Raw genomic sequence first — 264,070 nt, 5'->3', positions numbered from 1 at the left:
TGGGGCGGGTAGCCTGGGAGCAGCAGGACATTTGGGGTGCTGTGCTGCGGGCCAAGGCCACTAGTGCTGGAGGCGTTGGGGGATTGTTGGGAGTCTGAGGAGGGCTCAGACCAAAGCAGGTGGCTATTGGGTGAGTGTAGAGGCCAGAACTGATCCAACCCACCCCTCCCCTTCCAGGGTCTAACTCAGGAGCCCACAGCACGACTCCCCAGGGTGGTTTGTCCCTAGGCACCTCCCCAGGGCTTTTGAAAGGAAAAGCTACTTTAGTGCTTTGAAAACCTATTGACAGAACGGCTCAGTGTGTAGCCACTGTACAAACCACGGCCCCCGTGTGCTATAGAAAGCCAGTTCCATAACAGGCGTGGTCAGCATGCAAACCGGCGTGCTCTGCCGCTGAGCTGCCATTTGTTACTGTCACGCCTAGGAGACCTGCTCCTGGGTGGGATCCCCCGTGGTAGGTGAACAAAAAGACTGTCCCTGCCCTAAGGCACTGATGATCCTGTACTGTGTGCACTAGATACCTACGGGCTCTTTTAGAACCTGTTTGTATTGTGGTAGCTGCCTGGGATATGTCTACACTGTGGCTGGGCACAAGCTTCCCAGCCTGGGTTGGCAGACTAGTGCTAGCAGGCAGTGGCGGAGGCCAGCTCCCTGGATCTGAGCTCCGGGAGAGATGGAGCAGGACCCCATGGTGCTAGGTGCTGTACAAATGTTACCAATCTGGTTCTTGTTTTCTCAGCATTCATTGAGCTACTCTGGCACCCAGTGAGGCTGGGGATGTGGGCTCCCAGCACGTGCTTTAGGAAGAACAGCCTTGCAAGGCTTGGGAGTTCAGTGACTCTTCTGGCCAGTGCTACCTAGGGAAACGATCCCTGTAATTCAGGGTCTCTAACTGAGCACCCCAGAGCCTAGCAGGATCGAGGGGTTCCCAGCTGAAGTTAACATCAAATGGGAAAGAAGACGTAACTTCTTGAGGGTGATTAACTGCAGGAGCAGCATAGGCAGGGATGGGGTCACTGGGAGCATTGCTGGAGTCTGTAAATGGGGGTGGGGGGGGACACTAGTTCAACAAGTCACTAGGCTGCTCAAGGATCTCGTCTGTAGGGAAGAACAATTCCTCCAGTGCAGGAGCGGCTGGGTGACTGGCTCTGCAGGAGGTCAGACCGGCCCATCAGCATAGTCCCTGCTGGCCTTAATTCAGTGAGAATTAGGCCTTGCATTGGACAGAGAGACTTCAAAGCCAGGTGCTTAGCTCCTGCTGATGTAACCACAGCGCTTGCTTATCAGACCTTGCCATCTGCATTACTTTGACACAGACTTCACACTGGCAGTGGAATCAAGCGTGTTCTGCTCTGTGCCTCCCCATCCCAGCCAGTCTCTCTGCTGTCTCGTGCCCTGTTGGGCGGTACCATGATTGGGAACAGCCGAGGCAGCACTCTAGGCTGGTGTTTGTTCCATTCTCTGCTCCAAGTTGTGCCGTCCCACTGGCAATTGGCGTGGGGTGGGCAGCAAGATCCTTGCAATCAATTCCCCTCCCTCCTCACAGCTGCTCCCGGGCTCTGCACACCCAGAAATCAATCTGAGCAGCCTGGACTTGTGAAAACGCTTCCCCTGAGCCAGGCAGTAGAGTAACACCTTTCCCAACATGAGGCTGCTCGCCTTTCCCTGGCTGTGGAGGTGAGAGCTTTTAATAAGCACTGTGGGGCCTCTTGCCGATCTGTGCTAACGATGGACGGTGTTTGGAGGCTTTAATGATGTCTTTAGGGCCTTGGTGAATGCAAACACCAGCTTAATGAACCAGACGGTCTGCCAGTAAATCTTTCTGGCTGGAATTAGCAGATTGAACCAGTGACACCTGCTCTCAGGAGGGAAGGGGGAGGAGTGTGGGGTGGAAAGCAGCCCGGAAGAAAGATGGTGTTTGAGGATTCAGGGATGTGATTGTTTGGTGGTGGGGGACCCTGCCAAGTTTCTGAGTGTCTTTCTCCGCCACACGCCGTTTGAACCAACAGAGCCTCAGACTGGGGCTTTGGCAGGTAAAGGCAAAAATTAGCTCCTGCGGGCAAAACCTATGTGCACTTCCAGCCCTGCTGTTGGTGCAGTTCAATGAGCAAGTACCAGGAGCTCTGTTACTGGAACAGAGACGTGACCACACGCCCTGGTCCGCAGGAGCCTGCGCTGCGTGGCTGCTCTTTGTGATGGAGGGAGGCAGCCTCCAAGCTCTCCCTGGTCAGGCTGTGGTTGTTTTAAACTTAGAAATATCAAATCTTGTCCCTGCTCCTGCGGGAGATCTGCTTGGAGGAGCAGAAAACGAGCTCAGCATCTTCAGATCTCTACTGAAGGGGGATGCTGAATACTTTATAAAGCGCTTTCTTCCCAGGTGGCCAGATTTTGGATTGAACACTGTTAATACTGGAGTGTTAAACAGCCTGATTAAAAATCCCGTCTCTCCACTGCTCTGGCTCTAGCCCCGTGCAATGTCCTAATCTTGCTAGTTCTCCCATTCTCTGAGGGGTCCTCCAGCAAAACAATAGGGGAGAAAGTGATCAGATTGATTGATTTGTTCTGGTTTTTAATATGTTAAAAAAGCAGGAATAACCTTTCCTGTCACGTAATAAAGTTGCTCTTTATACATAAGAAAGAAGTGCAAAAAAAAAAATAATGCTGCCATTTAACACAAAAGTCCTTCTCACCGTTGTGGTAGCAGCAGGGATGAATCCAGAGTCAGTAGTCCTGGCTCCCATTCCTGGCACTGGGAGAGGAGTATGGTCTAGTGGTTGGATCAGGGAAAATGGGAGTTTAGACTGCTGGGTTCTGCCCTGACTCATTGTGTGAACTTGGGGAAATTAACTTCCCCTTTGTCTCCATTTCCCCATCTTTAAGAGGGGCAGAATATCTCCCATCTGGGGATGCTGAGGTGGTTTGTATTTATAAAATGCTTTGAGAGTGAGACCTGCAGCTGGAGAGCTCTAGAGAAGGGCAAAGTATGTGAAACAACTTCCAAAAGTACACATAATGGACCTGTAAAAGCCAGTGTTGTGACGACAGGACAAACACCCACCAGCCATGGACTTACCAGGACTCCGGTATGCCAACATGAACCATTATTCGTTAGTCACCTGACTGAGCCCAGTTCCTGCATCAGATTTTTTAGTTGCACGTCCCTGCGTGAAAGCGAAGCCATTAGAAATCCCTGCTCTTCCTTTAAATAGGCTAAGCTCTGTCCCGATCCCGCATGGAAATAGTTGGGCCTAGTTCCCATCTGGGCCAAGCAGGTGGAGCTGGTGTGAAGTCAATGGAGTTGTAGCTGCTTAGGCCAGGTCTCTCTCAAATTCCCTTGTGTTAGAGTTTGGATTCAGCGCCTGCTGGGTCCCGTTGAAGGGCAGTGATCTGCTAGAGCAAATGTTTATAAATCTGCACCTGCAGTAAAGGCTCTGGTTTTTTTGGCTCCCGGCACATTATAGCTTCACATTTGGAAAGGAGCGGGTCTGTTCAGTCTGAACGAGCTTCCTTCTACAGCAGGGAAAATAACAGAGCAAGAAAGAACCAATGGAAAGTCACAGAATATCAGGGTTGGATGGGATTTCAGGAGGTCATCTAGTCCAACCCCCTGCTCAAAGCAGGACCAAGCCCCAGAGAGATTTTTGCCCCAGATTCCTAAATGGCCCTCTTAAGGATTGAGCTCATAACCCTGGCTTTAGCAGTCCAATGCTCAAACCACTGAGCTATCCCTCCCCCTGTAAGTCTTTAGGGCGAGCGCAGTGTGTGAGACTCATTCTGTAAGACAGCTGCCTCACAGCTCTGCTCCAGGCAAGCTCACTGTATCAAAGCTCAGGATGCAGACCACAGTTGTGGTAGTCAGAGCACTGAGTAAATAACTGACTTTTTGGTTCAGTGGCCAAAATAATAATAATAATAATTAATAAATAAATTGGGGGGGCGGGTGAAACTATTCCCCAGATTTGCCCTGGATTTATGAAAAATACATTTTTAGCAATATTTCTGTTCACTGAAAATTTGATACCCAGCTTCACTGTGTACCTCATGTAGTTCCTTCCCCGTCAGCCCCCATGGTGCCCCTGTGTCCTCTGGAACAGCGAGTGCTGTGAGTCGGGCTGGACTAGGGGTTCCAATCTCGATCCAAAGTCCCCAGAAGCTCAGCGGTGGTTGGATCCAGGGGGTCGATTTCAGCTGCTTCTTGGTTATTTGGAACAAGTGGCAGAAGTAGGCAGAGTCCCCTTGCTCACCCCAGTTCGCAGGTGGTTTCTCCGCCAGGCTGACTGACGGCCATCTGTGCCTTGTGGCTGATCTCTGCACTGGAGCAGGTTGACTGTTTGTTCAGCCAGAGGGACTGTGATGGGCAGCCCTGGGCAGAGCAGGGGTGTTGCTGCCTCCTGAGGTTTTTCTGGCTGGAGTTTATAAATTGTCTCTCATTAGTCAGCAGGGGTTTGCTTGGGAAAGTGACAAGGCCAAGACAAGAGTAGCTGCCTGGGACTGCAGCTTCATCCAGCTGTTCCCTGCAAGGGGCACCCACACCCACTGGAGAGGTGAGTCCTTTTGGCTTGGACATGCCACGGGCTCCCAGCTTGCAGGCCAGGGAGCCGGGAACCTCTCTGCACTGCAGAAGGAGACGCACCCAGAGGAGCGGGTTCGTAGAGCTGCGTTTTGAATACAGGAAGGACGGGGTGTGTTGGGAACTCAGACATCGGGCCTGCTCCTGTGCTCCGGAAGTTCAGTTCCTGACTTCGGTGGGAGCAGGATCGGGCCCATCGGGCGAGTCCAATGTGTAGTGGAGGAGAATGGGTGTCCGGATTCGTGTAAAGCGTGATTCCAGTGAAACTTGGGGGAATTTTCCCGGTGACCAAACGAGAAGCTACCATCTAACTAGAGCATTTCCTGTGCTGCAGCGTCTGTTCCTAGCTCACTGGCCGAACCAACCCCCCGTCCTGAGGGAAGTTTCCTGCTCCCCCCTCTGTCGCTCTCTCTGGGTGAGCAAACAGCCTGCCCGTGAGAGGGTGCTGGAGTTCGGGGAGCCTGTCTGCCCTTCAGAAACAGCCATGCCCAAGGCAGTCACACGTGGAGGTTAGCTGGGAGAAATAACCATGTCATAGAAATTTCTGTCCGTTCCAGCTGAGGAATAAGGAGAGACGGACACAGCTAGCCAAGCAAGGAGCCCCGGGAGGGGCGATCCGTTTATTTCAATTGCAATTGGGTTCGAGCTCATAAGTCAGCAAGAACAAAGAAAACACTTACACCAAAGCATTATATGCAGTTGCTTATGATAATCTATCACTCTATGATTGGCCAAAATTTGCTATCATTACCATACATAATTAGCAAGTTACATGTATCTGCCCCTCTTATGACCCCTTATTGTTCATCTACTTGCCCCCTCCTCCTTGCTTATTTTTCAAACTAAGCGGTTAGCTATCTACAGGACGCAGGCACAGAAAGGTCCATTGTCTCCAGGTTTGGAGTTTGGCAACATTTCCTCTTGAAGGAACTTCCTGACTACCTATAGCTGACCCTGCATTTTGTCCTTCTTCTTTCTCCCATGTGTACGTGATAAATTTGCCCCCTGGCACTTAAGTAGAATAATTTTATATCAACCACTAACCCCAACAACAGGGTTGGTGTTGGACAAGGCCCCAGGCAAACCGGCCCTGCTCCAAATTCCTTGCTAGGTGCTTTACCGAGCGCAGCAGAACCTGAGGAGCTCTGGCCTCCTGGACACCCAGCTAGAGCCTGTGTCCCTCAGCCGTGGACACTGGGCTCCTGCACATTCTCCCACCTTCCTGCCATGCTTTGAGTATTTTATTCTCCAGCAGTGCCTGGCTCTCCTGAGGCCACTCCCCGACCCCCCAGTACGTTTCTCTAGTGGTGTGGTCAGACTCACTCTAATTAAATCTGCCTCTTTGAAATGATCCAGCTGCTCCTGCCTTTACTGGGCTCTTAGTGCTACGAATCCACCACTGGCCTTGAACTACAGTTCCCGGCGTGTCAGCTGAGGCTGTCTTGCTCACTAGCTAAGCAGGAGGCTGGGATGCCTGGGTTCTGTTCCCTGAGCAGTCACAGATCCCTGCTAGAGAAACATCTGGGGGGTTAGTATTTGCTCTGGCATCCTATAGGGCTTTCCCGTCAGGGAGCTCTGTGCCTGGATTTCTAGTGGTTTTCTTTCTGGGGGTCAGAATTTCTCAGGCTGCCTCGTGAATTTGTTACTCATCCCGCTTCCGCGCACCAAACCTCCGTATTTTCCTCTTGGGAAGCTGTGCTTCTGACCGTTCTCTGAGGGCTGTACCCTTAGCACTGCTGCTTTCTTTGAGGCCTGGTCTACACTACAGACGTATAGCGGTATAACCGTATCACTCAGGAGTGTGAACCCCCACCCCCACCCCGAGCGATAGTTATACTGACCTCACCCCGGTGTAGACAGCTCCCTGTCAACGGGAGAGTAACAGCATCTTCACGAACGTGCTACAGCAGCGCAGCTGCACCAGTGTCGCCGCTGCGCTATCCGTGAAGACAAGCCCGTAGGTGCTGAATGCCAAGCTAACTTTGCCCTTTGATTTCCAGAACAGAGCGACAGGGCCAGCTGCAGCCGAGCTCCGCTTGACAAGGCACGTCAGCATTGCTATGACCTCCAACTCCAGTGCAGGGAACAGCTCCAGCTCTGTGCTGAGTGACCTCTTCCTCCTCCAATCCAGGAGGCTCTTTGCTTCCATCTACTTTCTCATTTTCCTGCTGGGTGTGCCTGGGAATGTCCTGCTGCTCCTGGTCCTGATCCCAGACCTCATGAGGACTGGTGGCAGCCATGTCTCCCGCCTGACCGGGCCCCTGCTGGTCAATATTGCTCTCCTGGACCTCCTCTTCTTCCTCTACGTCGTCCCGGTGATGTTCGGCAATGTGCTCTTCAAGGGCTGGCCCTTGGGCTACGTGGTGTGCGTCACCTACAACAGCCTGTCCCTCTCCATCATCTTTGCCAATTTCTACAGCCTGCTGGCAGTCTCCCTGCTGCGCTACGTGGCGGTGACCCACCCCACGCGCACCATGGCTGTGTCCCAGAGGCTCATCGCCTGGGCCTGCGTGTTTATATGGGTGCTTGGCTTCCTCTTCTCCATCCCCTTGTGGATTCACTACACAACGGTGGAGGTAGAGGGGGAGACGTACTGTGTGAACCAAATGCCCAAGCAGCAGTTGGCTCTTTACTTCAGGCTCCTGGGGGGCTTGGCGTTCCTTCCCCCCATGCTACTGATGATCCTCTGCTACTCCAGTATCATCTTCACCCTGTGGGTTAGGAGGGGGCTGGCCGTCCACACGGCCTCCAGTCTCCAGGTTAACAGGCGTGCAACGGTCATGGCTCTGGTCACTGTGGTGACCTTTGTGGTTATGTGGGTCCCCTACTGGCTGGTGGTTTTCCTCACGAAGGATGATGAGTTGCTCACCACAGGCCCCATGTACTTGGTGTCCAACCTGACCACCTTGCTGGCCTACGCCAACCGCTGCGTCAATCCCATCATCTGCTTCAGCGTCTCCAGCCAGTATCAGGCCGGGCTGAGGAAGCTCGTGAGGCGGACAGGGTGCTGCCTTGAGCCAAGGTGCTCCACGGACACGGTCAGGATGGAAGTTGCGGCTGGTGAGGGAGGAGCGCTGTAGGGGCTGATGGGGCTGGGCGGAGCTGAGATGAGGAAGGCATGGAGCAGGTCTGATGCTCTCCGTCCTAGCTACATGTGACTATGCCCATTCCAGGCTGCTCCTGGTACCTTTCCCGTGTGCCTGGTCCACATGTAGAGGGACTTAGCTGGGCCTCATCACTCAAGCATGAGCCTTTATTGCCTGTAGAGCAAGAGGCCCCAAGTTCAGTCCCCATGGCTGGTGGGTGTGTAATATTGCATACGCCAGATTAGCTCTTCAGTCCCTGTCCTGGGCCCAGGGCACCCCAGACTGGGCCATTCCCAAATGGTGCCGTAGACACCCAGCCTCCCAGACGTGGTGAAGAAGTCAGCAGGGCGGGCAGCCTGACTGGCTGAGAACCAAGCGCATCCTATTGCATGGGGTAAGCTGCTGCCTCAACCTTGCTTGGCTGTCTTGGTTCTAGACAGGAAGCTCCATGGGGCCGCAGCTGTGATATTGTCACAGGTTTGTACATCCCCACGCATGCTGGGCCCAGCCCGGATCGACCAGAGGAGAGGGGCTGTATGCAGCAATAGGCAATGGGCTCTCTGGGCTGCGCCCTGCATAGGGTGACCACACAACAAGTGTGAAAAATTGGGACCGTAGTGGGGGGTAATAGCTTATATAGGAAAAAAACCCCAAAATCGGGACTGTCTCTATAAAATCGGGACATCTGGTCACCCTAGCTCTGCAGGAGCTCAGCCGCTGATTGTCACAGTCCCGTCAGGCCTTAAAATCTGATTCTTCAGGTGTTGTTTCAACATGACGTTAGCAATAAATCAGGGGCCTGGCCCTCACAGGGAGGGGCTGTATCATCTGGTCCTTATCACGTGTTACGATACCGCCTAGAGTCCCGTGTTCCAGGCACGGTACAAGTGCAGAGCACACCGTCGGCTCTTTGGGGCAGGCGCTAGCGAGGTAAACTAGGAGCTCCCCCAGCCTGCCCCTCCCCTCACCCACTTTGCTCTGCCTTGACTAGAATTTTGGTCTCTAATACTCTAGCAGCTTCATTACAAAATGTGAATAAAAACGAGTGCATGACAAGAACGTTCCCTTGTCCAGTTCGTTGGGCAGGTGGGGTGACGCTGGGTTGCTGGAGGCCAACAGGCAGAGCTCTGCGAGAAGTATCAGCCAAAGGGGACCTGGCCTCTGTCTGTTTGATAGCTCTTGGGTAGCGTCGGTGGATTGCTTTCAATATCAGTTACTGGGGTAGATTAGTGTTAATTTATTATAGTCGCACCCACCAGCCCCACTTGAGATCAAGACCCCAGTGTGCAAGGTGCTGTACATATGTGCATACATAGCTTTGTCTACTCCAATGTTTGTGATTTAGCTCTACCAGTGTAGTTAGATCTACACCCCCAGTCGTGGATATAGTCAGAGCAAGAGAAAGGTGGCTATGCCAGTAGAACTATTCCTCTAAGGCAGTGGTTCTCAAATGGTGGGTTGGGACCCGGTTTTAATGGGGTCACCAGGGCTGGTTTAGATTTTCTGGGGCCCAGAGCCAAAGCTGAAGCTCAAGCCCCTTTGCCCAAGGGCTTCAGGCCTGGGCGGTGGGACCATAGGCGCCGAGTCCTTGGGTGCTCCAGGGCTGGTGAGAAAAATTAGCGGGTGCTTAGCACCCACCGGCAGCCAAGCTCCCCCCTCCTCTGCCCCCCAGCACCTCTCACCTGTCAGGTTTCAGAGTAGCAGCCGTGTTAGTCTGTATCCACAAAAAGAACAGGAGTACTTGTGGCACCTTAGAGACTAACAAATTTATTAGAGCATAAGCTTTCGTGGACTACAGCCCACTTCTTCGGATGCATATATGCTTATGCTCTAATAAATTTGTTAGTCTCTAAGGTGCCACACGTACTCCTGTTCTTTCTTCTCACCTGTCAGTGGCCCTGCTGACCAACTCCTCCCCCTCCCTCCCAGTGCCTCCCGCCCACCACGAACAGCTGTTTGGCACATGTACAACACTCCGGGAGGGAGGGGAAGGAGCGGGGATGGGGTGTGCTCGGGGGAGTAGGTGAGTAAGGGGTGGGGGCAGGGGTGTGGGGTGTGAGTGGGGCAGGTGCAGGGGTGGGAAGAGGCAGGGTGAGGGTTGGGGTTTGAGGCAGGGGTGGAGTGCGGGCGGTGTCTGGGAGTTGAGCACCCCCCAGCTAGAGGGAAAGTCGGCACCTATGGGTGGGGCTCAGGTTACAGGTCCCCTGCCTGGGGCTGAAGCCTTTGGGCTTTGGCGCTCTCCCCCGCCCCGGGGTGGGCTGAAGCTTCAGACTCTCCTCCTGGGGCGATGTAGTAATTTTGGTTGTCAGAAGGGGGTTGGGGTGCACTGACGTTTGGGAATAAGCTGTATCAGCTCTCTCCTCTCGGCTGGGGTACAGCAACCCGCCACACCTGGGCAGGAAGCCTTTAGCGCTGATGAAACTCCAGCTAGTCCAGAACAGTGCAGCACGGTCTCCTCAGCACCACGGGCTCCCGTGAGCACATCTCACCCATCCTACATTCTCTACCCCGGCATCCCAGAGAACAGGCCTCTGCACGGGGCTCCATGGTCTGGTAAGAACCTGAACTCTGTCGATTAGAGGATTACAATACTCCTGTCTGACTTCGGAACCTCTGGGCTCTGCTGCTCCGGCCCAGTGCAATGCTCCACAGTCTGGCAAAGGGGTTTGTGGGGCTGGTGCCCTGTGATATGTGGGACAGAATGGACCATCTGGTGGTTCTCTCTGGCCTTAAACTTGAATCTGTCTCTCTGCAAGAGACACGATTTCCTCGGAGGCCGGTCCCAGGCCGTGGAATGAACCCCCAGGGGGGAAAGGCCATCCCAAACCTCCCCACCTTCTGATCCAAGTGTAAGGCACAGTTCTCTGACCTGCCACCTCTGCTCTAGTTTTATGTTAATGTGGCTATTTAAAAACAGAATACCCCCCTCCTAAAATCCCCCCAAAACATGACCCCACAGCACGTGCTGCCCCAGGGGGCGGATCAGAGAGCGAACTGTGTGACAGATGTTGGCCACATTGCTTAGTGCACAGCTGGAAGATGCTCAGAAACTCCGGCTCTGTGCCATTGAACTGTATATAGCCGCCAGCCAAACTGATGCTCTTGGTACAAAGTCTGCAGGTGGGGCAGGCCCTGGTATGAGAGACAGGCCCTGCTCCAAAGCGTGTATGGCATAAATCAGTGAGATAGGTCAGTTCTACATGGCAGCGTTTTGTCAGCGTAGCTGTGGGTCAGGACTGTGAAAACATCATGTCCCGTAAGTGACATACCTGCACTGGCAAAATCCCCATGTAGACACCGCGTAGACCAGCTTATACCTTTGGACAGGCTAGCTTATGTCATTTGGAGAGGTAGTGTAATTATACTGGCAGAAGAACTCCTGTGCTAGCATACACTGCATCTTTGTTAGGGTGTCATTATGTACCAGCAAAGTCTTTGTAGGCTAGTTCAGAGCATGAGAGGGGAAACTGAGGTACAGGTGGGGGTGTGACTTGCCCAAAGTCATCCGCAGGCCCACGACAGATCCAGGAAGAGACCCCAGGTTTCTTGACCTAGGTGCCATGCCCCAGCCACTGAGCCATGCTGCCTGTCTGGGGAGTTCTTGAAATGCTATAATGTACGCTAATATTGCTACGTTTTATGCCATGTAGGTGGAGCTGGCTATTAGTTTGTTTCTATATGCATCTGATTTTACCCTGAGATTCTCCTGTGGCGCTCAGGTGGTGTCCCAGAGAGTGTATTGCTTCACCTCCATGGCGAATCAGCTGTTTGGTCCCTGGGAGGGAATTCAGCAGCACTGGCCTCCGGAGGGAACATTAATGGTGCTACTGTTTCCAGGTGGGGTGGAAGGCAGGAGACATTGGCTCCTGGAACACTAGGTGTGAATGAGCTCAGTGTTAATGAGGTCCCATGGGGAGCAAAGGGGGGTTGCTGGGCTGGAAGATGCGTCTGGCTTCTCCAAAGAACTCACCCAGTAAGATTCCATTTCTATCGGCTGCAGCAGCATGCTGGGCTGAGCACACTTGCCTTGAGGTCAACGGTAACATGGTTCCCCAGGCCTGTGATGTGACTAAACCTGCTCTGCAGGTAGGTCCTGTTCCTGCCAGGCGCTGAGCACACCCACACCACTCGCGCTGACCTGCAGGACGGCGCCCAGGCTGTAGGTAGAGAGCCAAGCATGTCATTGGTCTCTGGCACTGATCAGTGTAACTTGTGGCCGCAGCCGTGCTCCCCTCGGCTTTGTTTGATGACAAGTCCCAGAGCAAGAGAACTTTAAGCTGCTGCAGCCGGCTTTTGTCATTCTTGGTCCTCTTGGGTGCTTGTTCCAGATTGTCCCTCGCCCTGCAATACTTGAGGCGTGTGTTACAGCAGTGCCCCCAGCTGAAATCAGGGCCTTGGTGCTAGGTGCTGTTCATGCACATAGTGAGAGATGGACTCTTGGCTCCTTTATTTTTAAAACACTCATGCACATGCACACTTGCTTTTTAACATGACGCTGCCCCACCAGCCCTGGTGCTGCGTTCAGCTCTGTGCAAGCCGTTCCCGGCCCGCTCTGCACAAGGCTCACTTCTGAAGGACTGATGGTGTTCTCCATGTGTGGCAGATCGGGAGTGTCCTGGCTCAAGCCTGGCTTTAGGTGTCGTGTGGGGTGCACAGATGTGGCTCTGCCCAGTCACAGGTGTTCGCCCTGGACGTTTGTCTGGTGGCCTGGGAGAGTAGGACTGATAGTGCTGAATCCCCCGAAACTCACTGCTTTAACCCCAACTCTTCTGTAGTACAGGAACGCAGAGCAACTGAGTGCAGAGCGCTGCTGTAGCTGCCCATCCTGCTGATGCTGCCTCATGGAAACCATCCTCCAGCACCCAGGTCCCTTCTCTTCTGGTTGGGCCCCAGCACAGTCATGGCAAAACTCCTGCTGACTTGACTAGGAGCAGGCCTGGGCCCTTGGTTTCTGATCTAATGTCTAGGAATGTATGAAAATAGGAGCAGTGGGCATCCTGAGTTCCAGCTGCTTGTGCTGGTGATGGCATGGTCCCAATCTTCCAAGGAAAGTCAAAGGAACAGTCCCAAGAGTGAAATGCCTGCAAGCTGCATGGAAATTAAAAAAAAAATCATAATAGAGGCTCAAATTAAATGTATATCCCCAATTAAAAAGAATAGTAAGAGGACCAAAAAACTGCCACCTTGACTAAAACACAGAATAAAAGAAGCGGTGCAAGGCAAAAAGGCATCCTTTAAAATTGGAAGTGAGGAATGTAGAAAGGAGCATAAGCTCTGGCCAGTCAAGTGTAGAATGATAATTAGGCAGACCAAAAAAGAATCCACAGAGCAACTAATAAAAGACTCAAAATCTAACAGCAATTTTGTTTTAAGTACATCAGAAGCAGGAAGCCTGCCACTCAGTGGGGCCACTGGATGATCAAGATGCTAAAGGAGCACTCAAGGAAGACAAGGCCATTGCAGAAAAACTATATTAATTCTTTGTATCAGTCTTCACGGCTGAGGATGGGAGGGAGATTCCACACCTGAGCCATTCTTTTTAGGTGACAAATCTCAGGAACTGTCCCAGATTGAGGTGTCATTAAAGGAGGTTTTAGAACAAATTGATAAATTAAACAGTAATATGTCACCAGGCCCAGATGATATTCACCCAAGAGTTCTGAAGGAACTTAAATATGAAATTGCAGAAGTACTAGTTGTAGTACGCTTAAATAAAGCTCTGTATCAGCTGACTAGAGGATAGTTAAAGTAATGCCAATTTTAAAAAAAAGGCTCCAGAGGTGATTCTGGCAATTATAGGGTAATAAGCCTAACCTCAGTACCAGGCAAATTGGTTGAAACTACAGGAAAGAACAAAACTATCAGACATATAGATGAACATAATTTGTTGGGGAAGAGTCAGCATGGTTTTTGTAAAGGGAAATCATACCTCACCAATCCACTAGAATTCTTTGAGGGGGTCAACAAGCATGTGAACAAGGGGGATCCAGTGGATATAGTGTACCTGAATTTTCAGAAAGTCTTTGACATGGTCCCTCACCAAAGGCTTTTAAGCAAAGTAAGATGCTATGAGATAAGAAGGAAGGTGCTCTCATGGATGGGTAACTGGTTAAAAGATAGGAAACAAAGGGTAGGAATAAATGGTCAGTTATCAGACTGGAGAGAGGTAAATAGTAGTGTCCCCCAGGGGTCTGTACTGGGCCCAGTCCTATTCACCATATTCATAAATGTTCTGGAAAAAGGAGTAAACCGTGAGGTGGCAAAATTTGCAGATGATACAAAACTACTCAAGATAGCTAAGTCCCAAGCATACTGCAAAGAGCTACAAAGGGATCTCACAAAACTGGGTGACCGGGTAACAAAATGGCAGAGGAAATTCAATGTTGATAAATGCAGAGTAATGCACATTGGAAAACATAATTCCAACTATCCATATAAAATGATGGGGTCTAAATTAGCTGTTACCACTCAAGAGAGAGATCTTGGAGTCATTGTGGATAGTTCTCTGAAAACATCCACTCGATGTGCAGCGGCAGCCAAAAAAGGGAACAGAATGTTAGGAACCATTAGGAAAGGGATAGACAATAAGACAGTGAATATCATAATGCCACTATGGAAATCCATGGTACGCCTTGACTAGTGTATGCAGTTCTGGTCGCCCCACCTCAAAAAAGCTATATTAGAATGGGAAAAGGGCAACAAAAATGATTAAGGGTATAGAACAGCTTCCATATGAGGCAAGATTAAAAAGACTGGGACTTTTCAGCTTGGAAAAGAGACAGCTAAGGGGGGCTCTGACAGAGGTTTTAAAATCATAACTGGTGTGAAGAAAGTGAATAAAGAAGTGTTATTTACTTCTTCATATAACGCACAAATCAGGGGTCTCTCAATGAAATTAACAGCAGCAGGTTTAAAACAAACAAAAGGAAGCATTCACACAACAGTCAACCTGTGGAACTCTTTGCCAGGGGATGTTGTGAAGACCAAAACTATAACTCAGTTCAAAAAAGAGTTAGATCAGTTCCTGGAAGATAAGTCCAGCAATGGCTATTAGCCAAGGTCAGGGATGCAACCCTAGGCTCTGGGTGTCCCTAAACCTTTGACTGCCAGAAGGAGAGCTGGCTGTATTTTAAAGAATCCTTATTGCGGGTGCAGGAACAAACCATCCCAATGTGTAGAAAGAATAGTAAATATGGCAGGCGACCAGCTTGGCTAAACAGTGAAATCCTTGCTGATCTTAAACGCAAAAAAGAAGCTTACAAGAAGTGGAAGATTGGACAAATGACCAGGGAGGAGTATAAAAATATTGCTCAGGCATGCAGGCAGGAGTGAAATCAGGAAGGCCAAATCACACTTGGAGTTGCAGTTAGCAAGAGATGTTAAGAGTAACAAGAAGGGTTTCTTCAGGTATGTTAGCAACAAGAAGAAAATCAAGGAAAGTGTGGGCCCCTTACTGAATGAGGGAGGCAACCTAGTGACCGAGGATGTGGAAAAAGCTAATGTACTCAATGATTTTTTTGCCTCTGTCTTCACGAACAAGGTCAGCGCCCAGATTGCTGCACTGGGCAGTACAGTATGGGGAGAAGGTGACCAGCCCTCTGTGGAGAAAGAAGTGGTTCGGGACTATTTAGAAAAAATGGACGTGCACAAGTCCATGGGGCCGGATGCGCTGCATCCGAGGGTGCTGAAGGAGTTGGCAGGTGAGATTGCAGAGCCATTAGCCATTATTTTTGAAAACTCATGGCGATCGGGTAGTGATCAATGGCTCCATGTCTAGTTGGCAGCCGGTTTCAAGCGGAGTGCCCCAAGGGTCGGTCCTGGGGCCGGTTTTGTTTAATATCTTTATTAATGATCTGGAGGATGGTGTGGACTACACTCTCAGCAAGTTTGCAGATGACACTAAACTAGGAGGCGTGGTAGATACACTAGAGGGTAGGGATCGGATACAGAGGGACCTAGACAAATTAGAGGATTGGGCCAAAAAAAACCTGATGAGGTTCAACAAGGACAAGTGCAGAGTCCTGCACTTAGGACGGAAGAATCCCATGCACTGCTACAGACCAGGGACCGAATGGCTAGGTAGCAGTTCTGCAGAAAAGGACCTAGGGGTCACAGTGGACGAGAAGCTGGATATGAGTCAACAGTGTGCTCTTGTTGCCAAGAAGGCTAACGGCATTTTGGGCTGTATAAGTAGGGGCATTGCCAGCAGATCGAGGAACGTGATCGTTCCCCTTTATTCGACATTGGTGAGGTCTCATCTGGAATACTGTGTCCAGTTTTGGGCCCCACACTACAAGAAGGATGTGGAAAAATTGGAAAGAGTCCAACGGAGGGCAACAAAAATGATTAGGGGTCTGGAGCACATGACTTATGAGGAGAGGCTGAGGGAACTGGGATTGTTTAGTCTCCAGAAGAGAAGAATGAGGGGGGATTTGATAGCAGCCTTCAACTACCTGAAGGGGGGTTGCAAAGAGGATGGAGCTCGGTTGTTCTCAGTGGTGGCAGATGACAGAACAAGGAGCAATGGTCTCAAGTTGCAGTGGGGGAGGTCCAGGTTGGATATTAGGAAAAACTATTTCACTAGGAGGGTGGTGAAACACTGGAATGCGTTACCTAGGGAGGTGGTGGAGTTTCCTTCCTTTGAGGTTTTTAAGGCCCGGCTTGACAAAGCCCTGGCTGGGATGATTTAGTTGGGAATTGGTCCTGCTTTGAGCAGGGGGTTGGACTAGATGACCTCTTGAGGTCCCTTCCAACCCTGATATTTTAAGTTGGGACTGGACAACAGGGGATGAATCATTCTATTCTGTTCATTCCTCTGAAGCACCTGGCATTGGCCACTGTCACAAGACAGGATACTGGGCTAGAAGGTCTGACCCCGTCTAGCTGCTCTGGTGTTCCTGCTGCCAGTGCTGGAGCAAGGAGCAGCACAACAGTCTATTGGCTTTTGTTGAGTTTCTTTATTGTGCATTTCATAGTGACTCAGGAGCTGTCACTTCAGTCTCTGTCTCTGCTCCAGATTTCCTGTGACCTCGGGTAGGTCACTTCATCTCTCTGTGCCTCCGTTCCCCAACTATAAAACAGAGCTAACAGCCCTCCTGTTCGCCCCGTGTTTGTCTGCCGTGGCTAGTTAGCTTGCGAGGTTTTCAGGGCAGGGACTTCTGTGTATGTACAGCACCTAGCATAATGGGGTCTGCATCTGGGCTGAGGCCTCTTAGTGCTCCATACAATAACGATTACTAATAACCAAATACCTGTGGGGTAAGTCCTGCTTTCCCGCTACATTTTAAAGGCTGGTTTCCTGTTTGTCTGAAATATCAGCTGAGCAATTTGTTAACATGCTACCCCTCTTTTTCTCTGTCATGGTGCCTATTGGAACCTCCGGGTGCTCGGCTTGGCTGGGAAGTCTGTTATTTTCCTTGGCAGGGCTGATTTGAAAAGAAAGTGATTTTTCCTGCAGGGACTTGTTGATGGTGAACACCCTGCATTGACTAAGCTCCTGGCCAGTAATGAAAAGTCCCACGAGACGGGAAAAGCAAGCCCCTTCCCTTTCCCTTCTCTTCTTTTGTGTCCCTTTCTGCTGGTCCACACGGGAAGAATAAAGTAGGTTACTTCAAAATGCCCCATCCCAGAGATGCCTTGTCACTGCTCTTTTGAGCAGCACTAGCTAGAATACAGCTCCCACAGGCCTGGCTACCGCGCATTGCAATTGGAGGTGTGATTGCAGCTAGACATACTGGTGCCTGATCTATTGGTTGTGTGTTAATCATATTGATTACTTAAAAATTCCCAATTAACCCTCTGAAGTTTGATAGGTTCTCATCCCAAGATCAGGCCCAGCATTATTTGAATTCCTATTTCACTGAGAACCCCAACGTGCATAGTTGCAACACTCATACGTAGGAAAAACCTTCTGTAATAGTAATAGTTTTATTAACAGTTAGCAAAGTTATAGCCCCTCCAGCCCAGCAAGGTAGAGCGAGATAATACAGAGTGAGCTGAGAATCCACATCCTCCCACCCTCCCCTGCAGAACAACCGGAAGTATTAATCATTGTCTTTAGCATCATCTTCTCATCACCATCAACCGTGGTCGTCATTCTGGCACCTCCCAAGAGCTGCACGTAGGCCAGGCTACAACTTTTATACTGTGTTATACTGATGCCATTCTGCCTAAGGCATGGTCACTAGGGGTTTCTCCCCTTTTCCTAATCTGTAGCTCCTAACCCTACTAATATTGGGGTGCCCTTCTCCCACGGTTATTAATCCTTTTGCCGCTAGTTCATTAGCACATAGGTCACTTAGTTACCATGGCATTCTTGGGGTGGACATCTGCTGATGTCCCTAAGGCCTTTTTTACACTGCAGAGTTTTATCGACAAAAGTTATACTGCTTTAATTAAACCTCTGTTGTATGTCCACACTATTCGCCTTGTGTCGGCAGAGTGCATCCACATTAGCAGCTCCTGCATTGACACAGAGAGCAGTGCATTGTGAGGTAGCTATCCCACTGTGCAACTGGCTGCAGGTGCTTTGGGAAGGGTATGCAATGCCTCATGGGGCAGGGACATTGTCACATGATGCAGGTTTCTCAATCCCTTCATCCCATGGGCATCCTACTAGATTGCCAGCCGCTTTTCAACTGAAGTGACAGGGGTGGGGGAAGAGTGTGTGACAGGGAGAGCGTGTGTGTGTGTGGCAGGGAGAAAGACAGAAACAGTGCGTTTGTTACGGAGAGTGTCGGCATGCAGTCTTTAAGTTCAGACAGCAGCCTGAACAACCAATTCTGGGGGAGGGGGACACCCCCCATCAGTCCCCAGGGGAGGGGGACATCCCCCCGATCAGCCCCCAGCTCTGCACAGCACAGCAGTCTCTCCCCCTCCCCCAGCAGCAGCAGCCCACTCTGCCTGCCTGCCTATGGTTCTGTGATTCCCTCCGAGTTCTCCCACAGCCTCCTCAGCTACCAGGAGGAGCATCCTCAGCAGCTCCGGCACTGGAGCACCCACAGGAAAAAAATAGCAGGTGCTCAGCACCCACTGGTGGGCCCCGCCAATCAGCTCCTTCCCCTCCCCCCTAGCACCTCCCGCCCACCATGATCAGCTGTTCAGCAGCATGCAGGAGGCTCTGGGGGGAGGAGCAGGGGCAGGAAGAGGCAGAGCAAGGGCGGGATGCTCTCAGGGGTGGGGTGGGGCGAGAAGAGGTGGGGCAGGGGTGGGACCTTGGGGGAAGGGGTCAGGGATGAAAGTAACTGAGGACGCTTACCGGAGCTCCCGGGCTAATTTAAAGGGCCTGGAGCTTCGGACGCCTTTTTAAATCGCCGGCCCCAGGGCAGCTGCTCCCTTTGCCCCCCCAGCCTGTCAGCGGCCGGGGGTGGGAGGGCAAAATGGGCAGGGACGTTAAAGCGCTGCAGGGTCCTTTGCTGCAGCAGCGCTTTAACGTTGCTGCGCCCCCCACCCCGTCGGTGGCCCCGCTGGTATGGACCCTACTGGCAGGGTCCCCGCCAGGGGAGGCAAAAGGGGCAGGGACATTAAAGCGCTGCCGTGGCAGCGCTTTAATGTGGGCTGGGTATGGGCTGGTGCGGGTTCTTACCGGTACGGAGTACCGTCCCGTACCGGCTCACTTTCACCCAGGAAGGGTGGAGTGGGGGCAGGGCCTGGGGCACAGCGGGGCTCGAGCAGCCCCTGGGAACTCAGAAAGTTGGCGCCTCTGGCTCTGTGAGCTCTCCAGGCTGAGGAATGTCAAAGCTTCCTGGAGCATTGAAGGTGTTGCCTGCCCTAAAGGGCTCGAGGGGACAACAATGGTCCGTCGCCCGGTGTGCTTGGCACCAATAAAGACACCGAGGGGAGAAAGCAAGCCAAGTTTATTTCAGAGCTCTGAAATGGCACTAGGAGACCAGCATGTCTCAAATCCAGTGCAACAAATACAAACAACTTTTACCTTTTATACTTCAAACTGTTTGCATACATCTCTTTGTCTGGCTGTTCCCCCTTACCCCTCCCTTCCAGACAACTGTTACAATAAGCTCTACAGAAGCTTGTGAGAAAACTTTCTCAGTCTTTGCGACCTTGAGTTAGACGCCTGCAAACTAACTACCCCGCTTCTTATCTCTATTATTTCTGCTAGTGTGAGTGAAACTGCAGCCATCTGCTAAAAAGCTGACATTACATTTCTGCTTCAGCCTACTTCAGAGCATGTAAGCAGTTAGTATAGAAGTAGGTGAGAGTTCCCAAGATGGAGTCACTGTGGTTCACAGACCCAGAGCAAAAGAGCTTCATCGGCACTTGTGGCCTTCCACTCTCCCGAGTTACCTGGTAGCTATGCCTAGTGGACCCCAACAATCCCTCCTTTGAGAACACTCAACAAACCTTTGTCAGAGTTTTCTCATACTCTAAAGACAAAATGCGATTAAGCTCCATGCAATCAGGATTATCAATGAGAGGGTATAAGGGAACTTCTGGGGTATGGGAGGTACAAATCTTACGTATGAGCACTTTACAGCAAATGAGCAAAAGAACAAGAACAAAACATATCACCACACCTGTGAGCAAGATGCGAACAATGCTTCCCCCTATATCCCTAGTTCCCCTAAACCAGGTATCCAACCCCAAAGGGAATCCAAAATAGTGGGTTCTCCTTCCTGTGCCTTCCACTGGTTAAAGGCCCGTTCAGCTGACAAGATGTGCTTGTTAATGTCCTGTGAAAACTCTGGGACATAGGTACAACACTCTTCTCCAATAAGGGCACATACAATTACAACAACCCAAATGCCCAGAAGATAAGAAGAATTGTTGACACTAAACAAGTCAAAAAATAACAAGACCAAATACATAGGCCAGGTCGGCCTTCTGTGAGAAAATAAAACCAATGCTCAGGGTTCTCGCGGGGAGTATGCTGTGACTGTTCAGAAAGATCACAACGCATTCCCAGTGACCCTTACTGTCTTTTGAATAACAGCTTAAGTCCCAAATCGTCGTTAGCAGTCTTCTCTGCAGGCTGGACAGTCCACTGTTTAGGAGCGGGCATTGCTTTCAGTCGAGAGTGATGAATCCAGTTCTTGTGTCCTTTGACCTTTGCCGCTGTATGGGTGACAAGCAGGACGGTGTGGGGTCCCTTCCACTTCTCTTGGAGAGGCTCGTCCTTCCAGGTTCGCACGAGAACGGAGTCACCAGGCTGCAGGGAGTGGACCGGAGTATCCAGCAGAAGAGGCTGTGAATCTTTGGTATACCTGTGAAGAGAAGAAAGAACAGCAGACAGAGAGCACATGTACTGAGACAAGAAACCACACCCCATCTCCCACTCCCCTGCCAGAACTGGGGTACCATTCATAGGCCATGCTCTTCCAAACATAATCTCGAAGGGACTAAGCCCTATCCTACCCTTAGGGAGAGCACGAATACGAAGTAACACAAGGGGCAAGGCATCAGGCCACTTAAGAGAGGCCTCCTGACAGACCTTTGAGAGGTGTCGCTTGAGTGTCTGATTTGTGCGTTCCACTACTCCACTGGCTTGTGGTCGCCAGGGTGTGTGGAGCTTCCAGGGGATTTGCAGAGCACTTGATATATTTTGAACAATTTGAGATGTGAAGTGTGTTCCATTATCAGATTCCATCCACTGAGGAAGGCCGAAGCGAGGAATGATTTCCTTGACAAACTTAAGAGCCACTGTCTTGGCAGTGTTGTTGCGACATGGGAAGGCCTCAGGCCGTCCGCTGAATCGATCCACTAAGACGAGAAGGCACCTGTACCCTTGGGTCCTGGGAAACTCAGTAAAGTCTATTTGCCACACCAATCCTGGGCCTGGGGTAGGTTCCAGGGTGGCTGGTGGCACTGCTACTCCTGGTCGAGGGTTATTCTTTTGGCAGATTAAACATTCAGCCTGTACCTGTGATGCTAGGGGTTTAAGTCCAGAGGTTAGAAAATATTTATTCATGAGCTGGGTAAGAGCCTCTCTGCCTGCATGTGTGGTCTGATGCAGTTTCTGCAACACTGGTCGAATCAAGCCCTTGGGCAGGAGGATTTTTCCCTCTATGGAACAAAGCCATCCCTCTTTTTCCTGGAGACCAAGACTGTCAGCCAGGTTTCTATCCTCTTGGGAGTACTGAGGGGCTGCAAGCTCACCCACTGATGGGATGAGGGCATGCATTTGGGCATTCTCCTCAGTTGGTGATTTCAGGGTAGCAGCTCGCTTGGCTTCCCTGTCTGCTCTGGCATTACCCTTGGATACATCTTGATCTTCCCTTTGATGGGCTTTGCAATGCACCACTGCTACTGCTGAGGGGAGTTGTACCGCTTCTAAAAGCCGGAGAATTTGAGCCCCATGCTTGACCGGGGAGCCTTGGGCTGTTAGCATTCCCCTTTGCTTCCACAAACCAGCATGAGCATGCAATACCCCAAAAGCATACTTTGAGTCAGTAAAGATATTAACCCGTTTGTCTTTTGCCAGCTCGAGTGCACGAGTCAGGGCCACTAGTTCAGCAAGCTGGGCAGATGTTCCTGTCGATAAACTCTCAGCTTCCACGGTATCATGAAGAGACACAATAGCATAACCAGCCCTCCTTTGCCCATCCACAACAGTACTACTTCCATCCGTATACCATTCCAAGTCAGCATTTGGGAGTGGCTGATCTTTTAGATCTGGGCGGCTAGAATACTGAACATCTATGATTTCTAGACAGTCATGTTCCTGCTTTTCTGTCTCTGGTAGCAGTGTAGCTGGATTAAGGGAGGGACAGATCTGCAGGGTGACTTCAGGATTCTCTAACAGCTTCGCCTGGTACCGAGCAACCCGAGCCTGTGTGAGCCAAAGACCACCCTTAGTGTCCAGCAAGGCTCAGACCATATGGGGAACATACACTTGCACAGTTCCTCCCAGTGTCAGCTTCTCAGCTTCCCCAAGCACTAGAGCAGTAGCTGCGACCGCCTTCAAACAGGCTGGCCATCCCTTTGAAACTTGATCCAGTTGTTTAGAAAAGTATGCCACAGGACGTTTCCAGGCACCTAATAGCTGGGTAAGCATTCCCAAAGCTACCCCTTTTCGTTCATGCACATACAGTTGGAACGGCTTAGATATATCGGGCAAACCCAGGGCTGGAGCTTCCATAAGCTTCCTTTTCAAGATTTTAAATGCCCTGTCCGCTTCTGGGGACCAGTGAAAGGGGTCATGTTCCGCTCCCTTAACACATTCATACAGAGGTTTAGCCCACAGTCCAAACTCTGGAATCCATATTCTGCAAAAACCTGCCATGCCCAGGAATGCCCTAAGCCGTTTACGGTTGCTGGGGATGGGAACTTGGCAGATAGCTCTCAAACGAAAGGAAGGAGGCTGTCTCTCTCCCTGCCTGATGTGAAATCCCAGATATTGAACCTCTAAAAGAGCAATTTGGGCTTTGCTTTGAGATACCCTGTATCCTCGCAGTCCAATAAAATTTAGGAGACTCACAGTAGCTCTAAGACAAGGGATTAGACCCACAGCAGCAATCAACAAGTCATCTACATATTGCAGCAGGAGGGCTCTGTCTGAATTATCCCACTCCTCCAAGTCTTTGGCCAAAGCCTGTCCAAACAGAGTGGGGGAATTTTTAAATCCTTGAGCCAATACTGTCCAACAAAGCTGCTTTTTAACCCTTCGTTTGTCCTCATTATACCTTGCAGTATTTTGCAGATCTCACAGTTGCTTGGGCACATTCAGGCCCCCCTTTCTCTTGGTTGTCAGCCAAGTCTTGGCTGTGAACAATGTCCTTGGATGAGCCAGCATGACTGAGCTGCTAGCTATATTTTCCTCTCAGTTAACTCATTCTGTTCTCTTTCCTTCTCCCTTTCTCGGCTTCTTCTAACTTCCAAAGGAACCTTCCACTCTTCACTCATACACCTCTTCTCCAACCATTAACACATACTCATTGCCATCATACACCTTTCCAGTAACATAACTTCTGTACAGAGCTTTGAAGCAACAAACCAGGACGAGCACACTCACTTCTGAGGATTCCACTCTGTACAACTTCTGGTGTCCAATAGCTTTCCCTTTAAACCTTAAATGCCTTCTGTCTTCATCCTTAGCCTTGGCTATAACCTGATTCCGCTCCACTTCAGACAACAGGGTTCTCATAAGTATATTACAATCATCCCAGTCAGGCTTATGGCTAGCTAGACACCCTTCAAAGATAGAAATGAACTTGCTTGGATTCGTTGAAAATTCTCCTGCCTCTGCCTTAAAAGCAGCCGGATGTACAGGGTTAAAAGGTACATGCGAGTAGACAGATACTATCTGTGCTGGCCGTTCCTGAGTTCCCGGACGAGCTACCACACTCTCCGTAATCAACGGATACAATCCCACGGGGGGTGGGGGGGTACTCTCTGAAGCCTGTGGGGGTGGAGGAGCCGAAGGGGACACCGATTCTGGCATTACAACAGTGGGAGGGTTCTGGGGTTTAGCAGCCGTTACTATCGAGCCTGTCGGAGTCAAATGGCACTTGAGCAAAATATCAGTCCTATTTCTTAACACCATGAACGTATACGCATAGAGATGTTCATTCCATTTACCTGTTCTCTGACAGAACAAAAGCAATTGAAGGATCGTGTTGTAATTAAGTGATCCTTCCGGTGGCCACCTTTCTTGGCACTCTAGCTGGTACTGAGGCCAATCAACTGTACAGAACCTTTTCAATTTACTTTTAATCAACTGATCAGATCCAAACACCTTCCAGTTCACCAGAATGCATTCTAAAGGTGTACACTGTCCCCTGCCGGCTGTACTCTGTCCCTGCCCCATACCAAGGGAGACTCTGGGCGTCCCCAGGTCACAACAGATAAGTCCCCACTGGACTGTTCCTACCTTATCCAAGGGTCCGGTTCTGCACCGTCACCGTTGCCCTATCAACGGGACCGGTTCCTCACCGTCGCCCGCAGCTGCTTCTCCACTGTCTGTGTGCGTTGCACCGTTGTGCCCTCCGGGGTCGAGCAAACCACGTCTCCACCGAGGCCCCCGATGAAGTCACCGGTGCGCGCTGGGCGTCGGTCGTCGTAATCCGTCGGCCACCAGGAGGGATCCGGGCAAGGCTAAATTTCAGCCTCGAGCCCACCCAGGGACGCCAAAACTGTTGCCTGCCCTAAAGGGCTCGAGGGGACAACAATGGTCCGTCGCCCGGTGTGCTTGGCACCAATAAAGACACCGAGGGGAGAAAGCAAGCCAAGTTTATTTCAGAGCTCTGAAATGGCACTAGGAGACCAGCATGTCTCAAATCCAGTGCAACAAATACAAACAACGTTTACCTTTTATACTCTAAACTGTTTGCATACATCTCTTTGTCTGGCTGTTCCCCCTTACCCCTCCCTTCCAGACAACTGTTACAATAAGCTCTACAGAAGCTTGTGAGAAAACTTTCTCAGTCTTTGCGACCTTGAGTTAGACGCCTGCAAACTAACTACCCCGCTTCTTATCTCTATTATTTCTGCTAGTGTGAGTGAAACTGCAGCCATCTGCTAGAAAGCTGACATTACATTTCTGCTTCAACCTACTTCAGAGCATGTAAGCAGTTAGCATAGAAGTAGGTGAGAGTTCCCAAGATGGAGTCACTGTGGTTCACAGACCCAGAGCAAAAGAGCTTCATTGGCACTTGTGGCCTTCCACTCTCCCGAGTTACCTGGTAGCTATGCCTAGTGGACCCCAACAAAGGGGTGGGGGGGTGCACAAGCCTGCTGGGCAGCCTTCAAAACCGTGAGCAGAGAGGTCATGGTAGGCATTGTGGATACTGGGGGAGGCCAGTTGTGTCGACATAACGAGCGGCAGCGTCTACACTGGCACTTTGTCTACAAAACTTTTGCGCAAAAAGCCCTATGTCTCTCATCAAGATAGGGTTGCCAGGTGTCCATTTTTCAACTGGAACGTCCAGTTGAAAAGGGAACCTGGCAGGATCCAGTCGGCACAGCTGACTGGACGCTAAAAGTCCGGTTGGCCGCAGTAAGTGCCTGTGCCACTGGGGGTGGGAGGAACGGCAGCGGCGGCTGGAGCCCCATGGAGGAGTTGCTCTGTGCTCAGCTGCTGATGCCTGACAGAGCAGTGGCTGGCTTCCGGACAGGCTCCAAGAGTTCCATGTCGCCACCTGGGGGGGGGGGGGGAATCCTGTCCCCGATTGCCCCAACCCTGCCCCCTCGCTACAGGGACCGACCCCTCCCTGCCCCTTGCTCCGGGGGCGACCCTCCCCTCCACCCTGCTGTGCCCTGATTGGGCAGGCTCCACGTCGGCTCCGCCCAGCCTGGCTCTGCAGGCAGAGGTGAGTCCTGGGAGAGGGGAGTGAGCAGGGAAGCGGAGGGAGGTATGGAGAGTGAGCTGGGGGGAGAGGAGTGAGCGGGGGGGGGCGCCTCGTGGGAAGAGGTGGGGTAGGGGCAGGACCTCAGGGGAAGAGGCAGGACAGGGAAGGGTGTTTGTTTTTCAGCAATTAGAAAGTTGGCAACCCTAGCATGGTGGCCACCTCAGTCTTGCGTTACCTGGCCATGGTCCATCTCCTCCACTCGCCGCCAAAGGCTTCCACTGCCCAGTTTCATGTGCCTCATGGGCTTTGCACTCTCCATTCCCAGCTCGATGCACCAGCAGGTCATGAGCACCGAGAGCCAGCGCTGCCACCACGTGTCCTGCACAATGGAGCTGCAGAGTGCTCTCCTCTCTCTTGCCTGGCATGGCTTTCCTCCCCGCTGCGCTCCTGACGGCAGCGTGATACTGGGAGATCAGCCAGCTCCGCTGGTGCCTCAGGGGAGGGCTCATCCGCACCGAGAGCTGGTGCCACAACTGTAGGCAGGTCACCACCACGGTCTTCAACACAGTGATGAGCCTCATGATTGTGTGGATGCCACATTGGGTGGTGACCTTCCTGCTGGTGAACCACAGTTTGCCACAGCACCCTCCGGTCTTCATGGTCCATTCTGCTTGGCTGGTCCAACTGCTGTGTCAGCCCTGCCGGCTTCTTCGGTTTCTCAGATCAACCTTGGCTCCAGCTGAAAAAAACTGGTCAGGGGGCACTACAAGTGGAGAGTGGAGTGGAGTGGAGGAGGCAGGTGTGCAGAGTGGAGATCGCTCTCTGGGCTACAGCTCCCAGCTGCCACTGACCCTCCTTGGAGACAAAGACCTGGCAACGGGCTCCCTCATGACAGTCAGTTCAGCCTGGAAATGCCAGGAGAGCTAGAGCGAGACGGAATTTTTGATCCGAAAATTTTTTTGGCCAAAAAATGCAGGTATGGGGCAACGGAAACATTTTGTGATGTCATGTCGATTAGGCTGGATTGTTTCAATTAAAACCAAACCTAAAAAATATTCTAAAAAAAAATCAAAATGTTTCCTTTTTAACATTTTCAAAACTATTTTCAACTTTTTGCCGATCTGCAACTGCTAATAGCAAATATCTCCAGTGGCCCGTGATGGGATTGGGACACTAGATGGGGAGGGCTCTGAGTTACTACAGAGAATTCTTTCCTGGGTGTCTGGCTGCTGGGTCTTGCCCACATGCTCAGGGTCTAGCTAATCACCATATCTGGGGTCAGGAAGCAATTTTCCCCAGCTCAGATTGGCAGAGACCCTGGGGTTTTTTCACCTTCCTCTGCAGCACGGGGCATGGGTCACTTGCAGGTTTAAACTAGTGTCAGTGGTGGATTCTCTGTAACTTGACGGCTTTAAGCCATGATTTGAGCACGTCAGTAACTCAGCCAGAGGTTAGGGGTCTGTTACAGGAGCGGGTGGGTGAGGTTCTGAGGCCTGTGATGTGCGGGGGTCAGACTAGTTGATCATGATGGGCCCCTCTGACCTTAAAGTCGACGAGTCTGTGACTTCAATAGGCCACAGGGTGAGATTTTTCAGAAGTGCTCAGTTCTGCCCTAACTCTGTTCTGGTTGAACTCGATGGGTGTTTTACCATTAACTCCGATGGGAGCAAAGAGGGGCCAACACTGAGTCTTTGTAACCCCCGTTCTTGAGCGGACAATACAATGGTTAGTGCAAGAATGGTTTTAACACTGCCATGGCTAGGTCAGCCATTACTGTGCAAGAAAATTGGATCCTATTTATACCCTGTTAACATATATAATTGAAATGAGACATTAATTGCTTAAAATCAGAGTGTACTTGTTAGAGATAATTATGACTGAGTCAAATTAAGTGCTGACAATGATTATAGGTAGTGGTGACCCAGTTTCAGTGTGTATGTTGCATTGTTTTCTACTATATATTGGAATATTTGCTGTTACTTGGTTCTCTGCCCTAAACTCTAATTTGGGGGAGCTACAGGCCATGTGAAGGGCACTGCACACAGGCAAGTCATTCTGTGATGAATGTAGATGCTGTCGCTCATCCGACATCAAGCCAACGGGGTGACGAGTGGGACATTTCACCACAGAGACCCATCTGGACATGGGGAAAGTAGTAAGGAGAAAGCAGAACAGAAGGCCATGCTGTGCATGGGGTGGTTCTTTGCTATGCACCAATGGAACTCCAGCGAGCTGCTGCCCAAACCTCTTGTCACTTGAAATTCTAGCCGGCTTCCAGCTAAGGTTTCCAGGGTGGAGAAGTGGCACTGGGTTAACCCACTGCACCTCTCACTGCCCCATGCTGCTACAAGGCCAGGCATATGCAGGAACAGGTCCAGCATTGCTTTATTGGCACAGCTAGCATAGAGCAATACTTGGGCATCACATGGCAGCAGCCACTGTGCTATTGACCGCCATTACAGCTGGTCACCTTAAGGGGACTCTTTAAACCAGCCAGATCCTTCTCCTGTGTGCCGCTGCGTCTCATCTCCATCTGCCAGAGCGAGGATAAATGCTGCAGGCAGGAAGAGCTGGCATCTATTCCGGGCCCTGGCTCAGATTCACTGTGTGATCTTGGACAGGTCACTTCAATGTTTGAGGCCTCAGTTTTCAGGTCTGGTAAGTGCAGGTGGTCCTGCTTTGAGCAGGGAGTGGGACTAGATGACCTCCTGAGGTCCCTTCCAACCTGATATTCTATGTTTCTATGATTCTATGATTATCCTTCTCACTGGGACGTCTAGTCCATTGGCACTTATAAAACACTTGGAGATCCTCCAGTGGGAAGGGGCTAAATTAGAGATGCCGCGTGGTACAGACAGAGAAAACGTGGCCTGGAGCCGTGAGGGGACATGCCCAAGGTACCATACAAAGCCGGTGGCCTTGACTGCCTCTTGGGGCTGTGGAATGAGGCCATGCTTCCATTCACCGCTGGCTGTTGCTGGCCCTTCCAGAATGTGGAACTCCTCCCATGCCCTCCTATGCTAGTGAATCCCAAGGCTGATGGTGCTCTGTAATGGAGGGAGTGTGGCCCAGCAGGTAGCACTTAGCACCAGGCTCCTGGCAGCTGTTCCCAGCTCTGACGGACTGTCCTTTGCCACTGTGGCCAAGTCACAACTTCTCTGTGCCTCGGTTTCCCCATTTGGAAGCTAGGGAAATGACACTTGCGGGCCTGCTGGCAGAGGGGAGCTGTGAGGCTCTAACGCAGTGGTTCCCAACGCGGTGCCCACGGGTGCCATGGCGTTGCCAAGGGAGCGCTTCCGCCAGCCAACCTGCTGCCGAGGAGCCCGGCCGCCAGACAACCAGCTGCCGAAATGCAGCCGAGAAGCGGCAACGCCAAGAAGCGTCGCCGCTGAAATGCCACTGCTTCTCGGCGGCATTTTGGCGGTGACACTTCTCGATGCTGCTGCTTCTTGGCAGCATTTCGGTGGCTGGTTGTCCGGTGCCCACCACACTCTTCTGGGAACATGAATATGCTATTGCAACAGAAAGGTTGGGGACCACTGCTCTAATGGCTGGATTGCCAAAGGGATTTAAGCACCTCAAGATGTACAGAGGTGCTTATTGGCATTTTCAAAAGCACCTACCCTCCCTGATTCCAGTAGGAGTTAGGCACTTCGGTGGGGCTGTGTGAAAAATCTCACTCAGCACCTCTGTGCATCGTTCAGTGCCTAAATAGCTTTGGAAATCTGGCTCTAAGGCACTAGTGTTCACAAAGCATTTAGGGACCGTTGGATGGAGGGCTCTGGAAAAAGGCCAAGTGCTCTGGGACAGGGTGTAGAGGGGCGACTGGTTGCTATTACGGCAGCTGAGAGCCCTTCCCAGGCCATATGGGTCCCAGCCTTTGTATGGAAGCTTCGATCCAGCCCAGCACTGCTCACGGGCTGGATCCCACCCGACCCTGCCGATGCTGCAGCAGCAGAAGTGGAGAATGCAGTACACCCACTGGGAACTGCTGGGGAGCGTTACGGAGGCATAAATTAACAACCCCCCTGGCTTGCAAAATCCTGCCAGCGGCTCGTTAGTGACCACGAGTGGTCGCAGGGGACTTGGTTCTACGCATCTTTGGAAAGCTGAGGATTAAAATAGCTTCCCCTTTCCACACCCCCCTTTACAGGCGGCTTTGGGACAAGTCTGCACAGAGAACTGAGTCTTTCTAGCCTGATTTGCCCAGCCCCAGGGAGCCTGGGGGAAACTGCTCTCTTCCCTCCCCATTTCCCATGTGGCCAGGGAGCATAATATGCCCTGCAGCTGCTGACACAGCCTAGAAGGATGCAAGCGCTGCCCTCGGCCAGCCGGCCGGCCTGCGTCTAGACTCCTGAGCCAGGTGAGTTTCCTTCGTCCAGCAGCAGGTGGTACAAATGGCTCAGTCCCTGGGATGAGAGAGAAGGTGTTTCATTGGCTTCAGAAGAGCCATTTCCCTGCAGCAGTTGCTGGGTTTGGCACAGGGATTGCAGCAAGTGTCCATTAGCCTGGGCGTTCAAGCTGCTGCAGTTGAAAGATTGAGTCGAGTGTAGACTGATGCCATGTCTGGATGCCCTGTCTTCTTAGTGCCATGAATAGGAAGTCTCTGGACCCGCTGCTCTGCCTCTCTGCTGTCATTCTCCAGTGCCTGCTGCTGCTGGCCACCGCGATAGACTCTAGGGGTGGGAGCCATGAAGGGACTCAGGCATTTGCAACACTGAGTGTCATGGTGCCGAATGTTTAGGTGCCTACAAAATCACAGAACAACACTGCGATCCGCAAAGCCGGGTCAGGTGCCCAGGCTCCTGTTTGGTGACTGGGTAGAGCCAGGCACCTTAGAATGGGACCCACCGAGCCAGACGCTGGGTGCGGAGCTGCCTGAGCTAGCAGAGGGGAGATGCTGAGCGGTGGGCTGTGCTAAGCCTCTGTTTTCTCAGAGAGAGGCGCCTAGCTCTGCTAGTGATCCAGGAAGGGGAACCTGGAGGCAGGGAGCTCCAGGCACTTAAGGCATTTCTTCCGGGAATGAGTTAGGCACCTGCCTTGCTCCACACAGAATGGCCAGAGGAGGTGCCCACCTGATAACCCTTAGCCCAGTGGTTAGCGCTCTCCCCTGCGAGGTGGGAGAGCCCTGTTCAAATCCTTCCTCCCCCTGTAGCAGAGGGGGGAACGGACCCTGGGTCTCCCACATCCCAGGTGCGTGCTCAAACCGCTGGGCAGTGACACCAGCGCCGCTTTCTCCTTCTCTGGCCAGATTGCGAATGGGACCTGATCTGGTGAGTGGCCTCTAAGAGCACCTACCACATAGGACCCCGCCCACGTCTTAGGGGGCCGAATGCCTCTTTCCCTGGTCCCTGAATCGCTCTGGGGTAAGTCAGGAGAGAGGTCCAGAACAAGGCAGAAACACAGAGGTCGAGGGACTTTTACTCTGGAAAACGTAGCCACTGAGGGAGTTTAGGTGCCTGCAGGGGCAGGGGAATTTTGCGGCTTGCAGTGGAGCCAAAACTGGGCCTCAGGTGGCTATGGATCTTTGAGCTCCTTGGCCAGATCCACAATCTGTTCAGCTTAACCGAGAAGCTTGAGGGGTGACTTGATCACTGAGAGCCTACACGGGGAACGAATACTGAACAGGGCTCTTCAGTCTCACACTGAAAGATCTGCCATGGTGCAATGGCTGGAAGCTGAAGCTAGACCAGATCAGACTGGAAACACAGCATCTGCTTTTACCAATGAGAGAAATTAACCAATTTACTGAGAGTTGTGGAGGATTCTCCATTGCTGACGATTTAAAAATCAAGATGGGATTTTTTTTTTAGCAAAGATCTGCTCTCGTTCACACCGGAATGAATCCAGGCAGGTCCTGTGGCCGGTGCTGTGCAGGAGGTCAGACTAGATAATCACAATGGTCCTTTCTGGCGAGAGCTGAGCTGTGTTCCTGTTTAACAATGAGAATGACCAAAGTGGCAGAGGGAATGAAGCTGTGAGCTAAATGCCAAGCCAATGGGGCAGGCATCCTAGTTGCTAGTCACGCAATAACACCAGAATTCATTGAGCGGATGCAGAGGATTCATCTCTAACTGGCCTAGGTGATTGAGAACCTGACATGGAGCCTTGCACATCCAGGTGACCAGCTGCTCTCTGGGCCAGGCTGGCAGAAACTAATCCTCATTAGGTGGCTCATGTGCAACGCGCTTGGAGGGTCACGGTCCCTCTCCCAGTGCCCCTTTGTTACTCAGCAGTGTCAGGTTGGCAGCCAGCAGGGAAGCCAGTTAAAGGGTGTGGGTGAGGGTGGTTGGGGCATGGGAGGTGGTGTGAGTATAGGGTGAGGTAGGGGCAGAGACCAGAACAAGGACCAGCCCTAGACTAGGAGAAATCTAGGAGGCTAAGAACATGGGAGTTTCTGAGGTGGGGCAAATGTGGAGACCATGTGGGTCTGAAGGCTGAGAGGTGGCTCTAGGTCCTGTATACCAGCGTCCTCCCTGCTTTATCTCCACTGACTCAGTTATTGGTCCTCGTCACGCTGGGGTCTGAGCGCTCCATAAGCGTTAAGTCACTTAGCCTTGCTCCTGGCCCCCGGGAGGGAGGTGGGTGTCATGATTTGCCCTTCGCAAAGGAGGAACCAAGGCACAGTGAAGGGAACTAACTTTCCCACGGTCACACAGTGAACCCATGACAGAACTAGGAAGAGAATCCAGGAGTCCTGATGCCCAGAACCTGAATGCAAGGCCGGCCCTTCCTCCCAGTGAGCTGACAGGACACATACTCTGCTTCTGCAATGCAGATGTTGTAGAAAAGAAAGAGAGATGATGGAATCTTCATCTGTTCAGTCGACTCCCCCGGGCAGGGCACTAGAGAATAAATGGCTTGGCTAGAGAGATGGGGGGAGAGTGGGAGGGCAGGGGCGGGAGCAGAAATGGATGAGTTTATTTCCAAAGGTTATTTTCTCAAAGCATTTTTCTGCCTAAGCAGAAGGAGGCTCAAAGAGCTAGTGGGGGCGGGGGGGAGGCAGGAGGCGCAGGGCGGGAGGTCTGGGGGTTACCTAGCTACATGCTAGATTTTGTTTTCTGGCAACTGTACCTTTACATTTCCACTGTCCGCAGACAGACGATTTCTGGTGGGTTCGGATGGCTGCGTAGTGGGGTGTTGTACTCACTCTCATGGGGATCTTACTCATGTTCCTTCCTGCTTTGTTCTTTTCCCATAAGTTAAAGTCAAGGGTCACTTGGCCTCACAGTACCTGGCTGATGTTGCTGCATGTGAAACAGCATCTGCTTGTTCAGGGCTCAGGATTCCCCCTCCTCCCCCCAAGGTGGCTGATTGCAGGTTCAAAGAACAAGGCTTTTTGTTTAACTAAGGAGGGATATGATAGAGGTCTATAAAATCATGACTGCTGTGGAGAAAGTAAATAAGGAAGTGTTATTTACCCCTTCGCATAACACAAGAACCAGGGGTCACCAAATGACATTAATAGGCAGAAGGTTTAAAACAAACAAAAGGAAGTATTTCTTCACACAACGCACAGTCAACCTGTGGAACTCCTTGACAGAGGATGTTGTGAAGGCCAAGACTATAACAGGGTTCAAAAAAGAACTAGATAAATTCATGGAGGATAGGTCCATCGATGGCCATTAGCCAGGATGGGCAGGGATGGTGTCCGTAGCTTCTGTTTGCTAGAAGCTGGGAATGGGCAACAGGGGATGGATCAATTGATGATTACCTGTTCTGTTCATTCCCTCTGAGGCACTTGGCATTGGCCACTGTCAGAAGACAGGATACCGGGCTAGATGGACCTTTGGTCTGACCCAGTGCGGCCGTTCTTATGTTCTAACCACGTTCTCCAGCCCATGGCAGCTTGACCAGCAGCAAATCGGCTCTTTCTAGTGGAGCAGCTGGCTAAGCAGGCAGGAACACTACAGCAGCAGGGACCAAATCCGGCCCCTCTGGATTCAACAACACAAGTCTCTGTCCCTTGAGCTTACTGACCCAGCTCTGTGAGCCAAGGCTGTGGTGGCTCATGAGCCCACTAGAGGGGGTTGGTTACACTGGGAGTCCTGAAGCAGCTACACTGCAGTGTGCGCTCTCAAAGAATCAGAAGGGAAATAGGAATAACCCATCCCCTAGACAAGATGCTCCACGCAGCAGGCAAAGGTGCTGAGCACTTGCTGGCACCCAAAGGTGCCCAATACGCAGAACTGAGCAAGACCCAGGAGCTGCTGTTTTGCACAAAGAGGGCGGGGGGATGGGCAGGAACTGAGCGGCCGGAGAAGAGCCATTCGGGAGTAGCCTCATGGTGAACGATGATGGCAGACTGAGCATCGTTCTGGCGTCGCACCTGGCTAGTGGATATGCACAGGGCGATCCCTGCCCACATCGGGCTAAGCACAGGGCAAGGAGTCAGGACTAGGGTGACCAGATGTCCCGATATTCAGGGCTTTTTCTTATATAGGCACCTATTACCCCCCCTCCACACACACATACACACAACCCGTCCCAATTTTCACACTTGCTGTCTGGTAACGCTAGTGGGACTCCTGGAGTCTGTGCCCTGCCCTTACTGACTCCTTGCATGACTTTGGGTAAATTAGTGTCCCTGCGTGCCTCAGTTTCCACATTTGTAAAGTTAGGCTAATCCCCTTCCTGCCAGGGCTACTGCTATGTTTGTAAAGTGCATGGGCTGGCCAGACAGCAGGTACAACAGCAGGACCCAGTGGGTATTATTGGTTATTATTATTCTAGACTCTGTTGTTCTGCTTTCATTCAAGCTGGAACGATGGATTTCCCAGCCACCACAGCCGTTGTCTTCCTTGCCCCCGACAGCACCCTGAACGACACCGCCGCACGCGGCACGGAACACAGCTTCCTTGGCTTGACCGTGAGGCAACTCAGATACGTCTTTGCCGCTTTCTGCAGCCTGATCTTGTTAGTCGGTCTTGTAGGAAACCTGTTGATGCTGCTGGTCCTGATCGAGGGTCTCCAGAGCAGCAGCAGCAGCAGCCACATCTCCACCCTGACCAGCACTCTCATGGTCAACATCACTGTCTCTGACCTGCTCTTCCTCCTCTACAACGTCACGGTGTTGCTGCTGACTTTTCTCCAGGAGGACTGGCAGATGGGGGTGACCATCTGTGTCAGCAGCCAGAGCCTCTCCATGTGGACTATGTGCTGCAGCTTTTACAGCATGGTGGCCACAGCCATCCTGCGCTACATGGCTGTGGTCCATCCCACCTGCTCCTTCTCCACCAGTAAGGTCCAGAGGCTCCTGCTGTGTATGAGCATGTGGCTTTTGGGCTTCTTCATCTCCATCCCCAACTGGCTGCACCAAAGGGTCATGGCGGTTGGAGACACCCATTACTGCGTGCTCCTCCTGACCCCGGAGCAAACCTTCCTGTACTTCCTCCTCTTCGGGGGCATTGCCTTTCTTCCCTTTGTGCTGCTGATGCTCCTGTGCTACTCCAGGATTGTCCAGTCCCTCTGGTGCCGGAGCACCCATGTGGTCCATTCGTCAGGGAGCACCCAACTCAACCAGAAGGCCACTGTCATGATACTGACTGTGGTGACGGTCTTTGTGCTGATGTGGATACCTTGTTCTGTGGTGATCTACCTCTCTGCCACTCACCGCCTCTCTCAGACGCCTGCGGCTTTCGTGGCCTCTAGTTTGGCCATGGTGCTAGCCTACTCCAACTGCTCCGTAAGCCCCCTCATCTGCTTCTCCCTTTCGGACCAGTTTCGGGGCAGCCTGAAAAAGCTGCTCTTTCGGAGAGGCCCCAGGTGAGCCGGAACGTGGAGCAGGTGGTTCATATGGGGAGGAGTGGTATGTAGTTAAGAGAGGAGGCGGTTAAGAGGGGACGTGGTAGAAAGATACAAAGTAATGAAGAGGAAGGAGAAGATAGACTGGGTGCTCCTCTGTACTCTTTCTGGTAAAACAGGAACTAGGGGGCAGCCAATGGAACTGAAAGGCAGCAAATCTAAAACTGATGAAAAGGAAATTCTTTCTTTCTTTCTTTCTTTTTGTCCACAAAGCATAATTAACCTGTGGAACTCATTGCTACAAGATATGACTGAGGGCAAAAGCTTAGCAGGATTGAAAAAGGATTGGACAGGTCTATGGATAATAAGAATCACTGTTGTGTTAGAGAAAAATAGAAGGGATTAAACGTTCAGGGCACGATTCAACATCTTAACTGACATTGACTCCCTGGAGTTAGGGAGAAACTTCCTCCATGAAAAAAACAACAAGGAGTCTGGTGGCACCTTAAAGACTAACAGATTTATTTGGGCATAAGCTTTCGTGAGTAAAAACCTCACTTCTTCGGATGCATAGCTTATGCCCAAATAAATCTGTTAGTCTTTAAGGTGCCAACAGACTCCTTGTTGTTTTTGTAGATACAGACTAACACGGCTACCCCCTGATACTTGACTTCCTCCATGGACAGTTATTCCATAATTGCCCACCAGGAGGTTTCCTCTGAAGCAACTGGGGCAGGGCACTCTCCCAGTGATGAGTCTGGACTGGATAATTCAGTTTGGCTGTTCCTAGTGCTGCAGGCCTGTCTAAACAGCAGTGAGCGCTCGCTCGGGGCGTTGTGCATTTTGGGGCCCCTGCACAGACTTGGTAAGTCCCTGTTATTGCTCTGACACGTGCTCGAGCGTATTTACTAGATACCGGAGCTGTCACTGATACCATGTGATCCTCAGTGCCTCCATCTAGCATGACAGAACTCCGGGAGACGCTATAGAAAAGAAAAGCAGTTTTGGTTATGGTTCAGTCCATCATGAAAATAGGAGCCACTATCAAAATCTGGACCTGGGATAGTGGGTTGGGCTTGTCTCAGTGGTAACTCTGACCCATGGAGGGTGTGATCATACCCATGCAGCATTTTCTAGTGTAGACAAGGCCTAAGTCTGGCCTGTGTCTAGAGGCCAGGGAGTGGGGTGGGGTGTCCCCATGGAGGAGGGATTCCAGCAAAGAGTGGCTACTGCTGGAAGTTGGTTTGAGCAACGGAAGCAGGATCTTCCACCATCTCAGCCTTGGCCTGATTCTGCTGTCGACTTTGATGGGAGCAGAGGTAGGACAGAGCTGAGTGCTACTGAAATTCCCACTCGAGAGCTCGTAGAGTTTTGTGCTTTATTGATTAAAAGTTAGTCACATATGTTAGGGCTGGGCTGTGATTTTCAACACACACGCACACACACAGCCTTCACACACATACCCCCAAAGCCCAGTCCCCCATTTTCTTTTTTCTCTGTGTGGGTTATTACAGCATCACTGCACCTGCCTCACTGTTCCTCAGGGCCTGGCGAATCTCATGAAACGCAAACCAATTTCTGCAGCAAGACAAATGATCCCCAGTGTTCAGCATCAATCATAAATATGAATGCCACTGAGTGTATGCAGGCCCCTAACATGGCCATTTTTAAAAATTCAGACACCGGCTTGACATAATGGCATGGCAGCATGAGTGATTGGCCCTCTGTCTCTCTCGCTCTTGCTCAGTGCAGGAGACAGACAGAGAGAGACGGGAGCAAAAGGCTTTTATAACAGACAGATTATTTTTGCTGACAGACTCTAAAAGAAAGAATGGCCACAGAGCCTGGATTTCTGCATTCAGATGAGAGACGTGACAATCAAGACAACTCCCACATGCCCAGGCTCCCGCTGTCTCGGCTCTTCCCAGCTCCCGGCACAGACACAGGCTGGCTCCCACGTGTAGCCTACAATCCACCTGCCAGCACTCTAGTGTCAGGACTTGTGCCACCCCAACAAACGAGGATTCTGTCTTGGGTTCCTAATAATAAAACACCAGTACTTGGTACCTTCCATCCGTGGGCTCTCAAAGTGCTCTGCAGAGAAGCCTCACAACCTGGTTTTTCTCCATTGCAGATGAGGAACATGAGGTAAAGCGAATTGCTCAAGGTCACAGTGAAAGGCCCAAGTAGAACCCAAGAGTCCTGTCTGCTGAGCATTGGAGCACACTCTTAAGCCACTAGCAATCTCCCAGTGAAGTTAATAAGCCAGGCGTGGCCAAACTTACTGACCATCTGAGCCACATACGACAATCTTCAGAAGTTCGAGAGCTGGGGCGCGCCTGCCGGGCTTCAGCCCCACTCCTGAAGCTGAAGCTCTGAGCCCCAAAAATCCCTCCCTGCTGGGCAGAAGCCAGAGGCGATGTGTGACCCCCACACCCCGATTTTTGCCAGGGTTTGCTGGCCCCACTCTGTCACCGGTGTTGCTGGGCCTAGGGTGACCAGACAGCAAGTGTGAAAAATCGGGATAGGAGGTGGGGGGTAATAGGAGAAAGACCCAGATAAAATTGGGACATCTGGTCACCCTAGCTGGGCCCTTCCCTGCAAGGCAGCTGCTGGAGCCAGCAAGCTGGGAGCTACGGCCATGGGGAGAGCAGCTGGGAGCTGCTGCTTTTGCTGCTGCCTGTCCTTGCAGAGCTAAAGCAGAGGCCCCTCCCTGCAGCTCCACTGCCTCTCCATGTGCAGCTGACACCTGGGAGCTGCAGGGAGGGGCACTGAGGGCGGGGTGGGGGGGCATGCCTGGGCATGTGACTCAAGCTGTTGAGGGGAGCAAACTTTTTAATTGTGCCCCCCCCACTCTCAGCAGGGACCAATTGTCTCTGGCAGAGGCCCCTCGCCCCACCCCTGCACCCCGAGCTCTCCCCACCTCAGTCTGGTAGGTGGAGAATGGGGGACGGGGGAGGGAGGGACTGCATGCGGCTCAAGGGCCACAGTTTGGTCACCCCTGTAATAAACTGTAAAGTGCTTTTTGTTTCTTTAAAGGAGGAAATAAATGTTCACCCTCCCTCAGCGATCCAGTAGGGTTACCATTCGTCCGGATTTACCCGGACATGTCCTCCTTTTCGCGCTAAAAATAGCGTCCGGGGGGAATTTGTAAAGCACTCACAATGTCCGGGATTTCCCCCTCCCCCGGCAGAGCGAGCGGCTGGGAGGGCTGCAGAAAAATCCCGGGCTGGACTACTGAGCAGCTGTAGAGGAGCCGGAGCCGCCCTGCATTCTGAGTTGGCCTCTCCTGCAACCCGGTCCGGCAGCACTGTGCAGGGCCAGGGACCAGGTTTTGTTGTGCAGGGCCAGGGACCGGGTTTTGTTGTGCTGGGGAGCGCAGCCACGTGTCCGGCTCGGCTCGCACAGAGCCCAACAACTAGGGTTACCATACGTCCGGATTTTCCCGGACATGTCCGGCTTTTGGGGGCTCAAATCCCCGTCCGGGGGGAAATCCCCCAAAAGCCGGGCATGTCCGGGAAAATCGGGAGGGAGGGCTGGGCCGGGGTCGCGGTGCCGGGCGCGCGGTGCCGGGCCGGGAGCCGGGCCGGGAGCCGGGCCGGGAGCCGGGCCGGGGCCGCGGGGTCGGGCCGCCGAGGGGGTGCGCTGGGCCGCGGGGCTGGGAGCCGGGGGGTCGGGCCAGGAGCCGGGCCGCCGGGGGGGTGCGCGGGGCCGGGCCGGGAGCCGGGCCGCCGGGGGGGTTCGCGGGGCCGGGCCGGGAGCCGGGCCGCCGGGGGGGTGCGCGGGGCCGGGCCGGGAGCCGGGCCGCCGGGGGGGTTCGCGGGGCCGGGCCGGGAGCCGGGCCGGGGCCGCGGGGCCGGGCCGCCGGGGGGGGTGCGCGGGGCCGGGGGGGTGCGCGGGGCCGGGAGCCGGGGGGTCGGGCCGGGAGCCGGGCCGCTGGGGGGTGCGCTGGGGGGGGGTGCGCTGGGCAGCGGGGTCGGGCCGCCGGGGGGGGTGCGCTGGGCAGTGGGGTCGGGCCGCCGGGGGGGTGCGCGGGGCCGGGAGGTCGGGCCGGGAGCCGGGCCGCCGGGGGGGTGCGTTGGGCCGCGGGGCCGGGAGCCGGGGGGTCGGGCCGGGAGCCGGGCCGCCAAGGTGGTGCGCTGGGCCGCGGGGTCGGGCCGCCGGGGGGGTGCGCTGGGCCGCCGGGAGCCGGGGGGTGCGCTGGGCCGCCGGGGGCCGGCAGTGCTGGGCGGGCCGGGGGTGGTCGGCCGGGGGCCAGGGCTGGCACCCGAGGGCCCGAGCCGACCCAGGCTGGAGCCGCCGGGGGGGCCAGCCTGGGCCGCACCTCCTCCCCCCACACCCCCCCTTACCTGCCCAGGCTTCCCGCGAATTAAATGTTCGCGGGAAGCAGGGGAGGGGGCGGAGACTTTGGGGAGGGGGTGGAGTTGGGGCGGGGCTGGGGGCGGGGCCAGGGCCCCGTGGAGTGTCCTCCTTTTGGAGGCACAAAATATGGTAACCCTACCCAACACCCTGTTCTGAGCAGCAGGGTAAGGGGGACCGGGGGCAGGAAGGTTCTGGAGGGGGCAGTCAAGAAACGGGGGGGGGCTTTTGGGGGGGGGTGGAGAAAGTTTTGGGCAGTCAGGGTACAGGTAGGGGGTAGGGTCCTGGGGGCCAGTTAGGTCTTAAGGAGGGGGCAGTTAGGGGACAAGGAACAGGGAGGCTTAGGGGTGGGGTTCTGGAGGGCAGTTAGGAGCAGGGGTCCCAGGAAGGGGCAGTCAGGGGACAAGGAGCAGGGGGGTGGGGAGCTGGGAGTTCTGGGGGGGGGGCTGTCAGGGGGCAGGAGTGGGGAGAGGGATCGGAGCAGTCAGGGGACAGGGAGCAGAGAGGTTTAGATGGGTTGCGAGTTCTGGGGGGGGCTGTCAGGGGGCAGGAGTGGGGAGAGGGATCGGAGCAGTCAGGGGACAGGGAGCAGAGAGGTTTAGATGGGTTGCGAGTTCTGGGGGGGGCTGTCAGGGGGCAGGAGTGGGGAGAGGGATCGGAGCAGTCAGGGGACAGGGAGCAGAGAGGTTTAGATGGGTTGGGAGTTCTGGGGGGGGGCTGTCAGGGGGCAGGAGTGGGGAGAGGGATCGGAGCAGTCAGGGGACAGGGAGCAGAGAGGTTTAGATGGGTTGGGAGTTCTGGGGGGGGGCTGTCAGGGGGCAGGAGTGGGGAGAGGGATCGGAGCAGTCAGGGGACAGGGAGCAGAGAGGTTTAGATGGGTTGGGAGTTCTGGGGGGGGCTGTCAAGGGGGCAGGAGTGGGGAGAGGGATCGGAGCAGTCAGGGGACAGGGAGCAGAGAGGTTTAGATGGGTTGGGAGTTCTGGGGGGGGCTGTCAGGGGGTGGGGAGTGGTTGGATGGGGCGTGGGAGTCCCAGGGGTCTGTCTGGGGGTGGGGGTGTGGATAAGGGTTGGGGCAGTCAGGGGACAAGAGGCAGGGAGGCTTAGATAGGGAGTGGAGTCCTGGGGGGCAGTTAGGGGCAGGGGTCCCAGGAGGGGGCAGTCAGGGGACAAGGAACGGGGGGAGGGTTGGGGGTTCTGGGGGGGCGGGAAGTGGGAGGGGCAGGGGCGGGGCTAGGGCGGGGCTCCTCCCGTCCTCTTTTTTGCTTGCTGAAATATGGTAACCCTAGATCCAGGAGAGGGGCTGGCCATTGCAAAGCACACGGGGTGGGGGCGCTAGAGTCTCTTTGCCAGGCGTAACCAGCAGGGCCGGCTCTAGGATTTTTGCCGCCCAAAGCAAAAACAATTTTGGCCGCCCCCCCCTTATTTAATTACCCCACCCCCGGCCCCGCCTCAGCTCCGCCCCTTCCCCAAATCCCCAGCCCTGCCTCCTCCCCCCAGGCTCTCAAGCCTAGGAAGGAGGGAGGGAGGGAGGGGGAGAAGCGGCACCGCGCCGCGGCCACTCGGAGTCTCCCCCTCCCTCCCAGGTTTGAGAGCCTGGGAGGGAGGGGGAGACTCCAAGTGGCCGCGGCGCGGGCGCCGCTTCTCCCCCTCCCTCCCTGGCTCCCAAGCCTGGGAGGGAGGGGGAGCAGCGGCACGCGAAACGGCCGCTCGGGATCTCTCCCTCCCAGGTTTGAGAGCCTGGGAGGGAGGGGGAGACCCCGAGCCGCCACGGCGTGCGAAACAGCTGATTCGCGCGCCACTGCTCCCCTCCCTCCCAGACTTGAGAGCCTGGGAGGGAGGGTGAGTAGCGGCGCGCGAATCAGCTGTTTTGTGCGCCGTGGCAGCAGCAGCGGAGGTGAGCTAGGGTGGCCGGGGCACATTTTTAGGGGCGGCATTCTGGCGCCGGCCATGCCGCCCCTAAAAATGTGCCGCCCCAAGCACCAGCTTGTTTTGCTGGTGCCTAGAGCCGGCCCTGGTAACCAGAGTGGGGCTGCTGTGTTGTTGGCAGGCTGCAGGATCAGAGCGCCGAAGCAGGGCTTAATGCACAGACTCTCAGTGCATGTTTATGTGATGGCTGGATGCGTCCAGACAGGAGATGCACAGCAGCAGAGCCTTTTGAGGCACTAGGGGTCACAGGACGGGTGTGACACAGACCCTCGCTGGGCTGGATTACGCCCCAGGACGTGAAACCTTGGCTCCCTGGTTTTTAAAGACACACTAATACATATTCCTGCTCTTGGGGCCTGACACTTTGCCCCTGGTGTCTGACTTTGTTCTTTTTCCTGCCCTTCCCTAGTGACCCCCCCTCTCCAAAGCCCAACAACCCAGAAACCCCCTGCAGCAGAATTCACACCCATGTTAAGTCCCTGAACAGCAAGGGCACAGTGCACTGCTGAACTGCTACACAAGGCTTTAACAGCCATCATTCCCTGATTGTCAGTGTGTCAGTGCGTCACCCTCGGCCAGCGGGGCCCTGATCCTCGCTAGGAACCCTTGGGTGCCATTGCATGCACGTACATAACCATCATCAGCCAGCCTCCTAACCCAGCTTCTTCACACCCAGCGTAACTGACTGAAATCGTCTTCTCTGCCAAGCCGGCTAACCCTAAGCTACTGCCAGTCTTTGATTCTCCTTTCTGGCCTTGCTGCCCAGCGCCGCTCTGCACTGAATCCCCTGGCCAGACCCTGCACCTGGGGAGCAAGCCCGGGAAGGTGAGTCTGACACACACATTTGCCTTCCCGTCCTGTGCTGCTGCCCCACAGCTGGTCAGCTTGGCAGGCAGCCTGGAGTTCTTAGCCAACTAGTCAGACCAATTCTCCCACATCCAACCTTCCCTTAGGCCTCTCAGCCCCAAGCACAGCCCTGTCACAATGGGTCTGAGCCGGTTGTCTGGCAGCTGCCCCCTCCCAAGAACACCCCAAAGGGGCATCCTGCTGTAGAGGGGTGCTGGGTTTGGGGGAATGTGGAGCCGGGCAGCCAGGTCTGTCAGATGAGAGAGGGTCTGGGGAGATCACGGTGGATGCAGGGTGAAGGATGGGAGGCTGTACTCACGCTCCCCAGGATGCTTTGGGGAGGTTGTGGGAGGCGGCTGGCCCCACCTGATCAGGGGCTGGGGCTGAGGAAGCAGTGCTGGGCGCGGGGGGGCAGGGGGCGCCACGGGACAATTTGCAGGACTAAGGGCTCAGGTACTTGACAACTCCGGTAGCCTGGCCAGGAGAAATCCTGGGTCCTTGTTGAGAAGCACTTGCCATGGAGCATGTGGGGCCACCTAAGAGCAGATGCTGCGAGCCGATGGGGGGAAAGGAGAGAGGACTGGGCCTGTTAAGGCAGAGGAGCTCTGGGACATGTGCTCCCTGACGGGAGGTGGGGCTCCAGATGGAAGTCATGACCATGCTGCGACCCTGGCTAAGTGGGCTGGCTGGCGGCTTGGTCCAGGAGAAGTTGGGGGAGGCCCGGCCTGGGTGTGGCTCTCTGTGGGGCGGGGAGGGGCAGATGTAGAAATGGCCTGGAGTAGCTAGTGCGGAATAAGTACCAGCTAAGTACGAGCACTAGCTATTCCGGAGTAGTTCATGTGGCCCCATTCTGGAATAAAATTCTTCCCATTCGGGAAGAATTGCTCCCTTTGGAAGCACACTAATTCTGGAATTAAGTGACTTTAATGACAGAGGAGCAGGGGTGGCTCCAGGCACCAGCGCAGCAAGCGCGTGCCTGGGGCGGCAAGCCACGGGGGGTGGCCTGCTGGTCGCTGTGAGGGCGGCAGTCAGGCAGCTTTCGGTGGTGCACCTGCGGGAGGTCTGCCGGTCCCACAGCTTTGGTGGCAATTCGGCGGCGGGCACATCAAAGGCACAGGACCGGCGGCAGCAGATCACCCACAGACATGCCGCTGAATCCGCGTGACCAGCGGACCGCCTGCAGGCGTGCCGCCGAAGGCCGCCTGACTGCTATACTTGGGGCGGCAAAAAACATAGAGCCGCCCCTGCAGAGGAGAGTGTCCACATGAGCCACTCCAGAATAGCTAGTGCTCTCGTTTAGCTGGTACTTATTCCACACCAGCTACTCCAATCCATTTCCCCATGTAGACGAGCCCTAGAGTTCGCTTTTCCCTCCAGCATCAACTATCCCTCTAGCTATTCCAGACTATTTTGCTCTGCAATCATGATTCTGATCAATTTCCCCATGTTGACTGCCCTTAGAGTTGCCCCATTTTCATTCGGAATAGCTGAGGAAGCTTAACATGGCATCTCCTTGTTGTAAAGCAGTGGGTGTGTCAGTTAGCAGCAATCTTGCCTATACCGCTACATAGTGGTTTGTAACGGTACTAGAGGTGTCGAGGGATGTCTGGAAGTAGTTGGAAGGCCAGGCTGCAATACTGCCAACCCCAAGCAGTCTAAGATAATGTCAGGCCTAAAAAAAAGAAAGTTTGGTCTAAAATCATGCACTTTTGATACAATGATGAATTTTGGGTTCCTTTTTCTTTGTCTTCTCCTTTCTGAGCCTTCAGGGAGCTGCTCAGGACAGAGTTTCTCCACAAGCGTGAGCATTAGAAAGTTACTCAACAATGCAGGCAATGGGCATCAAGTCCCTTAGCCACAGTCGGGCAATGGGCCTTTTAGGGGGCCCGATTATTTTAGGTAAGGGAAATGCAGTAGATCTAATGGACTTCAGAGCACCATTTGAGATGATACCACATGGGAAATTATTAGTTAAATTAGAGAAGGTGAGTATCAGTACAAGCAGTGGAAGATGGGAAAAGAACTGGCTAAAGTGGAGAAAGCAACAGGTTGTGCTGACGGGTGAACATCCGACTGGAAGGAGGTTAGTAGCGGATTTCCTCAGGATCAGTCTTGGACCAGTCTTATGTAGTGTCTTTATTAGTGGCCCTGGCACAAGAAGTAGGAGTGTGCTACTGAAATCAGGGGTGATACAAAGCCGGGAGTCATCAGCAATACAGAGAAGGATCAGACACTCTACAGGAAACTCTGGATGACCTTGAAGACTGGCCTAATAGAAATGGGATGAAATTCAGTAGAACAAAGAGCAAGGTCATGCACCTAGAGCCTGATAATAATCGTGTCTGCTGTAAGCCAACAACATGAGGCACCTGCAAAAAAAAGCCAGTGTGACTCTAGGCTGTATCAGGCGAGGCCTTTCCAGTAGAGAGAGAGAGAGAGACGTGTTAACATGATAGCACAAGGCACTGGTGAGACCTCATCTGAAATACTGGGTACAGCTCTGATCACCCATGATGAATCAGACTGGAACAGGTGCAGAGAAGAGCTACTGGGATGATCAGGGGAATGGCGGGCCGGTCTTGTGTGTGGAGACTAAAAGGGTTTGGCTTGTTTGGTCCAGCAAACAGAGGGCTGCGCGGGGATCTGACTGCGCTCTACATATACATCAGGGTTAAACAGCAGGGAGGGAGAAACTCAAGGACAAAGTTGGCACAAGAATAAATGGGGATGAACTGGCCATGAACAAATTCAATCTGGAGATGAGAAGAAAGGTTCTAACCATCAGAGGGGGAGGCTCTGGTGCAGCCTCCCCTGAGGCATTGTGGGGCAAACAACTTAATTCGTTTTAATTGAGAGCTGGACAAATTAGGACTGTGGGGTTGCTTGTGATGGTGGTGGCCAATGCTCAGCAGCCCTAAGGTCCTTTCCAGTTATTGTCTTATATTCCTAAAATCTCATGCTTCAGCGTACTGGGGTAAGGAGGGATATTTTTAACTTCCTGATGTATTCGTAATTGTTTGGGGGATTTTTTTTGTTTTGTTTCTTTTTAGTCTCTCTGAAGCATCAGAGATGCCGATGGCTAGAGATGGGGTGGGATGGTGCTCTTCTCCACGTGGGCACCAATGATACTGCCAAGAATGACCTTGAGCGGATCACTGCAGACTATGTGGCTCTGGGAAGAAGGATAAAGGAGTTTGAGGCGCAAGTGGTGTTCTCGTCCATCCTCCCTGTGCAAGGAAAAGGCCGGGGTAGAGACCGTCGAATCGTGGAAGTCAACGAATGGCTACGCAGGTGGTGTCGGAGAGAAGGCTTTGGATTCTTCAACCATGGGATGGTGTTCCAAGAAGGAGGAGTGCTAGGCAGAGACGGGCTCCACCTAACGAAGAGAGGGAAGAGCATCTTTACCAGCAGGCTGGCTAACCTAGTGAGGAGGGCTTTAAACTAGGTTCACCGGGGGGAAGGAGACCAAAGCCCTGAGGTAAGTGGGGAAATGGGATCCTGGGAGGAAGCACAAGCAGGAGAGCGCAAGCGGGGAGGACTCCTGTCTCATGCTGAGAAAGAGGGACGATCGATGAGTTATCTTAAGTGCCTATACACAAATGCAAGAAGCCTGGGAAACAAGCAGGGAGAACTGGAAGTCCTGGCACAGTCAGGGAACTATGATGTGATTGGAATAACAGAGACTTGGTGGGATAACTCACATGACTGGAGTACTGTCATGGATGGATATAAACTGTTCAGGAAGGACAGGCAGGGCAGAAAAGGTGGGGGAGTTGCGTTGTATGTAAGAGAGGAGTACGACTGCTCAGAGCTCCGGTATGAAACTGCAGAAAAACCTGAGAGTCTCTGGATAAAGTTGAGAAGTGTGAGCAACAAGGGTGATGTCGTGGTTGGAGTCTGCTATAGACCACCAGACCAGGGGGATGAGGTGGACGAGGCTTTCTTCTGGCAACTAGCAGAAGTTGCTAGATCGCAGGCCCTGGTTCTCATGGGAGACTTTAATCATCCTGATATCTGCTGGGAGAGCAATACAGCGGTGCACAGACAATCCAGGAAATTTTTGGAAAGTGTAGGGGACAATTTCCTGGTGCAAGTGCTGGAGGAACCAACTAGGGGCAGAGCTTTTCTTGACCTGCTACTCACAAACAGGGAAGAATTAGTAGGGGAAGCAAAAGTGGATGGGAACCTGGGAGGCAGTGACCATGAGATGGTCGAGTTCAGGATCCTGACACAAGGAAGAAAGGAGAGCAGCAGAATACGGACCCTGGACTTCAGAAAAGCAGACTTTGACTCCCTCAGGGAACAGATGGGCAGGATCCCCTGGGAGAATAACATGAAGGGCAAAGGGGTCCAGGAGAGCTGGCTGTATTTTAAAGAATCCTTATTGAGGTTGCAGGAACAAACCATCCCGATGTGTAGAAAGAATAGTAAATATGGCAGGCAACCAGCTTGGCTAAACAGTGAAATCCTTGCTGATCTTAAATGCAAAAAAGAAGCTTACAAGAAGTGGAAGATTGGACAAATGACCAGGGAGGAGTATAAAAATATTGCTCAGGCATGCAGGAGTGAAATCAGGAAGGCCAAATCACACTTGGAGTTGCAGTTAGCAAGAGATGTTAAGAGTAACAAGAAGGGTTTCTTCAGGTATGTTAGCAACAAGAAGAAAATCAAGGAAAGTGTGGGCCCCTTACTGAATGAGGGAGGCAACCTAGTGACCGAGGATGTGGAAAAAGCTAATGTACTCAATGATTTTTTTGCCTCTGTCTTCACGCACAAGGTCAGCTCCCAGATTGCTGCACTGGGCAGTACAGCATGGGGAGAAGGTGACCAGCCCTCTGTGGAAAAAGAAGTGGTTCGGGACTATTTAGAAAAACTGGACGTGCACAAGTCCATGGGGCCGGATGCGCTGCATCCGAGGGTGCTAAAGGAGTTGGCGGGTGAGATTGCAGAGCCATTAGCCATTATTTTTGAAAATTCATGGCAATCGGGGGAGGTCCCAGATGACTGGAAAAAAGCTAATGTAGTGCCCATCTTTAAAAAAGGGAAGAAGGAGGATCCGGGGAACTCCAGGCCAGTCAGCCTCACCTCAGTCCCTGGAAAAATCATGGAGCAGGTCCTCAAGGAATCAATTATGAAACATTTAGAGGAGAGGAAAGTGATCAGGAACAGTCAGCATGGATTCACGAAGGGGAAGTCGTGCCTGACTAACCTAATTGCCTTCTATGATGAGATAACTGGCTCTGTGGATGAGGGGAAAGCAGTGGATGTGTTATTCCTTGACTTAAGCAAAGCTTTTGATACGGTCTCCCACAGTATTCTTGCCGCCAAGTTAAAGAAGTATGGGCTGGATGAATGGACTGTAAGGTGGATAGAAAGCTGGCTAGATCGTTGGGCTCAACGGGTAGTGATCAATGGCTCCATGTCTAGTTGGCAGCCGGTTTCAAGCGGAGTGCCCCAAGGGTCAGTCCTGGGGCCAGTTTTGTTTAATACCTTTATTAATGATCTGGAGGATGGTGTGGACTGCACTCTCAGCAAGTTTGCAGATGACACTAAACTAGGAGGCGTGGTAGATACACTAGAGGGTAGGGATTGGATACAGAGGGACCTAGACAAATTAGAGGATTGGGCAGAAAAAAACCTGATGAGGTTCAACAAGGACAAGTGCAGAGTCCTGCACTTAGGACGGAAGAATCCCATGCACTGCTACAGACTAGGGACCAAATGGCTAGGTAGCAGTTCTGCAGAAAAGGACCTAGGGGTCACAGTGGACAAGAAGCTGGATATGAGTCAACAGTGTGCTCTTGTTGCCAAGAAGGTTAACGGCATTTTGGGCTGTATAAGTAGGGGCATTGCCAGCAGATCGAGGAACGTGATCGTTCCCCTTTATTTGACATTGGTGAGGCCTCATCTGGAATACTGTGTCCAGTTTTGGTCCCCACACTACAAGAAGGATGTGGAAATATTGGAAAGAGTCCAGCGGAGGGCAACAAAAATGATTATGGGTCTGGAGCACATGACTTATGAGGAGAGGCTGAGGGAACTGGGATTGTTTAGTCTCCAGAAGAGAAGAATGAGGGGGGATTTGATAGCAGCCTTCAACTACCTGAAGGGGGGTTCCAAAGAGGATGGAGTTCGGCTGTTCTCAGTGGTGGCAGATGACAGAACAAGGAGCAATGGTCTCAAGTTGCAGTGGGGGAGGTCCAGGTTGGATATCAGGAAAAACTATTTCACTAGGAGGGTGGTGAAACACTGGAATGGGTTACCTAGGGAGGTGGTGGAGTCTCCTTTCTTGGAGGTTTTTAAGGCCCGGCTTGACAAAGCCCTGGCTGGGATGATTTAGCTGGGAATTGGTCCTGCTTTGAGCAGGGGGTTGGACTAGATGACCTCTTGAGGTCCCTTCCAACTCTGATATTCTATGATTCTATGATTCTCAGGTGGTAAAGAGAATCCACTGTTTTACATGCTTGGCTGGTGTGACTTGTTCTGATGGCCAGATCTGGGGTTGGAAATGATATTTCCCCACGTCAGATTAGCAGGGACCTTGGGACCATCCCCTGCAGCATGGAGTGTGGATCGCCTGCTGGGAGCATCTGGATCTATCACACTCAATCAGTTCCTGGCCATCACAGGGGCCTCTGGCACCAGGTGCAGCTCAGTCCCTCCTCTTCTCTGCCTGTGGCACACGATCGTCTAGTCTCCTGTGGGCTGTAAGACTTCGGTCTCATTTCAGTTGTTGGGTTTAGGGTGCGGGTGCTGGGTGGGTTGGTGGCCTGTGATCTGAAGGAGGTTCTGTCTGGATGAGCTGGTCCCTTCTGGCCCTAAGCTCCATGATGCTGTGAGTCATTGCTGAGCTTTGAGCAGCATCTCTCTGGTGTGGCGCTCATGGGTTGGAACTCGAAATCGCAGGATGGAGCCGGATTAGAGGGTATCAGGCTAAGGAAAGGGCTGGAGAGTTACATGGCTAATCAGAATATCCAGAACGACAATTGTATAAACCTAGAAACTGAACAGGAGTTTGGGAGGGAGATAAACCCCCGCCCCTTCTAACTAATGGAGCTGAGGAATCTGCGTTCCTTGGGGCAGTTACCTACTGCCAAGTTTCTTGTACCTGCCTCTGAAGTGACTGGTCCGGTTCAGTGGGAGGCAAGATGCTGCTGGACACCATGGGCCTTGGGGTGATCCAGCTGCTGTTTCTCTAGTTCAGGATGGCTCCACATTCTGCTAGCTCCTGACCGAGAGCTCAGCACCGTGATGTCACATCAGTGCCTCACAGCACAATAATGGGGCTGCAGTAGGACAGCGTGAGCTAGCCCCTCCCCAGGCAGGATTGGCTCATAAAAGCCGCAAAGGTGGGCGTGGAAGAGCACTGTTGTGGGGAGAGGGAGGACTGTTTTCAGTGAGTGCATGGGGCGCAGGCACACCAGACGTGGAATACTTACCTGCTACACATCGCGACGAACGCCCGGTATGTACTGGTACGAATCTGCCCTTTCCCATGTGCAGCCGCCCCCCCCCCCCCACACACACACACACACCACCTAACCACCACAGGGGCTACTGAAATAATCTGGACAGGCATCTTCTAGGGGAGCAGTAGAGGACAGAGGGTATGGACAGAGAGAGGCACCTGGGACAAGGTATAGAGTGTTCCAACAAAGAGCTGTGAGGCAGAAGGCCAAACCAAGGTGGTTACAGAGCCTGGGCTGGGAGGGTCTCTCTGCTGAACCTGTTACAGGCAGACAGTGCTGGGCATGGAGCCGTTAGCTGCCATGGTTTCTGAGTGTTCGCCATAGGGTGTGCAGACAGAAACCGTGCTTAGAATCCGCTTGGCTGTGAACTGGTTACACAAACTTGATCCTTGCTGGGCAGCCCCAGCTCTCCCTTCGATAGGTCCAGAGCTCTGGAACACTTACCGTGATTCTGTCTACATCCTGCTGGGGTCTTGGGGCCCCAGTGAGAACGTGGTAGCTCCCTGCCGGGGTTAAGCCTTTTCTATGTAGATGGGACGGAGCCATAACCATGCTCTGGAACTAGAGAGAGACAGGGTGGGGGAGGGGATATCGTTTATTGGACCAACTTCTGGTGGTGAGAGAGACAAAAGCTTCCGAGCCACACAGGGAAAGGTCCTCCAAGCAGCACAGCTAAATGCAGGGTGGAACAGATTGTTTAGCATAAGGAGTTAACGTGTATTGTAAGGCAGTGACTCTCCACCACTCCAGACTGTCCCCCTTCCAGGAGTCTGATCTGTCTTGCGTACCCCCACGTTTCACCTCACTTCAAAACAACCTGCTTACACAAGGAGATGTAAAAATATAAAAGGGTCACAGCCACTAGTACTGAAAAACTGACTTTCTCATTTTTACCATCTAATTATCAAATAAATCAACTGGAATATAAATCTTGTAATTACATGTCAGTGTGTAGTTTATAGAGCAGTACAAACAAGTCATTGTCTATGAAATTTTAGTTTGTACTGACTTCGCTAGTGCTTTTTAATGCAGCCTGTTGTAAAACTTGGCAAATATCTAGATGAGTTGGATGTGCCCCTGGAAGACCTCTGCGTACCCCTAGGGGTACATGCACCTCTGGTTGAGAACCAATGTTGTAAGGGGCCATTCAAGGCAGAGTGGCCTATTAACACCTCTGAAGTCATAGGTTAGTGAGGGGGTTAGTGGGTTACAGATTGTTGTAACAAGCCCTACATCCAGTGACGGTGCTGTGAGGTTTCCGAGAGGTCAGATACAGAGTTGTTGGGGTTACTAGGCCTGCCTGAGCCAAAGTTCTTCCATGTTTAAACTCTGTCCTTCCATGTTTAACTCTAATCGACCTCAACAACCAAGGACAGGAATTGGAATGTGTAAACAGCTAATTAGCAATTACGACCTTGCTCATGCCAGGTACCAAACAATAATGATGAGGTTTGCATGTTTCTAGCTGGGGAAGGGGTAATAAACTAAGGGTAAACAGGACCAAATAACTGTTTAGGGAGAAGTTACTAACAAGCTAGATTTATAGCCCTAGAATGATTTAATTGCTTAAATGTATAAACATGCCTTCGGTAGAGAGGGGAGGGGGAGTAGAGGGGGGGTGGTAGAGAGGGGGAGAGAGGGGGGGCTTAGTTGTAAAATGTATAAAGAAGAGAGAAACTGTTTTTGCTGGTGTGCTTGATTTGAGACTTGCCTGTCTCCTTGCACCACTTTGAGATCTCAAATAAACTTTGATTGTTTCTCCACCCCGGTATGTTTATTGGCGTGAAGCACTCTGGGCAACGAACCCCACTGTTGCTGTCCTCGGGCCCCTGTGCCGGCAACAGTCTTGGCGTCCCTGGGTGGGCACGAGGCTGAAATTGAGCCTTGCCCGGATCCCTCAAGGTGGCTGACGGATTACGACGACGATCGACGCCCAGAGCTCACCGGTGACTTCATCGGGGGCCTCGGCGGAGACGTGATTTGGTCGACCCCGGAGGGCACAACGGTGCAACGCACTTGATTTGTGGAGAAACAGCTGCGGGTGACGGTGCAGAACCGGACCCTTGGATAAGGTAGGAACAGTCCAGTGGGGACTTTACCTGTTTTGACCTGGGGACGCCCAGTGTCTCCCTAGAGTTTGGGGCAGGGACAGAGTACTGCAGGCAGGGCAAGGTGTATGCCCTTAGAATGCATTCTGGTGAACTGGAAAGTGTTTGGATCGGATCCGTTGATTAAAAGTAAATTAAAAAGATTCTGTACAGTAGACTGGCCTCAATATCAGCTAGAGAACCAGGAAAGGTGGCCACCGGAGGGATCACTTACTTATAATATGATCCTTCAATTGCTTTTGTTTTGTCAGCGTACGGGTAAATGGAATGAACATATGTATGTACAGTTGTTTATGTTGTTAAGAGATAGATCAGATCTTTTGCAAAAGTGTAATTTGACTCCGACAGGTTCTGTGGTAACTATTGTTAGTCCTCAGAACCCTCCCCCGGTTGTAATGGCAGAGTCGGTGTCCCCTTCGGCTCCAACACCCCCACCGTATAAAGATAGGGTGCCTCAGGTCCCAGAGATTGCCCCCTCGGTGGGATTCTATCCATTGATTACTGAGACTCGGATAGCCCGTCCTGGAGCAGACAATCGCCCAGCCACTACAATGCAGGTTTATACCCAGGTGCCTTTTAACCCAGTGGACCTAGCAGCTTTTAAGGCACAGGCAGGGGAATTCTCTACGAATCCAAGCAAGTTTATCTCGGTCTTTGAAAGGTGTCTGGCTAGCCATAAGCCTGACTGGGATGACTGTAATGTCCTTATGCGGACCCTGCTGTCTGAGGTGGAGCGTAATCAGGTTGTGTCTAAGGCACGAGAGGAGGCACAGCTTAGACATGAGGCAGACGCAGCAAACGTTCCTGTTGCTGCAGTTCAGGTCCCTACAGCAGATCCCCGGTGGAATCCCAACGTGCCGGCAGATCTCACCTGTCTCACTGTATACAAGGAGCTCCTATTACATGGTCTCTGACACTCAGCTGTCCGACATAACAATTGGGCTAAGCCGTATGAGCTAGTACAGGAGCCAAAAGAGAGTCCGGTTGCTTTTCTGCAGCGTATTCGGGATACCATCAGGCAAACTACTAATGCAAACCCCGATGATCAGGCTACTGAGGCAATTATGAAGGGTATCTTTACCAGCCGTGCCGCCCCTGATATTAAAAGGAAACTGCAGAAAAAGGAGGATTTGATGGGCATGACAATGGCACAGATTTTGGAAACTGCAAACAGGGCTTATAGCCTTAGGGAAGGAGAAAAGGAAAAGAGGCAAGTGAAAATGATGGTTGCAGCAGTACAGGCTGGTGGCAGGGGAAGATTTCAGGAAGGTGGAAGGGGCCGGGGAATGAGAGGACGTGGGCGTGGGCGCCCTGGCTCACAGGAAAGGTGTCTGGGTCGCAACCAGTGTGCCATATGCCGAAAGGAGGGACATTGGAAAAATGAATGCCCCGAAAGGGAAGGTACCCCTATGATGGCAGCGGAGGATCAAGAATAGGGGTGTCAGGGGAGACGGACTATCCTGCCCCCGGAACCCCGAGTAAAAATGCGGGTGGGAGATTCAGACATAGACTTTTTAATAGACTCTGGAGCTGCACGAACTGCTGTAAACCAACCCCTTCAGCTGCCTGTGGCAGATTCCCTCACTGTGGTGGGAGCCACAGGGAAAGGAACTAAGTGCCCAGTATATGCCCCAGCGGAATGTGCTTTGGGAAACAGAACTCTATTTCACAAACTGGTTTACCTCCCTGATTGTCCAACGCCACTTTTAGGACGGGATCTGCTTTGTCGCTTAGGTGCCACCCTGCATTTCACTCAAGATGAAATAAGCCTCACCTTACCTCCAGAGAATGCCTGGATAATGACTCTTGCAATTGAGCCCTCAGCCATGCAAGCCCCAGAGTGGAGTCAGTGGGAGAAGCGGGTCTTTCCTCTGGTATGGGCATCAGGGATCCCAGGAAAGGCAGCCCATCATACTCCTATTACTGTTCAGCTCTTGCCAGGAAAAGGTCCAGTGCGAATTAAGCAGTATCCGATCAAAAGGGAAGCCAGAGAGGGATTGCAGGAAACTATAGACCAGTTCCTAAAGTGCGGGGTACTTCGAGAATGCCAGTCAGCTTGGAACACTCCTATCTTGCCTGTACAAAAGTCCAATGGCACACACTGGCTGGTCCAAGACCTAAGGGCGGTTAATGAGCGGGTTAAGACTCTACACCCCCTTGTTCCAAATCCGTATACACTGTTGGCCTCTATAGGGGGGCAGTACACCCATTTTTCAGTCCTGGATTTAAAGTATGCTTTCTTCATGATTCCGGTTGACCCCCAGTCTCAGGAGATTTTCTCCTTCGAGTGGGAGGACAAAAGGAGGGTTAGAAAGCAGCTTTGCTGGACAGTGCTGGCTCAGGGATTTAAAAATTCCCTCACCCTTTTCAGCCAGGCCCTGGCTAGAGACTTGGAGGAGTGGGACAACGAGGACAAAGTCCTCCTCTTGCAATATGTGGATGACTTGTTAATTGCTGCGGTGGGTCTAACCTCTTGCCTTAAAGCCACTGTGAGCCTCCTGAACTTTGTTGGACTTCAAGGATATCGAGTAGCACAGAGTAAGGCTCAAATTGCTCCCCCAGTGGATGGAATCGGACAATGGAACACACTTCACATCCCAAGTCATTCAAAAGATATCGGATGCCCTACAGATCCTCTGGAAGCTTCACACGCCATGGCGACCACAGGCCAGTAGGGTAGTGGAGCGTACAAATCGGACACTTAAGTGGCACCTCTCAAAGGTTTGCCAAGAGGCTTCCCTTAAGTGGCCTGATGCTTTGCCCCTTGTTCTGCTCCACATTCGCGCTCTCCCTAAGGGCAGGTTAGGGCTCAGTCCCTTCGAGATTGTTTGGAAGGGCATGGCCTATGAATGGTACACTGGTTCTGGCAGGGGAGTGGGAAATGGGGTGTGGCTTCTTATCTCAGTACATGTGCTCTCTGTCTGCTGTTCTCTGTTCTCTCCACAGGTATACCAAAGATTTGCAACCTCTCCCGCTGGATGCCCCGATCCACTCCTTGTAGACAGGCGATTCCGTACTCGTCTGGACCTGGAAGGACGAGCTTCTCCAAGAGAAGTGGAAGGGACCCCACACCGTCCTGCTGGTCTCCCATACAGCAGCAAAGGTTGAGGGACACAAAAACTGGATTCATCACTCTCGTCTGAAAGCAGTGCCTGCTCCTGAACGGTGGACCGTCCAGCCTGCAGAGAAGACTGCCAGCGACGATTTGGGACTTAAGCTGTTATTCAGACGACAATAGTGTCTGCTGGGAATGCCCTGTGATCTCTTTGGACAGTCACAGCGCACTCCCCGCGAGACCTCTCAGCGTTGGTTGTGTTTGTTTTCACAGGACTGGCCTAACCTGGTGGCCTGGTCCCTTTTGTTTTTAATCTGCTTACTTTTGATAATTTTTTGTGGGTATTTGGGGAATTGTGATTGTTAGGCCCTAGGGTCACCTGCCCAATATGAGTTCAGATCCAGGGTCTGCCACAGTGGTGCTCTTTGCCATAGGGACACTCCTCTTGTTAACTCCCGTTTCCCCCCAGGCACATGCGGGATGGAAAGGGATCCCTACTAACTTAGAGACAAACACATATGAGTCCCTGAAGGTTTGCTTTGCCCAAGAGTTTAACCTCTCCAACTGCTGGGTATGCTCCCAAATCCCACACCATGCTGCAGGGTTACCCTGGAGGGTGGTTCCCCAGAAATCCCAGCATACTCTCTCATTGAGAACCCCAGCTCCATGGCACTCAATCGTATCTTGTCTACAGAATATGAGAAAACTCCCAAAAGCTTGTTGAGTATTCTCAAAGGAGGGAACTGTTGGGGTTACTAGGACTGCCTGAGCCAAAGTTCTTCCATGTTTAAACTCTGTCCTTCCATGTTTAACTCTAATCAACCTCAACAACCAAGGACGGGAATTGGAATGTGTAAACAGCTAGTTAGCAATTATGACCTTGCTCATGCCAGGTACCAAACAATAATGATGAGGTTTGCATGTTTCTAGCTGGGGAAGGGGTAATAAACTAAGGGTAAACAGGACCAAATAACTGTTTAGGGAGACGTTACTAACAAGCTAGATTTATAGCCCTAGAATGATTTAATTGCTTAAACGTATAAACATGCCTTCGGTAGAGAGGGGACGGGGAGTAGAGAGGGGGTGGAAGAGAGGGGGAGAGAGGGGGGGCTTAGTTGTAAAATGTATAAAGAAGAGAGAAACTGTTTTTGCTGGTGTGCTTGATTTGAGACTTGCCTGTCTCCTTGCACCACTTTGAGATCTCAAATAAACTTTGTTTCTCCACCCCGGTATGTTTATTGGCGTGAAGCACTCCGGGCAACGAACCCCACTGTTGCTGTCCTCGGGCCCCTGTGCCGGCAACAGAGTGATTGCTTTGTGAAAAGTGTTTGCCCCCAGGTGATAGGGTGTTTTTGTCTTTTATCATTTTCCTGTGCGCGTTCATCCAAGAGTGGAGTGATTGTCTGGTTTCACCCGCACAGTTGTTGTTGAGGCATTTCGTGCACTGGACGAGGTACACCACATAGAATCATAGGGCTGGAAGGGACCTCGTGCGGTTATCTCGTCCAGTCCCCTGCACTCATGGCAGGATTGGACTCATGAGTTGGTGGGCGCTCGTCTGTGGGGAACCTGCTTCTGGTGAAGAGTTTGGAGAGGTTGGGGGTTGTTTGAAGGCCAGAAGTGGGGGTTCAGGAAAGATTTCTTGCCGGATGGGGTCCCCATCGAGTATGGGTTGTAACTGTTTTATGGTGCTCCGTGTAGGGTACACTATAGCGCTGTGAGAAGGGCCCTCCGCTGTAATCACTCCCGGGCTGACTGAATCCAGCCCAATCAGCAAGAGAAGGCTGCCACCTCTGATACCCTGAGCCTGCCAGTCCCACCCCAGCAGGAGACAGAGAATGGTGGGGGTTAGCAGCAGATTTGTTCAGGGACAGCTGCTGAAGCCAAAGGGCTCCTGCCTCAAGCCAGTTTCCCATCTGGTGCTGGGGTTTCCAGCTGGGTGCAAACAGCAGCACCAGGGGAGAGTCCAGGGGTTCTAGACTTTCGGCCCAAAGGGCAGGAGTAGGTGGGAGAGGAAAGGACCCAGGGGAACATCATGTTGTCATGGTCCTGGCACCTTGGAGACAATGCGGCTCTAGCCAAAGGCTGCTGAAGGGGCAAAGGGGAACCTGAGAGCAGTTGCCAAACTGGAGCTGGGGAGGCAATGTCTCCCATCTCTTCACAGTGCTGAAACGATAACCAGAATGGAGACAAGGGAGTCAGCCTAAAAGAGTGAGCGAGCAGGAGCCAGAGCAAAAGCAAATGGTCCTTCAAACCCACCCCTGCAGGTAACTCCCCAAGTGAATCATTTTCTGTAAGGTCCAGCTCCGTACCACCAGCGTGCAGAGGTGACCTGAGTTCTGTCTTTTTGCTCGTCAGATCTCCTGTGATGGAGACACCATTTTATGGTGCTGTGACCTTTCTGGGGCCCTCGGAGGGCAGGAAATCAGAGCAAGCTCATCGCTGTAGTAAAAAGCATAGTTTATTTTAGTTTAAGGCAATCCAATACAAATCAGCTCACGTCAGACATTCGACACAAAATACAATAGTGTACAGTCTAGAAAGATCACCACCCATGCAAATAAAAAATCAAGTGAGTGGGAGGGAGGAGAAAGAGAAAGAAGGAAAGGAGCCAACTTCCCCAGTAACATGCTGGGCAGTTGCGAATTCTCAGACCTTGGAGACACCTCCTGTAGCTTGTAAAGAAGAGTTGGATTGGAGGACAGACTGTACAGTGGCCCCCTTCCCGTGAAAACGTACACACCCCATCTTGGAAGACTCATGTTCCTTCAGCAGCACGGGCTAGCTGCCCTCATGGGCATAGGGCTTGTGCCTGATCTGACAGGTGTGTTTTCACAGCCCCATGTCCACGCCTCCTGTGCACCATCTGCTATCCACACCGACACAGAGCAGGAGGACAGCTCGGCCATGCAGCACATTACAGAACTGGGCACAGGACTGCACTGGCATGCATCACCCAATAGCTACACTTGTACAGAACGGGGCATGGCATTGCAGGGTCTATGGCACCTGCTAGCAACACATGGACAGAAACGAGTACAGAGCTGCCGGCCAAGCACTGCCTGCTCGCCCCGCTCATGCAGTGCTGGGCAGCAGTGGCACACTCGCCCCCTCTGACTGCTCTTTGGGGCTTCTTCATTTGAGTGGCACTTGCACAAAGGAGCATTGCATGCTGCCGATGCAAAGGGAGTTGTGGGTAGGTCACATGGTCATGACCCCCCCACACTCCCGGTTTGGGACAACGGAGCTCAGTAAGTTCATGGTCAAAGATCCCCGCCATCAGGCAAGCAACTCCGAGGAGGCCTGGCACTCCCAAAGCAACAGAGCCACTCACTGGCCTCAGCCTTTTCCCATTCACCCCAAAACCCCACACTGAATTCTGGAGGTGACTGAGCAATGCCAGGGCATCACCCTTCTCCTCATCAGGCTGAGGGGGAGGAACATGAACCAGTGGGGCTCTCCCATCCTGGGTCAGAACCCCGCCCAATAGGCTGAAGGTTCTGAGAGTCTCCCCTTCTTTCCCCTCCCAGGTCTTGTGTGCAGTTAGACAGCTGCTGAGCTCCCCTAGCAGATCAACCCCGCACGTGACTTAGGCAGCTGAACATCTGCCTTGCCCTGGTTGGTGACTCACAAGCAGAGACAGGCGGCTCCCTGCAGCCCGGACTTAGACGCCAAACTCCAGGGGCTTAGCACCTCCCCCCGCCTCCTCAGCTTCTCCTGCCGGCTAGCTCAAGCGGCTTCCTGCCCAGAGTGCTGGCTTTGTGGGTCCCAGTCTAAGGCCCAGATCTCTCCCCATTCATTGTATAGGAGCCAGGGCACCTGAGTCAGGCATTGCAGATGGCAGGGGGTTCCTGTGACTGTCTAGGGTCTGTGACACTCGGCTCCCTTTGGGGAGCTGGGCCTAACTGCTCCTGGTGACATGTTCCCGCTGGGATAGGTGACTGGCTCCTCATGTCTCCTCCCACTCCAGTGCTATGCAGCTATAAGCCTGGATTGGATCCCGTCCTTGTTCTACCTCTCATGCAGAGGAGAGCAGTGTGATGGGGCTGCTGGACCCTGAGTGCTAACACTAAGTTGCTGGGTTGCATCTACCTTTAATTAGGGCTCCATTTCCCCCTTAGTCCTCTTGGGAGTTTGTATTGTGGAATCTGTGTCTCACGGCAGGAATCTCCTAAAATACACAAAGCACTTAGGGCTCCATTCTGTTAATCAACCACTGGGCCATTGCTAATCCTGGGGAAGGAGGAGAATCCACAGGGCAGTCACACATGGTAATTACCTAGCCAGTTACCTGGCTACTGTTACACAAGGAATGTAGCTGGAGAATGAGGATATCCTTGGAGTTTGATTATATAGAGGTCTCCTAGCCACCCCATTTCCATTAGACACGGGGTGTGTGTGTCAGCCCTGGTCTCACCAGGGAGCCAGAAACATGGAACCAAACTTGTTTTTTAAAAAGGCAGCCCCACTGAGGGGCACCAAGGGCAGCAGAATGTCTAGGGACCGGCTGAGACGAGCTCGCTGATGTTTTAGAGCTACATTCACCTGCTTTGTTCCCTAGCCTTTTTAGAGCTTTTCGTAGCGGCCAACAGTCCTGCAGCCCTCATTATAAAAAGTAGCAAAAGAAGGAGGGACGTTCAAACCCTACCAAAGTGTCACCCTGTCACCCTGGGAGTTACAGCAAAGGGACATGCTTTCACTTAGCCCCAGGAGCAGAATTCTCCAGGCGTTAATGCACGTATAGCTTGTGAGTCGACCATGGGTGATGAGGTTCAGCTTTAATTTTGGTGCCGGGAGCAGCCACAAAATGCATATGTACTAAAGGTCAAACTAATGTGTCCTCCCCTCGTAGTCAGAGCAGCTCCATGACACACGACAATGTGCCTTCAATGTTAAAAGGTCCAGAATGGTATGGGAAGGGCTCTCTGCATAGATCAAACACAGGGCTTAAAAAGCATGATGCGGTTATAGGCAAAAGCCAAAAAAAAGCCGTGTGGATCTTTGCCAAATCGGATTGATAGGAGATGGAGCATTAGTAACTCAGAACAATGGTGCAGCCAGAACAACAGCAGAGAAAACAACGCAGATACCTGATGTTTGAAGCCAACCAAAAATCTGCCAAGCTGATATATAAGCCAAGCCAGCGAACAGCAAGGAGATGAGGAGAAATTTCAGCAGACTGGAGACAGCAGGTGGACTGTACATGGGCTATAAAATACTCAGACTCGTTTGGAAAGGGGAGTAGAAAGAGGCTGGGGGACTTGGTGGAACAGCGGATCTGCCGAGAACCCAAAGAAAAACAGGTGACGTGGGACTCCACTCCACTGTCTGGTGGGAGTGACAACTCACATCCCCCTCCTTTCCCCTCCATCCCCCTCCCAGAGAAGAGGCTTGTCAGTTGCTGGGCTTGTCCTTTTAAAAACTCCCCCCACCCCACCCCACACGTCCTCTGTGTCTGAGTCCCACAAATCCTTCCACTGACACATGAGGATGAGCAGTGTCGGAACTCAACAGCTTCACCGGCCTACAGCCAAGTGTGGAGAAACAGTCCATGGAGGAATCTCACTGGAAGCTCTGACTGCCTTGGTATCCAGCTAGAGAGAGAGTAAAAAATGGACACAAGAGGCCTTGGGTTTTTACCTCGCTCCTCTTCCCTCCTGCTCATCAGATCTGCGTCTGAAGGGTGGGGCTGGTCGGGGTGTACGCAGGGGGCGCTGGGTTTGGCTTGATGCCACGTCCCTTCATGTAAGAAATGAACTGGTCTGGGATCTCAGCCAGGACATCTTTGGCCAAGCGGGCCATGCTCAGGACGTGGTTCCCGGTGCGGTCGATGTAATCCCGGAATGGAACAAACTGGGAGAGAAGGAAAGCGTGTCAGACATACGAAGAGCGGAGAGATTTTCAAATGGAGATGGGGGACACTGCTCCTATGCAGACCGTCAGCAACACATCGGATGTGGGGGGCCAGATGTCCTACCTGGCCTTCTTAGGGCTGTCCTATGTTTCCACTAGCCAGCCTGCTTTGCATCTGTCCTATGGAACTGTAGTGGGTTGATGGCTACAGTGTGGTGTGAAGTTAGAGCCACACTGGATGAGTGGATTTGATGGTTTTGGAAAGAAAAGATTCTGAGAAGGGGGAGCCAGGAAGCGTTAGTTCTAGCATGTACAGATTAGAGAAGCACACTGAGACCTAGTATGGAAATGAGGGTCTAGGGGTTTTTCCCTATCCAAGCCGATAGGTAGCTGAAACATGGTGTTTTTTTGGTGCTTGATAATTGTTCTACCCTTCTCCAGAGTCTCCACTGAAATCCTTCCCCATTCAGCTCATATTATTGAAGGCCAAGGCAGGCTGTGTTAAGTGTGCCAGATCCTCAGATGTGCTGCGGCCACTTCTCTGATCTCAAACACTGTCATGGTTCAGCAAACTCCCGCTGCCCTAGGACAGGCCTGCTCTTGGAGTGGAAAACCTGAGCCTGCCTGAACCCTGGGCATGCTGGGGAGGCATGGAAGGCTCTGGGGTGGTTTCTGACATGAACTAAATGAAATGAAGGGGAAGGAAAGTGCTGAGCTAGGAACATGTTGCTTTTACCTGGACAATGTCTCGCTCAGCGATCTTCCCTCGGGACGAGATTCTGATGTCATCGCCATCCAGCTCCACCATGGCTGCGATGGGGAAGGGGAGAGCACAGAGGGTTATTTGTTCAGTCAGTGACATGCTGGGAAGGGATCCCCCGGATATTTCAGTACAGAAGAGGCCTAGACTGGGGCTATGATGAACAGTGCTGACTGCGCGAGGGGAACGGGCAGCACAGTGGCAGAGGAAATTTTAAAAAAAGTTAGGATGTTTAAAGAATGAGAGAAAATAATATTATAATGCCCTTAAACAAACCAATGGGACACATGCATCGGGAATATTATATTCAGTTCTGGTCACCCCATCTCAAACAATGATCCAACAGAAATAGAAGGGGTTCTGAAATGGATGGTGAAACTGGTTAGAGGCTGGGAAAGGCTATTGTATGAGGAGAGACTGAAAAGGTGTGGACTGTGTCCTTTAAAGAGGAGATGTATAAAAAGGACATGATTAGAAAAGAAATAATAAATAATAATGCTACCAAATAATAAATCACACAAAGAAGGTAAATCAGGAGCTCCTGTTTACCCTATCTCAAAATACAGAGCAAGGAGCTATTCAAATAACTTGACACGCAGCATATTTAAAACTGATAAACAGAAATGCTTTTCCAACACAACATTCAATCAACCTATGGAACTCACTGCCACAAGATATCTTTGTGGCCATGAGTTTAGAACTCTTCAAAAAAGGATCATTGCTTCTGGGAATAATTAGGACATCAACAGTTACATTAAATAAGATTGAACAAGACTCTGCTGTACCCTGCAGGGAGCTGGACCTAAATTCTGTGGCAAGCCCCCTGGATTCTAGCGTAGAAATTTTATATATTCTGCAGCAGCTTCAGCTAAATTTTTAAAAAGTTATTTAATAGAAGTTTTTATTAAATGAAATATTACAATGAACAATGCAACCAGCATAGCAGCCTCTGTGTTATTTATTGTGGGGTTGTGGGATAAGGAAATTAGGTGTCTGTTTCTGCTAAAATGGTCAACAAAGAAACAGATAATGATGACACTGTCATTGTCATCTTTAAGTTTCAGAGTTAACATGCAACTGAGCTGAAAAGTGGGCAGTTCACACCTCTCAGAGATATTTTTTCAAAAGTGAAAGAGGAGCGAAGCTACTAAATTTCTGCTTAACCAACAACCTGCTATAACGAAGATGCCATTTAAAAAAAGAAAGCCTTCGAGGAATTGGACATAGATATCAGCTGATGGGCAAACGGAGAACATGACAGACTTTGTACTTGGGAGTCACAGATGGAAATCAAGTGTGCTGTTGTGCAGGTTGTTTGCAGCTGATATCAGATCAGATCAGAAGTTAGTGCCGCCATCAATGAGATTGAGGCTGAAAGCAAAAGTGCCAAGAGCTGAGCTCTATGACATGGACAAATTGAAAGAACCAGATATCAGGAAAGAATACAACGAAGCTTGGCATAAAAATACCACATCTCTGGTGAAAGAAGAAATGGACATGGAAGAGACGTGGAACAGTGTAAAAAAAATGGGGTTATGAGAATGGCTGAACAAGTGTTGGGTACAAGGCCAAACCAAAGCAAGCGAGGTGGATAACAGATGAAGTGTTGCAGCCAAGTGACAAGCACAGGAAACTGAAATAAAAAGGAGGACAAAAGTCTAAGAGCCGAGTACAATAGAGTGGCAGAGAGTGAAAACAAAAAGCAAAGAGAGACAGGAATGACTGGATAAGCACACACTGTAAAGGTGTAGAAGAATATGTCAAAAGAAATGTGACATGGGTTGTAGCATAAGATAAAAGAACTGAGTGGGACCTAGGAGTTGAAGATGTCAGCGGTGAAAGACAAAACAAACAACTGAGGATGAACAAGCAATGAATGGGCGAGGGACAGAATATTTTGCAGAGTTCTACTATGCAATGCTGGAGAAGCTTTCCAGCATGAATGAGGGAGAGCAGATGTCAGAATTCTTAGAAGAAGTAGTAAAGATCTCAGGAGAAAGTTTGAATAAGAAAAAGGCACTGGGAAGTGACAGTGTAACCCCAGAGCTGCTGCAAGCAGGAATACAAGGTCAAGGCAATGCACAAGCTGTTCAACAGGATTTACAGAGAAGAGCAAGTGCCGTGTGAATGGGGAAAAGTAATAATAGTACCAACCTATAAACAAGGATACACGAGTAAGTGCAAGAACTACTGAGGAATCGGCTTATTGAGTGTGCCAGAAAAGCATTCACCAAGCTGTTGTAGAGGAGAAGGAAAAAGTACATGGAAGCAGCACTGGCAGAGGTATTAGACTAGAACGAAGTACCATAGATCAGCTATTTGTGATATGACAGATCCTGGAGAAGTCCATAGAACACAAATGCACCTGTTACTTTATAGACTTCAAACAGGCTTTTGGTAGCATTTGGCAGAAAGGTTTCTGGCAAGTTATGAGAATGTATGGCATCTCCGAAAAACTGATCAAGCTGATAGAAAACATCTACAGCAAGTTGATGAGTGCAGTGAAAGTAGACAAGAAGTTGATGGAATGGTTCAGGATGACCATCGGAGAGAGACAAGGATGCGCGCTATCATCCGATTTTTTCAACTTGGTACTGGAAGCAGTAATGACTGTAGCACAAAGAGATGAAATGGGAGGAGTCATATTATGTGGTAGGACAGTGTGTAGCCTTAGATTCACAGATAATATTGATCCCACAGCATTGACCAAGGCAGATGTACAGAGAATAACTCACCAGGTACCCTGGAAAAGCATTCAGATTGAATACCTGCATGGGAAGACAAAAATGGAAGCAACTGGGAGACAAGAGGAAAAGGTAAAGATCAAACTCGGAGACAAAGAACTAGAATAGGTGGGAAAATGTGCATACCTTGGAGGACTAGTATTGTGAAGAGGACATCAAAAGAAGAATGCGACTAGCCACTACTGTCTTCAGAAACCTCTGCCAGATCTGGAGGGCTAAAGCTATTTAGATAAAACTGAAAATCAATCTATATGATACAGCTGTCATGCCAACACGGCTGCACAAGTCACAATGTTGGAGTATGAGGAAAGCTGATGAACGAAAGACTTTGACTGCAGAGATGAAGTAGCTGAGGGGAATACTGTGAATTCAAGACTGAAGAAAATAAAAATGAAGAGGTAAGAAAAGGGCAAGAAATACTGCTGTTTCCGAAGCTTCAAGAAGACTGTGATGGTTTGTACACGTGTCAAGAATGGACCTGGAAGGATACGATACATGGTGATCATATCAGAGTGCAAGGAACTAGAAATAGAGGAAAGCCAAGGATGCATAGGATAGACATGGTGAAGAATGACATAGAGCGAAAAGGTTTAATGAAGAATGAAGCCATGAAACTGGTACAAGACAGAAAGTGGGGGAGTCTTTGTTCAGCCAGCCCCATCATCACTGTTGAGCTAACAGCTGGGAATCAAACCAGAAGAGCTATTGTTTCAGGCTGCAGACTCAGAAGCACAGCACTGCACTGGTTTGCACTCGCGGTTTTTCTTTTGTTAAAAAATTCCTTATTCATTTTTCAAAATAATGCAGCAACAAATAAAAATACAAGGAACACAACTTTTAAATGAATACAGAAATCGATAGTACTGTCAGTAGAACAGAGGAATGCAAACATACTAGCGTACTGCTTTATGCATTTAGCTACTGCTTTCTTTTCAAATTTCAACACAGGGAAGGGTCAGTGCATGATCACCAGATCAGTGGATAGTAGTTACAAATGTGACTGCAAATATAATGACAGCACGTATAATACATGTTATAGCACAGCTGCATTACTGCCACTATGTGACACCAAATCTGGGTGCATTTGTTTTCATTTTGTTGCTGATATAAAGATGTTTGTTCCTCATGGCTGTGCTGTCTATCTTTCGGAGTAAACTGGAGGTTTGGTGGAATTCTTTTTCTGAGTATGTTTCCCCGCGAATTAGACATGTCCGTACGCTTTTTATTGTTCACTGAATGACTGAGTTCACCTGTTAATTTCAGTATATGAACTTTTGGAGAGGGGAAGATTTCTGTATTTAAAGACCTTGGCATATATTACTCCTGCATTTCTGTGATTTGGGGTTGTTTAGCTGATGGTTGGTAGCATTTCCTGTGTTATGGCTAGCTCAGCTGGTTGTATATAAAGGCTGTGCTTTCCAGGCAAATCCGTTTAACAGATTGTTCGGGAACAATCATAGAGATAATTACCTGAATATCAGTTTGATGTTCTGCCATATTTCCTACCAATCCCGTTAGCTACCTACATAGCTCTTTCCTCTCCTATCAGTCAGCATGGCATACAGTGAAGCCACTGGTATATATTGTTCGCTAGGCATTCTTTATTACTGACCTTCTTAACAAAATCTTCTAATGGCAACATTAGCTTATTAGTTTATTATTTCTAATGGCCACATTAGTTTATTTTTCCATGTATTGCCTAATTGTTGTATAACTGATGGCAGGAATCTATAGAAAGTGACATGTGATATATTTTGCATAAGAAATTGAAGGAATCCAATTTGTTAGTTGAAATTAAATTTCAAACTTTATTTGATTTTCTAGACACACATTTTTACTGTGAAGTTAAACTTCGAACCCCCCTAGGGTTTAATATTGAATATAACTCTGAATTGATGAGCATCTTAATTTGTTGGAATATATCTCAGGCTGTAAACACATCACTCCAAGATTGAAATGATATCTTTCTGTGAATTAAAATAGAAGTACCCCAGCGTTTGGAGCTCAGTCGACTTAGCCTGGTTTATACGGTAGTTATACAAAGTATATATTGCAAATGTTCTTAATATTGACCCATTAAATACTAGATTTATGAAAGTTCTGTGTAGCTGGGAAACCATTCTAACCATGATTCTGGGATAGCTCTCTGAGACCACCGACTCTAGATGGTCCTGATATAAATCCTCACATGTCACAGCATAAGTCAACCTCAAACCGAGAAGGGCTAGGAAGTAACCTCCCCTAAAGACAGGTTATTCCATTCCTCTAATGCAGTTGGTGCTGGCCACTGTCAGAGACAGGACCCTGGACTAGACAGACTCTGTTCTGATCCATTATGGAGGTGCTACGGTCCTACGTCGGGTGATGTGCCCTGACATGAGACTACTCAACATTTTGGGGTATCCTCACTGACGGGAGCAGGTGATGGCTCCTGGCACTGTTCCTATGCAGAGCTGTTCCTGTGCAGAGCCTGACAGCTGGGAGGGAAGGGGAGCAACAGACCAGTTGCAGCCTGAGCCCAGATGAGGACCATGCACACTAACAGGCAAGCTGGGTGGAGATGTCTCCCCTCCCCTACCCGCTGCCATCTGCTGAGCATGCAGTCACCAGGCCCAGTACAACCTCACAATTGCTGCCACTGTCCTTTTTGCCTCTCCCCAGGCAACTGCAACGATCAGTGCAGACAGCACCGCTCCCAGTATCAGTGCTGTAGCTTTATCTTAGTGTTAAGCTGTTGTCTAGTCCGTCATGATGTTGTTGAGCTGAGCTGGGGTGGGGAGGCGTTAGCAGGAAGTTCAGCCCTGCCTGTGTGTTGGTACTTGCGGTGACCCAATAAATCACTGTGATTTGACAAGCAAGTGCTACAATAGGTGGCAGGGGCAGCAAGATAGCAAAAGCACTTTTGCCTGAGAAGAAATTTCCTGGTCGTGCAGACGAGGCCGGGATCTGCGAGCACGTGACAGACTGAGCGGCTGCTCTCTGTGGGCTGAGTGGACTGATGAGAAAGCAGCACAATGCCTAGCAGTGTTTGTGGATGGGGATGGCAAAGTATTTTACCAGCTGCTTCCCCGTGCTGAGCGTGGGTCTTATACCCAGTTACACAAGCAGTTATACAGCCGCCATGAGCGGGGCTGGCCCTTCTGAAATACCAGAAGGGATGGCAAGCCGGGAGGTGGCCAGGAAGGGAACCCTGGCATAGACTTTCAATGGGTTTTCCCTGGCCAGGAGACGGCTCGAGGGAATCACAACCTGCAGCGCTGAACTGGAATGGGCACGGCAGAGAGGGGCCTGTGGGAAGCAATGAGAGAACCCTGCCTGAAAAGTCCATTTAGAAATGGTTTAACGGGGGAACTTCCTAACTTGCTGGTACCAGACCAGATACCAGACTGGATTGTGGACCAGATTACACCCAGAGCTACAAACTTAGAAGCAGATATTGGGGTTTTCTTGAAGTTAGCAGCTGTTAATTCCCACCCCGAAGGTGACTCCTTTGCAGCTCTTCAAGGACAGGTTGCTAGGGAAGTGGCAAAAAAATCGGAGGAAACCCAGGTGCAAGCTATTTACAGGCGTCCCATGGGTGTGATGAGAGAGACAGTTTCCTGAGTGGGCCCCTGGCCAGATGACATTTGCAGGTGATGTAGTGGCAAATGCAGGTGATGTAGTGGCAAAGGCCATTGGAATTGCCCAAGCAGAGGGAAGCCACACCCAGGAAAACTAGTAGCTGGTGTAAAGAGTCACCTGTTACTAAGTGTCTGGAGGCATTAATGGCTGGAAAATCACACTGCTGCTGGACCCAGGATCTGAAATAAGTCTGATCCATGGTGAACCCCCAGTGCTGAAGGGGAAGAAGATTTGTACTGCGGGAGTTAAACTGGGAACTATTAATCATTAGCCACTGCAGACAACAGGAGAAATCCAACGCCCTCTGAACCAGGGTCTCTGTATACAACATGGACTTTTCTTGTGGAGACCAGTATTTCTAGTGCTGTGGGGTTGGGAGTGGATTCTTTCAAGGGCAGCACAAGAACTCCTGGCGTGTTAACAGCGCACACTTGGCCCTGGACATTATTCAGATCACCCTCCTGGATGTGGGCAGGAGGAAGTGTGGAAATCCGGAGAGCAACTTCTGATGCCTTTGAGGTTCCTCTACCATGGCTACAGGGGGAGGGAGAGGAACTGCTCCTGGGTGGCTCAGAATAAAGTGGTGGTGAAGCCAGGTCATCCTACAGGAAGGCCCCTAAGGATAAAGGACAGTTGCAGTGACCCTGTGGGAGTGTTTGAAGCTACCGAGATCCAATCAGGATGGCTGTGCAGCAGAACTCTGGTTTGAGCTGGAACGAAGGGGACTTTGGGTAAGAGCAATTCATGTGACTGACGTGGAAATGCAGCTGTGAATAATCAAAGGCTGGGGTCAGTGTCCAGTGTAACTGATGTCTCAAAGCCTCTCACAGGGGCAGAGTTCAAGAGCTGGGAAGCAGCCTGGTTAGTAAAAGAGCTCGGGGTTGACTTTACAGACAGCCGTAGAAGGTGATGGATGGAAGTGCTAGTGTGTTCTCCAGGAATAAAGGAGCGCTTGGGAGATATGATCAGGTACAACAGCCGATTGTGCATAAGCCAGGGAGTGTTCCCACGAGCCAGCCCCCACCTCGGAGTCCCTGGAGCGTCAGGTCGCAGTGAAAGAGAAGTGAAATCGCATGCTGGAGGATGGCCTGGCAGCAATCTTCATCATCTGGGCACCCCCAATTGTCTGTGGTAAAGACTGTGATAAAGCCCAATGGAAACTTGAGGCTCTGCATTCACTACAAGGAGACTTAATTCACAGACAGTGCAAGACAGCAACCCCTTCCCACACAGCAGACACACTGGACAACTGTGCCAGGAATAAAATATGTTAGTCGTTTGGACTTGGTATCTGGATGCCATCGGATGAAAGGGGCACCTAAGAATCAAGAAAAAGCTGCCTGGTGACACCCGATGGACTGGCTCTGTTCTGCAGACAGCCTTTCGGACTCACGCATGCCCCAGGGACATTGCACGGGGTAGTCAGGGATCTGAAAACATCCTCATGTAGTTAGATGATTTCACTTGCTCTCACACGACACAGGAGGAATACCTGATAGGACTCTAGAGCTTGTTATGGAGTCAGGGTTTAAATGTGCAGGAAATGAAGGTCAGTTTTGAGGGGTGGCATCACCTTCCTAGGACGTATAGTCAGTGAGGCCGGGCTGGGACCCCACCCCCAGAAACAGAATGTGATAAAGGTCTAGAAGGTTCCCACAGACCTGGAGGAGACCCAGCGGTGTGTAGGCCTCTGCGGTTCTAAAGGAGCTTTGTAAGGAATGTAACAGAGCACGTGGCACCCCACTGCCAGGTAACCAAAAGTGACTTTGTCCGGACAGAGAGACACCCAAAAGCGCTTGAGTCTCCGAAGGAAGGACTCCGAACTCTGCTGGGCTTTAATTCCTGGGTCCATCCCGTCTGGTTGCAATACCCCGAGATACCTCAAAGGCTGCTACTGGGTTTGCACTTGAACAAATTGATGAGCTCGGTAGGCGCACTTCCAGTGGCTTTTTGAGGTCATAAGTTAAATGAGAGAGAAACCAAGTGTTCAGCTGCCCAACAAGAGCGTCTGGCTATTGTCGCGGCCCCCAAGGCTCATCGTCCCTGTCTGCTAGGTCCAGGATTTACAGTGTACACACACCCCGGTGCCCTGCAGTGGCTCCTTATGAAGCCCTGCTCAGGGGGATGCCCGTGGAGATGGATTTACAAACTGTCCAGAAATATGTTCACCATTGATATAAAATTATTCTACTTAACTGCCAGGGGGCAACTTTGTCACGTACACATGGGAGAAAGAAGAAGGACAAAATGCAGGGTCAGCTATAGGTAGTCAGGAAGTTCCTTCAAGAGAAAATGTAGCCAAACTCCAAACCTGGAGACAATGGACTTTTCTGTGCCTGCGTCCTGTACATAAACTGCTTGGTTTGCAAAATAAGCAAGGAGGAGGGGGCAAGTAGATGAACAATAAGGGGTCATAAGAGGGGCAGATACATGTAGCTTGCTAATTATGTATGGTAATGATAGCAAATTTTGGCCAATCATAGAGTGATAGATTATCATAAGCAACTGCATATAATGCTTTGGTGTAAGTGTTTTCTTTGTTCTTGCTGACTTATGAGCTCGAACCCAATTGCAATTGAAATAAACGGATCGCCCCTCCCGGGGCTCCTTGCTTGATTAGCTGTGTCTGTCTCTCCTTATTCCTCAGCTGGAACGGACAGAAATTTCTATGACACCATGAACCTGGAAAACAAAATGTGACTGCAGATACCTCCGGCCAGGTGAGGGCAGTGAAAACAGGCTCAGCCTGGCCTTGCGAGGACATCTGGTAAGAGCAGCCTAAAGACCCTTAGGTACATTTGCTGCGCCAACAGACCCACCGCAGGAGACCCAGACTGGGAAGAGGCAATGCAGCTCAGGAGTGACTGGCTGGCGAATGAAGGCAACAGGACCGTCTTGCCAGCAAGCTGACAGAGAACAGTACTGAAGTGTCTTCATGCTAAGGAAGCAGCAGGCCACCTGGGGTATGGAAAGACACTGAGCCAGGGATCTGATAGATTTTGTTGGCTGAGTATGGCTGCCAATGTTAAGGACCCGATACTTTCCTGTCTTACCTGTCAAGCAAGAAGAGGCAGAACTCCCTTACGGGAAATGTTCCAAGCTAGTATGCCCTTAGGAGCGCAGACAAATTGACTTGAAAGGCCTTCTGCGAGAAACCCCAGCTGGAAATCAGGATTTGCTGGAAGCGTATGACACTTTTCACAGTATGGGGTGGCGCAATCAGTGGAGGATGAAAGGACTCTGACAGTTATGAAAGGACTCTGCATTGATGACACACCTAATGTTGCATTTCAGCCCACCAAGCTGCGTCTGCAGTGAGCAAGGGAAGGACTCTGAATCACGGGGTTTGCTGACAACTCCAGCTAACCAAGGTGAGGCCCAGTGCCACGCACCCAGCGAGTAATGGGGGAGTGGAGAAAGTGAACTGCACCATTGACTGTATGCTTAGAGTCTTAGCCAGTGGAGACCTGCGAGAATAGGATACAAAGTCACCGTTTGTCATCTTTGCATAGAACAGCAGCCAGCACAAACTACCCATGGCTCTCCTTATGAGATTATTGCTGGAATCCTCAAAACCCAGGCTTCCCTGTGATGTGATGTTCAGGCAGCAAGAACCAGCAAGACCCCACCTGCACAGGTGGGAGACAAGGCAGGTTCTTATATCAGTGGCCTGAGGACAGCAACCCAAAAGGTGGAGGAACAGATGAGCCAGAAGGGAGCATGCCAGGCAGAAGATGCCAGGGAAAAGGAGCATTACGAGTCATCCAGGCAGGAGAGAAAGTGTGACTGCGCAGCTGGAAAAAGCAGCCTGGAAAAAATCCCCAACTTACTCCTTTTTGGAGGGGACCTTTCATGGTAGGTAAAAACTAAACAGTTTATCCTTGCTGATACGAAAAGCAAGAGCTCACCCCTTTTAGTGCATGGAGAACCGGTGCATGGATTCACTGAAAGAAAGGGGAAAGCAAACACTGAGGATGTTTCACCATCATCTCAGATTTGGAGGTACCCCAGCAGGTACCTGTGGCTTGTAACGGGAGACCAGGTGTGGAGGAGGAATTGCCAAGTGCCCTTGGGACCTCAAGACACCACAGTCTCCAACAGACAGTCTGTTCACAATGGATAGGCCTGACCTACAGGACATGAACCCTGCACTTGCTGATATTCTAGATCCAGCTGTGGGTGACGTCTCCATGACTGAATATAAGACTGGAGCAGGCAGATCAATGCAGAAACCTGTGTGGACGGCAGACTACCTGCATTCCTAGGAGATACTGTTTTAAGTTCTTTAACTAGAGGGAAACGTTGGAATGATCACTGCAGACAGCACCTCCATCAAGAGATGTTGTTGTATCTTTATCTTTGTGTTAAGTTGTTGTTATGTGTATTATTGTTTTGATCTGAGCTGGGGGTTTAGCAGGAAGTTCAGACCTGCCTGCATGTGCTGGAGTTGATACTTGCAGTGTCCCAATAAATCCCCATGATTCTAGAAGCGAGTGTTATATAATCCTGCTAGCAGCTGGTGACCCAGCAGAGGAGGAAAAGTAACTGCTGCCACCATCCCCAACCACTTCTGACCTGGAGGAGGATCAGCTGGGAGACTCCATCCTGCCCACCCCTTTCAGCTACTTAAGGTGAGCCAACCCCCACATGCTACCAGTTGTGTAAGCATGCAAGTGAGCAATTGGGAATGTGTGTGTTTAAGGGACAAGCAGGCAGGCTATTTGGTTTCTTGGGTAGGCAAAGGGCGGGGGGAGAACTGAAGGGAAATAATTTAACATTTTTAAATGAACAAATGCTGAATACTAACTGCCTACGTGAATTGTTCCCTGACCACATGCTGGGCTTTCAGCTCCTGTGGGTAAACATTCCAGCTAATGTGTTTTGGGGAAAACAACGTCACTGCACGGTGTGATCGCTGCCCACTGGTTGGGTCCCTGCTGTGCACTGAGATTAGCCTTGGTCTTAAAACTCTCCCTGGTAGCACGCCAGGGGCACCACAATGCAAACCAGTGCTATAGGCACTAAGGTTCTATGGGCCCTAGCACAGGGTGGGTCCAGTGTGCTCCCTGCCATCTGCCTTCACTGCTGAACTTCTCCCAGAGCCCCAGACACCCTGCCCTTGCCCCCCAGCCCTTCCCAGCTGCCTCCCAGCCTCCAGGGAATCAGCCCCTCCTGTCCCCCCACCACTCCTAGTCTGGGAAACAGACCAGCCCCAGCATCACCACACTGCCCCCTACTGGCCTAGCCCTCCTCAGCCGATCCCTCACAATTGCCCCTGTATTACATGCAGAGAGGAGAGGGCCAATGGCTGCAAGGCCCCTACCCGCTGCCTCCTCGTTCCCTCTCCTCACCATAAACATGCCTGAGCCTCCCAGAACTCCTCCAGCACAACCAGGGCCAACAAGAATTATTATTAACTAGGGTTACCATATTTCAACAATCAAAAAAGAGGACACGGGGTGCTGCCCTAGCCCCGCCCCCTCCCACTTCCCGCCCCCCTCAGAATCCTCCTACCCCCTACCTGTCCCTTGACTGCCCTCTCCTGAGACCCCCCCCACCCTAACTGCCCCCAGGACCCCACCCCCTAAGTCTCCCTGCTCCCTGTCCCCTGACTGCCCCAACCGCTCTCTACACCCCCTTCTCCTGACAGCCGCCCCCAGAACCCCCGACTAATCTAACCCCCTGTTCCCTGTCCCTTGCCTGCCCCAACCGCTCTCTACACCCCCTTCTCCTGACAGCCCCCCCCAGAACGCCCGACCAATCTAACCCCCTGTTCCCTGTCCCTTGCCTGCCCCCCCACCAGGCCGAGGGAGAGCTGCGAGCTCCACGTGCAGCCAAACACTGTGGCGCTGCTCTGCGGGGGAGAAGGGAGTGGGGGAGGGGGAGGGACTCTGGCTGCTAGAGGCCCCAGTGGGTGCGAGCGGCTTTCAATCAGGCCTGGCCATCCAATCAGCCGCGCCGCACTCTGTATGAGGGGAAGGGGGAAATCCCGGACATTTCTACTTTATTAGAAATCCCCCCCGGACAGCCATTTAAAGCTGAAAAAGCTGGAATTGATATGCAAACTAGATACAATCAATTTAGGATTGAATAAGGACTGGGAATGGCTGAGCCATTACAAACATTGAATCTGTCTCCCCTTGTAAGTATTCTCACACTTCTTATCAAACTGTCTGTACTGGGCTATCTTGATTATCACTTCAAAAGTTTTTTTTCTCTTACTTAATTGGCCTCTCAGAGTTGATAAGACAACTCCCACCTGTTTATGCTCTCTGTATGTGTGTATATATATCTCCTCAATATATGTTCCATTCTATGCATCCGAAGAAGTGGGCTGTAGTCCACAAAAGCTTATGCTCTAATAAATTTGTTAGTCTCTAAGGTGCCACAAGTACTCCTGTTCTTTTTCCGGACGGATGGTAACCCTATATTAACCCCACCTAGGAATCCTGGTGTTTGAATGGTAAAGAAACAATCTGTAACAAAATCCACAACTTGGTTATTAAGCCTAAAGGAGCAAAGGGAGATGCAAGCCCAATGTCAATAAACCCCCCTCTGCAGGTCACTTTTCAGTGTGCTGAGCAAGGGGCAGACTGCTCCCCAGCCAGCCAGCTCGCACTGTGGGGAGCTTTTCCTGACATCTCACCTTAGCAGACCTTTGCTCAGTCCTTTCACACCCCCTGCACATGCAGCTGCAATGGTGCCAGGACCGGGGAGGCACGTAGTCATGGCCCCCCACCTTTCTAACATGGGCCCAGTTTGGGGAGGGCAGGGGACAGGGTTGGCAGGCAGGGGCGGCGCTTCGCAGTGAGGAAGCTGATCGTTATCACGTCTGTGAAGGGTTCAGCACCCTCGTGCAGCCCCACAGGCCAGCCTGGCATGACCTAGCACTGGGGCACCCCACGCTCAGCTCCTGGCTGAAGGAGGGGGGACTCCCTGAGGGCATGCGAGGGAACGTTGTCAAGTGCAGAACTTGTCCAGCCAGAGCTGCCAATTCCCTACAGCATTCCCAACCCGGTGATGCAGCTGAGCCTAGGCAGTCGGTTTGGGTCACCCAATTCCTGGGCTAGGCCAGGCTTGGCTTTACTTTGCTTTTCACCCTCCTCCTGCTCTACTCCCCTGGGCAGCCAGTGCACACAGACAGATGTTGCTCTCTAGACCTAGCAACTCCCTCTACTGAGACTCATTTAGCTCTTATCTAATTGTTGCAAGGGGTTGCTGTGTCAACACAGAGCACCTGAGCTCCAGCTGCAGGCTGGTGGGGGACTCCCTGCAGGGTTAGCCTCTGGCCATCTGTTCACTTCTCCAGTTCATTGCTAGCCCCTTTGCAAGGCCCTGGTGCATCTGCTCCAAAATAGGGAATTCTTCCTTCACCCCAGGAGGGGTGGGGGGCCTGCAGGCTGCGCACACAGAGCGGAGGGAGAGATCGCTAAAAGAGGATTTTGTATCAAGAAAGACCGAGAGAGGGAGGAGGCTCCTGGCCTGACAAACTCTCAGATATTTTATACTGGGAACCTTTAAGCTACAAACCGATGGGTTTGAAAGAAAACGCCTCTGACAAATGGGGGCAGGGCACCTGGAGTCAGCCCAGCGACCCTGCAATCGACAAGCTGCACCAAACCACACCAGCCGAGGCACTGGCCTAGATTATCCTCAGGTTGTGAGGTTGATCTGCTTGCATGCCCGGCATTACCATGGCATCACAGTCAGTCACTAATGAGTTCAGCATCATCACACCTTTGTGAGGTAGGAAAGCTCTGTCCTCGGGGACTGAGGCACCAGCAGAGGAGGGGCTAGGCCTGCAAAGGGACTTTGGTGCCTAACTACCCCTTTAGGTACTTTCCAACATGTAGATGTCAAGGCCCTGCCCCTGCTCCACCTCTTTCCCTTGAGGTCCCACCCCTTTTCTGTCTCTTTCCCCCCAGGCCCTGCCCCTGCTCTGCCTCTTTCCCTGGAGGCCCTGCCCCTGCTCCACCTCTCCCCCCAGATACAAAAAACAATGGATGTCCAGGCTTGTCAAATGGCACCCGGTCACACAAGCTGAACTCCAGCCTGTCTGGGTGAACACCGGCTGGGTGGCAACCCAAGACGTCACTGAGCTCCTCAAACCCCGGCTCCCCTGGCCAAACCTCCATTTCTGCCAGTACATCCCGTAGGTGCCTATGTTCCCGCCAGGCAGCAGGCACAAAGTCCTGACCCCACTGAGCTGCTCGGAGCCCTCGTTCACACCTAAGCCCCAGCAGGATCCTCAAACTAGGTGTCATCCCGCCCATCTTGCCCGCGGGCCCTGTCCAATAGGTGCGCTCAGAGCACGCCTACTGGATTGATTCCCCTCCCCCAAAAGACAACGGGGAGCAGGCAGGTTTGGAAGAGAGAAAAAGTGTGTCTGTCCCACAGGCCATGGTTAGAGCGCTGTCCTGGAGCGTGGGAGACCTGCTTTCACACACCCCTGGTGAGCCCAGGTCTGCCAGGGGAGTGCCCTACCCACTGGGCTATACAGTCCATCTCTTGCTCCATGAATATTGCATTACTGACCCAGTGGAAAGGCTCCAGCAGGAGAGATGGAGCGAGACTTGCCCAGCATACCCCCTAATCGGGTGTCAGGGCTCTTCCCTGGGAGGGGGAGAGCTGAGATCAAGGCTGTGCTGCACATCAGGGCTTTGAAGGCAGGTCTCCCATGTGACAGGTGAGCGCCCCGGGCTTTTGGCAGGAGAAGAAGCTGACCTGGCCTCTAACTCCAGGAGTGGATTCCAGGCTGGGAATCCTAAGCAGAGATGGCCCTCACTACCTAAGAGGGGTGGGGCTCGGGCTGCACCTCTCTCCTAAGCATTTCCTACTGGCTGGCGTAGGTGGCTCCTTGCTAAGTGTCTGTCCTCTGTGAATGCCCTTCTGAGCCCCATAAAATGCACGGGGAGCCTGGTGGCCGGCTCGGGGCTGGGGGTGCTGCGGGGTAGCTGGGTGCCTAGGAGCTAGGCTCTCCTTTGTGGATCTGGCTGGAAGTGACTTGCCCCCAGGTGTCTGTGGCCAGGCTGAGACCCGATGCACACAGCCATCTTGCCACACCTAGATGAGCGCCTGCTGGTTTAAACAAAGGAAGAGAGAGGAGGGTGGAGGCCTTACCGTCAAATTCGGCCTGCCCAACTCCCACGATGATGATGGACATTGGCAGCTTGGCGGCCTGTGGCAGAGGAATAAAAGTGGGGGAGGGGGAGAGGGAAGTTGCGGGACAAGGGAATCGGAAGGGGGGAGAAGGAAAGAAAGAACAAGAGTTTATGGCACAAAGCGAAAACCACTGTCACCCCCAATGGCCTGGGCGACTCTGAGCTCTGAGCCCTTCTGGAGCTGTGTCCCGTCACAGCCCAAACGGCACTCCAGCCCGCCCCCACAGAAGCCTGGGGATACCCCAATCTGTGTTCCTTTCCATGAATACATGAGCTTCCTCGAGGTCTATTCACATCTCCACATACGCAGCCCCAGCATGTTAGGGAGGCCTCTGGACATCACAGCCATAGCAAGAGCCAGCAGTGCTAATGCTAATTGAGTCAGCCAGGGGAAACCAGGCTGCCGGGGCGCTGGGATGCTGTGTGCATCACTGGATAGCGCAGGGCCTTGAAGGGGCTTTTCAGATTAAAAAGTAACCACCCCCCAGCTGTCACGGTCCCGCGTGCTTGTGTTTGCCCTAGGAAATGAATAGCCATGGACTGTTGGCTGAAGTGTAACACATCTGCTCCAACGAAGGCTGGAGGCAGGGTGACTAATTCCAGACAGTTTTATGGCTAGAGGCCGGATGCTGAGCTGTGAAGAGGCAAAACTCCACTGGAGTTAACAGTGATGCTGATTTACCCTGCGTGAATGAGAAGGGAATTGGGATCAGTGGGGTTACTCCTGATTTACACCTGCATGAATGAGGGGAAATCATGATCAATGGGGTTACTCCTGATTTATGCCGGTGCTCCTGATTTAAATAGAAATAAATGGAGATATCCCATCCCCTAGAACTGGAAGGGACTTTGAAAGGTCATCAAATCCAGCCCCCTGACTTCACTAGCAGGACTAAGTACTGATTTTGCCCCAGATCCCCAAGTGGCCCCCTCAAGGATTGAACTCACAACCCTGGGTTTAGCAGGCCAATGCTCAAACCACTGAGCCATCCCTCCCCCCGTGTGAATGAGAGGGGAGTCAGGAACAATGGGGTAACTCCTGATTTGCAATGATGTGACTGAGGAGACTCAGAGCCAGTGGAGTTGCTGCTCCTGATTTACATTGGTTTGAAGGAAAGCAGACCAGGCGCGCTCTCCCTCTCCTTTTCATCCTTGCTCAACAGTCTCACTAGGTGTCACTGTGGCTCCATTAGCTCCACTCCTTGCTTCTGGGCCAGGAATGCACCGATTCCATTCGCACATCAGGACTGGACGCTGAGCCCTGGTCTACACAACACAGGTCACATTGACCTAACCCTGTCAGCGTCTACACTAAAGTATCGCTCGCCCGCTATGCCAACTGACGAACTCCAGCTCCGCGAGAGCGCGTGTAGACACTGCATTGCTCACATTGCCTGCTGCTGGCTGACAGGTCAACCGGTGTGAGCGCTCCTGGTGAGGACACGCACCGCCGACACAAGGAGCGAGCATAGGGCAGACATGCAAAAGCGATTTAATGACTGCAGTGGCTGTACCTCGACGTAACGTAGGGTGACTGTAGTGTAGACTTGCCCTGAGGTGCTCATGAGCTGGGACTAGGCTCAAGTGGTGCTGTGCTGATACAGTGCTCTAATTTGGTTTGCCTCTGGTTGAGATTTGCACTGTCCTGGCCATTATCTTTTTTAACTCGAGGCCAGTTGCCATGAAAAGCAATTTCTTAACACTTCTATCTTGCAGGGCAGTTAAAGAGCCTTGAATTTATTTCAGGCAACCTCAATGCAGCATCGTAACAAAACTGTCTCATCCCACCAGGTCCTGTCCTGGCTGCATGACACAGTCCTTGTCCTTGGCCAAAATTTCCCTTCCTCCCTACTGTGGTGCAGCGTGTCAGTTGGTGCTCATCCTCCACCCCAAAGAAAGCTGCATTTCAGGGGTGCTGCATGTATATAGCTTGTTAGGTGCTCTGATATCATGTTGGATGAAAGATGTTACATGCATGTAACATTCAAGGCTAAATCCACATGCATTTACCAAGAGCGGAACTGAATTTGGTCACATTGTTGTTATACAGGGCTTCTAAGTTCAGAACTGGGAAATCGAGGCCCAGATTCTGAGCTCCAGTGGAGCTATGCTGATTTACACCCACTGAGGATCTAGTCCTCCCCCTCTCTCCATGCTGGGCCCGGTTAACTCATTTCCTTCCACAATAATGAGCAAGGTTAGTAACAGGCAATTCATTTTACTTACAAGAATTTGCCCATCACGATTAGCTCCCAAAGTGACTGCAGCTACCACAGGACAGGGCAACACAGATAGCTTCTCCTCTTCTGTTTTCCCTTTATTAGGTCAAGCTCCTCTCATTTGCATATTAACAAGCTTTCTCCTGCTCACTCCCTGAATCCAGGAGAGCTGCGCTGTCTCCTTGCTAATGAGTTGGCTGTCATGTAATTGGTTATGACAGCAGAAAATCGTATTGACACCATGTGATTTCCATGCTGTCTCTCCAATTCCTTCAGGACCCCCATTTTTTACCTACCTCACTCGCTGCTTTATCATCCAATTATCCCCTCCTTTTTCTTCCCTTCCAGCAATCACAGATTGTGTTTGCTATTAAACACAGGAGCTTTAACAATCAGAGCTCTTTGTCTGAGCTGATTTCTGGTCACACACTGGGACGTGAGATTTTATAAGAGCTAACAGCAATTTGCAACATTGAGCACCTCCGAGGATCTCAAAGTGCATTACAAAGCTGGGTCAACGAGACCGTGGGTAAGGGAGAACTGGTTGACACAATTTATTCAGACTTTCTAAAAGCCTTTGACAGGGCATCAAGAGGCTGGTCAGGAAGTGAAGCTGGCATGGGGTGAGAGGCAAAGTACTGTCACAGATCAGAATCTGGCTAAGAGATAGAAAACTGATCTTCTTCCCAGGATTAAGAACAGAACCCCGGAGTCCTAGCTCCCCAGCTTCTGGTCTAAACATTGGTCCATACTCCCCTCTGAATCAGGGAACAGACATGAATAGCCCTGACCCTCATTCCCTCTAGACCAGCCATTAGCACACGGGCCCAGAGACCCCTTGATTTCAGTGGGAACTAGGAACCTAAATTCCTTTGAGGAGCTGGGCCTCCATCCCTTCCAGAGCTGGGCCTAGACCCCAGGAACCCAGATCTGAGCTCTAAATACAAGCCACTCAGGCTGACTACAGCAGCTTCACAAATCTGGAAACTTCCCCACTAGCCAATCAGCATGGCGGATTGCCTTGCATTCTGCTAGCTCACGCTGCCATTCCAAGCATGTGTAAGAATGCTGGAGATGAAGATGTGGGAGATGGGAGGTCAAATGCTAACCCTCATTTGTGCACGGCACATAATCACCAGGCAGCTAGGCATTTAACCTGAGTGACGGGCTCTCCCCAGTAACGGGCCTAGTGCTGGGAAAGGGGTGTTAATATTGGCAGAGCGGGGTGGGGCTCAGGGCTGGAATAGCAGAGGGGGCTGCATGGCAGGATTGAGGTCCACTTGCAGCGCTGCAGACCGGGAACCCAGGATATGATAGCAAGGGTGGGGGCTGTGCATGGGCAGAGCTCATTGTGGCAGCATCTGCCTGCAATACCCATGTCTCTGGGACTCTCCGGTTCTCCTTTTCACAAACACTCAAATGCCAATCAACGGCAGACAGAAATGTAGCTCAGCTGCCTGGCTTCTAGTGAATCTAATACTAATGGAGCGTGGCCGGCCTGACATTGGCTTTGACTCTGACAGCTCAACTAGAGGCTCAAAGAGGCATTCTAAAATGATCCATTAGCCAGCGGTGAGGTGGGATCACATTAGTGGGTATGGGAGATCCACTGACTGCTAACCCAGAGTTAATCAAATGATCATTACATATTGTAGTGATCTGTGCATGGGCAAAAGCCTCTCAGATAGAATTATTTTAGGCAAAGGTATTGTGAGGCCAGATCTTATCTTCTTCCTATTATCTGGCTCCAATAATTCTGATGAATTCTAGATATGAAAAAACATTTGTTCAATGTCATCATCAAACTCCACCCAGAAAAGTCTGGCCCAGAACAGCTACTTTACTTCATGGTCAACTAATCCTGATCTGTATGGGAGTTTTGAATCTACTGCTACTTATCCCTAGCACTTTTTATCAGTGGATCTCAAAGCATTTGACACAGGAGAGCAATATCATTATCCCCATTGTACAGCTGGGGCAACTGAGACCCAGGGCGGCGATGTGATTTACCAGCAAGCCAGAGGCAGAGCTGAGAATGGAACCAGGTCGCCTGAGTCCCAGTCCAGCTCTAGCCACTCAACACTGTCTTCCTTTCCTGACAGTGGGGCCCTTCCCAAAGCTCTGGTGCGCTGCTTTAAGCTGCTTGTCCGAAATGCAGTCAGGCCAGGAGATGATAAGACTTTGGAGAAAGGAACACCTCTGAATCGTAATACGAACAGGAGTCTGACACTTGGCTCACTTACCCCAGTTTCATGCCACGGTAACTCTACCAGAGCCACTCCAGATTTACCCGTATGTGAGGGAGAACATTCGACCTGCGATGGCACATCAGCCCACTGGCCCAAGCAGACCAGAACTGTCCTGTCTTCGACAGGGCCAACACAAGCTGCTTCAGGGGAAGGTGCAAGGAACCCCCTACTGGACACTTGTGGAATAACCTTCCCATGGGGGAAATTACTGCCTCACCCCCAGGAGCTAATGCCTAGAAGCACAAGCATTTATATCCCTTAATTTTGTGCCCCGGGTACTGTGACTGTGGCTGTTCCCATTCTCCATGTAAATGTCCAACCACTTGCTGAATCCTGCTAAGCTCACATCCTGCAAGCCCAGGCCCCAGGATCAGAAGCATGCAGTAATAATTGTGAATTCACATCAGTCCCGCCACGCAGCCAAGGCCTCTCAGCTTCGTGTTCTGTGTCACGTGCTCTCGGGCCGTCAGATGGGACAGGCCAAAGACAGTGGGAGAGCCTTGGAGATGGTGTGTACCAGAAGGTGGTGGGGTGCTGTACATGGGAATGGGCCAAAGGGGTTCACTGCCCACTGGGAGTGGATCATATTTCTCAAGCCAGCCTCTTAAGACCTGTCCCCGTTACTGGCAGTGAGGCACCAGGCCAGCAAATGTGAGCTGAAAGTTTGCTGGAGCTGGGAGGAGTGGGGGAGGTAGAGAGAGAACCCAAACTGGTGTCAAATTTCAACAGCCAGGGACTCTGCTAGCAAACAAAGCCCTGAGGCTCTGTTTTCCCCTTCCCATCATAGGAATAACCTGAGCCCTGGGGGCTGAACTGACCCCCGCCAGCCCCAGGTCAGAAGGCACTAAGATGGCATACAGCCCTTCCACTGAGCGTTCTGTGCAGCCTGCAGCTCCGTCAGACCCAAGGCCTGGGCCCAGCATCTGCAGGTAGCGCAGGACCGGCTCATCCTTCGCTCAGTGGAGTGTGCAGAGGTGAACACGCAATCCTGGGGTCCCCTATTCTGCACTGCCTCCAAATCCATGTGCCCATGTAACTCAAGCTGCCAGCCATTGGCACCTCCCTGGCCCCAAGGGACTGGGCTGTGGCGGTCTTCACAGCTGCCCCCTCACTTTGCTGGGGCAGTTCTGTTCTGCTGAGAAGCTCTGGGACTGGATTCCGGGCCAAGACATTGGCAGAGTGGGGCCCATCAGTTCTGGAATTCGTTGCCTGGCATGGCCTGCCAGGACCCGAAACTGGCAATTACTAAAACACAGACCAAGCTGCATTGTTCACTCCGGCTCCTTCTGAAATAGGGATTAGAGCCTGCAGCAGGGAAACCAACTTAGTTTTGTCAATGAGAAAGGGGGTGGAAGAAGGAGTGGGTTTGATTCATGCCAGTTGTTGGCAGCGATTGGCTTAAAAGTTATTGGAGACAATCTAAGTAGCCCCGTGGCTGCGTCTGAGCAGGGTTCATTAATGGCTGAGCCTGCTAAGACATTAGCAGAGCGTTTCTGTAATAAGAGAGCCGGGATGGGAGCCGTAGCTCATTGTCAGAGCTGCGATCTAGGTTACGGCTGTGCGACAGCTTGTTTCATGTTTAATTATTTGCCTTGCCAGCTTGCCCAGTGCAGTAATATCCCTGCTGGAGTGAGTGAACTGGCTACTGTAACTGCATTAAGGCATGAGGGATCGCTTCCCAACGGGCTCCAACTCTGCTGCTAGCTTGATATATACCATCCCAGACCAAACTCAGTAACGGGGGCATCCATCTACACCCGCTGCTCCTTGCCTATACATTGCCCTGGCTTTTATTATTAGTCTTGTAGACGTTGTTTTGTTGTCCAAAAGGCCGCATTTGAATTTCGACTGCCCGTGTCATTCCTCTTGGTCTCATGGGAACTCATGAGAACACGTCTCCATTGGACCCAGCCCAAGGACTTGACCTTTTGGCCACATGGAATGAGTCTGGAGTTCCCCCTGATTTGATGCTGTGTAAGTCCCCAATTTTGCACCATCAAAGTCAACAGGAGCTTTGCCAATGACCTCAGTGACCATAGGATCAGGCCCTAAAGATCTTAGCCCCTTCCCTGGCATTAAAGGACCTTCTGAGGCACCTCACTCATCTCTTGACTCGGCTTTTGGGCCGAGAGATTTCGAATAGAGAAACACCCAATGGCCAGATCCTGGAAATACTCCCCTGGCAATGAATATGCGGGGTGAGCTGAAATAGAAAAGCTACAAGAACGGATAAGCACAGGTTTAGCTGCAGCTAGCACTTTTTAAATCCGTTTTTTATAATAGCCTCCTTCCTCACCTCTCTCTCCCCACCTCTCTTCCCTCTCCACCCTTCCATCTTACCTCTAGCGCCTCCTCTCCTGTCCCAGCCATTGCCCTCATCCGGGGAGTGTATGTCAGCTAGGAGCAGGTGTACAATGGTAACCCCACCAGTAGTTCCCTTGTGCAGAGATTCAGAATCTCCAGGCTGGTACAAGCATGGACAACAGCTCTGCTCACCTCTAGCCATTGGTCAGGTCAAGGTTTGTGTTTCTGTCCCTCCCTTTCATTCTCTAAGCTGTACGCACTAGGCTGGCTTACTCTGTCCATCCATATCTGTCCATCTCTGCAGCTGTATGTCTAGCGAAGCATGGCCCAGATCCTGGACTGTTTTAGATCTGCCCCTGGAGTGAGGAAGGTGCCTTCAGGTCTCTGCGAACTTGGGGCATGTTGGGGACCAGGCCAGTTCCCAGTATAAATTAGATCAGCTTCAGAGCTGCTCTAATCCACCTCAGCTGCTAATGGCCCCGTAGAAGCTGTTCAGTCAGCTGGGCATCTCTGAGTATGGGAATCCTTTTCCCTAGCTGTGCTGTCCATGGCAGAGCTGGGAAGGGGTGGCAGAGCAGCCAGGAGGGTGGTTTTGTGTCACTTAAAGACCCCCCAGAGACGTGCTCAGGTGGCAGGAGCTGGCTGTGTGAACATAAGAAATATAAGAACATAAGAATGGCCATATTGGGTCAGACCAAAGGTCCATCTAGCCCAGTATCCTGTCTTCCGACAGTGGCCAGTGCCAGGTGCTCCAGAGGGAATGAACAGAACAGGTAATCACCAAGTGATCCATCCCCTGTTGCTCATTCCCAGCTTCTGGCAAACAGAGGCTAGGGATGCCATTGATGGACCTAACCTCCATGAACTTATCTAACTCTTTTTTGAAACCTGTTATAGTCTTGGCCTTCACAACATCCATCAAAGAGTTTCTTTGAGGCCTGGCAGCCCCCCTGCAACAAATCTAAAAAAGGTCACGTCACCAGCACCTGCCCGAAAGCGAAGGGAAATGGGGCAGTGTCTCCAAGCCATCCTCTCCCGTTACTGAGCTCCCAGCCGGTGCTTTATTCAACTGTGCTCAATCCCTCTCCCAGCCCATGTCCAGAGCAATCGTGCCGTTTTCGTTTTCCTTTCAGCCAGGTTTTCATCACAAGCGGATGTCTGGACATACCCATTACATGAAGGGTGCAGTGCAAGGACAGGGGTTAGTGAGTTCCATACGAGATGCCTATGAAGGATGTCAGCTGGAGAAGGCTGCCACAAAATGAGCAATGAGGCTCTCTCCCCATCTGCTAACGAAATGCATTGGCTCAATCTAGTACAGGCTAATGGGATTCTGTGCTGAGCATTGGATGAGGTGCTGCCATCAACCATACCACATAATCAATGGCTCGTAATAGCAGAGGAGTAGTTCATGCAACAGCAGCCACTCTGGTATTCATGCAGGAAACAGTTTAATTGGGAGCAGGAATTAGACTGACGACGGTTGAGCTTACAAGCAGTCACTGTGTGGAGTTCATGGCTACAGCAGAGAGCGGAGTCACAGCAGGGCTGGATTTTAAAAAGCAGTGAAATAATTTTGACCATTAATCATAAGAATGGGGTAATTGAATTTCATACTTCAGGGCTCACCTGAAGTTCTGTAAGGGTCAGGAAGGAACTTCACCCCTACGTGTACAAGCATTGCACAATAGGCAGGTGACTAACAGCAGGAGAGTTTGCCTTTCTCAGTACTGGAAGCAGGATACTAGGCTTAAGAGTTCAGTGGTCTAATCTGATCTGGCAATTTCCATGGTCCTCTGATGGAGGCAAGCCTCCCTGAGCCAATCCTGTCTGGCAAGTCCTAGGAGTCTGTGACAGCTAGTTACCTTCTCTGCCTTGAGCCTTGCTGGCCTGCTGAAGTGCAAAATGACTAGCATCCGTCAGCTGCAGGCTTGCTAAGAGGCTGCCCTCAAGTTCCCCGAGAACCCACAGGGCTCAGCAGAGCAAATCACTCGCTGCTCTGTGTGCTCACTTTGGCTTCTTCCTCCTGTGGAATTCTCACCACGGTTAGTTCTCCTCTGTTTCCCAGCCAGGGCCAGCCCCAGAGCTTGGCCACCATGAGGGCAGAAGGCCCCTAGTTCTTGCTCCCCTCCCAGGTCACTATCCTGACCCACACCACACCAACGTGAGGGGTCAGAGAAAAGAAAGGGTGTCTGCCCGGCCCTGAGCCTGCTGGGCAGCTGGCACTTACCCTATGCTGCCTTACTTTGCTTTCTTGTTGTTAAGTGAATTTCCTGCTGGGGATGGTGCTGGACTGACAACAGCTCCTGGCACAGATGGTAGCTCGGGGATGAAGGATGCTCATGGGGTTAAGACCCAGTGAGTCAGGAGATTTGGGGCTCTATTCCTGATGCTCTGTGAGATTTTGGGTGAGCCACTTCCTCTATGCCTCAGTTTCCCCAGCTGCATAATGAGGGCTGGTAATAATGACCTCCCACAGGGGAGCAGCAAGAGGAGTAAGGCCCTGATCCTCATTGACACTAAGCCCCAGGAAGCAGTGTCCTTTAAAAAGTGTTTTGGATAGAGGGAACATGGGAAGGGCAAACGATTATTATACAAATAACCCTTGAATCTCTTCATTCTCTTCTCACCTCCAAGGGATGCTTAGCCATCCTACACACATTTCCCCCCACTCTCTAGTGGGAAGAGAGGGAAACTAAAGCAAACAAACAACACAAACTACTAGCTGTTTTCAGATCCCTAATTCTAGACTGCAGCAGGACCCGCCCCCATCATCCATGGGGGCAGGAGAGACCCGCTCTGGCCAGAGGCCTGCGTGAACAGGACAAGGACAAGCATTTTGGAAAAGGTCTTTGGGTGGAATAAGCTTTCCTGTCTTCATGGGCGGAGGCCACCTGTAAGTAACATGAACGCCTTTAATCGGGAATTGCTGATTCCCCTCTGGCTCACACTGGTGTAAATCAGGCGTAACTGCCCTGGGCCTGATTCTCTCCTCATTCACCTGTTCCAGAGGAGTCAGTGAGCTCAGATGCTGATTTCAGTGACAGAGCTCGGTGCTGGGCCAGCCTCTCTGCTGAGCATCAGCTGGTGAGATGGGCACAAGAGCTGGCGTCTGCCTGAGTGCTGCTCAGCTCGGACTTGGGCTCATTTTCATTTCTGAATTCCTGCTCCCTTCCCTTCCCATCCCTGGAGTAACTGCACTTCTTGGTGCCTCTCACCCTCCCCTACCTTGCAGCACTAACTTCATTATTTTGCAGGTTTCTGTCCTGTGTTAGTGGCCTTGGGTGCCTCTGGCTCTCTCTGCACCCTGCTTGTCATTTGTTTTCCATTTTGTCTTTCCCTCTCTTTGTCCTGTCCCTTTACCGTCCCACTACAATGGGCCAAAACCTATCCCAGCACCAAGCCCAAGTGGAATTGGAAAAGGTTCAGAAAAGGACAACAAAAATGATTAGGGGTATGGAACACCTTCCGTATGAGGAGAGACTAATAAGACTGGGACTTTTCATCTTGGGAAAGAGATGACTAAGGGGGGATATGATTGAGGTCTATAAAATCATGACTGGTGTGGAGAAAGTAAATAAGGAAGTGTTATTTACCTCTTCGCATAACACAAGAGCTAGGAGGTCAACAAATGAAATTAATAGGCAACAGGTTTAAAACAAACAAAAGGAAGTATTTCTTCACACAACGCACAGTCAACCTGTGGAACTCCTTGCCAGAGGGTGTTGTGAAGGCCAAGACTATAACAGGGTTAAAAAAAGTAACTAGGTAAGTTCACGGAGGATAGGTCCATCAATGGGGCACCTGCCACTGGCCACTGTCAGAAGACAGGATACTGGGGTAGATGGACCCTTGGTCGGATCCAGTATGGCCGTTCTTATGTTCTTAAGTGGGGGGCCATGTAGACTAAAAGAAGGTTCCATGGGGGCTGAGGATCTTGCCCATAATTGCTTTGTTAAACATAAGAGACCCCATTCCCCATATGACTCACCCCAGTGTAAATCAAGAGTCACTCCGCCAGTCCTGATTCCCCTCTCTTTCACCCCGGTGCAAATCAGGAGTATCTGTATTGGGCCTGATACCCCTTTCATTGACCTGAGTATACATCAGGAATCACTCCAGTGGCCCTGATTCCTCTTTCACTCAACTGTGTGTAAATCAGGAGTAACTCCACTGGGCCTGATTCTCTTCTCATTCACACCGGTGTAAATGAGTGGAAGCTCCACTGGGCCCAATTCCCCTCTCACTCACCTTGGTGTAATCAAGGAGTAACTCCACGAGGCCTGATTCCCCTCTCTCTCACACCAGGGTAAATCAGGAGTCACTCAATTGGGCCTGATTCTCCTCTCACTCCACTGTCAATCCAGGGTAACTCCACTGAAGTCTGTGGAGATACAGTGGTGATACCAGTGTATGTGAGAGGGGAACCAGGTGGCAGGGCAGCAAGTGGATTCTAAGCAGTGACTGCTGGATCAGAGCGTGCTCACTGAGCCAGAGATCAATGGATGCCCAGGACTCGGTGGGGTGAACTTATCACCTGGTGGGGTAGCGAAGAGGAAAAGGAAAAGGAAACAAAAAGGTTCTGCACATTGAAACCTGCACTCTGCAAATCTTGCAGCCAGTGAAATAATATCTCAATAGTGAAGACACTTGCAGGGCTGAGCAAATGTTGGAAGACAGAAAAGCCGCCCACGCAGAAGGAGAGGGAGGTTTTTATTTTCCCTTTGCAATTCAAATAGTGAAATGAGCAACGTAATCAAGATGAACTATCTCCTGGCTGGACTGAGTTCGCTACGCCTCAGCCGCATCCTCGGGGACTTTAACAGATAGATTAAAAAATGAGCAAACAAATCAAAAGTCCTATTGTTCCAGACAGAAGCCGAATTACTTGAGCAAGTACCTGAAAAATGTGTCCATCCACCTACCATCCTAGCTACCTATCTGTCCATCTATACCTAGCAATCATCCTATCATTTTATCTTTCCATTCTAGCTACCTTTCTATCTATTGATCAGCTTTCTGATCTAGCTAGCAATCTGCCCAGGCATTTGTACCACACTTGTTACCACAGTAACTGCAAAACAAACTCAGGGTCCCTAGTTATTAGAAGCAATAAGGCAATTCGTTATGTTTCCACATAAACAGAGTTTACTGTCAGCACTGGGCGTAACTTCTGAGTTAATAGGAAACTGTCACGTTCCCACTTGTTAGTTGCTCCTGAAAGGGCCATGAGATCATACGTCGCCGTGAAGGGGCCATACCCTTGCACAGCGCGCACACGCTGTGGGTTAATGCCTAATCACACCCCTCTTCCTGGCGTGCTGCTTTTCTTGGCAGCTAAAATAACACCACCACCACATAACTCACAGACTCAGAGCCTTTAAGGTCAGAAGGAACCATTGTGATCATCTAGTCTGACCTCCTGCACGTCACAGGCCACAGAACCTCACCCAGCCACTCCTGTAATAGACCCAAAACCTCTGGCTTAGTTACTCACATCCTCAAATTAGGGTTTAAAGACTTCAAGTTACAGAGAATCCACCACAGACACTAGTTTAAACCTGCAAGTGACCTGTGCTCCATGCTGCACAGGAAGGCGAAACCCCCCCAGAGTCTCTGCCAATCTGAGCTGGGAGGAAATTCCTTTCTGACCCCAAATATGGCGACAAGTTAAATCCTAAGCACATGGACAAGAGCCACCAGCCATACACCTGGAAAAGAATTCCCTGTATTAATCTTAGAGCCCTCCCCATCTAGTGTCCCATCACTGGCCTTTGGAGATATTTGCTGCTAGCAGTCACAGATCGGCTCCATGCCATTGTAGGCAGTCTCATCACACCATCCCATTCAGCCTAGGCTTCCTCCTCCAAGCTAAGCTATTTGTAGGATTTCCCCTGAGGACCTTTGTCCCAAGTTCCCTCTTTCCAGAGTGCCAGTCCTGCCTCCCTTATGCCCAAGGTGGGGGAGCACCCCATACCTGCCACAATGAATACACAGGACTCAGCTGTCATTGCCAGACCAGGTTCCAACATCTGCTGAAAGGATGGACCAACAGCTGAGCCCTGACAACCTGCCCACATCATATGGGATTGCACCCCATTAGGTCCCTTCTGTTTATTGCCACAGCACATCTGAGCCAAACCCTGCAGTCCTTAATCACCCATTACGCCGAGTAATGTTCTTGAAGACACAGTAAAAATGGAGTGAAGACTTCATCACAGGGGCAAAACAACAAGCAGTGTCTGATGACAGCTCACCAGGAGACACAAACAGAACATATGCTCCGTGTCAAGAAGAATTCACAGCGTGCTTTGCACCAAAATGTATCAGTCTCATCAACGCAGCCCAGGAGTGCCAGTTCCCATCACAGTCACAAAGGGAGGGGTGTCTTTGGATCTGCAAAGCCTCACAGTGGGCTTGATCAGCAGACGAAAGACTCAGCTGTCCGGGATCCAAGCAGTACACAGTTCTGTGATCTAGCTGGTGAGCTGAAGTGCAAAATAACAGTCTTCTGCCATGTTCACCAAATTACCAAAGACAAACTGAAGGGACCCCAAGGAACGCTTGCAACATGACAGAGGACACATGACCAAAAAAGAGGCAATGGCCATCCAAGCTGGTCATGTGACACATGTCAAAGTTATTCACAATGGAACAAGCGGCTGTGCTCCACTGCTGGAGGTGACCTAAGAATAAATGAATACGTGCACATGCGCACACAAGTATGCACACGCGTGCCTGCACACACACACACTGCCTATCTCATGCACTCTTTTGTGTAAAGTGAGTCAGTTACATTTAAGATGCGCTACAAAAAAGCATCTCGCTTTCCAACCCCCTGAGGCCAGCCTGCGCGTAGTGATGTGATCACAGCGCACTGCAGTCAGCTGCAGGGGGTAGGCGGGAAAACTGTTTGACAAAGATTTATGGAAAGGTCACTTTGCATCTCGGCATTGAAGCAAGAAGCCAAGCGACGCCTGGTGCAATAACAGAGAGTTGCAAATGTATTGAACTTAAACATTCCAAACCTAGTAAGAAGGAACAACACAGGAAGTAGGTGCAAATGTTTACAGCTCCACACAAAAAGCCAACCCCTGAGGAGATCTGCTTTTGACATCCCTGGGCTTCAGCTTCCAACATCTCCAGCACACAATGTCATTCTATCTGAGCCAGGGAGGTCTGAGTTTGGATGGGTCGTAAAGCAGAGACAAAGCCCCGCATGGCTCTGTTGCTCGTCAAGACTGGAGATGATAGATTCAAATTTTTCAAAATGTGCTTCTACCCACCTTGCCTGCCCAGATCTCTAAGTGCCGTCGTTAGTGCCAAAAAGCACAGGCTGGAGTGAGAGCAGTAACTAGCCACAGCTATAAAAAGAGGTCATAATTGCAGAATCCCGGAGCTGAGCCGTCTTGCTGATTGCTTTGCCCTCTGAGGGATCAAGCTGAGCTCTTTGACTGAACGGGTATATAACTGAAGAACCGCCCTTTGCTATCGAAAAGCCAGACTATTTTCAACATGATTCAGTTCTGGTTCTTACACCACCCCATCGGCATACAGGGCCAGAACCTCAGATGGTGTACATAAGCATAGCTTCATTGAAATCAATGGAGATATGCTGATTTACACCAGCTGAGGATCCATCTCATCTTTTGGATACGGTATACAGAGCTGGAAACATCAGCCTTGCTGATCTGCATGATTTCCACCCATCCCATAACAAACACTAAAACAACAACAACTCGCTGCTGAGTACGTACATCAATCATACGTCATCACTGCAATCCATGCCTGTACAGCACATTGTAGGCATGTCATTAACAGCTGATTGCAGTGAGACAATGCCTGACAGAAAGCCAGTAGTGACCTGTAGAATGTCCTGAGATAACTCCTGAGAGAAGAAATCTGATTCCTACAAATCAGCCAACCCGTGAACAATCTCATCAAAACAGGCAGAGCATGTCCACTTGTAATACAAACAAACAAACCTGAATCAGCTATATGTGGCCAAACTACCTAGGAGCTCCATGAAAACTTAGCTGTAGATTTTTATAGGGCATTGTCCAATGGCCAATACGCACTAGTCATTACTGACGAACAATCAACCCTCTATTGGTAAATGTAACAACAGCCAACGTTGGACTGCCTGGACTAAACAAAATATCAGTAGATATTGGTGTTCCCAACGAAGTCAAATACACAGCTGTGTCCCCCCAACAAGGCCAGGACTGGAAAGCTGTGGTGTTTAATGCCAACACATAGCTCCATTGTGGTCTGTGGTTGATGCTGTGAGGGACCAGGGGCAGTCAGGTCCAGTGGTTACAGTCATAGACGGTCAGACTGGAGGAGCTCGAGCCAGAGTTGATAGCTGGGGTCTGGAGCCGAGGGTGAAGCCAGAGTCAATAGCCAGGAACTGGAGCCGAGGATCAAGCCAGAGTCAATAGCCAGGAACTGGGGGCAGGTCAAGGAAGCAGGAACCAGGAGTGAAGCAGGGTCGGTCTCAGCAGCAGGTCAGGGATGAGGCTTCCTGCTTCTCCCTGCAGGCTTACATAATGGGTTTGGGCCAATCAGAAGTGATGGAAGGTGCTGCCAGTCATTTCTACCATGGGTGGTACTTTCTACAGTGACTGGCCTCTCAGGATGTTTGGTGTGTTGACCGTCACTCTGCCAAGGCTGCCTGGAAGTGGGGGTGTGTAAGCGCCACCTATTCACAGACCTGGGTTCAAGACTTATGAATCCTCACATCATCCCTGGGGCACATAGGGCCAGGCTTGTTTGGGTGGCATTTGTGAATGTCTTTTACTATTTCAGGAGTGTGAACGTTACTGGTAGGCTCCCAGACTGTTCTTGGGGGCCACAGCATTCCCAGGGTATGAGCTACCACAACTGACCCCAATTTAATCTGGAGTCCAGCATGGCACAGACCTCATACTCCATATGGCCCTGACCTGGAACCAGGGGGGCAGGCTTGCTCGTGTTGAGGTGCTTAGCAGATAACCAGACCTGGAGGCCTACCGAAAAGACCAGCCCTCCTGTCTCCGACCATCTGCATACCGTTTGTAGTCCTTCTTCGCATCCCTGAGGGGCCCTCTCAGCTGTTCTTGAATGTGTTGGATTTGTTAAACCAAGTCAGCAGACTCTGGGTTCAGAGAGGCTGAAGGAATCAGGGGTGAAATCCATAGTTAGCAAAAAAGGGCTTTGTCCTATGAGAGCCATGGTCAGCGTTGTTGTATGCAAATATGGCGTCAGGTAGGAGGGTGGACCAGTTGTCTTGGTGGTAATTAAGAAGGCACCATAGATATTGTTCCAGTACTTGCTTCACCCTCTCGGTCAGGCCATCTGTCTGGGGGTGGTATGCTGAGGAGGCACAGGAGTGGATGTTAGTAGCTGGAGGGTTTCGGGCCAGACATGCAAGATGAACTGGGTCTCTTGATTGAGGTGATGAGGTGGAGCAGCCAACGGAGGTGGACAACTGTGTTATTAGGAGCTGAGCTATCACCTCAGCTGACAGTACGTGGGCACAGAGGATGAAGTGTGACATCTTGGTCAGTTGATCTATGACACTAGATGGGGAGGGCTCTGAGTTACTACAGAGAACTGTTTCCCAGGCATCTGGCTGCTGGGTCTTGTCCACATGATCAGGGTCTAACTAATCGCCATATTTGGGGTCAGGAAGGAATTTCCCCCAAGGTCAGATTGGCAGAGATAATGGGGGGTTTTCACCTTCTTCTGCAGCATGGGGTCACTTGCAGGTTTAAACTAGTATCAATGGTGGATTCTCTGTAGCTTGACGTCTTTAAACCATGATTTGAGGACTTCAATAACTCAGCCAGAGGTTAGGAGTTTATTACTGGAGTGAGGTTCTGTGGCCCGCGATGTGCAGGTGGTCAGACTAGATGTTCATGATGGTCCCCTCTGACCTTAAAGTCTCAGAGTCTATGAGACAGTACTAGCATGTGGCTATTTGATTTGGTGAGTTCTACAATGAAATCCATGGCAATGGCTGTCCATGGCTGGGGCAGGTTCTCCATACTCATCACGGTGCCGAGAGGTTTGGTGCACAGCACCTTGGTGCAAGCGCATAAATCACATGAATCAACATAAGCCTGAATTTCAGCCTGCATGCAGGTATCCAGAAGAAGCAGGAGGCTGGGGTAGGTCTTGAGGCCACTGTAGTGCCCTGCTAGGGGATTAGCATGGCTCGTAGTACCTCCAACCAGGAGGTCCTGGTGGAACATATACATGGCCATTAATATACATTATTCCGCCCTGCATGGAATGTTGTTTCTTATTCTGAGCTCGTGATTGCACTGGGAGTTCACCACCCTCTGGGTCAGCAGGTCCCCCACGAGAGGCTGATCGGAGCAGTGTGATTAGATCTTGGGATAGGGTGGCATTAAGGAAGTTGTGGGTCTTGAGGAAGTAGGGTTGTTCCTGGCTAGCTTTCTCTCCTTCCTCCTTCACAGACCAGGGCATTGGCTATGCCGTGCCTGCTCCCTGGTGGGTAGGTAATCTTGAAGTTGAAGCAGGAGAAGAATAAGACCCCCCTCAGCTGTCTCTGGTTTAGTGAATTGGCCCTGCACAGACACTCAAGATTTCTGTGATCAGTAACACTTGTTCAGGGCATTGAGCCCCTCCAGTAGTGAAGCCACTCCGCAAATGCAGATTTAATCTCAAGCAATTCTTTATCAAGGAGCTCATAGTTTCGTTCTGCTGGAGAGAGCTTCTGCGAGTGGTGTGCGCAGGGTGCAGCAGGTGCCAGGGTCTGTGCCTCAGAGACAGCATGGCCACAGTGCCCACATTTGATGCATTCGTGTCCTTGACAAATGTTTGTTTTGGATTGGGGTGTGCCAGAGTAGGAGCGGTACTGAAGGCAACTTGAGCTGTTCTAAGGCTTGCTGATCCTCGGGCAACCTAACAGATTTAGAGGTGTCCAGAGGACTATTCACTCCAAAAACCCCAGGATGAAGCAGCGATAGAAATTGGCAAAGCCTAGGAGGTGCTGCACTTCCCGAATACTCCAAGGTGCCTCACAGCTGTGAATGGCTTCCATCTCCTTTGGGTCCTTCTTAATGCCCTCTGTGGAGAGGGCGTTCCCCACGAACTCCATGGAGGGTTGGTCAAAGCTTTGTGTATAGACCATGCTGCCATAACCTCTCCAGGATGGTCCTGATGTGGAGTTGGTGCTGCTCCGGGTTCTTCAAAAAGACAAGTATGTCATCTTGTGACAGGGTCGGTAGCTCACCGCTGTGGCGCCTCCTCCTGGCCGCTTCGGGGAATTAGTTTTGTGCCAGTAGAGCGCCCTCCCTGGGTGGCGTTCCGCCTGTCGTCGCGCCTCTGTGGGGGGCACGGACTTGCGTTGCTCCCGACGTCGGCGTCCTCTTCCGGAGCACTGCCCTCCGACAGTGTCCCTCTGTCCAATCACACCCCCTTCCAAAGGGGGGGGGGTGTTAAACAACAGTGCCACACCCTCAAGTCCGATCCTCGCAGTCCAGGACCTGGTGTGGTTCTGACCGGCCGCTCCCTGCGGCCTGTGGCTGTGCGCGGGGTAGCACAGCAAACAAAGGGGGAAAAAGGGGGGGGGGACTCAGGCCCGCCCACTACTCTGAGTCCCGGTCCAGAGGCCCTCGTGTGACAGTCTCACTGTCCTCCTACTCCTTACTCCTCTAACTACCCCTCTGGACCGCTTCCCCAACAGCCCTTCACTACGCTAGGCCTCCTCCTCCCAGGCCTGCCGCCTAGCAGGCTATGGAGTAGGGCCTTCTCCCACTCTCTCAGGCAGGCCTGCACTGCGCTGTCCGTGGTGCTGGCCTCCCAGCTCCGGAGACAGACCTTCCCCTCTGAAGGCCTGGGACAGACCGACTGCTCCTGCTCTGGGCAGCCTTTTATATGGCTAAGCCGGGCTCTGATTGGCTGGCTCCAATCTGTCTTCCTATTGGCTCCCAGTAAGCCCTCTCCTGATTGGCCGCGCGTCTACGCAGGCGCCTAGGCCTGCCGCAGCCCAGTCTCTCTAGGTGTGGGGTAATCGCCCCACCACACACCCTCCCCCTTAAGAACCCTCCGGGGGGGGGGGGGGTTATCCTAACCGGCCTAATGGCCTAGAGCACGGAAAGCAATCTTTGTCCCGCAGCGGCTCAGCTTACCGGCTCAAAGTCTAGAAAGTTAGCCCTTGTCACTGGGCCTTATGGCCTACTGGCCCCAAAGTTCCGGAAATTAGTCTTTGCCTATGGGCAACCCGGCTTATCCACCGTCTCAGCGGGGGGGTCCCACCGAAACACGCTGAGGCTTACCGGGTCCGACGTACCAGTCCGTCTCGTCCCTTAAGCTGCCTCCTATCTGCTCCACTGCTGGAGTGTCCCACGGGTCTCCTGATTCTCCACAGGTCTCGTGGTCCACCGCCTCGGCTGGTCCCCCCCAGAGTGAGGCTCCCTCTTGACCTGGAGAAGTCGCAGTCCTCGGCGGTTCCAGGAGTGTGGGCTGGTCCTCCACCAGGGCTTCCCGCAAGGGTTCTCCTCCCACGGCCGTCTGCCTAGGCTGGGGTATGTTCCCTCCTCTCGCACTCTCTGTGCATTTGAGACACACCCCGTACAAGCGTGACGGATCCTCTGCCGTCAGGGCTAACTGTTTAGGGCCTCGGCAGTTGGGGGGGAGCCTGACAGCCCCCTCACGGACCACCCCCTGCGCTAAGGATCCCCCTCCTTGATCCGATTCTTCGCCCTCCTCCCCTAGCCTGGAGAAGAAATCGGCGTTAGTATGGGCCTTACCCGGTCGGTGGAGCACCTGGAAGTCGTAAGGCTGGAGGGCGAGGTACCACCGCATAATTCTAGCATTCGTGTCTTTCATGCTGTGGATCCATCGCAAAGGGGCGTGATCCGTGATTAATTTAAAACTATTCCCTAACAGATAGTAGCGGAGGGCGTCGATAGCCCACCGTACCGCCAAGGCCTCTTTCTCTATTGTTGAGAAGTGTCTTTCTCGGGGGAACAGCTTCCGACTTAAATACAGTACAGGATGTTCCTCCCCGTCTACTTCCTGGGAGAGTACTGCGCCCAGGCCGACTTCCGAAGCGTCTGTTTGGAGTATAAACTCTTTCGTGAAGTCGGGGTGCCGTAGTACTGGTTCTTGAGTGAGCCGTTCCTTGAGTGTGTTAAAGGCTCGCTCGCATTGTGTAGTCCACTGTACCTGTCGAGGCTGGGAGTTCTTCGTTAGATCTGACAGGGGGGCGGCTATGGATGCGAAGTCTGGTACAAAATGACGATAGTACCCAGCTAATCCCAAGAACTGACGCACTTGTTTCTTCGTTGTGGGAGTGGGTACATCTCTGAGGGCTTGTACCTTGCTAATCAGGGGTGTTAGTTTCCCCCCTCCTACCGTGTATCCCAGGTAGGTCACCTCTTCTTGGCCTAAGTGACATTTCGCCGGGTTAGCTGTTAGGCCGGCCGCCCTGAGGGCTTGTAGCACTGCTGCCAGGTGGTGTAAATGGCTCTCCCAGTCAAGGCTATAAACCACGATATCGTCGATGTACGCCGCCGCGTATTGGTCGTGGGGCTGGAGGACCTTGTTCATCAGGCGTTGGAACGTGGCTGCGGCTCCGTGCAAGCCGAATGGCATGGTTACGAACTGGAAGAGGCCGAAAGGCGTAGGGAAGGCCGTCTTTGCTCGGGAGTTTGGCGTCAGTGGGATCTGCCAATATCCTTTAGTTAAATCTAAAGTTGACAGGTACTTGGCTCCTCCGAGGCGCTCTAACAGTTCATCCACTCTCGGCATTGGATAGGCATCAAAACGAGAGATAGCGTTGACCTTTCTGAAGTCGATACAAAACCGGGTCGCCCCATCTGGCTTCGGTACTAAGACGATAGGGCTTCGCCACTCGCTCGTCGATTCTTCTACCACTCCCATCTCCAACATCGTCTCCACCTCCCCCGGACGGTGTCCCACATTTTCTTGGGTAACGGTCGATGGTTGTCCGTCACTCTCTTCCCGGGGTCTGTGGCAATATGATGACTCATTAGGGTCGTCCGGCCTGGGCGGGCCGATAATACATCTGAGAACTTCTCCACCATCTGTTGCAGTTGTCCTCTCTGTCTGGGGTCGAGGCCTGACCCCACCACAGCCGGTCCGGGGTCGGGAAGATCTCCTGCTAGGGGTCCAAGTTCCGCCTCTGGGGTGGACGGGCCGATGAACATGGCTTCCCGGGTCTTCCAGGCCTTTAGGAGATTAATATGGTAAATACGGGTCTCTTTGCGTCGACCAGGTAGTCTGACCTCGTAATCAACTGGTTCCACTCGTCGGATCACTTCGTAGGGACCCTGCCATTTGGCCAGGAGCTTCGACTCGGAAGAGGGCAGCAACAGCAACACCCTATCGCCTGGGGAGAACTTCCTCCCTCTTGCCCTTCGATTATAGAGGCGCTCCTGACCTGCCTGGGCCCGTTCCAGGTTTTCACGGGCGAAGGCCCCTAACGTTTGGAGTCGCTCCCGGAGCTGTAGCACGTATTGTGTGGTCCCAAGGACCCGTGTCTCCTGTGCTTCCCACTCCTCTTTCAGGAGGTCCAGTATTCCTCTGGGCTGCCTGCCGTATAGGAGCTCGAAGGGCGAGAACCCCGTCGAGGCCTGTGGTACCTCTCTTATCGCAAACAAGAGGGCCGGCAACAAGGTGTCCCAATGTGAGGGGTCCTCCTCCACAAACTTCCGCAACATGGCTTTTAGTGTACCGTTGAACCGCTCTACCAAGCCATCGGTCTGCGGGTGGTACACCGATGTCCGGAGGGTCCGGATATGGAGGAGGCGACATAGCTCAGCTATTAACTTGGAGGACACATTGGTGCCCTGGTCCGTCAATATTTCACCGGGTATCCCCACCCAGGCAAAAATCTTTACTAGTTCACCCGCAATGGTCGGTGCCGTCGCTGTCTTTAGGGGCACGGCTTCGGGATAGCGTGTGGCGTAGTCCACGACTACTAGTATAAAGCGGTTCCCTGTCTTGCTTCGCTCAAGGGGGCCGACGAGGTCCATCCCGATCCGTTCAAAGGGTACCCCCACGACTGGCATGGGTACCAGGGGTACAGGAGCTACCCCTTTCGGTCCGGCTCGCTGGCATTCTGGGCACGAGGCGCAAAAGTCTGCCACTTCCCGGTGGATGCCTGGCCAGAAAAACCGGCGGGCCACCCTCTGTAGGGTCTTCTCGCGTCCCAGGTGTCCAGCCCAAGGGTTCGCGTGGGCTAAGTGGAGGAGGCCGGCTCGCAGTCTCCGGGGGACCAACAGCTGGCGGAACGTCTCACGGGTCTGGGGTTCCTGCGCTATTCGGTACAGGCGGTCCTGCCATACGTCAAAGCGGGGGCCCTGCGGAGTCCGTACCGTCCCGTCCCCCTCAACAGCAGGGTTGGTGGCTTGTTCCCAGGCTCGGCTTAGGGTTGGGTCTTCCCGTTGCTCACATAAGAAGTCCCCGTCGCGCTCTAACTCTACCCGGGCGTCCTCCACCGAACGGGGTCTGTCTCCTGGACAACTCGCAGGGGTCTCCGCCGTCGAGGAGGTCCCCTCGCCGGGGTCATCCCTTAGCCTGCTCCCAAGCAGCCCCATTCCCGGTACTATAGTCCTGTCTGGTCGGGGCTTGGGTGGCTGATATCTTAGGAGGACCTCTCCGAAGCCGGGCCAATCTCGTCCCAACACCACCGGGTAAGCCAGCCTAGGGGCCACTCCTACTCGGAGACCCTCCTCTCGGCCGCCTACTCGCATCTTGACCCAGGCTGTGGGATACTGGCGGATGTCTCCATGCACACACTGCAGGTAGATCGGGGGCCCCGAAAGATTGAGGTTTGGGACCAGCCCCTCTCGTATGAGGGTCTGACTACACCCCGAATCTACAAGGGCATTGGTGTGGTTCCCTTCAACCTGGACCGGGACTATCAATTTTCTTACCCCTTTCTGCCGTGCCCGTTGTCCGGCCATCCAGGCCTGCCCGTAGCTGCAGTACAAAAAAGGGCAATCTCACCGGAAATGTCCCTCTTGACCACAGCCCCAGCACCTCTCTCGGGTTTCGGCCGGGCTTGGGCGTCCTCCGGGGGGGCCTGTTCGCTCCGGGGGCTGTTGCTCCTTTCGAGTCGCCACCGGCAATAACTTGGGTCGGGGTTCAGGGTTGGAAGGTCTCGGGTGGCGATGGCTGTTGCCTGTCAGTGGTCCAGAGGCTCCCGCCCCACGAGGATTCCCCTTCTCTGCGCCGCCCTTGCGACCAAGGCTCTTGGCTGCTCGGGGTGGTGCCTCTGCCCCCTCGGCGGATAAGTAGTCCTCCATTAAGGCCACTGCTGCGGAGAGGGTGGCCGGTCGATGCCGTCGCACCCAGGCCCTCCCTCCCGGGGGTAGGATCTGGGTGAACTGCTCTAAGGCTACCAGCTCCGCCACCTGGGGTCCCGTCAGGCCCTCTGGGTCCATGTGGGTCTCATGCAATCCAACAATGCTGGGATTAAGAGCCAGGGGTGCCAGTTCTGAATTGTCACTTGGTTCAGTGCCCAATAGTCTACAAAGAGGTGCAAAGTCCCGTATTTCTTCTTTGCGAAGCAGAACGTAGCCCCTGTGGAAGACACTGAGCAGTGAATAAACCCTTTGGACAGGTTTTCTTGAATACACACATGGAGAACCACCAGTTCTGGTTTGGGCATGGCATAATTATGGCCACAGGGAACTTTCACCCTGACTGTAGGTAAATAGTGACATCACAGCGTCGGTGTGGAGGCAATGTGTCCACATTTCTTTTTTCGAAGACGTCCGCATAATCCTGGTATTTATCAGGAATGTGGGGCCAGGAAGGGGGTGTCAGATCCAGGAGTGTCTCATTGCAGCCAGTCGCTGTGAGCCCCCAGCACACATGGGGGTAGACTCACTGCTGCCTGGGTCCAGGGTCTTGCTGCTGTTGCTACGGAGGCAGGCCTGCTGGCAGGGCTCAGACGGGGAGCTGATCCTCTGTGTTCACCAGAGAATATGGGGGTCACACCGTGCCACCTACGTGATGCCGAGCATCAGGGGAAATGTGGGGAGGAGACCACCCTGAACTGCAGCGATTCTCGGCGCTCCTGAATTACTGCTTCCAGGGGCACTGTCTCCTGGGTTACCAGTCCGAGGACAGGAGGGTCCCATCTACAGTTTCCACAACATCTAGTGTGGACTTCTGCCAGATGGGGATTTGCAGAGCTCGGGCAGTCTATGAATTTATTAAATTGTCAATGGCTCTGGAGTGTCTATGAGTGCCCACTGCAAGGGCAGTCGTTGAGTTTTGCCAGGGAGGCACAGCTGAATTAGAACCCAGTGGACCCTGACGGGTCCCCAGCAAAACTTGGGGGGTCAGCCCTGGGTGTAGCTGTGTGGTTGTGCCTGACCAGGTCCTCCTATGAGGTCTGAGCATGATTGTTTCCTGATCCCTTCCTGGCCAGGATCAGTGATGGGCATGAAGCAAACATGTCCTGGCTCAGTGCAGCAGAAGTGCAGGCTATTGCACCAATGTCACTCCTTCTCCTTAGTGGACAACTGTCAGTGGGCCAAGTCATCTGCATGGGTTTGGGGGTCGACCTCAAGGGGGCTAGTACAGAGCATGGGTGCAGTGTTATACCCCTCTTTTCCTCCCTCATCTCACGTATCTGGTTGTCAATGCGGATGGCCAGATCGATGGAGGCGTCCAGGTCCGCAGAGCTTCCGCCCATGCTAACTCACTCTTAGCTTAATCCCCACTGGAACTGGTACAGAATACCTTGTGCCACTTGCTGTTGGCCACAAGCTACCGGAAGTGCACCATGGATGAGGCGGCTGGCCCGTCGTTGCCGCAGCTTCCTTGGGGGCTTTGGCCGATCACATGCCATGAGGGTCATCAACAATCACGGAAAAGGCTCAGAGGAGGGTGCTCCAGTCCATCAGTGCCCAACTAGTCCGCTTGAGCAGGGGAGAGGCCCAATCCAGTGCCTCATGAGTCAGTAAACTAGTTACCAGGCCCACCTTGGCCTGCTTGGTGAAGTCAGTCCGGGGGCAGAGCAGAAACAATAGACAGCACCGATTAAGCAAACCCCTGAATTTTTGGCAGTGTCCATCGATCGCTGTAGTAGAGACACTACAGGGCCTGGCTCAAGTGGTGGGGCCATCACCTGTGCCTGGTGTGATGCGTCTCCACTTGCCTGTGGAGGGCCTGCTTTTCTGCACAACGTTGTGCTGTCTGGGGCCATGGAGCTGAAACTTAAGCTTATATGTGGACTGCCCACTCCCTCCATGTCCCCACTGGGGCACAGGTTGTGCAGGGTCAGAGTCATCTGTGCAAACTGCCAGGGGCCAGGGTGTGCATGGTCAGATCCAGAGGTTAGAGTTGGCAGAGGCTGAGGTTGAGTTGATATCTCGGGTCCAGAGCCAGGGGTCAAGAGTCAGGAACTGGAGGCAGGGTGAGGAAGTAGGAATGAGGCAAGGGGACAGGAACCTAGAGTGAGGCAGGATCTATCTCAGCAGCAGGTCAGGATCTGCCTTGATGCACAGTCACTTCCTGGTACTTCCTCCAGGCTTACCGGGTGGGTCTGGGCCAATCAGCAGTCATGGGAGGAGCTGACAGTCATTTACCATGGGCGGCACTTCTCATAGTGACTGGTCTCCCAAGATGTCTGGTGCATTGTCGGTGGCTATGCCAAGGCTGCTTGGTCGTGGGGTAGAGTCCCTGCCCACCTGAAGTACTGCAGACGTGTGTTCAAATCCTGTGAAACCTTACAGGTACACAAATTATCAAGTATTTCAAAATTCCCATCAGTAATAGTGTTCTCCTGTTGTCCTATCGTTAGCAGATCTTTGAACCCCAGTGCAAATTAATATCTGATGATTCCCTGGGGCTGGAATGGTTCTTTATACTCCACCCGGAATATAAGAGAGATGGTAACAGCACTCTGGCACTGGGAGCTCAGGTCTGGGGCAAACAGCCATTGAAAGAAGTGGGACAGAATGTACTCCTGTGTTCACACACTATTGTAATAATCTTTGTACAAAGTACGCCTTGCAAGGCATCCTTTGGAAACTCCTAATTTGCAGATCAGTATCGTCCTGATAAAATACGTGTGGCAACATTGTATGGGAAGTTATAAGATTCCCCTGTATGGTGTTATTAACACATGTTCCAAACTGAGGTTGGCAAACAGGTCTGTCCTAAACAAAGGAGTATTTGCTCTGCTTCAGTTACACATAAGCAGTATACAGAGCTGTCAAGCAGGAATGGAAACAAAGAAAGCTCAAACAGGTGAGAAAAAAGCAGCAGGGAACATCCTTCCATACAGACTCTTTGTCTCCTAGTTCCCAGCTGGAAGTGTTTTTCAAGAGAGGGACTGAAACTATAAAATGGAGGGACAAACACCTCAAGGCACCCCTCTCTCTTCCCCTGCCTATCACATTCACTGCACCTGAAGTGACAAAGGAAGCAGTCATTGGACTCTGGGGGTGGGATCCTGACCTAAGAAGTTTGGCCAGTCAGACAGCTGAAACATGGGGTGAGAAAACTTTGCTTTTGAATTGTAGTTTGTTGTTAGGCACCAGTAGCTTTTATCTTTATTTTTCTTGTAACCATTTCTGACTTTTATGCCTCATTACCTGTACTCACTTAGAATCTCTCTCTTTGTGGTTAATAAACTTGTTTTATTGTTTTATCTAATCCAGTGTGTTTAAATTGGAGTATCTGGGAAACTCCATCTGGGGTGGCAAGTTGTGTGCATATTATTCCTTTAGGAGAAATGACAGCCCTAATATAACTTGTACTGTCCAGGAGACAGCTGGGCAGGACAGGACATACCTTTCTGGGGGGAAATTTAAGACTGGGCATGTGTTGGGGTCACCCTGCAGTGTAACCAAGGCTGGTAAGGGCCAGAGTGTAACCCAAGTGTGGCTGACAGGCTGCAGTTACACACACATACTCAGATGCTGGCAGGCCGTTTGTGAGCAGAGGGGAGCCACTTCAGCAAAGCATTGTAAGGCGCTGCAGGGCAGGGGTGACACAGCTCCTCACTGATCTGGATTGTGCCCTGGTATGTCACAGGAAGGGGCAGTAGGATTTACAAGCCTGGGGAGGAGTTAGTGTGACCCTGTAGGGGTTACTTTCTGACTGCACTGAGTGTGTAGCATTTGTTCCAAAGGTGTGGGCTTGGCTGGCTTACCCCGTGGAGCTAGCACTAACCACTTTCTATGACAATGACAAATATCACAGCCGGGTCTCTGCATTCACAGAGGATTGTTGTGCAGTCACTGCTGCCCTAAGTCTATGCCAGCGCAGGACAGAGACATGCAGACGTGAGACAAACAGAAGGAAGATCCAGGCAAAAATCCAGAAAGTGCTCATGAAGCAGCCAGGGGCCTATCCATGATCTGCTGAGGTTTTTCCAAGAGCATTTATCATCTTCCAGAAGAAGAAAGGAGGCCTTCTGGCTGCTGGAGATGACGACTACCCAGTCCCCAGAAAGGCATCGTTCTTCAAAAAACCAAGCAATGGTCCCAAGGTGATCATGCTTGTACTTGCAAGTGAAATGACACCTGATTCACCCACGGCCACAGACACTGTGTATCTGCTGATACTGTTTGGAGAAATGCCAGACTCACCAGCGACAACATGAATAAAGGTGTTTTCCATACTCCCCAATATTTTCTTTGTAATGTATCTTTGGGTACTGGTAGATCAATGCATTCTTGACTAGCTGATAATGCAGCATAACCGGTTCAGTAGGCACTTTCTTAATGTACTAAAATGGATTACAAGTTCATTGTTTTAAAGGAGTTATGAAAGGGCTAACAGTTTCCTTTGGGCCTGATTCAGATCACCCATACAATGGTTTAAATCCATTGCCTTCAATAGAGTTACTCCGGATTTAGACTGCAATGAGAGAGGGGAATTATGTCCAGTGGAGTCACTCCTGATTTACACTAGTGTAGATGAAAAAAGACTCTGGTCCAGTTCTCTCCAAGGACTGTCCATTTTAGGATTCATTGGTTCATCTCAAGACACCAAACTGACAAGATGCGATTGAACCTCTGGCAACCATAGAACCTGCAAGTGTATCATTAGGGTCTGTCACTAGATAAACAGAGATGTATCAATGCGTGCCTGCTGCACCAGAGGTCAATGTCTGCACAGCCTTTGGTGCATTCAACACCCTGAAACGGGCCAGATCTCCAAATGGTGTAAATCAGCAGAGTGCTAACAGAGGTGAGGCTCTGGGTCTGTCTCTCAAAGAGAGAAGGAAGGAGCAGAAAAGGTCAGATAGGTGTCAGCACCGTTCCCCAGTGAGCTGAGTTCCCATCACCTACATGCCTTAAGACAATGATGAAAACATCCTGGGCAGCCCCATGCCTGGCCCACTGACTTCAATGGGGTCACAGCACAGGTGGGTTTGGTCCCAAGTCTTCTGACATAACCCCCAATTAGCTAATTATTTCCTGCCTTTATAATCTGCTGCGGATTAGTGTTTGTGGTTGGGAAATTGAATGAGCAGGAATCAGAAATCGTCTCAGGTCTCTGCACAGGGAACACAGCTTCACAGTGCAATGCTCAGAGCCTGGGCGGGAGTCCAGGCAAACAGAGGCGCCACCTGAACTCCTCCTCCAAGACACTGTGTTCCTCTTGGTGACCATTGGATTCTGCTTCTCTGGCTGCCTCCTTACCTAACCAAGCATGAAGGAGGAGACCGAGGGGCAGACAGATCCATCCACTGGAGGCCCAGGGCATAGGATGGTGAGCCAGAACGCTTGCCAGGGGACCAGGAGAATGGAAGTGGCATCAGATGGGTGCCAGATGGTGAGGGCACAGGCACCCACTTTCTTCTGGGTGGGTACTCCACTGCCATTCCACCCCCACTCTGTCCGTTCCCCCAAGACCCCACCCCCGCCCCGCCCCTAACCTAAGCATGCCCCGCCTCTGCTCTGCCTTTCCCCGCCCCTAACCCAAGTGTGCCCCGCCCCCACTGCATCTCTCCCCGCCCCAACCCAAGCGTGCCCGGCCTCTGCCCCGCCCTTAACCCAAGCATGCCCCGCCCCTGCTCTGCCTTTCCCTGCCCCTAACCCAAGCATGCCCCGCCCCTGCTCTGCCTTTCCCCGCCCCTAACCCAAGCGTGCCCCGCCCCCGCTGCATCTCTCCCCGCCCTTCACCCAAGCATGCTCTGCCCTTGCTCCGCCTCTCCCTGCCCCTGCTCTCCCCAACCCATGCGTGCCCCACCCCCGCTCTGCCTCTCTCCACCCCTGCTCTGCCCCTAACCCATGTGTGCCCCGCCCTCACTCCGCCTCTTCTCAGCCCAGTTCCGCCCCTCCTCCCAAGCGCCTCTCACCCAATCAGCTGTTTGGCAGGTGGCTGGTGGGTGTTGGGCACCCACTATTTTTTTTGCTGTGGGTGCTCCGGGGTGGAAGCACCCATGAAGTCAGCGCCTATGGCTAAGGAAAAAGGCCAGAGCTTCTGACTGTGCCCATCAGTGGGCACAGAGGGAGGCTGGGTCACCCAAGTGATGAGGACACAGACCGAGGCCCCAGGTTGTTATAGCCACCCGTCTGTCGACAGCCACGGCGCTCTCTGGTATCTGGGACACTGGGGTGACAGAACTTAGGGAACCTCTGGAGACAGGGGCTGATCTTGAACTCCATTCCATCCACCTGAGGCTAGACAGAGCAGGAGAAACCTCACTGGAATTCTTCATAAGCCATTAGTCTTAGCGGGTCTAGTAACATCTGCTTGCTTGATGCTCGCTACTTTCTGTCTGTCCCAGCGAGTGGCACTCAGGCAGACATTGGTTTGGTGTGCCGTTACAGCTGCGGGTTACGGTGGCACAGCAGGTGAGCAGAACCCCTGTTACTCACATTGACGATGGCTTCCTTCGTCTGGGCCATGTCCGATATCACCCCATCTGTGATGATCAGGAGTACGAAATACTGGGAGCCATCCTGTTCAGTGGTGGCGTATCTGGACGGGGAGATGTTCATGTGAGCCTAGGCTTCTAGGGGGGTGGGTACCAGGGACTGGGGACTCTGAACTGGTGGCTAACCTTGCTGCACTACGCCATGTTCACCCCTGGGGTAACTGCTGTAACCCCATGGGGAATTTGTCCCTGGGTCTGTGGTTCAGAGCAGCGTCTCCAATTTCCCAGTTTGGGAGATTTCTGTGGCGAGATTAGAGCTGCCCAAGGGGAGTCCCCTTCCTTCTCTCCCTGCCCCCAAACGTAACCTCCATTCCTGCTGTCACCCAAGGGCCATGTGAGCTCCCAAGAGAGCTGGGCTGTGACACCCCTTACCCAAACCAGGAGCCTCTTGGGAGTAAAGGAGAGGCCTGTGGCACATCCCTGCTAGTCCAGCTACAGGGTGTTAGACATGGGCCTTGAGCCAGGCCAGGGAGTGACATAAATACACACCGTGCTCCCGGAACCCATGGCTTGAGACATACACCTGGATTGGACCCAGCCCTGGAGGATCCACTGCCCTGGCTAGCTCGTTCCCGCCTTTGGCTGCTATCAAACAGCTCTCGACTCTTTTGCTGATCCCAGTTGGCCATTCTGTGTAGACGCTACCATAGCTCTCTGGTTGGTACACCAGCCCATTGCCAGCCCAGGGAGGGGTGACAGAGCAAGCAGGGCTGTGGGATGCTGCGACTAGCCAATGCACCAGCTGGATGTACCTAGCCACATGGTTGACCACTGGGGCAAAGTTAGTTGGGCCGTACAGCTGGACAGTCTTGAGGCTCTTGTGATAGGCTTCTAGGATGCCCTCGATCCCGCTGCAGTAGGGGTTGTCGGCGTTGCCATTCTGAGAAAGAGGGAGGAAGGGCAGTGAGGAGGGTTCCCAAACAGGGGAGTCATTCCCCATCCCCCACTTTTATTTCCCAGAGACCTACTTGAAGCGCTGGCCAGAGGGATATGAGGAGATCCCCGCAGCGCTGGGAGGAATCACCCGAAGGGGTTACCCAAAGGTAACAGGGGCCACACCCCTGGTATCTCAGAGGAACAGTGATGATAACACTTAGCACTTGTGCAGTGGTTCCATCCTAGGATCTCAAATTGCTTCAAAAGCACCATCATCCCCATGTTCCTGGTGGGGAAGCTGAGGCAGGGAGGAGACATGCCTTAACCAAGGACAAACAGAGTACGCCCATGAGGTGGGACTAGGACCCAGGAGTCCCAGCTCTGACACTGAAATGGCTTCCATTGCTGAGCCTCAGTCCCTAGCCGGCATCTCCAGAAAATGGGGCTCAGGGAAACACCGGAATTACCTCCCCCATGCTGTAAGGAGGGGAGCTCTCTCCTGGGGTGGGGGTGGGGAGATGGCAGCTACTTCCCTTCTCCACCAGGGACTGGGAAGAGGCTCACTAAGAAAAACCAGGTTTCCTGGCTCAGATTTTTATGCCCTCTCCATGGGAAATCCATTTTCCTGTTCTCAGAGCAGCCATGCTGCTACCCTTGGTGCTTATGGCTGTTTGGCCAGCTAAGGCCAAGCCACAGAGGCCTTGTGGCAGCCCGGAGCAGCACGTCTCAGAGCCCAGGGTTGACACACTCAGCTTGTGTGACGGCACTGAAAGCAGCTGTGCAGATGATCGGACTGGGGCTGGCGCTTGGGCTCCGACGCCGAACAAGGGGGGTGGGCGTCAGAACCCCACCATCTACACAGGTCTTTTGAGAGCTGCAGCACAAGCCTGAGTCTGGCTCTGGGCCTCGCTGCCGCGGCTGTGCAGATGGATCCACTGAGGCTCCACTAGGGCCGACCAAGCACTCGGAGACCGATCAGGCTTTGCCACAGTCATGGGCCCTTATCAGCATTGGCTGCTCTGTGGAGGCACCTCGGGCAAATCTGGTCAGGATCACACGGACTGGCTGGTCTAACCAGGGCATCAGATTAGTGGGGAGGTGGTGCCATACACACCCTAACCCCCACTAAGGGCCTGATCCTGTCAGGCTCTGAGCACCATCCACATCCACGAAAGCCGACAGGAGCTGAGGGTGCTCAGTACCTCACAGGGGCTGCTCTTTCAGGATCAGGGCCTAGCCCAGGACTTCACAACAGCCAGGCAGCCTGATGGACAGGAGCGAGCCCTTCACTTCCAAGTGGGCACAGAATGGCTGCGGACGCTGGAAAAGAGGCTGTCTATGAACTGGTCTGCACTACAGAATTACTTCAGCATAACTATGTTGCTCAGGCGTGTGAATAATCCACACCCACTGAGCGATGTAGTTATACGAACCTACACACTGGTGCAGCCAACTTCTCCCACCAGCATAGCTGTAGCAGGGCGGGGCACTCACTGTCACAGTGCCTCCTGCTGGTCAGTCTGGGAATTAGCTCATCCAGCTCAGGACCACCCTCCTCTGGCCAGTTTCTTGCCCTCTGTGACCTGCCCTGTTGTCTCCACCAACTCTGGCCCCATGTCCCTCCTGGACCCCAGTGCCCCTTACCTTGGGGTGCTGCCCCACTGCAGTGCCCCCCACTCTGGATCTCCCCTCCTAGGGGAACCCCAACCCCCTATACCCACCTTGCCTCAGTGGCTACTGCCAGTCATCTAGCCCCTTCTCTCAGGGGCAAACTGCAGTCTGAAATGGCCACTCATCACTGGAAGGGGGTTTGACCTGCTGCCTTTTTTTGGCCTGGCTGCCTCCCTGCAGGCCTCGTACCTCCTCAGGCCATTGCTGCAAGGCCTCAGCCTGGGAGGTTGCCAGGCCAGCGCTCCCCAGCTCAGCCTGCCCTTTCCCAGTACTGCTCTGTCCAAGGTCTCTACCAGGCAGCTAGGTCCTTCTTACTCCACCACTAGAGCAAGACTGACTTCCCTCTCCTCAGGAGCCTTTCTTATTCTGGCCAAGCTGGGCCCTGATTGGCTGCCTCAAGCCCACTTGTGATTGGCTCCATGGAGCAGCCCTTTCCCAGGGCTGTTTTTAACCCCTTCCAAACCGGAGCAGGGTGACCACCTGTGACGAACTGGGACTGTTCTTACTGTGGTCTGTGAATGCTGACAGGGGAGTGTGGCTAGGATAGTCTGCATTGGGGGATGGGAGACGGCCCGGAGGAGAATACCTGAGCGTGTAACATGAGAACCCAGGAAGGGGTTGGAGGCCAGGTGACACCTTGGCCCGGGAAACTGAACAAAGGCTGGGGGAGGGGTTGCTGAAGGCAGAGTCTTAGAAGCTGGGTGGTGAGATGGCTGGGAGGCAGAGATTGCTCTGACCTCCCAAGGGGGACTGGGATGCCCTGGGACCCCCAGATGGACCTAACTGAGGGGGGCCCTGTTGTCTGTGCCTGCAAGACCTGTCTTGGACTGTATTCCTGTCATCCAAATAAACCTTCTGCTTTACTGGCTGGCTGAGAGTCATGGTGAATCGCAGGAAGCCGGGGGTGCAGGGCCCTGAGTCCCCCAATACTCTGTGACACCACCCCACTACAATAGCCACCCGCCTCTCACGGAGGTGGAGTTATTAACCCAACAGGAGAGCTCTCTCCCGTCAGCTTAGAGCGCCTTCACCAGAAGCACGACAGCGACTCAGCTGCCGATGCCAGTTGGTAGTGTAGACCTGCCCTAAGTGGTGGAACGATTCAAATGGGATGGCAGTACCAGGGGGAACTCGTGGGACACGTGCCCATCAGGAGGGATTTTGGCTCCGAACCCGAGTGCGGGGAACATCTTGTCGCTGTCGTAGTCCTGGATGATCTCGCCCACCGCCTTCAGTGCCATGGCGTAGGCGTTGAGCTGGTACGGGTTCATGTAGTGCAGGGAGGTGGATTGCGAGGGGTTGCCTGATGGAGAGAGAGAAGGGTCACACAGACCAGCAGGCAGCAGCATGTGGACAAAGCAGTGGAGGGGCATGTGTATTTGTCAGGTCAGCTGAGGGTCAAACACTGAGGTCTTTACTCAGGGCCTGATTCTCACACACACAGCAAGGGAAGTCAAGAGTAACTCCTCTGTCACTGATGGGGAGAAACTGATGTGAGAGAGAGATTGTCAGCTGTGTGGGACAGGGACTGTGCTTTTGTTCTGTTTGTACAGCACCTTGCACCATAGGTCCTGGGCCAAGATCGCAGCTCCTAGTCACTAAAGCAATATAAATAATCAATAATATCAGTGAGGTGAGTCCACCCCTCATTGACGTCCATGGGCGTTGGCCAGGGTGGCCTGAAAAAACACTGTGACCCAAGGGCCAGGATCCAGCTCTCACGTCCACTGGTGTACATGAGGAGTAACTCTGCTGAGGTCAATGGAGTGATGCTGGTATCAAACTGCTCTAAATCAGATCAGAACCAGGCCCAGGTGTTTGGGCAGGACACTTGTTTGTTACTAGTATAAAACCCCATCCCTGTAAGGATACCTAATACCTATCAACAGATTTAACAAGCGCTCAGCAGTCACAAAATAACTATTGATTTCACAGGCCTTTATGGGGAATGAACGACTGTGCAATAAATACATAATATGTCAGAGGGGTTTAGTGTAATGTATTGTCTGATCAGCCACCAGCTGTCTGAACAGAGACTGACTGTGGTTCAGGGAACATTAGTACAGTTAATCTGGTAGGAGAACTCACCATTGGAAGCTGTGAAGTCAATGGCCACTGTGAAATTGATCTGTGTCCTGAAAAGGGGACAATGACACTGTTAGTCAGAAGCTCTGGCAGGCTGGTGCAGATTCTGCTCAGACTCCACCCTCGATGGGGTTAATGTTCCCTAACCAGGCCCCAACACCCTGGCTTGTTTGGAAGAGCTCAGATGGAGATTCAAACCGTGCTGTTCTCGCCTGCAGTCTCTTGATGCACGGATGTCACAGATGGCAATGCACAGCTGAGCAAATCCATGGGAAACTGGCAGCCGAATCAGCTCCCAATGGCCTTTGTTAACATCTCCCCAGTGCAGCAAGTGGGAAGAGCTTGGAGGGGATCTAAGCAGGGAAAGTGGAGTCATAGAGCCAGTGGCCAGGCTCTCTCATCTGGGCACGTGCACCCGCACATCGCCTTTCACCCCAGCCGAGCCTCAAAGCGACTGGAGACAGCAGCTTCACTCAGGAAGATAAAGGGGGGCCTGAGTCAATCAGAGACACGTTAATGGCCAGGACGGCTCAGCACCCACGGCTGGGGCTGGGTTGAGAACAATGGAAGCTGAGCTGAGCTCTTCTGCCTCTCTGACCAGGAGTGTGGGGCTCCCTCTTGGATTGTTTGACAGCCCTGCCCTTGACTCTCAAGCTGTGTCCATTTCCTGGTGCCCACGTGTGCTCCCATCCCCTGGCTTGATCCAGAGAGGCGCTGAGCACCCACAACCCCTGATATTTCCCAGCATTTTGCAGGATCAGGCCCTGTAGAGAGGAGACTGTGAGAGGAGCCTGACAGCATCTTGGTTGGGAGACACACTTGCTCTGCCAGATCAGCGAGCTGCTCCCACGCACCCAGAAATCTTTCCATGACCACAGCAGCAGCCAGGTGAGAACCCAGCTCTGGGTCTATGGATCCCCCCTCGCCCTGCACAGAAGGGAGAAGTGTAGATTGAGTACATAGGATTGTCTGCAGTGACTGGCACACCAGCCACGTCCCCATGGGCAGTGGGTGAAACTTCCCCTGGGAGAGGCAAGCTCCTTGTCCTGCCTCTTCCGCCCACAGCCCCGCCCACACTCCACCCCTGCTCTGCACCAGGCCCTGCCCCCGCCCACTTGCCTCTTCACCACCATCCCGAGATCTCCCCTCCACTCACCTCCTCTCCCACCTGCCTGCTGCTTGCCCACCTGCTGCTCATCTCTCACCCCCTCCCCAGCCAGACCCTTCCCCCACCCCCCACGAGACCCCCACTCCTCACCTGCTGTGCAGCTGGCTTGCGGCTCACTTCTTCACCTGTTGCTGCATGGCCCCCCGCCCCCGTGACACTCTCTCCCCTTTTCACCTTAAAGCACTAATAACATTCCCCAAGGCAACAGGTGTAGTTCAATTGCCAGATAGATTCTCCTCTGCGTGGCCAGGAGTTCGGTGTAAGCTGTACAGAGAGACGAAAACCCAGGCTACGTGCGCCAACCTGAAGTCTAATCTCGCCTTTTGAAAAAGTACTTGTCATTGACAGCCTGCATTAGGGCAGTAATTTAATCACCTTCCTTACACTGAATTCCTTGCCAGGCTTGTTTACTTAGATCATGAAGTAAACTCCCTGGCTATGTCAGCTCCTCCTTGAGCCAGGTCAGCAGTTACTTTTTCTGGGTACAGAGACTAACTGATGGGTCGTCATTTGGAAGCTGTTTTTAACCCCAATAACACATTTTCCTACAATAGAAAAACCAGCTGAATGTGGCCAAAGGCTCCCTGGGCATTGGCGAATGCCCGTCAGATGGGTTCATTACCACTGTAAAGGCTCTTTATCAGTGTCAGTGATCTGCTCCGTCTCTTTCACTGTGTAAAGTTACTCCGGGATCCCGTCCGCTCGCCTCCTCATCCCCCCATCTGCCACTGCCGCCCTGCTTGCATTCTCACACACACACCTCCTGTGCCCCACGGGGAGGGGGGTGAGGAGAGACGCGGCCTGCAGTTGCAGGGACATCCGAGGGGGAAGGGGCTGGGGTGGAGGAGAGGAGACAAGAGGAGAGGAGAGGAGGAAGATTCACCCCAGGCAGCAGCAGCAGGTCATGGGAGCCTCAGGGAAGGGTCAGAGCAGGGAGGGGAAGAAGGAGAGTTGGGGGGCATCACAGCCAAGGTGTCGGGCGGCAGAGGCGGCTGTGCTAGGGAAGGCAATGCCTCCCCTTGCCTATTTACCCATTGCCCATCCCCTTCCGCCTCACCCTGTATTCATCAGCTACGCTGACTCTGCTGCTGCAGGACCAGGCACATTAGCCACAGCAAGGTTTTAATTAGCTACATTAATTAGGTAACTGAGGAGACTGTACCCCATGAGTCATCAGCAGTGTTTATGAACACAGGCGCCTTCCTCTCGCCCCAGCCCTGCTCCTGAGAAGAGCTTTGGTTGAATGGATGAGTTGAGAATGAAAATGATGGGTTTGATTCTCCTCCCCGGGTGTAAATCAGGAGTAACCCCAGTGGGCTCGATTCCTCTCTCACTCACCCTCGTGTAAATCAGGAGTAAGCCCAGTGGGCTCGATTCCTCTCTCACCCATCCTGGTGTAAATCAGGAACAATCCCATTTGGCCTGATTCCTCTCTTACCCACCCTGGTGTAAATCAGGAGTAATCCCACTGGGCTCTAATCCTCTCTCACTCACCACGGTGTAAATCAGGAGTAATTCCACTGGGCCCCATTCCCTTTTACCTGCCATGGTGTAAATCAGGAGTAATCCCACTGGGTTCGATTCCCCTCGTACCCACCCTGGTGTAAATCAGGAGTAACCCCAGTGGGCCCACTCTCCTCTCACTCCCCCTGATGTAAATCAGGAGTGACCCGACTGAAATCAGTAGTGTTACACCAGTGTGAGAGAAGAATCAGGCCTCTTATGATCAAATCCCATCAGGATCAGGGAGATGCTAGAAACAAAGGTCCAGCTGCTGCTGGTGTGAATCAGCCTTGCTACAGTGAAGTCAGTGGCGCGATGCTGATTTACACCCACCAAAGATCTGACTCCTAGGACCAAAATTCGCCTGTCCAACTCGAGACACCTCCAAGGCGTGATCGTTAATGGCACCTGCTGAGCTCAGGCCCCTCTAAAGTGTCTCAAGCTGAGCTGCCAGAGCACAGGGCACCCGCGTTAGAAAACTTGTGCAGAGCTACAGAGCAAGGCTGGAGCTGAGCCAGGCCAGACCCCACTTGCCCTGCCTGAGTCAGTAGCTCCCCCCCGCCCCCTGCAGAGCTGAAAAAGGAACCTGGGAGTCCTGGCGTGCAGATCGCTGCTCCACTGGCGGGAGCAGGCTCGTTCCCACATGCGGAGTGTTTTATTAAACCTCTGACAAATACACAGAACAAATGTATCCCTTGTCACCTCTGGACTGTCATCCTGGGATGAGTGTAAATGGCTTGACCTCCTTGTGCTCCGTGGGCTGAGGGGCAAGATAGCATTGGCGCTGAGTAGGAGTGATGGCTGAAAGGGCAGCCTGTGGGCACCCTTCCGCCAGGAGCTCTGGCTTCTCCAATCATCTCAGCTGCGCTGTGCTGGCTGTCAGCCCCTGCCACAAACCAGCATCAGCTGCTTTGTGACAAGCCGTGCCCTCAGCTGCCCGGGGAGACTCCTAACAAGGGGCCAATGCTGTCAACGGGCATCAACACCTCACTCACCAGACAGGAAATGACAAGGCCAAGACTCTTGTGACAGCAGCCCTTAAAAACGCCAAGGAGCAAAAACTAGCAGTGTGTAGACGAGCACCGACAGGGCTGGGTGCTGATCTGAGGCCCATATTTAAAAAAGGGAAGAAGAAGAACCCGGGGAACTACAGCCTCACCTCAGTCCCTGGAAAAATCATGGAGCAGGTGCTCAAGGAAACCATTTTGAAGCACTTGGAGGAGAGGAAAGTGATCAGGAACAGTCAACATGGATTCACCAAGGACAAGTCATGCCTGACTAACCAGATTGCCTTCTATGATGAGATAACTGGCTCTGTGGATATGGGGAAAGCAGTGGACATGATATATCTTGACTTTAGCAAAGCTTTTGATACGGTCTCCCACAGTATTCTTGCCAGCAAGTTAAAGAAGTATGGATTGGATGAATGGACTATAACATGGATAGAAAACTGGCTAGATTGTCAGGCTCAACGGTAGTGATCAACGGCTCAATGTCTAGTTGGCAGCCGGTATCAATCGGAGTGCCCCAGGGGTTGGTCCTGGAGCCGGTTTTGTTCAACATCTTTATTATGATCTGGATGATGGGATGGATTACACCCTCAGCAAGTTCGCAGATGACACTAAGCTGGGAGGAGAGGTAGATATGCTGGAGGGTAGGGATAGGGTCCAGAGTGACCTAGACAAATTGGAGGATTGGGCCAAAAGAAATCTGATGAGGTTCAACAAGGACAAGTGCAGAGTCCTGCACTTAGGACGGAAGAATCCCATGCAGTGCTACAGACTAGGGACCGAATGGAAAGGCAGCAGTTCTGCAGAAAAGGACCTAGAGATTACAGTGGACGAGAAGCTGGATATGAGTCAGCAGTGTGCCCTTGTTGCCAAGAAGGCTAACGGCATATTGGGCTGCATTAGCAGGATCATTGCCAGCAGATCGAGGGAAGTGATTATTCCCCTCTATTCGGCACTGGTGAGGCCACACCTTGAGTACTGCATCCAGGTTTGGGCCCCCCACTACAGAAAGGTTGTGGACAAATTGGAGAGAGTCCAGCGGAGGGCAATGAAAATGATCAGGGGGCTGGGGCACATGATTTACGAGGAGAGGCTGAGGGAACTGGGCTTGTTTAGTCTGCAGAAGAGAAGAGTGGGGGAGGGGGGGATTTCATAGCAGCCTTCAATCACCTGAAGGGGATGGAGCTCGGTTGTTCTCAGTGGTGGCAGATGACAGAACAAGGAGCAATGGTCTCAAGTTGCAGTGCGGGAGGTCTAGGTTGGATATTAGGAAAAACTTTTTCACTAGGAGGGTGGTGAAGCACTGGAATGGGTTACCTAGGGAAGTGGTGGAATCCCCATCCTTAGAGGCTTCTAAGGCCCGGCTTGACAAAGCCCTGGCTGGGATGATTTAGTTGGGGATTGGCCCTGCTTTGAGCAGGGGGTTGGACTAGATGACATCCCAAGGTCTCTTCCAATCCTAATCTTCTATGATTCTATGATCCGTGTGTTTCATGGCTCTGTAAAACGGGGCCAGGAGAGGTGTCCATGTGCCACTGCCAGGTGGCTTTTGTGTGTCACTAATTGACGGGTGCATTTTGCAGAGGAGGGAATAAAGGTGTAGATGGGTTCATGTCAGTTCATGCAGTGGGGAGAAAGTAGGGAAAACCCACTGCCCCATCTGGAATCTACGGGCCAGCTCCGCAGCTGCTGTAAATTGGCGCAGCATAGTCTAAATCAGCAGAGCTGCACCACTTGACACCAGCTGAAGCTCTTGTTCCCTGTGTGAGTTACTCCTGATTTACACCAGAGTGAGCGAGAGGGAAATAGAGGAATAGGGAATGGATGATGCAGCAGGACTGATTTATGGGGGAAGCTAGCACGTAGCTTGTGAACCCCGTGATTGCGGCGATGGAGGAGGGGTGTTAAATATAATGGTCTATTTTGTTCATAGTCCTTTGAGGGAAGGGCCAGGTGTTATGGGCTTTTGGGGAGAGGCTTGAGCAGAACAGGTGGGGTCCCACAGATGGTGCCATGGAGGGGTCTGCCGCCACAGGGGAACATGGGCAAAGGCAGGATGAGAGAAGTGGGATATGAATCGGAAGGGGAGAGTAAGTATGCTTGAATGTGATAAATGGGGAAGCTGCACCATCTACTCCAAGGTGGACTTTGTATCCTACACAAGGTCCAGATAAGGAGACACTTTCAACAGAGAGCCAGACCCTCAACTAGTGTAAGCCAGCAACGCTCCCTTGAAGTTAAGGGACCTATGGCAAATTGCACCTGTTTCCTGTGTCGTGCTGGGTAATGAAAGGACTCAATGCTTGTAACTAAACTGGCTCTTTATTACGAGAACTATTTACCGAGACGCTACAACTGCAGCTGGCATTCTAGCCACGTGCACACAGGCTGCCTTCCTGGTAGCTCCTCCAACTCCTCCCTCCTGCAAGTTCCATGCAGGTTGTCACATCTTTCCTTTAACAACTGTTGTTTTGTCTTTGGTGCAAGCGCTTGCTGATTTGCTGGGCTCAGAAGTGACTAGTACATAGCTCACCCTAGGGATGTGACCTTTACTGCCTGCCCATTCCAGCCTGTTAGACCTCAGAGTCCTTCAAGCATGCTGGTCTTTGAACCAGTCTCCCCCTTCTTGTTTGTGTTATCGCTGTTGGTGGGTGACTTGCTACTTGCTACCCTGTTGCTGCCTTTTGGTGACTGGCATCGATTAGTCCTCTGTGTTGCTCTCAGACCTTATTTCTTCTGACGCTCCTATGTCAGGCCAGCTCATGGCTGAGGCTCATTCTAAGTCCTCCTGGTCCTTGCTGATCTGTCTGGCTGTGCTGGATGTCTGCCACTGCTCCTCAGTTGTATTTGGTTTCATCTCCACCACTATCCTGAGTCTTTAACTGCCTCACATGATCCAAGTTCCAGGGCAGCTTGAACCGTTGCCTTCTCATTTTTGTGTGTAGTTATTTGATGGTTGGACCCAGACCTGCTCACGTGTGTGTAGTGGCCTCAGGGCCTTGGCGCCTTTGTTGTAGCAGCTGCCTGCACTTGGCATTCTCTTAATTGCTTCTCTTTATCGTCCCTCATTCCTCTGCTGGGCTGCAGCAGATTGCCCCTCACAGAAAGCGGAGTCCTGGTTGCCCAGCCATCCATTCCTATGCTGGGCTTCTATCCAGTCTCTGGGAGGACGTATTATGACAATCCAACGTTGCCAGGTAGAAATCCCTTCCGTCTGTTTTGCCTTTGCCATCTGCCTCTTGGCTCTCCTTGCTGCTGACTCTGCCTGCCTGTTGCTTTGTGGGTACCCAGGGAAGACGTCTTGTGCTTAGCTTTGGCACTGAATTGTTTGAATTTTGCTGCAGTGAGTGGTGCTAGACCCTGCAAAATGCACCTTCAGTTTCCTGATCTCAGTTCTGGAGTGTCCTCCAGACAGCCCCCCCTCATCCCCCGAAAATGAAGTCGTGACCTGCTGTGACCACACAGCTCCAGTCATTAGCAGGGTGGGTTGCGATTTCATGAGTTTCTTTCTCTTGTTGATCACTATACTCTGCATCTTTTCTTAACCTTTGAATGGTCAGCGTGATCCAAAGCCAATGTACCAGGGGTCACACTACAGCGCACCCTCACATATAAATACCATCTCACTCACATAGCTCAAAAGATCAAGAGGGAAACTGTCTCCTGAACAAACTGGTAGGGGGCCAGCCAAAGTGCAAACCCTGTGTTGTTCGGGACTTGCTCTCTGTTACTCAGCTGGAGAACATTATGCCCCAGTTTGGTTCAGCTCTGCCCACACTAGACTAGTAGACACACAACGTAATCATTCCATGAGTCACAGGGCAGCCCACTGTGTGTCTGTGACACTGCAGGATGCTGCACACATGCTGGATGGATGCTGTTTTCGTGTTTATATATATATATATACACACACACACACATACATGCACTGCACAGTTCGATCTGTCCCATGTACGCTCTCAGCTGGGCACTCATGCCTGGCCACTAGATAAACCCCCTGGCTTGTGTCAGGCAGGCCTCTATCCCCTGGGGGGAAGTGTGTATCCGTCTCATGATGTCAGCTCTTAAATCTGCTGGGGTTACTGCTCAATCCCCTTTAAACCAAATCCTGTCTTGCACACGCAGCTCATCCCTGACCTGTCTGGAGGGAGTGACCTCCTGCAGCACTTGCGCCTTGCGATGTGGCCAGCCCTCTTTTCAAGTCTGCGGCACCTGTCCTGTTCAGTGCTTTGCTGGATTGCCCGGAGCCTCCCCTCAGAGATGGGGAGGTACTGCAGCATGCTGCTCAACTCTCGGCTGTCACAGACCTCTCTGGGGTCACCCATAGTGACCTTCCTAGGCAGAGAGGTAGCTGCGTCTAATGAAGTGGGTATTCACCCATGAAAGCTTATGCTCCAATACATCTGTTAGTCTTAAAGATGCCACAGGACTCTCTGTTGCTTCCTAGGCAGTCAGTCACATGCATGGTAGTCACGTGGGTGCACTCAGCATTGGCTTCTTCGTGATGGCTTGTGCTCTGACTGCATGTCCACCTGGTGTGCAGAGGAGAATGGATGGGATCGGTCCATCCATAGAGCCCAGCCAGGAGCGCCTCTTCCGTCTAAGCACATCCCCTTTCTGCATCTGTCAGGGCTCTGCCAGCCAGTGCCGTGGGCTGCTGACTTTGTATCAATGCTGCTCCTAGGCCTCCCCTGTGGCCCTAGCTGCACTGCAGGGCTGCGCCTAGCTTACCATTTTCTTTCCTCATTCATATGCCTGTCTGTGGGTCTCTGATTACTCCGATGCTTTGTTAGCTGCCTCCCGGGCTTCTGACTGGTGTGTGCAGAGTCTGGAAAGATAGTTGGCCATCCCTGTAAATCGCTGCACTCCCCTTACATCCTGTAGTCCAGGCATTTCCTTAGTTTGTCAAGGTCCATCTGGAATCCCTCAGAATCTGACAGAAGTCTGATGTAGGGGTTCTCCTCAGCTTCAGCATGTCTGCACTCGGCCTGACATTCCTCTCCCGATACATGGTTAGGGGTTGTCACAGCTTGGTACCATGGTCCTTGACATCTCCTCCTACAATAAGAATGTGATTCCTGGGAGTCCCTCTGGCGACTAGTTCAGTTGACACTGGAACACATCCGGGGCCGGGCTGATGCCCACAGGCATTGGTACCCACCGGTACCTGCCAGAAGGTGCAGCCAAGGCGGTCAGGTGGCTGCATGGCTCATCCCATTCAATATGTCACAACCCATTCTTGACATCACAGACCAGCGACCCTTTTGCCCTGCATAGATCAGGCTGTGTGTCCTCAGTCGCTGGTAATGGGTAGGAACTTCTTTTCAATGCTCTGGTCAATGCAGCCATCAGTTTACCTGAAGATTTTCTCACCACTATCAGGCTGCTGATCCACTCTGCCAGTTTTTATGGGTGTAATGATGACCAGAGCTAACGGAACTCAGCATTTCAATAGTCTCATGGGTTGCACATGGGGAATCTACTTCTAACTTCAGCTTGCCCTCTAGGTGTCCATCTTCTTGACAGACATGCTTATAGTCTGTTGGAATGCTGGACGGGACCCCCAGTACCTGGTCTCCTCTTTTCCCACGGGTGGATATTCTGATGCTGTACAGAGATCAAATCCATGACTTGCACGGCTTGCTGTCTAGAGGCGGGTGGACCGTCTGTGTGCAAATTACTATGAACTCCAAGTGATAACATCTCGTGTTTTGTGGGTTTCTTATTGACAGCCGCATTTGCCCTCTGGCCACCGAATGGTTTCACTGTACATCACCAGCACTTGGTCACATTCCCCCAGGCTAACATTGCTGCTTACCAGTGTTGCTGGGATTATACGACAGCTGGCTCCACAATCCATCTGGAATCAAACTGGTTGTTGATCTAGTAGCATGTTTGCAAATATGGCAGATGAATGGTTGTCAGCCTCCTTCTGCAGCATGTGTAACTGAGAGTCTGGATCTGCTAGATTCGCACTGCAGACATCCTCCTCCTCACTGGAGCTCCCTGTATCCTCAGTCGCTGCATGCAATCCTGCATTTTTCTTCTGGTGGTAGCTGCAGCAAGTGGACGTAAAGGTTTTGTTTCCCATACCCCTTGAACCATTGTCCATAGGCTGGGCATCTTTCTTTTTGTCCTTTGTACTGCTTTCCACATGTAACCCTTCTGCCAGGCCAAGTTGATAGCAGCAAGGGCCGGGTTCAGTACATAGGGGTCCCTTCCCAACAGCGTGACACAGAACCAGCTCGAGCCCCCACCCAGTGACCTGGGAAAATCTAGTATCCACTCCGAAGATCCAACACAGAGAACCACTGGCTACCCAGCAAACAGTCCAAGGCATTTTGTACTCGAGGCATGGTGTATTGGTCAACTGTAGTGCGCCTCTTTAGAGTGCGGTAGTCAATACACATCCGGATTTTCCCACTCTTCTTACGAACCACCACAATGGGAGAGGCGTAGGGGCTTCGGGACTCTGTAATGATACCATTCGCGATCAGCTCTTGAAGATGATGGCGTACGTCTTCCATCTCAGAGAGAGCAATCCTCCTAGATCTCTCCCTGAAGGGTCGGGGATCTTGTAGCCTGATGTGGTGTTCCACTCCTTTGGCACATCCCACGTCCCACTCATGCAGTGAGAATACCTTGGATCTCTCGCAAAGCTTCTTCCGCAGGCGATCCTTCCACTCCTCAGACAGTGGGGAGTCCCCAAAGTCAAACTTTGCGGGATCCATCACTGGAACTTCAGCTTCACACTGGGGTCTCACGATGGTTTCAGGCTCAAAGATGTCTGCAATCTTCTGCCCTGGTTTTACAAACACGTCACGGCGTGTTTCATTAGCAATCAATATAGCCACCTTTTCCTGGGCTTCAGCAGGTAGGGTTATGACTCCACTGAGAACCAGCACTCCTTCTGGGAGCCCTCCCTCGGTCGGCTGCTCTACCATTGCTAATGTTTTCTTACTGTCTTTTAGGCAGGTACTCATGACAATCACTTCCTTTTCTGTCATTGCAGGAACCACTAAGGGGACCGGGCCCGCATACCTCAATGCTCCCACTGGCAAATCAGGCATCACTTTTCTTGTGTCCTCAATTTTTCTGTAAGCTGCGGCACAGTGTGTGTGTATCACCAAGGTGTTCAGATATTGGTCCCCTGCTCGCTGTCTGCAGTAATCTGCGAGTACCTTAAAGAGGCTGGAGTTGGTCCCTATTAGCACGGACACATCAGAGGCTCCTTTAGGGTCAGGGCATATTAAAGCAGCAGTGTCCACCTCCTGTCTTACCCCCGCAATCTCTTCTGGGAATTCCAGGTGTACTATGACATACCCCTGATAGGGGTATTCATCCATGCTGAGGCCACACAGGCCAAGCCCTGTCAGGGGCCGTATAGGCAGATGCCTAAGCATCTGCTGGTAGAAAGACTGGAATATGATAGTCACTTGGGATCCTGTGTCAAGCACTGCTCTACATTCTGTCTCTTCAACCTTTATAGTTACCTCCGCTCGGGGTCCGATCAATCCTGGTGGGATTCGGGCTGCATGGTTCTTTCCAGGGGAGCCTCCACACCCTGTAGACCTAGGCGGCTCCCTTCCCAGGCCCTGGGGCCATTTCCCGACTTTCCCCAGGTGGTCCTCAGCTTTTGATATACTAGCGTGGGATTCTCTGCATTCTGACACCTTGCAGCAATGTGTCCACCCTGGCCACACCGGTAGCAGAAGAAGGATTGTCTTTTCCCTTGTTGTCTCGTTGGGGCAGAGGTTCTAAATGTAGTCCTCTGAACCGTGGTAGTGGAGGGTTCCATGTACCTTGAAGTATTTGCTGAATCGATGGTATTCTCTAATTCAGCCACTTTCTGTGTCAGGACCTGCACTCGTTGGGTAAGTTCCTCTTGAGGATTCACCACCAGTGCCTTGGGCGTTCGGGTGGATGTTGTGCCAGTCGCCGGGTGTGACTGCACCTCCCAAACCTCGCCAGCTGCCTGCCTCTCTTCTTCCTCTCGGACCTCTTTTATCAGCTGAGAGTAACTCGGTGGATTGTCCTGCCGTTCTCTTAATCGGAGGTGGAGAAGGATTGGGTTCTGATATTGAATTCCTCTCACAATCTGAGCCAATCTAGTCCGGTCCATTTGCCCAACTGCCACTGCTCCCCTCATGATGGCTCTCTGCAATAGTTTCTCCAACCTCTGGATATAGGCAGAAACCTTCTCTCCCTTTTGTTGCCTGGCATTGAGGAACTTGCAATAGACATCATCTGAGCCCTCGGTTCTCCCGAAGGCATGATCAAGGGCCTCTAGGCAGTCCTTCACCTTGACTCCAGGGTTACTGAGTTTCAGGGTGCGAATCACATCTAGGGCTGGCCCCCTGAGGCACTCTACTAGTCGCCTTCTCTTTTCAGCATCAGGCACCGCCCACTCCTGCAGCATTTCAGTGGTGTGTTCCAGCCAGGGTTCAAATGCTTCCTCCCCAGGTATTGGGGTGGGACCCCCAGAAAACAACCTCAGTTTACGATAGGGGCTTGACTCAGGGTGGGGTGGCATAACCTTCTCTAATGCTTGCCCCAAAGCCTTCACCCACTCATCAGGTGAAGGAGCACTCTCCCGGTGTGGGACTCCTGGGTCAAGGCCCAACAGACCTGGCATATCAGCCAAAGTCTTTCCCTCTTTCCCCAAAAAGGCCGACATTTTCTTTAAAAACTCTACATCAGGGGCAGGGACTGGTGAGGGCTGGCTCCCAGTGGTTATTACCGTCCACTCACCATCTTCCACTGCTATCGTGCCTGGAACCTGTAGGGGTTCCACAGCCGATGGCAGCTCGCACAGTACAGCAAAAGCCCCCTCCTCCCTCACCAACATGCGCCCACGCATTTTGCACTTACTCAGGTACTCAGTGGATACCCTTAAGATAGGTTCTATTGCACCCTCATCAAACGCCTCCGGCACCCCCGTTACCAAAAGACAGTTCCTAGGGTTAATATTCATCCCCTTGCACCAGTCCTCTAGCAAGTGTAGGGCCATTATACAAACTGTAAAATTTTTTACAAATATATCAGATCAAAACAACAACAAGAAGATTTTTAGGTTTTCCCAAGTTAATGAATCACCCAAGATGTGCTTGCGAGGGGTACTGACCCAGGGATCCCGGACGAGCCCCCAAAAATGTAACCCTTCTGCCAGGCCAAGTTGATAGCAGCAAGGGCCGGGTTCAGTACATAGGGGTCCCTTCCCAACAACGTGACACAGAACCAGCTCGAGCCCCCACCCAATGACCTGGGAAAATCTTACACAAACCCCTAGGTGCCTCGAAGAGGCAATATTTCCCCTCTCGCAAGCACAGAGCCTCGGTGTAGCAGAAAATGTTTAATAACATGAGGTAAACGACATAGCATTAAATTGGGAAAACACCACAACTAGAGTTCATAGACCAAACCATGAGCGAAGACCCACCCCAGGAAATTGGGCCGTGTCCTCTCCCGTTGGTTCTTGAAACCAGCGACCCAAGAATCACCAAAGTCCCAAAAGTCCACCGATCCCAAAGTCTCTTGGGTCCAGCAACCCAAGAATCACAAAAGTCCCAAAAGTCCGACAACCCCCCAAAGTCTCTGTCCCTGATCAGTGCAGCCCCAGAGTTCAAAAGGGGGGGGGGTGAGCAGCATGTTAAGGGGCACCTTACGTGATCCGAGGCCAACCCGGCTGCTTCTCCGTGGGGTTCCACCGCAGCCTTACCACGAACTGCTCCACTCCACCCGCAGTCCCACTCCCGCCGTCCCACGAACTGCTCTGGCAGCTGCTCTGCTCCGCTCCGCTCACCGACCTGTGAGCCGCTCCGCTCCGCTCCGCTCTGCTCACCGACCTGTGAGCCAGGCCGCTCTGCTCCGCTCACCGACCTGTGAGCCGCGCCGCTCCGCTCCGCTCCGCTCACCGACCTGTGAGCCAGTCCGCTCCGCTCCGCTCACCGACCTGTGAGCCGCACTGCTCCGCTCCGCTCCAGCCGTCCCTTGGGCCGCTCCCACAAGGCTCTGCTCTGCTAGCTGCTCCTCCAGCCGCTCCGCTCACCCCCGCTAAGCTAAGTTAGCTTAGCAATATAGCTTCAGGCTCCCCCACTAGTTAACACAGCCTCAGTGATCTCAGCTCTTAAATAGCTTTAGCTCTTTTGTGATTTCAGCTCTTCGTGATTTCAGCTAGTAGTAGGGGAGCCCCAGTGCTGGTGCACTATTGGCCCAGAGTGAATTCAGCTCAGCAGTCCGTAACTAGACTCCTAAGGGAATCAAAGTTAGCTCTGACATTCAACAGTGGAGAGAGGAGGAGGTGCAATTGGTGTTTCAGGCCCACAAAAGGGACCCACACCACCAGGTACCAATACCTGCCCCCAACCTCTCTCAATTCACTGGGTTTTGTAACCCATGCCCCTTGACAAGCAAATGCTACTTAGGTAATGGTGAATGACTCACTCAGTCCTTCTGTCATACACCAGTTCCACTGGCCTTGATTCACAGAATCAGGGTAACAAAACTTTATTCTTCCTGCCCCAATAACAGAGAAACTGGGGATCCCACACCGGCCAAAGTAACCACTTTGAGTTGCTGTTGTTTCCTGCCAGGCGAGTGGGTGTGCCTATGCAAACAAGATCAGCCCCTGGAGTTCTTTTCCACACTCGTCATAATTCACCACCAGATGTCAGGGTAGAGCTCATCCTGACTCTGCTTACACACAGATGGTCTGTCTCTGTCCGGCATCCTGGGTTCCTTTAGCTTGTACCTGTGCATTGGTGCTGCACTAGTGGCTGCCACTGTTTGATCCTTTTTCTGGACCACCCAGCTGCCCTTGCAATTTGGAGGCATTTCTCTAGGGTTAGATTTATTTCTCTCAACAGTCTTTCCTATAAGCTGGAGTTACATGTCCCACAAATGATCCTGTCTCTGATTAGGGGATCTTTAATGTCTCCAAAGTCACATATGGAAACCAGAGTTCTCAGCTCTCAGATGCACGTATCCATTCCCTTTTCTGCTTCTTGGTTTCAGGCACGCAAACGGTTTCTCTCTGCAGTCTCATTCTGTCTGGGGTCACAGTACTCATCAAACTCCTTTATCAGCAGTTCCAGTGTTTGGGGCATTATTCCTGGCAACAGTGTCTCACTCCTCATCCTTTTCTCCCAGTGAAATAGTAAAAAAGCTTTACCTTAATTTCTTCATCTTTATCCCCCAGGATCAATTTTTGCTTCCACTGCTTCTGTGCTTGGGCATGGCTTTTGGTCGGAAATCCAGCATTCCTGCTGCTCTGAATCGCTCTCTGCTGCCGGTTTGCTCTGTTTCTAGGTGCTGCTTTGTTTGCCTGTTAACCACACTCTCTTCCTAGCTACGAGTCTCACTAGAGATGCTGTCACCACGTTTCATGTACCACATGCTGGGTAATAACATGAGAGGACACCAAGCTTATAAAACTAAACTGGCTCTTTATTAAGAGAAGTATTTACAGAGGTGCTGCAACTGCAGCTAGCATTCCAGCCATGGGCACACAGACTGATTTCCTGGTGCCTCATGCAAACTCTTACCTCCTGAAGCCTGTGCTCCTCCCTCCAAGTTCCATGCAGATTCCTACAACACCAGCTGAAGAAGTAGCCCATAAATCCAAGGTACCTTTGCACCATAGCTGGAACGGGGGGTGAGTAGGCAAATTTAGCACTGTGTTTTATGTGCTCCGACACAACCTCTGTTCCCATGTTTCGCTGAAGCTATTCTGATGCTTAGGGTAGTGCAAGGGTGGGTTGTAACTGGCAGTAAGGGGATGAGTACATTTCTTAATGATATCTTGCTGCAGGATTACCTCCTGAGAAAGAATCTTCATTGCTTGGGATGTTTCAAACTAGGATAATTTTATGTCTCTGCAGTGTTTTTGACAGGTGACAGGCTAGATGAATGCTAACAACCAAATTCTGGGCCAGATCCTCAGCTGGTCTAAATCCATGCAGTGAGGTCAGTGGAGCTATGCTGATCTATACCAGCTGAGAATCCAGCCCTCTGGTCTCAGATACACTGAAGGGAATCCGGAGTAGCTCCAAGGGAGTTACTCCAGATTTTCACCAGTGTAACAGAGCGGAATCTGTTCCTAGGTATTATTACACTGAGGGGCGGAGCACCCCACGTTGAATGCATGGAAATGGAGGAGATATTCTGTGTGATTGAAGCAGGAGATGGGTCTATGTTGGTGCACCAGGCATCTCTTTGGAGTGGATTGAGGGCAGGAGGGCAGTGAGGAGAAGTCTGAGGAAGCAGGGCAGAAGCAGTGTGGTGTGGTCACAGATTTCCACAGCTCAAGGACAGAAAATGTTGGCTCCTTCATGGGAGCTGCCTCTGCAAGTGCTAACACGCTGGGCTGTCCCAGAGCCCCAGGAAGCCTGGCTCTCCATTCTTTATAGTCCATCTTGATGGCAACTCGGAGCCACGGGAGCACACCTGGCTCTGGAGAGCAGCGTGGGGATTTAGCATTGTGTTGGCTTGCGGGAGAGGGGGTAGGTCATCCGCTCTTCACTGTGCCTTGCTAACTTCATCTGCTTGGGATCTACGGCACTGCCTGAGGAGGAGCTGGGACTCCCAGCACTGGCCTAGGCTGTGCCCTTGGAAACATCTTGCCAGTCCCTGGAGAGCATGGCGATTCCTGATAGCCCCCCTGCACATCCCTCCCCGAAGAGCCTCTCAAGTGAGACTGGTGGGCGTGATGCAAAAGGAAACTCTTCTATACAGACCTGGATTTCATTTACTGCATGGGCTTCCCCACAGTGCCACAACCCAACCCCAACCCGCACCTCCCAGTATACACACGTGAACTCCTCATTCCCTCCCTAGCCTGTTTCACACCCCCATTCCCTCCCACAGCCCAGTGTATACCCACCCCTCCCTATAACCTCATTCCCTCACACAGCCCAGCCTACACCCCCATTCCCTCACACAGCCCAGCCTACACCCCTCCCTACAGCCTCATTAACATAAGAACATAAGAATGGCCCTACTGGGTCAGACCAAAGGTCCATCTAACCCAGTATCCTGTCTTCCAACAGTGGCCAGTGCCAGGTGCCCCAGAGGGAATGAACGGAACAGGTAATCATCAAGTGATCCATCCCCTGTCACTCATTCCCAGCTTCTGGCAAACAGAGGCTAGGGACACCATTCCTGCCCATCCTGGCTAATAGCCATTGATGGACCTATCCTCCATGGATTTATTCCCTCCCACAGCCCAGCCTACACCTATATTCCCTCACACAGCCTGGCCTACACCCCACCCTACACTCTATTCCTTTGCAAAGCTTGTCCTACACCCCCTCACTACACTCACCACTTCTTCTCTCCTCCTCAAATCTATTCCAGGGAAATGCTTTCCCCTTGATGGAGTGCAGCAGATTGTACAAGGGAGCCCGTCCCGCCCCACCAGTCCTGGACAGCAGCCCCATCGGGGATCCCTGTGAGTGTAATGCGATCAGCCACTGCATCTGAACCATTCTGAGCCCCTCTAGTTAGAGCAGAGCCCAGACAGCCAGCTGTCAAGAATGGGAAACCAATCCGGTGAGCTCCTCAGTTGCCACAAGGTAAAAAAGATCATGGTTAATGTGACAAAACAGCCCCGTTGTTGGGGGCAGAAGGGAGACGCTCACGGCTGTGACAGACGTCACCGATGTCTGTACAAATGTAACATTGCCTGTTTCCAATATCACACCGGCGGAGCAGCGCGGGGGATCTTTGTTCTGCCCTGAGAATCACAGGGAGGGGGGAAGGAGGCAGAGGAGAAAGGAAACCCACTTCATACAAGATCCTTTTCAGCACAGTGGGTCAGTTTCATAATCCTCATCTGTAAAATGGAGCAGCTGAGGAACAGAGGGGGCGTGGCTTGCAGGGCCGGCTCCAGGATTTTGGCTGTCCCAAGCAGCCAAAACCAAAAAAAAAAAAAAAAGCCGCGATCGTGATCTAAAAAAAGCCGCGATCGCGATCTGCGGCAGCAATTCAGCGGGAGGTCCTTCACTCCCAGGCGGAGTGAGGGACCGTCCGCCGAATTGCCGCCGAATACCTGGACCTGCCGCCCCTCTCCGGAGCGGCCGCCCCAAGCACCTGCTTGAGAAGCTGGTGCCTGGAGCCGGCCCTGGTGGCTTGCCCAAGCTCATACAGACCTGAAGAAGAGCTCCGTGTAAGCTCCAAAGCTGGGCTCTCTCACCAATAGACATCAGGCCAATAACAGATATTACCTCACCCACCTTGTCTCTCTAATACCCTGGAACCGAGGCAGCTACAGTTACACTGCATACAAGGTCATACAGAGCAGTGCTACCTCCCACTCCTCTATCCACTAGATGTCCCACCCTCCCAGAGTGGGGGCTAGAACCCAGGAGTCATGGCTCCCACACAGCATTCTCCATTAGCCACACGGCTGTACGGGACCAACCTTGACGCGTACAGGAAGCTCCCGTTTATGGGCTAATGGAGAGTGGGGTGTTTGAAGTCATTTCTCCAGGTTCTGGGCCAAGCTAGTCACAACCTACGCTGACAGTTCCTGGCTCTCCCCAGGCTGACTGTGGTCTGGAGCCAGAGGTGTAAGCAGCAGAAGCTCAGGTGTAAAGAACACAGCCAAAGCTTCCCATGAAGGGGCTGCACAGGTGGTGCTGCTGCAGGTAGGCCTCTGACTCGCTCATCTGCATCTTGAGGCACGTGCCCTCCGGATCCACAGGCAGAGGGTGCTGCAGACCTGGACTGAGGTGCCCCGAATATGAACACACACTCCCTAGCCCGCAGACACTAGTTCTGCCAGTCCTCTGTACACAACGCCCACCCAGGAGGCTTCCCTGGTTTGCAGGAATCTGCTGCCTTGCCACAGAGTCTGTCTCACTGGTGGCCAGGAGCCTCTGCAAACTTTGTGCCCCTTTCTCTCCATCTGTCCAGGTATCCCTTCTGGGTACCTACGTATGAACAGATATGCCCAAGTGCAAGGAGCCACATGGTGCCATTGCAGCACAAGTGAATCTGCCCAGGAGGGGCCCATACTACAGATGGCACTGGCAGCATCATCTGCTTCAACCCATCACCGTCTGGCTTCTGCATCCTTGGCCATCAGTCCAACCAATTTGTAAGCAGGCACCACGCCATCCCAACAGGCCGGCCAGAGGACAGAAGGTGAAGAAATTAGGTGCCCAGGCATTTGCACAGAGCAGCATTCTCAGCCCATGGAACTGCTGTTGTTCTCAGATGCCCTAGCCAAGCCAACCTCTGTTGCAAGGCCAGCACTAGTCATAGAAAGTAGGGATGGAAAAGTCCTATTAGCCACTCAGCCCATCTCCTGGGGCCAGTGCAGGGCTGTATCCTTCCCTGCAGGGCGTTCTCCAGTGGAAGAATCACCCATGTGAGACAGTGCCAGGTCACCCGCTATATTTGGGTTCCATATATGAGTAGTTTATAAAGGGTTAATACATTATTAATAGATATTTTAATAAACAATTAACAAATCGTTATAAAGTCCAACAGATCTACAGGTCACTTATACCCATCATTGTACTGATGTGCTCCTACCCATCATCTAGAACACATTCTCCTCTCTGCAACATGCTGCTGACATCTAGTAACCCACTGATACACAGACGCTACAGGCTCATAAAGGGGCTGTGATGGAGCAGGGAGCGCGGTGGATTTAACCTGGGAATGTTGCAGGGAAGTTGCATTTTGGATGGGGGACTTCTCTTGAAGGAAGCTACCTGAGCTGTAACCTGAGCCAGGAGGGGGGTTGGGAGAAGAGACACCTTCTGCCCGGGAGACTGAACAAAGGAGAGGGGAGGGGGGAGAAAGCTGCTGGAGGAGTTTTTAGTTTCAGGTTTCAGAGTAGCAGCCGTGTTAGTCTGTATCCACAAACAGAACAGGAGTACTTGTGGCACCTTAGAGACTAACAAATTTATTAGAGCATAAGCATTCGTGGACTACAGCCCACTTCTTCGGATGCATATAGAGTGGAATAAATATTGAGGAGATATATATACACACATACAGAGAGCATGAACAGGTGGGAGTTGTCTTACCAACTCTGAGAGGCCAATTAAGTAAGAGAAAAAAAACTTTTGAAGTGATAATCAAGATAGCCCAGTACAGACAGTTTGATAATTCAATCCTGAGTTGATTGTGTCTAGTTTGCATATCAACTCTGTCCACATATCTATTCAAGTGACATCATCATAGGACCTAATCACATCAGCCATACCATCAGGGGCTTGTTCACCTGCACATCTACCAATGTGATATATGCCATCATGTGCCAGCAATGCCCCTCTGCCATGTACATTGGCCAAACCGGACAGTCTCTCCGCAAAAGAATTAGTGGACACAAATCTGACATCAGGAATCATAATACTCAAAAACCAGTGGGAGAACACTTTAACCTGTCTGGCCATTCAATGTCAGACCTGAGGGTGGCTATCTTACAACAGAAAAACTTCAAAAACGGACTCCAACGAGAGACTGCTGAGCTGGAATTGATATGCAAACTATACACAATCAACTCAGGATTGAATAAGGACTGGGAATGGCTGAGCCATTATAAACATTCAATCTATCTCCCCTTGTAAGTATTCTCACACTTCTTATCAAACAGTCTGTACTGGGCTATCTTGATTATCACGTCAAAAGTTTTTTTTCTCTTACTTAATTGGCCTCTCAGAGTTGGTAAGACAACTCCCACCTGTTCATGCTCTCTGTATGTGTGTATATATATCTCCTCAATATTTATTCCACTCTATATGCATCCGAAGAAGTGGGCTGTAGTCCACGAAAGCTTATGCTCTAATAAATTTGTTAGTCTCTAAGGTGCCACAAGTACTCCTGTTCTATTTTTAGTTTCAGTTTGGGCTGGGTGGTGCAACGCAGGGAACCCCAAGCTGGGGTCTAAGCTCCTAAACCCCCCAGAAGGACTTGATTGAGGGGTTCTGGTTGTACCTACACGCTCTGCTTGGGACCGTGTTCCTGTCATCTAATAAACCTTCTGTTTTACTGGCTGGTTGAGAGTCACGGTGAATCTCAGGAAGAGGGGTGCAGGGCCCTGACTCCCCCACACTCCGTGACGGGGCAGATCCCCAGCTGGTATTAAAGGGTGCAGCTCTGTAGACTTCAATGAGGCTATGCTGAGTTACACCACGGGGGGATCAGCCCAAAGATCTCACTGTTAATTAGCTATCCTGATATTTAGCCTAAACATTCCCTCTTTTAATTTCATCCCATTGCTCCTAGCCACAGCTCTGTGCATCCCTCTCTTCCACCAGGGGGCCTGATTCTCTCCTATTGTGCTGGTCTCAGAGGAGTAACACGTCCTCCCTGTCGCCGAATCACTAGTGTGAGATGAGAACCGAGCAGTTGGTGTTTTACATCCTTCCAACCTGTGAAGCCATTCGCTGGTGGGAGCCGGCTCTTTTAATCTTCCCACAGCAATTAATCCTTCCTGCTCCCTGACCAAACACCCCCAACTTATCAACATGTTTCTATTCATGTGGTGACAGTGCGAGTCCAGGTGGGGCTGCACTACCACTGTAGGGAAGGACTGACACCTTTGGGTGGCTAATCTGAGGGCTTTCAACAGAACCTAGCCCTCCTGCTGGCTCTCTGCAGGGGGGTGAATTTCACCCTTAATGAGATGGACCCAAATCAATACCCCTATATGAACTTACGGCATTTGCAATCTAGAGCTGAATCCTGAGGCCAGAGTCTGTCTGCCAGAATCCCCTCCCAGAATTCTCTAGGCCATTGTGTGGCAATCCCACTGGGCTGATGGCACTGCAATCTCCGTCACCTCCCTGACTGTTAAGGACAGTAGCAAAGAGTCCAGTCGACATAAGGAAAACAATCTGTTGCTGACAATGCTTATTATCAGCAATTGGCCCCTCCAACAGCTGGTCTGCTAGTGCAGATGGGAACAGACTAGTTTCAGCACTGTTAGAGGAAGCTTGATTGAGACTTTAATAGCACATCAGACGGATCCCTTGATAAGCAGTGTGTAATGCTGGCAGGCCAGATGCCAGCACTTGCCCAGACTGCAGGCATTAGCTTAGAACTGGCAAACTAATCACCTGTATGTTAGTTTTGCTCAAAATAGGTATTAGTCTTCTATGAATGCAGTTAGTGTTTAGACTCTGAAATGCTTGTAAGTGGCTACATACATTAATCTCACGAGCACTGTTTGTAGTCCATGCGATAAGGAAATATGTAAGTTTTGCTTCATAACTTTGAAAATGTTTGCTCTGAACTTTTGAACCCAGGTTAAAATTAGATGGGCTCTTAAGGAACATCGCAATAAAAAAGATTGGTTAGCGGCCCTCTTGCACTTTGGAAATGCTACCAAGGAAGTTCATCCTGTGGACTTGGAAGCTGAATTAAGGAAATAAAACAAAACCACAGGAAAATTTTCCATCTCTCTCTTCACTGTTTGAACTCTGACAGGGCCAGAGACTCTAAACTGAGACAGAGATCCCCACGGGTTACCTCTGGGTCTGCCCTGAAAGACAGTTTGAATTGACAGATCACTACAACTTTATCACCTTTAGGATTTAGATGTGAATCATTTGGTTGTGTATATTTGCTTGCTTTAACTTGTAAATAACTCTCATTTCTTTTTCCTAGTTAATAAACCTTTAGATAGTTCAATACAGGATTGGTTACAGGCATTGTCTTTGGTGTATGATCTAGGGTAACAATTGATCTGGGGTTAGTGACTGGTCTCTTGGGACTGGAAGTAACTTGAACATTGTGTGATTTTTCTTGTAAGTTTATCACTAAGTCCAGTTTGTCTGGGTGGCAAGACGACTGTGACTCTATGGTAAGACTCCAGGAGTATATATTTGTTATTAGCTTGGTGAAATCTAATTATAGAACATACCAAAAGTTTGGGGTGCCTGCCCTGTTTTCTGACAGTGCCCTGAGGTAGGCACTCATGGTCGTGAGCTACTCCCAACAGCATGACAGTGGCTCAGTTTTCTAGTGTAGCTGGGGCCTAAGAGGATCAGAAAGCAGCAGAGGCTGGATCCGTTTTTGCCAGGCACTGTACTGCCCACTCAGGGCTTGGGAAGTTCAGGCAGAGTCCTTGTTAGCTGGAAGGGTCCTGAATTTACACTGGACATTGCAATGGGATTTCTTGGTAGCTACACCATCATCATCACAAGCCAAAACAGCATTACTGGGCAATTCACTTGTCCTGAAACAGACAGTGGTCCTATCCTCATCTGGAGCCAGGCTGGTCAGCGCCAGGATCCCGTTTGTTTAGGAAAGGAAACCATAACCCACTTACCCTCCTTTGATGTAATCCAGGAAGGTGTACTCCGACTCCACGGTGAATGAGAGCAGCGTCACCTCGGAACCAAGAGACAGGGTGGCACGTTACACAGAGCCCGAGACAGCAGGGATCACTGGTGCAGTGCTGAGTGCCGAGGAAAGGTGCTAGTGTGATACCCCTGAAGACTATCGATTTCCCGTCAGCCCAAGGAAGGAGTTAACTTCCCCACCCTGCTCTCTGGCAATGTGGGTCATGTTGGGCTGGTAGGACATTTTTTGTCAAAGCTATTTTTCAGTGTAAAATTGGGTTTTCGCCTACATTTTTGGGGGGGGTGGGTGAAAATATCAGAATTCCATGGAAAATGTCTGCATTCCTTGGAAAATCACCCTAGGAACTAAAATACACTGATTTTGAAATGATACTGTAGCACTTCATGGGAGTTGTAGTTCAGTCACTTCATGCTCCATTCTTCTCTATGCGCTGGATTTTCCAGCAGGACTACATCTCCCATGATGCCCCACAGCCAGGGACGCCCAAGTAACACTTCCCTTCTCCAAGACGGGAAACCGTGGTGCATCATGGGAGATGTATACCAACCTAGAAGCCTGGCCCATAGAAGAGGATGGAGGTATGAGATGCCCAAACTCCAGCTCCAACAAGGCACTGCGGCAGCATTTCCAAATTTAAATGTTTTGGTTTTCAGCTGAAATCTTCTGAAATTTGAATTTCTGGTTGTCATCATGGATCCTCCCTGCCACCTCATTTTGAACCAGCTCTTGTTTCATGTCTGCCGGGAGGGCCCATTAGTTTCAGTGGGTTGGTGATTCAACAGGAATCACAAGTTTCACTATATGAAGGATGTCTCTCATCCAAGATCTGACAGCGATCAGGCCTCCTTAGCTTATAAGATCAGAAGAGAAATCTGTCCACAAGAAGCTGATTGGTGACTGAGTGGTTCCACATTTCTAGTGATGTGGCAGAAAATTCTGACCCTTCATATCAAAGCATAACATGGAGAGGAAATATTGTCGGGGAAAGAATGCTTCTGATTGGTTGGTTCTGCATGGCAGCTTGCCATTGGGCAACTCGCCAGCCAAGGATAATCATCTCCTACCTTCCTGGATAGCTTAAATCCCAAAGAAAAATAACGTCACTTACTGTTCCTGAGTTAATGTATTTCTTTTTCTTCATTTTCTTTTTGGGATTCACCACCTGAAAGACGAAGGAAATGGAAGAGACTGAATAACCTGCGACACAAAGTGAAGCCTGTTTATGCTAGCACAAATGACACCATTGGCATAGGTCCCTCAGCAATAGTGATGGTGGAGGTTGTCCATTTTTATCAGTGTGTCTTCTTCCTGCTCTATCTTATTGTAGAGTGAATAACCACAACTGAATACAGTGTTCCAAGTGAGGGGCATATGATTGATTGATAACATGTTCTCAGTGTTTTCTATCTGTCTTTATCCATCGCGTCAGATATTCGGACATCAGAACAAGTCTCCAAATTATCTGGATGCTCATCTTTATTTTTAGTCTGAGATATTTCCCCCTCCCCTCCCAAAAAACTTATCATCAGCAAAGTAAAAACAACCCATCTTGCTTCTGATCTTTATATAGCCATCTCTTAGCAGAGATAAGGATGGAGGCAGAAAAGCCTAAAGCAACATATTCAGTTCTCAGCAAAGGCAATTCTTTACGTCTAGTTTAAGCAGCCCTGGGGATGCCAGAGAACATAACAATATTTCTGTTACTAAAGAGAATGTTTCCTTTCTCTGTCCCAAAGCATGGTCCCAATGCTAGGAAAAGATTTATCAAGAGATTTCAGCCCTGACAGTCCAGTCGCAATGTGGCGTGAATTGGGGTAGCCCCCGCTGAACTCAGCTGAGCTTTGCTGATCTACAGCAGCTGAGGGACAAGCCCCATGGGAGCAGTCACCCTGTGCCGAGGTTCAGCTGGAGGCATAGGTACCACTTACAGTCCTCCCAGCAGGGCTTATGGAGGATGGAAATGGTGCACGGGCCCCATGCTGGCTCTCTGCAGAGGGGGATTTCACTCTCGAAGTGCATGCATGGCCCCATTATCACAGAATCTGAGCACCTCACAATCTTTACGATATTTACCCTTCCAACCCCCTGTGAGGCAGGGCAGGGCTATCAAACCCATTTTACAGATGCGGAACTAAGACCCAGAGAGAAGTAACTTGCCCAGCATCTCACACGGATTCCATAGAGGAGAAAGGGACTTGAACCCAGTCTCCAGCTAGCATCCTGACCACTGGGCCAGCCTTCTTCAGGGCTAGACTAGCACTGTCCACATTGTTAGACGTGGAGGCCAAGTGACTAGTGATTTGGGATACCTCCATTTTTGAGCACCCAACTTGGAGACATCTTGAAGGGGCCTGACTTTCAGAGGACTGGTGTTGGGCCCTTTCTTACATCAGGTCCCTTTAAGACATCTCAAGCTGGGTGCCCAAAATCACTGGCCTCTTTGAAAAAGCTTGGCCAGAAAGTCCACTCTTCAAATGTCCAAATTCTGCAGGACAAAACTGCCCATGCTACTTTCCACAACCCAACTGCTCCATAAGGGCCCAGGTCCTTCCAACACCTGGGATGGGGAAAGCACCCAGATCTCCTGACCCTACTGCTCATCTGGCCCTCTCCAGCAAGTCCTGGTCTTCTCCCAGCCCAGCAGCTCTGCTGGCTTCCCCGGGGCTCTCAGTGATAACCAGGAACATGGCCTTTCCAGCCAGCAAATTTACATTTTTACTCTATCTCCAAAAAGAGCTAATCTGAAATCACTTTTCCCCCTGCCCTTCATGATGATCCGTTTTGATAAGATCTTGGGAATTCATCTGGAACAAAAGGAATTAATGATTTGAACAAATTATACGCCAGTCTCCCCCATTCCTCCCCTTCACTCCCTTCCCTCCTCCCGCTGGAGGGAGCCCTGAAAGCCTGCGAAGGGACATGCTGGGACACTAATAATGTGTCAGAGCCCAGGCGGCCATGCTGAAAGCTGGCCTAGAAACGTCACATCAGATGATATTAAAAGGGAGCTGCCACAGTTAAGGCATGGGGAGTGCACAAAGCACTTTGTGAGAGGGAAGGAAACCCAGCGCAAGAACACAGGGGATTCAAAGCCATGGGGTCGTTGCTCGGATTTGCTTATCGCTGACACACCGGCTCTGCCATCTGCATGGGGAGTTTTAAGAACAGAGGCCTTCAGTCAACGGAGCGATGCTGAGTCACAGCAGCCAAAGCCGCCTGGAGACTGCACACGGTTACTCTGGGCCCTGCTCCGGGTCTCCACTTGCACAGCATCACCCTGGCTCAGCTGACATGAAATACGCCTCAGGTTTTACTTGCTGTGGCGTGCCAGTAAACAGCCAGACCCAGCCTCGCCTCCAGGTGAGCCATGTGGAGAAACACCGGCCAGGCCCCACCAGGCAGAATGCATCAGTACTAACCCCAATGAGTTCACTGGTGAGGCAGCTACATGCACTCTGTTCTGGCCAGATGACATCGCTTGGGGTAAACTGTGGCCAGGGTGCTGACATACCGGGATTGTCCAGACTTCAGTTAGTGCGAGGATGAATTTCTAGGCGAGTCCCTGGAGGGTGTAAATCAGCATAGCCCCATTGACTTCACTTTATGCCAGCTGAGCATCTGGCCCACAAGGTCACCCTCACCGAAGTGTCTAGTCTCCTTTCCCATTGCTAGTTCATTGCACTCCTGGATCCTGAGACTGCCCCAGCCTCCTGGAAGGTTTAATTAGGTGTTGCAGCCAAGGAGCTATGATAAGCAGAGCCCAGTAGCAAACAGAAACATGGGAGTATCCCGGAGTAACTCACAGATGGGTTTGTATCCATGGTAAAATCCCTTTATGGTTGTACAGTAGTAATTTGTTTGTATTATTTATTACTGTCGGGAAATGTCTAATAATTGGCTTTTATACAGTATTTTTCCATGAGGAGGCTTGAAACATCTTGATTTCTGAGCAATTTCCTGCCAATGCCCTGAGTCCTGAGCAGCTGTCCTCCCTCTGTTCCAGCCCTGAGCCCCCCCATCCCCTGCTCTGCCAATGCCCTTGCACCCTCACCTTCTGCTGTTTCAGTCTTGGACACCCCACACACTCAGTTCTGCCGATGCACCTTGATCCACCACTGTTCCAGTCTCAAGTTCCCCACGCAGCTTTCTGATGCCCATCACTGCTCACTGGCAGTCCTGGCCATCCCCTGAGCAGGGACTCAGCCGTGTGCTGATTTTGTTATTGCAATTATTGTTATTTATTATTACCGGAGTGCCAAGACGCCCTAGTCACGGACCAGGACCCCACTGTGCTAGGTGCTGTACAAACACAGAGCACTAAGATGGTCCTTGCCCTGTAGTCAGATGTTCTCCAACCTAGGAGAGACCATCAGAGTCATCTCCCATGTGATGTCAGCATGCAGTGAATCCAGGCCATCCGAGGTGGGCAGCCAGTGTGTGACAGCAAACCGATTGGGTGGTATTTGACACCATTGTCACTCCTTTTCCACAGGTGCAAACAATTGCACAAGGGACTAGGCAATCATCAGCCCTGATCTCACAATGGTGTCACACTGGTGGTGACCACTGGCCAGACTCTCAACTGGTGTAAATCAGCGTAGCTCCACTGGAGTTACTGGACATTTGCCAGGTTACTCCAGCTGAGGATCTAGCCCAGGAATCACTCCTGATTTACACTGCCTCTCAACATGGGAGCGCACAAGGCTGGTGGAAAGGACGTGGCCCAACACAGTGGCAGCCTGGCTGCCCAGAGCTTGGCTAGTTCTCTCGATGGGTTCTGGGGGTGCCCCGTCTGCACTCACCTCGTAGACGTTGAACTGGCTTTGCCCGCGGGCCAGCTCCCGGTAGCTGGTTGTGAACTCCCCAATGAAGTCGTGGCTGTGCATGGAAAGAGAAGCTCTGTGAGAAATGCTCTAGTGATGGATTGTCGGCCTGGGGGTCATGCCCAGGTGTCAAGGGGCCATGACCACCTTAACTTTCCCATACTGCTAAGTGGGGGTAGGGTCCTGGGGGGAACCACCACTGCAGAGTGCATTCAAGCTCCTTCTTCCCTCCTTGCTGTCTCTTTCTCAGTCCCCTCTCTTTTCCTGTTGTCTTTCCCTCTCTGGTGCACTGGGATCACTGACAAAGCATCTCTCTGCAAACAGAATGAGTAATGGCTGCAGCACAATGGCCCTGATCTGGCCCTGGATAGAGTCACTGCACTTCAGTGCCTAGGCTGCTCTGGCAGATTTGAGGCTTGTACAGCTCTAGCGAGTCCCCCTTACCTGCCGTCCCGGTCCCAGTCGTACACTTCCACCTTGATGGTCCTGCAAGACACAGTGCCATAGTTATTGCCAGAGTCAGGGTGGGACGATTTCACTAAAGGATAGATCAAATCATCCCTCTGCCCCCACATGCACAGCCTAGACTAGCATCAGCATCTTCTCTGGCCCTTCACTCAATTTTGCTGCAAGAGTCTTCTTCTGTGCAGCCCGGAACAGCCTTGTCCATTCTCCATCGCCTCCCAGGTCTCAACACATTCCTACTTTCCTGGTCTATGACCTGTAAGTTCTTCATCCCTCTGCTGGTCTGTGCTATGTATTGCTCCCCATCTGCTTTCTCTGTACACCTTTATCCTGCCCTCTCTTCATTGCCTCCTCACTAAGGCAACCAGGACTTTCTTTTCAAGCCCTCTGTATAATTGTGCCTCACCAGGGGGCTAGACTAGCTGGCCTCTTGAGGTCCTGTCTGCCCTACATTTCTGTGGTTCTGTAGGTCTCTAACCATTCCCATCACCTGTCTCTGGGCCAGGCCTAATTCTGCAGCACCTTAGAATAGCTCAGCACAGAGCTTCCAGTGGTGTTCAGCACAAGTGTGAACCAGGGCCCCCCAGACCTAAAGGCAGGAGGTGCCGACCTGCCCGGGGATGGGGAAAGGCCGTACCAGACTCCCACCCCTATGGATCAGCACAGCTCTAACACACCCTCGCTCATGATGCTTACGCAAGGGAGCAGAGATTTTTGCACGAACCCTCCAGCCGATGTGGACAGACATTGGTCAGAAGCCAGTGGCTGCACCCAGTGGGCAGGGAAGGAGTTAATACTCAAAGCGCTGTTTCAATCGGGGAAACAAAGTGAGGGGGTGGATTGCGTGTGTTGTCTCCATCTGTGACTGGCTTGGCCCTGGTGTCTACGTTTCCGTGGCAACTGAGGCTAAAAATACACTTCCAAAAAAATGGTGGTGGTGGTGGCGGGGGGGACGGACGACCCACGCAACAGTCAAAATAAACTAATTAAATCTCCAGCGCAGGAGTCGGGAGGATAATTAAAAATCATTTTAATAATTTGTTTGGACTTGTTTGGAAGCAGGCGAACGAGTTAAGTGTGTGGGGTGAACCCACCATGCTCCAGAGACCAGCAGGGCTGCAGAGGAGGGCACTAGGATCATTCCAGGAGCCATGGGTCACCAGGTGCAGAGTGCTGGCTGGTGACTGCTACCCTGAGATCTCCACAGAGCTGCCCTGGACCAGGAGTCGCCAGAGCGGATCAGAGAGTGGGGGACATCTAGCCTCAGTTTCCCACAGTGCCCAGTACCAGCTACTTCAGAGGAAGGGGCAGAACCCCAGTGGATAATTATGGAATAACCTGCCCATGCAGGAAGCTTCTTCTTGACCTGTGTGACTAATAATTGCTTTATGCCCTGAAGCAGGTGGGTTTATAGAATCATAGAACTGGAAGGGACCTCGAGAGGTCATCTAGTTCAGTCCCCTACACTCATGGCAGGACTAAGTATTATCTAGACCATCCCTGACAGGTGTTTGTCCAACCTGCTCTTAAAAATCCCCAATGATGGAGATTGCCAACGTCCCTAGGCAATTTATTCCAGTGCTTAACCACCCTGACAGTTAGGAAGTTCTTCCTAATGTCCAACCTAAACCGCCCTTGCTGCAATTTAAGCCCATTGCTTCTTGTCCTATCCTCAGAGGTTAAGAAGAACAATTTTTCTCCCTCCTCCTACTTGTAACAACCTTTTATGTACCGTACTTGAAAACTGTATCATGTCCCCTCTGTCTTCTCTTCTCCAGACTAAACAAACCCAATTTTTTCAATCTTCCCTCATAGGTCATGTTTTCTAGATCTTTAATAATTTTTGTTGCTCTTCTCTGGACTTTCTCCAATTTGTCCACATCCTTCCTGAAATGTAGCACCCAGAACTGGACACAATACTGGAGTTGAGGCCTAATCAGCACAGAGTAGAGCGGAAGAATTACTTCTCGTGTCTTGCTTACAACACTCCTGCTAATACATCCCAGAATGATGTTTGCTTTTTTTGCAACAGCATTACACTGTTGACTCATATTTAGCTTGTGATCCACTATGACCCCCAGATCCCTTTCCGCAGTACTCCTAGGCAGTCATTTCCCATTTTGTATGTGTGCAATTGATTGTTCCTTCCTAAGTGGAGTTCTTTACATTTGTCCTTATTGAATTTGATCCTATTTCCCGTAAGGAAAAACCTGCCTCATCTAATGTAAGAATTTCTTGCTTAACGGGAATCGGGTCCAGCCAGTGCTGACTATAGACACACAGAACACAGACAGAGTGGTGAGAACAGAGATACCCTGTCTGGAGGGAGCGGGGAGTGAGCTTAGCAAGCATTCAGCCTCAGCTAGGTAAATATTAGCAGCCTCTCTTTACAGGGGAAACTGAGGCACAGAGCGGCAATGTGATTTGCTGAAAGCCACCCAACAAATCTGTGACAGAGTCCGGAATGGAAGCAGGGTCCCCGATTCCCCATCCTTCCTGCTCTGTCCATTAAATCACAGCAGATAAGTTGATTAATGAGTCATCATTTCCACTAAAGATGGGCCGAGTGTCAAATGCCCCATGAGCTGGGTGTCCCGCCATTAATTATCATACTCTTACCAGCACAAGATTGTAAATCATCGATCTAAGGTCCTTATCTGACCCCGCCACCTCGTAATTGTTACTGTATTTACTCTCACCGCCATGGGGGGGTAGGGCACAGCTGTTACCCCATTCTCAGCTGCTGCCTGGCCCTGGAGGTGCCTAAAGTTCCGAGGTGACTACATTTCCACAGTTAAAAGTCCTTCGGGTGCCTGAATTTCAGCAGCTGAGCACACGCACAGCTGTCTAAGTCCAGATGCCAGCCGGCACCACTCCCCAGCAGAATCCCTGCCTGTTTTGCCTTTAGGTGCATCTTACGCTGCATTTTCAAACTCTTGGCAGCGAGGCTCGGCGCCTGGTCGACAGGGTGGGTAGCAGAGCCCGAGTCACGATGCCAGTGCAGCCATTCCTAGCACCCTAGCATGAGCCCACATCTGTAGAGCCGGGCTCTGAGACTTGCTGCTGCGGGTTTGACAGTGTAGCGCAGATGTACCCTCGGGGCCTCAGCCTATAGCAGTGCTCGGAGCAAGGGATTTAACTTGGATCTTCCAGGTAAGTGCCTTAAGCCCTGGGCTCCAGAGTCATTCTCATGCTGTGTGGCCCAATTTAGAGTTAATTAGTTATACCCAGTGGAACACTTTATTGGGGAGACTGAGAAAGGCCCACTTCGGGATACCTCAGACCTGGTGATTAGGGACTCTCCAGAGCAGTGGGAGACCCAATTTTGACTCCCCTGGGTTGCACACTCCCAGAGACACAGAAAGTCAGACAGATCCCACTGCCCTTTCACTCTGCTAAACTCCCCAGCTGGCCTCCCCTGTGCGCTGAAGTGATGGGCATGAAGCCGCCTGCGAGATTTGTGACGCCAAAGTGGCCCTGACATTACATTTAAAGTCACACACAGACAGTCAGCCCCAAACGTTTGCTCTCTTGAAGGAGCTGGCTGCACCTCCAGCCCTAACAGCGATACCATGCCCCAAGCAGCTGTCAGCACTGAGCATCCGTCAGGGGCCTCTCGCCTCTGCAGTTGCACCCAGGGCTGGACTCTGTACGGGTCAGTCTGTCAACCTTTGTGAAAACCTCTTGCCAGACTGGCTGGAAGATAAAGATGGGAGAGGATGATGGATAAGGAGGCTTCAGGGGGTGGAGCTGTATCAGAGTTTGGCTGGGACAAGGGTAAGGACCAGATTTACAAAGGATGCAGGTGTACACCTAGTGGATTTTACAAAAGTGCCCAAGCAGCTCAGGGGTATCTCTGCATTGTTAGGTGTCTAAATACCTCTGTAAATCTGGCCCTAAGTGGGTTCTTCTAGCTCTCTGAAGTGGCTGGCTCTTTACCCAGGCAGCTATAAGGGAGATGGGTATGTCTAAATAGAGAGGGAGGTCCTAGTGTGTGGGCTGAGCAGCCCTGAGGAGGAGCAGCTAAGCTAGGAGACAAGGCTTGGACTGGGCTTTGCATTGTTTCCTTTTGAGTTCCCATTGTGAATAAAAAACAAAGCCCAAGAAGGGGGTAGTACTGATCCAGAGGGATGTGCTCCTGGGAGACCCTCAGAGAAAAACACCCAGGATTGCAAAGTAATTGAAACGAATGCTCCCCCACCCAGCTCAGCAAGTGAGCAGGATGGCTAACAATCTAGGAAGAGACAGACGGAAGACTGTACTGGGTCCAAAACAAGGAGACACATATCCTGGCTATGTTAACACTCAAATTCACACCCCCACACGCACATCCATGATGGTATTATTTGTTTATGTATTTATTATGCATTAATTTAGAGCTTTGAATTGTGTGGAGGAAAGATGCAAAAAAATCCTCCTCCAATAATGCACTATGTCTCCCTAAATAATCTCCAGCATCATTCTGGAGTATCTATATGTTGCATTTATCATTCTGGAGTATGTATACATCACATCTTTCAGGCATATGTCATATCTAGCATTCTGGAATACGTATGTGTCACACTCAGCATGTATAGATCATCACCATATGACACACCATATGGTGTGTATGTCACATCTGTCATGTATATGATATGTCATATCGTGTATATGTCACATTTATCATGTATGTCACACCTATCAGGTATATGTTGCATCTTTCATATCAGAGGATCATATGACACAATATGCCATGTATATGTTGTATCTATCATATCACCATATTATGTGACAAATCATAGTATATAATATCATGTGTATGACACATTTATCATGTATATGTATATCGATCACATCACCATATCGTATGACACATTGTATTGGATATATGTCACACCTACAGTGGCATGTCTAACTATAGCATCTACCTACAGCACCATATCTATGCTACATCTGTCTGCAGTACCTTTCTTGCTCTATAACAGCTTTGGACTTGTTCTCTTGCTGCGTATCCATAACACCTATTTAACTAGCCAGCTTACTAGCTAGCTACAGTGCTGTGGGCTATAACTGGCTAGAGCCTTGATTGGGCAGACTGGCTTCAAGAGGCTCTTAAACTAGCTGAAGCCCATTCCAAAGGCTAATCCCCAGAGGCTGTCGAGAATGAGACCTGGCCCCAGAGCATTAGCTCCAGGGAGCTGGAGGGCTCCCTGTGTATTCACTTTCCCCAGTGCAATTAGGCTCCCAAAGCCATCAACCCCCAGACACACAATCGTAAGCAAATTTATCAGCCTTGCCCCCTAACTGGAACTCTGGCAGAGTGTGTGACAGGCGTTTCCAGCTGGTGAGTGAGCCGGGGATCTGTGACTGTCTCAGGAGACTGTTATGAGGGGGTTGGGAGGAGGACATGACAGCCAGCGGCTCCTTAGCGACCAGGGTGGAGGTGGGCGTTTCTTGTCCAGCAGGCTCTCTGGGAGCAATGCGTATGTCCCAGTATCGGTATGCTGGCTGTCTCCATGTGTGCATCTGTCTGGAACGCCAGATCCAGACACATCAGAACCATGATATTCATTCACTGGAATACAGTAGCTTCTTTCATACAGACAGTGTCTGAAAATGTTTTTTGCATGAGGGGACAGATTCCGAGGAGACGTAGATAGAATAGCATGAAGAAGAAGAATAGAAAAAGCTACCACTGTAATGAAACTGCAAGGTGCCAAACTGAAAATTGACGCAATATTTTCCACACAATTAGCCTGGTGGGATGCACTGGCACAAGAGATCACGAGGTCGAGAACGGAGCAGGATTTGAAGAAGGGGACTGGACAGTCACCTGGCTCTTGAGACAAAGAGGAAAAGCTAACCAAGTGTTCGGAAAGGGTTACACGCCCTCCTCTAACTCACCCTCTAACTCAGTGGTTCTCAACCAGGGATCTGGGGCAGGTTTCAGGGGTCCACCAAGCAGGGCCAGCATTAGACTCACTGGAGCCCAGGACAGAAAGCCAAAGCGCCACTGCATGGGGCTGAAGCCCGCGGCCCTCAGCTCCGCCAACTGGGGTTGAAGCCGAAGCCTGAGCAATGTAGCTTTGGTATGGGACCCCAGGCAATTGCCCTGCTTGCTACCCCCTGATGTTGGCCCTGGCTTTTATATACAGAAAATCAGTTATTGTGGCACAGGTGGGCAGTGGAGTTTTTATACCATGTTGGGTGGGCCTCAGACAGTAAAAGGTTGAGAACCCTGCTCTAAGTAACAGGTCAGCACGAGACTGTGCCATGAGCACATGGCTCCATAATCGTCTGATCCTTGCACCTTCATCTGAGCAGAGATGGGTACTGGACTGGGTGATCCATGGGTCTCTCTCATCCATCACGGCAAACCACAGAATAGAATCATAGAAGATCAGGGTTGGAAGGGACCTCAGGAGGTCATCTAGTCCCACCCCCTGCTCCAAGCGTTCCTCAAACTCTGCGTTGCTATGTGATGAACAGGATTCACACTCACAGGGCTGAATGGTCTAGCCCAGGGGTCTCAAACTCAAATGACCACGAGGGCCACATGAGGACTAGTACATTGGCCTGAGGGCCGCATTTACTGACACCTCCCACCCACCGCCCTCAGCCCTGCCCACACTCCACCCCTTCCATGAGGCCCCGCCTCTGCCCCGCCTCTTCCCACCCCTTCCCTGCCCCCATTCCAACCCCTTCCCTGGCTCCTGCACCAGGGCTCACCCTGAGTCCCTGCCTGACCCTGCTCCACTTCCAGCAGCCTATGTCCCGGCTGCTCTGCCCAGAGAACTTGCTCAGCAATAGCCACAAGACATGCTACTAGGCAGGCCGGCCGACAGCAATTCCGGGCCCCAGGGCAGAACAATCAATGGGCCCGTGGTCGGCCTGACATTTGGGCTGTGCTGGCTGGAGCCCAGCGAGCTGCTGCCGGCTGCGCTGCTGGTTGCGCTGCTGGGCACGCTCTTCCGGCATGGCCAGGGCTTCCACATACCCACCTGGCCACCTTCGCCGCCCGCGGTACCACCCCGCGTGGGCCTAGGAGCCTGGCCCGCCTGGTCAAGCTAAAAGGGCCTGGGACTCCCGGCCGATGCTACAGCGGCAGCAGGCAGGAGCCCCTGGATCCTTTTACATCACCTGGGCCCCTGGGCAATTTCCCCCTTTGGCCCGCCCTGTCGGCAGGGAGAGGCGCTGCGGTGAGCGCCTGCCTGGAGAAGCTGGCAGGAGAGGGACAGTAAACACAAGGGGGGGGTTGTATGTACCAGATGGAAAAATTCTGGGGGTGCCCCTGTGTGTAGTGTAGGGATAATAATACTGGCTGACCTCACAGCGGGCAGTACATAAGGCTAGTCAGAAAATGGGGAAAGGGGTTTCCACTGAAAATTTAAAGTTTCTGGTGAATAATCAAAACCCAAAATATTTCAATTCTGAAATGCTGATGCAGTGCCTCATGGGAGTTGTAGTTTGGGTGCCTCATGCTCCCATTCACCTCTACATTCATGCTTCTAGTCACCAGTTTCCTGCTTGGACTACATCTCCCATGATGCACTATGGTCTCCCTTCTTGGTGAGAGAAGGCAGCTTATTAAGGCACTTGCATGGCTGCAGTGTATCATGGGAGATGAAATTCAGTAAGAGCCTGTACCACAGAAGAGAATGGGGATACAATGCACCCACTCTACAACTCCCATGAGGCAATGTGATGGTGTGGAGAAGTAGGGCATTATCTGTACTATATTTTATTAATATTACATGCACCTCAGTTTGCCTGTTTGATATTATCTTGCCTGACTGCATGTAATTAAATCTCAGGAGGCTGTCAGGGGAGCAAACAGGAAACTAAAGGATGCCAAAGATAAAGTACCGCCAGAGGGCATACTAAGAGTCCTTAAGAGAACAATGGGGAAGCTGTTAACTGGGAAATGCCCACTTGTCAGACTCGAACACAGGTCTGATCCTAGGATCAAAGGGGCACTAAATCATTAAAGACTCCAGCCTAGAGAGGAAGGGAGGGTGAGTGGGCAGTAGGAACTGGAGATGAGTCGCTGACAGAGACATGCTGGGAGAACACTCCAGGGACCGTCTGTCTCTCCCAGCCCAGGGCTGAGTAGACTTACCCAGACCTTGCAAGTGAAGAATATAGTTTGGGTATATTCCTCATTCCTTGGCTCCGGGCCTCCAGAGCTCCTGCCTCCAACCACATTATTGGCTCTGCCTCCCCAAGCCTGGGTTCTGCTCTGTTTGTGCCCTGGATCGGCTGTGCACGTGGAGGAGTCAGTCGTCACTCCAGAGCAGTATGTGAGCTGACAGGAGGTTACAGCTTTCCAGGACTGCATGCGCCACACCAGGACTTAGGGTGACCCTGGGGGGGACTGGCTGGGTTAGTCAGTCTGGGAGTTCAGCAGCCAGGGAGAACTACGGGGTCTGTTTGTGTCCGGCGGCCTGAGAAGCGAATCCCTTTCCTCTGTAGCGTGTCTTGCAGCAGAGGAGCGGCAGGTTGAGCTGGCAATGCTGCTTTGGGGGCTGAGAGCAGGCAGTGAAGCTGGGCAGATTCTCAGTAACAAAGGCCTATAATGCTAAATACCTAGTAATTTGGCATGGCTCGGCTGTTGGGAACCCATCTTGGGACACACAAGCCCAAGGTGCTGAGTTAGGTTTGTCACCTTTTTAGTGGCTGGTAACTGGACACCTGAGGTCCTGCCTCCAGCGACCTCTTCCCTTGAGGCCCCGTCCCTGCTCCGCCTCTTCCCCCCCAGACCAAAAAAACAGACCTCAGGGCTTGCCAAATGACACCCGGACACACAAACCGAAACCTGGCCTGTCTGGGTGAACACCGTCCAGGTGGCAACCCTCTGCTGAGTGTAAGTGTGGCCCACGGGAGTGTCACTAAAAGGCTGATCTTTATTTCCTGGTCCCAGTCATGTGACATTGGTCAGGCTTATAAAAGTCACATGACTCCAGGGGCTACTGTTACATCTTCTCTTCTTTTTCCCCTTGAAAATCCAATATCCAGTAACATGCAATGTCAGCCTGACAGGACAACCGGGAACTAGCAGAGCCAGGTAGTAACAAACCAATAGAGATCTGTGGGGCAGAGGCCGGGGACAGCCTGACCCCTCTGAGAGGTGAGATGATTATTCTCCCTCCTAGTGGAGATCGGTCAATAACCACTGCCCGGGACCCTCCACACCTTTCTGATCACACAGCCACTCCGGTTGGCAGTTCAGCTACCAACCTGCATCCGCCCCCTGCAGCTTGTTTGCTGCTCCTGGCGTGTTTCCTTGTCAGTGACCAGACAGGCTTGTGATAACTCTATCAGCAGCATGCCCAGTGTCCTGTAGGCAAACAGCCAAGGGACTCCTTGCTTTAGTCAGGTTCTTCTGTCCTATTGCACGACTGGCCCTCATGGGCCGCTTGGACCTATGGCCTCAGCGAGGACGGGACCTCAGCCGCCTGCCAGCTGGCTTCTGTTTGGCATCTAGCATTCCTTCCTACTTGCCATGGGAGTCTCTGCGTGGCATGCTTGCCACTTCTGTTCTAGTTCCCTGGGGCAGGGTTCTCCTGTAACTGCTTCCAGGTTAATTGTCTTTATGTAAGGGGACTGTTGCCCCCTTACTAACATTCAGTGGGGGTGTTTTGGTTGGCTAGCTCCCCGCACTAAAAGGGGAAGGGTCGATGGCAAATCAGGAGCCTGAGACTGACAGTCCCCAGGAACCATGGGGAGAGGCCAATGCTCCAGATGAGCCTGATTGACAGGGCGGGCAGGCTAATCAGGGAGTCAGGAGGCCAGAGGGGGTCCCGTCCTCCGTGTGAACTGGAATGGCCTGAGTCAGACTGAGTGGGGCCGAGCTAAGGAGAGAGCAGGGGCCCAAGCTGAGCTGGAAAGCAGAACCGTGCCAGATCCAGAGCCAGAGACGCAGCCCAGGGAGAGCAGATCCTGTGCTGGGAGCAGAGCTGCAGCCGCAGAGCCAGAGATGCAGCCCGGGGAGAGCAGATCCTGTGCTGGGAGCAGAGCTGCAGCCGCAGAGCCAGAGACGCAGCCCGGGGAGAGCAGATCCTGTGCTGGGAGCAGAGGTGCAGCCACAGAGCCAGAGACGCAGCCCAGGGAGAGCAGATCCTGTGCTGGGAGCAGAACTGCAGCCACAGAGCCAGGTGTGGTAAGCAAGTGGGGCCAGCCAAGGGGGAACCTGGGCAAAGGGCCCAGCACAGAAAGACACCCCCAGACAAGGGCCCTTGCAGGCCAGACCGGGAGGGGGACCTTAACCCTACGGGGGGCTGACGCTGGGAAGAAGGGTCCCACCACTCAAAGCCCGGAGGTGTGTGGCCACCACCATTGCAAGTGTCCAACCCGCAACGTCTCTGCAGCACGGCCTGGGCCTGAGAAGGAGGCCTAGGACCTACAAGAAGCAGACTGTGACCTGCCCTGACATTCCAGAGACACTGGTTGTGATGTTCCCTGCCACAGAGCGGGGTGATGTGTTTTCCTTTAACCTTTCCCATTTTTCCTTGTTCTTTTCTTTAGATTAATTGTTAATTAAACAACTTGTATTTGCTTTAAATTGTATGGAATAATCAGTGGGTCAGGGAGGTGCCCAGTGCGGAGAGAGTACCCCGGAGTGGGGACACCCTAGCCCCTGTCCTAGGTGACCACAGCAGGGTTGGGGGTCGAGCCCCCCAGGAATCCTGGGCCCAGCCTTGTTGGGGTTACGAGGACTCAGCCAGACAGGAGAGTGGAAGGGGAACCCTCAAGGGCAGGAAGGCCTCTGGGTAAAGGAAGTGGGAGCGGGGACTCAGATCCTTTCGCTAGCCCACCTCACCGGGGTAGTGCAGAAGTCAGGAAATTTCCCCACAATAGCGGGACCATTCCCCCGCTTACATTTAGCTCGAGAAGCTTGCTAGGTGATGGCACTACGAGTTTTGCCCTTCTGCCAGTTTCTGAGTCTCTGAGCTGTTGTGAGCTGTGCTGTGATATGCCAACAAAGGATCCCTGGAATCCACCACAGTTGTTTATAGCCAGTCCTTTGTCATTTACCCGGCTCCTTCGCTAGCCCCGTCGACTGTGCCTGGTAGGGGCTGGATGCAGTGTGCTAGAACTGAGGTATCAAAAAGAACTGCCCAAAGGAGCCACTCCCCAAGGGTGATCTATTTGTGGTTACTAGCTCGCCTGGAATCCCACTGGTGAGAAAAGTGAGATTTTAAAGGTATTTTATTGCTATTTGCTGTGTCCTACAACAGCCGAGTGAAAAACGTGGAGGAGCCCACCTGTAAGAGGTGCTCTTTCCTGTTTGATTCAGAAACACCTGTGCCAAAGTGGGAACATGGGTCAGTTGAAACTCTTGTGATTTCAGTGGCTCTTCTGCATTTTGTTTCAGATTTTGCTCTTGGAGAATGTATCCACTGTGCTCTGCAAAGTCAAGTCTGCCCCTCACAATGACCTTGCTTGGGCCTGTCTGTTCATCAGACCCCCAGAATTTGGTCTCTAATTGATATATCTGGTAGCCATTCAGTCTCATAACGCAGCTTCATGCAGGGCTGTGACTTACCGGCCAAGAGCTTGTCTGACAGTTGGTTGGCATTAGAAAACGTGCCTTTCCCAAGCGACATTCTTCCCTGGATCAGTGACGTTTCTGAAGGACTTTGTCTCGTACTTTGCAGCCCGCTATGGCTCTCTGGGCTCTGCCGCATGGAGCAGCAGCAGGATTTCAACAGCTCTGATTTCTCGGCAGTACCTCTCCATGCTGCAGCCACCTCCTCTGTTCTCTACCAGCCTCCCATCTAGACTGAGGGATTCGGGCGGCATCGTTTGATCCCCGTTTGCCAGTGGCTTACCCCCCTCTGACACCATGTCAGGATGGTGTGACACACGGGAGAGCTGGTACTGATTTCCTAGCCCCGGCTGCCTGGCCTGGGTCAGGGTTATTAAAGAACCCACACGGCAGGGGTCCGGCTCCATTGACTCCCATGGCTGCTGTTCCAATGACTAGCTCCAACTCCCACTAAAGATAGTTTCAGGCCTCTGAAAATCAGGTTCTAGGTGTCTCACCCAGACACCCCAGAGCAGTGGATGCTTTCTCCCCATCAGTACCTGGCCCAAGCCAGGGAAGCTAATGATCCAACCAGCAGACTAAATTCGGTGATGAATCCATGCCACCTGAGGCATGTTGCACACATGCTAAGAAGAAGTGGATGCTTTTGCAAAAATAGGTCTGAAGCTCACTGTGCCTCAGTTTATCTATCTTTTAAAATGAGTGTAACAAAATGTGCCGTGGAGGGGTGGCATGACACTGCTCAGAAAATGCTTTGAGCTGCGCAAATAAACAGAAACACAGAGCGACGTTGTGCCACAGAAGAACATGTCCCAGGACTGAGTGTTTCCTGCTGCTCTCGCTAACATTTTGTTGTTAAACATGGTCCTGCAGTAAAGCCTCTGAAATCCCACAGAGAGAAATACTCACAGGCCATCAGCTCAGTCCAGGGAAGCAGTGCAAGGTGCTATCAGATGCTGCTGCTGTAGAATGACATGGGAGAGGGAGGAGAGCTGCAGACACAGAAGATTCTCTCCCAAAGGTTAGCTAATCCTCCAGCAGATTACACTGGGGCTGGGGCTGATTAAGAAGGATTCCGGTTCCACTAGATCAGTGAATAAAACCAGCCCTGTTCATACTCGGGAGCAGGGGAATTTTTGTCATTTGATATCTGCTCGATTTATTATATTCGTATTTATTGAGAGCAGGGCCCCATTGTGTTGGGCACTGCGGACACAGATGGCGAGGGACAGACCATGTCCTGCGGTGTTTACAATCTACCTAAACAAAGTAAACAATATTATGCACAACTGGGGAACTAAGGTGCAAAGAGAATTGGCCAAGGTTGCACAGTGAGTCAGTGGCAGAGAAGGCAATTGACCACCCACCCTCAGGATGAGAGACCAGCTTCCCATTGCACAGCTAGAGGATCAGGCAGCTCACGCTTCGCAGAAACAGCTGCTCTTAGGCTAGCCCTGGAAATGTACAGGGGTGGAGAGGCAGAGCTTATAAGCAGAGGTAACTATTAGTGTGTTTGCACCAGAGAAGGCTGTAATTAACACTGGCTTTATCCCCGACACATAGAGAGCCGTGCAGTGCATGTGGCATTATGTTTTATGAATACCCCAGGCTGAGTGCAGAGTATGTCGCGTTGATTAATGGTACCTATTAGACTTCATTCTCTCCCTAATTGGCATTTTTGTGTACAGTGTGTCAGCATGAAGGTGCCCTCATTAGCCTGATTAGCACTCTTGTCAGTCACCTGTCACCCAGCCAGGCTCTCCTGCTCCCTGGAATGGCGACTGACTTTTCCCCGGGATTTAAATATAAAGGCGCTACCGGCTTTTCTGAATAAAGCAAAGAAGCCACCTCCAGGGCCTGTCCATTTGCGTCCCTGCCGCCCACTGCCTCATCAATCACTCTCTGAGCACACTGCCTCTGCAGGGAGGCAGCTGTCTCCGGGGATGGTGGCCCCATCCCTCACTCTGCTACCGCTGAGATCAACCAGGGGCTGTCCAATCTAGAGCTGAGCCCAACCTGCAGAGCTGGAGGATTTCAGACAGGGAGAGCCCCTTTGAAGTGCCTTGCTACGGTGACACGGTGAAGTGTCCTTTTAGATCTCAGAAGTCTTTTGTACTGGAGTTGGTGTGGGTAGGAAAGTCTTCCCTTCCCATTGCCCCATATACATATAGTGTAGCACTCCGCTCTGTTAGAGTATGGAGGTGAGGAGAGATTAAAAAGACTGGGATTGTTCAGCTTGGAAAAGAGACAATGAAGGAGGGATATGATAGAGGTCTATAAAATCATGACTGGTGTGGAGAAAGTAAATGAGGAAGTGTTATTTACTCCTTCTCACAACACGAGAACTAGGGGTCACCAAATGAAATTAATAGGCAGCAGATTTAAAACAAACAAAAGGAAGTATTTCTTCACACAACGCACAGGCAACCTGTGGAACTCCTTGCCAGAGGATGTTGTGAAGGCCAAGACTATAACTGGGTTCAAAAAAGAACTAGATAAATTCATGGAGGATAGGTCCATCGATGGCCATTAGCCAGGATGAGCAGGAATGGTGTCCCTAGCCTCTGTTTGCCAGAAGCTGGGAATGGGCAACAGGGAATGAATCACTTTATGATTTCCTGTTCTGTTGATTCCCTCTGGAGCACCTGGCACTGGCCACTGTCGGCAGACAGGATACTGGGCTAGATGGACCTTTGGTCTGACCCAGTGTGGCCATTCTTATGTTCTTATGGATCAGAGCCCCAGCACTGGAGTGACTTCAGACAAGACTGGACCGGACAGTACACTTCATCGGAACAATCCTGCACTGGCTGGATGGGGGCCTGTAGATGGACTCAAAGCCCCCTGTGCCTTTTTTTCATCTCTAACGGCTATGATTCCTGGCAGCCTCTAGGCCAGGGAGATCGTGACACCTGGCAGCAAACAGCCTGCTTATTTGTGAACACCCTTAAGGGGATCTGGGCTTGTTTGAAGCCGTGGAGCTACTGCAGCTGCCAACAAGACTAAAGGAAGAGGGTACAGAGCGGCCACTGACGTACAGCCAAAGGCGGGGAGGACCTCTGACCTGGCAGTCTCTGCGTGTTTGTGTTACCTTATGTCAAAGGCCAACCCGTAGCAGGGACCCCACATGGCGCCTCCGGGGGGAGCAGCGGCTGTGGAGGGGGGCAGCTGCAGAATCACCCTGGGGCGAGAGGCTGTCCAGAGGCCCCTTTGGAACGATGTTTGGGAGGATCCAGGACTTGCAGTCTTACTCCACCCTAACCCCATCGCCCCCCAGCCCAAAGCCAGCAGGTTAGGGGTAGGGGAGACAAGAGGGCCCCTACCTGTCGTAGTCTCCATTGCAGAGGGCTCGCACAGGGATGGAGAATGCCTGCCACACAGGGTTGAGCGTGTTCTTAACCACTTCCGTTTTGTGGCAGATGGTGAAGCTGTGGGACAGGGAGGGGCATGTGGTTATCCAACCAAGCCATGGGCTAACCCTGAGAGCCCTGACGCCTTCCTGGAGACTGTGTTAGGCCCACACTCTGGCTGTGTGGGGCCTTCAAACCCGGCCCCTTAGCCTTCACGCCGCCACGGACACTCGCCCGGCCTTGCGAACGCTGCCACCGAAGCTTTAGCAGCTGGAGAATCCCCTCAGAGCCTGCGGCCTTGTCTGGCGCCTTACCCAAAGACCGGGAGCCTTCACATCACTCTAGCGGGCTTTGGAGCGAGTTCCCAGCCCTGCAGATGGATGTCCCGACATCCTCTCCATACGGGCAGCGGCAGGGTGAGACTCAATTCGCTCCTGCACCCATGGGCCTCAGCCCAAGCCCAGATACACAGAGGGTCTAGGGCTGAGAGGGGAGACCAGCCTGCAGGGGCCGGTCAGTTTTTGGCCTCTCAGGGCCTGATCCTGAGAGGATCTGAGTGCTCATGACTCCCACTGAAGTCAGTGGGAGCTGAGGGTGCTGGGTGCCCCTCGCTGTCGCATCTAGGCACTTCTCAGACTCCATAACCATTCACGCTCAGGCCCTGCCCCTCTGGGGAGCACTCAGGGAGCACAGGGTCTCACCGAGCTATGGACCTGGCCGGCTTACAGCACCCACCCTGGGTGTGAGCCTCCCAGATGTCTGCGTCCAGCAGGCCCAGGGTAAATGGGACGTGTCTCCAAGGCCCCGTGCAATATGCCGATCAGCACAGTGAAGGAAGGCAGTTTGGGGGGGGGGGGGGGAGTCAGAGGGGCTGCCTTTGATGCAAGCCTGTGGCATGTGCTCCGAATGGGAGCGCCAGCTCACCCCTGCCCTGTTTGTCTTTGATTTAGAGAGATCAATGGGATGAATGTCTCCATTCTACTTGGCACACGGCTCATTAAGCGTTCCCATCCCCCGGAGGAATTACAGCCTCGTTTCTTCTCTCATCTGCCGGATTCGGGAGAACTCAGGAGGAATTTCATACAGCACCTTGCAATGTGCTGCGAGGGGAGGTTGGCTCCCAGCGCCCTGCTGCCTAGGGATGCACCAGCCCCCATGCCTAGCAGATCAGAGCTGTCACATGCACTTTGCATGGGTGTGAATGGCGGCGGGGAGTGGGAGGGGGTTAATGCATGTTGCATCCCACAGGTTTGTCTGGGCTGGGAACCGAGTGGTGTTTTACATGGCAGACACTCCCACCGCTGAGCACCCTGGAGCCAGTCATGGTAGCAGGTTATGGCCGACCCCGAGGGTCCCTTCCCAGGTATCTTGAGGTGCAGCAAGAAATCTAGGGGAATTCTGCCATTAACTCTTGGAACGGCGGCCTTTGCCAGACTGCCAGCTAAAGCAAGGCTGTCTAGGGTGCTGTCTGTCCCTGACTCCTCACAGCTTTAGGGTGCCATGCACGTCACTGGGTGACGGCTCCTGGGTGCTGGCTCAGGCCTGAATGCACCCATTCCTTCACACTGATCAGTGCACCAGGGGTCAGCCATAGCAGCGAACACCCTGTTTCCACCTGTGCTTCCCCACGGGAGTGTGGCAGGCCCAGCTAGCCAGTGAGGGCCTCTCCCCCTCCCATCCATCCCCAGCTGAAGGATGCTGCTGTCTCTGCTCTTTGCCTGAACCAGGCAGAGGGCTGGAAGCAAGAGGGAGGAACCTTGAGGGGCCAGCATGGCGCCATGGCAGGTAGGCATGGGACCCTGCCCCAGGCCTGCTAGCCTGGGGAGGTGAGCGCTGGGTTGGCACTTACGTTCCATCCTCGTTGCTTCGATAGAACACCATGAAGGGGTCGGACTTCCCGAAGAAATCTTTCTTGTCCAGCTTGTTGGCACAGAACTGCATTGTGGCCACGTCCTGGAGGGAGAAGCATACGCGCTGTGAGTGGCACCAGGGTCGGGGGATGCCACCAGCCCAGCGGACTCCGAAACAGCCCTGCACTCATGGGGGTGGTCGAGGAGAGAGCTACAGCCCGACGGGTACACTCTGCCCTGGGGCAGCCAGGGTGGCATAGTGCAGGGGGAGTCAGGTCAGAACTGGGATGTGCTGGAGGAATTGGGAGGGGACTTAGGACTGGGCTAGCAGGGGCTGTGGGTGGGGAGTGAGGAGCAGCGGCAGAGCTGGGGGGAGCCCAGGGCTGGGCTAGCAGGGGCTGGGGGTTCGGACTGAGGGGCAGCAGCAGAGCTGGGAGGCTGCAGAGGACTGGCTCGGTGGGGCAGAGGTTGCTTGTTGATAAAGCAGCAGGACCGTGCAAGGGGAAGCTTCGCAGCATTTAAGTCCAGAAGGGCCCTACACCATCTCCTGGCTGCCTGTGTAGCACAGGCCCCGAATGGCACCCATCTGCCCCTGCACTGAGCCCAAAGTCTGTAATTAGATCAAAGCATTGCCGTCCTCAGGAACCGAGGGGCCCTACGCCCAAGACCCTGTCAGTGGCAGCAAATTGATTTGCTGGGATATGCCCAGAGAGTCCCTGTGCTGCAGAGGAAGGCAAACTCCCCGAGGTCCCTGCCCATCTGAGCTGGGAGGAAGTTCCGTGCCGAGCCCACCCTCGCCTGCAGCCAGCAAGCTGGGACTCCTCACAGCTCCACCAGGAGCAACAGAAAGGGGCTGCTGGGCAGGGGCGAGGCTGGTGACTTACATCCCAGTGCAGGAAGCCCAGGAACTGCCATGTAAAGCATCACAGCTGGGCCCTGCGGGAGGCCTGGCCTGAGCATGCGCTATGTGTTCGTGAGGAGACACCAGAGCAGACGTCAGCCTTGGGGGAGGTCCCCTTTCTGGTGGCTGGGGCAGCTCTCGTTAGTACAGGGTTAGCTCCCTTTGTGCATCCCACCCTGCTTGGTACACGCCGTGTCGCATGGCAGCCCACGAGGACCAAACCCCATGAAGCCATAACGCCCCGAGGCAGCAGCCTAGGCAGCGCCAACATGCCAGCAGCCTGGGCTGAAAAGGAGATGGAGCCTGGAATCCAGCATCATCTCTGGGCCTCGGTTGGTGGCAGTCCGGGAAGTTCCTGAGGGCAGCAGAGATGAAGGGGCGGAGGGGCTGGGCTCATACACCTGCTCCCTATCAGGAAGGGGGGGCAGGAGAAACCCTTAACTGTGCATTTCCTGGTTCTCCCATGGCTGAGTTTTGCTCAACTCCATGTTCTGCGGGGGGATGACGTACCACCGAGCTGCCGGCGGGTTTTGCCATTGACTATGAGATGGGGGGTTTGGTGCTGTTGCTGGCTGTAGCAAGGTTAAACGGTCCCTGGAACTGCCACTAGCAGCCTCTGGTTTCCACGAGCTTAGATTGGCCCATGTGGGTCTTTTATTAATAAGTGCATGGCCTATTGTGATCACGTGACGCAGCCCCCAGATGAGAGGTCTCCAAGTAGAACCCAGGAACTGCAGGAAGTGGTATTAGTCAGTCAGTAGGGGGTGCTCTCCCCAGGCAGTCAGTGCTGACGCCAATGCCCCAGCGTGGCACTAGGGGGTGCTGTGCTGCTGGAGGGGCTGCCATTTAGACAAGCAGTAAAACTGATCCTTTGGGGATTTTAAAGATCCCCTGGTTGTTTCCCCAAAGAACCCCAGTGTCCTGGCCAAATTCCAGCCTGGGTCCTACTGTGCCGCACCAAATCCCCCCTGCAGCTTCAGCTAGCTCCAGGATCCTTTTCTTCTCTTCCCCTAAGTTGTTGCACAGCATGGTCATGTGTGGGTGAGCAGCTGCTGTGCTCCGCCCCAGCGATGGCTGCATTTCCACAGTGAGCAAGTGATCCAGCCACTCCATCCCTTTCAGAATACATTTGTGACTGAGCCCGGAGGAGCCTGGTCTAGTGGTTAGAGCAGGCAACTGGGAGGGCTCCTGGGTTCCATCACTAGCTCTGGTAAGGAGTGTGGTCTGTGCTTAGAGGAGGGGCTTAGCAGTCAGGACTTCTGGATCCCTGGCTCTGCCCTTACTGGTGGGGAGACCGACCTTGGGCTGGTCACTTCCCCTGTGTGCTTGTCTCCCGCTCTGCGTGATGGGGTTTATAATGCTTACCCAAAGCCCTTTGAGCCTTCCACAGGAAAGGTGCTATAGACCTGTGACATGTTATTATCATAATCCTGGGGAATAGGACCCGGGGCTGCTGAACCAAGCGCCGAGGCAGCAGAAACTGACAGCGGGGAGAGACGGCAAATGCAGGGCTGGCTGGCTGCTCCCTGAGCCCTGCCTCCCGTTACAGATGCCCTGGAGCAGGGGTGGGTAAACTACAGCCTGGGGACCGCATCGGGCCTTTCAGACATTTTAATCCGGCCTTGAGTTCCCACCGGGGAGTGGGGTCTGGGGCTTGTCCAGCTCCAGCGGGGAGCGGGGTTGGGGGCTTGCCCCACTCTGCACATGCCATGGATCTGTGCGGCTCCCAGAAGCAGCGGCATGTCCCCCCTCTGGCTCCTACACGTAGAGGCAGCCAGGGGGCTTCGCACACTGCCCCCACCCCAAGCGCCGCCCCCGCAGCTCCCATTGGTCAGGAATCACAGCCAATGGGAGATGCAAGGGTGGCACCTGCAGACAGGGCCCTGTGCAGAGCCATCTGGCTGCACCTCCATGTAGGAGCCGGAGGGGGGTACATGCTGTGACGAACTGGGACTGTTCTCAATGTGGTCTTTGAATGCTGAGTGGGGAGTGTTGGCTGGGAAGGCAGGGGAGGTTGGCTAGGACAGTCTGCATTGGGGGATGGGAGACTGGCCTTGAGGGAAGATACCTGAGCATGTAACATGAGAACCCAGGAAGGAGTTAGAGGCCAGGTGACACCTTTGCCCAGGGAAACTGAACAAAGGCTGTGGGAGGGGTCACTGAAGGGAGAGTTTCAGGAGCTGGCTGGTGGAATGGCTGGGAGGTAGACAGGGCTCTGACCTCCCAAGGGGGCTGTGGGGCCCTGGGACCCCAAAATGGACCTATCTGGGGCGGATCCTGTTGACTGTGACTGAAAGACCTGTCTTGGACTGTGTTCCTGTCGTCTAAATAAACCTTCTGCTTTACTGGCTGGCTGAGAGTCATGGTGAATCGCAGGAAGCCGGGGGTGCAGGGCCCTGAGCCCCCCCACACTCCGTGACACATGCTGCTGTTTCCGGGAGCTGCTTGAGGTAAGCGCCTCCCGGAGCCTGCACCCCTGGCCCCCTCCAGCACCCCAACCTCCTCCCCATCCCTTATCCGCCTCCTGCCCTCTGAACCACTCAGTCCCAGCCTGAAGCACCCTCCTGCACCCCCAACCCCTCATCCCCAGCCCCATCCCAGAACCCTCACCCTCCCCCCGCACCCCAACCCCCTGCCCCAGCCTGTAACCCCCTCACACATCCTGAATTCCTCATTTCTGGCCCCACTCCAGAGCCTGCTCCCCCAGCCAGAGCCCTCACCCCTCCCACACTCCAACCCCCAATTTTGTGAGCATTCATGGCCCACCATACAATTTCCATACCCAGATGTGGTCCTTCGGCCAAAAAGTTTGTCCACCCCTGCCCTGGAGTCTGGCAGAGACCCCCGGACAGTGGAAGGCAGCCTTGGAGAAGGGGCTGTGCGGAGCATCTGTTACCCCCATGATGCCAGTCTCCCTAGTGACTGCAGCAAAAGTTGCCATGGGGGTGCAGTCTGGTCCAGTGTTGGGCAGGAAGCAGTGGTGCCCTCTGCCCCTCATCTGAACACCTGCTCAGTGCGGAGGCTGATGGGAACTGCAAGCCCCCAGCTCCCATTGGGATAGGATGGATCCTTTAAAGGCCCCTAGAGCGACCCCACTGCCCCGGCTGCTGGGCCAGCTGCCACACACTGTGTGGGCTCTGGCACCAGCCCCTCAGCGTGACAGGGAAGGGAGCAGAGGTAGCACTTTCCACACCACCATGCTGGCTGGACACCCCATCCAATGCCCACAAGGCACCAGCACCATTGGCTGCCTGTGAAAGCTGCCCGCCAGTCTCAACCCTGCTCCTCTGCTGGGCTCCGCGCGGGATAGAGAAGGTGCCTTTCTCCAACGGATCCAAACCCCGAGGAGGTGTTGCCGTCCCTGGCCGGGGCTGGGTGAGGTGCAGCCCTGATGGGAGCTGCTTCACCCTCTGCCAGGATTTGTGATCTTCACACCAGCTGGCAGGCTGGCCTCAGCCACCAGGCCCAATTCCCTCCCTCATCACCCTGATGTAAATCAGGAGTGACTCCACCAGGCCCGATTCCTCCCTCATCATCCTGGTGTCAATCAGGAGTGACTCCACCGGGCCTGATTACCCCCTCATCACCCTGATGTAAATCAGGAGTGATTCCACTGGGCCCGATTCCCCCTCATCACCCCAGTGTAAATCAGGAGTGACTCCACCGGGCCCAATTCCCCCCTCATCACCCCAGTGTCAATCAGGAGTGACTCCAGCAGGCCCAATTCCCCCCTCATCATCCCGGTGTCAATCAGGAGTGACTCCACTGGGCCCAATTCTCCCCTCCAGTGTAAATCAGGAGTGACATTACTGAAGTCAGTGGTGCCACAGAGGTGTCAAATGCGTGGGAGTGAGAGGAGAATCTGGCCCCAGTCGAACGGCTCAGCCTGCAGTGTCAGCCCCATCTGCGCACAGGGGAGCGAATTCCTCTGTGCAGCAGAACAGCTGGCAGGGCTGCTTTGTATTCGCTCCAGCAGGTTCCTGTAAGGGAGGGGATGCAGGTGTCTGGGCTAGTGCATGGGAGGGGGGGCATGGAGGATATGTCCAGTATGGTGGGGGAGGCGTGTGAGCACGTGTACAAACACACGTGTAGAACGTGTACACCGGAGAGCGTGCCAGTGTGGATCCTTTGTGGGGCATGTTTGTGAGCGTGTGTGACTGTGAAATGGGTGTGGGTGTGTGCCTCTGTGTAGGTGGTGTTTAGAGTGGGTGTGTCTGTGGGGCCAGCAATTGGCTGTTTGGGGGCCATGTGCCCATGTGGGAGTTGCCCTGGGCTGAGTTCAGAGCTGTCCGGGTTTCCCTGTGGAGCAGAGGGTGCACATGGCCCGGCTGCGGCCCCCACCACGCAGCAATGCAGCAGTTGGTGATAACAGACGGGCTGGCTCCCAAGGAGCGGTCACCGAGGGTCACACTATGCCAGCTTGTGCCAGCTGCCTCCTGCTGCATTCGTGGGTAGCCCCGTCTGTGTCTCCTGGGAACAGGCACGAGCTGCCAGGAGCAGTCTGCTCCCGGAGAGGCAGGGTCTGCCTGAGCAGGAGAGCCCGTGGGGGCGCTCCTCTACGGCCTGGGCAGCCAGGCAGGGCTCTGAGCTGGGGACAGGACCCTGAACAAAAGAGCCGCCAGCTCCCCATGGAAGACAGTGGGGCACTTCATGGCACAGGGGCTGCACTGATGGAGGAGAAAAGTCCTGGGAGCCTGCCTGAGCCGGGCTAGACACCAAATGGGCACCTAACGCGCTGTCTGCACAGTCGTACCTGCAGATCGCTTCACACACACACACACGTACCCACACACCGCTACACACATCCACACACGCACACCACTACACACACACATACCCGCATACCGCTACACACAAATCCACACATGCACACTACACACACACACACACGTACCCACACACTGCTACACACACACACATGTACCTACACACCGCTACACACACATCCACACATGCACACCACTACACACACACACACCTGCACACCACTACACACACACATACCCGCACACCGCTACACACACATCCACACACGGACACCATTACACACACACTCGTACCTGCAGATCGCCACACACACACACGTACCCACACACCGCTACACACACATCCACACACGCACGCCACTACACACACACTTGTACCTGCACACCACTATGCACACACTCATAACTGCACATTGCTACACACACACATACACATACTTGTACCCGCTCACTGCTACACATGCACACTCGTACCGATTCACTGCTACACACATGCACATACTTGTACCCGCTCATTGCTACACACACACATTCGTACCCATTCACTGCTACACACACGCACATACTTGTACCCGCTCACTGCTACACACACTCACACACTCGGACCTGCTTGCTTGCTGGGTTTTCTCAGGGGAGCCATTCCCTGGGCGGCACAGCTGGCTCTTCAGGCGGGTGCCCCACGGCCCGGCTCAGAGGAATGGACTGGATTCCCGGAGCAGAGCTTCCCGCTCAGAAACACCTGCACCCACAGACACAGCAGGACTTAGGGGCTCGCAGCCTCCTTCTCCGAGCGCCAAGGTGAAGGCAGGCCCAGGGCTCGAGCAGAGCTTGGACAGTGTCCTGATGCCACCCCCACAGACCCTGCCCAGCCTCTGCTGGGCACCAGCCCAGGAGCCCAGGGCCAGAGTAAACTGGCCTGGCTCCACTGGTGTTACCCCTGCTGCCCCACTGACCCCGGTGCAGTTACACCTGTTAGCTGAGGATCCAGCCCAGCGATGAGCCTTGTCTAGCACGTCCCCTCTCCAACGTACAGGGCAGGCCACCCAGGGTGCTCTGCGCAGGATACTGCGCTTGCTGCTGGGGATGATGGCCAAGGAAGGAGGTTACGTCCAGGCCACAGGCTGGGCCGGTGGGGTAGGACCATCGTTCCACTTGCCCAGCGCTGCTGTGATCCGGTGTCGCCCGGTTACAGGGATTCGCTCAGCACTTAGACCCTTCCTGGGGAGCAGGGCCTGCGGGAGTCCAACAGTGGTTCTGTTAATGCCCCACTCAAAGCGCTGGGGACAGCTGTCCTCCGTCACCTCACCCCCACTGCAGAAGGGTGGACATGCCGCTGGCGAGGCCCTTGTGGCTGGCTGTGCCTCATCTAGCGCCCCTGCTGACAGCTGCTCCAGGCCCGTGGTGGTTGCCTCTTCCCGTGACAGCCTTCGGCCAAGTCTCTCCTAGTCCCCCCCACCAGGGTAACAATCTAACAAATAATTCCAAGCCCTTGTGTGAGCTCTCAGCCCCGACACTGGGCCCAGAGGTTCTTCCGCCCCTTGTCTTAGGGTTTCACAGGGCTTCCATCTGCCAAGCTCACGGTTCTCAAGGTTCACCCTCCTTTCAGGGCAGGGGCTCGCAGGGTCCCCCTGGAGTCTACCGACAAGTCCCCCCAACACAAACTGAAACCACTTCTGCCTCTCTAGGCTGAAACGCCTGTTCCTCTTGAGTTTCCCCTGCTGCGCCCCTCAGCTGAATGTCTCCCCGGGCCAGAGCTGGCACCACTGCAGCTTGCTCCACCATGGTGGCTTCTCCAACTCTCCTGGCCTCTTGCCAGGTTCTTCACTCGAGAGACAGTCCCAGGGCCAGCCAGGCTTCCTCTCCGACCCTGCCAGCCTCTCCCCTGCCAAGGGAGGGAGAGCAGCAGCCCTGCCCACCCCCTGCAGCCCTCTTCTGCTCTGGGTAACCACCCAGCTCCTCCCCCAGCAGGGCTCATCTGGAACTGGGCGTGGCCCACGCTCCTATTAACTCTTTCAGAGCCACCCCGCACACCCAGACTGTGACTCGCTGAAGCCCATGGGCCGGAGCCCTTGGCTGGTGCCCATGGGACTCTGCTATCAACTGTGACACAGCTGTGCCGATCATGCCAGCCGAGGCTCCAGCCCCGGAACCACCTGGTTCTGCTGCAGACTAACTGCCGTGCTGCAGAAAAGCTGTATCCCGACGCCTGGGGGATTTGATCTGGAGAGGCTGCTTGTGTGGATGACGATGCACCCCCAGGAAAGATGGTGGTTGCATTCGATTTAGGGCTTGGCTAGATGAACAGTTACTGTGTGCCAAGCAGGGGCGTCAATCCACAGTGCACCAGCCCACTATGCACTAACCGGTCCTCTGATCCCCTCCTGTTTCGAAGTGGGTAGATCAAAGCTCGCTAGGGAACTGTGACGTTGCACTCCATATGTTTTACGGAAATATGCTAATGAGCGTGAATATAATGTAACTGGAATATGCTTCATGCAAAAGGTCTCTTGTAAGGTATCATTACAAAGGTTATAATCTACTGAGAGTGTTCATCCTATTTGTATGCATGTATCATTCTTGTATCTGAAGCTAGAAATATAAAGTATAACTCTGAGGTACTGTTGTAATTATGCAAAGTGTGGGCCATTGATGATGGTTTAGAATCTTGATGGCTCCCATTGACTAGGACAATTGGCTGTAAGTGGCTCTGTTTACTTGTTAGCCTTCCTGTGTTCAGTAAGCCAGCCCAGGAAGAATGGTGGAATCCATCTTAAACCTGGCGCTTTTCCATGTAGAAGGAGGGGTGGGGATCCAGAGAGACAAAAGATTCCTGCCTTGTGCCAAAGCTATAAAAGGGGGTGGAAGAGAACACAGGATGGTCCAAGTCATGAGAAAGCCCCTGCTTTTCACCTAAGATTCCTGCTGGAACTAACCAGGACTGTACCAGGGGAAAGGATTGGGCCCAGACCAGGAAGGAGTCTAGTCTGTGAAAGAAGCTTATTGGAACATCTCTGAGGCTGAGATTTACCTGTAAATAGTTTCTTAATGTATTAGGCGTAGACTTGCGTGTTTTGTTTTATTTTACTTGGTAACTTACTTTGTTCTGTCTGTTATTACTTGCAACCACTTAAATCCTACTTTTTATACTTAATAAAATCACTTTTGTTTATTAGTAAACCCAGAGTAAGTGATTAATACCTGAGGGAGCAAACAGCTGTGCATATCTCTCTATCAGTGTTATAGAGGGCGGACAATTTATGAGTTTATCCCATATAAACTTCATACAGAGTAAAACAGATTTATTTGGGGTTTGGATCCCATTGGGAACTGGGTGTCTGGATGCTGGAGATAGGTGACCTGCTAAGCAGTTTTTGGTTAAAGTCTACAGCTTTGGGGGTGTGGACCAGACCTGGGTCTGTTTTTCAGCAGGCTAGCGTGTCTGGCTCAACAAGGCAGGGTTCTGGAGTCCCTCCATCCATCCATCCTCATACACGCCGTCCATCCCCATACACCCCATCCATCCATCGCCATACACCCCATCCATCCGTCCTTACATCCATCCATCCCTATACACCCCATCCATCTATCTATCTAATCTATTGATAGATCTATCACCATACACCACATCTATCTATCTATCCCCGTACACCACATCTATCTATCACCTACCTACATTCACCACCATGCATGGAAAGCTGCAGTGAGTCATGCAAAGAACTTGTAGGTCAAGCAAAGATGCTGGCGACAGGTGGAGAGCTGTAGCCATGCATGGGAAAATGGCTGTTCTGCACAGAATGGTGGTCAGTCCAGACTGGGAAGAACCAAGGAAGAGGCAGCGTTGCATGGAGAGAAGAGGCCATGTATGCCCCAGTGGTGGGGGAAGCAGCAAGCCAGAGGGCAGGACCCTGGTGCACAGGGCCACCAGCAAGCCTTGCTGGAGAAGCACTGATGTGCTGAGCTGACCATGCTTTGGAGCCTGGGTGGGACCTGGGTATGCTCCATGTCCTGCCTTGGACAGCCCTGAGATTTGCAGTAGGGGGATATAAATCAGTGTTACTCAATGGACTGCAGCAGTGTTAGGTTGATTTACACCAGCTGATTTACAAACCCATCCTCAGGGACTGCCAGCATCTCTGCAACAGAGAGAGGGACACTGGCAGAGCTGGGTGTGGGGAGTCCAGGGTTGGGCTAGCAGGGGGCTGCGGGATGGGAGTGAGGGGCACCAGCAGAGCTAGACGGCTGGAGGGAGCCCAGGGCTGGGATAGCAGGGGTTGCGGGTCGGGATTGAGGGGCACTGGCAGAGCTGGACAGGGTGTGGGGGGCCCAGGGCTGGGACAGCACAGGGCTGCGGGTCGGGATTGAGGGGCACCGGCAGAGCTGGGTGTATGGGGAGCCCAGAGCTGGGCTAGCAGGAGGCTGTGAGTCAAGACTGAGGGGCACCAGCAGATCTGTGCCGGGGGAAGCTTGCCTGGCCCTTGCTTGCGTTCTGCCCACCTCTCAGAGCATTATGTTCAGCCACAAATGTTTAATAAGAGAACAAAGCAAAACAAGTAAAAGCCCTGACTGCGCAATATTCCTCATGCCGTCCCCTCCCCCTCCTGGGCCTTTCTGCTTGGCGAGATTAAGTGATCAAATATTAATCAGGAGTAATTATCCCTCCTCAGGCACCGCTCTCCTCCCGCAATGTGTGTTCCCAACCCGGCTCTGCTCCCCGCAACCCCTGCCTCTCAGCTTCCCAGCCGGCATGGAGCCTCACCACAGGTCACCGGCTGGGGTCAGGCTGGAGCGCGGAGCTGGCAACTATCTGTGCGCGTGGAAAGCAGCTGCTGAAGATTGAGGAGACGGGAGCAGGTGATGGGCTAGGGCCTCTCAATCCATGCAGGGGGAGAGAGGGGATCGGGGCCATGCCGGGAGGGCCGCGCAGCACAGGACAGCACTGGGGGAAGATACCATGAGGGAGTCTCCCTGCCACCTAGCACTACACGGCGGCACTGGGGTCAGCCCATGGGATGGGTAAACCAACCTCAGCTGAACGCCACGTTCCCCAAACGAGGCATGGGTAAACTCAGTTCCCCCTCGACGACACTACGGGGGTCAGCATGGACTGCAAGGGGAGAGCGCCCCCTGCTGGCCCCTGTGCCCTATAGCACAGCGCCCCTAGCACCGTCCTGGGGTCAGCACGGACTGCGAGAGGAGAGCGCCCCCTGCTGGCCCGCGCCCTATAGCTCAGTGCCCCTAGCACCGTCCTGGGGTCAGCACGGACTGCGAGAGGAGAGCGCCCCCTGCTGGCCCGCGCCCTATAGCTCAGCGCCCCTAGCACTGCCCTGGGGCCAGCACGGACTGCTAGGGGAGAGCGCCCCCTACTGAACCACCCACCTCACTCCCTGCAGACACTGGGTTTCCTTGGGAAAGATCTCCCATCCCAGCAGTGACCCAACCAGACCCCCTGCCAGCACATGGGATCCGCTGTGCTCCTGGGGGTGGGGGATGTGTGATGTGCACATGCCCATGGGTGGGAACTCAGCACACGTCCTTCTTCCCCTCCAGGACCTAGCCTGTCCCGAGGACAGACTCCTCCATCTGCCTCCCCACCTCCCCTTGGGACCCTGCCCAGTGGAATCCCACCCCAGGTGAGTTCTGGGAGTCTCCCACAGCTGCCAGGTGCCCTCCTGCCAGTGCCAGTGAGACCCACTGGGCGGCACAGCAGCCACAACTCACCCGGCAGTTGCCCAGCTCCTCGGCCGACAGGATGATGGTGCCACACTTTTTCCCTGGAATCCCACTGCAGAAGAAAAGAGAGGGGGTCTGAGCCACTAGGCTGGCTCTGCCCAGAGAGCACCCCCGAACCCTGGGCTGGCCCTGCCCCAAGGTCGCCCCCTGGATCCCGGCCACTGGCCCCGCACACTGCTCCCCAGCTGCTGTTTCCATGCCTGGGGCCCTGCGCCCGGGACTCCGCTGCCCGGCCCTGCACCCGAGGCTCTGCTCCCTGGCTCCGTGCCCACCCCCACCTGTGGTCCCAGTCTCGGCCCCCTTACCCCTGTCTGGGTCCCCGACTCCCAGAGACATGGCCCTGCTCCCGGACCCAGCTCTGGGAGCTGGGTGGGTGTGGTCGGGGTAAGGGGGGGCATGAGGTAAAAAGTAAAAACTGCTTTCAGCACCCCCCCATATTAAAAAAGTGTTCCAGCACCACTGCCCGTCCCTGGGATGGCATTTGGAGGGCTGTAATCCAGCGCACTGTGTCTGCGCCACACCTGCCTGCCAAGTTACTGGGGAGCACAGTTCCCCACCCCACCTGGCCTTGTCTGCACCAGGACGCCCCCGAGGTGTCGCTCCCTGGGGTGCAGCCCTGGAACAGACAGGGCTCAGGCTGTTCTCACCCTGCGTGCTGGGTGTCCTGCACTGGCATTAGCTCCAGCTGGGCCCTTGGCAGTGTCACCCTGTAGAGGGGTTTGGCCGGGACTCGTCCCTCTCCGGGGTGGCGGGGAACCACACCGACTCCCTACTTCCTTTCAGTTGTAACGGGGAATTAGCCTGGCCGCGGGGGTCTCGCGCCACGGCAGCAGTAGAGGCAAAACAGTTATTCACACCCAGTCGGGTGTAGTGAGTCACAGGCTCAGGTCCTCAGCCAGGAGCTGAGCAGCACTTATCTGGTCTACAATTTTTGAGAAGTCGTCTGCTTCAGAGATAAAATGTGCTAGTTATTATGTATTTTGATGTGCTGAATTCAATATGACAATTAAAACAACTGATTGGCTACTTTCAGAGTAACAGCCGTGTTAGTCTGTATCCGCAAAAAGAAGAACAGGAGTACTTGTGGCACCTTAGAGACTAACAAATTTATTAGAGCATAAGCTTTCGTGGACTACAGCCCACTTCTTCGGATGCATATAGAATGGAACATATATTGAGGAGATATATATACACACATACAGAGAGCATAAACAGGTGGGAGTTGTCTTACTAACTCTGAGAGGCCAATTAATTAAGAGAAAAAAAAAAAAAAAAAAAAAAACTTTTGAAGTGATAATCAAGCTAGCCGAGTACAGACAGTGTGATAAGAAGTGTGAGAATACTTACAAGGGGAGATAGTCAACGTTTGTAATGGCTCAGCCATTCCCAGTCCTTATTCAAACCGGAGTTAATTGTGTCTAGTTTGCATATCAATTCTAGCTCTGCAGTCTCTCTTTGGAGTCTGTTTTTGAAGTTTTTCTGTTGTAATATAGCCACCCGCAGGTCTGTCACTGAATGACCAGACAGGTTAAAGTGTTCTCCCACTGGTTTTTGAGTATTTTGATTCCTGATGTCAGATTTGTGTCCATTAATTCTTTTGCGTAGAGACTGTCCGGTTTGGCCAATGTACATGGCAGAGGGGCATTGCTGGCACATGATGGCATAGATCACATTGGTAGATGTGCAGGTGAATGAGCCCCTGATGGTATGGCTGATGTGATTAGGTCCTATGATGATGTCACTTGAATAGATATGTGGACAGAGTTGGCATCGGGGTTTGTTACAAGGATAGGTTCCTGGGTTAGTGGTTTTGTTCAGTGATGTGTGGTTGCTGGTGAGTATTTGCTTTAGGTTGGGGGGTTGTCTGTAAGCGAGGACAGGTCTGTCTCCCAAGATCTGTGAGAGTAAAGGATCATCTTTCAGGATAGGTTGTAGATCTCTGATGATGCGCTGGAGAGGTTTTAGTTGGGGGCTGAAGGTGACAGCTAGTGGTGTTCTGTTATTTTCTTTGTTGGGCCTGTCTTGTAGGAGGTGACTTCTGGGTACTCGTCTGGCTCTGTCAATCTGTTTTTTCACTTCAGCAGGTGGGTATTGTAGTTTTAAGAATGCTTGATAGAGATCTTGTAGGTGCTTGTCTCTATCCGAGGGATTGGAGCAAATGCGGTTATATCTTAGAGCTTGGCTGTAGACAATGGATCGTGTGGTGTGTCCTGGATGGAAGCTGGAGGCATGTAGGTAAGTGTAGCGGTCAGTAGGTTTCCGGTATAGGGTGGTATTGATGTGACCATCGCTTATTAGCACAGTAGTGTCCAGGAAATGGACCGCTTGTGTGGATTGATCTAGGCTGAGGTTGATGGTGGGATGGAAATTATTGAAATCATGGTGAAATTCCTCAAGGGCTTCTTTTCCATGGGTCCAGATGATGAAGATGTCATCAATGTAGCGCAAGTAGAGTAGGGGCGTTAGGGGACGAGAGCTAAGGAAGCGTTGTTCTAAGTCAGCCATAAAAATGTTGGCATATTGTGGGGCCATGCGGGTACCCATAGCAGTGCCGCTGACTTGAAGGTATATATTGTCCCCAAATGTGAAATAGTTGTGGGTGAGGACAAAATCACAAAGTTCAGCCACCAGGTTAGCTGTGACATTATCAGGGATACTGTTCCTGATAGCTTGTAGTCCATCTTTGTGTGGAATATTGGTGTAGAGGGCTTCTACGTCCATAGTGGCCAGGATGGTGTTTTCTGGAAGATCACCGATGGATTGTAGTTTCCTCAGGAAGTCAGTGGTGTCTCGAAGATAGCTGGGAGTGCTGGTAGCGTAGGGTCTTAGGACAGAGTCTACATAACCAGACAAGCCTGATGTTAGGGTGCCAATGCCTGAGATGATGGGGCGTCCAGGATATCCAGGTTTATGGATCTTGGGTAGCAAATAGAATACCCCTGGTCGGGGTTCTAGGCATGTGTCTGTACGGATTTGTTCCTGTGCTTTGTCAGGGAGTTTTTTTAGCAGATGGTGTAGTTTCTTTAGGTAATCTTCAGTGGGATCAGAGGATAATGGCCTGTAGAATGTGGTGTTAGAGAGCTGTCTAGCAGCCTCCTGGTCATATTCCAATTTATTCATGATGACGACAGCACCTCCTTTGTCAGCCTTTTTGATTATGATGTCAGGGTTGTTTCTGAGGCTGTAGATGGCGTTGTGTTCAGCATGGCTGAGGTTATGTGGCAAGTGATGTTGCTTTTCCACAATTTCAGCCTTTGCACGTCGACGGAAGCAATCTATGTAGAAATCCAGTCTGTTGTTTCGACCGTCCGGAGGAGTCCATGCAGAATCCTTTTTTTTGTAGTGCTGGTAGGGAGGATTCTGTGGGTTAGTATGCTGTTCAGAGGTATGTTGGAAATATTCTTTGAGTCGGAGACGTCGAAAGTAGGATTCTAGGTCACCGCAGAACTGTATCATATTCATGGGTCTGGAGGGACAAAAGGAGAGGCCCCGAGATAGGACAGACTCTTCTGCTGGGCTAAGAGTATAGCTGGAAAGATTAACAATATTGCTGGGTGGGTTAAGGGAGCTACTGTTGTGGCTGCTTGTGGCATGTAGCAGTTTAGATAGTTTAGTGTCCTTTTTCCTTTGTAGAGAGGCAAAGTTTGTCTTGTAAATGGCTTGTCTAGTTTTTGTAAAGTCTATCCATGAGGAAGTTTGTGTGGAAGGTTGGTTTCTTATGAGAGTATCCAGTTCTGAGAGCTCATTCTTAATCTTTCCCTGTTTGCTGTATAGGATGCTGATCAGGTGGTTTCGCAGTTTCTTTGAGAGTGTGTGACACAGTCTCTCAGCATAGTCTGTGTGATATGTAGATTGTAATGGATTTTTTACCTTTAGTCCTTTTGGTATGATGTCCATCTGCTTGCATTTGGAAAGGAAGATGATGTCTGTCTGTATCTGTACGAGTTTTTTCATGAGGTTGATGGATTTCCATTCCATACGGCTAAATGCAGTGCCTTGCATAATGACAAGTTTCAGAGTAACAGCCGTGTTAGGATACAGACTAACACGGCTGTTACTCTGAAACTTGTCATTATGCAAGGCACTGCATTTAGCCGTATGGAATGGAAATCCATCAACCTCATGAAAAAACTCGTACAGATACAGACAGACATCATCTTCCTTTCCAAATGCAAGCAGATGGACATCATACCAAAAGGACTAAAGGTAAAAAATCCATTACAATCTACATATCACACAGACTATGCTGAGAGACTGTGTCACACACTCTCAAAGAAACTGCGAAACCACCTGATCAGCATCCTATACAGCAAACAGGGAAAGATTAAGAATGAGCTCTCAGAACTGGATACTCTCATAAGAAACCAACCTTCCACACAAACTTCCTCATGGATAGACTTTACAAAAACTAGACAAGCCATTTACAAGACAAACTTTGCCTCTCTACAAAGGAAAAAGGACACTAAACTATCTAAACTGCTACATGCCACAAGCAGCCACAACAGTAGCTCCCTTAACCCACCCAGCAATATTGTTAATCTTTCCAGCTATACTCTTAGCCCAGCAGAAGAGTCTGTCCTATCTCGGGGCCTCTCCTTTTGTCCCTCCAGACCCATGAATATGATACAGTTCTGCGGTGACCTAGAATCCTACTTTCGACGTCTCCGACTCAAAGAATATTTCCAACATACCTCTGAACAGCATACTAACCCACAGAATCCTCCCTACCAGCACTACAAAAAAAAGGATTCTGCATGGACTCCTCCGGACGGTCGAAACAACAGACTGGATTTCTACATAGATTGCTTCCGTCGACGTGCAAAGGCTGAAATTGTGGAAAAGCAACATCACTTGCCACATAACCTCAGCCATGCTGAACACAACGCCATCTACAGCCTCAGAAACAACCCTGACATCATAATCAAAAAGGCTGACAAAGGAGGTGCTGTCGTCATCATGAATAAATTGGAATATGACCAGGAGGCTGCTAGACAGCTCTCTAACACCACATTCTACAGGCCATTATCCTCTGATCCCACTGAAGATTACCTAAAGAAACTACACCATCTGCTAAAAAAACTCCCTGACAAAGCACAGGAACAAATCCGTACAGACACATGCCTAGAACCCCGACCAGGGGTATTCTATTTGCTACCCAAGATCCATAAACCTGGATATCCTGGACGCCCCATCATCTCAGGCATTGGCACCCTAACATCAGGCTTGTCTGGTTATGTAGACTCTGTCCTAAGACCCTACGCTACCAGCACTCCCAGCTATCTTCGAGACACCACTGACTTCCTGAGGAAACTACAATCCATCGGTGATCTTCCAGAAAACACCATCCTGGCCACTATGGACGTAGAAGCCCTCTACACCAATATTCCACACAAAGATGGACTACAAGCTATCAGGAACAGTATCCCTGATAATGTCACAGCTAACCTGGTGGCTGAACTTTGTGATTTTGTCCTCACCCACAACTATTTCACATTTGGGGACAATATATACCTTCAAGTCAGCGGCACTGCTATGGGTACCCGCATGGCCCCACAATATGCCAACATTTTTATGGCTGACTTAGAACAACGCTTCCTTAGCTCTCGTCCCCTAACGCCCCTACTCTACTTGCGCTACATTGATGACATCTTCATCATCTGGACCCATGGAAAAGAAGCCCTTGAGGAATTTCACCATGATTTCAATAATTTCCATCCCACCATCAACCTCAGCCTAGATCAATCCACACAAGCGGTCCATTTCCTGGACACTACTGTGCTAATAAGCGATGGTCACATCAATACCACCCTATACCGGAAACCTACTGACCGCTACACTTACCTACATGCCTCCAGCTTCCATCCAGGACACACCACACGATCCATTGTCTACAGCCAAGCTCTAAGATATAACCGCATTTGCTCCAATCCCTCGGATAGAGACAAGCACCTACAAGATCTCTATCAAGCATTCTTAAAACTACAATACCCACCTGCTGAAGTGAAAAAACAGATTGACAGAGCCAGACGAGTACCCAGAAGTCACCTCCTACAAGACAGGCCCAACAAAGAAAATAACAGAACACCACTAGCTGTCACCTTCAGCCCCCAACTAAAACCTCCCCAGCGCATCATCAGAGATCTACAACCTATCCTGAAAGATGATCCTTTACTCTCACAGATCTTGGGAGACAGACCTGTCCTCGCTTACAGACAACCCCCCAACCTAAAGCAAATACTCACCAGCAACCACACATCACTGAACAAAACCACTAACCCAGGAACCTATCCTTGTAACAAACCCCGATGCCAACTCTGTCCACATATCTATTCAAGTGACATCATCATAGGACCTAATCACATCAGCCATACCATCAGGGGCTCGTTCACCTGCACATCTACCAATGTGATCTATGCCATCATGTGCCAGCAATGCCCCTCTGCCATGTACATTGGCCAAACCGGACAGTCTCTACGCAAAAGAATTAATGGACACAAATCTGACATCAGGAATCAAAATACTCAAAAACCAGTGGGAGAACACTTTAACCTGTCTGGTCATTCAGTGACAGACCTGCGGGTGGCTATATTACAACAGAAAAACTTCAAAAACAGACTCCAAAGAGAGACTGCAGAGCTAGAATTGATATGCAAACTAGACACAATTAACTCCGGTTTGAATAAGGACTGGGAATGGCTGAGCCATTACAAACGTTGACTATCTCCCCTTGTAAGTATTCTCACACTTCTTATCACACTGTCTGTACTCGGCTAGCTTGATTATCACTTCAAAAGTTTTTTTTTTTTTTTTTTTTTTTTTTTTTCTTTCTCTTAATTAATTGGCCTCTCAGAGTTAGTAAGACAACTCCCACCTGTTTATGCTCTCTGTATGTGTGTATATATATCTCCTCAATATATGTTCCATTCTATATGCATCCGAAGAAGTGGGCTGTAGTCCACGAAAGCTTATGCTCTAATAAATTTGTTAGTCTCTAAGGTGCCACAAGTACTCCTGTTCTTCTTTTTGATTGGCTACTGTTTCTAAGATATTTAAGTTTTTACATTTTATGTCTATGTATATTGTATAGATAGTAGAGTTTTAATAATAAATTGTAAACCTAGGTCTTTTCATGTTTATGGTTGCTTTAATGATAATATTTCACCTGTCCTGTTTATGTAATACTTTAAAAATCAGCAAAAGGGTTATATAAATAAAATTTATTATGAAACAAAAGGCAAAAAAACTATTATGTACATAGTTTAGTCCTATTCAGTGTCTACTCGGCGCTTCTTGGCTTGTCTCTTGTATTCATTAAATGGAGCATCTCTTGTCACTGTCCAGCAATAATCTGCAAGCATTGATGGGCTCCATTTGCCCTGATAGCGTTTCTCCATTGTTGCAATGCCTGGTGAAATCGCTCGCCGTGCTCGTCGCTCACTGCTCTGCAGTTCAGTGGAAAAAAATCTAGATGAGAGTGCAAAAAATGTATCTTTAGTGCCATGTTGCAACCAAGGCTTTTGTATGCCTTGAGGAGGTTTTCCACCAACAACCTGTAGTTGTCTGCCTTGTTGTTTCCGAGAAAATTTATTGCCACTAACTGGAAGGCTTTCTATGCCGTCTTTTCCTTGCCACGCAGTTCATGGTCAAATGCATCATCTCGAAGAAGTTCACGAATCTGAGGACCAACAAAGACACCTTCCTTTATCTTAGCTTCACTTAACCTTGGAAATTTTCCACGGAGGTACTTGAAAGCTGCTTGTGTTTTGTCAATGGCCTTGACAAAGTTCTTCATCAGACCCAGCTTGATGTGTAAGGGTGGTAACAAAATCTTCCTTGATTCAACAAGTGGTGGATGCTGAACACTTTTCCTCCCAGGCTCCAATGACTGTCCGAGTGGCCAATCTTTCTTGATGTAGTGGGAATCTTTTGCACGACTATCCCATTCGCAGAGAAAACAGCAGTACTTTGTGTATCCAATCTGCAGACCAAGCAAGAGAGCAACAACCTTCAAATCGCCACAAAGCTGCCACTGATGTTGGTCATAGTTTATGCACCTCAAAAGTTGTTTCATGTTGTCATAGGTTTCCTTCATATGGACTGCATGACCAACTGGAATTGATGGCAAAACATTGCCATTATGCAATAAAACAGCTTTAAGACTCGTCTTCGATGAATCAATGAACAGTCTCCACTCATCTGGATCGTGAAGGATGTTGAGGGCTGCCATTACACCATCGATGTTGTTGCAGGCTACAAGATCACCTTCCATGAAGAAGAATGGGACAAGATCCTTTTGACGGTCACGGAACATGGAAACCCTAACATCACCTGCCAGGAGATTCCACTGTTGTAGTCTGGAGCCCAACAGCTCTGCCTTACTCTTGGGTAGTTCCAAATACCTGACAAGGTCATTCAGTTCACCTTGTGTTATGAGGTGTGGTTCACAGGAGGAGGATGGGAGAAAATGTGGGTCCTGTGACATTGATGGTTCAGGACCAGAAGTTTCATCCTCTTCCTCGTCTGACTCAAGTGAAAATGATTCTGGTGCATCAGGAACCGGCAGTCCTTCTCCGTGGGGTACTGGGCGTATAGCTGATGGAATGTTTGGATAATGCACAGTCCACTTTTTCTTCTTTGACACACCTTTCCCAGCTGGAGGCACCATGCAGAAGTAACAATTGCTGGTATGATCTGTTGGCTCTCTCCAAATCATTGGCACTGCAAAAGGCATAGATTTCCTTTTCCTGTTCAACCACTGGCGAAGATTTGTTGCACAAGTGTTGCAGCATATGTGTGGGGCCCACCTCTTGTCCTAATCTCCAATTTTGCAGCCAAAATAAAGGTGATAGGCTTTCATAACCATAGTGGTTATACTGCGCTTTTGTGATGCAAAAGTCACTTCACCACAAACATAGCAGAAGTTATCTGCACTGTTCACTCAAGTACGAGGCATCTCTGCTCACTTTGGCTAAACAGAAATGTGTCCCTTTGCAAAATCAAACACTGACAAATAAGAGAGCACGACACTGTATGATTTCTAGAGCTGATATAGGGCAATTTGTTCAGCAGAGTGATGTAAGCTTCGTTATGATTGCATCATCCATGACTTCTAGGAATAACATGATGCAATTCATATCATGTATGACGTAATACCAGCTTCAGATTGCATCATTCATTGTTTTGCCTAAAAAGCAAGTACTGTCCAAACCGAGTCATAGATTTATTCATAGATCCAGTCAAAGATGTATTTTAGTCATTTCTAGTTTAAATTGAGATCCCTTCCCTTTATAACTCACTTATCCTCCGCCATTCCCAAGTCAAGGGTCGTATATACTGACCCAATAGCATATCTTGAAAACTAGAGCCAATCAACAATTTTAAGCATCATTTTCGTTCTCAGTGACCCAGAATTAGTAAAGTTTGACTACATTTATTTCAGAAGCATTTTGGCTGTAGAGCAGTGTAATGAGCAGGCCCTGGCCCTGGGGCAGAGCAACAAAGAGTCAATGGCTCAGGCCCTCAGGCAGGGGCTGAGCAAACAGGTAAACAGCAGGCCCAGGCTCCTGGCTCCGAAGGGCCTGCGAGAGGGTGAGACTGACACCCACAAGTTGGGTGGCAGGGGGGACGCAGGCCCACCCACTCCACTGGGGCCCTGGCAGCGGTAGAAGACCTGCTGTGGTGTCAGTGGGATCCCGGCCGCAACACACTGACATTGGCTCTGGCAGTGCTGCAGCCAGACTAGGGTCTGCTGCCCCCAGGCTACTTCCTAACTCCCCCTCTAGAGGTACCTGGGTCCGGACGGTGTTCTCCAAGGGGTCAAGCACCATGGGCCCCTCAGGGTAACTGGAAAGCGGTAGGCTTGGCAGCTCCCCTGGGTAACTTGCGAGGGGCAGGCTTGACAGCTCATCTGGGCTCTGGTCGTCATCAGATATCAGCTGGTCCAGCCATCTTCGGGTTGGCCGCCGATTGCCGGGGGTCTCCCAGCCAGGAGCTAGGCCACAGGCGTCTGGCTTCTCCGGTGGCTGTACTTCTAGTGAGCTCTGGGGTTGGGATTTTATACTTCCTGTCCTGCGCCTTGACCTCTGGGGGGCGGGCACAGGATTTACTGGCTCCGCCCACTTTGGTGTCTGGAGAGGCTCGTCCATCTCTGGGGCGGCGGGGAACCACACCAACTCACTACACACATACACCCCTCAAGTCTGGCTCCCGCTCATCGGGGCCAGACCCTTCCAAACCTCCCAGGCGGGACAGAAAGTCTGCATTCGCGTGGTCCTTACCCACCCTATGACAAACAGTAAAAGCATAGGGCTGTAGTGCCAGGTACCAGCGCATTATTCTCTTATTATTATTTTTCATTTTGGCCAGCCACTGTAGCGAGGCGTGGTCGGTGACCAATGTGTACGGGGCCCCGAGGATGTAATAACGCAAGGCGTCACAAGCCCATTTCACTGAAAGGGCCTCCTTCTCTACCACCGCATAGTTATTCTCCCGTGGAAACAATTTCCGGCTAATATACAAGACCGGGTGTTCTTCTCCATCAACCTCCTGGGACAGGACGGCCCCAAGTCCTACCTCCGAGGCGTCTGTCTGGAGGATGAACTCCCAGTTGAAGTCTGGGCTATATAGGACTGGTTCCTGGCAGAGATTCCCTTTGAGTGTCTGAAAGGCATCTTCGCACTCCGGGGTCCAAACTACATGCCGGGGGCTGTCCTTGGTCAAAAGCCCAGTCAAGGGGGCTGCAATAGACGCAAAGCAGGGAATAAACCACTGATAGTAGCCAGCAAGTCCCAGAAACTGGCGCACTTGGTGCTTCGTGGTGGGAGGTGGGCAGGCTGCCAGGGCCTGAACCTTTCCCACGCGGGGCTTCACTTGTCCTCTCCCGCTGGTATACCCAAGATATGTGGTCTCTTGCCATCCAATGCAGCATTTTTTTGGATTGGCTGTCAAACCAGCTGCCCGCAGGGAGCTCAGGACCACAGCTACCCACTCTAAGTGGTCCTCCCAATGGCAGCTGTAAACAACCACATCATCTAGGTATGCTGCAGCGTACTCTCGGTGGGGTTGGAGGAGGTGTACATCAGCCATTGAAATGTTGCCAGGGCCCCATGGAGGCCGAAGGGCATTTGAGTAAACTGATACAGGCCCGTGGGGGTGGCAAATGCGGTCTTTTCCCTGAGGCGGGGTCGAGGGGGATCTGCCAGTATCCTTTGCTCAGATTGAGGGTGGTGAGGAAGCGGGCCTCTCCCAACCGTTCATCTACCCAGGGCATCGGATACGCATCGAACTTTGAAATGGCATTGACGCGCTGGAAGTCGATACAGAAATGTCATGTGCCATCGGGCTTGGATACCAGCACTACCGGGCTGCGCCATTTGTTCTGCAATGGTTCAATGATTCCCAGGTCTAGCATAGCCTGTACTTCCTCCTCAACGACTTGCCGCATGCGGTGCGGCAAGGGCCTGATCGACTTCCAGATCACCACCCCAGGCTCCGTCTGAACGGTATGATGAACTAGAGTTGTGTAGCCCAGTTGGACTGTGAAGGTTCATGGGAACGCCTGCAGGAGGCACTGGGTCTGCTTACGTTGCTCCTCAGTAAGTGTCTTCTCGAGCTGGGGTCTGGCGGGGTCCTCTGTCAGGGGTACACGGGGGCCCAGCTCTTGCTCCGGTGGATGGGCTTAATTAAAAGGCTCTCTCGCTCCCGCCCGGGCTTTAGGAGGTTGACAAGGTATCGTTGAGTTTTCTTGCGCCTGTCGGGCTGGTTGATCTCATAGGTGACGGGCCCGACCTTTCGGACCACCACATAAGGCCCTTGCCAACGGGCCAGTAGCTTTGACTCGCTTGAGGGCAGGAGGAGCAGAACCTGATCGCCAGGTCTGAAGTCACGGATCCACATCCCGGTTGTAGGTTTGGGCCTGAGCTTCCTGTGCGGCCTTCAAGTTTTCCCGAGCTAGGGCTCCTGCCTGAGTGAGGTGTTCTTGAAGCTGGAGGACGTACTTCAGAAGGCCCTGGGTTGGTGACAGGGCTTGCTCCCAGGTCTCACACATGAGGTCCCGTGGACGACGTCCATACAATAACTCAAAGGGGGAAAATTTTGTGGAGGAATGGGGTACCTCACGGACTGCGAGAAGCAAGGGCGGGAACAGTTGATCCCATTGACATAGGTCTTCTGGGGGAAACTTGCGCAGCATGTCCTTCAGGATACGGTTAAACCGTTCAACCAAGCCGTCGGTTTGTGGGTGGTAGATGGAGGTGCACAGCTGCTTAATCCCCAGGAGGTCGCGCACCTGCCGCAGCAGCCTGGAGGTGAAGTTGGTGCCCTGGTCAGTGAGGATTTCCCAGGGCAGGCCCACACGGGCGAAGACCTTCACGACTTTGTCAGCGATGGTACTGGCGGTGATGCTCCGTAGTGGGACTGCTTCGGAGAAACGGGTGGCATAGTCCACGATGACCAGCACATACTGAAATCCCGCAATGCTTTTTGGGAGGGGTCCCACCAAATCCATTGCCACTCGCTCGAATGGTGTTTCTACAATGGGCATGGGAATCAATGGGGCCTTGGGCGTCCGTGGGGAGCAGCTAGCTGACATTCCAGACAGGAACTACAATAGTTCCTCACCTCCTGATGCACCGCAGGCCAGAAGAACCATGTCAGAATTCGAGTGAGGGTCTTTTCATGGCCCAAGTGCCCTGCAGCTGGGATGTCATGGGCGAGTTTCATTACAGCTCTTCGGTGACATCGAGGCACAAGCAGTTGGGTCTGGAGCTCTCCGGTGCAGGGGTCTTGTTTCACCCGATAGTGACAGTCGTGGCGCAACTCGAAATGGGGCCACAACTTTGCCTGGTATGGATCGATCAGGGTCCCATCGACGCTAGTTGCTCATACGCTCAACAGAGGGTAGGGTCCTCCCTTTGGTCCCAGCAAAAGTCAGTGCTAAGCCTGGGTTTGATGGCGGGCCCCAGCGGGGGGTCCTCGGGCTCTCCTCCCTGTCCGTTGTGGTCCAGTTCCTCCCCTTCCTCTGAGCGGGTCTCAGGGCAGCCCCCTTCCAGTGCTGGGGTGACTTCAGGGCCTTCCTCGGTGTTCAAACAAAGGACCCCTGGGAACTCTGGCCAATCACATCCCAGGATCACCGGGTAGGCTAGTTGAGAAGCCAGGCCGACTACCATCAGCCATGTGACCCCATCCACGGTTAGCCGGACTCGGGCACTGGGGCAGGGCCGTACGTCACCATGGATGCACTGCAGCCGGATCGTCCCCAGGTGCGGGTCAGCCAGGAGGCCTAAGCTTTGACAAATTAGCATCTGGCCGCAGCCTGAATCAATCAGGACAATCCCCTACAACTACTGGCACCGTAATCTTGGTGGCCTGCGGCCGTTGGGCGCAGGTTTCCCCCGCACAAATGTGACCGAAGCTGCAATCCATTCCGGTGCAGTCACATTGCAAGTGTCTGTATTTCCCGCAGGAAAAACAGGGTCCAAGCTCTGGGCGCTCAGGTCAGGTCCCTTAGGGGGGCTTGTTGAACCGGCACCTCGGGATGTCTATACCGGGGCTCCTGGCCCCGCAAAGGGTTTCGCAGTTCGGTCCGGGCGCTCCCCTTCTTCTCTAGGATAGGGCGCTCAGGCCCTGGTGGGTGGGCTCAAATAGCTGGTCCCACTGGGGCTTCAGCCGCAAGGAAATCCTCCATCAGAGCGACGGCATAGCTAGCGTCGCAGGCCAAAGGCGGAGGACCGAGGCCTTCCTCGCGGCAAGAGGATGTGGACAAACTGTTCCAGGATAACTTGCTCAGTGAGTTCATCTGGGCTTCATTTCTCGGGCTGTAGCCACCACTTGCACGCCTCCCTCAGCTCCTGGGCCACCAATCGTGGTCGGGTGCGAGTAGGGTAGGTCAGACTCCAGAACCGCCGGAAGGCTTCTGGGCTGACGTCCAAGGCATCTAGGATCGCTGCCTTTACCTGGGTATAGTCCCGTGCCTCTGGTACACAGTTTGGGTGGTCCCGGTCAGATATGGGGCCAGGAGGGTGGCCCATTGATCACGGGCTCACCCTGCAACCAGCACCATTCTTTCAAAAGTTACCAAAAAGGCTTCGGGGTCATCATCGGGTCCCATCTTGGTCAGCAGCACTGGTGCAGTGGTGCGGGGTGACCCGGCCGTGTTTCCTGGCTGGGGATCTGGGGTGCGAGGCAGTGCTGTCGCCAGCTGCTGCAGGCATTGCCACGGGTGTTCCTGGTGCTGAACCCCCAGGTCCCGAATCAGCTGCTGCTGCTGTGCTCCCAGCTGCTGGATGAGATGCTGCTGCTGCTGGGCCACATGCTGCCACTCCTGGCTCTCTGTCAGGAGCTTGATAAGTTTGTCCACATCCATGGCTTTTTCTGGGGTACGTTCCCCCCCACGCCCCTTCTCACAGGGGACGAGGGCTTGTGCCCACATTCTCCACCACGTGTAGAGGGGTTTGGCCGGGGCTCGTCCCTCTCCGGGGCGGCGAGGAACCACACAGTCTCGCTACTTCCTTTCAGTTGTGACGGGGAATTAGCCTGGCCGCGGGGGTCTCGCGCCGCAAAACGTAACAGTTATTCACACCCAGTCGGCGGGCAGTAGTGAGTCATGGGCTCAGGTCCTCAGCCAGGAGCTGAGCAACTTTTATATAATGAGCAGGCCCCGGCCCTGGGGCGGAGCAACAAAGAGTCAATGGCTCAGGCCCTCAGGCAGGGGCTGAGCAAACAGGTAAACAGCAGGCCCAGGCTCCTGGCTCCGAAGGGCCTGCGAGAGGGTGAGACTGACACCCACAAGTTGGGTGGCAGGGGGGATGCAGGCCCACCCACTCCACTGCGTCCCAGCCTGGGGCCCTAGCAGCGGTAGAAGACCTGCTGCGGTGTCAGTGCGATCCCGGCCGCAACACACTGACATTGGCTCTGGCAGTGCTGCAGCCAGACTAGGGTCGGCTGCCCCTGGGCTATGTCCTCCCAGGGGTCAAGCACCATAGAATCCTCAGGGTAACTGGCGAACGGTAGGCTTGGCAGCTCCTCTGTGTAACTTGCGAAGGACAGGCTTGACAGCTCCTCCGGGCTCTGGTAGGCACCAGGCATTGGCCAGTCTGGCCAGTCTTCGGGTCGGCCGCCGACTGCCGGGGTCTCCCAACCGGGAACTAGGCCACAGGCGTCTGGCCTCTCCAGTGGCTGTACTTCTAGTGAGCTCTGGGGTTGGGCTTTTATACTTCTTGTCCCGTGCCTTGACCTCTGGGGGGCAGGTGCAGGATTCACTGGCTCCGCCCACTTTGGTGTCCGGAGAGGCTCATCCCTCTCCGGGGCGGTGGGGAACCAGACCGCCTCGCTACACGCCCACTGGGACAAAGGCCCATCTCACTGCAGGGCCCTGCCTCCCCTGCAGGTGCCCGGACAGCTCCCTGGGCTCCAGTTTCTGACCCGGCTTCCCAGCTTGCCCAGGGCCCCCCGAGTAGCCAGCCCAGTGGCGGCGACTCTCAACACCAGGCTGCTGGGATCCTGGGGGCACCTGTTTTTTAAGCTCAGTGAAGTCTGTTTCCATCCCCATCGGGCTCATTGATTGAAAAGCCAGGAGGAAAGAGCTCAGAGGCCTGGGTTCTAGGCCCAGCTCTGCCACTGGCCTCCTGGCTGACCTTGGGTAAGTCACTTCACCGCTCAGTGCCTCAGTTGCCCCACCTCTTAGATGGGGCTGATTGGCCAGCCCTCCTGGGGTTAATTAGGTAAGGGCTGTCCAGTGCGTAGAGAGCTAGCAAAACACCAAGCACTGGGCAGTGCACCGGGTGGAAAGCTGGCTGCCCCATCCCTCTGGCACTGGATTTGACCGTCCTGCTGGAGGGGCTGGAGTCGAGCAGGCTGTTGATGCAATGAGCATGGCTCTCGATGGACCCTGCTGGCAGCCAGGGGAAGCCCAAAACCAATGGACGAGGGGGAGGCAGTGTCAGACACAGGAGATGGTTCTCAGGTAGACACCAGGCCACCCCAGCCAGGAGTGCTTTGCGGAACTATCATTAGAAGGGGTTTAAATGCAGGGGCTGGCAGTAGGGGCTCGGAGGGAATTTCTGAGAGGTTCTAATGAGCAGCCTAATGGGGAGCTGATCATCCACACCCAGCTCCCCTGTCAACTGACCAAAATCAGCCCTGCTCCATTGGCTCCAACAGAGCTGGGACACTTGACACCAGAGAAGACCTGATGCCAATGGAGTTACAGCGGATTGACATCAGCTGGGATCTGGCCTGTTGGATCCAATGGAGCTATGGATGATTTACACCAGCTGGGATCTGACCCATTGGCTCCTGTGACAGGTATTGCAATCCCAGCTAGTATTTGGGGGACCCTATTGTGTTAAGTTTCTGTCACTGTGGGCCAGGCACTGTATGCAGCTCCAGGGAGAAGGGCCACCCCAGCTCCTCCTGGAACCAAAGCTAGTGGGAGGCAATGAGGTAACTCACTCAGGCTGTAAAGGACCCAAAGGACATGAAAAGAGGAACTTCTTGTCTTCCTGGCACATCAGTGCTGGGAGCCTGCGTAACAAATCAGAGCAACTGGCATTGCTCATTTCTGACCATAAATTTGGTCTAGTTGGTGTTACTGAAATCCGAAGGGACGATTCCCATGATTGGGATGTTAAAGTCAAGGGTTATAACCTAGTAAGGAAGGACCGAGTGGGCAAAAAGGGTGGGGGGAGAAAAGTGGCACTGATAACTCGGAAGAAAATTATCTTGAATACTAACGGTCAATGTCCTAACAGATAAAGCACAAGGTGGGGAATTAGTTGGGGTCTGCTACCGAGCCCCAAATCACACTTGGGAATGGGATGAGCGGCTCCTTATGCACTGATCTATCATGTGTAGGGAAACGTGTGATCATGGGGGACTTCAATTTGAGTGACATGCGGAAGGTCTCCTGCAGCCAACACTAAAACATCCTTGGAATTTCTAAATATTATAGATGACAATTTCCTAACTCAAAAAGTGTTGCAGCCAACATAGGGGATTCTGTATTAGACCTTGTCCTAACAGACAGAGAGGAACTAAAACTCAATGCTAGCTTAGGTACAAGTGATCATGACTTGCTCACATTTATAATTTGCCAGCAGAGCAGAGACCAGACCAGTAATAAATACACTTGGTGTTCTGCTAATGGGGCCAATTTCACAAAGCTAAAACAACTATGAGCCAAACCACCTGGGAAGAAGAATTCAATCAGAAAAAATGTGAACACTAATTGGGAATCATTTCAGCACATCTTCCTGGATGCCCCAAAAGTCATAAGCGAGGAAGAGGGCTGCACTTCATTAAACACCAGCCTGGTTTGGAGGGGAAGTAAAGGCAGCTAAAGCAAAATGCATATATGGAACACATAGGAGAAAGGGGAAGGTAATAGGAATGAGCAGAAGTCAGAAGCTAGGAGCTGTAAATAATTGATAAGGGAAGCCATGATAGGGTGTGCACTCACACCAGCACTGGCAGGGTTAACTAGGGCCTGAGAGGCAGGTTAGGTTACCTCACCTCACCTGACAGCAGGAGGGCCAGGGTTAACTGAGAGAGAAGCCCAGCTGGGGAAGGGCTGTTTAATGACCAGGACATGGGCAGTCATGCCTAATGGTTAGAACCCAGTGCCAAGCCCAAGCTCAGAGCCAGAGACAGCATCGGGGGTCAGGTGTAGGAGCAGGGCCCTAGAGTGTGGCAGGAGTTGGGAGCAGGCAGGGTCTGGGATATGGAGGCCAGGAGGAGGCAGGTAAGCAGGAGGGGTCTCTAGTAGCAGCCAACTAGGATTCCTCCAGTAGCCCAAACAACTTCCTGCACCTCTTCCTGATTTAAATAGAGCTCCTCAGCCAATCGAAGATGCTGGATTTTCCCCCAATCAGAAGCTTTGAGGGCAGGGCCCTTTGCAATCGAGCACTTCACTGGTTCCCTTCTGCAGTGGGTCAGGTGAGCTGCTGGGTGGCAGTTGTGGCCTGATCACAACCTAGTGCCCCAAGAGCCAGGGTTCAAGGCCTGTAATCCGTTGCCTCTCCCCTAGGGAGCCTGCCGGCTGGCCGTGGCCTGGGGTTTTGGGGAAGGTGTTTACCAAGTAAGGAGGGCGGATGTGTCGCCAGCTCCCAAGAGTGCTCTTCAGGACTGTAGCCTTCCCAATCCCCAAAATACCAGAGTTTATCCAGATGCACTTTTAGGTCATCTTGGGTTTGGCGTATCCTTTGTCCCCAGTCCAGGGCTGCTGGGTTGTGGGTAGCTTTGGGCAGAACTAGGGATGGAATCCTGTAATGGCGTAAGCACCCGCCTCTCATGAGTGCCCCCTTTGTGGTCAGCTGGTTCTTTCAGCCCCCTGGCCGAGTCACACACACTGTCCCCCCTTCCGGGGTATACCAGTCTCTAACTCTCACTCACGGCCCTGGTATGGGACTGTAGCACCAAGGCTTATGCCCCGAGGCCCTGTCTTCTTTAACATCCGACTGTACCCTCGGATGGTGTCCTTTTGGCAGCGCTCCCTGAGCTCAGTCTTCAACCAGACCAGCAGGGCCCATCACGGTACCCTTGCCCAGCCTGGCTAGGTTATGGTCCGTCCCCTGGGTGCAGCCTGTCTGCACTGACCTGTCCATGGTCCTTCTGTTCTTCCTGACAGCCAGCAGGCACCCGGTCTTTGGCAGCCTTCCCTGGGCTCAGTCCCGCCTGCAGTGAGCTGTCTGTAGTCCTGCTGCTCTTCCAGCCAGTCAGGCACCCAGTACTCCCTCTTCGAGCACCAGGCAGCAACTGACTGCTCTGCCTCTGCTGCTTCCTTTTACAGGGCCCTTCTGGCCTCTGATTGGCCGCTCCCGCAGTCCCTCTGATTGGTTGTTTCTCTGCAGCCACTCTAGGCTGGACTGGAGGACTTCTCCTCTGGAGAACATCTGGAGGACTTCTCCTCTGCTCTTTTCTAGGGTGGGGTGAGGCAGGGCCATGAGGCCTCCAGCATGGAGGGGGGGGAGTCTCCCGACCTAGTCCACTCTGTCACAAATCCATAACTTGAAACAAAGGGGCTTTGCCCCACAGTCACATGTTCTGCCGGAGGCAGCAGCAAGGCCCAGTCGTTCTGGTGGAAGTTGATGTAACATCGAAGATACTGCTCCAGGATCTGGTTGGCTCTCTCCACTTGATCATTAGTCTCAGGGTGATAGGCGAAGGAGAGACGGGAGCGTATGCCCCAAATCCAGAGAGCTTCTCACCAAAAGTGGGAGATAAATTGTGCACTGCAGTCGGAGATGAAGTGCTCTGGGAGGCCATGGAGGCAGATGACTTGGTCCATCCAGAGCCAGGAGGAGGAGGGTAGGCCAGTTCAGGGGATGAAGTGTGCCGTCTTCATGAGGTGGTCCACAACTGTCAGGATGGTCATGAACCCATTGGACGTATGTAGTTCTACTACAAAGTCTAAGGTGGTGACTGTCTAGGGGACAGGTAGAATCTGAAGGGGTTGCAGGAGTCCCAAGGGATTATTGTGCGGTGCCTTTGGAGTGGGTGCATACATTGCAAGAGGCCACATAGGCCTGGGGATGTGGCTCATATGCGAGGCCACCAGAAGACTTGAGAGATGAGCCGCTGAGTGTTGAAGTGACCAAAATGTCCTGCCAGGGGAAGTCATGGCATACCTGTAGTGCTGCAGTCCTTGAAGGCCTGGGAGGAACATATATACGCCCCTTTACGTAGGTTACCCTGTCTCAGACATCGTGGGGTTCCCTACTTATGGCTTCCTGTTTGATTGGTGGGAACTAATAGGCTGATCTTTTGAGGGGGAGCAGATCTTGGCGGGGAGCTGCACCCAGAAAGTTATGAGGCATGAGGATGTACGAGGTTTCCAGTTCAAGTCATTTTGGCGAGTGTAATATTCGCCCTTCCAGGACAAAGCTATGGTTGGTTCCTGGGCAATAGGAGATTACGAAATTAAAGTGTTTAAACAATAAGGTCCACCGAAGGCAACGTTGGTTAACAGCCATGGCCCTACACTGACATTCAAAGATCTTATGGTCAGTGTACACCTGCAGGGGATACCAGGAACTTTCTAGATAGCGGCACCACTCTTCAAAAAGTGTTCTTAATTGCCAGGAGTTCTCTGTTCAAAATCCCATCATTTTGCTCTGCTGGTGTGAGTTCCCTGGAGTAGAAGGTGCTTGGAGATAGTAGTTGTTGAGCACCTCTTCCAATTGGAAGCATCTGCCTTGAGGATGAAGGCTGGCATGGCCTCAGGGTGGGCCAATATGGGAGCAGTGGTAAATGTGAGTTTTAATTGTTCAAAGGCCTGCCAGGCCTCAGGAGACCAGAGGAACCTGATGTTTTTGCAGAGCAGGGCAGTGAGGGGGACAATCTGCTCTGAGAACCTCAGGATGAACCACTGGTAGAAATTCATGAACCCCAAGAAGCATTGTCATTCATGAATAGTCTGTGGTGCCGCCATTCTGGACTGCCTTTACTTTGCACGGGTCCATTTTGATACTGGCAGGAGATAGGATGAACCCTAGAAATTCTACAGAGGCTCTAGTTAGTTAAGTCTCGTTGTGTGCCTTGGCTTCTCTAGATACTTGTGTTATTTGTTTGTATTTATCCTTTGTCATTTGACCTAGTTTCCACTTATTGTAGGACTCTTTTTATGAGTTTCAGATCATTGAAGATCTCCTGGTTAAGCCAGGGTGGTCTCTGGCCATACTTCCTATCTTTCCAACAAAATGGGATAGTTTGCTTTTGTGCCCTTAATAATGTCTCCTTGAAAAACCTCCAACTGTCTTGAACAGTTTTTCCCCTTAGACTTGTTTCCCATGGGGTCTTACCTACCAACTCCCGCTGAGTTTACTAAAGTCTGCCTTCTTGAAATCCATTGTCTTTACTGTGCTGTTTTCCCTCCTATCATTCCTTAGAATCACAAACTCTACCATTTCATGATCACTTACACCCAAGCTACCTTTCACTTTCAAATTCTCAACCAGTTCCTCCCTATTTGTTTCTCCACCTTCTGAAATAAAAAATGTCTCCATTGCATTCCAAGAACTTGCTGGATAATCTGTGTCCTGCTGTGTTATTTTCTGGGTAGTTGAAGTCTGCCCCATCACCACCATGTCCTGTGCTTTGGATCATAGGCGCCGACTCCGTGGGTGCTCCAGGGCTCAGCATCCACCAGTCACAGGAGGTGCTTGGGGGAGAGTGGAGAGCAGCGAGCGATGGGTTGGTGGAGGTTCGGGGGAGGGGGCAGAGTGTGGGGGGGGAAGAAGTGGAGCGAGGACAGGGCCTCGGGGGAAGGGGAGGAATGGGGGCGGGAAGAGGTGGAGTGAAGGTGAGGCCTAGGGGGAACGGGCGGAGTGGGGGTGGAACACCCACGTGGAAAAATAAAAGTGAGCGCCTCTTCTTTGGATGATTTTGTTAGTTGTTTATAAAAAGCCTCATCCACCTCTTCTTCCTGGTTAGGTGTCTGTAGTAGACCCCTACCATGGCATCATCTTTTTATCCTTACCCAGATAAACGACTGGAGGTACGGCCTGTTTTAAAGACTTGGGCTATTGGGCTGGGTTTCTCCAACCCCTTCAGCGCTGGCCTAGCTCTGCTCGCACTGAATGCAATGGGCATTCTGAGCATTGACTCCAGTGTTGTTATGTCATGGACCGGGCCATGACTGTGCTCGGTTCTGTACAAAGAGAACACAACGAGGGTCCCTGCCCCAAATAGCTGACAATCTAATGGGAGCAGAGTTAGGCCAGTGCTGGGTGCTTCTAAAACCCCCACTCTCCAGGCATGTCTACACTAAAAACCTAAGTCCACCTATGTTAGGTCAACTTACAGCCACCGCAGTAAGTACTACAGTGGTGCATGTTCACACTACCCTCCCTGTGGCAGGGGTGCGTGTGCTCACCAGAAGCGCTTCCAAGGACTGAAGAGAGGCAGTGGGGGGCGGGGGGGGGGGGGACTGAGAGCCCAGCTGCCCCTGGGATCCCAGCTGCCCCTGGGATCCCAGCTGCCCCTGGGATCCCAGCTCTGTGAGCTCTGTGCCCGGAGTCCAGGCAAGACTCTGGGAAGCCGCTGGGCTCCTGGTGGGGAAGCCTCCATGCAGCAGCTGGACTGGGAGCTGGGAGCCGCCCCTCCTGCCCTGGTGACAGCCTGGCTTTCTTGTGAATTTCACGGCTCCAGCATGGAGACATGAAATCGACAAAAATGACAGCCAACATGGACACTGCGTTGCCCTAACTACACCGACATAAGTGCTACTCCTCTCACAGAGGTGGAGTTATGATGTCGGTGTAGTAGGGCACTTACATCGGCGGGCGCAAGGCTGTAGTGTGTACACTGCCATAATTAGGTCAATGTAAGTTACCTGATGTCAACCTAACTCCGCAGTGCAGACCAAGCCTCAGAGTTTGCTTGACAATACGCTGAAAACCTTCCCCCTCCCATCACCAGGGCCGGCTCCAGGCACCAGCATAGCAAGCAGGTGCCTGGGGCGGCCAATGAAGAGAGGGGTGGCACGTCCGGCAGTTCGGCGGCAATTTGGCGGTGGGGCTGTCACTCCCTCTGGGAGCAAAGGACCTCCCACCAAATTGCCGCCGTAGAATGAAGCAGCGCTAGAGCTGCCGCCAAATTGCTGCCGATCGTGGTCAGGACTAGTGAGCGTAGCTCACATCTCTGGGTCAGGCTGACCCCCAGGTGTGGGATCAAGGAGGACATTCCCTCCAAGCCCCTTGGGGGAGACTGTCCCTGGAGCACGGAGTGGGGGTCAGCTGGGCTTGCCCCATTCAAACCCTATTTCAACCGCTGCGGGGAGGGTTGGGGGGACACACGGCACAGACCTATCCTGTCTTCCTATAGCAGCTTTTGGGGAGTAAAGGCCCTGGGGTGTCAGGGTGATGTTTGGGGAGATGGCCAGAAACTCTGAAGGGCTTTAGGAGCACACGTCCGGCGGACTTTCACATCCCTTCTGAAAATGACCCCGTCACAGTTAGGCTGTCAGAAGGCGTTGGCAGGACTAGCCCCGTCTGAAAGAGAGCAGAACTCAGGGCCAAGCATTGCAGGGCTCAGCCCTCACAGTGGCCATAACGTCAGGCCTTGCGTGATGCCACAATGGTGCTGTTAATAACAAGCCCTGCTGGGTCGACAGGGAGGTTTGAACTTGGGGCTGTCAGCGGGGCTGATGGTGCAGGAGGGGGGCCTGGTTCAGTGAAATGACCAGGCCTGGCACCTAGGAGCAGCAACGGACCCATAAATCTCTTCTGTGCCCAGCCACTGGGGGGGACAGTCTCATGCTGTCCTAGTGCTGGTGTCGAATGTGTGGTGTCTCTAGCCATGGGACCGGGGCATTGTCAGGGCAAAGACACCTCTAAACACTGCCTCCCTGTGGGGCTGCCTGTGCAGGAGGAGATGCCGGTGAAGCTGTGTGACTCACCCATTGGAGACGGACGGTGTGGGCTTCCCTGTTCTGGAATGTAACGTGAACGCTCCCATCCTGCCAGGAAACAGAGAGGGAGAGTTAGCTTGGACCTTTCCCTAGGCTCCCTGAGAACATATGCTGCCTGGGGCCGATCACCACCAGGGAGAGCCTGGAGAGCCAGGCCAACACTCCTGAACCAATCCCCGGAGGTCTCCCCAAACTGTCTCCTGGGGACAAGGAAGGGAGGGCCCAGAATGACACAGACACACCTAGGCATGTGTCTGACCAGCCCCCAATATTTCACCAAAGCGGGGGGGGGGGGGGGTGTCTCTGCCAAAAGCTAAGCACCAGTTGATTGCTGGCCTGTGGCTGAATGTTCGGACTATGTCACATGGAGGATCCTGGGTTCCAAACCCATGGAAGTGAACCGGGTCACTTGCAGCAAGGGGTCTCAGAGCTGGCTCAACACTGAGAACCATGGGCATGCGGGGAGCCGACCCAGCAGTGTGCCTAGTCTGGAGACTGTGCAGGGCAAAGCATCCCCAACAGAAACACTGAATAGGGGCCCATCAGGACTGAGCTGCAGCTAATGAAACATCCTGATTATGAACAGAGACAAGAGCCTCGGGCTATACAAGGAGGGAAAATGGCCCCAAATGTTGTTCATCACAGAGGAGAGACTCTGCTAGCAGAAGTGTCTCACAGGGGAGGATCCCAGCTCCAGTCACTGAACCAGTGCCGTGCAGAAGGAACCTGTCAATACGTGTGGGCTCTGGACTGTACGTTACATTTTCCTTGTACCTGGAACCTAGTGTGTCCAAACCCTTTGATGTGCTTTTATCGACAGTGGCTGGTTTCAATAGCCAGGATCATGGTGCCGGCCGGGTGCCAGCAAGGGGAGCATGGGCAGCTGCGGTGGGATGATAACTCTGGGGCAGGCAGGCAGCTCAGCAGTGCAGGCCACAGCTGACAGTAGGAAAGGGCCCAGTAGCTGCTCCCCCGAGGGCGGCTGGGATCCATGGCCACGCGCCCAACTGTGCCGCAGCAGGGACCTGGAAGGCTCATTCAGCCCCCTGGCATAGAATGGGAACCCCAGACAGGTGCATAGACAGGCTGCCAGATGGTCCCAGGGACACACTACCCCGCTGGCAGACCACTGTCACTGGGTCCCTCCTTAGGCTAGCATGGGAATCTCCCTCGGGCTGGCATGAAGAGCCCTGCGGCCTGGCACTGGGGCTGCCTTAGGCCTGCACTGTGGGGGCGGCCCCCTACCATAGAGCTTCACACCTAAGGCGGCATCTCAATGAGCCAGTCCCAAGCCCAGCACCCTCCTTCAGCTGCCCTGTCTGCCCATCTCGCTCCCACCCCTGAAAGGGACCCCCCCCAGTTCAGTTCCACCAACTGCAGAGGCTGCCAAGGAGCCTCCAAAAGCAGCAGATTCCAGAGCCCTGCCTGCCGCTGGCTGCCCTGGCACCCCTCAGAGATGCTGCTGCAAAGGATTCTGGGGCATGTGTGGAGAACTAAAGGCCCCCATGTTGGGACGACTGGAGGGTGGGATCCAGAGTGGGGTGCGGAGTGCAATGCAGGGCCAGGGCAGAGCTGCCGAGAAGCCTGGCACTGAGCCGCGCCCCCACCTCAGCCGGGCAGCAAGGATGGGGAATGGTGCATTGCAGACCTGCCCGCCCCTTTCCCCGTCCCTCTGTCTCTGTGGAGCTCTGCTCTCTATCCATGGACACTCATTGACTGAGCCCAACAGGAATGCTTTGGATGGGGGAGATAAGATCACGAAAGGAGGTGGCAGAACCTGTGTGTTTGCCAGGGGTTAAACTCCTGGAACCTTGGCAAGCTCACCAGCCTGTCTCCAGCACCCATCCAAGTGCTTTGGCAGGCGCCAGGGTTCCTACTCTGGGCAGGGAGCTTCGGGCTGGAGGCATGGCTGGGGGGCTAATATGAGGAGGAAAGGAGTCCAGGAGAGCTGGCTGTATTTTAAAGAAGCCTTATTGAGGGCGCAGGAACAAACCATCCCGAAGTGCAGAAAGAATAGCAAATATGGCAGGCGACCAGCTTGGCTTAACAGTGAAATCTTCGGTGAGCTTAAACTCAAAAAGGAAGCTTACAAGTGGAAATTTGGTCAGATGACTAGGGAGGAGTATAAAAATATTGCTAGAGCATGCAAGGGTGTAATCAGGAAGGCCAAAGCACAATTGGAGTTGCAGCTAGCAAGAGATGTGAAAGGTAACAAGAAGGTATGCTAGCAACAAGAAGAAGGTCAGGGAAAGTGTGGGACCCTTACTGAATGGGGGAGGCAATCTAGTGACAGATGATGTGGAAAAAGCTGAAGTACTCGATGCTTTTTTGCCTCGGTCTTCACAGATAAGGTCAGCTCCCAGACTGCTGCACTGGGCAACACAGTATGGGAAGGAGGTGAGCAGCCCTCAGTGGTGGAAGAACAGGTTAAGGACTATTTAGAGAAGCTGGACATGCACAAGTCCATGGGGCCTGATTCAATGCATCCAAGGGTGCTGAGGGAGTTGGCTGACGTGATTGCAGAGCCATTGGCCATTATCTTTGAAAACTCGTGGCGATCGGGGGAGGTCCCGGACGATTGGAAAAAGGCAAATATAATGCCCATCTTTAAAAAAGGGAGGAAGGAGAACCCGGGGAACTACAGACTCTCTGCCTGACCAACCTGATTGCCTTCTATGATGAGATAACTGGTTCTGTGGATGAGGGGAAAGCAGTGGACGTGATATATCTTGACTTTAGCAAAGCTTTTGATACGGTCTCCCACAGTATTCTTGCCAGCAAGTTAAAAAAGTATGGATTGGATGAATGGACTCTAAGATAGATAGAAAGCTGACTAGAGCATCAGGCTCAATGGGTAGTGATCAACAGCTCAATATCTAGCTGGCAGCCGGTATCAAGGGGAGTGCCCCAGGGGTCTGTCTTTGGGTCAGTTTTGTTCAACATCTTCATTAATGATCTGGATGATGGGATACATTGCACCCTCAGCAAGTTCGTGGATGACACTAAGCTGGGGGAGAGGCAGATAAGCTGGAGGGTAGGGATAGGGTCCAGAGTGACCTAGAAAAATTGGAGGATTGAGCCAAAAGAAATCTGATGAAGCTCAACAAGGACAAGTGCAGAGTCCTGCACTTAGGACGGAAGAATCCCATGCACCGCTACAAGCTGGAGACCGACTTGCTAAGCGGCAGTTCTGCAGAAAAGGACCTAAGGATTACAGTGGACGAGAAGCTGGATATGAGTCAGCAGTGTGCCCTTGTTGCTAAGAAGGCTAATGGCATATTGGGCTGCATTAGTAGGAGCATTGCCAGCAGATCGAGGGAAGTGATTATTCCCCTCTATTCAGCACTGGTGAGGCCACACCTTGAGTACTGCATCCAGGTTTGGGCCCCAGACTACAGAAAGGTTGCGGACAAATTGGAGAGAGTCCAGTGGAGGGCAACAAAAATGATTAGGGGACTGGGGTACATGACTTATGAGGAGAGGCTGAGGGAACTGGAGTTATTTAGTTTGCAGAAGAAAAGAGTGAGGGGGGATTTGATAGCCATCTTCAACTACCTGAAGGGGGGTTCCAAAGAGGATGGAGTTTGGCTGTTCTCAGTGGTAGCAGATGACAGAACAAGGAGTCTCAAGTTGCAGTGGGGGAGGTCTAGGTTGGATATTAGGAAAAACAGTTTCACTAGGAGGGTGGTGAATCACTGGAATGGGTTACCTACGGAGGTGGTGGAATCTCCATCCTTAGAGGTTTTTAAAGCCCGGCTTGACAAAGCCCTGGCTGGGATGATTTAGTTGGGGTTGGTCCTGCTTTGAGCAGGGGGTTGGACTAGATGACCCGCTGAGGTTCCTTCCAACTCTGATATTCTATGATTCTATGATTCTAAAGTGCAAAGCAGAGCCCTCGCTTGCCCCTCCTTCAGAAAATAACAGGGCCAGATCTGCACCTGGGGTAGTCTACGGAAGTCAATGGAGCTTTGCTGATTTACACCAAGAGGTCAAAGCCCTTTACAAACATTAATGAACGAATCCCATGGGAACCAGGCCAGCAGCAGCATCCCCATTTCACAGACTGGAGAAACTGAGGCACGGAACAGGGCAGTGACTTGCCCACAGTCACATGGGGAGTCAGTTGCAGAACAGAGACTTGAGCCCAGATGCCCTCAGCATTAGCCATGAGGTGAGACTCTGCTTTCCCCCACCCCCTTCCCCATTTGGATCACCCAGGCTGAACCAGCTCCACCCTGTCGGTACTGCCCTTCGCAGCTCTCCCCACCCCCACTCCAGTGCAGCCCAGCTCAGCCCAATCCCACCTGCCCCAACGAGGCCTGTGCCCCCTGTTGTGATCACTGGGCCTCTCCAGTGACCTTAGCTGTGAGCCCCACTGTGGGACAGGAGCAGAAGTTCAAGCGGTGTCACAACAACCTATCACAACTAACGGTGGTGGGGAAAAGGGGCAGACGTGTCACACAGATTGAGTTAGTCCAGCAGAAAGGCTCCTGCTACAACCCAAGAGCCGTGTTAGGAACCTGCCAGGTACACAAGAGAACTGTGGGACTGGAAATCAATCGACCAAAATTGGTGTGTCGGAAACTAGGCCTGACTGGTGAAGGAAATACTGAGGGGCTGAGCTATTCTGCCCATCACCCCTTTGGGGGCTCTCAAAAGGAACCTTTGGGGGAAACTGGCTCTGGCCATGCTGGTGGACTGCAAGACGAGAGGCGGGGAAGGCACGAGAGTCACCGTCACTGTGGCCATTCCCACCGTCTGCAGACACCTCTTCAGCTGACCCGAGAGATGTCCTGAGCAGACCAGAGCAGGGGACCCAGATGACACAGCACCTCTCCACCAGCTCTGGCTAAAATTCCAACCCTGACATGAGATGTGAGACTTTGTCCTCTCCCGCCCCCGTGCGGTCTTTTCCTCCCCCCCTTATTTCTTCTCCTAAACTGCCTGATGCTGGTACGAGTTTCCAGGTCTCAGACAGTGTGCTGGGCCTGGGGTTTTCCAGCATTGTCATTGCAAGTGAGAGTCAACTCCAGAGACAGAAGCTGCGTTTCCTCTCCTGGCTGTTCTGTTCTCCCCTCATGTGTGTGTGTGGCTGGGTTTGTCTGCTAGGAATCAGGATCAGACTTTAACAACCACAGCAAGGACTGCTCCAGCCCAGCCCAGCTAACTTCTGCTCTTTGCCCCAAGGACAGTTAATACCAACTCTGATACCATCTATGGCTATGTCTACACTGCACTTTTGTTGGCAAAACTTTTGTCAGTCAGGGGTGTGAAAAAAACACCCCCCGACCGACAAAAGTTTTACCAACGAAAAGCGCCGGTGTGGAGATGCTCTCCCGCCGACAAAGCTGCCACTCCTTGTTGGGGTGGTTGTATCTGGTTGGCAGGAGAGCTCGCTCCTGCTGACAAAGAGCGGCTACCCTCTGTGCCTTACAGTGGCAGCATTTTAGAGGCACAGCTGTGCCGCTGTAAGGTGCGCAGTGCAGACATAGCCTTTGCTGTCAGACAAGGGGGGTTCCCTTCTAACGACTTCAGCTGACGGGAGAGAGCATGGCAGAGGGTGTTCCAAGGCAAGGCTGACTTTCCATTGCAAAGGCTTTCCCTGCTTTCCCTTCTGTCCTGTCTCTTCACTAAAGGGCTGGAGGGGCTTTGCCATGGACTGAGCTGGTGAGTCGCTGTGCACCACCCTGACCCTCGTGTAACACCGTTGGACACTGACAGAGTCACAATAACGCCTTTGATTTTTCAGGCCCATTTATATCATCCCTGCCCCCAGCCTCTCCTTGCTCCTCTCGCCCTTGGCAGCAGGCCATTGCTCCAGAGACAGTGAGTAATTCCCTTCCCGCGCTCACATTGTTACCTGGCAGGTATTTATAGCCGCTGCTTAGACCCCTTTCCCCCCCCCCCCCGTCCCTTTTCTGGGCTGTGCACATTTAGTTCCCAGAGCCCCAACTACACGCGGCGCTCACGCAGCTCAGGGCAGGGACAGGAACATCCAGCATCTTATCCTCAAGCCCGACCGAGCTCCCCCCACCCCTCCGGGGACCTGGACGCACGTGAAATGAGCGAACCCCCTAGCCCCGCTCTCCCACCACACACAAACATCTTTGTGCCCCACGGCCTGGACGCCCCGAATTATTGCTTAACACTGAGCCCTGGCAATGGACTTGTAAGGGGCACGGCCAGGAGCTCTCCAGCCTCATGCCGCATCGCAAGGCAGCACGTGGCACATGCCCGCCAGCAGCACCGGGCAGTCGGGGTCGTCTCAGACGCGTGCCCCTTTTAGTGGAACGGGACTCACACAGGCAGCGCCAGTGAGTGGTCAGAGCAGGAGGGCCGTGAGGTAAGGGGCAGGGGAGCCAGTTCCGGGTCAGAGAGGGGAGTGTGTGCTGCTGGAGGAGAGCAGAAGCAGCTGTTGATATAATGAGCTGGCAGCTTTCCTGCACGTGCCCCTCTGCTCTGACATCGAATCCTCTGCCCTGGGCAGCCTGGGCCCTGCTGGGAAACACAGGGTGGAGGCTTTGGCAGGTTCCAAGGTCCTGGCAGGATCATCCCAGCTCCCGGCACCCTCGTTCCATGCATCACCTCTAGGCTGCTCGAGACGCTCTCAACCTCCCCTGCTTACGAGAAGCTGATCTCATTAAGGAGCCGAATGTACCCGCACCACATACAACCCTGCTGTCTCAGGGGCCTGATCCTGCCTCCAGGAGCTCAGAACGCTCAGCTCCCTGGCTAGTTGGGCTGTTGGCAGCTGATGCCTGAAATGCAGAGTTAGGCTCCAGGAGCGCGGGAGAGTTTTATTTCTGTCGAAAAAATGAATCCCCCAAAGAGACTCCGGTGACAAAATGCTGCCGAGCGAGGGAATCCGACCAATCCAAGGAGGCGTGTGGGACATTTACTGTGGAGTTAGACGGGGAGGGGGCATTAAGTAGAGAAGCCTGAAAGGCAAATAAATCCAAGGAGCTGGGAAAGCCTCTGGAATCAGCCAGGCTGGGGCTGGGGCTGGGGCTGGGGCTGGGGCTGGGGCTGGGGCTGGGGCGGGTATTAACAAGCCATCTGCTGCTCTTCTAGGGACCAGAAATTAACAGAAGAATCCCAGAAACCGGTTGGGTTTGTGACACGGGTGAATTTAATGCTGGTGCTGGGTGCCAGACTGAGCCCTGGCGTGGACACAGGTTGGCACAGCTTCCTCCCGCCCTGCCCTTGCTGCCTGTATGTCCCCCCTGCCCTGGAAGGGACAAGCGGGGAGACGGTCTCCCAGCTTAGCCGGGAAGAAGGCTAATTAGTGTCTGGTCATTTTTCTGCTGTGGAACATGCCATGAGTCAATGTTCTGAGACCCAGCAAACTCTTTACATGTATGGGCCACCAAACAGCCAGGGGATGGCAACGACTTGCAGTCACGCCCGATCTGAGCTGGGTGTAAATGAGAACCTGCCAATCGGCTGAGCCAGCCATTCCCGCCCTAGGCCTTTGGCCCCATGAGCTGCCATGCAGTGCTGTCTTGCACTGGGTGTCCTGCAGGCGCCACCTACTGCAGCAGCCACACTAGGGGCTCCACATGCAAGTGCTGTGAGCCAGAGGCAGGGACTCTTCCATGCAGAGGTGGGGGGTGTCAGAGGCATCAGCTTGCCTGGCTCCTAGGGGAGGACACAGATTAGATGTTGAGGTGCTAGGCCCCTGATAGGTAGGTCAGAGTGAGGGAGTGAAGCCAGGTGGTGCAGGGAGGCAGTTCCAGACAACAGCGGATGCAGAGGAGAAGGCTCGCACAGTGAGGACACTGTCCTGAGGGATGCAGAGGAAGCTATGCCAGGCAAAGGGAGCAGCAGCCTGCTCCCTGGAGAGTCCTCCCCAGGCTTGACACCGTGCTTGGGACTTTGGCTGGGTGGATGGCCACGTGGCACGGAACCGATTCATAACAAGTTCTCGGTCTGAGTCTCAGAGCTTTGCTGTGCGGCGCTATAACCGTGCTCGGGGACAGAACAGGTGCTCAAAACAAGGAGGCCAATTATGTTCTGCAGCCTCTCAGGAACCTGCCGTCCCCAGACAGCCGCCTCCTGAAACTGTCAGCACAAAATCACAGCCTAGGAGACAAAGGGAAAGCAATCTCCGCTGAGCTGTTGGGCCAGCTGCTCTGCAGTCAGAGCCTCTGAACTTGCCCAGCATCTGGAGCACGTTCCCCAAGTGAGCTGGGCACCAAAGACCTGCCAACACCTCCTGGAGATGCAGGCAGAGCTCGCGATCCAGCTTGTACAGGGCACATCCATGGCCTTGTCTGCTCCCTTTGATTAGCCAAGTCTGGATGGAAACAGGCTCTGCATGTCCTAGCAGCTCATCAGAAGAGCAGCGCCGTTCATGGAGGGGCTGGCTCCGGGAGTGCTGGCCCCGCACACAGTGAGGGGCAGGAGCGCGGAGAGATTCCACCCTTCTGGGATGTCAGACCTAGCCTGGAAAATATTATGAGTGTTTCTGCAGCTACCATGGGACTGCTCAGGCTACTGCAGTGCATCAGGGTGTGTCCCCATGTCCCGGGTGAAACGTGGCAGGCAGGGAAAGGCTGGCCACATGGGGAGGTGACCCTATCACCTAAGATAGATAGATAATGACCATAACTGGCCTTAGAGCTGGCATTCCAGCAAGTGACTGGGGAAGGTTCCCCTTGCCTCAAGCTGGCTGTCTCCAGCCCCAACCAGGCCCCAGGGAACTGGTCATGTTACCAAGACTCTTCCCAGCCTGCAGAGCCAGGAAGCTAGTTTAATGTGAGTTCACCTCGCCCACCTTTCTGAATACACTCCCAGCTGCAGGGCCGGCAGGTGGCTCACAGTGATGCTCCCATCTCTGTGCTCTGCAGGACCCCAGCCCTTGGCTTCCTGTCGAATCAGTTTTGGTTGCTTCGTAAAACGTCTTTTGGGGAGCGAGCGCTGGGTGAGTGTTTCTGAAAAACCCGTCAGCGGCCAGAGTCCGCAAACCCTCCACACACCACGGGTGGGCTGGCTCCCTGCCCACCTCCCTGCGCACTCACCACCCCAGGCCAGGCTATGTGCTCTTCAGGACCCTGCCCATCGGGATGTCCTGGCTGTGCACCATCCAGTGGCTGGGGTCAGGAGAAGCAGGGGCTGGCATGGGGGGCAGTGCTGGCAGGCAGGGGAGGGGGATGCTGGCTGCCCTGCTGGGCTTGTGCTGCGATGGCCTGGCAGGTCTGGAAGCCGGCCAGGAGACCCACAGCAGGTAGGTCTCTCGCCCCAGTGAATGGTTACAGCCCTGCCCCAGCACGTGCAGCTCGGTCCTGCCCGCTCCCCCATGCAGGCACACTTGTGTGCGCTCTCACTGGGGCAAGCATGCCAGGGCAGGGCTGATGGTGGAGCAGTCCCCGGAGCAGGCCCCTGCTGCAGAGATCTGTTGGGGGGTGGGGGTGGGAAAAGGAGGAAAGATGGTTCCTTCAATTCCTGGCTTCCGTGTGACCCTGACCACATCTCTGAGCCTCAGTTTCCCCATCTGTAGCACTGGCATTGATGGTTATTTCACCAGTGTTCGTGAGCTGCTGGGGAGCCCAGCAACGGATTGACAGGAACCTGCCCCTCTCCAAAAGAACTGCAAGCCCCAGCTCTTTTGGCCTTGCCAATGGATTAATTCCTGCTGGCTGGGAACGCTGCACCCAGCAGGGGGTTTGCTCTGGCTCAGCAACATCTTAGCCGGCTCAAATGAAGCTTTGGGAGGTGTCCAAATGGGCTCCAAATAAATATGTATAATAATAACAGCCACTAATGGTATGTTCTGTGTCACACACCCATGCACGCACACACATATGCATGCATACACACACGCACATGCACACACATACACACACACACGAACACATATGCACGCACACACGCACGCACACACTCACACGCACACACACAGGTGCTCTCTTGCTCGCTCTCGCTCACATGCAATGAACAGAATTTGGCATCCAGTCCATCAATTGGGGCAGCAAAGCCCCCTCCTGCCATGGGGAATTCTCAGCTGATCTAACGCAAACTCCTGCTAGTTGGAGTGAAATGAACCCACCAGGAGCAATTCTGAAGGGTTGCAGGTAGCCTTAAAATAAGAGAAAAAAACTCCTTCCCCTCCCCCGTAACTCTAGCCCGGCACTGGCTGCGGGAGCTAAATGAGGTTACCTGCCATGCAGCCTCACCCCGCTCCCCAGAACTGTTCTTATTAAGCACCGTGAAAATCCTCTGGGTCTGATCTGCGGGTCCCTGGCGGGGCGCTGGGAGCAGCGGAGACACTGAGCCATCCAGGGCGTTTCAAATGGGAAACGCTCCTCTACAGGGAAACAGATCCCCCTTCACTGAATGGCAGCAGCACTGGGGGGCCCAGCTGTAAATGGGGGCAGGTCCATTGCAATCAGTGACCGATCCTTAGGGGCCAAACGGATTTAGTCCATCTCAGGACCTGGCCACTCACCAGTGGTGTTTCCACTGTCCCAGTCACTGCAGTATCTAAGCAGGTCACAGTCTTTCCCCTCCCCCGGCCCGTGCCCCAGGACAGAGCTGTTATCCCCACTGGAGACGTGCGGGTCTAGCACAGACAGACTAAGGGGGAGGTGGGATTCTCAGCTGGCCTAGACGGACCCATGCCAGCTCTGCTTGAGCTGCAGTCCCAGCTGAGCCAGTACATGGGCAGCTGGCCCGAGCCACCCTGCTATTTTCAGGGGGTGGCGTGAGCAGGTCAAATGGAGACGAACCCTGCGTGACTTGCCTAGGTCACACGCAAATCCAGGGCTGAGAGGGAATTGGAGTCAGGTCCTGACCATTGGCTCCTCTTTCCCTGCACATCTAGGGCCAGGAGAGTGCTTCATGGTGCGACATAGCCCTATGATTGGTCGATCAGGCCTGGGGAGGGGCAGGGAAACCCGGAGGGACATCCTGCAGCAGAGTGACAGCCAGTGCCAGACACACCCACCCTGCCCAGGGAGCAGCGGATGGCAGGCTTCTCGGGCCTCATGCGGGTGGCTGACATCCAGGGCTCTCCCTCCTCTGCTGTGATGGACAGGCGGGCACAGCTGGGGAGACCAGTCCCACCTCCCATTTCAAAGCAAGCCACACGCGCTTCCTGCCTCTGACACAGGTCAGCAAAGCCCTGCTCCACCTGGGACTGACACCCCAGCACTGTCAGCTCCACATGCCGGCCTGGCACCGGGCATTTGCCAGCTCCACTGATGCTGTGCAGGTGCGGGAAAGGCCCCAGGAAGAATGACTCTGCATGCCTGACTTGGTTTATTAGCCCTGGGGTGGTCCGCGGCGGGGGAGTTGGGCATTTCCTATCAGACAAAGAAGGTCTGAAAAGTGTGTTCTTAAAAGATTTGCCTGCTTGTTTGTTACATTAGAAATTCAGGTCTCATCCACACTACCCAGCTTTGCCTGGCGCTCTCTCGGGATGGCTGGAAAGCTAGCAGGATTATGACTTTGCAGGTACCAAGGAAATGAAACTTCGGCCACTGAGGGGAGAAGGGACAGTTCGTCAGGCTGGTCAATGGGGGTTAATGGGTATTTAACTCAAATGCCTGAGAAACACTTGGGAGAAAAGTGATCTTTGTTAATGTCTTGGCACCACCGTTCCGTCAGTTTCAGGTACCCAATCCACAGCTCTGGGTCCCCTGAGGAGATATCCAGCAAAAGCTGGGAAAGCCAGGCTTGACATTCCCAAGATTTCAAAGAGAAAAAAACAAACGCCTCAAATCACCCCCTCAAGGTCTCCTTTCTCCATCAGCAAGGAGCAGTGAACAGCATACATCAGATCGGCTTTCAACACGGGAGTCCTTTTCAGTGGCTGAAGATGCCCAGAAATCCAGCAGAGGTTGCCATGGTGACCCTTGGGGAATTGCATTATCCCCACACAGATGCCTAGCGACTGATCGCTGGCCCCTAGCACCATCGTGCCTCCCAACCCCTATTCTCTAGTCCAGGGGTAGGCAACCTATTGCATGCGTACCGAAGGCGGCACGTGAGCTGATTTTCAGTGGCACTCACACTGTCCAGGTCCTGGCCACCAATCTGGGAGGCTCTGCATTTTAATTTAATTTTAAATGAAGCTTCTTAAACATTTTAAAAACCTTATTTACTTTACATACAACAATAGTTTAGTTATATATTATAGACTTAGAGAAAGAGACCTTCTAAAAACATTAAAATGTATTACTGGCACGCGAAACCTTAAATTAGAGTGAATAAATGAAGATTCGGCACACCACTTCTGAAAGGTTGCCGACCCCTGCTCTTGTGTAAGAATTCGCACACCCCTCGTGCAGGGCACTGTCCCCCGTGCACAGCTGGGAGCACAGCGCAGCCAGGCTAGTGACTTACCCAGGGAGTTTTGGGAGGAGCCGGCACTAGGACTCAGGGCTCGTGAACCCCTGGCCCATCCTTCCCCCCCCCCCCGCCCCCCCCGGAGCACCTGATACTGACTCATTCCCAAGGTGCCTTGCTGGCCCTGGCGGCACTGGGCCGAGGCGGCCAGTGTGGTTCTGGCCGCTGGGCGTGTGAGGCAAAGGCAGGTGGAGACCAGCAGTCGGGGAGAGAAGGGGCAGGTGGACGATCACAGTAGAGTCCGAGTTGCTCTAGATTTACAGCAGGGGACACAGGCCAGTCATCAGTCTCTCGGTCCTATTTACACCCTCAGCCTCGCGCTGCCCAAGCTAGCAAAGCCTCACCTGCCCGCCAGAGACCGAGCAAAGGAGGAAAACACCTGCTGGCTCTGGATTGATCATATCAGGACCTCAGGGATTGAGAGGCAAGGGGGGAACTAGGGGAGAGTCACCAGGATGATGTTGTATGATCCCGATGTCTCCAGCAGCCCACAGTGGATGTGAATCTGTTCCTGACTCTACACGGTACAGACAAACACAGCGCCTCGTCCCCCCCTCAGCCACCGGGTGTAACCCAGGAGTGACCCACTGTCCCGATTCCCCTCGCACTCACCCCCGTGTAAACCAGGAGTAACCCACTGGGCCGATGTCCCTCGCACTCACCCCATGTACCCAGAAGTAACCCATTGGCCCGATTCCCCTTGCACTCACCCCTATGTAAACCAGGAGTAACCCCACTGACCCGATTCCCATTGCACTCACCCCCCGTAAACCAGGAGTGACCCACTGGCCTGATTTCCCTCACACTCACCCCCCGTGTAAACCAGGAGTAACTCCACTGGGCTGATTCCCCTTGCACTCATCTCAGTGGAAATCAGGAGTAACCCACTGGGCCTGGTCCCCACATTGCTCTCCCCCATGTAAATCAGGAGTGACTCCACTGAGCCGCCTTCCTTGTTAACCCCTGGAACTCAAACCCCTCACTGAGCAGCACAGGGCACCGTGAAGGTCCAAGCCGCCTGCCCCTGCCCTGCTGGCCCCACATGCCCTTTGCCCTGAGCACTCCCAGCACTCACGTCAGCGGCTTCTCCAGGCGGCTTCCTGCCGAGCCGACGATCTCCCCCAATGTGCAGAACGCCTGGCCCAGGAAATCCTGGCAGGGCAAAGGACCATGATGAGCATCAAGAATCCGGATTCTCCGCCCAGACCCCTCAACACATCAGCCCTGCTGGTGGCCTTCGTTGGAGCAGGGCAAACCATTCGGTTTTCATGAGAACGGGTCCTCACGGGGCAATGGCACCTTTGCACCAAAGGGGGGTGTTCCGGGGAGAATTCCAGCCTGGGACAGATGGGGAAATGTGTGCATTCCACGCCTGGGAAACTGGCTCTTTGCATGGCAAAATTTTGCAATGCAAATAGTGATTTATCTGCAGAGGGAGGGGGAATCACCTTGGGTTTCCATGGAGACAGCAAGAAGTGCGAGGAGGGAACACAGGAAATCCCACCCCCCAGGATGGTCACAGCACCTCCTGCCCCACCACTAGGGAGCCTGTGTCACAAAGCTCTGCGACTGGGATTTTCCATTAATGCTACTAGTAATGGGCCATTTGAATCCTACTGGCAGCCTGGGGTCTCAGTGTAAACGTAAAGATGAGATAGGCCCAAATGCAGATCCACGGACTCCCGGCTCCCCCGCTGGCCTCTGCTAACATGACGGGCTGCAGCCACACCCTGGGCACATCTGAGGGCCCTGTGCCCGGGCAATGATACGGGCACACAGAACAATCCTTGCCGCAGGTGGGAAGAGCTCTGGGAAGCTGGCAATGCAGCCTGGCATGGACACCTCATCTGTCCCCCACGGAGAGCCATCTCTACCCTCATGCTCTAGGCACCTGCTCAGCCAAATCCTGGTGCCCATGCCCCAAGGAGCATGGGCTGAGGAGCCATAGGGTGTGTCTCTTTGGGCCCAGCTTCTCTAGGGTTACCATCCATCCGTATTTCCCCGGACATGTCCGGCTTTTGTGTCTCTAAATAGCCGTCCCAGAGGAATTGGTAACAAGGTTAAAATGTCCGGGTTTTTTTTCTCCCTCGCCTCCCTCCCTCCCTTCCATGCAGAGTGCGGCTGCTGATTGGGCAGCTTGGCCGATTGAGCTGCTCCCATTGGCCTCCAGCAGCCAGAGCCCTCCTCTTCTCCCCCCTCCCTCTGTCTGCAGCCCTGTGTAACTCACAAACTGACCCACCAGGCAGCGTGTTTTGCAAACACGTGGAGCCAGAATGGTAAGGGGAGTCTGGGGGGGGGGCAGTCAGGGAGCGGGGGAGTGTTGCATGGGTCCCCGGCCTCCACCTGCCACCCCCCCCTCCGCGCGTGTCCTGCCCTCCGTGCCCCCCTTTCCCTGCCTCTCCCTTGCCTGCTTGTACTGCCAGAGCCAGCAGCAACTGCTGTCTGCTGCCCCTGGGTCCTAGCATCCCCCATCCCCTAATGGGAAGACAGGCTGCCCTTACCCTGCCCTTCCACCCTAGCCCCGAGCCTCTCCAACGCCCCAAATCCCTCATCCCCAGCCCTCATCCCCCCGCACCCAAATCCCTAATGCCCCAGCCCTGAGCCCCCTCCTGCATCATGAACCCCTCATCCTCAGCCCCAACCCTCATCCCCCCACACCCTAATCCTCTGTCCCAGCCCTGAGCCCCCTCCTGCATCATGAACCCCTCATCCTCAGACCCATAGCCCTCACCCCTGCATCCCCTCCTATCCCCAAACTCCCTCCCAAACCCCCTCCCCCCTTCCCACACACCCCCTCCTGCCCTCAACTCCCTCCCAAAGCTTGCACCCCCTCCCTTTGCACTGCCTCCCACCGCCAAACTCCATTCCAGAGCCTGCACCCCTCACCCCCTCCTGCACACCCACCCCTTGCCCCAGCCTGGAGCCTACACCCAACACCCAAACTCTATCCCAGAACCTGTACCCTGCACCCCTCCTGCACCCTAATCCCCAGCCCAGGGCCTGCACCCCAGACCTCCTCCCCTCCCAGAGCCTTAGGCAGGTGGGGGTGGGTGGGTTCTGGGCACCACCAAAATTTCTACAACCCTGCCACCCATGCGAGTGGATAAGGTTCAGGGCAGTCAGGGGACAGGTAGGGTCCTAGGGGCGGCAGTTAGGGTGGGGGTTCTCAGCAGGGGGCAGTCAGGGGGTGGGAAGTGGGAGGGAGTGGATGGGGGTGGGGCTAGGGCGGGCTTCCCCCTCCCCCCCCCCAGTGTCCTCTTTTTTGATTGTGGAAATATGATAACCCTAAGCTTCTCGCCCTGGGCAGCCCGGGTCCCTGGTGGGGCACTAGGCTGGACGGGGGCAGGGCGAGAGGGATGAGACCAGCTCTCAGGGCGGAGGGGGCAAGGAACATGCTCTTACTCACATGCTTCGAGAGGTCGGGGCTTTTGGAATCCACGTCGTACCTGCAGGGGGGAGTAAAAACCACATGACACATGGCCATAGCCCCCCTCCGGCAGGGCCTAGCACTCCCCATCACCACCAGGCAGCTCCTGGGGCAGCGCACGGCTTCCTGCTTGGGGGAAGGGCCTTGAACCGGGGTCTCCCACGTCCCATGGGCGCACCCAGGCCCCTAGCAGTGGGCTAGGCTGGGGAGTCGCTTTCCAGCGTCCGGGGCTGGGAGATCTGACCGTGATACACAGGGGGATGTTCCCCCCCATGCACCAGGCCAGCGCACCACTGAGCTGTCACACAGGCCGTCACGACAGGCTCTCACTGAATGTGGGTGGGATTTGAGCACCTGAGCAAAGCCCCAGCCAGGGTCTTTCGCTGTGCCCATGGGGGGTTGTTATTGTAGGGTCTTCCCTGAGCTGCAGCATTTGCCATTTTCCCCTCAGAGCCTCCCATCCCCCCTTCTCTGCAGGGCCGGCCCTGGCACTCACAGGTCGAAGCGCAGGCTTTGTTTCTCTTCAAAGAAGTAGTCGAGGATGAACTTGCGCACAAAGTCAGGGTTCAGGGTGTTGTCGATGACCTCAGTCCTGCCAAACTGCAGGGCGAGAGAGACGCTAGTTAGCCGGGATGGCGTCCTCGGGGCCCAGGAGCACTCGGGGAGCAGAGTCAGGGACCCCAGTTTTGGGCTTCAACAGGGCACAGTTAGACTAAGCCTAAGATTGAGAGCTGGTAGCTGCCCACCCCTCTGACCTTTCCCGGCCAGGAGAGGGGAGAACCCTGTGCGCCGGGAGACAGGGAGGGAGGAGCAAAGACTGGGGGAAGAGAGACTCATTGAGGGGGCAGACACCTCTTGGTGTCTCCAGCTGCTAATTTCTGGCTCATGCCACAATGGTGCTGGCGCAGGCAGGTGCCCTAGCACAGATCCCACATGGGGAGAGTTCAGGAGCCTGTGTGACTAAGCCCCAAGGCACATCAATTAAGCAGCTGATAATTATACGTCATGTGTCCCCCTGAGCACAGAATAGCTGGGTGGACTCGCACACCTCTCCCGCCAGCTGCAAATTCATGGCTTCTCGGGGCGAGACAAAGCCCAGAATAGGCATGGGGGCCGTGTGCGCATGCAGCTAGTACTAAGGGGGATCCTGGCTGCGGGATCAGGGTCTGCACCGGGAGCCATTCCAGAGAGAATCCAGAGCCAGCAGCAGCGTCAATGAAAGGGAAAATGACACCAGGGGCATGATCCTGGAACTGGCGAGAGATGCTGATGCCCCTCACTCCCGACCCGCAGCCCCCTGCTATACCAGCCCTAGGCTCCCCATACACACAGCTCTGCTGGTGCCCCTCACTCCCGACCTGCAGCCCCTGCTATCCCAGACCTGCCCCCCCCCCCCCAGCAGGGGTAAGAATTCAAGAGCTTCACATTCATGTCACGTGTGATCTAAACTGGAGTTCAGCTCCGCTCTCCAGTGGGGAGATGCCAGCAGCACATTGGCCCTACTCGGAAAAGAGGGGGAGGAACTCGGGGTTTTCTCAGGCACCCTGGGCATCGGGGCCCACCTGTGCATGTAGCAGCATCCCGAGTGCACTGTGCATGTAGCAGCATCCCGAGTGCACGCTGGGGACACAGTGCTTGTGTGTTCTGGGGGCACATGGAGACGTCAGGGATGTAGACTCTGCCCTTAGCAGCAGCAGCAGCTTTGCACTTGCACCTAGCGGCTGCGACGGAGACCAGGGTCCCATTGTGCTCAGGGCTGTACGTACGCACACCAGAGAGCGTCCCCGCCCTGCAGAGCTGGCAGCACAAACTGACAAGACAGCAGGAGGGTGGGAAGGGAAGCAGAGACCCAGAGAGGGGAAATGACTTGACCAAGGTCCCGCAGCAGGTCATTAGCAGAGCCAAGAATGGATCCCACGGTGAATTCCTGGCCCTGATGAAGTCAATGGCAGACCACTCCTTGATCCAGCAGAGCCAGGATTTCACCCCAAGGCTCTGGGCACCAAATCCAGCACTCTCTCACCCAGCCCCTGCTGTCTCCTGTTGGGGCAGTGGGACTTCCCCCCGGCCCAGCAGCCACGAGTTGAGTGGCCAGAGCTGGCCCCTGGGCTTTCCTGTTTGATGCTGCCTATGGCAGGGCCATCCAAGCCTGCTCGAGTGTTTCCTGGCACCCCTGGGGCTGCGGCAGGCACCGGCAAAGGTTAATGGGATTCCCATCCCGCCTGGTGCTCACACAGAGGCTGTTTGCTGAGCCCACTCTTTAATATCCTGAAAGCTCTTGGCTAACAATGCAGTAACCCGCCCTGCTCCGCTCCCAGACAGCACATTGGTCCCCAGCCTCTGGCGGCGGCACTGAGACCTTTGAGGCATTTGAACAGGGTGAAGGCTGCTCCAGGGAATCCCTGATGTGCAAACAAGGCGATTCCATCTTCAAATCCTTGGGCGGGGGGGTGTCAAATGACAATGCGAATATCCCAATTCCTGAGCACAATACACATGCTGAGCTAGATCCGGAGCTGGTGTAAACTGGCAAAGCTCCATCACATTCCATAGCGCTGTGTTCATTTACACCCGCTGGGCAGGGCCGGCTCCAGGCACCAGCTTGGTAAGCAGGTGCTTGGGGCGGCTGCTCGGGAGAGGGGCAGCACGTCTAGCTATTCAGCAGCAATTCAGCAGACGGTCCCTCACTCCCACTGGGAGCAAAGGACCTTCTGCCAAATTGTCACCACAGATCGCGATTGCGGTTTTGTTGTTGTTGTTTTGTTTTGTTTGGCTGCTTGGGGCGGCCAAAACCCTGCAGCCAGCCCTGCCGCCGAGGGCCTGGGCTATAGATCAGAACCCTCACAGCCCCCTCCCCTGGGGGCACAGGCAGGTGCAGTATCACTAACCCAGCCTTACTGATGGAGAAATTGAGGCACAGAAAGTGAAAGTGATTTGTCCAGGGTCACCCAGTGAGTTGGGGGACCTGGGGTGCTGAGATCTGGCAGTGATGGGTTGACTAGAAATACCATAGATGGATGGATGGATAGATATTACAAACACCTGTGAGTATGCAAATGAATTGTGTAAATCTAGCTTTCCCTGTTTCCAAGGCTTCCCTGCTTTCTGCATTTCTCCCCAAAGGACTGATCAGTTTCATGCTTTTTCTTTAGTCAGTTTCACTTGCGGGTTCTCCTCCCCGGTGCAGGAACATTGGGCCGGACCCTCCCCGAGTGTAAATCCCCCTGCCCCTGTCCCAGAAAATGCAGCAATGTCAATTTACCCCAACTGAGGATTGGGTCAGCCTCACTGGCAGGGGTGAGCGGGGGTCAGCCCCCCACCAGTCCCTGCATTGACCAAGAACCATCACGGCTCCATGACAGCTGCCTGGGGATAGGTGAGGTCAGAGGATAGGAAATAATTGGTACCACTGGGGATAACTGATAGTTGTATGATGGTGACCCCGACAATTACCCTCCCAGTGGGTCAGTGATGCTGGTAGCCTCCGATGAGGAATATGAGGGAGAGAAATGAGTGACCCACTCACGAGTCACGTGTGCTCAGGAAACAAGGGGTCATTCTGCCCACTTAGTCTGACCGCATCCAGGGATTCCTGCAGCCAGCCCATAGCTGACAGTTGAGCTAGCGCGTATCCAGTCAGTGCTGGGGCCACGGTTAGCTCTCACCTCAGACCCATGGCCTCTGCCTGTGCCCCTGCCGCTGCTCTCACTGGCTGGCCAGGGACCTGAGCCAAACCCCAGGGAAGTCAGTGGAAAGTCTCCCCAGCCCAGATCCTCAAAGGCTCCTACGTTCCACTGAAGTCAATGGGAGTTACGGGCCCAAGTGCTTTTGAGGAGCTGGCCCTGCCGGCTCCACTGGGTGCTAGGGACCAAGCCAGGGCTCGTTGCAAGGAGAGGGACCAGCGGACTTGCTGTTAAATGAAGAACAGTTTCAACTCCCCATTGACTGTCTCAGCACCTCCTCTGCTCAGCTGGCACAATCTGCTGCTGATGGGGCCTTAACGAGCCAGCCAATTGTCTTGGACAAGGCTCCGAAATTACCTTTCCTCCCACGGAACTGTGTCACCTGCACGCAGCTGTCGCTTGGCTCAGCTATTGAGGCCAGGTCTGCAGGGTTTGTGCTAACTGGGCCTCCGAGCCACCTGGGACTGCCGGAGCCGAATCCGGGCTCCAGGCGTGTGGTGGGAACGGAGAGGCGGATGCCTGGTGCCGCACCTAGGGAGGCCCAGCTGTTCCTGGAGCCTGGGGGAGGGGGTCAGCATTCACTTTCCTAAGCTAAGGAGGATTGGACCTGGCTGGAACATGGATGGGAGACTTCCCAGGAAGACACAGGGCAATGCAGCCAAGCAGACCGAATACTCTAGCCTAGAGCAGGCCTCAGTGGCTGAGGCTGGGCTGGGCTGGCCTTTCCCACGCTGAGGGCCTGGTGCCCAGTGTGCCCTGATCGAACCTCCAACAGCCCCAGAATCCCCATAGCTGTGAACGCGATGCAGGGCCACCTTGGCCTGGTAAAGGGAAGCACACACCTGGATCTAGGGCAGGGTGAGATTTTAGCTTCTGCCAAGGAGCCCCTAGGGGTGGCACTACTCAGGGGTGGGGGAACCAGCTGGCCAGCATCTGATTTTCAGAGGTGCTGAGAACCTGCAACTTCCAGTGGAATTTGGGGGCTCAACACAGCAGTAATTCTGGCCTCACGGTGGTGCTGGGTGCCTTGGGAGTCAGTCGGGGGCTCTTCCGCCCATGCCCATGGCCTCAGCATGGCGGGGCCCAGCCCAGGGACAGCTCTGCCTCTGCTGTGAGCACTGCCTAGGTGTCTAGGCGAACCAGTCCCTTTAGAGGCACCCGGGAGCTCTGGGAGGGGCCGTTTAGGCATACAGGGGCGTGGGCAGTGTCATGGGCAGAGGAGAGCCTTGGTTCTGGGCCAGCTCCACCCATCTGACCCCCTATACCCCGGCTGGAAAATGGGGGGTATTTTCTGTGAAAAATTCTTGAAAGAAATCAGGACATTTTCATTAAAAGCCACATTCTGTCTGGCCTATGTGCAAGGCCACTTGCACACGCAAGCACTGCTCTGGCACGCGCGTGTGCATGCACACAGTCACTTGGCAAACCTCTCGCAGGAAAACCAAGTGTTCTGATCTTAAAAGCCCAGTCTCCAGTCAGCCCATCTTCCCAGCCTCCCCTGGCTGGGAGCCACACGGCTACTGCCCTCTTGCCCAGCCCGTGTCTTGCTAATGTGCTCGCCCCAGGCCCAGCTGAAGTGCTTTTAAGATTCTGGCACTGATGCGATGCGGCTTTGCCAGGCAACCCTCCGGTTGCTGCTGAGCTTTGGGACCCTGCCAGACCCACCCTGGCGCGCCGAGGGGGAGTGGGACCGAACGAGCAGACTCCTTCCAGCCCAAGCAGAAGGACTGTGGCATGAGGGCCCGATCCTGCCCCGGCCATACAGCTGCAGCTCCCATTGGCTTCCCCTGGAGCAGTGTACACGTCTCTGAGCCCTGCACTGCACTGTGCCCACCCAGTCCGTTCGCCCCGCAGAGGCAGCGTTATCCAGTGGTTATAGCACAGGGCTGCAGCCCTGTGCTATAACCACTGGATAACGCTGCCTCTGCGGGGCGAACGGACTGGGTGGGCACAGTGCAGTGCAGGGCTCAGAGACGTGTACACTGCTCCAGGGGAAGAGACTTGGCTCCATTCCCAGCTTCCTCAGTGACTGGCTGTGTGACCTTGAGTGAATCCCAGCCCCACTTGGTGCCTCAGTATCCCCATCTGCACTAGCCCATCCATGAGTTCAGCCCCCCACTCCTCCAGGAGAAACTGCTCTGAACAGGCAAAGCCCTATATAACTGCAATAGAAATACTAATGGCTCTTGCTCCAGGAGCAGAGATCCAGGGCATGGGGCGGGGGAGGAAAATACCTTGGCGTCATTGCCAAGGGGCACACGTAGCCAGGCCAGCACTGCCCAAGGCAGATGGAGCCCACCCTAGTGCTGGGCTGCCAGGGATTGACCCTGGGGCCACGTGAGGTGCAGAACCCCCCACTCTCCCCTGAGCGCAGCAGCGTTATCTTTGGAGCGTGGCTGCCAGCGCTGGTGTGACCTGTTTCTAATCACAACAGCAGCCTTTCCATCATCTTCCGCACCTGGGGCCACAGTTTCCTTCCCAGGCAAAGGGGGCATCTCTCTTGAGGGCAAGTGCACAGTTCAGGCTGAAGGGGGCGGGAGCGGGCTGTTCCCACTGCTCCGAGCACATATAGCAGACACCCAGCTGTGAGCCCCGCTGCCATTGTGCTGGGGGCAGAGACAAGCCCAGGAGAGCAAAGCCCCCCACAGAAACCCAGACAGTCCTAGATTCCCAAGGCCAGAAGGCACCACTGTGATCGTCCAGTCTGAGCTCCTGCTTAGCACAGGCCAGCGCCCCGCCGCCAGCGACTCCTGCATTGAGCCCAGAACTTCTGTGTAAACTAGGGCAAATCCATTAGAAAGAGCCTATGGGAGCTATTCCAGAACAGGTTACTCCACACTAGCCATGCTGGTGGATTTCCCCATGTCAACATGGCCTCGGGAATCTTCTCCCCACGTAGGTGCTCAGAGGCCATGATCCAGTCTCTGCTCACACCGACCTCCTGGCCAAGTGTCGGGGGAGGGGGTCCCTTTATAGGCATGTCCTATAGAACTGAACAGGAAGTGAAACCCTTTCTCCAGGGTTTAGGAGCCATCCTATAGATGCGAGTAGCCAATACCATACCTGATGCTGAACTTTATAGGGTCTTTCCAAAACCCGAGAGCCAGATCACTTCTCTATAGGCGTATAAAATGACCTAGAGAACCCTACTGCCATAGGATTTTTCCCTAAGGACGATGGGCTATTTTAATGCACTACTAGTGCTTCTAGTCTGTACTGAATGTTATTTGCTCTCTCGAGTGTAACTTACAACAGAGGCAAAAGCAGGAGGGTTTGATCACAGCTGAATTCCAGCAAGGCCCAATTCTGCGAGCTGCTGAGCTCAGTGGATGCTCAGCCCCTCAAGGGTCACTAGCAGCTGTAATACCTATTTGCTATTTGATGCCTCTTTTTCCCTTAGGGCCACAGGGTGGGCTCCATGGGCAGCTTTGCCTGGGCCTGATCCAAGTCCCACTGGAGCAACGGGGTGCCATCAGGAGCAGGATTGGGATGTTTGGGCGAGGAGCCTAAACCCGCTGCAGAGGGAGCATCCAGCTGCTGACACGGATTATTCCGTACCCCTGTACAATTGTAACACAAGGGCTAGCTCCCCCGCTGGTGCTGCTCCCCCCTTATTTGCATAAGTAATTGCTAGCCTATTAATGACTCATTGGGGATGCTGCACACCATACAGCAGCACCATGGAGCTGGATTGCATGGGAAACCTCAGCACAATCGCTTCAATATAGACAGATCCAAATGGGCTGTGTCTGATCCTGCAGGAGGCTGACCCTCCTCTGCATTCGCTGAGAGCCCTCAGTACCTGGTTATTCCTCTCGTGCCAACATGACTGGTGTCAAGGGCCCAGGTCCTCAAAGGATCCCATTGGAAGTTAGGTGCCTTGGAGGATCTGGGCCGAGGTATCGCTTATTTCCTTTCCTGTGCAGGAAGAGTTGAACCATTTATACCAGTCTACCTGCATCCACACTAGGGGGCGCTGTGCTGCTGTGACTCTGGAAGTTCAGCTGACGTGGTCCCCATTTGGGATGGAGGTCTGCACCCAGTCTGCAGGGTGAGACCCTGTCCAACATCCCGCCCTTTGCATCTGTTAGTGGAGCACTTCGCAGCGGGTACCACGCAGGAATCCGTTACACCTCATCATTCCCCTAGGACCTGGGGGATTCACAGATCGTGTGAGCAGGCCCTCTGACCTCCTGCATCACACCGGGAATTCCTGCATCCAGCTCAGAGCCTGCAGCTGAGCCAGAGCAGAGCTTTGAGAAAGAGATACCTGACCTCAATTTAAAAATCTCACATGGTGACCACACACCCCCATTGATAACTTGATCCAACCATTAATCACCCTCACCATCAAAATTGTGCTCCTTATTTCTAGTCAAACATGTCTAGCTTCTGCTTCCAGCCGTCGGATCTCATTACTCCTTGGCGGGCGAGCTGGTAATGTAATAATGCCAGCGCAGTGCTGGTACGCTTGTCCTTCACAGGGGTAAACTGTGGCAAAGGGCCTTGACTCCAGTGCAAGGCAGAGACTGATCTAAGAGACGCCCGCCCCAGCTCCAGGCATGTGCTGTGAGCACTGATCACTACTCTCCGCGCCTGGCGGGGCGGAGCGCAGCGAGAGCCAATGGACTGGGAGAGGCGCCCCACAGTCACAGCTGGTTTGGAAGAACATTAACAGCAGCGTTAGTTCTCAAACCAGCCTGAATGACACTGAAAAGAAAAATTAGATCTCTTCCCCCAGAAAAACAGCCTTTCTCCCAGACAGCTTTGTTAACCCTTCCTAGGCGCTTTGTTTATTATTCCTTGCACCTTCTACACAACTGCCCAGTCCTGGGCTCCAGGGGCAGGTTTGAAAAGGTATTTAGGTGCCTAACAAAGAGAGAGGTGCACAGTGGGATCATCAAAATGCCAGGTCACCGACGGAGCATTTGAGCCCGTCTGCTGGCGCCTTGTTGAGGAGACCCAGGCAAAAGCAAGGAGCTGTTTGTTCGAGGTCTCTGCTCCCATCTCACGCAGGCAGTGGGCTGGGCACTGCATGTACACACCCAGGCCAAAGGAGAGAACAGGTGACCGCCCAGTGGCCTTGGAGGACAAGAAGACAGGCTGGAAATCCAGAGGGGAATAGCCACCTCCGACCAGTGGAGCTGCATAGTTCTCCCAATGATCAGCGGCAACCTGCCACCAAAAGAGAGAGCACCAGGGATTTCCTGTCAGGAACCCACGGCCACCTAGCACTGCCACAGCACCCAGATTCCCTCTCCCCAAAGAACACAGGCCCCTCCTACTTAGGCTAAAGGAGAATCTCCATTCATTTTTTGCAGTGTAGGGGTTATGACATCCAACAGAGAAGAGCTGATTCCACCCCTAGAGGGCAGTGTGATATACATACTCTCCAGTTCTTTACACTATTTAAGTTTTGCCAACACTTGTGTCCCTTGTCCCACCAATAACGTGTATTGAATTGCATCAGAGAAATAAATATACATGTTGCTTGTACACGATGTCTTCTTCTAGAACTCAGTACAGCCAGGTAATGACTAATTTCATGATAGCGGCTTTTATTCTTTCACTGCATTCTCATTGCTGTTCTCACTATCAGCCAAGGAGCCTTGGTATTTATCAGAAATATTTATACTCTCTTGATTGAAGACACCAAACACAATATCCAATTAAGGCTCATTTTCGGGGAATTGGAAGCGCTTGCCAGCCAATTTGAACTTTATCAGCTGACTCATTCTCCAGAGAAGTCTGTTCCGCTTTTGGAATGACACAGAGCGCCCTCTAGTGGTTACCACTGATGTGAGCCAGCAGCTTACCTGAGACCAGGGGGTGGTGTTGACCAAGTACCTGCTTTGCACAGCCAAGGTCATGAGTTCCAGTCCTAGTAAAGGGAAGCAGTGAGGTGTACTGGTTAGGGCACAGCCCAAACAGACAGGAAATGCTGGGCATGTTCCTGACCTGCTGTGTAACCATAGCTCCTCGCTATGCTTCAGGCTGTACACGGGGGATAATGCCATTACCCACCAGCATGGGGCGCTCTAGGCCTGACTGACCACAGCGAGCACCACTGAGAACGTTACAAGTGTCACAACTCGAGTCACCAGTGCTGAGAGGTGCAGTGGGCAGGGACTGGTCTAGTGACCCAGGAGTCCTGGCTTCTATTCCTAGCACTCACTGATCTGCTGCAGGCCCTTAAGCAAGATGAAGAGGACGCATCACTGATACAGAACAAGCTGGATTGCTTGGTAAGCTGGGTGCAAGCAAACCATATGCGCTTTACTATGGTCAAATGTAAATGCATCCATCTAGGAACAAAGACTGTCGGCCATAATTACAGGATGGGGGACTCTGTCCTGGGAAGCAGAGAGTCAAACAGATTTGGGGGTGGGTGGGGATCGACAATCAGCTGAACAGGAGCCCCCAGTGTGACCCTGTAGCCAAAAAGGCTAATGCAACCCCGGGATGCATAAACAGGGGAATCTCGAGTAGGAGCAGAGAGTTGATTCTCCCTCTGTATTTGGCACTGGTTGGACCACTGCTGGGATCCTGTGTCCAGGTCTGGTGCCCACAATTCCAGAAGGATGTTGATAAATGGGGGAGGGGTCAGAGAAGAGTCATGAGAATGATTAAAAGATTAGAAAACCTGCCTGAGAGTGATTGATTCATGTAGCTCAATCTATTTAGCTTAACAAGGAAAAGCTTATGGGGTGACTTGATCACAGGTACCTACAAGGGGAACAAATATTTGATAATGGGCTCTTCAGTCTAGCAGAGAAAGGTCTAACACGCGCCAATGGCTGGACATTGAAGCTAGACAATTCAGACATGAAATAAGGGGTGATTTTTTCCACAGGAAGGGTAATTAACCCCTGGAACAATTTTCCAAGGCCCGCAGTGGAGTCTCTGTCATGGACAATTTGTAAATCCAGCCGGACTGTATTTCTAAACACAGGGCCGGCTTTATGACCCGTGGGGCCCAATTCCAATACCCAGCGGCTGATGAAGAGATGGATGGATGGGAGGGTGTGTACAAGAAGAGATGATTGATGCATGGGAAGATGGATGGATGGATGGTGAAGAGATGGACAGGTGGGAGGGTGTGTACAGGAAGAGATGGATGGAGAAATGATTGGATGGATGGACAGGTGGAATAGTGCGTACAGGAAGTGATGGTGAAGAGATGGGAGGATGGATGGATGGATGGTGAAGGGATGGATAGGTGGGAGGTGTGCACAGGAAAGCTGGGGCAGGGTCCATCCACTCTGTTCGGGAGGGGCTATGCCGAGGAGGGCCGTATAAGCACAAGCAGGAGACAGGCAGTGCACAAGGGATGCTGGCTCTCAGCTCACCCCCACGCTAAACCAGGCAGCAGGAAATAACAACGAAAACAAGCCACAGGGTTGAGCCAGAGAAGCAAAACCCCTGAATGCGCCTGGCAGACCTCCCCTCCCCCCTCCAGTGCTCCCCACGCCCGGCTGCCCCTTCCACGCGGCTCAGCCAGTGCTTGCCTCTGCTCTGCTTTTCTCTCTAGTTGTGGGAAGCTCAGATCTCCCCAAGGCTCTGGAGTGCTGGTTGCACTGCTAATGTCACCTCGCCGAGAGCGTGTCCAATCCTCCCCTGCTGCAGGGCCGCAGCTCTGATGGGGGGGAGTCCATGCTGGCATGGGATGGGGGGAGAAGCTACTGTCAGCTGAGGGCGGGGATGGGATGTGATTCTCCTGCTCATGAAAATGAAGGAGAAAAGGTGCTAGAGACAGGTGTGATGTGCACAGCTGCTCCGCCAGTGCCCCTCAGTCCCGACCCACAGCCCTTGCTAGCCCAGCCCTGGGCTCCCCCTCAAACTCTGCTGGTGGCCCTCACTCCTGAGGCACCTGCCCAGCAGTGGGTCTGGCCCAGCATGGGCTGGCAGACATCTGAGAAGGGAGTCGGACAGGGGAGAAGAGGAAGAACTCATCACTTCTAATTGACTTCCCAGCTAACGAAGCAATCAAGAATGGGCTGAGCCAGCCTGTGGCCGGGGCTGTGTGCAAAGACCCAGCTAATGTAAATCACACTGCTCCTGGATTCCACCTCTGCCACGCCCACACAGGGCCACTGAAACCAACTCAGTTCCCCGGCTGTCCAGGAGGCCCTGCAATGCCCAGTCTGGATCCCCCGAGCTAGGCTCCTGCTCTCGTCTGCTCCAGTGAAGCAAAGTCCTCCCCAGCGTGCCTCGGCTGGCGTCACAGCAGGTAGGGGTCTAGCCCAAGGCAAGGAGCATTGGTGTGCTGGGTTTGCACTGGTGGCCCGCCCAGGGGCCATGCCATGCTCTGCACTGTGAGTCTCCCTCAGACTGAGTTGCCATAGTTCACCTTCGGGAGATGAGAGTCTCCTTGCCAGGCAGAGCTGGCAGGAGGCATTTCCTGCCCTGGGGCTCCGGGGCAGCAAGAGTCTCATCTGAGTCGGCTGAGACCTTCAAACTCATCCCACTTGTGCAGCAAACAGAGCTGAACCCAACTCTTCCCCACGGACCGAACCACACACATTGCTGGCTCTGCACAGATGGGAAGCCAGCCAGAGGCCAGCTGTCCTCCAAACAGCCATGCACTGAAGCAGGTGAGCTAATCACTGGGAAAAGCGGCTCCCAGGTTCATCTGCCAGCAAAGCCGGGACAGACAAAGACCGCTGGTGGCTGGAGGGTCTGGCAGTGGCAGCACTCCGATCCCCAGTTCAGCCCAGCAGAGGTATCCTTGTGACCAGGACAGAGGCGTGCAACAAGCCAGCAGAGCAGATCAAGGCTGGCTGATGTTCTGCTGTTACTAACTAGGTGGCAGGAACGCAGGGATCTAACGCTCTGTCCCTTCTGGTTTCTCTCACTGTCTAGCAGCGTCCTGGTCTCTTTCTCACACACACAAATATCACCTCGAGGACCGACCTTGAAGCATATGAAAGTGTGAGGGACCCAGGAGGCTGCCAGCATCTTGGCAAGGGAAGTTTGGCTCACTGTGTGGGGCTTGTGCCCCCTGAAACCTGCTGAGCAAGAGCTCCTGGTGTGGCGCCGAGGCCAAAGGGCTAACACCAGCCTGCGATGTGTCACCAAGCTGGAGCCAGAGCAGGGAGACATTATGGCATCTGTGCTTGGCACTGCTGCGACCGCTGCTGGAGCCTGTGTCCAGTCCTGGGGCCCCCAGCTTAAAGAGGATGCTGGTCAATTGGGGAAGGTTTGGAGGGGTGGAACCATGAGAACGAGTGAAGGGTTGAAGAACATCCCTTATAGGGAGAGACTCCAGGAGCTCATTCTGCTTGGCTACAAGGAGGCCCAGGGGTGGCTTGATCACAGTCTAGAGGTACCTTCGTGGGGAACAGCAATGGGATAATAGATGCTCTAGCAGCCGGAGGTCTCACAAGAGAAGGTGGCTGACGCTGAAGCGAGATAACAGCAGACTGGAAGGAAGGTGCAGAGTCTAACAGAGCGGGGGAATTAGCCAGTGGAACAACTGACTAAAGGGCGCGTGCGGTGGGTTCTGCAGCACGGCAGTTTGTAAATCGGGGGGGGGGGGGTCACTGCTCTAGGGACTCTTCCAGGGCCTGTGCTAGCCAGTGGGTTGGACTAGATGATCACAGTCGTCCCTCCTGGCTTTATAAGTGATAAAACTCCTGATACATGAACCGCACACACACGAGCACACACTCACACCGGGACACACATGCACGCACACATGCACACGGACACACACACATGCACACACACAGACATGCACACACGTGCACACACATGCACAAGCACACATGCGCACACACATGCATTCAGCTCCTATGTCACAAGAGCCCTTCCTACTCTTTTCAATGCTGACAGCTCCCCACTTCCTCCCACAGGCACTTCCTGTGTCACAAACTGCGTGGCCTGTCTGGCTGCCAGGCATCGGTAAAACAGCCTCCCCCCCCACAGAGAGCCCCAGAGCAGGGCCCAGCTGTTCGCACAAGCTCTTTGTGCACCCGAGTGGAGAGCCCGGTGTTGTCAGGCCGGAGCCAGGCACATGGGAGTCTAGCCCAAAGGGGTCTCTTCAACACCAGGGGAGCATATTGTGGGAACAGGGGTCCTAAAGAACTCTGGAGGAGAAGGACTTCAGGTGCGATGGTTCTACTGTGTGTGTGTGTGTGTGTGTGTACAAGTGTATTTGTGTGTACATGTGTAAACGTGTGTGTATGTGTGTTTGTGGGTCTGCTGATGGGTATGGGCTTGTGTCTGAGCGCTCACATGTATCTGTGCAGTCACGTGTGTTCGTGTTTAGTCACACACGTGTGCCCATGTATCTGCTGACCTGTCCACCACTAATCACTGGAGCTCTCCGTTATTAACCGCTCATGTTCAAATACCCCCCATTCTGGGGCTGCTGCCCCCAGCACTGTAGCCCCTTCCCCCCACAGAGCCTGGGTGGCTGCAAGGCAGAGCTGCTCTGATCACCGCGCCAGTCACAATTGACAAGCATGGACCCGAGGAGCAGCCCACATTGCTGTGCATGGCGCTGGGCACGTCAGCCTCGCATTCGTACTCTGGGTGGCTGGTTACGTCAGTCTGCAGGGCCTCTCCTCCCAGGGAGAGCAGGAGTCCCGCTGTAGACTTCCTGGGGCCTGGGTGGCATGCGCAGCACTTCCCCACAGACAGGCAGGCAGGCAGCCCCAGACAGCCCCCCAGGACACCAGACTTAGTGTGCACACACACACACACGTACACACACAGCCCCATGCTGCAGGATGTTTTCACCCTAGACACATGCACACAACACTGCCGAGGCTGGGAGCGAAAGAGGCCAGCTGAGAAGCGGGTCTGGTTTTCTGAGCTCAGCCAAGCTTGAGGCAGGATGTGGGGTGGGGAACAGGCTGAATCCTGCCCCTTCCCCCAACCCCACCAGGCTGTTCCTCCGGACTTTCCTTACTCAGTTTGCTGGATATTTTGCCCTTTTCTGGGGACCTTTCAGTGAGACTCTCAACGCGCTTTGCAGACAATACTGGAGTCCCTCTCACAGTTCCCATGTCAGCAGCATTAACCTCCTTTTGCAGATGGGAAACCGAAGCACGTCACAGTGAAGAGACTCACTCGAGATTACAGAGCAAATCAATGGCAAAGCTGGGAATGGAGCCAGGGGCCCACAAGCTCTCACCACTGATCCCAACTGCCTCTCACCTCTGCGCCCCACCCAGGACCCAGCTTCTCCCACAGAAATAGGAAAAAATGGCACAGTTCTTACCTCTCTCCACTGCTTGGTCTCTATCCCCTGGGTATACAGCACACACACTGGGGGGAAAGAGAACAGGCCGCAGGTTAACGTGGACAGTTGGACTGGTACATGCCTCTCCTTTGGGGCGTCTGGTCCAGCAGACCGGAGCCTTCCTCCCACTCTGAGGAAGGAGAGGGTGGGGCTCTAGTGTCGCCTTTTTGATTTGGAAGCCAAAGATTTTGGTCCGTCAAGGGGATCTCTCTGGCTCCCCCCCCCCACACACACACACACAGGTCAGCGTTAGCTGCATCACAACTAGCACCCAGCGGCTCCCACCAGGGCCCCATTGCTCTACAGGCTCTACTATGAGATATTCCCCACCCCAAACAGACCAGACAGACAGAGGGTGAGAGGGGAAATTGAGGCACAGAGAAAGGAAATGACTTGACCAAAGTCATCCAGCTGCTAGTGGCAGAGGCAGGAATAGAAGCCCAAGTCCCAGCCAAATGCCCTGACCATGGGGCCACGCTGATGCTCCATCAGTGCATGCATTATTGCAGACATCGTTCCTACCTGTGGGTCACCGTGCCCTGCTCTGAGTGCAGTTACACCCCTCAGATGCCTGCTGCCCCCCTGCCCCACAGATCAGCACCAAGGAGGCTGAGTCTAGGCCAAGCTGCCTAACCCAGATTCTTCTGAAATGGTTTCAGCACAGGCCAGGCCTTCCCCAGCACTGACAGGGCATTGCTCAGAGGCCTGGGCGGAGTCTCCATGCCCGCCTAGCATGTGCCCAGAGCAGGGACTGCTAGTGTTACCCGACTGCCTTTAAAGAAGCCCAGAATCACTGACCAGACCCAACACACATGGGACCAGAAACTGGGGACCTCTGCTCCAGGTGTGGGAGGAACAGGGGCTTCCCCCAGCAAGGCTGACAGGAGCCATGCTGAGCTTGCCCGGCTGACAGCGTCTCCTTGCCCAACTCAGGGGGCGGAATGAATTGCCCCAGGGGATCTGACAGGCGGCTGAGTGGCAGCCAAAAGACCAACCAGAGTAGGGTGACCAGACAGCAAGTGTGAAAAACCGGGACAGAGGGTGGGGGGTAATAGGAGCCTATATAAGAAAAAGCCCCAAATATCGGGACTGTCCCTTTAAAATTGGGACATCTGGTCACCCTAAACCAGAGATTATTCTGTGTCGTGGCATAGCCTGGCCCAGGGAGCCGCTCCCTGGGCAGCTCCATGTGAGCAGCACAAGCTGCTGCTGGCCTGGGGATCCCCACCCAATGCTACCCCGCTCCCTCCCCGTGCCTGAGCACTAGCTCTGCAGCTCCCATTGGCTGGGAACCACAGCCAATGGGAGCTGTGGGGACGGCGCCTGCTGGTGGCAGCACACAGAGGCGCCTAGCTGTGCCTCCGCCTAGGAGCAGCAGGGATAGGTTGCCGATTGCAGGGAGCCGCCTGAGGTGAGCGCCACCCAGATCTGGCACCCCGAAACCTCTCCCGTGCCCAAACTCCCTCCCAGAGCCTGCGCCCCGCACCCCCTCCCACACTCCAAACCCCTCATGGATGGTCCTGTGCCTAGGAACAGCAGGGACATGTCGCCGCTTCTAGGGAGCCACGCAGAGCCAGGTAGGGAGCCTGCCTGCCTCACGCCACCCAGACTATAAATTGGACTTTCTATGAAGATTAGAAATGCCGGTTTATAGAGCGTTCTGGTTGGTACAGGGCCAGATAACACCGTTTTTCCTGTATTCGAACTGTAGGGACGTGTTCAGTGTTCGGACTTTACTGAGTGCTTGGGAACGGCTGCCGGCGTCAATCTCACCCAGAACGTCGGTATCCCTTATAGGGCGGTGACTGGTGAGCAGCTGTATTGTGAGTCTGTGACAGTGTGAACCATCAGCCAGGAGAGAGACGTTAGCTAGCGCGAAGGGCTGGGCTCCACCCGAAGATGTGATGCTCGGCCCCACAGGAGAGGTCCATCGACACCAGGTGGACTATTGTGAGACGTTGAAGAGGACGAAAGATGTTGGCTGTTCTGCCCTTGCCCCGGAAAATGGGTCATGAGAGTGGATTCCTCCCACTGGCTGAGTGTGCAGCTCAGAGCATACGGTAAGAGGGGGGATAAAAACTCCTAACAAGAAGGAACTGGATCTCTGTGCTGCTTGGACTCAGGGGAATGGGGGAGGGACAGTGAGGTTTACTAGACATAAGTAAGAGATCCCCAGAAGCCTTAAAGGATGTATAGACTTGTTTATTTTAGAAGCTTCTACAGATGAACCTCAGAAATACGAGAATGGAGGTTGTTCGTAACTCTGAACAAGACATTATGGACATCAGCCACGGGAGCGAGGTTGGGGCTGCAGACGTGGGGGGAGGGGTCAGGGCTCCAGGCGGGTGGGAGGATCGAGGTTTCTGACCCTCAGGACCCCAGGGCTCCCTGCAGGGGGCTCAGGGCTTCTGCCCCACACCAGGGCTCAGGGCTTTAGACCTGGGGGGAGTGCTTGGGCCTGGGGCTTCAGCCCGACAGCTCCATTCCCAGCTTCAGCCTTGCGGGGGACTGGGGCTCAGGGCTCCACACAGCACTGCTCCCGGTTTCAGCCTGGGGGGCACTAGGGCTCAGGGCTTTAGCTACATGGGGGGGAACGCTGGGGCTGAAACCAGCGCTCTCCTCATAGGTAAAGCCCCAAGACCCAGAGCCCCCCTCAGGGCTGAAGCCAGAAATGGAGCTGCGGGGCTGAAGCACTGAACCCCGGAGCTCTCCCTCGAGTCTAAAGCCCTGGGCCCCAGTGTTCCCAAGGGTCAGGACCCCAGAGCCCCCCCCCACCCCCTGGAACCCTGACTCCCCCCGTCCCACCGTGTGGCTAAAGCCCCAGCTCCCACCCACCCACCCACCCCCCGCCCTGTGGCTGAAGTGTGAAGCCCTGAGCCCTGCAGGGCTAAAGCCCCGAGCCCTGCAGGGCTAAAGCCCCAAGCCCTTCCCGCCCCTACTGGGCCCTGGAGTTTTTATAGTATGTTCTAGGGGGGCTCAGAAAGAAAAAGGTTGAGAACCCTGCAGTACAGTATTTGCTGGGGTTTTGTTTTGTCTCTGCTGCTGCCTGATCGCATACTGCCAGTTCCACACGGTGTCCGGTTGACCGGCCAGTCCGTAATTCTGGAGTTCCTATCTGAGGTTTTACTGTATTATACAAATAAGTTACAATCTTAAATTTGAAAACGTCTCTCTGTTCACCTGCTTTAACCCCGTCAATAATTCTCATTTCCTTTCCCTACGTAATACATCTGTAGATAGTTTGTTAGAGGCTTGGCTGCAAACCTTGTCCTTGGGGTGAGATCTAAGGTGCAACTGAGCTGGGGGAAGTGACTGGTCCTTTGGGACTGGGAGTGACCTGAACCTTGCTGTAATCTGTGGTGAGGGACCAGCTACCACAAAGGTGGATGGGCGGCAAGACAAATAGGCATGCCCAAGGGGACTGTCTGCGACTCCGTGTTCAGACTGTTGCAGTGCCAGAGACGTTCACACTTGATACTTGGCTGCTGAAATCTAAGTGCAGAGCTCAGCCAATATGGGCCCTGCTCCCGCCAGTCTGCCCTGAGGTTGGGACACAGACTCTCGCCTCACTGCAAGCAGCTGTACTCGCCTCACTTTCAGTCAGTAGGAACCAGCCTGAGACCCAGCAAACTCATCTCACGCAGGGACCACCAAACAGTCACTTCTGGCCTGGATGGGACTTGAATCAGGGACAGAGACTCTGCGGCCCCAACCCCATCCCTGGAGCCATCCAATGCCCCCTTCCCCCCGTACCCCCATAACTGCTCCAGTGCAGCCTCATGTGCACTCCCATGTGCTTAACGTGACTGTCCATGCAGTGCCATGTGCTGGATGACATGCTGCCCCACAGCATCCTTCCCCCACGTCTCTGCTCCCTGGAGGTTGGGCCAGGCTCATGCTGCACTAACGCGTTAAAGGCTAACCCGAGGGGATTTCTGGCTCATTTCACACCCAGATCTGGTCTGGGGATTTCGCAGAGGAGAGCGAGAGCTGAGAGGCACTCTCAGCAAATTGTCATTTGGAGACAAGTCAAGGAGCTGTAGGCTCGATTCTAATGCTATTTACTGAATGGAGCAGCTGCTTACGAGGCGAGGGCGTTCGGCTGGGCTTGGCGCAGTTCATCCCGGGAAGATGAATTTCCTAGCAGCGCGGCGCACACTGCACCAAGTACTAGCCTGCTGGACCCTGCTCCAGACCAGAAGCACCCCAATCCCCAGCACTGAGCCCCGCTGCCCCCGAAGTCCTGCGCTCAGTGTCCCCTGCGAGGGGTTCTCTGGGGCTGGGCTGAAGAGGATGTTCCCAGGGCGCTGCACCTCCCTTTCCTGGAGGGTTTCCTCCCAGCCCCCCGGCTTATCCATCGCTTGCCCTGCCCCCGCTGCTGTGCATGGGGCTCACAGATCGATGTGCACAAGCCTCTGGCCACAGGGCCCCAGCTGCTCCAGTGCTGACGTACCCCACCCCAGCTCTCCCTGGGGCCCCTGACCAACAGGGAGCAGGAGGCACTGAGACCCTTCCCTGCGAGCCCGCCCCCTCAGGCCCAAATCTGCAGCCCCCGGAGGCAGAGGGGGTTTGGAGAAGCCCCCCACCTTTGGGACCCCTAGTTCCAACCCCTCAGAGTCCCCCCATGTGTATTCCAGTCTCCCCCACCAGGGTTAGCAGCAGTTGTACAGGAGACCCCCAGCTGCCCTGGGCTCACTTAGGACATCACCACCGGGATGTGGGCAGTCAGACCTAATGGTCAGAGCAGGAGCCGGGGCAGAGTCCCAGACAGGCCAGAGGGCAAAACTGAGAGTCGAGTGAGATCAGACACGAGAGACAAACTTAGAGCAGAACCACGGATCGATAACCAGCGTTCGGCCAGGGCAGCGGGAAGCTCTCCGACCACAGCCAGGTGGGTCTGTCCCATGGATGACTTGCTGTGCCTGTGCCCTGGGCCCCAGCGTTCTGCCAATCAGCTCCCAGGACTGGGGCCTCTGTGTCACCCCAGGTGGCAGATTGGATCTTACAAGCTCTAAAGCAGCCCCGACCAGCACAACCCCCCTTGGTACTTACTTGGATCAGACTTGGAGAAGGTGTCCTTGTCCAAGAGGTGCCTGGAAGGAAGCAGAAGAGAACAGGTTATGGTGAGGCTCCGGCTGCTCCCCAGCCAAAGGGGTCCCCATAGACTGTCTCTGGGCAGAGGAACTTCACAGCCCTGTCAAGCCCCAGCCTGAAGTGGGCGTGATCCACATCTGGGTCATAGCTTCCTCCCGCTGCCAGCCGCCTCTAAGCTCCGGGCCCTTCAACCCCTGCCTCCTGTTCAAACTGCTCCTCTTCCTCGGCTGTCAACGCAGCTCAGTTCTGGTGTGCAGCACTCCCTGGCCTGAGCCCCTCAATCCCAGCCCTGGGCTCCCCCCCATGCACTGCTCAGCTGATGTATTTCACTCCTCACCCACTGCCCTTCTGCTATTCCAGTCCTGGGCTCTCTCACACCCAGCTCTGCCAGGGCTCCTCAGTTCTGACCCCCAGATCTGGACTCCCACTATGGCTGTGCCAATGCCCCACAGCCCTTCTGACTAAGACAGGGCTTCTCCGTACTTCCACAAATGCCGAGAGTGTCCAGGAAAAGCTGTTGCTACCACAAATATGCCAAACCCAACATTTGCAGCCCCGTCTCTCCACCAGCGAACTGCAGGGCTCAGCCGGACCAAACACATCACAGCAGGACCTACGGTAACGGCAGCATGGCCATCGATTCGATGGCCCCAGGCATCCCTGCTCAGCAACTGCTGTCATTCCCCAGCCGTGGCCCATGTGCAATGAATTCAGAGGGTCTCAGCCTCTTTCAAACACACAAGCATTGACAGAAAACCAACGTGACAACTGACTTCCTCGTTTGTAGCCTCAGCAGAGAGCCCAAGGGTGAGTGGGCTGTGGAGACTGGAGGACAAACCTGACAGGGCAGGGCTGAGATGCCTTGGCAGGGGTCAGTGGTAGGAAGCCTGCCTCTCCTGGGCTGTGATGGACAGTGTGATTACTGATGCTGTGATGGAGCCTAGGTGTGCCAGCAAGCGTCAGAGCCCATCACACCAGTGCCACACACATGTAATGAGAAAACAGGCCCTGTCCTGGTGAGCGTACAATCTACGTAGCTGCCTGTTAGCTGGAGACACCTGGCACCGTCAGCCAGCGCGCTCTGGACCTCAAAGGAAATAAACCAGCCCTCAGGAGCTGTGCTTACCAGCACAGGTGTGCCAGACCCCAGCTGGCGTAAACCAGCACAGATCCTGACAGGTCAGAGCAGCTGATTTGCACCATCTGCGCGTCGGCCCATGGTTTTTAGCAGTTGCTGGTTCTAGAAGTGAGGGAAGGCAGCCTCTCTTCTAAGTCAGTATTTTCTCTCTGTCTCCATCCCCTCTCCCCCTCCCTAGCCCCAGCGCAGGCAAGTTATCAGAACATCACATGTGCTTCTCATTACTGTCTCCTGATACTTGGGATTTACCAGCCCTCCCGCTCAGGGGAAGGGCTTCCCCTGCTCGCCAGGCATCTGCAGTGGGCTGAGACACCAGGGAGGGGGGTCCAGCCACCGGCGTAGCAGAGAGAGGATGTTGCGCTTTGCACGGCAGCCCCTCAGGCAGGTGCACATAGAGCTGGAGAAGCTGCGTCCAGCCCCTTTCTCCACACAGCGGGGGGAGCTGAGCTCCGCCGAGTGCCACGCGTGGTACAAGGAGCAGGATTGGCTGGGCTGTGGCTAGGATACAAGATTGAATTGTTGCCAGCAAGCAGAGGGAATATACCAAGTGGGCTTTGCTAATGCACAAAAAGCAAAGTAGCCCAAGGCCTTCCCGGAGCCTCACCCCCTGGGATCTCCCGGGGCATTCAGAGACAACAGGGCTCTACCAAAGGGGGCGTGTGGTGCTGCAGGGAAGGCTAAGGGCAGGAATCCTGAATTCTAGTCCCTGCTCTGGTGCTACCTTAGTGTCTGCTGTTTAGTGTTTTGAGATCCCCAGTGACGATCGCCATTACAGCATACAGATTATTGATTCCTCCATTGATAAGATGTGCATTTTCTTTCGACCACAGGAAGACTGTCAATTAAAACAATGGTTCAGACCCTCCATGGGTGTCTGCAGGTGTAGCTCTCTGGTTCAAATGTTGCAATCATTTATACCAGTATAAATCAGGAGTGAACCCACTGGAGAGATTTCAATGGACTTACTCTGGATTCACACCACTTTGACAGTTTTATTGTCTCACCAGTGTAAATCAGGAGTGACTCCACTGGGCCCCGTTCTCCTCTCATTCCCCTGGTGTAAATCAGGAGTGACGCCAGTGAAGTCAATGAAGGGACGCTGGGGTAAGGGAGAGAACCCAGGCCCTGCTCTCAGCCAGTGCTTGTGCTCCCTCCCAGAGGATGCAGCCCCTTCGCAGCAGCACCCTGCAGCACCCCACATGCTGATGGGCGAGACCAGGCACAGGGGACGCTCAGCCTCTGTCCCATTGCCCGGCTGCCCAGCGCTCCCGGGGGCTGCTGGAAACCTACCTGAGAGCAAGCGCCAGCACTGGAACAGCAAGGATGGGGAGGCAATGGCAAGGGATGTGCCACATGCCCTGGAGAAGGCTCTAGCAAAGCTCCCTGGCATGGCAAGGGTTAAAGAAAGGAGTACACCCTTCCCCTTCCAGTAGCTGAGCGTTTCCGCTCCTCGCAGCGCGATGCACCAGCCCCCGCCCACCCACCCCCAGCTGATGGGAGAGTCCCTGGCACCAGGCTAGTGGATCAGCTCTGCCATTGCCTAGCTGGGAGATCTGCCCGCGAGCTGCACCTCCCCTTCGGCATGGTGATCAGGAGTGGAGCACTCACTCGGGGCATCCCCACACCCACAAGGCAGTGCGGAGATCAGCCATGGCTTCCCCACACAGAGAAAGAGCAGGCAAACTGGTTGAAACAACAGTAAAGAACAGAATCATCAGACATATAGACAAATACAATTTGTTGGGGAAGAGTCAACACGGCTTTTGTAAAGGGAAATCATGCCTCACCAATCTACTAGAATTCTGTGAGAGGGTCAATGAATGTGTGGACAATGATGATCCAGTGGATATAGTGTACCTGGACTTTCAGAAAGCCTTTGACAGGGTCCCTCACCAAAGGCTCTTGAGCACACTAAATAGTCATGGGATAAGAGGGAAGATCATCTTCTGGACCAGTAACTGGTTAAAAGACAGGAAACAACGGTTGGAATAAATGGTCAGTTTTCAGAATGGAGAGAGATAGATAGCGGGGTTCCCCAAGGATCTGTAGTGGGACCAGTACTGTGCAACATATTCATAAATGATCTAGAAAAGGGGGTGAACATGAGGTAGCAAAATTTGCGGTTGATACAAAATTATTCAAGCTAGTTAAGTCCCAAGTTGAATGTGAAGAAACTGCAAAGGGATCTCACAAAATTGGGCAACAAAATGGCAAATGAAATTCAACACTGATAAGCATAAAGTAAAGCACGTTGGAAAAAATAATCCCAACTATACATATAAAATGATGGGGTCTAAATGAGCTGTTACCACTCAAGAAAGAGATCTTGGCGTCATTGTGGATAGTTCTCTGAAAACATCCACTCAATGTGCAGCAGCAGTCAAAAAAGCAAACAGAAGCGTTAGGAACCATTAGGAGAGGGAAAGATAATAAAACAGTAAATATAATGCCACTATATAAATCCATGGTACGCCCACACCTTGAACAGTGCGTGCAGATCTGGTTGCTCCATCTCAGAAAAGATATATTAGAATTGGAAAAGGTAGAGAGTGGAGCAATAAAAATGATTAGGGTATGGAACAGTTTCTATAGGAGCAGAGATTAAACACACTGGGACTATTCTGCTTAAAACAGAGATGACTAAGAGGGGATGTGATAGAGGTCTATAAATCATGACTGGTGTGGAGAAAGTGAATAGGGAAGTGTTATTTAACCCTGCACATAACACAAGAACTAGGGGTCACCTGATGATATTAATAGGCAGCAGGTTTAAAACAAACAAAAGGAAGTATTTCTTCCCACAATGCACTGTGAACCTGTGGAACTCCTTGCCAGGGGATGTTGTGAAGGACAAAACTCTAAGGGCACGTCTTCACTACCCGCCGGATCGGCGGGTAGCAATCGATCTATTGGGGATCGACTTATCGCGTCTAGTGAAGACGAGATAAAATCGATCCCCGATGGCTCTGCCGTCAACTCCGGAAATCCACCGTGGCAAGAGGCGGAAGCAGAGTCGACGGCAGCGCAGCAGCGGACGACTTGCCGCCGTCCTCACAGCCAGGTAAGTAGACCTAAAATACGCAACTTCAGCTACGCTATTCACGTAGCTGAAGTTGCGTATCTTAGGTCGACCCGACCTCTCCCCCCATAGTGTACACCTAGCCTCACAGGGATCAAAAAAGAACTAGAGAAATTCCTGCTGGATAGCAGACAGGAGCAGCTAACAGGGGAATTTTGTGACGGGGTTTAGAGGGGGAGTGTATGGGGGAGGGCTAGATACATTTAACATTCTTTAAACTTAAAGCCCAAAACACCCCCTGATAAAAACAAAACATCAACAAAGGAACGAGCTGCAGGAGTAAAAGGAGAAGGCAGGCAGAGTCCAGGAACAGAGTGGGGCCTACCCAGTTTATTGCACCCAATGCAGCATGTTTATTGGATGTTTACAGCATATTTATTGCTCCCCACAGCCTCTCTCAAGGTCTGCACTATTGCTGCTGACCCAGGTCTCTGGAAGGGTTTCCCTGCCCACCCCCCGCACTCTCCCCAAACAGTACCAAACCCACCCCATCCACAATGCCTACAAGCAGCCTTCTAGCCTCCCCTAGCAATTCTTGATTTTATCCTAAGTGGAGCACAGGATCTGGTCCAAGAGGTGAATATAGCTGGACCGCTTGGTAATAGTGACCATAATAGAATTAAATTTAACATCCCTGTGGCGGGGAAAACACCACAACAGCCCAACACTGTGGCATTTAATTTCAAAAAAAGAGGACTACACAAAAATGAGGAGGTTAGTTAAACAGAAATTAAAAGGTACAGCATCAAAAGTGAAATCCCTGCAAGCTGTGTGGAAACTTTTTAAAGACACCATAATAGAGGCTCAACTTAAACGTATAGCCCAAATTAAAAAAACACAGTAAGAGAACCAAAAAAGTGCTACCGTGGCTAAACAACAAAGTAAAAGAAGCAGTGAGAGGCAAAAAGCATCCTTTAAAAAGTGGAAGTTAAATCCAAGTGAGGAAAATAGAAAGGAGCATAAACACTGGCAAATGAAGTGTAAAAATACAATTAGGAAGGCCAAAAAAGAATTTGAAGAACAGCTAGCCAAAGACTCCAAAAGTAATAGAAAAAAAATGTTAAGTACATCAGAAGCCGGGAGCCTGCTAAACAACCACTGGATGGTCGAGGTGTTAAAGGAGCACTCAAAGACAATAAGGTCATTGCGGAGAACCTAAATGAATTCTTTGTATGGGTCTTCATGGTTGAGGATGTGAGGGAGATTTCCAAACTTGAGCCATTCTTTTTCGGTGAAAAATCTGTCCCAAATTGAGGTGTCAATAGAGGAAGTTTTGGACAAATTGATAAACTAAACAGTAATACGTCACCAGGATCAGCTGGTATTCCCCCGAGTTCTGAAGGAACTCAAATATGAAATTGCAGAACTACTAACTGTGGTTTGTAACCTGTCATTTAAATCAGCTTCTGTCCCAGATGACTGGAGGATAGCTAATGTGATGCCAATTTTTAAAAAGGGCTCTAGGGATGACCCTGGCAATTACAGTCTGACATCAGACTGGCTGAAACTATAGTACAGAACAAAATTGTCAGACACATAGATGAATATAATTTGTTGAGGAAGAGTCGACATGGTTTTAGTAAAGGGAAAGCATAACTCACCAATCTACTAGAATTCTTTGAGGGGGTCAACAAGCATGTGGACAAGGGGGATCCAGTGGATATAGTGTATTTAGATTTTCAGAAAGCCTTTGACAAGATCCCTCAACAAAGGCTCTTAAGCAAAGTAAGATGTCATGGAATAATAGGGAAGGTTCTCTCATGGATGGGTAGCTGGTTAAAAGATAGGAAACAAAGGGTAGGAATAAATGGTCAGTTTTCAGAATGGAGAGGTAAATAGTGGTGTCCCCCAGGGGTCTGTACTGGGCCCAGTCCTATTCAACATATTCATAAATGATCTGGAAAAAGGTGGCAAAATTTGCAAATGATACAAAACTACTTAAGATAGTTAAGTCGCAGGCAGACTGCGAAGAGCTACAAAAGGATTGCTCAAAACTGGGTGACTGGGCAACTAAATGGCAAATGAAATTCAATGTTAATAAATGTAAAGTAATGCACATTGGAAAACATAATCCCAACTATAAGTATAAAATGATGGGGTTTAATTAGCTGTTACCACTCAAGAGAGAGATCTTGGAGTCATTGTGGATAGTTCTCTGAAAACATCTACTCAATGTGCAGCAGCAGTCAAAAAAGCAAACAGAATTCTGAGAATCATTAGGAAGGGGATAGATAATAAGACAGAAAATATAATATTGCCTCTATATAAATCCATGATACGCCCACATCTTGAATACTGTGGGCAGATCTGGTCACCTCATCTCAAAAAAGATATTATTGGAATTGGAAAAAGTTCAGAAAAGTGCAACAAAAATGATTAGGGGTATGGAACAGCTTCCATATGAGGAGAGATTAATAAGACTGGGACTTTTCAGCTTGAAAAAGAGACGACTAAGGGGGGATATGATAGATGTCTATAAAATCATGACTGGTGTAGAGAAAGTAAATAAGGAAGTGTTTAAAACAAACAAAAGGAAGTATTTTTTCACACAACGCACAGTCAACCTGTGGAACTCCTTGCCAGAGGAAGTTACGAAGGCCAACATTATAACAGGGTTCAAAAAAGAACTAGATAAATTCATGGAAGATAGGTCCATCAATAGCTATTAGCCAGGATGAGCAGGGATGGTGTCCCTAGCCTCTATTTGCCAGAAGCTGGGAATGGGCAACAGGGGATGGATCACTTGATGATTCCCTGTTCCCTCATTCCCTCTTGGGCACCTGGATTGGCCACTGTCAGAAGACAGGATACTGGGCTAGATGGACCTTTGATCTGACCCAGTATGGCCGTTTTTATGTTCTTATACCACATATATATACACCTTTGCAGATTTTTTATTATCAGGGCAGAGCCTGAAGCCATGAAGGTGGGAAGGGGCTGGGAGACAGGACTCCTGGGCTCTCTTCTTGGCTCTGGGAGGGGAGTGGGGTCTAGTGGGTTAAAGAAGAGGGGAAGGGAGCCAGGACTCCTGGGTTCTGTTCCTAGCTCTGCTCTGCCACTGACTTGCTGTATGTTCTTGGGCAACTCACTTCACTTCTCTGTGCCTTAGTTTCTCCATCTATAGAAGGGGGGCAGCATGGCCCTGCCGCCCAGACATTTGTAAAGCACATGGGGATGCTGTAATTTTAGTCAGATCCAAGGCCAGCAGGGACCATTGCGATAATCTAGTCTGGCCTCCTGGATAACTGTGGCCCGGCCAGGCACGAGCCCAGGATGTGGAGTTTCCCCAAGAGTTGTCGCCTGCCGAAGCACCTAATGCAGTGAAAGGGAAATGATCTCAGGGCTGTTGTTGGCTTTGGCTGGGAAGATTCAGGATGCTGGGCCTGGGCCGGGCAGGCAGTAGTGCTGGACTCACGTAGCACCTTTTTCCCAGGGACTGCTGAGCACTTCCCATAGGCAGGCAGGTATCAATCATCCGCTTTTACAGACAGTGAAACTGACTTACAGGGGGCAAATCCAGGGTCACAAAATGAGTTGGTGGCAGAACTAACAAGAGATGCCAGGAGTCACAATCCCCCTGCCCTGCCCTGTCCTAACCCCGGGCCACACTCCGCCTCAGAGCCAGGACTGGGACCCAGGAGTCCTGACTGCTAGGCCCTGCTCCCAGGTGGCACCTTCAGTTGTTGCTTTCTGGCTATTTTTAAGCCACTCTGCAGGTTGTCCCAGGCCAGGAGATTTCCCCCTTCCTGGAGCCGTCTCTCTCCGGACCCGGTGCTGAAGGGAGATGGTGCCTGCACAGCGATTGCTCAGCACTGTCAGGCCCTGAGGCCTAGTTAAAGAGATGCTGAGAGGTTCTTTGGTCTGGCTTCCCTGGGCTGGAGTTTCCCACCATGTATCTTAATTAGCCCAGACAGGTTTCAGGAGGTTCTCTCATTAGAGAAAGAGTTCATTCTGTCAGCATCTGATCCTCCCATCAACCAGGGCTGGGACCCATTCCAGCTCAGAGCATCGATTCACAGCCAGCTGCACTCCTGTAGCCCTAAGAGTTTTCTTTCTGCCCCTGGAGAACTGCAAAGGCCTCCAGCTAAGATCAACTGAGCCAGGAGGACTGGGGTGGGGGAAAGGGGGGATTTTGATTGTATGTTTTGTGGCTTTCACCCTGATCCACACACCTGGAAATGCTGTCTAGTCACTAGAGCAGGGCAGTAGGCACCAGGGCTCCCAGTTCTATTCCCTGAGAAGGGATGTTATTCACAGAACCCTGGCCAGTCTCCTACTCAGCAAATTGCTCTCCTCCCCTGTGATTTCTCTTGTACCGGTACGCAGCAGTCTCATTCACTTCCTGCTTGCACTGTTGTTACTGTCAGCTGTCCAACAACTGCTGGGCTCCGCCCTAGAGGTAGCTGCATTTCATGAGAGCCTGGTGGAAACTGCAATCATTCAAAAGGAGAAAGAAGAGACTAGTAGGCTTCCAGCAAGTGGTCCATGAGTCTGCTAGTGCCTTCCAGCTCTTTGGTTCCAGCAGTAGCATTGGATACTCTTAGATCCACAGGTCCCAGGTGCAATCCCTGCAGATGGCCCGTCCAGGAGTGCTGTTACCTATAGCTCTTGCAGTGCAGATCAGAACTAGCCTGCCGGCCCAGCATGCACCATGTAAGGAAGGGGGGTGCTACTCCAAGGGGCTGCAAAGTAGCTAAACCCCTGGCTGGGAGGGGTGCTCAGAGCAGCAGTGACAATGGGGGTCTAAACCCGAGCAATGTGATGTGACCCTGTAACATGGAGCCACACATCTGCCTCCCAGCCCATGGCAGCAAGAGCTGGGGGGGGGAGGGGCGCAGAAAGACAGAACATGGCATGGACGCTGGGCTAGGGAAGGCTAGAAGGCTGCTCGTAGGCATTGTGGATGGGGTGGGTTTGATTCTGTTTGGGGAGAGTGCAGGGGGTGGGCAGGGAAACCCTTCCAGAGACCTAGGTCAGCAGCAACAGTGCAGACCTTGAGAGACTGGGGGGAGCAGGTAGCTGAGAGGCAGCAGTGGGGGGAGGTTAGAGGAGAGGAGATCCTGGACGTAGATGGGGCCATGAAGGCCCTGGGAGACCAGGGCAGTGATTTGGGGTGGATAGGCCAGAAGGCAGCTGTGCCCACATCAGAGAACCTGGAGGGGGCTCAGGGAGACTCAGGGGACCCTGTGAGCAGACAGGTGATTCCACCCAGGGCAAGTGGGGAGATCAGGAGAGACAGGGCTGCATCAGGGGCAAAGCACCACGAGGGCTCTGGTCCCTGAGGAAGCTCATCCAGAGTTCCCCAGCCGGGGGGAGTTGTTTGCTGATGGCTCAGTCCTGCCCCTCCTCCCCCACTCCGTGTGGTGCATTAGATCAGCCCATCGGAGCACGTCCCAGCAATTGGCAAGCAGCCCCCAGACCTCTAATGGGCATCAGCTGATTTGTTAGCCGAGACAGATTGGCCCATTAATCACACGCGGGCAGGCCGGGGAACCAGGGCCTGGAGCTCGGCTGGCGATGGCAGGAGGGGAGGGTTGGCTGCATCTCCCCCGCTTCCCCTTGGGAGGCCTGATCTGACGGGAGTGCCCACCTCAGCACAGGTCACCAGGCCAATCAGACGCCACAGCCCTCTGCGCTGGAGAGGTGCCCTCGGACGAGCGCCAGGCTCTTCGTACCCAGAGCAGCTCAGTTGTGGGTGGAGCGCTCCCATGACTCTTGCCTTCCTTAGCTGCTCCTAAGCTCACCAACAGGGGCAGCTGAAGGACCCCAAAGTCCCATGCCACAGCTGCCTGCTGAGCTCCAGAGCAGGTGCTGCAGAGATCCCCTAACTAGGCTGTGCACGAACTGCGCTGCGGTCCCAGAACTGCTGCCCCTTCTTTCCCGGAGCCTTCCCCAGGACACAGCTGGGAAAGGCCCAGGGAGCTGGGGAGCTTTGTCTCTATTTGCACCATTACAGCCACTGGGCTCAGTGCTGCACGTCCCAGAGTAGGGAAGAGCCCCTGCCTCAGGGAGCTTACAGTGGAAATAGATAAGCTCAGCACAAGGGAGCTGGGAGCCGGAAGCAGCGCAAGCAAGCGCCCGAGGTCAGCCAGCGACTCCTGGGCAGAGTCAGGAGTTGAGCCCACAGTGCCCGAGGCCCCGTGCTCTGCCTCAGCCACAAACCCAGCACTCCACTCGACCTGGAAGTGCCAGATCAGTTTCCTGCCCTCACACTGCTGAGCACAGCAGAAGCCAAGCACCTGCCATGCACATCTATAGAATGACCATCGTGTCAGCTGAGTGTGCCTGCACCTCCCCCGTCCCGCCCCGTAGCTGAGCAGGGAACTCCAGTCTCCACAGCTCACCACTCGAGCTACTGAGCCAATATCCTATGGCCAAATGGGAAAGAACCTTTAGAAGCCAGGCTGCGGTCTCCTTAACCAACTGGCTGATCAGCCCTGGGCCAAAAGAGGATGACGAGATTCCTCAGCACGGCCTCCCTTTATCTCCGGGGCTCTCCAAAAATACTCCTAGCGCCCAGATGCCTACCAAGTGCAAAGTGGCAGCCAGAGATGCTGTGTGTGCCCAGCTCCAGTCATTCTGCAAATGCAGCCGAGCAAAGATAAGCCCCCGCTCCCACCTCCCTCTTAGCACCTGCTGTATGTCAATAGCCTCACTGGCCTCTTCCTCAGGTGCTTCTTAGGGGCCCGTCCAGAGATGTGCTGAGCACATCCAAACAGGTGCTCAGCTCCCTGCAGGACCATGTCCTTAATGCATGTAGGAATTTATCCTTTAGGAACCATGTGCTACTGGCCAGCTCAACTGGCTGCTCACAGCTGATGGCATTCCAGCCACCTAGAGGGCAATCGGAGTAAAGAAAACACAGGACACCGTGTACGTACCTCGGCGTGCTCGCCGAGGAGCTCCGCAGGGCCCCGGGTAGGAGTGCTGAGCTGCTCCAGGAGCAAGCCTGTCAGCCAGAAGGGATGAAGAGAAGAACACAGCAGCAAAGACCACAGGGAGGCTCTGGCCTAGCCCAGCACCAGCTGGCAGGAGGCAATGAAGGGGCTAGCACAGGAGTATCAGCTCCTGAAGAGCTCTCAGCCACTCTGGAGCTCTGGTGTGGGTCAGCCTCTGCCCACTTGCGTTGCCCTGGAGAGTGGTGAGAGAGCTTGGTCCTGGGGGGCTTTCAGTACTCCCGTCCCAGCCTCGCTGCAGGGAATGGGGAACGAGCTCTGGCTGGGAAGAAACCCCCGTTCAGAAGATCCACCCGCCCCAGGACCAACTTGAGCCAAAAGGAGTTGCTACAGAACACAGTGGCTATGGAAGCACAGGATCTGTGGGAGACAGCCCAACCAGAGTGTAGAACTAGACCCCATGAGCCACCAGGGAGATGGTCCACATGGGACCTAATTCTGGTAGGTCTTTTCTGTCTCTATATTATGATTCTAGGAGTCAGGCCATGGAGAGCTCTTAGCAGTGACCTGACCTTCAGTCCCAAAATCCACAAGTAGGGGGCGCTGTGGGGCACAATCCGGAGAGACTGGCTGTAAGGGATTCCCAGGGACTCAAATACCAGCCTCTGCCAGGAGGGAATGGTGTAGGCGCGCTGGCTGTGCGGGAAGTTCCCAGCTACTCCAGTGCCAGCCTTTGCCAGCAGGGCCGGCTCTAACTTTTTTGCTGCCCCAAGCAGCAAAAAAAAAGCGCTGCCCCGCCGAGCCTCCCCGCCCCTGAGCGCCGCACCCCGCGCCGCCCCCCAGCCGAGCGCCGCGCCACCGCCGGAGCCCCCCCGCCCCCCCCCGCCGAGCGCCGCGCTGCCAGAACCCCTCCCTGAGTGCTGCGCGCCGCGCCGCCGAGCACCGCGCGACGTGCCGCCAGAGCACCCCCCGCCATGCGCCGCGCCGTCAGAGTGCCCCTCCGCCCCGCGGAATGCCACGCCACGCTGCGCTGCCCACCACCACCCCAAGATTGGCCGCCCCTTACCAGGTGCCACCCCAAGCATGTGCTTGGTTGCCTGGTGCCTGGAGCCGGCCCTGTTTGCCAGCAGGGAGTGCTCTGTTATTGAGTCCCCTGTGGAAGGGTCTGGACAAAGTGGAATTTTAAAGAAACAAACACACCTATGACTTGGGGCTAGAGGGCTGGGTTTTTGTTTTTCTCCTAAGGGTCAGGTTGATTAGGGGTAGTGCAAGCAACTGAGGAGGGGAACACAGAGAAAAGGGGGGGGGGCAATCCATCAGTCCAGGTCCTTAACAGAAAAAAATCAAATCAAATCTCAAATAAACAGGAAAAAACACACTTGACATCACGGTTTCTTGGCTCCCCCATCCGTTTTTCTTTTTGAAAACCAAGGTCAAGTTGTACAGCTCCAGACAAAGCCCCTTCTCTTTCTGATCCAGCAATTTCCATAGGAGAGGGATTCAGAATTAATTCCTTCGCTGGTTACAGTGGCAAATCAGACAGCAATCACCATGTGAGAAACTCGGACACACACAAGAGACAGGAGGAAAAATTATCGGCCAGATCCTCAACTGGTGTAAATCAGTGTAGCCACCTGTCACGAATTTACACAGACTGCCAGATTCTGCTCTCACATCAGTTACACCAATAACTACTCCAGAGATTTCTACAGAGTGACTCTTGATTTACACCAGAATCACTGAGATCAGAACTAGGCCCGTGGCCTGACTCTGATCTCATGGAGCAGGTTTAACACCAGAGTAATTCCATAGCTATAGGGAGTGAAGCGGGGGGAGCTTTCAGGTCATAAATGTGCTCAGAATCTGAAATTCTGCTCAAGTTACCCCCCCCCCCCCCCCCCCATGAAATGGAATCACTTATCCCGAACACTTCTTAAGAAGCAGGGTTCTAGGTCAATTACAGCAATGTGATATAATCACAGTGAATACAGGCAGGGTTAGAAAAACAGTCCAACTTCTGCAGAGCGGAAAGAATTTATTTGAATTTGAATTTTGTATCTTTTCTCCTTCCTGGGGCAAAAAAAAACCCAAACAAAAACAGCTTCCTATCCAGCCACTGTTACAAGAGGAAGGTACCCCATGGATTATATATAAGGAGCTAATTATCTGACTTGCTACACAATGAATGGTTGGGTGAGTTCTGTGGCCGGAGGCACTGCGAAAGTGGGTGTGTGCTGCGTGCATTGCTGCCCTGGCGAGAGGATGCGGGCCTGTTTGATGGGCGCTGAGGCGAGCCATCGGAGAAATGCTCTAATCCGGTCTAGAGGCCCCATGGAGGGCTGCTCAGCTCTGAGGTCCTGCCAGCTCCAGGGTTAGGCAGTGCCCCTGTAGTTTTTACTTACAGTAGAACAGAATCAATGGGTATCCCGTGTCTGATTTACAGCCTCCATAGACAGCATTGCTAATCCCAGCCTTCGCGTGTCCCTTAGCTGCCTTAGACCTCAGCCTCCTCTCCTGCAGCTCTCCCCATGCCAAGGACCCCTGAGCTCAGAACAGCGTCCCTGGAGAAATCCCTCAACTCCGTCTCCATTTGCTCCAAGTCGATATTACAGCTGAGGGATCAAAATCTGAGCTGGAGGCCATGCGTGAGGCCAGCCCAGGCTGCTGAGAGATTGCAGAAACGGGACTAGGACCGACTGACACCCCGACTGTTTTCACGGCTGTTCCCAGACTAGCCTGAAATTCTCACACACATGTTCTAAAGCTGAGGCAGGGCCAAACACCTGATCCCGACCCTCTAGAACTTTGGGACGGTTCCAGGCCAGATCCCAGCTCTGTCGGTCTCCACACTGCACCAATCTGCTCCTCGGTGGAGATGGCTCTCTGAGCGCGGGGGGAGCCGAGGGGCATGGGGTTAGGAGGAATTTCATAGTTCTGCTGGGGACGGACCTTCCCTCAGTACTCAGGCTGGACCCGACATGGGTAGGAGATCCCAAAAAGCTCAGCTAGGGCCCACTGTCATTCCTCCCAGACCTCGGCACCTCTTGGGCCCAGGCTGCACTTAGCAGAAGCCCACCTGAGTCCCCGCCCAGGCTGCAGCCTCCAATCAGAGGATAAGGTTCAGGCGAGCGTTCAGTCTTGTAGAGGCTTCAGCAACGCTCCAGGAGTCGGACCAGACACTCAGCTGGTGTAAATCAGCGTAGCGATATTGATGTCAATGGAGCCGCGGTGCTTTACACCAGCTGTGTGGGTCTGGCCCATTGTGACGCTCGCTCTTCGCTGGATTCGAGCAGCCTGATTCCTCTCTCACTGACACTGGTCCTACATGCGTGTGATTCCACTGACTGCACTGGAGCTACCGGTGTAAGTTAGAGGAGAATCAGGCCCCTAGACGTTGTCACCCCGCCTGCTCCCCTTGGCAGGGCTGCTACCTGTTGTCCACAACCCCTGCTAACTCACCGTCGCCAGCCCCCGCTAGGCTACACCTGGAAAGGGAGGCTACAGCCCCCTTTCTCCGCTGCTTTTACCCAGGCTGTCATGGCAGGTTCTGATTGGCAGCCCTGGGGACCGATGCCCTCTCTGTTTACAGCACGGGTGCAGCACCAGCAGAGCTAGCTACCCTGCCCTGTGCTTAGCCCTCACCTGTGGTGCCCCTGTCTCGGTGTGAGAGGGGGTCTGGGCTCCATGACCATTCTGCTGGGACTCCCTCCCGCCAGTGCTGGTGGCTGTGGTGACGTGGACGTGTGTCCATTAGCAACTGGACTGAGATCTGCCAACCAGGCGCCGGATGGCATCAGCTTCCATCCACATCAGTGTGCACTGGATTGGAGCCTGTAACCAGGGGGCAGATCTCACTCCCAGTCCCCACAAGCTATCCAAACCCACAGAAAACATCAGGCCAGATCCTCAGCTGGTGTAAATCCCTGGAGCGACACCAATTCATGCTGCCTGAGGCTTTGCCCCAGTTAAATGACTCAGCCTGTCACAATCCTCTCTCTGGGCGGGGTGCTGGCTCCCCTCTGCCCAGAAGCTAGGTGGCTCCCAGAACAGCCGGCTTGCTTTTTATTCCTCCTCAGCTGTGATTTGTCATTAAAATCTATTAGCTTGGGGCATCATATATTATGGATTGGAATTTATATTCACCACAAGGCTCTGGCAGCCTGCTTTTTCATTGCATCAGTGAAATAGCCCTTCCCTTCTCCCTGCAAGCAGGATCTCTCAGAGGCGCCCAGCAATCTAAGAGCACAAGTTCTAGCGACTGTCAGCGAGTCTCGTGCTCCTAAGTCAAGGCCTCTGGGAAACAAAACCCACCTCTGCAACTCGGAGCAGCAATGACAAACAGCCCTCGCTGCTCTCACCTGCCCTGATGTTCCCCAGACAGCCCCTTCCCCTCCTCGCCACCCTGACCTTTCGTCTCTCCACAGCTCCTGCTGCATTCCTGGCCTCAGGCTGCTTTGCCCACCAAAGTCACTGCCACTGCCTGCCTCCCTGACCCCTTCCACTTTCCCCGCTGTGACACACACGGCCCATCCCTTGGGAGTGCACCTGGGCGGGGCCCCTACTGCCTGAGCGACGGACCAGCCCTGTGAACGCAGGGGCAGCAACAGTCTCACAAACCGTTCCACATGTTCCAGCCACCAGCAGGAGACAAAGCCACACTTGGCCACATGGGCTGGCTCAGGACTGATGGGCTCCCGCCTCCTGCCAAAGGCTTTCAGGTCATTGCTCTGTCTAGTTCCCAGCCCTGCATTGGACCACGTGATCTGACAGCCCACCTCCTACAGGAGAGCAGGAGCCCTACATGCCATGTGCTCCCTTGTCCAACCTCCCAGCTTGTCTTGCATCCTGCTAAAGGATCAGTGCTCGGAGGAGGGCAAAGAGACACCGCCCACCCAAACCGCAGCTGTCCTGTGCAACGGTAGAGCGACAAATGAGGAAATTCCTTCCTGGCCCCTGCCAGGCCCCCATCCTTGGAAATCTTGGCCATAATCTGTTCTACTTAGATGCCAAAGCTGGAAGGGTGTGTGCCAAGGCAGCCATTGGTAACCTAGTGCAATAATGAAATGCCTCCGCTAATTCAGGGCGCAATGGGAGAAGCCCTGCAGGCACAGATGGTACCTGCACGTCACTAGGTGTAGTGCAGTAGTAGTACTGAGTGGTTAGCGCAAGGGACTAGCATTCAGACCTGGACTTTCTGCTACTGAAAGGACCAGACCCTCAACTGCTGTCAATTGAAATCAATGGTGTTACACCATTTACACCAGTGAAGAGCTGGCCCTCACTATGTGACCTCAGACAAGTCATTTCCCCGCTCTGTGCCTCAGTTTCCCCATTTGTCGCTAGGGGTAGGAATCCCAGCCTGCGATCACAGTGCTGGGAGAAGTGGAAGGAATTCCTGGAACACCAGTAAAGGTGAACAGGGAAGGCTGTTACATCCCGGGGTGTTATGTAAGCAAAGGCAACAGCTGAGCAGAATTCAGCAATCCGAGTTGGAAGACAGCACATCCTCAGTGAGGAGCCAGTATTTCCCATGGAGACGCGCTAGGCTTTAAAGGGGAAACACGCTTCCGACACAATGTGCTTTAAAAGAAAAACTAGTTATGTGGGCGAGCTGCTCTCTGATTGGGCAAGGCAGACAACACGTCCGTTCCTTACGCTGCTCCGATTGCTGCATGGTAGCTCCAGCAGCCCAGGAACAGCTAATCCATCATGTGTGACCGAGAGTGGGGCAAGAAAGAGTCCCTCTGAATGTATTCAGGCCCCCAGTTAATCCCTCTTTAAAGCCATTTGACTCTGGCACAGAATGTCTATTGTTGATTGTTGCTAAGAAATGGAAAGGTCAGCAGCAAATGAGCCACTGTCATAGGCAAACTGCAAAGCAACACTGAAAAGTGAGGGATAACTGACATGCCGGGGGGAGGAGGGATTGATGGCTGCACATTCCTTGGCTTCTTGAGGACAGATAAAGGAAGCCTGAAAGGTCTGTATCTTTCTGCCTGTGTGTGTGTCAAGGTGTGGGTGTCTGTCTAGCTGTGTGTTCTTTTTTTAAAAAAATTATCTTTCCCCTGCTTGTTTTTTACATTTGAAATTCAAGTCTTGTCTACCCTGGTTTTCCTTGATGTCTCTATGGACAATCAGAGAACTGGCAGGATTAAGTCATCACAGGTACCACTGAGCACTGAGAGGGGGAAGGGATTTTAACTCAGGCTACTCCAAGCTGTCTGGGTTTGTTTTTTGTTCATACCTCGTTAATGCAAAGGCCTAGCACACCATTGGGAGGAAAGATTTCTATGTTAAAGAGCAAAACTCCTCCGCCCTTTCCATTAAAGAGAAAGGTCACACTCTGGTCCTCCAGAGACCTCCAGCAAAAAACATAAAAAACTTGATAGTAAAAACAAGTAGGGGAAAAAAGCTTTTAAAAAGTTCAGTCATTCTTTACAGATCATAAAGGTGAACAAACTATTCCTCCCCACGGAAGGTCAGCACAGAATTATGCACCAACCAGCCCCGCTAATCAGACTCGAGGATGGACTCAGCACAAAAATGCACTGAAATAATCTTTGAAAAAGTCTGCCTCCCCTCCTCTAATCATGGGAAGCCATTAACCTCAGCGGGGCCTGGATTGGACCCCACATCACTTCCCGGTCCACTGACCCTTGACACGGTCAGCCACGTGCCTGGGATGTCACAGAGTGGTGCGTTCGGCAATTCCGCGCTATGAACATTGCCCTCACGCGGTCTAGTGATGGTTCCGGTTACAGCTGGGATCTAAAGGGTGACTCATGGAGAGAGTTGTGAAGGAATGGCGAGGAGCAGGCTGCTGCTGAACTGAATGGCGCTGGCTCCTGCTTCCTGGAGCTCATCACAGTGAGAAGCTGATCACTAGAGCTATGGCACTGGCAGAGCCTGTGCCAGCTAATCCACACCCCTCTGCCAATGCTCCTCAACCCCCATGACAACAGCGTACTACCAAGCCTGGGTCCCTGCACAGCTCTGCCCCTCCATCCCAACCGGCAGCCCCCTGCTGCCCCAGCTCTGAGCTCCCCCGCCCAGCTCTGCCCATGCCCCTCCATCCCAACCGGCAGCCCCCTGCTGCCCCAGCCCTGAGCTCCCCCAGCTCTGCCAGTGCCCCTCCATCCTGATCAACACCCAACCAGGAGCACCTCTTGCCTTTCCAGTCCTCTGTCGCCGTACCAATAGCTCTGTCAGTGTCCTTCCTCTCGACTCACAGCCCCCTGCGGTACCAGTCCTGGACCCCCCCGCGCACTCCCAGCACCTCAGTGCTGACTCCGACTCCCCCTGCTTTTCCAGCCCTGGGCCTCGGCACGCCCAGGACAGCCTGGGTGGCTATTCCCCCTGCAGGCTCATGTATCTAACCTGGGTTCCAGAGGCCAAGCTAATAGGGTGGGGGGTGACTGCCCCTCCCCCACACTTGGGGCTGAAGAGCGTCATGACAGGGGGTGGCCAGGCCAACCCTGAATGGCACGGTGACCCTGTGCACCAGGCCGCAACACCCGCCGTGGAGAGCTGGGCCCAGCCTCATGGGACAGGAACAAGCGCAGCCCGGTGAGCGCAGACCTCACTCGCTCTCCAGCCCCCTACCAATGACCCTTCGCCCCCCAGCTGCAAAACCCGGCTCCTCCACTGCGGGGTTCAATCACCTCAGTAGTGAGAAGCAGCAAAACCTCCAGGGTCAGTTACAACATCCCAGCGCCTTGACACACTTAACACATGGGAGACAGCGTTATCTAGTGGCTAGAACACTGGGCTGAGACTCAGGAAACCTGGTTCGCATCACAGCTGGGTGACTTTGGGCAAGTCACTTCATCTTCCTGTGCCTCTGTTTCCCCATCTGTAAAATGGGGAGGATAAAACTGACTTCCTCTGTAGACTGCTTGGAGATCTCAGGATGGAATGTGCTAGGAAGAGCTAAGGACTATTACCATTGAGCCTTGCTTGTGTAGATGGGACCATGACATGTTCCAGCCACCTTTCTCAACTGAGTCTGGGAACAGAGTAATTTTGCTAGTTCAGACGGGACCCAAGGCAGCAGTTTGATCTAGGCCTCACCTGGAGGGCAGATTTCACGAATGGTGGACACCAGGGCCAGTGAATGCCACTGGTGCGAGAGGGGCAGACAGTGGGAAAGCTGGTCAGGAAAAGGTTTCTTTTGCCCGTGAACAGTTTTGATGAAAAGGTTTTTTTCATTTTTACCAAATTTCTTCTTTGAACATTTGTTCAAAAAATTGAACACTGATTTTTCTGTTCTTGGCAACTGAAAATTTAAACTTCCTTTGCCCAACCCCTCCCCTCTCCAACAATTTTGGGGTTTTGCTGAAAACCCCCAAAATTTAAACAAACCCAGACTCTCTTTGCAGAAACGTCCCTTTCCTTGTAACAGACACATTCCACCAAAAAATAATTTTGATAGAAAATTTCTGACTAGCTCTGGACAGTATAAAACAGGAACCTGGGTCTCATATCCCTTCCGTAGCTCTCTCAATTGCTAGGCCACGTAAACCGAGCTCCCAGCAAGTCCCTGCTGCAGCACAGAGAAAAACCTCAGTGCCGGGACGCAAAGAATTAACATAATCCTTAGCACCTCCCCAGGGCTTTTCGTCTTCAAAACACTTTATGGACATTGACTAATTAATCCTCGCAGCACCCATGCAAGGCAGGAATTCAGACGTACCAACCCCCAGGCATGGTGGGGAAACTGAGGCACAGAGAAGGTCTGGGACTTGTCCAAGGCCACACAAGATATCAGTGTCAGAGCTGATAACAGAATCCAGGAGTTCTGAGATAGAGAGCTAGATAGATGGTGTGTATGCGGATAGATAGATCACAAGAGCATCCTTCTACCTATGCTGTGTCCTTCCAGATATGTGTCTCCTAAATCTCGCTCCACGCTCCGTCTTGCGGGAATTGGATAAGTCCTGATGCTGCTCGGAAGAGCTGGCTCGGGGCAGGTGCTGGCAGTAAAGCCAACCCCGCCCAACCGTTAGTGGGTGCCCCTCTCGCTTCAGTCTGGCTTATCTCCGCCTGGCAATGCCTGACACAAACACACACCCAGGCAATCTCCAGCTCTAAGTGCAGGGAGAAAAACAACCAGGGGGAAGCACCTGCTGGGGCTTCTTGCAATAAAATATCAGAACTTTCTAAAATAGCCACATGAGGAAAAGAACTTCCCATGCCACTGGGGAATGAGGGGAACTGGGTGTGGCTGGCCCAGGTTCCGGGCCCAATCCTTGGCTGGGGTAAGCCATAGCGTCTCCATCAAAGCCAATGGAGCTGCTCCTGTTTACACCAGCAGAGGATCTGGCTCACTCTCTCTCTTCTACACACATTTTTCCTTCTTTAATCTAAACCAGTGAAGGAAGAAAAGGCCAGTCTCTTTTTTAAGTAGCATTAGGAATAACGTTGCTTATTGAGCCTGGCACCCATATAACAAGGCTCAGAACAGAGCACAGCAGTTTAAGGCTCCCCATTTACTCCCTGCATGTTAAGTCTGAGGATAAACGCACTGGGGCCAGACTGCTCTCTGGGAGTTACTGGTGTAAATCCAGAATGACTGGGCCCAATTCTCTCGTTTGCCTCAATGTCAATCAGGAGTTACAGTGGAATTACTCCAGATTTACACCGGGATAACTGAGATCATGGCTAGGATACGCTGGCATAAATCTGAAGTAACTCCGTTGCTCTGGATTTACACCAGTGTGTGACAGATTGGAATCCAGCCCGTACATCAGCTGATTGCTGAGCCTGTCAGCCAAACCCAGCACCTCACAGGGACACAGCTCCCGCTGGTGCCTGGTGCACTTTGCCCGAATAGTCATTTGGTGCCCCCCCTCACTCGCCCCTGGGGGAGGGGGCTGGGGTGGAAATCTCCAGGAGGGTTCCCTTGTGATGTTCCCTTCAGGCTGAATGAGCCGGAGGGCTGGCAGTCCCACACCCACAGGATCCTCAGGAGGACTCCTGGGCTGCATTGTTTTTGCTGGGAGATCTCCACTGAGTCAGTGGGAAGAGACCTTGGGCCAGATGGGAGCCCCTGGGTCTTTGGTGCCCAAATCCCATAAAAACCTGTCCCATGTGCCTCTCTCCTCCCCTGCCCTCCTCTGCAGGCTCCCAACCCCTCCTTTGGGAGGCTGCGCCCATCCCCATGTGCAGGGCCTCTGCACAGAGAGCTCGGGGACACACAGGGAGGAATCAGTTCGACTGAGTAAGTACTGCACGATGGAGCCTGCACTAAAACCCCCACCCCTACCGGATCCAGGCCAGACCAGGGATCCAGGCTGCTATCCAGGTGACTGCTCCTGCCTCAAAGAAACTTCCTCTCTGATCCCATGCCATGGAGGGTGCGAATCAGAACACCCTGGGTGCCTGGGCAGCCTGCTGGGTTTGCTCGCCAAGGCTGGGGGGGGGAGAAGTAAACACTGCAGGGGAGCACGGTGCACAGCCTCGGGGTGGGGGGGCAGCTGTGCTAAAGCAATGGGGGCTGCTGCTGATTTCAACTCTGAGAACAACCATGTCCCTTGGCGCACCTTGGGGGAACCACCCCAGGACTGCCTGTGTACTGGAGACAACCCAGAGCTATGCACTGCTAAGGAATAACACACACTGAGATGCACACCCAGTAAGTCACACTCACACACCCCCTACACACACACCCAGAGAGACACACTCACAGCACTACACACTCACACACCCCGCGACACACTCACACACCCTGCTACACACTCACCCAGAGACACACTCACAGCGCTACACACTCACACGCAGTGAGACACAGATACACACTCACACACAGTTTTGCCTCCAGAGCGGCTCCCTGCGTGCATGGCCCTGGGAGCCCCCCAGCTGGCCCTGCCACCAGCCAATTCCGCACCTGCCAGGACCCCCACTCTCCAGTGTATATAGCGGGGCGCTGAGAGCCATTGACCCAAACTGCAAAGATTGGCTAGGATGGAAACCACTTCCCGACGGGGGTGCCGTAGCCCCCACCCCTCCCCCGCTAGTGCCAGCGCCTATGGGAATGGCTCATTGTCGTCCCCCCCCCGCTCACCCCCAGCTCAGCGGCACCCCTCGGCGAGCTCCCCCTCGGCTCTCTGCACAGGCACAAACTTTCCGCCCCCGCCCGCCCTGCCCTGCCCCCGGGCCCGCGGCAGCGCCCATCTCCGTAGCGGCGCGGCTGCCCGTACCTGCAGGAGACGGTGAGCTCCACCTTGGTGGCCGGGATGCTGCCCGCGATGGGGTCGAAGTCGCTCACCGAGGCCATGTCGCCCCCCTTGTCCATCGCCTCCTCCATGGGCGTCCAGCCGCGCCTCCCGGGGCCTCCCGCTCACAGCCCGGGCGCTGCGGGGGGCTCAGAGCCGGGCACCGAGCGGGACATGACCAGCGCCGGGCGCGCAGCCGGCTCCTCGCTCCGCCTGCACCACTGGCGGGCCGGCTCTGGAGCGCTCCCCGGCTGCCTGCCAGGCTCCGCCCCTCAGCCCCCGCCCCGAGGCGCTGCCCCCCGGCCGGGCCGGGGAGAGCCCGGAGCCCTGGGCAAGGGCGGGGAGAAGCCTTTCCCGGGGTGCCTGGGGTGGGGGTGTTGTGTGAGTCCCCGGGAGGGGGGCGCATGTGTGAGTGTACTTGTGGGTCTGCCTTTGCTGGGGGGTTCCCTGGGCCAGGCGTTATGCTGTGTGGTGCCTGCTGCGGGTTGCTGCCTGTTGGCCCAGTGTCCCTGTGCATGCAGGTGGGAGCCTTCTGTCAGTGGGGGGTTGCTGTGTGCGTCGGCCTGTATGTTTGGGTGTGTTGGACGGGTGGTGTGCTGTGTGTGGCTATTGTATGTGTGTGGGGGGGGGACATGTCAGTTTGGGGGGTGTATTTGGCATGTCACTGGGTTGCATTTGGTGGTATGTGTGTGTGCATTGTGTGTTTGTGAGGGTGTGTTATGTATGTGGGGAGGGTGACTGTCCCTGTGTGTGTGTGTGCATTGTGTGTGTGTTTGCGAGAGGAATGTTATATATGAGGGAGGAGTTGGTTGTGTATATTTCACATCTGTTGTGTGTGTGTTGCTACTGAGAGACAGGAAGCGAGGTGCGTTAAAACAGCCCATCAGAGAACAGGCCCTGCCTTCCATTCCCCCGCCCCCAGCACCAAACACACTCAGAGCACAGGGCACATGCATGTCCTGCAAACTGCGTCCAGCCTTGGCATGGGGCCTTTGGCTCAGGGGCTCTTGGACAGTGTCCCACTGAACTCTTGCTCCCCAGATCTTCACTCTGGTGGACAAGTAACCCCATAGACTGCTAGGAAGAGCAAAGGGAGACAAGCAAATCTCCCCACTGACTCAAAGCCCAGCACGTAAATTACTGGGGGTGGGGGTTGGTCCCTAATCACCTGCTTTCCGTCTGTCACCCACTCTGCTGCGAGTAGCGCCAGAGCAGCAAGAAGCCGCTCCGGCTGAAATCCCGGTAACTTTAACCGAGTAAGGAGTGCGGAGCAAGAGGGAATGTGGCAGTGTAGACAGGCCCAGACTCTCAGCTGGTGTAAGTAGCTGTCACCCCAGAGATTCAATCGAGCGACACTGACTTGCACCAGCTGAGGATCTGGTCCACTGACTTTCATGGGACCACTCCAATGTATGCCAGCTGTGGGGGTGGCGCCTGCTTTCTCAGAGACTTCCCCACCCTGGGGTGTCTGGGCCAAACCCAGGAAGCACTCGCTCCCCTGAGGAGCTGCCAGAGTCAGTGGAGCTGCTCACATAAGGGAGGAATTTGCAGGTGTGTTGTCTAAAAGCACTAACTTTTTGTGGGCCCAATTCTGCATAGCCTTATGCCAGTAGCCCCATTGGGCCCAATTCTCCTCTCCTTACCCTGGCATAACCCCATTGATTTCAGTGTTGTTACTCCTGATTTACACCAAGGGTGAGAGAATTGGGCCCACTGGGATTATTCACAGGAGCAAGGCGCTGCAGGGTCCAGTTCCATGGGGACTGATGGACCTTAGTCCTGAATTGGACATGAACCTCTAGGGTATGTTTTATTCCTTTTGCCTGGGAAGAAGCATTGCTGAGATCAGCAGTAGCAGCCCTGGGCTCTAGATCTTGCGCTTATCCCAGCAGCTCCCAGTCCAGGATAAAGGCCTTTACACCAGTGCTTAGCCCTTCCTATCATTTCACTTGCATTTGCTTTTTGGCAAGGATGGGAAACCCCCCCTTTGGGTAGCATCCAGGAACAGATTCAGGGGACTGGTTTCAGTTCGCAGAGCTCAGTTCCACCTTACGCCACCAGGTGTCACTGCAACCAACCCATCGTGGGGAGCCAGGTTAGCTGAGCAGGCTGTGGGAGTGGAGAAAATTGTAAATACTGTAGTCTCTTTAAAGGTTGCTGAGTCCAGAGCGCTCCCCTTCACAGCTGAACACAATGCTCCGCCAGGCAGACACGGGTGTGTCTGTAAGCAGGTGGGCTAAATCCCCTGCTGGAGTGAACACAATGACATCAGAGTTTCCCCTGTTTACACTAACAGAAAATCTAGCCCCAAACCTGCTGGTTTCTAAACTCCACTCTGGGGTCAGTCTGTGGGAGTCTCTGTGGGCGCAGGTGCAGGCCTGTGACTGGAGCGTTGTCATTTACACATAGACATGGAGGGTGAGGAAATTACGGATCAAGGTTCCAGACACTGAAAGGTAGAAGATAGAAAGGTTGGAGCTCAGACGAGGCAAACAGCAGAAAGTCTGATTAATAACAGTACTAATAATGATCTTCTGCCTGAGAAGTGTCTGGAGGGGATGGTGTGATGAGACTGCCTACAATGGCATGTAACCAATTTGTGGCTACTAGCAGCAGATATCTCCAGTGGCCGGACACAGGACACTAGATGGGGAGGGCTCTGAGTTACTACAGAGGATTCTTTCCCAGGTGTCTGGCTGGTGGCTCTTGCCCATATGCTCAGGGTCTAACTGATCACTATATTTAGGGTCAGAAAGGAATTTTACCCCAGGTCAGAGTGGCGGAGACCTTGGGGGGTTTCGCCTTCCTCTGCAGCATGGGGCACGGGTCACTTGTAGGTTTAAACTAGTGTCAATGGCGGATTCTCTGTAACTTAAAGTCTTTAAATCATGATTTGAGGAGTTCAGTAACTCAGCCAGAGGTTAAGGGTTTATGACAGGAGAGGGTAGGCGAGGTGGGCAGGAGGGCAGAGTTAAGGTTGTTTTAACATTTTCTGAATGGGAATGTTGAAAGGACCAGGATTTTCCAAAGTGAGCAGTGAGTTTGGATGCCTCAGCTTGAGGTGTCCATCTTGAGAAACGTCTTAAGGGAGGGTCTTAATGAAAGTGATCACCTGGCCTCTGAGGATCTGACCCCTCTGAAGTTGGGCAACCCAAAATTCTAGTTACTTCTGAAAATCATGGGGGCAGATCCTCAGCTGGCATAAACTGGAGCTGTGACAATTTTCACCAATTAATGCTCTGCCCCGTGGCATAACTTCCTGACTTTCAAATGATATTTTACTCTTGAACAAATTGCCTCACCTTCCTCTGGTTTTGCTTCCATAACCACCCGGCTCTAATAACATTGTTGGAAGGTAGCAAACGGCTATTTAGCCATGGGTCTGTCTGGGAACTTCCTAAAATTAAAACTCCTCAAATGTTATTTCAGTTTCTTCCTGATGCAGCTTCCAAAGTACATCTCAGGCAAGAGCATCCCAGACTCTTTTCTCCAAAACCAGCTTTATTCCACCAGAGTCAGACTCTGTCTGATCAGAGAAGGAGCAATTGGGAGCCTGCAGAAGGTATCAACTCCACGTCAGGACACATGCAGCTCCTACTGTCTCTGCCAGAGAAGGGTCAGGTGCTTTCAGTACTCTCCTGAGGGGTTTATAAGCTCCACAGCTTTCTAGCACTGTAGCATCCTTAGTGAAAGAGGAGAAACAGGGCTCATTTGCCATGACTAGCAAGGGGGGTTATTAGGGAGGCTGCTGGACACAGACAGGCTCTGTGGTTCTCTCAGCTCACTAGCTCCCAGACTGAGCTGGCAAGGGTCACCGCTAGGGGTCTCTCTAAGTCCTGGCTTGGACTATCCCGTCCTGGAAGGGGCGGCTGGCTACGCTCCGTCTCTGAGATGGGGGACGTGACCCTGTGCTGGATGATGGGGCGAGCTGCTGACTCCTGGGCTTCCAAACAGTCTTGAGACAAAATACACCGTGTGAGAGCACAGCTCCCTCCTGCCAGTACGCACCACAGGAGAAAGGCTCCCTATGGCACAGTCCAGCAGCTGCGTGGGCAGCAATCGGCCTGCTACCATCTGACTGAGGCCACGGGCCGCTATGCCCTCATGTTAGCGCCTCTCTTATGCTAAGGCCCCTGTGAGCTGTCCCAATGACATCTGGGGGCCTTAAAGGAGGCACAAATCTCAGCACAGCCCCTGTGTAAGAGCCACCTCCCTCCACCCCCACCCCTGATTAGAGCTATCGGGCAGCCCTACATCCGTCCTGCTCCACGCCCTGGATGCAGGGCGTGTTCAGGGCAGGAAGTAGACACCATGGGGCAGGCTGGGCTGGATTGCACTGTATGCTGGCTAGTCCCTGCTTGCCAGGGCCCACCAGGAACTGTGGGAAGTCAGCTCTGACTCCCACCAGGGCTGGGCTGGGCAGGGCAGACCCCCAGCTCCACCAGGATATGTGAAGCACAAATCTGGCTTTGGACCCCTTGGCGCCCACCCCCCCATCCATTCCGGCATTCAGCACAGGGACAGAAGGACTGAGACCCCAGGCCAGCATGCTCCAGGGGCAGAGCGTGAGGCATGGGAGCCTGATTAGGAGCCAAATACCTTTGAGGATCAGGGCTTTAGATCCCCACCAAGGGCCGGATTCTGAGCGCACTGAAGTCCCTGAGAATCTTTTGGTTGACTCCAGTGAGATAAATGGAAGCTCTTGGGCCTACTTCTCCCCCAGCTGGATTAGGCCCCCTGTGTCTGCATCATCTTCCTTTGTGTGCATCCCTTGCCAGCAGCCCTGTGTCCCTGCACCCCAGCACAGCACTCTGCTAACTGAGGCCAGACTCTGACCAGGACTGGAGACTACACCTGTGAACTAGACAGGAAACTCCTTCGTCTCTGCTATGTCTCACTCATGCAGCAGGGTTCACAGTTTGGATCAATGTTTAGGCAGTTTTAAAATACCCCCTTCTCCTGAGAAAGGATTCGCAACATTTTTCAATGAGACGTTTAAAATCACACTCATCAATTTTTTTTAAAAATCTGAATCTCACTCATTCAGACTGTCAGCTTGACAGCCCCAAATGCTATATTTAAAATCGCTCCCTTTACCTGTGTGGCTGATGATAACTCTGGGGCTGATTGAGACTGAAATCAGCTCAAAAAACCCCCATTTACTTGTCATCTGGTTTTGCTGTTTCACATTTCGCTCCTCTTAGACTGGGAGCAGTGAGAGCAAGTTTGCATCTGCTCAGTTTCTGTTCAGTGATGCTCCTGGTGGCCCCTGCAGCAGGGGAATATTGGGGGCAGTCAGCTCCCAACTCTGCAGACGTAGGTACATCTGTCGACCTCTAATACTTCTGCGGGGCCATTAGTATCTGAGCACCTTATATTCTATACCGTATTTATCCGCACAACACTCCTGTGAGGTGGCCAGTTCTTTATCCCTATTTTACAGATGGGGAAACTGAGGCACCGAGAAACTAAGTGACTTGCCCATGGTCACAGAGTAGGGAATTGAACTCAGGTCTCCAGCACCCTAACCACGGGGCCATCCGTCCTCTCTGTATCGTCATTATTTAGGAACATCAGACCAGGGTCTGTCTAGCCCAGTCCCCTGTCTCCAAGCTGCTTCAGAGGAAGATGCGAGGACTCCCCTAATGGACAATTATTGAATAGTCTGGCCATGGGTTGGGCAGAGAAGTTGGATGGCAAAAAAACACCATAGGGTCAATTTCTTCCTGCTCCCCCTCAACTAGTGGCTGCTTTGTGCAGTAAGGCAGGAAGGTTTAAACCCCTTTCCAATTTCTAAAGACCAATTCATCTTAGCCTTACAAACATGCCCACCTCGGTAAGCAATGGGACTACTCACCTGTGTAAAGTTCTGCATGTCCATAAGTGCTAGGACTGGGCATAAATACATCATTCTTTTAAAATCCTGATCAGTTCTTGGGGCCAGATCCTCAGCTGGTGCAAACTAGCATTGAAGTCAACAGAGCTGTAGTGACTTTCACCAGTCAAGGAACTGACTGACACTTGATCTCAACAATACCTTGTGGCAATGAGTTCCATCAGCTAACTGTGTGAGACAGGGTTTTGTTTGATTGCTTTTATATTTTATTGCCTTTCAGTTTCACAGAATGTCAAAATACAGTTCTACTGGAGGGTGTTCCTGTCTGCATAAAGCGGCTCTTTGATCTATAGACAGTCACAGACTTGGCTAACACTGATGGGTGTGCTAACCACACTTCTATCAGGATAAATGGAATGAGCAATTAAGTCCCTTTATGGAGTGAAATAGCTGGATACAATAGAAGTCTCAATTGAAGCACTTGGAGGAGAGGATGGTGATCAGGAACAGTCAACATGGATTCACCAAGGGCAAGTCATGTCTGACCAACCTGATTGCCTTCTATGATGAGATAACTGGTTCTGTGGATAAGGGGAAAGCGGTGGACGTGATATACCTTGACTTTAGCAAAGCTTTTGATATGGTCTCCCTGTGACTGGTTTGGTCATAGAGACCCCCTAGGGGCTGTCACCTGATGTGCTGAAACTACCTCTGAACCCATTTTCCCTGCCAGCTTGGGACTCCAGAACTGTGTCTTGTTGAGCCAGACATGCTACTCTGCTGCAACACAGATCCTGGTGGAGTGAGGACAATCAATGGGACACAATCATTCCGGGGTACAAAATATATCGGAAGGACAGAACAGGGTAGGAGTGGCACTATATGTGAAAGAAAATGTAGAATCAAATGAAGTAAAAATCTTAAATGAATCCACATGTTCCATAGAATCTCTATCACTGTGGCACTTAATTTTAGAAAGGGGAACTATGCAAAAATGAGAAGGTTAGTTAAACAGAAATTAAAAGGTATAGTGACTAGAGTGAAATCTCTGCAAGCTGCACAGACGCTTTTCAAAGACACCATAATAGCGGCCCAACTTAAATGTATTCCCCAAATTAAAAAACACAGTAAAAGAACTAAAAAAGAGGCACCGTGGCTTAACAACCGTGTAAAAGAAGCAATGAAAGATAAAAAGGCATTTTTTAAAAAGTGGAAGTCAAATCCTAGTGAGGTAAATAGAAAGGAGCATAAAGACTGCCAAATTAAGTGTAAAAATGTATTAAGAAAAGCCAAAAAGGAGTTTGAAGAACAGCTTGCCAAAAACTCAAAAGGTAATAACAAAATGTTTTTTAAGTACATCAGAAGCAGGAAGCCTACTAAACAACCAGTGGGGCCCCTGGACAATGGAGATACAAAAGGAGCACTTAAAGATGATGAAGTCATTGCGGAGAAACTAAATGAATTCTTTGCTTCAGTCTTCATGGCAGAGGATGTAAGGGAGATTCCCAAACCTGAGCCCTCCTTTGTAGCAGACAAATCTGAGGAATTGTCACAGATTGAAGTGTCATTAGAGGAGGTTTTGGAATTAATTGATAAACTCAACAGTAACAAGTCAACCGGACCAGATGGCATTCACCCAAGAGTTCTGAAAGAACTCAAATGTGAAATTGCAGAACTATTAACTATAGTTTGTAACCTGTCCTTTAAATCAGCTTCTGTACCCAATGACTGGAAGATAGCTAATGTAACGCCAATATTTTAAAAGGGCTCTAGAGGTGATCCCGGCAATTACAGACCAGTAAGTCTAACGTCAGTACCAGGCAAATTAGTTGAAACAATAGTAAAGAATAAAATTGTCAGACACATAGAAGAACATAAATTGTTGGGCAAAAGTCAACATGGTTTCTGTAAAGGGAAATCATGTCTTACTAATCTATTAGAGTTCTCTGAAGGGGTCAACAAACCTGTGGACAAGGGGGATCCAGTACAGTCCCCAGCACTCCTGGCAGGACTAAGTATTATCTAGACCATCCTTGACAGGTGTTTGTCTAACCTGCTCTTAACGTTATTATTCCGTTATAAAAAGTATTATTTGTGATTGTTATTAAATTAAGTTTTCTATCCACATTAGGTTTTTGCAAAGCCTTTGAAAAATATAACAGAGACTTAACTTTGGGGGTTAAAGGAAGATGATAATATCGCTTTAATCTCATGTGCTAAAAATAAACTACAGATGAACTTACTATTTTTTTGCCGTCCAACTTCCCCAGTTCACATGCGGAACCGCACAGCTAATAACATCTGAAGCCCTGGCATAATTTGCATGAAAAAGCACAGTTAGAAGCTATTAATACCTAATGAGGGTAGGAACGCACTGATACCAAACCCCCTCCGCCCCCAGAAACGCTGAGTTCAATGAGATTTAACTCTGAAAATGTCTATGAAAATAGCAGTTAGTGTCCAAGGTGTCGAACCTGTTTGCCTCCAAGTTCTTTTCTCTACTTCCCAACTGGTGCCTAATGTCTAGTTCCTTTGAATTTCTCCCTGGCAAATGTTGGAGCTGTTAAACAGAAAAGCCATGCGTGGTTTAATTAGCATGTGGGGGAGGTTAAAATAAAACAGAAGGTTTATTAAAATAATCTGTTAAAGATGAGAGCAATTATTTCCTACCATCCATGGAGTTTAAAAGGAAATGCAAATCCTTGCTGAGACACAGCATCCTACATCAGCTTGACCAGTTTGAAGACTGGGTTGGTTGGTTTATATTTGATTTATTTCTCATAATGGAATGTTTTAAGCTGATTGCCCTACAATATATTGGGCTGAATACTATTCTACCATGGGATGTATCTGGCACCCGTTACCATCGCATCTGAGTGCCTCACAATCATCACCACATTTACCCGCCAGCCCACGGAGGCAGGGCAGTGCTAGCCCCCAGCACACAGATGGGGAGCAAAGGCCCAGAGGGATTAAGGCCTGTCCACACTACAAAGTTAGGTCGACCTGCGTCAGCCTGTTTCAGCTTCACTGTGCACTGTCTACATAGGAATTTGTCTCCGGCCAGTGTGAACGCCCATTACAGTGACACAATAACACACCTGCCCGAATGCCACATGACCCCAGCGTAGGAAGATAGGCCCACATTAGACCTGGCTGAACAGGGGGGTTAAGTTGAGTCTGGATATTCGCATAAGTGATGGGCCCAAGGCATCTGGTCAGAAAGAATGAACTCATGAGACTGGTGGACCACTAGCACCATCGTACGTAAGTCTTGGCTTGAGTTAATAGACAGACAACGTGGCTAACTGGGCACCGGGTGCAGCAAAGAATTGGTTTGTTCCGTTTATTATAAAGAAATGGGAGCAATGGGCAATGGGACACCTTGAAAAGAAAGGGGCCCTGCCTTTTGTCTTAACCGGGTTGGGGGCGGGGTTCAGCCCCAAGCCTCCCTCACCTGGTGCTAGCTTAGGGTCCAATAACCAGCCATGACATCACTTGTTTCGATCAATAAAAAGCAAGGTTTTATAGGGGCTCTTTGTCTGGGCTTTCCCATGCCTCGCTGGAGCCGCACCATGGCAGGCAGGCATCTCCCAGCCCAGATCCCATTCGGAGTATTTTGGCCAATACTTATAATTGTGTTTCCAGGGTGTGAGGTATCAGTGTGTATGTGCTAGATGTTTGGATGTAACTCACACCAAGCGGTCTTTGGACTAATGAAGGAATGCTGCTTGTGTAGGAAACTGAGTCATGGTAACCCAGCGCACGGTCGACCTACTTCCATTGATGCGGGGTGAGTATAGACCCTGCATTACCTGTGTCAACCCTAACAGTCTTCCAGCAGCTGCCCATGATGCCCCCGTCACCACAACAGGGGCCATTCCGGTCACAGTTGGAACCCCACTGCCCAGGTGTCCCAGCCCACCCCACCTCTAAAATCCCCTGCATGTTTTTGAAATGTCTTTTCCTGATTGCCCACCTTGGAGAACAGCCTAGCAGCTCCCCATTGCGAGCAGCTGCCCACGCTGTCTCCTCACACAGAGCCACTAGACATGCTCTTGCCTGGATCTCCTCGGCCCGTGGTGAAAGGAGGCTGTGCAAGCCCAGCTAAGGAAGAGCTGAGGAAATATAGACATCCATGTGCAGGGGATGCTGAAACAGGGACACGCCAGGGGTGAGCAGCTGCGCTGCGTGAAAGTGAAGGAATTTCATAGACTTTAAGGTCAGAAGGGACCATTATGATCATCTGGTCTGACCCCCTGCATGCTGCAGGCCACAAAACCCTTCCCTGGACTCTGCTGTTGAAGTCCCCAATCCTGTGTTTTAGTGACTTCAATCGGCAGAGACCCTCCTGCTAGTGATCCCTGCCCCATGCTGCGGAGGAAGGCGAAAAACCTCCAGAGGCTCAGCCAATCTATCCTGGAGGAAAATTCCTTCCCGATCCCAAATATGGCGATCAGTAAGACCCCGAGCATGTAGGCAAGAGTCTCTAGCCTGACCCCTGTTGGCCATTATACTATTTACGTACCATTGATTGGTTTTGCTTGGCTCATGGCTGCTGCAGTCTCTGCCCACAGCACCTGGGGAAACAGAGCACACACCGCCCCACGCCCTCCTGCCTCCCCCTTTACCTCCCCCTGCAAACTCCCTCTCAAACTCCCCTGTTAGCCGCCCTGTTTGCTGCCTCCGGTGCCGCTGCTCGCAGCTGTGCCGCTGCCTTTTGCCCAGGAAGATGAGGCAGGACAGCAGCAAACCAGGTGCCACCCCGAAGACGCGCCACTTCTCCAATGAGCTGCATGCCGCACTTGGCAGGGGCTCCTCACACCCACAGGTGACTGGCGACACATTGGGGGAGCCCCCTGCACTGCACCGGAGGAGGAGAAGGGGGGTAACCGGAGGGAGACACAAACCACGTGGTGAGCCAGGAGCTGTGAGGGAAGTCAGAATGTGAAGTCAGCAGCAGTACGCTGACCAAACAGAGCCTGCCTAGACATGGCCTACAAGCCATTCCCAGGGGCACACCGGGCGTCTGTGGCAGAGCCTCAGGCAGGATCCTAACCCCTGGGGCAGCCAATGGGCTCCTCTTCAACTCCAAGCCAGGCGCCTTCCAACGGAGCTGCTTTTGTGTGTAAAAAGCAGTATCCAGCAGGCGCTGGAGGGCTCCCAGCACGTGGGGTGTTAGCAGGGCCGGGGGTTAGCAGCCAGCCAAAGTGTCACTCTGGGCAGGACCAGGCCTGTGAGTGATTGCTGCCCCAATAGGTTGGTGGCTCCAGCTGCCTTTTCATGCTCATGGAAATGAAAATCAGTTTCTCTGGGTTTATTTTTTACACCAAGGTCTCCAAGGCCCTAGGCACAAAATATGGCTTCGCGCCCCAGGTGATCGGCAGCACTCCGGCGGCAGCTCCACCGCGCTGCTTTCTTCTTCGGCGGGAATTCGGCGGCAGGTGTTTCCCTCCAAGAGGGACCCACTGCCGAATTGCCACCGAATAGCTCGATGTGCCGCCCCTTCCCCTTGGCCGCCCCAAGCATCTGCTTGCTGGGCTGGTGCCTGGAGCCGGCCCTGCCCAGAGCTAAACAGTGCCCCGGGGTGGGACTGTCCGGAGCTTTGCAGCTGAGAGCCACCTGTGCTCTGGTCACATCCGCACTGGGGCCCCAGCGCCTGCTACCAGTCTCCTCAGCCTCCGCTCCGAGCTGCCTCCTGCAGCTGCTGCGGATCGAGACACAGAGGCTGTTTGTGCAGGGAAGTGGCTCTCGCAGGGCTCAGCACTCCCACACAGGATCTCATTCTCCAGAGAGCTCCGCTCCCGTTTATGCAGCACACTAAGGGCCAAATTTCCGACGTGCACCCAATGTGCTGCTGGCCCTTGTGGGACCTAAATGGGAACTGAGCCCTCTGAGTCTTGATGCATGGGACTCTGCTGTCTGAGCTAACCCTCCAGCTCTGCTAAGCAAGGACGTACCAGGCTCCTCCACCTCGCAACGTGGCCCAGACACCACTAGAGGGGGACAGAGCACCACACTGATGGGCATGGGTTACCCAGTCCTGGCGGATATAGAGGGGGCCAGGCTGTCCTCCAGAGGCCACCATCCCCACCGAACACTGAGTGGATAACGCAAAACTCATAGGAAAATAGGAATTGCCATCTGGATGAGCCCAGGGGCCATATCCCAGCCTGCTGTTTCTCTCATGGCCAGCACCAGCTGCTTCAGAAGCAGTGCCAGGAACCCCCTCTCCCAACAAACACGCCCCTACTCATGGACAATCATGGAACAACCTGCCCGGAAGTTACTACCTGACTACCAGCAGTTAGACAATGGCTTAAGACCTGAAGCATGAGAATTTATATCCCTTCCCAAACATTTGTTATTATTTTTTAGTATTTCCTATTCTGATTCAGGATATTCTTGCTATCCAGGAAAATGCCTGACACACACGGAATCAGGACTGCTATGCAACCAACAGCCTGCACTGGTTTCCCATGAATTCGCTGGATTGCAAGTTTACTTAGCTAAAGCCCAGGCTCCTGAGTTCCTATAAATGTAGCCATTTATTCATGAGCAATAGACTGGAAAGATAAGTAAGAAACTACAGACAGCCAAAAGAGAGGAAGGAATTTAACATTGGTTGTTAAACCTTATTGAGAAGTAACGAATCACATCAGAAGAAATTATGGTTTTATCACAAAGTAGCAAATTTATGCTGTGACATTCTGTACCCTGGGGGAGCGCCCTATAATCCCCATATTCCTCACTTACATATAATTGTGATATTGCATATAAAGCAGGCCATGTGAGGTATCATGGGAAAGGTTATGATCTGCTGAAAGCGATTGTTCCATCTAAATATGTGTATCATCAATACATATAAAATTATAAGAATTGTGTTGTATGGTTTTCACTAAAATATGCTGTTGGCTTTGGAAGCGCCCAGATACTAAACGACAAGGGGGGTAACCAATGCCAAGGTGGGTGCTAAACTGACATCACCAGCCATTGTCCAGCAGAGGAGTTACAATTCAATGACTCACTCACAGGAGACACACCAAGGTATTGCTTCACCTTGGGACTCGGCAATGCCCACCAGACATGGTGCTTGGAGAACTTGTATTCTCCAAGCACATGGGACTAAGGGTATAAAACAACACCGTGGCCCCATGCTTGGCCTTTCTCTTGCCCCCACCGATGCTGCAAGAAACAAGAACACTGAGAAGACTTAAGACTCAAACTGAGGGGACTGGCCCAGATTTCAAGGGTGAGAAAAACTGCTTAATCTAGATGTTGCCCAGTCTAATAGGGTTGAGAGTTTAGACTGTGTGCTTATATTTTCTTTTCTTTTGGTAACTAACTCTGACTTTTTGCCGATCACTTAATATCACTTACATTCTATCTTTTGTAGTCAATAAACTTGTTTTACTGTTTATCTTTACCAGTGAGTTTGCCTGCTCAGGTTTGCAAAGGCTGGATGTATATCCACTTTCCATTGTTGAAGTGGTGAAGCAATTAATAAACTTACACTGCTCATCTTGAGCAGGGCAAGACGGTATATTCCTGAGGTACAGTGCTGGGAACTGGGGGGATTTGGCTGGTGCCTTTCTCTGTGTGATTCATGAGTGGCTCTGGGAGCATTCATGCAATCTGGCTGGCTGTGGGGCTCCACATGCAGTTGTGCTGAGTGATAACAGTGCCTAGAGGGGTTTGCTGCTTGTCACTAGCAAAGCAATGTGAGAGACAGCCCAGGCTGGAGAGACTTAAGGGGGTACAGCAATCCCACAGTCCCAGGCTGAACCCCGGGGATCCCAGCACATATGCTAATTCTCTGCTGTTCTTGAGGAGATAATTTTGGGAGCAATGTACAACTATTGATCCTTAGTACACATGCTAATCAATCTGCTGATCTCACATTATACCAGTCAGAAATGATGGGTCTGTCAGTGACTGTTCAACTAAATGTAATTCTAAAATTAGACATTTAGAAACATAATTAGTTAATTAGCAAAATGTCAATTCAATTGCAAGTTGCCTTCCCAGATAATGATCATTCATATTAAGACTTAATCCTTTCCCACACATACACAAATACCACAAATTAACCCCAGATATGCAGGAGCTAATTATTCAAAGCTGCTTCCCAGTTCTCTTGACATTCACCAATGTCTAAGCCCAAATCTTTGTTTACTATAAGATCTTAAATTACTCTAGCCAGCTACAGCAAACTCTTTAGCTTATAACTCATAACTCAGTGGGTCAGGCTTCTGTGTCCTGTGTGATTTCACAAATCATAAAGTATCTGAAAAAGCTCTCAGCTCCAGCATGCCTGCTCTCTTAGCTCTCTCCAGCCTGTGTAAGTAGTTTCCTGTTAGAAGCAGCGCTGTGCTGGATTAGCATAATGATCATTACAGCCTCTGCCCTCCTCACCGCTCACCGGCTCACAATTATTGGAGGCATTAGGGGT

At 52.7% G+C, this 264,070-nt stretch overlaps 4 protein-coding genes across 7 annotated transcripts; 2 read left to right on the top strand and 2 right to left on the bottom strand.

Annotated features, from left to right (window-relative positions):
- The first annotated feature begins 6,630 nt into the window (after nucleotides 1–6,630).
- LOC128836075 (galanin receptor 2a-like) lies at nucleotides 6,631–7,650 on the top strand. The gene has a single exon (XM_054026097.1). It carries the CDS (start codon nucleotides 6,631–6,633, stop codon nucleotides 7,648–7,650), a length of 1,020 nt encoding a protein of 339 aa, XP_053882072.1.
- Nucleotides 7,651–19,494: 11,844 nt separating this feature from the next.
- On the bottom strand, nucleotides 19,495–24,904 carry LOC128836328 (uncharacterized). 3 transcript variants are annotated; one of them, XR_008444763.1, is made up of 2 exons: nucleotides 24,482–24,904; nucleotides 19,495–20,876 (listed from the first exon to the last, which is right to left on the bottom strand). XR_008444763.1 is itself a non-coding variant. In XM_054026513.1 (2 exons), exons 1-2 carry the CDS (start codon nucleotides 21,998–22,000, stop codon nucleotides 20,585–20,587), a joined length of 903 nt encoding a protein of 300 aa, XP_053882488.1. In that variant the 5' UTR covers nucleotides 22,001–24,170; the 3' UTR covers nucleotides 19,495–20,584. The 3 variants fall into 3 exon arrangements, 1 of the variants encoding a protein (XP_053882488.1); XR_008444764.1 differs by lacking the exon at nucleotides 24,482–24,904 and adding an exon at nucleotides 24,190–24,465; XM_054026513.1 differs by lacking the exon at nucleotides 24,482–24,904 and adding an exon at nucleotides 21,390–24,170.
- A 9,761-nt stretch (nucleotides 24,905–34,665) lies between these two features.
- LOC128836074 (allatostatin-A receptor-like) lies at nucleotides 34,666–35,667 on the top strand. Its single transcript, XM_054026096.1, has one exon. It carries the CDS (start codon nucleotides 34,666–34,668, stop codon nucleotides 35,665–35,667), a length of 1,002 nt encoding a protein of 333 aa, XP_053882071.1.
- Nucleotides 35,668–57,848: 22,181 nt separating this feature from the next.
- CPNE5 (copine 5) lies at nucleotides 57,849–249,977 on the bottom strand. Of its 2 annotated transcripts, XM_054028328.1 has the most exons (21): nucleotides 249,768–249,977; nucleotides 227,415–227,455; nucleotides 222,342–222,388; nucleotides 207,928–208,031; nucleotides 207,411–207,450; nucleotides 205,080–205,156; nucleotides 191,645–191,704; nucleotides 168,241–168,304; nucleotides 156,855–156,958; nucleotides 154,979–155,083; nucleotides 140,108–140,149; nucleotides 139,643–139,718; nucleotides 135,949–136,002; nucleotides 134,806–134,867; nucleotides 111,843–111,889; nucleotides 110,876–111,057; nucleotides 107,960–108,087; nucleotides 107,149–107,251; nucleotides 77,504–77,561; nucleotides 61,995–62,068; nucleotides 57,849–61,258 (listed from the first exon to the last, which is right to left on the bottom strand). In XM_054028328.1, the coding sequence occupies exons 1-21, from the start codon at nucleotides 249,872–249,874 to the stop codon at nucleotides 61,070–61,072; spliced, it is 1,764 nt and encodes a 587-aa protein (XP_053884303.1). In that variant the 5' UTR covers nucleotides 249,875–249,977; the 3' UTR covers nucleotides 57,849–61,069. The 2 variants fall into 2 exon arrangements, with proteins under 2 accessions (XP_053884303.1, XP_053884304.1); XM_054028329.1 differs by lacking the exon at nucleotides 77,504–77,561 and having other exon boundaries at nucleotides 61,119–61,258.
- Between the last annotated feature and the right edge of the window lie 14,093 nt (nucleotides 249,978–264,070).

This window comes from Malaclemys terrapin, chromosome 4 (assembly GCF_027887155.1).
Source record: "Malaclemys terrapin pileata isolate rMalTer1 chromosome 4, rMalTer1.hap1, whole genome shotgun sequence".
Taxonomy (NCBI): domain Eukaryota; kingdom Metazoa; phylum Chordata; order Testudines; family Emydidae; genus Malaclemys; species Malaclemys terrapin.
Note: the sequence above shows the minus strand (reverse complement) of the source record. Positions and strands in the feature narration are given on the sequence as shown.

Coding starts and splice junctions, on each gene's coding strand:
- LOC128836075 (XM_054026097.1), top strand. CDS start 6,631: ATGACCTCCAACTCCAGTGCAGGGAACAGCTCCAGCTCTGTGCTGAGT.
- CPNE5 (XM_054028328.1), bottom strand. CDS start 249,874: ATGGAGGAGGCGATGGACAAGGGGGGCGACATGGCCTCGGTGAGCGAC. Junction 208,032..222,341: donor AGACCAAGCAGTGGAGAGAG/GTAAGAACTGTG, acceptor CTCGCCCTGCAG/TTTGGCAGGACTGAGGTCAT. Junction 134,868..135,948: donor AATACATTAACTCAGGAACA/GTAAGTGACGTT, acceptor CTTGGTTCCGAG/GTGACGCTGCTCTCATTCAC.
- LOC128836074 (XM_054026096.1), top strand. CDS start 34,666: ATGGATTTCCCAGCCACCACAGCCGTTGTCTTCCTTGCCCCCGACAGC.
- LOC128836328 (XM_054026513.1), bottom strand. CDS start 22,000: ATGCTAACAGCCCAAGGCTCCCCGGTCAAGCATGGGGCTCAAATTCTC. Junction 20,877..21,389: donor CCCAGGACCCAAGGGTACAG/GTGCCTTCTCGT, acceptor TTCTCTTCACAG/GTATACCAAAGATTCACAGC.